Raw genomic sequence first — 288,358 nt, 5'->3', positions numbered from 1 at the left:
GACACCACTCCATTGTCTACTGGCTTCCATAGTTTCTTACAAGAAATACACTCTAATTCTACCTTGTTTCTTGATATGTAAAGGGGTTCTTTTCTGTGGCTGCTCTTTATTACCATTTTTCATCAAGTTAACTATAATGTGCTTTTATGTATTTTTCTTTATGCTTATTCTATTTGAGTTTTGTTGAGATTCTAATATCTATATATTTGCCATTTTTCATAAATTTTGGAAATTTCAACTATTATTTATTTCTTCAAATATTTGTTTTCCTTCTCTCCTCTACTTTTAGAGCTCCATTTACTATATTTTAGACCACCTGATATTTCCCCAAATGTCATGGGGCTGTTTCCTTTCCCTTCCTTCCTTCCTTCCTTCCTTCCTTCCTTCCTTCCTTCCTTCTCTCTCTCTCTCCTTCCTTCCTTCTTTATCTTTTCTTTCTTTCTCATTCTTTTTTCTTTCTTTCTTTCTCTCATTCTCTCTCTCTTTCTCTTTCCCTCCCTCCCTCTTTTCTTTTCTCTTTTTCCTTCCTTCCCTCCTTTCTTCCTTCCTTTCTTCCTTCCTTCCCTCCTTCCTTCCTTCCCTTCTTCCTTTCTTTCTCTCTCCCTTTCTTTCTTTCTGTCTGTCTTTCTTTATGTCTTTCTTTCTTTCTTCTTTCTTTCTTTCTTTATTTCGTTCTTTCTTTCTTTTCTTTCTGTTCCTTCTTTTCTTTCTTTTCTCTTTCTTTCTCTCTCTCTTTTCTTTCTTTCTTTTCTTTCTCTCTCTCTCTTTTTTTCAGGGTCTTTTTTCTCCAAGTCTCATTCTGTTGCCCAGGCACAGGTGTGGTCATAGGTCACCACAGCCTGTAACTTTCAGACTCAAGCAATCCTCCCACCTTAGCCTCACCAGTAGCTGGGATTATAGGTGCATGCCACCATGCCTAGCTAATTTTTTAATTTTTTGTAGAGACAAGGTCTTACTATGTTGCCAGGCTAGTCTCAAACTACTGGCCTGAAGCAATCCTCGTGCCTTGGCCTCCCAAAGCACTGAGATTACAGGCAGGAGCTACGGAGCCCAGCCTATTCATTTTTTAAAAACCCTTTTTTCTCCCTGTGCTTTATTTTGGGTAATTTTTGTTCTTAGGTCTTTATATTCACTATTTTTTTTATTTTGTAGTATTAGTCTGCTGTTACTTCTATTTAGTGTTTTTTTTTTTTTTTTTTTTTTTTTTTTTTTTTTTTTTTTTTTTTTTTTGAGACGGAGTCTCGCTCTGTCGCCCAGACTGTAGTGCAGTGGCCGGATCTCAGCTCACTGCAAGCTCCGCCTCCCGGATTCCCGCCATTCTCCTGCCTCAGCCTCCCGAGCAGCTGGGACTACAGGTGCCCACCACGCCTGGCTAATTTTTTGCATTTTTAGTAGAGACGGGGTTTCACGGTGTTAGCCAGGATGGTCTCGATCTCCTGACCTCGTGATCCGCCCGTCTCGGCCTCCTCCCAAAGTGCTGGGATTACAGGCGTGAGCCACCACGCCCGGCCTAGTGTATTTTTATTTAAAATGTATTTTCATATCCAGATGTTTCACTTGAATCTTTTAAAAAATATCTTCCATTTCTCTTGGCCAGGCACAGTGGCTCACAGCTGTAATTCCAGCACTTTGGGAGGCCAAGGTGGGCGGATCACGAGGTCAGGAGATCAAGACCATCCTGGCTAACACGGTGAAACCCCGTCTCTACTAAAAATACAAAAAATTAGCCGGGTGTGGTGGCGGGTACCTGTAGTCCCAGCTACTCGGGAGGCTGAGGCAGGAGAATGGCATGAGCCCTGGAGGCGGAGGTTGCAGTGAGCCCAGAATGCGCCACTGGACTCCAGCCTGGGTGACAGAGCAAGACTCCATCTCAAAACAAACAAACAAGCAAACAAACAAACAAAAACTTCCATTTCTCTTATTATTATATTCATGTTTTGCTTTACATTTTCGAGCACACGACGCATACCTCTAATAACTGGTTCAGGTCTTTTCTTTCTAATTCCATCATCTCTGTCATCTCTAGTTTTGTTCTTATTGATTGATTATTATCCTGATTATGGGTCATATTTTTCTGTTCTTCATGCCTGGTAATTTTTCATTAGGTGACAGACATTACAGATATACTTTTGTTTGTTTTGTTTGTTTGTTTGTTTATGGGTGCCAGATTTTGTTGAATTCTTTTAGTAATTGTGGACCTTGGTCTGATAGGCAGTTAAGTCACTTGAAAACAGTTAGATTCTTTCAAGTCTTGTTTTTAAGCTTTGTTAGGCTGGGTCTGGGCTTTGTTAGGCTGGGTCTGGGCTTTGTTTTAGGGCTAATTATCTCAATTAGAAAATGCCCTTTGAGAGCTCAGCACAATTCCCTGTGTATTATGAGGTCTCTTTACTCTGACTGATGGAAAAGTGAACATTTCCCAGCCCTGTGTAAACTCCAAGAATTACTGAGCTTACTTCTTTCTGGCTTTTCTTTTTCCAGTGTCACAGTTTTACCCCACACATGCACAGGTCAGCAGCAGCCAAAGATTCGAAGGCGCCCTTCTGCAGAACTCCACAGTGCTCTCTCTGTGTGTCTCCCTCACTTCTGGTCCTTTTCCCTGGCCTCCCTGAAACCTGATCTCCACCTCCTTAGCCAGTGAGACTGCTATACCTGTTTGGGTTTCCTTTTTCCCGCTCTGCAGCCTGGAAACTGTCTCCAGGCAGTAACTGGGGTAATCATAAGGAGGGCTCACATCACATGCTTCCCCTTTCTCAGAGATTACAGTCCTGCTTTGCTTTCTGTCCAAAGACTGCAAACAGTTGTTTCATGTATTTTGTCCATTATTCTAGTGGGACATGTCAAGGAGGTAATCCTGTCACAGTTAACCCTTCATGGGCAGAACAGAAATCTATTTCACATTTTTCAGGCATTTTCTACCACTTGTCTTCTTTTAGTGTCTTCAGCATAACTTTCAAAATAATTATATGAGACATGTGTGTGTATGTGTGTGTATATGTGCATCCGTATATATGGGTATATGTGTAATTATCCTCACTGTCCAAAATCCGTTGGTTCTCTGAGTTCAGATAGGGAGATTCTTGACAAGAGAGTTTGGACAGCAAGGGATGCCTTGTTATCTGAATCAATTTGGTTCTCGACCTTTAGCTAGTGAGTAGCAGACTTGGAAGGGGAAGCAGAGAGGATTCTCAGTCAAGGTCCCAGTCAGAAAGTAATGGTTCATTCAACGGGTTTAATGAAAAAGGGGTAAAAGAGAACGTTAGCTAGAGAGTGGTGGGCAAGATTAAGGGAACCAACAGGAACCCAAATACTAGCACCAGTGGGAAGCAGTTAACATCCCTAGACCTAAAGGGACGAGGAGAAGAAATGTAGTTCCCACGGTCACCCAATAGGATCTGCGGCTGTAGAGGGGCTCAACCCCTGCTGAGGTTGTGGCCAGGCTCTAAGGAAATGGATATGGGAGAGGCCTTTGTTGTGGTTCCCTAGAAGTAGACCCTGAAGCAAGGATTTGTGTGTAAGTGAATGATTGAGGAAGTGCTCTCTGGAGATGCACAGGAGAGAAACAGGGAACCAAGACAGGGAAAGAGGGAAAGCCTTGCAAAATTACAGATTCAAGCAATGTCCCAGCCCCAGCCCAACCCCAGAGGTTGCTCTGGAGTGAAATTATATATCGGAGTCATCACCCTTCAGAGTTTTTCCCACCTCAAGGAAAGGGAGCTGGTTTTCAACCTCTTACCTCAGTGGTTGGCTAATGTCCAGAGGTGACGTCAGCTCCCAGGCATCCCCAGCTGTCTACCTGTACTGGGTGAAGTGGCTCTGTGGCCCAAAGTGGGGTTCTGAGGAAAGCTGCAGGTGTCAGCCAACAGAAACAAAGGACATAGAAACAAGGAAATGGATGCTCAAAAACAGGCATGTGGGTGTGGCACCAGCAGTGTTTACCACAGGGGAGGAGGGAAATAGATACCCCAAACGTGTTCACCATTGATCTCCCATTGGCCACGCCCAACTAGAAGCTGGAGGGCAAGGCAACCCAGGTGATGCTATCCTAGGTACTGGAGAGTGGAAAATGGATCTGGAGAGCAAAGGGAGAATAAATAGGACAGGACAGCATGGATCTAAAATTTTATACATATCCATTTGGTCCTTAAATTAAAAAAGTGATAGTCTGAGATACTTGTATGTGTGTGATGTATTTGGGTTAATTCCTCATTTATAAAATTTCAAACAACAACAACAACAAAATGCATGTCTTCTATCTTCAGCAGGGAAGAGTTGTGAAAAATAACATACCAAGTGGTTGAGATGAAAAGAACTACTTCTGAATCTTGCTTGACGCTTGGAAACATCTCACCATCTTTTGTGTGTTCAAATTCCAGGTACTGACAATATAGAAATAAAAAGGTATCCTGGTAGTGTCTTTAAGGAAATAGGATACTGAAAATAAATTGAACAAAATGCCTTTGACACCTGTGATCGTGAGAAATCCTGAATATAATCACTGTCTTCTGCTTTTTTGAAAATTTCGCATGTATTTAATTTCTGCCCCTCTGATAATTGACATTAGCTCTCTGGAAAAATATCACTGTTGGTAAAAGCCAAGATGTATTGGGAGGAGATGGGCCAGGTATAAAGTTTTGGAAGATATTACCATCCTATCTATGGCACTGCAGCCAAAGGATGTGTTCTGAAAACTCTAGTGGACATCATTTCCAATATTGATATAACTTACACAAGCCTCCTCTTTAGGAAAAAAAAAACACCCTAAAATCTGGATCCTTTATAAATAGATTTCCATTATATATGCTCATATGACTTACTTAGGCTCAAGGCCATGGACTTGTCTGAATCCCCCCTGCCGTACACTCTGTCTCTTTCCCTTTCTTGTTCGTTCTCTCTCTCTCTCTCTCTCTCTCTCTTTCTCTCTCTCTGTGAGTGTGTGTATGCCAGTAACAAAAACTTAAACCAGATTAGTGTGGGCATAAATGGGGATTTATTTGCTCTGTAACTCTACTGGAGAAATGGCAGCAGAGAGAGTAGAATTTGGGGGTAGACCTGGCTCTTTCCTCTGACTATTCCTTCTGCTTTCGTTTTTATGTTGGTTTCATTCTCTCTGACACGCTTTCTCCACTTGCAGGGAAGCATAGTCTGGCTCCCATCTCTTCACTTTACCAGAGGCTTAGGGCTCACTTTTTCTGGTGCCAAGTTCTAAAATCCCAGAGAGGGGCTCAACTGGCCTGGCTTGAGTAAAAAAAAATCTATGGCCACAGCGGTAGACAACTCTGATTGGGGTCTCTAGGTGAGGTGCTCATTCTCTGGCCAATGAATGAGGTCGGGCATGGGAAAGTAAGAAGAAATCAGTTCCCTTTGAACCTTATGGTTAGAGTCAGAGGGAAGAGCAAAAAAGAGGCTGTTGTTCAGGTACACACTTTGCAAAGTGGATGTGACTACCTTTACTTTAAAGATGAGATAACTAAGTCCCAGAGAGGCCAAGGAACTCATTTAAAACTACAGAGGTAATAAGTGGCAAAGCCATGATTGATGAGAAGCGATACATCACAGAGATGAAAGGCTCATATTCTAGAACCAGACACACTTGAACCCAGATCCCAACTCTTGCTATTTATCAGTATAATTTGGGGTAAATTACTTATCTGCCTCTGATTTTTCCCCCTAAATATAGGCACACTGATAGTATCTCTCTCATAAGAGAGTTGTGAGGATTAAATGAGATAATGCACAGGCACAATGTAATTGCTGCTGAAATATTTGCTGTAATTATTGGCTAGGATCTAAACTATTTCAAAGCTGTACCTGTGTGTTTGTGAGTCTCGGGCCCAATAGCTTTGTTCTGTTCTCAGGCCCAATAGCTTTGGAACTTTTACACATGGCCCAAAAGGAAATGAACTGAAGTTATGAATCTAGTCTCCATCATCACTGAACAATGAGGCCACTACCAGTCACTGAAAGGGCTTGAGAAATTGACTGGAAATCCAAACCAAGTCTCAGAAATCAAGGTCTCTAGCCAAGTCTTCTTACCAGAGGGGATTCTGTCCACTTACCTGAAGAGCTAATGTGGCCTCCCACTTTAGAGTGCTTATGTCATCCATGCTTCCAGACTAGTCTCAGGGAACTGTGGCCAGTCACTCACTCAGTCAACATGCTTATTGAGCACTTACTATGTGTAGACCCTGAGCTCTGCAGATGTTTAATATTTATGCATCAAGAGTCTCTCCTAGGTGGAAAATCAGAAGGGCACTGATTTCTTGGATGGAAGACCAGTGGGAGAAGAAACCTCCTAAAAATACATATTATCTGACAAAATTCTCCTTGAAACCAAGGTAGAGGAAATTTGAAAAAAATTTCAAGGCTGGGCGTAGTGGCTCACGCTTGTAATCCCAGCACTTTGGGAGGCCAAGGCGGGTGGATCACGAGGTCAGGAGATGGAGACCATCCTGGATAACACGGTGAAACCCCATCTCTACTAAAAATAAAAAAAAAATACTAGCTGGGCGTGGTGGCAGGTGCCTGTAGTCCCAGCTACTTAGGAGGCTGAGGCAGGAGAATGGCATGAACCCGGGAGGCGGAGCTTGCAGTGAGCTGAGATCGCACCACTGTACTCCAGTCTGGGCGAATGAGTGAGACTCTGTCTCAAAAAAAAAAAAAAAAAAGAATTTCAAAGGTAAGAAATTATGAATGGAAATTAAGTATGTATTATTCATCATTACTAACTCATGGTATATAAAAACATTAATGATATTCTCTTAAAAGCATAAAATGCATTTTATTTTTTTGCTTGGGACAAACTTTTCATGAGCAAATTACAAAGAAAACATTTCTGGCAAAATGGCTGATGTACTTACTCATGAATGATGCCTTAGCCTGATAACCTATGAAGAATGCCTATTATTCCTAATCACTGTTTATTGATAGGTATTCATTTATAATATTTTGTGAATCCATGGATTTCTTTATTTCCAATTATTTTTAAGGTGTTTACAACTAGTAATTAATTCCTCCAACATCTTAGGGGCAAATTTAAGGATAACTGCAGTAAAACTTGTACTGATGTTCAGAATACCTCACATAGATCATGGTTTTGTTGCTTGAAGTCTTGGACTGAGGAACAACTGGTTCCCAAGTTATACCCGGGGGGACCCCATAAAGCAAACCTCTCCATATGCTTTCAAGGAAAGGAATTCCCAGTGTGAGAGAGTAGTAAATGATAGTGGTATTTACAGCTGGCATGACCGGTTAGGTAAACCAGAATCTATGTAGAGTTACTGGGAAAAGTTCGCTGGATTTCGCTAAAACTCCCAACATCAGCTTTCATAATAGGAGGGAGATGCTTTCTCCAGTGACCCAATTTCTACTTAAGGTGCAGGTACAGAGATGGCATGATACGGTGGGGAAAGCCTTGGTGTTAAGTGTACAGGGGCCATTATTGGTTCTGTCACTACTTGGCTGTGTGAACTTCAGTGAGTCACTTTACCTCTCAGAGCCTCTATTTCTTCATTCACAAAACTAATTTGGATTACTTGTGTGTCACAAATGGGCAACCTACATGGAAACACTGGCTAGTAGTTTTGTTTTCATTGGCCCACATGGTGTTTTTAAAAATGCATATTCTTTCTGGTTTGCTATAGCCCCTACTTTTTCTAATTATTGTATATCCAGTCTTCTTCATTTGTTTATGTCAGTTTTCTGGCCCCTGTAAACCTTGAGTTTTGGAATCCCTGGGATGTATAATCTCTGATGTTGCTCCCACCTCTGATACCCAGAGAGTCCAGGTCCTGGGAGGTTACCAAGCCCCAGCAGTCAGGTAGGAGAAAAATTACAACACTGGGAAGTTTTGGAGTTCTTTTGCTGTTGTTTTTAATTTTTTTTTTTTGTAGTTTTTTTTTGGGGGGGCAACATTCTCCCTCTGTTGTCCAGGCTAGAGTATAGTGGTGTGATCTTGGCTTGCTGCAGCCTCCACCTCCTGGGTTCAAGCAATTCTTCTGCCTCAGCCTCCCAAGTAGCTGGGACTACAGGTGACCACCACCACACTCAGCTAATTTTTGTATTTTTAGTAGAGATGGGGCTTGCCATGTTGGCCAGGCTGGTCTTGAACTCCTGACCTCAGGTGATCCACTCACCTCAGCCTTCCAAAGTGCTGGGATTACAGGCATGAGCCACCATGCCCACCCAGAGTTCTTTTTTTAATGCTTTCCAGACTCCCCCATCTGGAAGCTAATGATGTAATCTCCTAGGCCTCTTCCTGTAAATCCCCTAAAGCTAGGGTCTCCATTACAGTCATAGAATGAGTCTTTTCTCTCCCTGGTTCATAGTAAATGATATCACACAGCTTGGGTCCTTGACTTTTTTTCTGTCACCTTGATCTTAAAGGCCAGCTAAGGGCTATCACCTACAGGGCAAAGAAACTCTTATTAAGAGCAAGGCTTGATCAATGATGGGGCAAAGAGAGCTGAAAAAGAAAAGGTAAATGTAGTGAGAGTCCCCCCTCCCACACCAAATTTAAGTTAGAAAGGAGTCTTAAAGGAAGGCTGTTACTTCTAGGATTATCTTCCATAGATTTCCAAACTTCTTGACTCTTTACAGCAGCTCTAGCCTTTCCTAGTTGAGTTGGTTTCGTTTAGCTATCTTGTGGGGCTCCCTTTCTGTAGGGGAATTTGTTCATGTTGACCTAAGGGCACACAGCTGCCGTCAGCCTCTGGGGCACAGGACCTCTGTACAAAGCAACCCTGTATTGTAGGAAGTTCTCCACACATGTCTGCACACAGGAGTTCTGTCATTAACATGGTCCCGGTCACCCGGTGGAATGCACAAAGGGTGGGAAAAATGGCTTCTTTCTCAAAAGCCTTCTTTTTATAAGCCTTGGCTCCCTGACAACTGGAATTTTCTTTTATAGCTGAAAAAACATATTTCCCTTAAACACCACCCAGGCAGTCGTATGTCCTCAAGGTCAAACAGATGACACAAGAATTGAAGGGGATGCAACTACAGATCAATTTGCCTAAATGTAGAGTTTGGCTGCCTGTGAAATGAAAAGGTTGCTTCCATAAGTCACGTAATTATTGTGATTTAGTAATTAACTCTCCTTTCTTAAATAATTTCCTCCCAAAATAAAAATCCATCATACCCACTATAGAAAATAAAGGGAGTAAATAACAATCACCCATATCTTTACCACCCCAAATTTTATTTAAACACAATCCGGAGTCTGGAGACTTTTTTCTAGGCATAAGCATATTTTTAAAAATGTACTTGAGATCATGCTAGTCTCCTCTCTTAAAGTCACACTTTCCTTTTCAGGACATTATGAAATCTCTCTGAGAGAAGTGAAAAGATAAATTTTGTCATTTAATTTATTTGTAATAAAATTTTGAATGATTTAGGAGAGATGGAAACATCTGTCCAGGACTATAGAGTTTTAGCCATTGACGGAAGATAGATATTCCACACTTCCTTTAAGATGCCAGGAGTTGTAGCTTTACTGGGCTTATGTCACACAAGCAAAATCTGAAATTCTTGCCCGTGTACATTTTAGATATGACTTCTAGCCATCTGTTCAGATTCACCATTAATAAAAATATTTAGGAAAATAATTCTATTTCTTATTCCTATTTTATTGTCTCCTAGCAAATCTCTGAGATTTGACTTAGAAACCACTAGTTTTTAAGCAGCCTTGGGAGAAGTCCCCATATACCCAAGGATTTTGCCTTGAGACTAGAAATAAAAGTGATCCTGATGGAGAGTGGGGTACACACAAGGGAATGAAAAACTAATATGTGTTTTTAGTGTTAAAAATAAATGAAAAAGAAGCTCATGTTCAGCCTCAAACTTTAAACAGATTGGCTAGCACCATCTAGAAAATATGAACCTAGCAAGAGAGCTAGAACCGCCTGAACACACTTTCCTTGTTATACTAATCTTCAGGGTGAAGATTAGATTAGCCTGTAAGATTAGATTAGCCTGTAAGATGAACACCCAGTCAAGGAATTCTACAATGATGGAGAAACAGCTATATTAGGAGTACTGATTTTGCTCTGTTCCAGTCAGGCCAATCTTCAGATTTAGGGCATAGAGATCCCTGATCCTGTCACACAAGGCAGTTCTGAAGGTTGCAAATGTGTTCAGGGATCTTTGTCCCCAGTTAGAACATGCATCGGAACCACACAGATGACTGTCCTTCTATGGAGTAGTTACAGAGATGAACGTCATTGACCGTGATTTAGAGCAAACAAGGAGGCAGAGAAAATGAAATGCAAAGCTGCTTTATCAGGAAAGGAGTACTACATGCAGTTATGTGAACTTTCCCAAGCAGCCCAGATAAATGACAGTTTTCAAAATTCTTAGCACCTAATTTACTCAGGCCTTGAAAAACAAGAACTTTGTCTGTAACTGGGCATTTACTAGCTGGACATCATGCCCCAGGGAGCACAAATGTTTAAGAGGTTTGCTGAAATATGGATAACAGTTATTTTGATCAACTGGGTCCAACTGGCATTGAGGTCACAATGTTGTTAACCAGAGTTCAACTATTTATAATTCTCTGTTAGCTTAAACCCTAGTCTCATGCTGATAGACTGAAGGAGTCCTAAGGTGAAGGAGCACATGATTAGAAAATGTAAGCAACTAGAGTACAGAAATTGAGTACTTTCTTTCCTTCTTTCATCTTCTCAGTAAGCAACAATAAACACTTGTTGTTAATTTAAAATGGCAGCTTGGATTAGTCACCTGTTTCGCATTTCGAAAAGGACTGCAGAACCTCTTAACCTACAAGGTGGCCATGAAAATGCAGATCTTGGAGTGTGGGAGTTTAACAAACCTCCAGCCTCAGCTGCTGTGCTCTAAAATGCATCTGTTTATAAGAAGCAGGTGCCCCACAGCCTGCTCCAAACCAACAACTGAGTTAGGCAGAAATACTAAGGTGGACCTGCTTCTGGGAGACTTGAGGACTCCCCACTGGCTTCACTGAAATTTTCTTAGAACCGCAAAGTGGTGTAAGAGTTGTTAATACCCAACTTTCCATCCTTTCCTGTTTCCTCCATAAGGCTCAGATGTATATCTTGGCTTGATGACTTTGTGGCCTCTTCCAACTTCCTTTCTCTTTCCTTCACAGGTGTTTTTCTCAGTAAATCTCTGCATGTCCACCAGTATTAGAAGACTGAATGAATACATCCTATTTGACAGCCATCTAAAGTAGATAAGACAGATCCTCATTGTATGAAGTTGGAAATGAATTTTGAGAGGAAAATCAATTGTCCATATCACAGAGTTTTTCTTTTCAGCTTATCAGCAGGCTTAAGAAGTCACCTTCACACTTAAAAATAATCTATTTGACCCTACAGTCTCAGTCCTTACCTCACTGGACTCTTCACGTGCATCTGGTGGGTTGACCACACACTGCTTTGCCCTTGGCTTCTAGAAACCACTTTGTTGGAAACTCTTTCCTAGTCCAGCCCTTGCATGTTGACATCACCCAGGGGATCAGTGTCTTTTCTTTTTTCCATTCATCTATGTCCATGACTTCAACTGTTGCTTATGTGCTGCCCACCCCCTTATCCACATCTTCTGTTGGGTTGAAGGAATGAATGGTGAAAACAGGACCGAAATCCCAGTTTGGCTAGGAGATCCATCCCCTTTTCATGTGGTCATTTGACTGGTTACAGTGACCCTTATTTTCTGTAAGATGTCCATATAACACAGAAGGAAAAGTTCTGTTCACTGCACTCTACATTATAAGGCAGGAAGAGAGACTGATGTTTAATTAGACTCACCAGATGATGAGATAAACTATTTTCTAGGAAATTGTCAATTAATTCATTCAAAAATATATATTGAAAGCTTACTTTGTACATGCCAGAGACTGTTCTAGGTGCAGAAAATAGTGTAATGGGTAAGACAGGTAAGATCCTGCTCCCATGGAACTTCTACTCCAGTAAGAAAAGCAAACATATGCATAAGATAATTTCAGGAAGTGATAAGTGCTTTGAAAAAAGTAGAAAATAAATATATATAATAGAGAGTGGTGGAAGTTTGGGGATGACTCATTAAATCAGGTGATCATGAAAGGCCTTGCTGAGGAGTGAGATTTGAACTGAGACCTGAATGATGACAAGTTGAGTATGCAAGTAACTGAGGGGACAGCATTCCAGGTAGAGGGGTCAGCAACTGCAAAGGCCCTGAGGTTGAGACAGCTTGACATTTTGGAATAATAGGAAGTGGCCAATATGACTGAAACATAATGGTAGAGAGGGAGAGTAATATAAGATACAATCGGAGAGATAGAAATACCATAGCTCTTATAAGCCTACATAAGAGCTTCAGATCTCATTCTCAGCCATTAGAAGGTTCTAAGCATGGGAGGAATTGGATCTGACTTAGTCTGTTTGTTTATCACCTTGGCTGCTATTTGGAACGTAGAATGAAGAGTTCAAATAGAAGGGTCAGCTAAGAGGCTTTGAGAGGCTGGTAGTGGCTTGGACCAGGTAGGAACTGTGAAGATAGAAAGAAGAGGCTGAATTAGGATTATATGTTGTACTGAGAGTACTTGATAGTTTGTACATGGGGAGTGAGAAAAAGAGAAAAAATATGTCTGACTCTTGCATTTTTGGCTTGAGTAACTGGGTGGATGGTGAAACCATTTCCTGAAATTGGGGAAATGGGGAAGAAGAGTTTTAAGAGTGAACTCAAGAGTTTCATTTTGGACATGCCAAATTTGAGATGTGTTAGATATCCCATGGCAGATACTGCGTATGATTAGATGTCATATATAAGACTGGGGTTTAGGAGAAAGGTCAGTGCTGAAGATACATACCTGTCAATGGTTTCAAAACCGTGAGACTAGATGAGATCACCCTGAGTTAAGAAGGAAACCCATGATTTAGAGATAAAGTACAGAAAAAGGAATCAGAAAGGAGACAGAAGGAGGGGCCACTGAAGTTGGAGAAGTATTTGGAGTGATCACAAAATGCCAAGTGTTCTGGAAGTGTTTCAGAAAGAAAATAATGGATTAATTGTGTCCAGTGTAGCCTGAGAGGTTGAGGTCAGAAAAGGGGCATTGGGTTTTGGCAACGCAGAGGTTGGAGTTTGTGTTAGTCAAGGTTCTTAGTGTAAGTAAGAGTAAATGACTCTAGCTGATTTGGGTAGAAAATAAATTTACTTTAAAAGTCTTGGCTGTTTACAGAATTGTGAGAAGAGCTGTTACACCTGGCTAGCAGGCCACCCAGACAGGAACAACACCCCTAATCTCATGGCATAATGGGTGTGGTGAGGATCCCACTGGTGCCATTCAGTGGAGTATCTGCTATCAATTAAGAGTAGTGGTTCTCAACCTTGGCTGGCCATTGGAGTTAGCAGGATTATAAAAATACTAATGTTCTGTCTCCATCTCTAGAGATTAAACCATCTTTATAATATATCCCCTTTAAGGTTGGTTTAGACCTCCTTAAAAGGGAGTTTGGATTTAGAATGGGTTGACTTGGGTATAAATAAGTAGTATGGCCTGAGATGCCCCAATTCTGAGGAATGCCTTCCACCGTAAAAAGTTGATGTCCGTTCGTGCTGCAGGGACCACGCTGATTCCTCTCATATCTACCTATGCTCCCTAATTCACCCAGCTGCCAGCCTAACTCAGTCATTCAGAGTTTCACCAAACCAGAAGTCTCTTTCCTTAGGGCAGGTGGGGCTGACTTTCCATTGCTCTGATGCTAAAGGAGGTTTGGGGTAATACTCTATCTCCATGACTGGGTTATAGATCTAGAATTGTTCCATGTAAAGAATGAGGCCGGGCGCGGTGGCTCAAGCCTGTAATCCCAGCACTTTGGGAGGCCGAGACGGGCGGATCACGAGGTCAGGAGATCGAGACCATCCTGGCTAACATGGTGAAACCCCGTCTCTACTAAAAAATACAAAAAAAACTAGCCGGGCGACGAGGCGGGCGCCTGTAGTCCCAGCTACTCGGGAGGCTGAGGCAGGAGAATGGCGTGAACCCGGGAGGCGGAGCTTGCAGTGAGCTGAGATCCGGCCACTGCACTCCAGCCTGGGCGACAGAGCGAGACTCCGTCTAAAAAAAAAAAAAAAAAAAAAGAATGAGGATTGGCCGGACGCAGTGGCTCAAGCCTATAATCCCAGCACTTTGGGAGGCCGAGGCAGGCAGATCACTTGAGGTCAGCAGTTCAAGGCCAGCCTGGCCAACATGGTGAAACCCCGTCTCCACTAAAAGTACAAAAATTAGCGAGGCATGGTGGCGCAAGCCTGTAGTCCTAGCTACTCGGGAGGCTGAGGCAGGAGAATCACTTGAACCTGGGAGGTGGAGGTTGCAGTGAGCAGAGATCACACCATTGCACTCTGTGGTCCAGACTGGGCGACAGAGTGAGACTCCATGTAAAAAAAAATAATAATAATGAGGATCTCTGAAAACAGTCCTTTGTCATCTTTTCAGCCCCACTAGAGGAAGGTTTTCAGTGAGTTGGGCCGTGAAGATGGAGCAGAGAGTACTGCACTATCTACCTGACATAACTGGCCTTTCTAGGAGATGTTGGTTGCTCCTATAGAGAAGGGGAATGATCCTTTTCTGCCCACTCCCTGACAAAAAGCATACATAACACAATCCCTATGGGAAGGAAGGGCCAAGGGAAGGCGGGGCACCCTGTCAGCTCCTCAGATGGTCTTCCCATTCCTCAGAGTGAGGGCCACTACTACTCCTACCCCATAGTTTGAGTTGCCAAATTTGACTAAGGCAGAAAGTCCATGTGCCTGACTCCTGAGGATGACCTGCTACCCAACTGGCTCCTTTGGGGTCAACTCTGGCTGAAATGGGATGAAATCTGGGCCTCACCTACCTCAGGGATGGGGCCTGTGCTAAGTCCCAGGAGTCCATGCTCACCTGCCCTGTATTGCTAAGCACAGAGCATCATGCAGTATACCTGAACCCTTAGGTGTACTAATCCATCTTCTTTCTGGATATATGAATCCAAACTTATTTATTGGGATATTGATTTATTTAGAAAATTAAAAACATATTTTGCTCATCTTTTCTTATTACCAAAACAAAACCTGTCCATCGTAGAAAATTTGGAAAATAAAGATACGTACCTAGAAGAAAAAAGAAAAATAAATAAATAAAGAGAACACAAAAAAAACGCACTGACTCACCAGAGATAAGGATTGTTCATACTTCATGTTGGTCTTTTTTGTCCTTTTTTTACAAATATTTATGTGCAAGTATATGCAGTATATTATAATTTCATATTATTTTATAACCTGCATCTTAATACATAGTGATCATCTTTCCATATTATTAAATATTTATTCCTCCCAAACAGCACCTTTTGGCACTGCCAGTTGGCTGCCTCACAGTGACACCAACCTCAACATGAACTGCCCATTTATAACCTAATCTTGAGATGTAGGGAAGATTATGGAACTTTTTGCTAAGGAAGGGTGTCCAGAAACTTCAAGACATTCAGAGAAAAGACTTTCACAATAGACACAATATGAAACATGGACGTAGGAAATCCATGTGTTTTTTATGAGAACCTTCATGCAGCAGGAAAGAAAGCAAGAATGACAGAGGATCACCCAGAGACTTATCACTTAGAGCCAGCACACATCATAGACAAGTCCCAGGGCTGAGGTGACAGCAGAAAGGGCTGCACACTGCCAGGAAATCGTCCTGCTTAGTGAGGCAGAAGTAGATGAAGCCACTTCAGGTCAAGCTGTAGCCAGCACAACTCTGTGGTCAGGGTGCCATTTTCCTATTTCTTCCTCTGCCCAAATGAGGGTCAGGTAGAAAGGGCTGACTGCCCTCTTGAAAAGTGAGTGCTCAGAAAGATTACAAAGTCTTTCATAAGAAGTGACAATTGTGAAGTGAGAGAGAAGATGCAAGGTAAGCCCCACACAGAGCTAGAAGTTCATAGCCTGTGACTGGGGAGATTGTATCTTTAACTTTTGGATTTCTAAGGACATTTAAAACCTGCCAGAATCATGACTCCTCTGGAGGCACTTCTGTGTCTCCATAGCAACAGGCTTCCTGCTGCAAGGTAAACCTGGGATTGCTGCTCTGGTTTCTGTTTGGTGCTGAACACACATGCTTGATAATTGAAGGCCTGAAGAATGCTCCTCTGTCATCCTTTTTAGCCCATATGGAGGAAGATCTTCAATGAATGGGGGTATCAAGATGGAGCAGAAGTATTTCACTACCTATATAGGTGATTTTCTCCGAGCAGACAGTCTCTTTCCCAACTTTGGAATCAAGCCAGGCCAATGACTGTAACTGGGGACTTCCAAAGTTCCAGAAAGCGTTTCCTTGAGAGTTGTTTCTGCCTTATTCTTTGCAAGAGAAACTGCTAGGGTTTGCTATCCATTATGCTGTCCAAGGTGAAGGTTAGCAACAAAATATGTAATTTTATTCTTCTTTTTAGTTGCTGAAGCCACAGATACTGTGGGAGCAACTGTTTGCTTCTACTGACACTTTATCCCTGATAACTGTATTGTAATCTGTGCTTTCTAACTGACCTGGTTTTGAAAGGAGATAAAATGGGCAACACCTTGTTAGAAAAATAACCATAATATCATTAATTTTGATAAGAACTTGTAGAAAAATAAAGGATGGAAAATCAGTTTTTTAACATGAATCCAACATAACTGAGTCCATACTGTGGATTCAGTTTTTTTAGGTTATCCAATTCATTTATTCATTCATTCACAACTAAGAATTAAGCTTTGCCACTGTGCATGATACTGTAGGAGATGCAGAGATGAAAAAAGACACAGCTCTACTCTTTACCACCTAGTAGCAAGGGAGACAAACCAAGTTTACAAGCAAACATATTATATAATTTAACAAGAGCCCTAAGAGAAGTAAAGATAAATTCTACGTGAGTTTAAGAAAGGAGCCAGGCACAGTGGCTCTGGCTGGGTGCAGTGGGTCATGCTTATAATCCCAGCACTTTGGGGGGCCGAGAGGGATGGATCACTTGAGGTCAGGGGTTCGAGCCCAGCCTGCCCAACATGGTGAAACCCTGTCTCTACTAAAGAAATACAAAATTAGCCGGGCATGGTGGCATACATCTGTAATCCCAGCTATTTGGGAGGCTGAGACAGGGGAATCGCTTGAACCCAGGAAGCGGAGGTTGCAGTGGGATGAGATCACACCATTGCACTCCAGCCTGGAAAACAAGAGTGAAACTCTGTAAAAAAAAAAAAAAAAAAAAAAAAAAAGAAGAAGAAGAAGAAGAAGGGGAGGGATTCTGTAGTTTGAAGGTTCAAGGAAGACTCATGAAGGAGTCTTTGAACTGGACCCTAAATGATATGGTGGGATGAGTGACAGGCAATTCCAGGCCCAGAGTGAGAAAGTTCAAATCTGTGGCAAACAGTAAGTAGTTTTGTAGACTTGGGTATAGGGTGCAAACAGGGAAAAGTAAGTACAAAATAAGATTAAAAAGGAAAGTTGAATGTATATTTTGGAGCATCTTGAATATCAAGCTAAGCAGTTGGAATTTTTTTCCAACAGTTGCATGGCAACATCAGAGCACAGAGCTGATGTGGTATCAGAGGGTGACACGGACTGGAGGAAAATGAGGGATGAGAGGTGGTCTGGAGGCTACTGGTGCAGTGCAGGTAGGAGTTAACAGGGCCAGAAGTAGGACAATGACAGCCCAACGAGGAGGCAGAGGCAGAATTCTCAAAGCTTAGCAACAAACTGGATGGAGGGGCATGGAGCCAAGGATTTATGCCAATGACATTCTCTAGGTCAGTGGTTCTCAAGCATTAGCACATCAGAATCACTTGGAGGGCTTGCTAAAATGCAGATTATGGGCTCCACTCTCAGAATCTCTGATTCAGGTCTGGGGTGGAATGAAGAAATCCACTTCCAGCATGTTTCCAGGAGATGACAAGGTTGCCGGTCTGGGGACCACACTTTCTGTACTGCTGCTCCAGGTGCTCTGTGGCTCATTCTCGTGACCGAACAGAAGCAACTGCAAAGGGACAAGGAAGGCAGAAGAGGCAATAACTGGAACCAACACGTGTGGATTGGAGGAGACTTTTCTTGTCCTTTAAACCTATAGCATACACATGTCTGGGGCAAAAGGGCTCAGGTAAAAATGCCTACTGCATGCAAAGACATTTGTATTAACAGATCCGTCACAGCACAGAAGGTCTCTAATTTAGGCTTACCCCCTCCCCTCCCCCCTTTTTTTTGAGATGGAGTCTCACTCTGTTGCCCAAACTGGAGTGCAGTGGCTCAATCTCGGTTTGCTGTAACCTCCATCTCCCAAGTTCAAGCAATTCTGCTTCAGCCTCCCGAGTAGCTGGGACTACAGGCACATGCCACCATGCCCAGCTAATTTTTGTTTTTTTACTAGAGATGGCATTTTACCATATTGGGCAGGCTGGTCTTGAACTCCTGACCTCGTGATCCGCCCGCCTTGGCCTCCCAAAGTGCTGGGATTACAGGCGTGAGCCACTGCGCCTGGCTGCCCTCCCACGTTTTTTTTTCTTAAAAATATATGCGTCCTTTTCTTATGGGAAGGTTATAATGTAATGTTGAAATCAACAGCCCTGGGTTCAAATCCTGCTGTGCCCCTTGGGCCAATGACTTAACTTTTTGAAGTCTCAGTGATTCTATATTAAAACTGAGATAACAATGCCTAGTGAACAGTGTTGTGAGGAATAAATGTGGAAAGCACTTGGGACAATCCTGCCGCATTGTGGGGTTCAGTGGATTCTCTCTACTCCAACCCTTTCAGTGGGAATGAAGAGGATGCATCCCCAGCGGAAAGCTGTGGAAACAGGAGTTGGTCAAACAGCCCCTCAGGGACACCCGAGGCCCCACAGTCACCCTGTCACGTCTTTGGATCAAACATCACCCTTTTCTACCTCTCTTTACAAATGCCATCATGTTGAATCTCCAAAGAACATGGCAAAATTAGTTTGTCCGGTATTTTCTGCCTGCTGGGAAGGGATGGGATAGGGACTCAGAGGGCGGAGGCATGACAACAAAGGAAAGTTTTGACTCCGGTGGAATTTTATTGTGACCACGTGGGCCTGACCAGGGCAGCCATCCTTGCGGGCCTTGAGGCTTTGATCCTGGAGATAAGGGTCTGGTGAACCTCAGAGGATTTTCACAGTAGCTCTTGTGCCCCAGTAAAGGTATTAGCCAGTAGGCATTTTTTCTTTAACCAGATAAATCTGGTATCATAACATCCCCAGACATAAAAGCAGAATGCAGACTTGGCATTGAATCACAGAGGGAGGAACGTCTCAGACTGAGCCTGTGCCATGGGAACCTGATGGCAAACAGGGCCTGGAGCCCCTCCCCCCAACATTCTGGAGAAAGGGTTTGGGAAAAGGACAGCCCCTTCAGTTCAACCAGATGGAGCAAGGAAGTAGGGGGTAGATTGGAGGAGAGTGGGGACACACACAGGTGATTCTCCTGCTCTGGGTTGATCAAACCAAATATACAGGTTATAGGTTAGTGGGAAGGTGAAGAGCCTATTCACCCATTTAATAGGGAGGTGGAGTGGGAGGGAAAGGTCTTTCCTTCCATGGTCCCCACCCAAACTGGCCAATGTATGGTTCTATGATAGGTGCTAAGAAGCCAGCATTACTGAAGTATCTGCTTCATGTAGATTCCATTGATTACTAATGAAGAGAAGCATCAGTAGTTCAGGTCCACCAGGCTGCTGGCTGTTAACCCATATTTTTCATTTTTTAAAAGTTTATTTGCCACCCCAATCTTCCCAAGTTAAATCCAGTACAGATACAAAGGAATACTGTGCAACTAATATAAATGCCGTTGCTGAGGACTATTTAATGACGAGGAAAAAAAAAATGTAGGTTACGAAAGCAGTATAGCCCCATTTTTATTTTAATGAATGAAAAAGTGCAAACATGTCTCAGGGGTCAGCTCTGGTGGTGGAATTACAGATAATTTTATTTTCCTTTTCTTATTTGAGTTTTTGAAATTATTTACAAATAAACATGTATTATCTGTAAGTAAAAAAAGACAAAATTATTTAATTTAAATAAATATGTTCACTATAGCCCATTATACCCTTTTTTACTAAATATGAGTAAGAGTAAATGTGAGTATATACTACATATAATTTTACAATCTGCATGTAAGCATAGTTCATGTTATTAATAACATCATAATTATTATTTTTAATGGCTGCATGGTATTTTATCGTATAAATAGACCACGATTTTTTTTTCTCAATTTCCAATTGTTGGCTATTTATATTGTCTCCAATCATTATTATCATAAATAATGTTGCAATCAGTATTGTTTTAGCTCATTTAATTTTTCCATAGATTTCTCTGAAAATGTTAGCCACCTACTTATTTTACCTTACCTTCAACTGCCTTGGCAGGATTGAATTTCCATGTATTCACACACCTGCATAAACGTCTTTTTCTAACTGTATACCCAATGAACCGTGAGTGAATTTTTTTTAACAGGGTCCCTCTCTCATGCTGATATTCTTTTGTAGGATTGTTAGTCATTCAAATTGCCAAGACAGTTGTCAATCACAGGTTCGGGCTATAGAGGTCATCCAGTGCTATGTCCATTTACAGGGAGAAAGCCAAGGCCTGGAGAGGTGAAGCGACTGGCCCCAGGGGCCACCCCACTACTGAGTGACCAAGCTGGAATGACAATTTGGAGAATATTTTCCAAAGGCTGGGAATTTTGAAGGAGGGTCACTAGATGGGAAACAATGATAGTATTTGGAGGGAACAGTAAACAGTGATAGAGCGGAAGGTAGGGAAAATGAAAAATAACTTACTAGGAAGAAGGGGAAGGAGTAGAAAGATTGATAGGAGAGAGGAGAGTCTGGATAAGGGAGGAGAGGATGAGAACTGAAACTAAGGACAACAATGTAAAGGGAAAAATAAAACGTGATTGAGGAAAATTCACACATTGAGATCCTTCATGGCAGAGTTTCTCAACCGTGGCACTATTGGCATTTTAGGCCAGACAGTTCTTCCTTGTGGGGCTGTTGTGTGCAACACAAAATGTTTACAGCATCCCTACCTTCTACCCACTAAATGCCAGTAGCATCCTCTTCTTCCACACTGCCCGTTGTGATCACCAAAAATGTGTCCAGACTTTGCCAAATGTCCCCTCAGGGGCGAAGTCACTTAAACTGAGAACCACAGCTCTATGATATTGTTCTCCAGTGGTACTACTAGAGAACGATTTCTCCCATTCCTTAATACTGGAATGGAATCTAGACTATCTCCTGAAAGACAAAATCGGAAGCAGAACATTTGAATGCAGTTTATAGCTTGTAGGTCTCAAAACAGTGAGGTTGTGCTGAAAGGCAGGGAGGGAAAATGATTAAATAAAGCCCATTTTTCAGATAAAGAGAATGAGACAGGAAATACACAATTTGCCTCAGGCACTAAGATGAGTCAAAGGGAAACCAGTAAGAGAAACATAAACTTACTATTTGACCTTTAGAAAGAAGAAAAACAATTTTATCACCAACCCCTCCCCAGTTTCAAACCTGGATCTTTGTGAGAACAAGGAAGGGAATTGTTACTCTCCCTAGAAGCTGATGAAACATCAGGAATTGGAAGTAACATTTAGAAATGTTGCTTTTCAGTGAAGGACAAAAGTAAAGGATGGCAGGAGCTAGAGCTGCTGACTTAAGGAAAAAGTAGCCATTGTGGGCCCAACATTGCCACCCCGCCTTAGCTCCTTAAATCCTCCCATCGGCTTTGAGGCAGGCCCTATTATTCTTCTTTTTCTTTCTTTTTTTTTTTTTTTTTGGATGGAGTCTTGCTCTGTTACCAGGCTGGAGTGCAGTGGCTCGATCTTGGCTCACTGCAACCTCCGCCTCCTGGGTTCAAGTGATTCTTGTGCCTCAGCCTTCTGAGTAGCTGGGATTACAGGCACGCACCACTACGCCCAGCTATTTTGTTTTTATTTTTGGTAGAGATGGGGTTTCACCGCGTTGGCCAGGATGGTCTCTATCTCCTGACCTCATGATCTGCCTGCCTCGGCCTCCCAAAGTGCTGGGATTTTTAATTTTACTTTAAGTTCTGTGCAGAATGTGCAGGCTTGTTACATAGGTATACTTGGAGGCAGGCCTTATTATTAACTACATTTGGCAGATGAGTAGCTGAGGGTCACAAGTTGAGTGATTCGCCCAAGCTAAGTGATGAGGCCACAATTTCAAACCAGACCCACTTGATTCTCGAGGCAGGGCATAACCTCTGAGCACCCACATGCTTCTATGACATGGACGGAGCCTGCTTCTGTAAGATTACTGCTCAATCTCATTTTAGGGCACATCCCAAGAAACCCCCTCAGTTCACCTCATCATGGGTACAGGTGAGAGGACTGGTTACTCACTGTGACAGAGTCAGGCAGCCTGGAGGCTCCCCCTGGGCATCTGCCCGGATTCTCACGGTGCAAGAGCACTGACAAGATCCTTCTGTGAGGTTGGTCAAGATCTCCTGGAGTGCTACCAGAGGCCTACTCCAGGCTTGCACACACCCAGTCCCTCCCTCTGGGCCTCTCCTGCAGCATGGAGGCTGTCTCTCCACCCGGCCATCCAGAGCCATAGTGGCCCTGGTAGAGGTGAGCTTCTCCCCACTCAGTCCTCCGGAGCCACACAGCCCTGGTACAGGTGGGCGGCTGTAACCCTGACAGGATGCTGTGGTTTCTTTCCTAAACAAGCACAATTAGGCAAGCCATTGCTGTCAGACTCATTTCATTTTTAAAAAACTTTTTTAGTATAGTATTTGGCATTTTAAAAGATGTTTTTATAGTGTTACACTTTAAAAGCCAATTTGTTTTCACCGCAGGAAGGACCTCAGGAGGCAAGAGCTGTTTTTAAAACTCTTCCCCTTGTACAAAAATATTTTGCGAGTTATTTGGATTTATAGTACAGATAATGCTTGTCTCCCATTGGTCCAGGATAACAAGTAATAACAATAATAATAATAACAAATAGTGTAATCTGCTTAATCTGAACTATGCATTCTTTATTTTATTTTATTTTTTTCTTTTGAAATGGGGTCTGACTCTGTCACTCAGGCTGGAGTCCACTGGTGCGATTTCAGCTCACTGCAACCTCCACCTCTGGGTTCAAGCGATTCTCCTGCCTCAGCCTCCTGAGTAGCTGGGATTACACCCACATGACCACACCTGGCTAATTTTTGTGGTTTTTTTAGTAGAGATGGGGTTTCACCGTGTTGGTCAGGCTGGTCTCAAACTCCTGACCTCATGATCTGCCCACCTTGGCCTCCCAAAGTTTTGGGATTACAGGCGTGAGCCACCGCGCCCGGCCATATGCACTCTTATAGGTACATAAACCATGCACTTTTACACCTTTATACATGAAGAAGTTGAGGCATAGAGAAGTGAAGCAACTAGTCCCAGGTCACACAACTGAGACCTGCAAAACCTTAAAGAAAAAGCGAGTGGAAATCTTTCAATCTGATTGAAAAGTATTGCTGCTTTTTTATTACTTATGCAACATAAGCTGCATATAAGCAATTTCAAGAGTGCAGACTGGCTTCTTCCTACAAGTATGTATCGAAACCCTACTGTGAGCAATTCATGGGAAGATGGTGCCTCAGGTAAGATTAGAATTCCCAGTCTATGATTTCAGCGCTTGATAGAGGCAGGCAGTGTTATAAAAAAAAAAAAGTTTGCAATATAAAAAAGTCTTCTCTCCTATTTATTGTCTCCACATGGCAATGTCCCTCCCATCTCTCTTTACAAGAGAAGGCAACCAGGCCGACACCTCTATCTGTTCGTCCCATCACTCAACCCCCGGCTTCCCCGCTCACTCCACACAACTACGTCCCAAAGTGCTGCCCTCAAGGCTGGGCCTGATGGGCACATGGAGTCATCTCACTCATCTTCCCTGTGGCATTTGACCAACTTCCTATTCCTTGAAATTCCCTTTTATCGAAACTTACCAAGACTTCCTGAGGTCATCTTTTTCTCATGTCCCCTTCCACTCCTGGGATGCTCCTTCTTGTTCTCTTTTATTATAACTACTTTCAAAACTGGGAATTTGAAGTGTACTTTATGAAAATTAACTCACATGGTTGTGATGAACTGAATCAGCATCAAACCCAGGGCGGGGATGGGAAATAGAGAGGAAGACCCACTGCGGGCCTTCTGTTTGCCCACTGATTCAGTGAGAAGCCAGGATGCCAGGTCCAGTGCAGCAATGAGTTTGGTTGTGTCTCCTCCAGACATTCACTGTCAACTCTCAATGCAGAAGCAGCTCATGAACTATATTTAGGAAGGACAGACCCTGATGAGCATGGAAAGACTGTCGGTTTGGGCACAGGGCTGGATTTAAAGGTCTAGACCTGTGGAACACCACCTATTTTGTTGGCTGTTAATTTTAAGTGTATGTTTGTTCTAAAAACAGGACCCCAGCTTCTGTTGGCCCTTAAGGGTTACAAGTTTTTCCTCCTGGTGACAGATTGTTTGGCTACATCCCAGAAGATATAAAACTCCTTCCAGTCATCCCATAATTAGGTCCATAGATTTCCAGTTATAGAAGAGAGCCATTCTGGGTAACACAGCAGATGTAAATTATGTGCCTGAATTGATTTTGCATTAATTTCTCGTAGGCTATTTTCATGCTGCTTAAATACCACTTTTTAAAGCCACTATGGTATTGTATTTTAAAAGCTGATTTGTTTCCACCACAGAAAGGGCTTCAGGAGGCAAGAGCTGTTTTTCAAACCCTTCCCCTTGTGCAAAATTACTTTCGCCAGTGAGGAATTTTCAGTAATGAGCTGTCTGTTTGCACAACTCTTCAATGCCTGTTTGCATGCTGCTTCTGTATGCTTCCTTTTGCAAGATACATCATGAGACACAACCTTCAAATTTCCTACTCCCTTGAAGGACCAGCCCTGCCACTCATTAGCTTAATATGGAAGCTCAGGGGCTCAGATAATAACACTTTATGTTCTTGCTGTACAGCAGGGCCAGTATGCTTTGTGCTGTGGACTCCTGGCTCTCCTACTTGATCCAAATGCTTTTAGAAACCATCAGATAAAGGGCAAAAAGACAGTCTATAAATCTATGGGGTTTTTGGTAGAGGAATAGGGCTAACCTCACATTGAATTCCTGAACGTGATACCAAAGCTCTTATTACAACATTTTATGCATGAACTTTCATATATATAAAACTGCACATCACACTGCAAAGTAATAGCACATCAGCTGTTCCTACCACCAACAGATGGCAGAGGCAGGCAGGGGAACTTCTGCTGAATTTCTTTACTGATGTGGCCATTGCTTGCTATGTTTGGGTGTTTGTTTGTTTTTTGAGACAGAGTCTCACTCTGTCACCCAAGCTGGAGTGCAGTGGCACGATCTCAGCTCACTCCAACCTTCACCTCCCGGATTCAAGAAATTTTTCTACCTTAGCCTCTTGAGTAGCTGGGACTACAGGTGTGTGCCACCACACCTGGCTAATTTTTTGTATTTTTAGTAGAGACAGGGTTTTGCCATGTTGCCCAGGCTGGTCTTGAACTCCTGGCCTCAAGTGACCCACCTGCCTTGGCCTCCCAATATTTGGGTTTCTTTTGATTTTAGAAATGGCTTGACAAATCAACTCCCTCATTCCCACTTAAGTACTAAGAATATTGAAAATGCAATTAAAAAGATGGGTAAATTTTGATGGAAACTACAGTTTTCATAAAAGTGGAAAGAAATGGATGATGAATGGCTCAACAGGACGAAGAGGAAACAATCCAAAATTAAAAATTAAAAAATTATTGGTATAGCTAGAAGACTGGAACTGAAGTTGAATGTCTGTTATCCTGAGGTTAATTCAGGAGAAAGCTCTGGACTAGAAGACAATTGGACTGAAAACTCCCTTTAGGGATGTCACCTATTAAAGAAAAGTAATTTTGTACAAAGCTGCTGCATTACCCTGGGGCTGCTCATTTTTAGATTCTATCACCACCTAGAGGACAGAATGAGATAATTTCCATTCACCACTGAACCTAAGGAATCAATGAACCATTTTTCAGTTTTCAAAACACTTAAATTTTAATATCCGATTTGATATTCAAGTAATTGTCTTTGAGGTAGGAATTTCTATCTTTAGTGTACTGATAAAAAAAGAATCAATTTCTCAGTTGGCTTACTGTCCAAAAAAATTGATCAGTTTTTAATGTGATCAAAAATTGTTATCCATGGATTGTTTTTTAAACAACTTTATTTAGGTACAGTTTATATACTCTAAAATTAACTATTTTAAAATGTACAGTTCAATAAATTTTGGTGAATTTACTGAGTTGTGCAACCATCCCCATAGTCCAGTTTTAGAACATTTTTATCTCCCCCCAACAAGATTCTTTTTTTTTTTTTTTTTTTTTTTTTGAGACAGAGTCTTGTTCTGTCACCCAGGATGGAGTGAAATGGCATGATCTCGGCTCACTGCAACCTCCACCTCCCAAGTTCAAGCAATTCTCCTGCCTCAGCCTCCTGAGTAGCTGGGATTACAGGCACCTGCCAGCACGCCTGGCTAGTTTTTGTATTTGTTAGTAGAGACAGGGTTTTGCCATGTTGGCCAGGCTGGTTTTGTAATGCTGACTTCAGGTGATCTGCCTGTCTTGGCTTTCCAAAGTGCTGGGATTACACTCGCCAGCCACTGCGCCGGCCAAGATTCTGTCTTTTTTACAGTTAATTCCCATTCTCACCCAGTCCCATGAAGTCACCAGACTTTTTTCTGTCTCCATAGATTTGCTTTTTCTTGGAATTTCACATAAATGGAATAATAAAATGTGTGGGTTTTTTTTTTTTTTTTTTTTTTTTTGCATCTGGCTTCTTCACTTAGCATAATATTTTCGAGGTTTATCCGTGTTGTGGCATTTATCGGTATTTCACTCCTTTTGATTGCTGCATAGTGTTCCCTTCTATTGATATACCAATTGTATTTGTCCATTCACTAGTTGATGGACAGTTAGGTTGTTTCCAGTTTTTTGCTATTTTGAAAAATGTTGCTATGAATATTTGCATGGAAGTTGTTTTTCTTTTCTCTCTTTTTTTTTTTTTTCTTCTTTTTTTGAGATGGAGTCTCGCTCTGTCGCTTGGGCTGGAGTGCAGTGGCCACATCTCAGCTCACTTCAAGCTCCGCCTCCCGGTTTACACCATTCTCCTGCCTCAGCCTCCCGAGTAGCTGGGACTACAGGCGCCCGCCACCTCGCCCGGCTAGTTTTTTGTATTTTTTAGTAGAGATGGGGTTTCACAGTGTTAGCCAGGATGGTCTCGGTCTCCTGACCTTGTGATCAGCCCGTCTCGGCCTCCCAAAGTGCTGGGATTACAGGCTTGAGCCACCGTGCCTGGCCGGAAGTTGTTTTTCTAAGCAAGAAACTTTAATTAGTAAACAGGGCAGTGAATAAAACATGTGGAAGAAGAGTGATTATATGAATTATGTGTATTGAGGAGAAGAAAGTAGAATAAACAATCGGGAGATGCCTAAGGGAAAGGCATCTGGGTCCTGGGTCCTGGGCCCTGGATTCAATGTATACCCAGGAATTAAGGAGTTCTTGGAATCATACTCTTACAGAAACACAGAAGAAGCATGGGGAAAATTATTCAGGATTTGCTCTGATGGTTTAGCAGCATTTGATGACAGTTTTTAAGGAGTTTCTTAACGTTGGATCAATACAATATGTAGCCGATGCAGACTTTAATGACCCATCCGAGGTTGGAGATTGGAGTACCATTATGATCTCTCCTTATCATGAAGATAGAGGTGAAGGGCACATTTCAAGTGAAAAATAAACTATGTGCTCAGATGCATTTGAGTCCAAATCCAGGCTCTGTTAATATCTATAAGGACTGTAAGGTCAAATTTCTCATCAGTGTCCCTGGAGGCCATGGTACCTATCTAACAAGGCTGTTGTGAGGATTCGCTAAGATGCCTTATGGAAAGCACTTAGCATCCGGCCTGGCACACAGTGAGTTCTGATGGTATTTCTGTAAGACTGGACTGTGCTTGAGAAGCCCAGAAACAGTGACATTGACTTCTGTTATTCCTGAGAACTTTTTAGATCATTTCATTGGATGTTTCTGGCCTGAGATTCTGGCAAACAAAGGTATAAATTTTCTTTAGAGAGGATAAAAATGTTTGTGTAACTGGAACCTCATTAAAAAATACTGCTTATCACCCAGAATGTTGTAGGCTGGTAGGAAGATTTAGTGCAAATCTCAAGGGAGTGGTTAGGACTTAGGGGGATCCACACTGGACCAATCAGTATGATAGGTTACTAACTCGTTTTGCATATAAATATGTTGTCTAGGACTCTACAAAATTCTCCCTATTAATGGTTGACAGTCAGAGGTCCTTGGGTTTAATCAAATTTTAATACCTTGTGAGAGGAAATATGAAGAATACAACTTACCAGTAATAGACAATATGTCAAATGCAGTAATTGCCAATTTTAAAAAGTCTCCTTGTCAGCTTATCTACCTTGATTTGTAGTTAGGAACACATGGCCAGAGCTGTATTAAGCCTGTGAGAAAACAAAGGAATGAGATACATATTCTGTTACTAGAAAATATATCAGAGATTGAACAAAGCCATAATATCTAAAATAATAAAACAGCATGTTTAAAAATATTTAAATCAGGGAATTTCTCCCCCCCAAAAAATTGAAGGCTCATACTTAATCTGGTGCAGGGCAGATGAATCTTCCATGAACTGCCTTTATATTCACCCAAGCAGTAAACTAAGAAGGCTGAAGTCAGAATGAGTTCCAGAAATCTTTCTGTTGAGGAAAACCAGAATTTGAGGAAGGAGCAGCTATTAGATGTGCTTGTTTGTCACCGGAAGAATACAAACAAAGAAATACAGATGGGTTCAGAGTGCTACAGGTATCTCAGAGCAAACCAGATACTATTGACTTGGTGCTATATACTGTAAGGGAATAGCAAGCATGTTAGACGTTTTGGTATACTGACTTATTGGCTCCAATTTTATAGCCTTGTAGGCACAGCCATTACCATGCAGCTTTGGAATTCCTACACTAGAGGCATTGATGTTGGGTTTGAATATTTTGCTTCCTGTGGCCAATAGGATGTGAGCAGAGTGACCATGTACCAGTTCCAGGCTTAGTCCTTAAGAGGCATTTGTGTTTTCAGTTGCTGTCTTTGTTTCTGCTGTTGTTATGAGAAGAAAATACTCTGGTCAGCCTGATGGTCCGAGGAGGAGGAAGAGAGACGCCACATGAAACAGTTCTGGAATCACATTCAGCCTAGATCAGCTGACCTCTAGCCAACCCACAAATGCACAAGCAAGAATAAGGGATTGCTGTTGAAAGCAGATTTTGAAATTGTCAAGCGGCATTACTCTGACAATAGGCGGCTGACATAGAAGGCTGTTTTATAGGGTTACTTGAAAAAAAGGCTGGGAAAACCTTAGTCTAAGGACTGTTAGATCTTCACGGTCTCATTTGTTCTGAACCATTAATAGAAAGTTAAATTTTCTACAGAAACTGGAGCATCTACTATATCTAAAATTGATAGCTGGATTATTTGGGAGCACTAATACAACAGGTTTTCCACTGATGTATATAGGGTTGGGAAAGAAACGTGCTCAGATTTTTGGTTTAGCTAATTAATTCCACTTCATGCCACCCACTCTGAAAAAGCTCTTCCTCTTTTTACATCCGTCCTCCTCAAATGTCAGAAGACTGGGTGTGAGACTACTTGTCAGGTTTTTGTTTTCTTATTTGAAGTCCTCTCTTTATAAATCTAGCTGGGAATCTCCACACTGTTTTCCACAGTGGTTGTACTAGTTTACATTCCCACCAACAGTGTAAAAGTATTCCCTTTTCACCACATCCATGCCAACATCTATTTTTTTTTTTTAATTTTTTGATTATAGCCATTCTTGCAGGAATAAGGTGGTCTTGCATTGTGGTTTTGATTTGATCTTCCTGATCATTAGTGATTCTGAGCATTTTTTCATGTTTGTTCACTATTTGTATATCTTCTTTGAGAATTGTCTATTCATGTTGTTAGTCCACTTTTTGATAGGATCGTTTGGTTTTTTCTTGCTGATTTGTTGGAGTTCCTTGTAGATTCTGGATATTAGTCCTATGTCAGACGCATAGTCTGTGAAGATTTTCTCCAACTCTATGGGTTGTCTATTTACTCTGATGATTATTTCTTTTGCTGTGCAGAAGCTTTTTAGTTTAATCAAATCCCATCTATTCATCATTGCTTTTGTTGTATTTGCTTTTAGGTTCTTTGTCATGAAGTCTTTGCCTAAGCCAATGTCTAGGAGGGTTTTTCTGATGTTATCTTCTAGAATTTTTATGGTTTCAGGTCTTAGACTTAAGTCTTTGATCCATCTTGAGTTGACTTTTGTATAAGGTGAGAGATGAGGATCCAGTTTCATTCTCCTACATGTGGCTTGCCAATTATCCCAGCACCATTTGTTGTGTGTCCTTTCCCCACTTTATGTCTTTGCTTGCTTTGTCGAATATCAGTTGGCTGTAAGTATTTGGCTTTATTTCTGGGTTCTCTATTCTTTTCCATTGTTCTATATGCCTATTTTTATATCAGTACCATGCTGTTTTGGTGACTGTAGCCTTTTTGTTTTCGTTTTTGTTCTTGAGACTGGGTCTCACTCTGTCACCTAGGATGGAGTGAAATGGTGCAATGTTAGCTCACTACAACCTCCACCGCCCAGGTTCAAGTGATTCTCATGCCTCAGCCACCCGAGTAGCTGGGATTAAAGGCATATGCCACTATGCCTGGCCAATTTTTGTAGTTTTTTAGTAGAGACAGGGTTTCACCATGTTGGCGAGGCTGGTCTTGAACTCCTGGTCTCAAGTGATCCACCCACCTCAGCCTCCCGAAGTGCTGGGATTACAGGCATGTGCCACTGTGCCTGGCTGACTATAGCCTTATAGTATAGCTTGAAGTTGGGTAATGTGATACTTCCAGATTTGTTCTTTTTGTTTAGTCTACCTTTAGCTATGAGGGCTCTTTTTTGGCTCCATATGAATTTTAGGATTCTTTTTTCTAGATCTTTGAAGAATGATGGTGGTATTTTGATGGGAATTGCATTGAATTTGTAAATTGCTTTTGGCAGTATGGTCATTTTCAAAATACTGATTCTACCCAACCATGAGCATGAGATGTATTTCCATTTGTTTGTGTCATCTATGATTTCTTTCAGCAGTGTTTTGTACTTTTCCTTGTAGAGGTCGTTCACCTTCTTGGTAGGTATATTCCTAAGTATTCCTTAAAGAACTAAAAGTAGATTTACCGTCCCATCCAGCAATCTCGCTACTGGGTATCTACCCAGAGGAAAAAAAGTCATTATGTAAAAAAGATACTTGCACATACATGTTTATAGCAGCACAATTCACAATTGCAAAAATATGGACTCAGCCCATGCAAAAATATGGAACCAGCCCAAATGGCCATCAATCAACAAGTGGATAAAGAAAATGTGATATGTGTGTGTGTATGAGTAGTATTCCACACATGGAGTATTTCATTCCTTTTTATGGCCTAGTATTCCACTACTCGGCCATAAAAAGGAATGAAAAAATGGCATCCACAGCAACCTGGATGGAATTGGAGACCGTTATTCTAAGTGAAGTAACTCAGGACTGGAAAACCCAACATCTGGAAGCTAAGCTATGAGGATACAAAGGCATAAGAATGATACAATGTGCTTTGGAGACTGGAAAGGGTTGGGAGGTGAGGTGAAAATACTATACATTGGGTATAGCATACACTGCTCAGATGATGGGTGCACCAAAAATCTCACAAATCACTGGTAAATAACTTATCCATGTAACCAACCACCACTTGTTCACCAAAAACCTATTGAAATGAAAAAAATAAAATATCAACGATTAACTGTTTTTTGTTTTGTTTTGTTTTGTTTTTTGCTGCATTAATTTTCATTTATTAGCCTTGTGGAACAAGTCTAGAGTACCCCCTAAGAATTGGCAAGGCCTTCTGGCTTACAGCAAGAGGAAAGATGGTGTGAGAGGTAAATAGGCAGCCCAACAATCCCTGGTAGAGTTGATTGGACACAGGAATTGGGACAAAGACTAAAGCCAGGTCTGAGTTGGAACTCTGTCATTCCTAGTTGCTTTGTAAGGCCAACACTTCCATTGCTATCTCATATATCTAATTCCATCTTGTAATGTAACCAACAGACCCTATAATTTTGATTCTGAAAGTATTATAAGAACGTTGGAAAGACAGTAAAACATAAAGAAGAAAAATAAAAGCAGAAATAAGACCACCACCTAGAGATAAGCTCTGCTAACATTTTGCTATCTGATGTGGTTTGGCTGTAATATGGTTTGGCTGTGTGTCCCTACCCAAATCTCATGTTGAATTATAATTCCCAATGTTGGGGTAGGGACCTGCTTGGAGGTGATTAGATTATGGCAGCAGATTTCTCCCTTGTTGTTCTCATGCTAGTGAGTGAGTGCTCATGAGATCTGATGGTTTGGAAGTGTGTGGCACTTCCTCCTTCACACTCTGTCTCCTGCTATGCCATGCAAAAAAGGTGCTTGCTTCTCCTTTGCCCTTCCACGATGATTGAAAGTTTCCTGAGGCCTCCCCAACTATGCTTGCTGTACAGCCTATGGAACTGTGAGTTGGTTAAACCCCCTTTCTTCATAAATTACCCAGCCTCAGGTAGTTCTTTATAACAGTATGAGAATGGACTAATATACTATCTATCTTTAATTCTAATTTTTTTTTCTCCTTGGGAAGTATATATTTCTTAAACAAAGTTGATTTTTAAATAAAAGTTATGATTCCCTAAGGTGTATCTTAAAAGATGTTAAAAGCCATTCTGTGACAAAAAGAATTCAGTGGCCCACTAATTTGAAAAACACTGTATTTTATGTCCCCCTTTCATGGATTAACAATCTCATAATTATATTAAGATTCTGGATATATTTACAGCAAAGAAATTTTAAATCCCAAATTTTATTACCTACAAAATACTAATTTTTTTTTTTTTTACAGAAACCTACTAAAATCTTATGGGCCTCCATAGACTACCAACTTGGAAACACTGGTTTAAGATGCTTATCTCTTTTAATTTATTTTGCCTGGTGGTTGGTGAATCCTTTTCATTGATAGACTCAGATCTTTCTTTGGATTGGGAAAGTTTTCTTCTGTTATTTCTTTGGCTGTGGCTTCTGCTCTTTTTTGTAGAATTAATATAATTATATTGGATCTCCTGAAATTTTTGCATATCTCAGCTTCATTTTCATTGTCATCTGTAATTTTTCTCTTTCAAAATTTTCAAGATTATTTTCTACTTGATTAATTTAGTTACCTGCAATCTTTAATATGTGGAAATACAGTTACACATATTTTCAAGAAATGTCTATTTTCAAAAAGGCAGATACAATTTGAGTGGCTTATTTAAGATGCAAATCCATTTTCACTTACTTTCTGTCAGAGTTTTTATTTAGAAATTAAGGTCTAAATGTTGTTTACTTTTTTAATAGTTTAAAACTTGCATTTAAAGTTTGATATTTTCTTTGGAACTCCCCCTCACTGAATTAGAGTAAGAAGTAAAAACCTAGTAGCAGGGAAGGAAATGAACTCTCCTAGACATTGGGGTCTGTGTGAAGATGCCACACCAGAATGGGAAAAAATGTGGCTACAACAGGAGCCTGCAAAATTTCTGGATTCTAATGGAAAAGAAGAAACTGCCTTTGCCTGGAATTTCCTGATGTGGCCCTAAATAGCTATCCCTCTCATGCCCTTAGATATGCCTTTCCATACATGTAAGTTAAATACATGTATAAGAAAATTGGAGTGTCAAGTCGACATAGGCATAATTATGTATAAGCATGTATACAATACACAGAGATCTTATACCACACACAATGTTCCTTCTCTAAAGGTATAGTAAGAATCTTTAGTCAGTGTGACTTACAGAAGCATTCCTGCAGAGGGTTCATTTTATTCCCTGCTAGAGAACATTGCTTCACTCTACTGATTCATTTCTGAGAGTCTTGTGGTGTCCTTGACCCAGGCTGATCTGCCTGGGATGTGGCTTCTTTTTATCAAGGCCTTTATTATTCATAGATTTTATATCCCTGGACACTTCAAGTTTACTTGAAGTGCTGTTTTTAAAATTTGATTTCTAAAGTAGCTTTGTTTTCTCCAATCTACCCTGCAAAAGTTCCTGCTGTTATGCCACTTGTTACTCCAAAAGTGCATTTTCTCTCCTATGAGTGCTCTTTGAATATCTTTTTTCTTTGCCCTATCATGACTCCATTTTATCTGGCTCTGTTGTTTTCCACGGTTGGTCTAATTATCACAAGGCTCCAATCAGGATTTTTACATAAGGGGTTATTTCTTAATATACACTAGGCTGAAAAAAATGATTTCTCAAAAAAGGAACAATCCCGGCCAGAACTCAAGGGCATAACTATGTCATCACTTCATACCAGTGTCACTTAGGCTTCATGGGCATTCAAAGTTTCTGGCCATACGAGAATGAAGGCAATTTTGATGAAAGTAGCAGACATAGCTCAGGGTTTACTACTGTCTTGAACCTCAACACCAAAATATTCTTTTCTGAGAATTTAGATTAATGGCATTTATTTTCAAAATGTTTGCTTTCTTCTTCAAAGAAACACGATATTTCAGAGTAAAGTTTAAAGTGGAACACTTTTTAGGAACAGAATAGCTCACTGGTGCTTAACTGTTATAACCTCCTATAAGCTAAATATTTGCCTTTGTATAGTTCTAATTATCTTTGTTTCTCTTCCAGTCCCTAGTTACCCAGATGCCCTTCATAGCTTTGGGCTCAGGTGCTTCATTCTACTCTTTGAGCAGTTTTAAGATAGGGTTACTAGATAAAATACAGAATGCCCAATTCAATTTGAATTTTACAGAGACAATGAATAATTTTTTTAGTGAAAGTACATCTTACACGTTAGAATAAGCATGCATGAGGAATACTTTTTACTAAAAAAAATCCATTATTAAATTTGGCAAAAGAAGCACAATGAAAACCACACAACATTGCTGAAAGAAACTTAAGATCTAAACAAATAGAAAGGCATCCCTTGTTCATAGATGAGAATATTAAATATTGTTAAGACAGCTATACTCTCCAAACTGATCTATAGATTCAGTGCAATCTATGTTAGAACACCAGATGGTTCTTTGCAGAAATTGACAAGCTGATCCAAAAATTCATGTGGAAACTCAAAGAACTCAGAATAGCCCAAACTTTTTTGTTCTTGGAAAAAAAGAACAAATTGGAGGACTCACTTCCCACTTTCTAAACTTAATACAAAGCAACAGTAATCAAGGCAATGTGGTATTGGCATGAGGATAGACATAGATTAATGGAAAATAATTAAAAGTTCAGAAGTAAACTCATGTATCTATGGCAGTTGATTTCCAACAAGAGTGCAAAAACAATTCAGTGGGAGAAAGTCTAGTATTTTCAACAAATGGTGCGGAGACAATAGGATCGCCATATGCTGAAGAATAAAGTTAGACTCTTAACTCACACGATATATAAAAATTAACTCAAAATGGATCAAAAACTTAAGTGTAGGAGCCAAAATTATAAAACTCTTAGAAAGAATATTGAGAGAAACTTTTGTGACCTTTGATTTGGCAATTGATTCTCAGACATGACACCAAAAGCACAGTGAACAACAACAAAAAGATAAATTGAACTTCATTAAAACTAAGTTTGTCCTACAAAGGACACTATGAAGAAAGTGAAAAGGTAACCCACAGAATAAGGGAAAATATTTGCAAATTATGTGTCTGACAAGGGACATGTACCTAGAATACATAAAGGACTCTTGAAACTCAAAAATAAAAAGACAAACCAATCAAAAAATTACCAAATATCTGAAAAGACATTTCTCCAAAGAAGATAAACAAATGACCGATAAACATATTAAAAGATGCTCAACATCATTAGTCATCAGGAAAATGCAAATGAAAACCCCAATAAACTACTACCTCACACACACTGGAAAGTCTATAATAAAAAAGTCAGATAGTAAATGTGGGTGAGGATAGAGAAGCCTCATACATGCTTATGGGAATGTAGAAAGGTCCTCAAAAAATTAAAGATAGAGTTTACAAGTGATCTAGCAATTCCACATCAGTGTATACCCAAGAGAGATGAAAACATGTCTATGCAAAGACTTGTACAGAAATGATCATAGTGGCATTATTTGTAATAGCTAATGTGTGTAAACAGCTCAAATGTCCATCAACTGATGAATGGGTGAACAACATTTGTATTCCCATGCAATGCAACATTACTCAGCTATAAAATTGAATGAAGTACTGATACATGCCACAACATTGATGAATCTTGAAACATTATGCTAGTCATAAAATATCACATATTATATGATTCCATTTATATGAAATGTCCAGAAAAGACAAATCTATAAACGATAGAAAAAAGATTAGTGGTTGTCTAGGATTGGGTAGGGAGTGGAGATGGATGTTTGGGGGTTGATAGCTAATGAATATGAGTTTTCTGTTTGAGGAGATGAAAGTGTTCTAAAATTTACCATGATGATGGCTGCACATATCTATGAGTATACTAAATATCATTCAATTGTACAGTATAAACAGATATTTTATGGTATGGTATATGAATTATATATAAATAAAGCTGTTACAAAATAATGTACTCATTGTTATTTGAAATTCAAATTTAACTGGGGGTCCTGTATTTTTATGTGTTAAATCTGGCAACTTTATTTTAAGAGAAAAGTGCTGATCACCTTTAGCAAGTGCAATTCCCTGTTTCTCAGTACTGCCACTCTTCTGTCTTCTTTAGCCCAGAGGAACTACTCTGCACCCCTCCAATCATGTTTGTCTTGCTGTCAGAACAACCTGCTCTTCCTATCCTTGGTGGCTACATCAGCCCTGCTGCAGGATGGAAATCTAACTTGTATTCTGCTATTGCGAGAATTAAATTCCCTTTAATGCCCTGACATTTTAAAATTTTCAAAATGAATAGAAAAGGTTTTAAGCAACCCCATATAGTGGTTTCTCCCCAGCTTGAGTAATCTTATTCCTTTAATTGAGGTTAGCTATGAAATTAGAGGCATTTTGAGGATTTTGACTTTTTCCCCTTTTCCTTTTCAGCCCATGGCTCTCAAACATAGTTGCATGTTAACATCACATGAAGAGATTTAAAAAATCCAGATGCCCAAGCCACATCCTAAGCCAATTAACTTATAAGCTCTGAAGGTGGAGCCCTGGTATCAGTAAGTTTTAAAGCTTTCTGTGTGATCTTTATTGTATTTATCCAGATGCAATATTCATACAAGTCACCCAGAAACTTGTAAAACTGCAGATTCTGATTCAGTGAAGCCAAAGACCCTGCATTTCTAGTACGTTGCAAATAGAAAGCAAAGCTGTTGGTCCATATACTATTCTTTGAGTATCAAAGCTTTATAGCATTAGAGAAGGATGAATGAATAGGATTGCAGATATGGCATAAGTTATAGAGGCTCACTCTTAGTAACTTTACTGTACCCACTTGAGACCTGCTGCTTTAAAAGTCTAAGGTTATAAATTTAACAACAGCAACAACCCCATTTTATTGAGTGATTAGTACATGCTTTGTGCTCTACATACATTACTTCATTTAAGGCTCAAAACATCCCTACGGAGTAGTCCTGTTGATGTTCCACCCTGTATTTTCTTGGTCGACTTCTGAGTTCACCTCAGACCACAGTGAATAACTTCCATACAAGTTGCCTACCTTCAGCACCCGAGTCCCTCAGCTCCTTTGCCTGAGGACTTTCTCCAAAGCCACAGGATTGGGCTCAGCCCCGTGCAGGGAAGAATGGAATGCCAAGCACTGGACTGTCATGATTTCTTTCTAATGTACAGTTTGAACGAAAGAATGTTATAGCAGTTTTATCAATAATAGTCCCAAGCTGGAAACAATCCAAATGTCCATCAGCAGGAGAGTGGATAATTCAATTATAGTTTATTCATACCATGAAATCCCACATAGCAATAAAAAAATTAATTACTGCTGCATGCACAACATGGATGATTCTCACAGACATATGTCAAGCAAAAAACGCCAACAATGTATGAAAGTCAAGAGCAGACAAAACTAATCAATGATGATAGAAGTCAGAATAGTAGTTATTTGAGGAGAGCAGCATTAAGGGGAAAAGCGCATCAATTAGGGTAGTGGAAATGTTCCATATCTTGACCTGGTAATGGTTTCGTGGATGTAAATACTCATCAAGCAGCACTTTTTAAAAATTGTGTACTTGATGCACCCTCACTGTATGCTTGTCACTCCTCGTCACAGCTGCTATGGAGGATATGGCATCTTTACTGATCAGTTCAGCACATCCCCTGGCACTTGGTATGCAGCTGTTGATTTAGTGAATACATTCTTTTCAATTCCCAACAGGTAAGAAGATGAAAACTGTTTTTATTTACATAGGAAGAATAGCAGAACACATTTGATTTCTTGTCCCAGGACTAAGTTAACTTTCCTGCCTTCTTTGATAAAACATATTCCAAAGGGATACTAATTCTTTTACATTCACAGAACATTGTTTAGTACTCCATGATACTGATCACATTAAATTAACTAGACTTGGTGAGCAGAAAATGACAAGTTCTCTGGATGCCCTGGTAAGACACACATGTGTCAGAAGGTGTGAGAAAACCCCTTCCAAGATCCAGGGGTTTCCCCCATATGTACAGTTTGTAGGGATCCAATATTCTGGGGCATGACAGAATTGTCTCTAAGAAAATGGACAAAATACTGCACCTACAGAAAGAAAAAAGAGCAGCCTTATCAATCCCCCTCAGAGAACCTGTCACCAGCAGTACCATGCCACCCCTTCAGAGGTCTGGGTCCTAACTTTGTAGGTCCCCTCCTTCAAGCTTCTACATTTTAAAAACCTCATCTTCCCTTTCTTTGTCCAGCCCCAGGGGCAATAGCTGCTTCCTACTTCTTGCAGATATTATCTCTGTTACATCAGTGTTCCCATTCTGCCTTTCCAGTTCTCCAATGACTGTTTAGGCAATGTTCTGTGAAAATAACCAGTATGGTGGTTTCCATCTTTCCTTTCTTCCTGTTAGGATTCAACCAGAGAAATGTAATGAGTAGGAGGATTTATTGCAAGGAATTGGCTTATGTGATTATGGGGCCTGGCAAAGCAAGTCTGAAATGTGCTGGGCAAGCCATCAGAACAACAGGCATTAGGAGCTCTCTGGCATGAGCTGAAGCTTCTGTCTGAAGGCAGAATTTCTATTCTTCAGGGCAGCCTCAGTTCTGCTCTTCAAGTCTTTCAATTGATTCCATTAGGCCCACTCAGAGTATCTAGGATAATTTCCCTTACTGAAAGTCAACTGATTATGAACTTTAATATCTTCTACAAAAGATCTTCACAGTGACACTCAGATGAATGTTTGACTGAATAACTGGAAACAACAGCCTAGCCTTTTACACATAAAGCTGACAAATAGAGTCTACCTCTGAGTTCCCCCAAAGCCGTGGTAGACATTTCCCATACACAGTGAGAGTTTCTCACATCAAGTGTCAAAGCACCTCTGTTGCTTTCCCTGAGGGCTTTCTCAAGCCACAGGAGTATGTGTTTCACATGATACTTCTGAAGTGGGATTGAGCCCTGTTGTGCATGGTGGTAGCCTGCCTTTAATGCACTGATGCACTCTCTATTAGCATTTCTCTTGCCCTTGTCTCAGTTTCCCCACTCCCTGACTTGTGCTTTCTGGGGCCTCTTCCAAATAAATTACCAGCATCCAACTCCATTATTCAACATCTACTTTTGAAAAAACACCAACTATGACAAGTAAGCATCATTATCAACTCCATTCTGTGCCTTCCTTTATTCCATACCAGGCAAATGATCTCTTAATTTCATTATACCAAGTTACTCCCCTACTTAAAATCTTTTTATGATGTCTTAACAATTAGAGTAAACTTCAAACTTTTAACTGAGGCTTAAAATACCTACCTGGCCTGGGCCTCCAATGTCATTTCCCATTATGGTCCCCTCACTCACTTTCAACCACTCTGGCCTTCTGCTTGCTCCCCAGTCCCACAAGGTCATCCTTTGTGGGCTCATGGCCTTTGCACTTGCTGTTCTGTCTTGCACATTCTCACCCACATTTTTACATGGTGGCTCCTTCTCAACAATCAGACCTGTCCGAAATGCCTCTTCCTCAAAGAGACCCTCCTCCATCACCCTGACTGACATAACATCCTGTCTTCCAGGACTTGCAAATCTATTACTCTCCCTACACCAACATTTTTCTTTAAGGACTTTTTACCATCTGAAGTGATCTTTGACTTCAACTTGCTTATTGGCTGTCTCTTTACTCTATGGGTAAAGTTGGTCTCTTTTGACCACTTTATCCTTAGGGGTCAGAATAGTGCCTGGGACGTTGCAGACCCTTGTTAGAGATTTGGTGAATTAATAAATGATTATAAATATGCACGTAGCTTAAAAACTTGAAAGTCTCTTTAGGCAACATCTGTGAGCAGGAATAAGGGATAGCAAAGGTGGAGTAAACATGAGCTTTACAAGCACTGGAGGTAGGGGTCAGGATACGGAGAGGTCAAGGTTGTTCCTACGCCTATATAGATCATGAAATGATCCTAGTTAAGAGTAAGAACAAAACAGATGAAAAATCTTTGTGGTTTAGTTGGGAGTGACTAAAGGATTGGCAGATGACAAGTAGAGAGATGAAATTTAAAATTAGGTCTCTAGATTATTTTTTTTCCAAAAAATCCTCCCCCTGTTCTCCTCACACCAAATATTCATTGTGTTGTTGATGCCAATAGCAATTCAATAATTTTATTGTTAGTTGTAGTTTTCCCTAATCTATTTCAAACATAGAATAGGTCTCACACATAGTATGTGCTCAATAAATATTTGTGTAGTGTGATTGTTAATTTTATGTGTTAACTTGATTGGGTTAAGGGATGCCCAGATAGCTGGTAAAACATTATTTCTGGGTGTGTCTGCAGGGTGCTGGTGGAAGAGACTAGCATTTGAATCAGTGGACTGAGTAAAGAAGACCCACCCTTACCAATGTGGGGGGCAGACATTATCCCATCCATTGAGGATCTGAATAGAACAAAAGGCAAAGGAAGGCCAAATTCTCACTCTCTATCTTTGAGCTGGAACATCCAGCTGCTTCTGCTCTCAGACATCAAAGCTACTGTTTCTCAGGCCTTTGACCACAAGCTGAATTATAACACTGGCTTTTCTGGTTCTTCAGCTTGCAGACAGCAGATAGTAGGACTTCTTGTCCTCCATAAACGTGTGAGCTAATTCTCATAATAAATCTCCTATAAGATTATATATATATGGGCCGGGCGCGGTGGCTCAAGCCTGTAATCCCAGCACTTTGGGAGGCCGAGACGGGCGGATCACGAGGTCAGGAGATCGAGACCATCCTGGCTAACACGGTGAAACCCCGTCTCTACTAAAAAAATACAAAAAACTAGCTGGGCGAGGTGGCAGGCGCCTGTAGCCCCAGCTACTCGGGAGGCTGAGGCAGGAGAATGGCGTGAACCCGGGAGGCAGAGCTTGCAGTGAGCTGAGATCCGGCCACTGCACTCCAGCCTGGGCGACAGAGCGAGACTCCGTCTCAAAAAAAAAATAAAAATAAAAAGATTATATATATATGTATGTGTGTCTGTGTGTGTCACGGTTCTCCAAAGAAGCAGAACTAACATCTTAGAAATAGAATCCATGCACTAGTCAGGGTTCTCCGGAGAAACAGAAGCCTGTGAGAACGGGGTTTAGAGTGATTGTGTAACTTACCCAAAGATACCAAGTAAAATACTGACAGAGCTGAGATTTGACTTCAAGTTCCATTCCCTTAACTGTTAAACAATACTACCTTTGTCTGAAGACTAATTTAGCCAATAGACTTACGTGGAATGTTTTTTTTTTTTTTTTTTCAGAGTTGCATTTGTATATGTATAAAAATTTCTCCGAATACTTTGAAAGTAAGATCTGAAAATTAAACAGATCTTTGGAAATTTTGGAGCTGAGATGGAGAAGGCCAGGAAGCATTTAAACCAGGGCTATGGTTAATGTCATTTGTAGCCTGAGAATATGACTGAGGAAGAGGGAACTTAGAGGCTGCTTTAGCGGGGCTCACTCTCTCAGCCTCATAGGGAGGTTGTAGTGGGGTCTCACTCAGTGAGAGTGAAGTCCCTGGAAGTTCTGTTCCATTCTCTCTACTCATTATTCAGACCTCGGCCATGTCACTTAATCTTTCAATTTGTTGCTCCGTAAAATGTGAAAAAAAAAAATAGCAACTGCTCTGATCTTCCATAAGCAGCTACTCTGAGAGCATACTTGGAACTGCTTGCAGCTCTTTGGAGGAAGGTGAACTATTTACTGGTATTACGTCTGCCTTCCGTAGGCTTCCCTTGACAATATCTATGATGTGTCCCTAGTGTGCCCTGATGAATAAAGATCCTGAAGTGAAAAATGTAAAGCAACACGGTCTGTGGTGAAAACACCCATCACACATCAGCCCGTCCCATCTGAGGTCCAAACTTTCCTGGCCCTGACTCCTTGCTATCAAGTAGAGGAGATATATTTACCAGAGAAAATTCAGGGTATCTGGATCTGGTGTATTCTATCTGCAATTGCCAAGCCCAAGACAAAAACCCTGAAGTAATCTTGAAGCTATTTCTGGCCTTGGGCACAGGCCTTGTATTACATGAGCATTTAAAATTTCAGAGCGCTTTCACTTAAGGACTCCTGTATTCCTTACCACAAGCCCTCACCTCAGTTCTCCCAACAGTAAACCAGAAGCGTAGCCTGTAATGACTGTTCGAGTAATGTCATTTATCTTTCATGTCTCCAAATTTCCACTCCTAACTACAAATCTCTGGAGAGATCAAGCAAGGAAAAAAGAAATCTATCTAGTCTTGATTGAGGTTTACTGGCTTCGGTGTGGCCTGGGAAGTGGATAAATCAGTGGTCCCTTGGCCTGTGTCTCTCTCCCTCAAGTCAAACACAAGTTGGGAAGGATGTACCAAGCTTTCCCATAGGAGGCTGTTAATGGCCTGTCAAGTGCTTTTTTCAGCAGAGCAGTGAGGAACTCTTTGAGGGCCTCAAACACACTGGGAACCCCAAAATAAAAGGAATTAGTAACCAAGATTAAAATTATGTTGCGATGGTTTGCTTCAGTGCTGAGGCTCTCAACTGTGGCAACTCTATAAACTGAGGTGGATTTCTCAGCAAATAATTTATCTCTCTGGCCTACATGATGGGAGAAACACTCAGATTGAGTGATTTTCTTTTCCCCTTGGACTCTCAATGCCCATGCACATTCCTTTGGATGGTAATACTGCATTCATGCTGAAAGACATTTTTGCTTCAACAAATCAAAAATGATAAGGATCAATTTACATTCTTTTTATATTTTCCTAATGAAAAATGAGTATTTGGTTCTCTGTTGTATTGCTAGTATTCATATCCCTTAACCTTTTATTTGATGTGCAAAAATGTGTTGAAAAATCCAAGGGCCACAGACTAGTAGCTACAAAAAGAATATTTTCATTTTTCATGTGATATTATTTCAGAGTTGTTGTAATGACCATTTTCTATTGTAATAAAACATTTTGTTTAAAAACCATCCTTTGTTATAGTTCTATCTGACCTATAAAAGTGTCAAAAGGATGCTTCTCCTTTCTATACTTCTTTTGACTTTTAATAAAAGGCCAACAATCTCACTAATCTACACATGTTATTTGAGAATATATTTCAAAAAATGAAAATACAGTCAACTGAAACAAATCTCACCATGTGCAACAATAGAAAGAAGAGTTTATCCTGGCTAAAGTGTTCAAAAATATCATGGCTTAATAAAAATTCAGATTCTTGAATATGATGGGCTTTTTTCTTCCAGGTGTTGAAAACCTATCATGACTTTCCTTTTTATGAACAACATTTGGCAGCCATTTGACAATTCTTATAATAGAACTCAGTGGGAATATGAAGAAGGCTTTGGAGTTTTTGTAAGCATAGGAAGGTACCTCTCCTGGGAAGTAGCACTATCACACAGCAATCAATTCATGCAAAAAGCAGAGAAACACACACACACACACACACGCACACACACAAATATCTATATGGCAAAATAAGAAATCTGGAAAAAAAAAAAGGAACAACATGTCCAATGTGTGTGGCAGCTAACCTCCAAGATGACTCTAATAATCCCTGCCTCCTGGTGTTCATGTAGCATCCTCTTTTCCCACATTGAGTGGGGCTGACTGGTGTAACAAATAGAGTATCATTGTAATGATAATTTGTGTCTTCCAAAGCTACATTTTAAAAGATCTGTGACTTCTGCTTTGTTATTCCTTGGATCACTCAATCTGAGGGAAGCCATCTGCCCAGCTGTGAGTAGCCCTATGGGATGAAGATTTTCTTGTTTTCTTTTTTTTCTTCAACTTTTAAGTTTCAGGGTATATGTGCAGGATGTGCCGGTTTGTTACATGGGTGAACATGTGCCATGGTGGTTTGTTGTGTGCATCAACCCATCACCTAGGTCATTAGCTATGCTTCTGGATGCCCTCCCTTCCCCCATCCCTCACCCTAGCACCGACAGGCCCCAGTGTGTGTTGTTCCACACAGTGTGTCCATGTGTTCTGGGATGAGGATTTTCATTGCAGCATATTTGTGGTAGTGGGTAGTTGGAGGTAACTCAGATGTCAATTTTTGCAAAAGTGATGGACTAAGTGTAGTGATCACTTAATATTAAATACAATGATTAAACACAAAAGATTAGAACTATGTACATCAATATGGTTGCATCTTAAAAACAGTGCATTGTCAGAAATAGAATGCAACATACGTCATTCATGTAAATAAAAATTCACAAAATGACAATACACATTTTGCAAGGACATACTCACATGAAAAGATATACATAAAATATGTTAAAATGCATGTCTATTGCAGGAAGAAGAAAAATGAATGGTGTATGGAAATAAAATAAATAAATGAATTAAGCAAGAGAGGGGATCTTACTAGGCCTTGAATTGAGGGATGTGATTAACTCAATCCTTTGCACTAGAAGTCCAAAACTAGTTAGAAAAAAAAGTTGGAAAAATACATTTAGACTTTGAAAAAGAGGGCATATGAAAGAGTGGTAGTAAAAGAGAAGAGGAGCATTCAATGACACCACAAACTAATTTCAAAACAAGGTGGTGTCTTTGATACAGATCTGGGTTGCCATTCCTGGAATGAAAAGCATATCAACAGCAGGGTGTGGAGAGGGTGATTCCAACTGCTAATCAAGAACTTCCTGATTTTAGCTTCCACCATGAGTTCCCTGCATCTGTATGTAGAGAACACATTGCAATGTAAAGTTTCGTGTGAATGAGGAAGGGATATGAAAAAGAAGTTTGGAAAATAATGTCTTTATTTTCAAAAGTACCCTTTTTGTGGTTTCTCATACGTCACCAAATGTTTGCTTCCTGAGTTATTGGTACAATTCTAAACCAGCCGTTTTGTCGATTCTGGAAAGGAAATAGTCAAATATCATGGGGAAAACTGTATAATTTTAATTTCCCATAATCTTTCAAATGAGATTGTGACCTGATATTTAGTTCCATTATCACAGCTTTAACTGCATTTTATGTTTTAAAAGATGATGGAGACTTTATAAATACCAAAGAAAAATTCAGAAATCCACTTCTTACTGCATCACTCTAATACAAAAACAGGTTTTATTTCTTTGGTTCTCCCCGAGCTTTATGAATTGGCCTAATGAATCTCAAATATCATAAGCATAGGAAGCCTTGGGGGAAGAGGATTGAGGTGGCAACTTTTCAATTCAATTTTTGCATAACTTGAACAATATACTTAGGATTGTGATAAGCCCAATACAAAAGGTATAAAAAGTTAGAATATTCCTGTCTTGAGGGAAATTACATGCTTTTGGAAAGGATAAGAATTACTACATTGTGAAATTTCCCACCCCTAGCTTTATTGAGGTATAATTGACAAATTAAAAACTATATATATTTAAGGTACAGAATGTGATGATTTGATATGCATGCACATTGTGAAATAATTATCATAAGCCAATAAACACATGCAACACTTCACATAATTATCCTGTTTTTTCCTATGTGGTGAGAACATTTAAGACCCACTTTCTTATTTCAAATTTCAAGTACGCAGTACAGTACTAGCAACTAATAGTCACCATGCTGTGCTGACTGTTGGATCCCAGAACTTGTTCATCTTATAATTGAATTTGTACCCTCTGATCAACATCTCCCTTCTTCCTCCACTGCCCCCACCCCCCAGCCTCTGGCAACCACCATTCTACCTTCTGCTTCTATGAGTTTTACTTTTTTAGATTACACATAAAAGTGAGATCACCCAGTATTTGTCTTGGCTGAGTCTGGTTTATTTCACTTAGCATTATATTTTCCAGGTTCATCCATGTTGTCACAAATGGAAGAATTTCCATCTTTATTATGGCTGAATAATATTCCATTCAACACGTTTTCATTATCCACTCATCTGTTGGTGGACACTTAGATTGATTTCATATCTTGGCTATTATGAATAATGCCGCAATGAACATGAGAGTGCAGATCTCTCTTTCAGATACTGATATCATTTCCTTTGGATATATACCCGGAGTGGGAATGCTGGGTTCTAGTTTTAATTTTTTTAGGAAACTCCAGAATATATATATATATATATATATATATATTTTTTTTTTTTTTTTTTTTGAGACGGAGTCTCGCTCTGTCCCCCAGGCTGGAGTGCAGTGGCCGGATCTCAGCTCACTGCAAGCTCCGCCTCCCGGGTTCACGCCATTCTCCTGTCTCAGCCTCCCGAGTAGCTGGGACTACAGGCGCCCGCCACCTCGCCCGGCTAGTTTTTTGTATTTTTAGTAGAGACGGGGTTTCACCGTGTTAGCCAGGAGGGTCTCGATCTCCTGACCTCGTGATCCGCCCGTCTCGGCCTCCCAAAGTGCTGGGATTACAGGCTTGAGCCACCGCGCCCGGCCCAGAATATTCTCTATAGCGGCTGTACCAACTACTGTGAAAAGTTAAAGGTTTATTCAACCTGGTGTTGTTGCTGTCCAACCACATAGACCCTCAGCCTGTTCTGAGTTTACCTGTGGCCACAGGGGCCAGTTTCCATCAAGTTGACAGCTTTGCCCTGAATGGGTTTCTCTCTGCTTCTTTGCTGGCTCTCTCTGACCCAGCAACTGTGTGCAGGGAAGCTGTAACTGTGTGCAGGGAAGCTCCAGGAGTGTTGGGGATTTACAGCTCCAGGGGTGACCTTCAGTGTCAGTCTCCCCAAGCCTCAGAGCCTTCAGTGGGTAAGGGCCCTGTTGCCGTCAGTGGTAACTTGTTCTTTAATGCACCATTTATTGGCTTTGCCCTTCTCTTGCTTACCCACTCCCGTGCATGTGCTTCCTCAGAACACATCCTAACTAAACTACCTTCATTCAAATCTTTGTCTCAGGGTTTGCTTTAGAGGGGGAACCCAAATAAAACACATCAGGCAGAATACAGTCAAATACCAAGATGTGTAAAACCAAACTTTTCTTCCCCTCCAACTCTGCCACTTCTCAATTCCCTAGTAATGGAACAAGATATAAAGTTAATGCAATCAGCACAGGTTCCCATTTGCTTCACCTCTTGCTGGTTGCCCTTGACCATTTGAGAGGCTGGCTGAGAATGACATTGCCACAGTAGACAGCCCTACTATATGCCTTCTCCTTTTTATTGTCAATTTAAATGTGGCCTTTCTAGCTCAGGCAGTGACACAGTGTAAAGACTTCTATTCTTCCTAGGTCTTGGCAAGTGTGCAGCAATCTGCTATCTTTCTCTTTTTCCATCTACCTCTTTTTCAGATTTATTCATTTTCTCTACCAACTATCTATTATGCATCTGGTCTGTCTGAAGTACATTAGGTTCTGGGGGTGCCCCAATGCCCAAGACAGTCATGGATCATGAGCTCCCATTGCTTAGAGCTCAGGGTACTACTGTAGCAGGCATCATATATGGTGTGGGAATGCCGTGAAAAGGACAGCATGCTGTGGTGGCACCCAGGAGGCCACAGTACTAAGCCAGAGGCAGGGAAGTCAAAGAAGGCTACTTACGAGAAAAAAAATAGGCTTTAAGAAAGTCAGAAGAAAGGGATATACAGGAGCCAAATTAAGTATTGCTCAAAAGAAGAGTGGCAGCTGGAGGTGATTCAGCTGGAGGATTAAGGAAGGGGCAGTCTATAAAGAGCCTTGCAGAACCTTTTTAGGACTTTACTCTCAAACAAAATCTCTCAAAGGAATTTAAGCTGGAAAAGACATGACCAGATTTACATTTAACAAATATCTCTGACTGCAATGAATAAATCTGGGAATGACCAGAATTGACAGACTAGCTAATGCAGATGAGGTGATGGTGACCAAGGTAGAGTAGGAAGTGGCATTGGGAGGAAAAATAACTGAAAGCAATTGCGAAACACTGAGGTAGTGGAATTGATAGACTTGGTGGCTAATGACATGGAGAACGTAAGAGAAAGGGAGGAATCAATAATGATAATTATTTTCCAGTTTGGCAGTTGGTGGCTGGTGGGGCTGTTCCTCAGTATGAGGAGCAACAGAAGGAGCCCTGTGGGAGCACCGACCGGGGACCGGAAGAGAGTATTGATGATGGTTGCCACTTTGGATAGGCTGTGTTGTTGAGTTTGAGGAGCATGTGAAGAAAGCAGATAGAAATATCTAATCTTCAGGTATGTCTGGAGTTTAGGAGAGAGATCTGGGCTAGAGGGAGGTGAGATAAGCATCTTTATGAGGGGTTATTTATGCTACAGGCATTGTTGAAGAACCTTGCTGCAGAACACCTTGGTATGCATGAATCAAACATCCATTGACATGGCAGTTTCGCTTCAAGATGGGTGTCATTCTTATCATGCAACAAGCTGTTTTCCTGCACTTATATATTACTAAAGAGTAGAAAAACAGAGGTGGGTCAGTTTAGGTAGAATGGCTAGAAGCCAGAAGGCAGAAGATCATAGAGCAATTAGAATGTGAAAAAGGATAAACAGAATACCCTGAAGAAGCTTGATTCCATCAATGATCTATTGCTGTGTCACAAACCACACTAAAACTTAGTGGCTAAGATAGTGACAATTTTATTTGTTTCTAATTCTGTGGGTCAGGGTTTTGGGCTGGGTTCAGTTGAGTAGCTCTTCTAGTTTCTTCGGCAGTTTGGTCTGGATGACCTAACATCCAGACCACAGATGTGGTCATGGGTTGTGTGTGCCCTCTCCCTTCAAGATGCCCTTACTTTAAGAGAATAATGAAAGGTAGTTGCAGCAGCTAGCACTGATTTGGTAGAAGGCACCCACTATATGCTGGACACTGTGCTTTTTGCTAGGTCTTCCATGGCCTTATTACCATGCTGCTGAAAACCTCAGAGAGGTTCATCTGCTCAAGGAACTCTCACTGCTGGCAAATGGTAAGGCCAAGCTTTTAGGTGAGCTCAGTAATGTTGAAGCCCATGCTCTTCCCACTACTACTTGCTGGTTAGTTTCACACTTATACGTCATGGGCCTGGGGGTTATATGTAAGGCTGCAGGGGCTTTAAGTGGAGGTGGAAGCCAATCTCAGAGTTCAGAGAGCACTGGAGTATGTTTGACCCCCTGAGCTGCAGACAGCCAGTTATCAAAGTAGTCAATGAACTAAAATGTGAAGTGCCTAGAAGAGGCTGTGACCAACAAAGCCACTACTAATCTTAACTATTATTATTGTTATTGGTACTAGTAATATTGTTGCTTCCTGGTTCATACTCTGGTGTCTTCAGCATTTATCAGTCTTTGCCATTCTCCCTAGCTTGGGAAAATTCCTACACTTCCACCCAATTGCATCTTATTTCATGCATTTTCTTATGTTGAGGATGGAAATAGCTTTGTAGTCTCCATTTGCTAAAGGGAGAGCACCACAAAGGAGGAGAACCTGGTTTGACTTGTTCACTGGTGCGACCCCAGCATCCTGACTGGGCCCTGCTCAATATGTTCTTATCGAATGCCATGTTAGTCTTTTAAAAGAAATTCACCTCATCATGATATCAGCACACTTTAAGGTGAGAGAGGCCTGGGCAGGGGGCAGGGAGCTATGCCTCTGTAATGCACTCTGAATCTATAATGGGCCTTCGGGGGGACCCATGCTTGTGTGCAGAGGAGGTCTCTAGAGGCACACATTGCTGTCTTCATCTGAGACATACAGCATACTGGCTCCAAAAGCCCCACATGCAGAAAGAGGAATCTTATTTTCAAACAGAGGGACATTGCTGATTTCACACTTATAATTGCTCAATTAATTGATATTTAAAGAAAAAGTAGTTAAGGAATATAGAAAGCATTGACTGTGAAGTTACGAAGGGATACATGTATCATTTCCAACACTTCACAGAAGGAAAATTCAGAGAAACCAAGTTTCTTGATTTCACAATTCCAATTATAAATACAAACACCTAGGCCTATCCCTCCTCATCTTCATTACACTTCAGTTACAAGCATGTTCCACCATGCATGTTGATGAGTGCTTGTCTAGGAGATAGCTGCTTTAGCTGACTAATTCTCTTTCCAGAACCAAAAAAACCATGTAATTTTAATTCCTGAAAGGACTTGGCTGTGTTCGTGTAATAAACACATTGTAAATTGTTGGGGTCTGGGATAGGGAGAACTGAAAACTCTGCTAATGGAGGAGATTAAAACTCTTGCAAGTCTGTCTGAATGAGGTACTCTGTCTGGATATCTTCTGCTTTCTGTAGGTAGAATCAGCAAGTTTTGTCTTAATGATAGTAATATTTTAGGATTTATGGATCATACAATCGTGATGGGATATAAGTGAATGGTTGTGGCTGTGTTTCAATAACATTTTATTTACAAAAAGAGGAGGCCCAGACTTAGTTTGCCAAACTTGCCCTAGAGGGAAGGCTATGAGCTCCAGTTCTCTCCAGAATATCTGGATATTCTGAATGGATGTTCATCACCCAATATTTGCTTTTTGTGTCAGAGTGTGTGTGTGCTCCAACTGAAATAATTTGAAATGAATTTTTAAAATGCAGAGCATCAGTGCTGTTGGTCTAGTCCATTTTATGTGAAGAATCCAAGTGGAATATACATTGGGAGAGTATGATGTTGTATTTCTTAGCATTACACAGAGCTAGGATGACATTCACTTAAATGCACTCAACTAGAATAAAGTGAAGAATGATAGTTGCTTGGAAATAGGGAAGACTGATTAAGCCCATGTTTTGATTGGACTACCATTCGATCTAATTCTAAAACTTAAAGGTTTAAAATGATTAGTGTGGCTGGGCGCAGTGGCTCACGCCTGTAATTCCAGCACTTTTGGAGGCCAAGGGGGGGTGGATCACCTGAGGTCAGGAGTTCAAGACCAGCTTGGACAATATTATGAAACCACGTCTCTACTAAAAGTACAAACAACAACAACAAAATCAGCCAGGTGTGGTGGCAGTCACCTGTAATCCCAGCTACTTGGGAGGCTGAGGCAGGAGAATTGCTTGAACTCAGGAAGCGGAGGTGGCAGTGAGCCAAGATTGCACCACTGCACTCCAGCCTGGGCAACAAGAGTGAAACTCTACCTCAAAAATAAAATAAAATAAAATAAAATAAAAAAATTAATATGATAGATTTTCATTTATCCAGTGTTTGATTACTTTTAAGTTAAAAATTATAAAAGGTATAAAGGAAAAATAAAATAACCTATAAAATTAAGCTGGAAATTTTTGATCCTTTAATGAATCCTTCCAATCTCAAGTGAAAACCAGGAACATCTTACATATGAATTAAATTGACAGGTAAGAATCATATTACCTACTTGCCCCTTTTTAAAAAAATGCAAATCTATTGATTCTTCTACTTGCCTCTTATTCATACAGGCAGATGAATTCCTTTTCCAGTGGATTTCTAGATTCAAGAATTTCTCAAGGCTCAGGCCTGGGTAAACTCATTTTAGATCACCAAACTTCAGTATTAGTTGACCTCAACGAATATTCCAAGGAAATACAAATATATACTAAGCACACTTAAAATCCTTTAGCATTTGCTCCTTTCGTATAAGAAATAGTAGAGGAATAAGGAGACATGGCGGGTCCTTGTCACCCCTGCTACAGAGGGTGACAGGTACCAGAAAATGCTCAGGTGCCACATCAGATCAGGGAAGTTAAAAAGAACAATGACCTGTGTGAAAAAATTGTATTTTGCCAGTCACTTTAAAGTATGAGTTAAGTGAATATCTGTTATAGACTGAATGATGTTTATGTCTTCCCTCCCAGCTCATGTGAAGCCCGTATCTCTGATGTGATGGTATTTGGAAATGGGGCCTTTGGGAAGTCGAGTTAGATGATGTCATGAGAGTAGGGTGCTAATGTGGGATTAGTGGCCTTGGAAGCAGAGACACCAGAGAGCTTGCCCTCTGCCTCCTGTGCTCACACAAAGAGAAGGCCATGTGAGCACACAGTGAGAAGGTGGCTGAGAAGCCAGGAAGAGTCCTCACCAGAAACCTACCATACAGGCACCTTGATTTCCAACTTCCTGTCTCTGGAACTGTGAGAAAATAAACTTCTGTTGTGTAAGCCACCCAGTCTAGGGCATCTTGTTTTGGCAGCCTGAGCAGACTAATATAAGGCCTAATTTTTTTTTCCAGGATACTTGTTCTTGTCTTTTGAAATAATTTTTACATAATAAGAAGGTGCTCTGGTAGGAGATAGAGACTGAAGGAATAAGGAATGATGAGGCCAGTGTGGTAGCTCACGCCTCCAATCCCAGCACAGGGGAGGGAGTGCAAGCAATCTGAATGCCTGGCATCGGGAGGCCAAGGCAGGTGGATAGATTGAGCTTAGGAGTTCGAGACCAGCTTAGGCAACATAGAAAAATGCTATCTGTACAAACAATACAAAAATTAGCTGGGTGTGGTGGCATGCACCGATAGTCCCATCTACTCAGGAGGCTGAGGTGGGAGGATTGCTTGAGCCCAGGAGGCAGAGGTTGCAGTGGAGATCACATCACTGCCAGCCTGGGCCACAGAGCAAGACCCAGTCTCAAAAAAAAAAAAAAAAAAAAAAAAAAAAAAAGAGAGAGAGAGAGAGAGGAAGGAAAAGAAACAAAGAAAAAGAAAAAAAAATAAGAAATGAGGAGATGCAGAAAAAGTTCAGGCTCTATATACATATATACATAAAATCTATTTTTCCTAGTCTTATATCTGCAAAATGACTTCTCAGCTTGTTGTTTTCATCTGGAAAAGTATTAATTCATGACATTATAATTTCCTAAGTTCTTACATAAGAAATCAACTGTCCATATTTTGAGAACTTATAGATGAAATTTCCTTTCAAAGGTGCTTTGAAAATAAACATTTTGTTTTCCATTATGCCACACAATTATCTAATGACCAGCTCTACATGCCTCCCTGTGATGCATTACAGGTGAGAATTAAAAACATCCCACTGAAGGGTGAGTCATGAGCTGCACACTAGATTTAGATAAAACGCCTGCACCAGACTTGCTATGCTAAGGCTATCCTCCGATGACTGACTGAACATGGCCAATCTGAACGGCTTTAATAGACCATGGCCACTTTCCATCATTCATTTTTTGTAATACTAGAATCTTTCCCTCTTGAAAACAAAAATTACTACAGAAATTAGCAGGATGTCAGGTATATAGCATTTATAGGCATTTCAAAATAGTCACTTTGAAATGTTGAGCAGATTCATGATAGATTTTCAAGGCTTTGAATTATTCACATTTTAAAAGGTTTATCAGATATTGCAATGTTAAAGATAAATTATTTGAACTTCTAGTAGGTAGTAATGGTGTCAGAGAATGACAGGTAATTAAGTCATACAGTACATCTTGGGTCCACATTTCATGCAATTTTTGCAGAATGCTGTACTATGTAAACTGCTACTGCACAAAAAAAAAAAAAAAAGCAATTATTGCACTGAATTTTCCATAAAATCCCTCCAAGTAAATCTTATCACCTCTTTGCAGATAAGCATCTTGCCTTTGGGAAGATGCAATAGAAAAGAAAATTGCCATAGAAAGCAGTAGTAAGACTTCTTATATGAGGCTAAGATTTTCATTTCATTAGCTCTGTCCTTCACCGTGTTTATTAATTCTACAAGCATTTATTGACATCTTCTATGTGCCAAGCACTGGTCCAGGTTCTGGGTATACACTACGAACAAAATACAGTGAAGTCCCTGCCCCATGGAGCTTACATTCTAGTAGGGGGGACAGACGAACACATAAATACAAAATACCAGAGGGTTCAAAACAGCTTAGAGATATCTTGCCTGAAATCTGTTTACTGCATATCCTCATTCTTGGGCAATGATAAAGTGAAAAGAGAGGCCAACAGTAGGCTGCAGCAATGTTGCTAGTCCCAGCTCTACCATTTACATATTGAGTGGATTTCAGTGAGTCCTCATCTGATCTGAGCCTCAGTTTCCTCATGTATAAAATGGGGAGAAATTGGATTAAATTACTTATAAGGGAAAGGGTCCTTTCAGCCTTCTATTTTTCATGAGAGTAGGGTGCTCAAAATCAAGAGCCAGTTTGTTGTTTCCTCTAAGGTTTAAAAAATATTTAAATATAAAATCTAAGAAATCCTTAGCGATCCTATACACTCAATACTTCAAATGCCAGTCTAAACTTCTTTCATCAATAGCAAATTCTTATTTACAATGACTATAGAATGAAGTCATTTTACCATCTATAGCCATATGAAAAATAAGTTATTTACTTATAAAAACATTCATTTTTATTATTGGTTACAAAATCTCACCTTATTTGTGAAATGTTCCCTAGCCATGAGGTCCTCTCCTTGATGTGACACTATTTCTCTCTTCTGCTAACCCCTATCCCTGACTGTGTGCTCCTGTTTAATTTTTCCAACTGAAGTATTAGCTTCATGAAAACAGGGATCAGCTGCTTGCTTCTTTGAAGAACAACCCAAATGGGAGTCTGTCCAGGTAATCCATAGACACGTATAATCATTACACCTGCACTTTGTTTTACAGGTACAGGCCTTATGAGAACCCACATTAACTCTTTAGACTGTCAGAGTTGTTCTGCTTAGTCAAATTTAGTTTATCAAAGGGTACTCTATCATCCGAAAAGGAAAAACATGTTTCCAGGATAATTCACAGACTAGGGCATTGTAACTTCACTGGAAGCCCTGGTGAGAGGGGTTAATGTATATTTAATAATGCAAGTGAAGTAGCACATATTTTATAATCAATTAATTTTTCTCAAAGAAGATAATGTAGCAGTAGAGCTGAATGTCAAACAAGGTTAGACTCATACTAGCTTGGTAGGAGTTATGATGCCTCTGATTCTCTTGAGAAGACAAATTGTATTCACTGGTTTGATTTTGAAATGTAGAGATCAAATTTCAATCAACCCAGCAGCTAAGGATGACAGGAAATTTTATAGGACTAGAAGGAATCATCTTCTCTTATCTGGATCTGATCCCCCTTGACACCTTGGGGGTTTCTGAAGGCTGTGTGCTCTCAGTTTTATCTGGTTGCTATGTAATCAAATATCCCACGCATGTTTTTACATTTGATCAGATGGGCCTAATCACAAGGACTCATCTTGTCAGTGCCTTTGGGAGCAAAATGAAATAAATCTCTGTCTCAATATTGGAAGTTATTCCTTCCTGTTGCTTCATGGTGTCAAGACATAGTATCAATGTTATCAGAAGTGCCTAACACAGTCTACTGTGTAGGCTAAAGTCTGCCTTGTTCATACAGTGACCGAAAAGGAATAAGGACTATGTCCTCATTTGGGTGAATGTTACTACTTCAGGACCAGATGAGCAGGGGCATCCCAGGTAACCATGAAAAATCTTGAAGCAGCATTACAACTTCTAGTAATAAACAATTTCTCAAACAGCGCCTGTATGAACTGCAAGATGAGGGCAGGTCCAGCTAGACACTGGCTGTATAAATGAAGATCAGAGAAGAATAAGGAGATTCAGACATCTTTTGGCAACCTAGATCACAGTTATAGGTAAATTCTTGTTACAAAGGAAACGAGTTTTGGTGTATGTTATGGAATTTGAATATGTGTTTTACTCAACACATACTCAAATTGAGTATATGTATATACTCAACAGAGTACATGCAACCAACAAGAATGCAGCCCCCTTTTTACAAGGTTAGGCAGAAGGAATTATGAAGCCTTGCTGATGTTCACAGTCCTTACATCAGTATGACTGCAGCCCTCCCCAGTCATTCCAAAAGGTCCTTGGGTTGGATACGAGAATGCATTGGGCCTGGCTTTGGCTATGACATCTCCAGGAAGTCACTGTGTGCAGTGTGGTCTTCAGGGTGGAAGTCCTTGAGCTACCAATGAATATCTCTTAAGTCCAAACCTCCATGGGCACTATGGCCTCTTTGGTTCCAACAGAAGGCAGTAGGCTTTCTTCAGACAAGAAATAAAAGGGGAATTGCACCAAAAATCCACGGATCTTCTTCAGTTCCTCCTCAGCTCGAATGGGATCTTCCTTAGCTAATACGGGCTTGTTTATAAAGTCTCTCAGCTGAATTAAATTGTGTACGTCATCATTGGGAAGGCACCGAAACACCTGATTAGAACATAAATAGAAAAATGAATGCAAAGTTTAAAAGAGAGCACACGCCCTTTATGGGAAATAATTATTCCAACAGAAAAGACCTCTGTTGTATGAAGCATATTATTAGTCTTATGTTACAGCACAGACCTGATTTAAGAGTTGGTTATCTTATATGCTACAAATAAGTAGATTTGCTTCCATTTAAAAAAGTCATGGCTAGTGGCAAGAAATTACACTAATGTTACACCACATTAAAGTTAATTTTTTTTTTTTTTTTTTTTTTTTTTTTTTTTTTTTTGAGACGGAGTCTTGCTCTGTCACCCAAGCTGGAGTGCACTGGCCAGATCTCAGCTCACTGCAAGCTCCGTCTCCCGGGTTCACGCCATTCTCCTGCCTCAGCCTCCCGAGTAGCTGGGACTACAGGCGCCCGCCACCTCGCCCGGCTAGTTTTTTGTATTTTTTAGTAGAGACAGGGTTTCACCGTGTTAGCCAGGATGGTCTCGATCTCCTGACCTTGTGATCCGCCTGCCTCGGCCTCCCAAAGTGCTGGGATTACAGGCTTGAGCCACCGCGCCCGGCCTAAAGTTAATTTTTTTATAATAATCATCCCTGGATTTCACTGGAGATTCTGGTCTAAGAATAATATTGCATGTTATATTTTCCCTAACTTTTCTTGAAAGAGGTTCATATCTGTGCCTTTACATAGCATTATCAATTGTTAATATGTAACACTTACTTTGCCAGTTGAAAATGAGTTTTGGATATCATAACACTTCACCCCTGAATACTTCCGCATGTATTTCTTAAGAATAAGGACATGTGCCTATATAATCACGATACTATTCTCACACCTAAGAAAATTAATTATATAATGTCATTTAAGTTATGCTTCATATTCAAATTTATCCTGTTATCCCCAAAATGTCTTTTATAGATGTTTTCCCCCAAATTCAGGACCCAAATAAGGCTGTGCATTGCATTTGTAAAATTACATTTTAATGACTCTATGCACATGACCTATTTGATCACAGCCTTCAGTCCTCAGGATGAAATAAGGTTATACAGGGGCCAGGAGCATTGGGTCATGCCTGTAATCCCGGCACTTTGAGAGGCTATGGCGGGTGGATCACTTGAGGTCAGGAGTTCAAGACCAGCCTGTATAATATAAAAATTAACCTGGTGTGGTGGTGGGCACCTGTAGTCCCAGCTACTCGGGAGGCTGAGGCAGGAGAATCACTTGAACCCAGGAGGTAGAGACTGCAGTGAGCTGAGATCATGCCACTGCACTCCAGCCTGGGCAACACAGCGAGACTCCATGTCAATTTAAAGAAAAAAAAAAGAAAGAAAGAAAAGAAAAGAAATAAGGTTATACAGATAGTAGACATGTTTCAGTAAGAATAATAAGTCTCTCTGCTGGAAGGAGCTCTAAGACAAAAATTGCGTATTTTCCCTAATTTTTTTTAAAAGAGGTTCACGTCTGTACCTGGAAATCATGAGGAAGAACGCAGACTTATCCAGCTTCTCACAGATGGTCAATTAGTCTTGGCTAGAACACAGCTTGTATATTTTTCCCTGATGGGCAACTAGCTACTTTTTGAAGTAACTTGTTCCACTGTTAAACAACTCTTAACTCTTCTACTTTTTTTTTTTTTTTTTTTTTTTTTTTTTTTTTTTTTTTTTTTTGAGACAGAGTCTCGCTCTGTCGCCCGGGCTGGAGTGCAGTGGCCGGATCTCAGCTCACTGCAAGCTCCGTCCCCCGGGTTTACGCCATTCTCCTGCCTCAGCCTCCGGAGTAGCTGGGACTACAGGCGCCCGCCACCTCCCCCGGCTAGTTTTTTTTTTGTAATTTTTAGTAGAGATGGGGTTTCACCATGTTAGCCAGGATGGTCTCGATCTCCTGACCTCATGATCCACCCGTCTCAGCCTCCCAAAGTGCTGGGATTACAGGCTTGAGCCACCGCGCCCGGCTACATTTTTTATTATAACCAAAGGGTAGACTTCACAGGCGATACATTTGGTATGCATCAAATGGAGCTGGTGTTAAAACACCTTTCTAAAACTAGAGCTGTCCAACAAATGACATGTCTTGTTATTAATATTAACAAGCTTCATCATAAGGATGAATACTGTTTACTATACACTATGTGCTAAAAACATTCACTAGACTATTCTTTGTCCTCATAACTACCCTTGTGAATATTCCTTCCAATTTATAGGAGAGGAAAAAGAGACTCAGAAAGTCAAGTCACTATACACAAGGTTATAATACCAGCAACTTGAGCTAGGCTGGACTCAGCTGTGGCTTATTTTCTGATGCCATCTGCCCCTCTTCTCTTTGTCACCAGACATGTACAAAGGCTAGGTAACCAGGTGCTAAGGATGCTGCCGATGGGATTCCTGCATCACAGGAGAGATTAGAATGCTGCTAAAGCCTTTTCTAAACCAAAATCCATGATGCTTTTTGCTGTTGTTTTTCAGGGTCCACAAAGAGGTATTTTATTACAACCTGGAAATGTATTAGTTTTTTTACATGTATTAAGAATACTCTGTACCAATAATATGCAGAAATAACAATATGCTTTTTGTGATGAGATTCAGTGAAAAGAAAGGGGGGAGGAATATGTGAACTTCACCTTGTCATAAATTGTAGCATTTCGAGCTGCTGTTGAAACCCACACCTCCTTGAAGAATTTGTCACTCACTGGATCCTGAATGTCCTCACTTGGGTCATCAAGATAGCCAAGGACGACCCTGAAATACAAGTGACCTCCACATTGAGTAACTGGGATAAAGCAGTTTGTTGCAGGATATATGTCTATTATACCTATCTCTATATATGCAAATATATATACTTATATGCAAATTATTTGAGAGACTATGACCTGGCTACTCGCATATCCTCAGAGTGCCTGACATAAAAGGAACTATTGTCTGAATTGACCATACATAAACAGGGGACTAGAATAACAAAAACTTCTCAAGCAAATGAGACAAGTTTTAGAAGTGATATTTGAAAATTATAATAACCCTTGTACTTAGAGAAGCCTTTAGGATTAAAAAGCACTTTCACCTTAATCCTGTGTGGTAGACAGGACAGATGATTCTTATTCTGTACATGGGAAACTAACGTCTCGAGGCACACTAGTAATGGAGCTAGAACTCAAACTGAGGGCAAAGTCCTTTTCCCACATACTTGATGGGCTGAAATAATACCAAGAAGACCTGTGCTATCTGGAAAAAGCAATAGGAAAATTGGCCTTGTAAGGGCTTTGGCTTTTATATTAAATGAAATGGAGAGTGTAGACGTTAGTGCAGAGAAGTGACAGAATCTGACTTACATATTAAAATACGGCTGCTGTATTGAGAACACACTCTAGGGTGCAAGGGTTGAAACAGGGAGCCCATTTAGGAGTTACTCCCATAATCCAGGTGAGATACGATGGTGGCTTGGGCCTGGGTGGCAGTGGAGATGAAGATAGACCCAACAGGTTTTACTGACAGAGTGAATGTAGGGTGTGTCAAAAAGTGAGGCGTCAAAGATGACTGCAAGGTTTTTGTCTTGAGCAACTACAATAATGTACAGCTGTAGTCGCCTTTAGCTGAGATAGGAAATTCTGTGGGTAGACCTGGTTTGTGGGAGATCAGGAATTCGATTTTGAGCCTGTTGAGACATCTATTAAAGATGCAAGTGGCAGTGCTGAGTAGGCAGTAGATAAATGGAACTGGGGTTTGGGAGAGAAGGCTTGTTTAGAGATATAAATCTGAGAATGGTCCTCACTCATGTGCTCAAAGGCTGTATTTTTTTTCTGAGTTCACCAAATAAGTGAGTACAGACAGAGAAGAGGACTGGGTGCACATCAACAGTAAGGGAGAGGAGGAGGAACCAGTGAGGCTAGAGAAAAGCCAGAGGATGTGGGATCCTGAAACCGCACAAAGAAGTACGTCAAGGAGAGCTGTCCAATTCAGGTAAGAATTGACCACCGGATTTAACAACTAGACATCATTGTATTGTTACCCTCTTTGTATTTAAATAAATGTAGATTTGCATCATCATTTTAATGGCTGCAGAGTTTCCCATCATGTGAAATTTATTGAACCAATTATTTTATTACTGACTTTTGGGTAATTTCCAATTTCCCATTATTACAAACAGTGTTCCAGTGAACATAGTTGATTCATCGTATGTGATTTTGTACATTTCTGTGATTATTTCATTAGAAGAAATTTTAGAATTAAAATTCTTGGGTCAGAGAATATGCAAATTACTGCAAGAAAGTCTGTACCGAAACATACACTATTAAGCATGCATATGTTCCCAGTGTTCTCCAACATTATCAACTCCTGAAAAAGTACAATTCTGTAGATATTAAAGGACATTCATTTTAGTTTTAGTCTGCACTATTTCCACTATATAAAATTTTTTTTTAATGGATCTGGCACCATAGGCTTTCTAGGATTCTTGACTTTTATAAACTTAAAGTTCTGTTTCCACTTCAAATAATGCCTCCTTCAGACTACGTGAGAATAACTTTTTTAAAAAAAGATTTAAGAGATGTTTGCATATAGACATTGGCTGCTAATTGAGACCCAAAGCAAAATTTTACTGCATCAAATGTGAATGACGGTACAAATGATGACAGTAAGTCAATTATTATAATACCTTTGATTTGGGCCAGATTTAAGAAGATTTAAGAAGCTGAAAATGAGCAGAAAGAGTTTTTCTGTGACTTTGCTTTTAAATTAGAGCAAGAAATAAGCCAATGTGTTCACCAAACTATCAGGTAAGGGCTTGTTTGTAGAAAAAGTATTTAAATAAGTCTAAAATAGGCAATATATTATTTTCCCCGTCAGTATTTTAATTATACGAAATTTATATTAAATGCAGAGTAAAGATAATGTGAAGTACTCTGGGTGTTCTTTTGAGGACTAAAGTTTGAGAGAAAACTAGTTTAATTTTATGTTGATGTATTTAATGAAAATTATTTAATATTTGCTTATTCATCACAAAAAGTGGGACAGTAGGAAAACCACAAACAAATATTTCTGTTCTTTCCATTCCTCATACCTATCACTTTAAATGATTCTGAGCCCCAATTGTGTGGACAATGGTTTCTCTTGAGTGATGGTTATATCTACAAAGTTTGGATAATTTTCTAGGACTTGAACTGTTCAGCTCATAGTTGCGAAATTTAGTACATGTTTGATCCTGTCTCTATTTAGAATTGATTTCACATTGAAATACGTCTCTATTTCTATTTAAAAATAGGCCAGATGGAAAACGGAGTGAAACTGCATTTTTTAAGTGAAAAAAATGGTTGTAGTCAAGGCCACAATATTTATCTTTGGGAATATTTCCTAATAAAAAGATGCTAAAATTGACGGAACGTTTTTGTAGTGCTTTTAAATATATTATCTGCATTGCCGTTGGGGCAAAGTGAAAATAATTGTTTAAGAACTGCCTCTTTAACACAATTTGAAAGATGCAAAGAAAAAGCACCTAGAAACAAAGTTAGCATAAGTATAGGATCAGCATAAAAAAAAATGAATTCTTTACTGTAGAATAATCTTCCTCCCCACCAATAATAAAAATCTAAAGCTTTATTGAAGAACAATAAAATATTCATATAAATTGAAGCCCATTCCTTGTTCTTCAACAAGATGACTCAATATTATAAAGGTGTCAATTATTTTTATTCATCTATAAATCTGCTATAATTCCAATTTTATAAAACTAATAAGAATTTGAGAGAACTTGAGTAAACAATTCTAGGCCAGGCGCGGTGTCTCACTCCTGTAATCCCAGCACTTTGGGAGGCCCAGGAGGGTGGATTCCAAGGTCAGGAGATCAAGACCATCCTGACTAACACAGTGAAACCCCGCCTCTACTAAAAATACAAAAAATTAGCCGGGCATGGTGGCGGGCGCCTGTAGTCCCAGCTACTCGGGAGGCTGAGGCAGGAGAATGCCGTGAACCTGGGAGGCAGAGCTTGCAGTGAACCGAGATCGCACCACTGCACTCCAGCCTGGGCCACAGAGTTAGACTCTGTCTCAAAAAAAAAAAAAATTCTAAAGTCCATGTGGAAGAATCAATGTTTATGAATAACCAAGATTATTTTGAAAAAGAATACTAATTTGAAGAAGCAGTATGGCAAAAAGTAGTATTACAATTCACAGCCACATTAATTACATGGTATTACACTGGCATGCAAGTAAACAGACTTTCTATATGGCATAACAGAGAGATGAGCGAGAAGCCAGAATAGATTGCAATTCAGTGTATCTTAAAGGTAGACTGTGGATAACAGAGGCAAAGAATCCTACTACATATCATAAGGTTCCAGATCAGCTGGTTAGTTGAGAAAAGAAGTCAGGACCCTGACCTCACTTCTTATACTAAAATACACTGCAGATGTTAATTGTAAAAAGTAAAGTCAAACAAGCACCAGGAGAAGATGCAGGTAAATGTTTAATCTTAGGCTGAGGAAGCTATTCTAAGCATACAGGAAAAGGCAGGTAGGAACAAAAAAGAAAAAAACAGATTGATTTGATTAATAAGAATTGAAAAATTTCCCCCAAATTCTCCAAAGATGACTAAAAGGCAACAGGCAAACCAAATTTGCAACACATATGACAAAGGAATAAGCATCCTACACATATTTCAAATACTTATAAATCATTAAAAGGAAGTTAAAAAACAACCCCATTAAAAAGTGGGCAAAAGACAATGAAAAGACATTTTTGAAAAGAAGACATACAAGCGGCCAAGAAACATAAAAAAAAGCTGAACATCATTCATTATCAGCTAAATGAAAATTAAAACCACAACAAGATACCATTTCACACCAATCAGAATGACGATTACTAAAAAGTCAAAAAACAACAGATGTTCGTGAAGATGAGGAGAAAAGGGAACGCATATACACTGTTGGTGGTAATATAAATTAGTATAACCTCTATGGGAGGCAGTATGGAGATTTCTCAGAGTTAAATATAGAACTATCATTCAATACGGCAATCCCACAACTGGGTACCTACCCAAGGTGTCATAAAAATGACACCTGCACTTGTATGTTTATCACAGCACTATTCACAATAGCACAGTGTTGGAATCAACCTAAGTGTCCTTAAGCAGACAATTAGATAAAGAAAACACACACACACACACGTACATACACACACACCATAGAACACTACTCAGCCATAAATAAAAATGAAATCACGTATTTTGAACATAGTGTTGGAAGTTCTGGCTAGGGCAATCAGGCAAGAGAAAGAAATAAAGTGTATTCAGTTAGGAAAAGAAGAAGTCAAATTGTCCCTGTTTGCAGATGACATGATTGTATATTTAGAAAACCCCATCATCTCAGCCCAAAATCTCCTTAAGCTGATAAGCAACTTCAGCAAAGTCTCAGGATACAAAATTAATGTGCAAAAATCACAAGCATTCTTACACACCAGTAACAGACAAACAGAGAGCCAAATCATGAATGAACTCCCATTCACAATAGCTTCAAAGAGAATAAAATACCTAGGAATCCAACTTACAAAGGATGTAAAGGACCTCTTCAAGGAGAACTACAAACCACAGCTCAGGGAAATAGAAGAGGACACAAACAAATGGAAGAACATACCATGCTCATGGATAGGAAGAATTAATATTGTGAAAATGGCCATACTGCCCAAGGTAATTTATAGATTCAATGCCATCCCCATTAAGCTACCAATAACTTTCTTCACAGAATTGGAAAAAACTGCTTTAAAGTTCATATGGAACCAAAAAAGATCCCGCATTGCAAAGACAATCCTAAGCCAAAAGAACAAAGCTGGAGGCATCATGCTACCTGACTTCAAACTATACTACAAGGCTACGGTAACCAGAACAGCATGGTACTGGTACCAAAACAGAGATATAGACCAATGGAACAGAACAGAGCCTTCAGAAATAATACCACACATCTACAGCCATCTGATCTTTGACAAACCTGAGAGAAACAAGAAATGGGGAAAGGATTCCCTATTTAATAAATGGTGCTGGGAAAATTGGCTAGCCATAAGTAGAAAGCTGAAACTGGATCCTTTCCTTACTCCTTACACGAAAATTAATTCAAGATGGATTAGAGACTTAAATGTTAGACCTAAAACCATAAAAACCCTAGAAGAAAACCTAGGGAATACCATTCAGGACATAGGCATGGGCAAGGACTTCATGTCTAAAACACCAAAAGCAATGGCAACAAAAGACAAAATTGACAAATGGGATCTAATTAAACTAAAGAGCTTCTGCACAGCAAAAGAAACTACCATCAGAGTGAACAGGCAACCTACAAAATGGGAGAAAATTTTTGCAATCTACTCATCTGACAAAGGGCTAATATCCAGAACCTACAAGGAACTCAAACAAATTTACAAGAAAAAAACAAACAACTCCATCAAAAAGTGGGCAAAGGATGTGAACAGACATTTCTCAAAAGAAGACATTCATACAGCCAAAAGACACATGAAAAAATGCTCATCATCACTCACCATCAGAGAAATGCAAATCAAAACCACAATGAGATACCATCTCACACCAGTTAGAATGGCAATCATTTGGAGAGGATGTGGAGAAATAGAAACACTTTTACACTGTCGGTGGGACGGTAAGCTAGTTCAACCATTGTGGAAAACAGTGTAGCAATTCCTCAAGGGTCTAGAACTAGAAATACCATTTGACCCAGCCATCCCATTACTAGGTATATAACCAGAGGATTATAAATCATGCTGCTATAAAGACACATGCACACGTATGTTTATTGCGGCACTATTCACAATAGCAAAGACTTGGAATCAACCCAAATGTCCATCAGTGACTGACTGGATTAAGAAAATGTGGCACATATACACCATGGAATACTATGCAGCCATAAAAAAGGATGAGTTTGTGTCCTTTGTAGGGACATGGATGCAGCTGGAAACCATCATTCTCAGCAAACTATCGCAAGAACAGAAAACCAAACACCCCATGTTCTCACTCATAGGTGGGAAATGAACAATGAGATCGCTTGGACACAGGAAGGGGAACATGACACACTGGGGCCTATTGTGGGGAGGGGGAAGGGGGGACAGGGGAGGAATAGCATTAGGAGATATACCTAATGTAAATGACGAGTTAATGAGTGCAGCACACCAACATGGCACACGTATACATATATAACAAACCTGCACGTTGTCACGTTGTGCACATGTACCCTAGAACTTAAAGTATTAAAAACAAAAACAAAAACAAAAACAAAAACAAAACAAAACAAAACTTTATGCAACTGAGTGAAAAAAATAAAAGAAATCATGTATTTTGTAGCAACATGCACGGAGTTGGAAGTCATTATCCTAAATGAAATAACAGAAAGTCAAATACTGCATGTTCTCACTTATAAGTGCGAGCTAAACAGTACATACACGTGGATATTCAGAGTGGTATAACTGACGTTGGAGATTCCAAAAGGTGGGAGGGTAGGAGGTGGAGTGAAGGATGAGAAATTACCTAATGGGTACAATGTACACTATTTCAGTGATAGTTACGCTAAAAGCCCAGACTTCACCCCTACACAATATATCCATGTAACAAAACTGTACCTGTACTCCTTAATTGTATAAAAATAATAAAAAAAAAGAAAGTTAAGCCTTCCAGCATAATGGGCAAAGGACACAAATAAGCTAGGCAATTCATGAAAAAAATTATACATAGCTAATAAACACATTTTTTCTCTAAAAAATGTTAATTAAAATGGTGAAATTCCATGTGAAATCTAACAAATTGGTGAAGATTAAATAAACTCAGTCAAGATAGAAGGAATAAGCCCTCTAAAATATTGTCAGTGATATAACAAGAAGAGATCAAAGAAGACAATTAAGAAGGTGAACAAGAAGGTATCTACAAACATACCCATTTTTTTATATCAGCAAAAATATCTGCCAAACAATGAGGGATTAAAGGAATTATGACATACACATACAATAAAATATAATGTAGCCATTAACATATTATAGAAGAATACTCGATGACATGGAAAATGTGTGAAACATTGCTTAAATAATAAAAAAAGTAAGCTTGCAAAATTCTAATTTTGTTTTAAAAAAGGAATACAGTATATTAATATCTATATAAACAAAAAAGAATGACATAAATCAAATGTTAAAACTGTTAGCACAGGGTAATAGTATTACAGATGAATTTAATTTTCTTACTGGTTTTCTGTATTTGCCAAATTTGTACATAAAAATGTGCTGTAATCCAAAACCTCTACCTACTATAATTATTATATATTTAAAAAGTTATAAAGAAACTCATGACTTTAAAGAGAATTCTTAAGTTCTCACGGAACTGAAAAGATATGACATACATTCCAGCTTACAAAAGGAAGTATTTGTCTTCTACATATGCTGCAGTAGGCAATCAATGGGCTAATTGGCAGGGTACCAATTTTTAAATTCTCCTCTGCTAAACAAAACAAATTAACATTAGAAGCTAATTGAATTATCAATGGTTTGAAAATATTCTTACTGGCAAAACAAGTAGTAACAAAGGCAATAAAGACAGCAGTAAACATTGTTAGAAGGTATTGACAGATTTTGAGGGATGGATTTTTTGAGCTACTTGGACAGAGAGAGCAGAATGAATGTCTCTACAACTGAGGCTTATGTTGGTCTTGGAAGCCAAAGTCTGGACTAGTAGGAATGAGGGAAGTTGCCTCTGCCTTTGCAGGGAGTTATGTGCTCACTGAGCGCCCATCTGCAAGTGAGCCAGTTTCCAAAAGGGAGCATTAATACAAAGAAAACAACAGGCTGCGGTGCAGTGCCCTTCCCAGAAGAGCATAAAGCCCTGACCTTAAGTATATCGGGGCCACCTGCTGCATCCCACTATACAGGCTGCACCAAAACTGCATCATGGAAAATATAGTTCTAGAATCATAAAGCTGTGGACTTCCTGCAAAGGCCTAGAGTTGGGAGAGTAGTTAGGGTGTTCCACGGCCAGTGGGGAAATGAGTGTCTGTAGGGAGCAAGGGAAAGAGTGAAAGGAGATGAGATTATACTACTTGTTCCTTGTGAGATAAGAAGCCATTGGACAATAGTGACCAGAGAAGCAACATGATCTAGAAGGCTCTAGAGGGACCACTCTGTTGAGAATAGACAACAGGCGATGCGGACAGTTACAGCCCAGCCCTAGAAAGTTCTAAATAACACTTTATTGAATGGACTTATTTAGGATCACACAGCCTAAACGAGTCCAGTTTCCTAGCCCAGTATACTCTCTGCTTCACCACAGATTAGTTTAAAATTAGCATCTTCTTGCCAAAGATCAGGGATGTCTGACACCTGGAGTCATTTTAAACCTGAAAACAGAAGTTCCCACATTTAAATTTTACACCAGCAGTCACTGGCATACTCCTTCAATAATTTTTATTATATCCTTGTATTACTGGAATTAATTTGATTTTAAAAACTTAAATGGAAGCTGGAGGGTTTGACCTGGTCTAGTCCTAAATCAGTTAAGGACTAGTATTTAATTGGCTCACGTCTGTAATCCCAGTGCTTTGAGAGGCCAAGGCAAGAGGGTCGCTTAAAGCCAGGAGTTTGAGACCAGCCTGGGCAACATAGTGAGACACGGTATCTACAAAAATTTTAAAAACTTAGCTGGGTGTGGTGACGCATGCCTGTAGTCCCAGCTACTCGGAATGCTGAGGCAGGAGGATTGCTTGAGCCTAGGAATTCAAGGATGCAATGAGCTGCAAGTGCACTACCACTGCAGTTTTTTCTACTGCACGTGACAGTAATAAAAAGCTATTAAAATAAAAACTATTCACGTACCACCTAAAGTCATTTCTCACACTACTGGTGGTACATATCCTATATTCTGGGACACACTGTTTTAGACGAAGAAGAACCTAGGATGACCCGTGTGCTCAGGGCCAGAGTTCAGGGCTGGGTCCACTGCTGCAGTGGAAATGCATCAGAAAGACATACTTTGGCGGACTGACCTAAAGCACTGTAGCCGAAGTCCTTGGGCAAACCGGCCAGCTTGGTACTCTTCTCCATCCATTACTGAAGGAACAGTTTCTGTATCTTGCACAATGACAGCCATTTCACTGTCACGCTTTCCCAGCATACTCCGGTCGTTTATGTTGGCAGAGCCTGTAAGGAGAAACAGCGAAGCTGAACAACCTTCCTGACCTCGCAGACACTGTTGGTTGCCCTCCCCACTCAATTGGTCCTTGCTAACAAAACCGTAATTTTGTCCAGGTTATCAAGGGAAGATGTGTTTTTAGGGAGGTAGGGCCCTCCCTCACCCAGGGGTGAATCTTAATCAGTCTAAGCCAGCCGTGGTAATTTTATTATTTTTATTAGTGACTGGCTTAGAAATGGGCTCTTGACATGGTGCTAGCCAATGTGACACGAAGGAAAGCTTCTGAGAAAGAGTTTCCCCTTTGTATAAACACACAAAAAATGGATTCTGTCTCTTCCATCCTTTGGATATTTTGGCTTGAAGGGTTGGAACAAGACATGATTCCAGGAGCTGCTGCAGTCATTTTACAACCACTAGAGAACAAACAAAAAAGCTTTAAAAAAAATGCTAAGCAGAAAAAAAAGCCAGGCATGGTGGCTCATGTCTGAAATCCCAGCGCTTTGAGAGGCCAAAGAAGGAGGATCACTTAAAGCCAGGAGTTTGAGACCAGCCTGGACAACATAGCGAGACCTGATCCCTACAAAAAATTTCTAAAAATTAGCTGAGTGTGGTCAGTGCCTGAGTGACACGTGTCTGTAGTCCCAGCTTCTCGGAATGCTGAGGCAGGAGGATTGCTTGGGTCTAGGAATTGAAGTCTGCAGTGGGCTATAAATGCACCACTGCACTTCAGCCTGGGCAAAAGAGCAAGACTTCATCTCTAAACAAACATAAAAACAAAAATTAAAAAAGAAGAAAGATTCTGGGTCTTTAAGTCATTCAGTTAGCCAACCTTTGAATATTCTTACCTTCTGTTATGTGAAATAATTTATTTTGTACATTGTTCCTTATTGTTTCACATACTTCTAGTTGAGTTTTTTCTTTTTTTGTTTTTTCTAGTTGAGTTTTCTACCTTGTGGCACAAAAGATTCTAACTGATATAATCATCAAGCACTTGGAAAAAGGCATGCCTACCAGTTCAGTAGGAAAGATGGCTTTGCTTTTGGAGTTAAGAATCAGGCTCTCTGCAGACTTTAACTCATAGTCACATAACTGTGAATGTCAAAACTCAAGAGTACCTTCGTAATCAATAGAGTATAATCTCAAATACAGATTGCCTTTTGTGGCTTTGGGCTATCTGCTTTCTTGCCTCCCTCACTTGTGTAGCATGCCAATAGCTTCTGTATCAGTTTTCCTCCATTCTATTTTTTAAAATTATTAATTCTCTTTATTAGCTCAATACCTTGTTCATTTGAGGAATCCATTTTATTTTTAAATCCAGATGAGCTGAGAACGTTGACTTTCACATGTGAAGGGCAAATATTTTGCTATTAGTTCACCCTGTACTTTCTGCAGTCCTCTGCTGTGTATTCAGGAACCTCATCACATTTTTTTTTTTTTGCATTAATCTCTGCAGATTCACATGTTTGAATCCTTGAGGTGTCCTACAAACTACAGAAAGGGCCTAACTGACTATTCTTGTTCCTCTTGCTCTAGCTGCAACAACTCCACTGCTTCTTCAGACGTGGAGCAGAAGGGTCAGGTTGGACAGGCATCCCGGAGGCCCTCTCACTGGAGCAGCCAGAGCTATAAGGTGACAGCAGCCCTGCCAGAGCTCAAATGGTGAGATGAATGAGACAAGCTGCCCTTTCCTGAAGAGACTTTACTGCCTTTTGCCAGAATATTGTCATGTAGTTAATACATAAAGCTATGATGACTATGGATGTGAGTGGTGCCCCATGGTGCCCTGGGTAACAGAGAAAGGATTGAGCACCCTACAGAAATGTGAGAATGCTACTGGAGTGCTGAAAAGTGGGAACCTTTGAAACACTTTGTTTTGTTAGCAACAAATCATCCTTTATACATATACTTACATCGTGGTTACGCTATAAAATTTGCAGTTATATCTTTGAGCTTGACAGTTGACCCAACATTAATTTGGGCAATTCACTTAATCTTTCTCAGCTTTAACATAATCTTTCATAAATTCAGAGAAAAATATAGACCTTGTAAGGTTGTTGTGGGAATTAAGTAAGACCATGTGAAAGCACTTAATGATTTATAAGCTGCTCTACAAATGTTAATTATTACTGGCATTATCATCAGATCCTTGTTAACTCTGTAATATCTGCACCGGAGAACGCTGCCATAGGAACTGACCATTTGATGGAACGTAGCATTTGTTTAAAGAAGCCTCCTCTCTGGTTTAATCGCCCCATGTGTGAACTGTAGGAACCCATAGTGCTACTTTAGGACTTTCACCGTGCCCCTGGAGCCAGCAGAGGCCGCTGTCAGGCGGGGACTGCTGGACTGAACTGACATCACTGCTTTGTTTAGGGTCAGGAGAACCCGGGATGGGAGCCAGCCTGGAGAGCTCCCTCCACACACACACTCTCCCACCCGCCCCCATTCCTCTCCCACCACGGTGGGCCCCCACACTCCCGCGGGGAGGAACACATTCCCAGCGTTCTGAGCTGGAATTATTAGACAGAGGGTGTGGTTCTTGTATTTTAAGGGCCAAAATGGAGTTACCCAGAGCACTGACTCTTCACCACATTAAATAAGTGTGTTGGCTACTATTTAATAGGCATGTGAAGAAAGAAACGAGAAAATTTTAGATGAATGAATAAATTAGATATAATAAGCTATGATGGATGTAAACGCTTCCTCCATTCGTTCCTGTATTCTGAAAATCAAATTCAGAACAACAGTTGTAGTATTACCCTATTTTTATATAACATATGAGGAAGAAGACAGAACAAGAGATCTAGAAAGATACACACTGAACTGTTAACAATAGCAGGTGCTTTTCAGTGAAGACAGAGAAGAAAATAAGGGGAGTTTTCATCTTTCACTCTATAAACATCCTTGTTTATATGACCTATTCTGAGTCTGCTATTAGAAAACAGTCTAAAAATTGTGAAATACGGCAAAATACAAAAGGCTATATGAAAACATGTGTGTAAAACTTAAGCAATGATAAAATAATCATCACTGAATTTATTACCCAGGCCAAAAACAATATTACCACATCCCAGAAGGCTTTGTGCACCTTCCCATGCATACTCTTCCCTCCCCAAGAGGAAGACTTGATGTTTAATTTTGTATTCATCATGCTCTGAATGTTTTCCTAAACAACAAAAGGAAGAGTTTATTTCTGACTTGTTTTAAATTTATATAAATGGAATCATATAGTAGATAGTCCTTTGAGATTTGCTTCTTCCATTCAGTATTACATCTTTGAGATTTATCTGTACATAATTGTAATGCATTTCTTTTCCTTGAATGAACATACTAGGGATTTCTTTATTTATTCTGCTACTGATGGATGTTTGGGTTGCTTCCAGAGTTTTGCTGTGATGCACAATTCTGCTGTACATAGTTGTGCATTTGTTTCTTGGTACAGACATGTGTGAGTTTCCTAGGCTCTGTATGTAGGCGTGGGTTGCTAAGCTGCAGGGTGTATGACTTTACTAGGTAACGCCAGAATGTTTTCCAACTTATACTCCCAGTAGTCGTGGAGGGGAGTCTGTATTGCTCCACAGCCATGCCAATACTCAAATTGCCCAACTTTTAAATGTTTGCCAGTCTGGTATTTTTAAAAACTCTTATTTGTCTCATGTTAATGAGAAGGAACATTTTTTCGTATGCTTATGAGGCTTGGGTATGTTTTTTTATTGGTGAAGTTCCTATACAATTGCTTTGCCCATTTTTCTTTGGACATTTGTTTTTTCTTATTGATTTATAGGAGTTTTTTATGTGCTCTGTATATTAAATGGGTTGCAAATATCTTATTTCAGTTTGTGGTTTATCTTTTTATTCTCTTTACAGTACTTTTAATGAAGAAATTTCTGAATTTTAATGCAGTTGGATTTATCTTTCCTTTCCTTTGTGGTTTGTACTTGTTTTGTGTGTCTCACTCAGAAATTGTGAATCCTTGTGTGGTATGCAGAATAGCAGCTCTCCAAAATGTCTATGTTCAAATCTCCAAAAAGTGTGAATATACGTTCAACGGCAAAGGGGAACTAAGGCTGCACATGGAATTAAGGTTGCTAATCAGCTAACTTTAAAAATAGGGTGAGTAGCCTGGATTATGCAGGTGGACCCAATACAATCATAAGGTCTGTAAAAGTGAAAGGGAATCAGACTAAGTTATGATTACAGAAGAATGGGTTGAGACTTTTGGGGGTTTTTCAGAGATAGAATGTTGCTGACTTTAAAGGTGGAAGAAGGGGCCATGAGTCAAGGAATGTGGGCAGCCTCTAGATGCAAGGAAATGGACTCTCCCTAACGGCCCCTAAAAGAATGCAACAGCCCTGCTCACACTCTGATTTTAGTCCTATGGGACTCACAAGACTAAACCTACTAAACCTAACCTACTGAAGTGTCAGATAATAAATTTGTATTGTTTTAAGCTACTAAGTTTGTGGTCATTTGTTACAGCAGTAATGGAAAACGAACGCACCAACTCTACCCTGTTTTAGTTTGTTTTAAAGGAAAACTGGTTCTTCTATTGAGCACACTGGGCGATTCTGTCTTCTCTACCTACTTGTATTTCCTTTGCCTCCAGGTCAGAGGTTCTTAGCTCTGACCACACATGAACATTATCTAGGAAGGCTAACAAGGAAACTTTTTAAAAAATACCAATGCCAAAAACCAAACCAAAAAAACCCAGATGCCTGGCCCCAAACCAGACCAACTAGATTATAATTTCTAAAAATAAGAACCAGGCATTGGTATACCACTTCATCCCTGTATCCATCGTCAATTCATATTTTTGTTTTGATCCATTTAAAAGTAAAGCAGACATGAGGGAATATCCTCCTCTTTACTGGGGCAGCCCTTCAATTCCAGACTCTCATCTGCCACAGTGAAGCCTGCCCTTTAAATCCTGAGACTCATGACCTCGACTTGGTTTCTCCTCCTACTCATACTTGTTGATTGCCCCTGAACCTTCTTGTTCCGGTTCGGCCACGTCCATTCTAGTGTTTCTGTTCTCATATGGAAGGAGCAGCTGCCTCTCCTCCAGCCCGTGATCTCTGGGAGGGCAGTGGCGTTGTTTTATTCACGTTTCGCATCTCTCTATTGCGCTCTGCAGCAGGTTAGTGAACATTAAAAACAACCATTTCACTTAGTCATCAGGATAGGCTTAAAACTTACTTGAAGGGTAGCTTGGCTTTGTTTAGGAAACCAAATAAATGTGTGTCTGGTTAAAGGCTAAAATTAAGATGGGTAAGAAAACTGGAGTTGGTCACAGATTTCATGACCAGCAGGGTTACCCAGGGCCACAGGCAATTAAAGCTATGCACAAAAGCGATCTTCAGTGTGTGAAAACAAATATTTCTTCATGAGGAGTAAAATGAAGATAAACGGTCATTTTTCTTATGTCAGCTACTCAATCTTTCTTGCATAAGTTTGCTATGGAAGAAAAATTAATCATACATTACTTAAATCTCCTTTAGATGTTTAAATACTTGCTTAACACCTGTAAAATATTCTCAAACTAACTTCTCAAACTCCTCTCTGAGAATTTTAAATACTGTTTTCTGTGTTAGGAACTTAAATAGGGTGAATGTGTTAGAACAGTAACAATAAACCTGCTTATTCTTGAGTTTCCACCAAGATAAAAAGAACAAAAGAAACTTTGGATTTTTTTCCTTGGGAGAAATCGATTCTCTAAGGCAGTTGGGGAAGGAAAAAAGGAATCCAGCCTCCAAGGACTAGCAAGTAAGACCTCTTTAGACTCCCAGGGCCACGTCCTCAATTTCAAGAGAATGTGTAAGAATTGTGTGCAAAATTGATAAAGTATTGCTAAACAAAATAAGTTGGAGTCTTTGAGGGTTTAGAGACTTTTCCAGAAAATAAGTCAATTAAAAACCTCAACAAATTTATTTAACTGTTAGCTCTGTTACCGAAAACTAATTTGTATTTATACTTCATGTAAAGTAAACGAGGCTGAAAGTCAAAATGACCTTTCAAAAAAATATTTACATCTGTCAGTTTTTACTTCAAGGCTTCTGAAATCTTGGTGAAGAAATATGTGGCTTTGTTTATTTTCATTTTTCCATTTCAGGAAACATCAGTAGTTTTTATTTCTTACTGTCATTGTCAAATTTAATTCAAAAGTATTCTGAGGTTTGCTTTTGAAGAGCAAGTCAGAGGAGCTCAGGAGAAATAAATGAAATCTTGTGTATTAGTGCAAGTGGGGGAAAAAAATAAACTCCTAAAGAGCTTTTATCCCTATAGACCAGGAGATAAAAGAACAATATTTTTTTTTTTTTTTTTTTTGAGACGGAGTCTTGCTCTGCCGCCCGGGCTGGAGTGCAGTGGCCAGATCTCAGCTCACTGCAAGCTCCGCCTCCCGGGTTCACGCCATTCTCCTGTCTCAGCCTCCCGAGTAGCTGGGACTACAGGCGCCCGCCTCGTCGCCCGGCTAGTTTTTTGTATTTTTTAGTAGAGACGGGGTTTCACCGTATTAGCCAGGATGGTCTCGATCTCCTGACCTCGTGATCCGCCCGTCTCGGCCTCCCAAAGTGCTGGGATTACAGGCTTGAGCCACCGCGCCCGGCCCAAGAACAATATTTTTTAATGTGCTATACAAATATGTGTGTGTGTGTGTGTGTATGTGTGTGTGTGTGTGTGGTGTGTGTGTGTGGTGTGTGTGTGTGTATGTGTGTGTGTGTGGTGTGTGTGTGTGTGTGTGGTGTGTGTGTGTATGTGTGTGTGTGTGGTGTGTGTGTGTGTGTGTGTGTGGTGTGTATGTGTGTGTGTGTGTGTGTGGTGTGTGTATGTATCTCACCATACTGTGGTTTACACCATTTCTGGCTTTAGAACTGTTTCTTTTCTCTTCAAATCATGTTCCAGATAAGACAGTCTTACTACTCTCAGATATGAGACATTTTTCCTTTTCTCAGTGGCGAATAGAAAGCACATTTATTGTCCAAAATTTTCAAAATATTCCATGACATTTAGTTTCTTGAATAATAGGAAAGTATCTTATTCAAGCTGATAAACTACATTTTATTTGAAACAGATGAGCAGAATTCCCATTAGTGGGAGACATCATCTCCCTAAATAACATGCCCCTCACTGGTTACCTCATTTATCTCGTTGGTTATTTATACTCTGTCATCCTGGACTTCCAATATGCATTTTATACAATATTAATATTAGAAGTCAAAATAATTCAATGATGGAAGAATGAAGCTTTCTGTGTGTATAAAAGAAGGAAGCTGAACATCTACCTCTCTGATCAAGCTAATCTAATTTAGGTAGAATGTACAAGTTATTTAGGAGAGTAACTCTCCTGAATCTGTCAGTGGGAAGAGACCTTTGGAAAAATCCTTTGTGTATCCTTGACAAGAAAAGACTGCAGACCTTAGTGTAGGGCTACATCCTATCATTAGTACACAATACCCACTTCACCCACGCACATCAACAAAGTTGGACTGCTCTACATCCTAATTAATGACATGCAAAACATACATGTTAGGAAAAATAATGGCATGCATAGAGGCAGCAATACTTTACCATCCTTCTGATTTCAACTTTTGTACAACTTCAGATCTGTGGTAATGGTTAGGTGGATGTGGTGTAAACACATATGAATTACCACAAGGTACTCACTTAAGATACACTTTCCCTCCTCATTTATCCCCCACCAATCCCTGAAATCTGGGCACTTGGACTGGAAATAAAAATAAGGGGATAGCCGGGTGTGGTGGCTCAGGCCGGTAATCCCAGCACACGGGAGGCTGAGGTAGAAGAATCATTTGAGACCAGCCTGGGAAACACAGCGAGACTCCCATCTCAAAAATAGCTTTAAAAATTAAAAAAAATAAGGGGTAATAAAGAATTAGTGAAATCTGGCACATTATTGGACTGCTGGGTTAAACAGCTGCCCCTGGATGCTGCAATTTTCACGAAGTCCCTTTAATTGCTCTGTACCTCTGATTCTTCATAAATAAAAATAGTTCAGTCCACAAAGAGATGATAAATGCTTGAAGTGATGGGTACCGCAATTACCCTGATGTGACTGTTACACATTGTATGACTGTATCAAAACGTCGTATGTACCCCACGAATATATACACCTATTCCGTATCTATAACAATTTCAACAGATGGGTTAGAAAGGACATAAGAGAAAAGGATAGCTTCAGAAATGTTTTAGATATGGTGTTACTGTCTCTTTCAAGTGCAAAGGAAGCTTAGGAGGAACAGCAGCAAACATTTTTGCATGGGGTAAGTCAACTGGCAAGGAATACAATAATAGACCATATACTGTACTTACCAATAATAACAGTGTTATCATCAGCAATTAACAACTTGCTGTGGACATAGATAAGCTCGGTGACTAGGTTTCCTTCCAGCTCTGCATGTGTTCTAAGACCACAGAATGATATGTAATTTATCCACTGATTGCCAACTGCAAATTTAAAAAGAAATTATTAAAATTAATGTGACCAATCTCAATAAATACACATTAAATCTTATTGTTTCTCAAAACATACTACTTAGATTGTTCAGAATAGATTGTATATTATATGTATATTTTTTCTATTTCAGAATTCATCCAGGATTTATTTTTGGTATCTGAATTTCATATTGTCAATCTGAATGGCCATATATATATATATATATATATTTTTTTTTTTTTTTAATTGAAGTGTTTTCTGTCTTCCCTTTGCTAAGGCAATCCAAAAAGCTATTTGAATATGAACATTTTATTTCAATGATTTGATGAGTTAACAACTGAAGAGTAATGGTGAATGCTGAGCCAGAATAGATTAACCAAGACTTCAGTGTGACATTTGCTTCTATCCTGCTTGACATTTGCTGCAGTTTGAATCAGATGCAAGGTGTGTGCCAAACCACCTGATGCTACATCATTTGTAGCACATTCAGCATGAAGCATCAGTTAAATTCTGCAGACTCTGGGTAAATAAAAATATTGGCAATGAAAAACCACTCCTCCCTTTAGATCATTAAAATTAGGAAATAGAAGAATCCTTACTACATTAGACTTAGAATTTTCTTCAGAGCAAGCAGCACCAGGTTTGTACTTTAAACTATTGCCCTCCATCTCATCACGTGGGGGCCATTCACATGATGAGAAGAAATGCATTCCATACTAAGCCAGCTCATAATCATGACCCCTGGTGTGAGTGTTAGTCACAGGATTTTACGGTCTTTCTCCCACACAGCAGTTGTCTTGGATAAGCAAAGTCTGATACCAAGAATAAATGGAGTGGAACCAAACCATCACAAATTCTAATATCAAGAGAGCATACTTTTTTTTGTCTTTAAGAGAATTCGAAGCATACTAATAGAAAGGTGGCAGCTCATCTCCCATTTACTGAAGTTTCCATTTATTACTGATGGGTTTCTATTTTGCTACTGATACTATTCAGTGTTTCTATTAAGTTTGGGTATCTTGGAAAGGAATCCATTCATAGGTTACGTACAGAGATGCCTGCATTTAGAGATAGCTTTCCCCTCATATACATATGAGTGATGTTGTATAGCTGTGTTTGATGAGAGTTGAAATGTTGGTATACTAGTGCATCGTGTGTAAGAGACGCATTTCTAAAAAGTTTCATGTAAATGAGATTTTTGCAATCAATTTATTCCCCTATTTGTTAATGTTATATTGGGAAGATGCTTCATCTGAAGAATCGCCTCCTTTTTAAAGTATTTTCTGATCCATTTTCTTTTTTAAGCCCCTCAGGCCTATAAAATTCCTGGATAACATTTCTAACATAATGCCTAGTATCTTACAAATATTTATGTAATCCTCAATTTATTCTACTGTTATACAGGAACTGGATCTTACACATCTTGGTATTCTCATCCATTCACAGTGCTAAAAAAAAAAAAAAGCTGAATAAATGTGTGAGTGGATAAATGAATATTCAGGTGCCAGCTGAAACTAAAAAATATTTTACCTTTTAATTTCTCTGTATCATCTACTCTCCTACAGCTGGATCATGATCTAGAATTTATAAGTTTAAGATACAAAGCAGCTTTTCAAAGGAATCATGGAGCAAGTCCTTTGCTAAAGTAAGTATTTTTTTTACAGTAATTTCCATTAAAATTCACATTGAACAATGTAGTAGACCAGTGGTTCTCAGAGTGCATGAAGACCACCTCTATGGAACTTGTTAAAAGCAGATTCCTGCGACTATTCCCAGAATTCTGATTCAGCAGAAATCAATTCAGTAAGTTCCCTAGGGGATATTGTTTTTGAATGACACTGCCATAGAGCTTTGATAATTATTTAAGATTAGTATACACTAAGAAAATAATACACCATGACCAAGTGAGATGTATTCCAGGATGCAAGTCTGCTCAATATAAGGAAATCCATTATTAGACATTAAATTGACCAATCTAGGGAGAAAAATAATTATCTTAACAGATGCTGGAAAGCTTTTGACACAATTCAGTATCCACTCCTGATAAAAGCAATGAAGAAAGTAGGAAATGATGAATACTTTCTTAACATGCTGAAAAAATATATAATATATGTATTATACATTTATATGTATATGTGTGTATAATAATTTCAATACTATTTAGCATTGCCTTGGAAGTATCAGCCAATACAGTTGTGTAAGAGAAATCATATAAAAAGTGAAGTCATCCCCACTTGCAGATACTATGAAAACATAACTGAAGAATCAGTAATAAAATTATATCAAATAATAAAAATATTAAATATAATAACAGGATATAAATTAACATATAGAAATCAACAGCCTTTATACACACAAAACAATAACCATTTAGAGAATATAATCACAGACAAAGCCCCATTTAGAATGACAACAAAGAAAATAAAAGAGATAAACTTAATGGTTCGTGTGCAAAAATTTTATAAAGAAAAAGTTAAAACACTATCAAGACACAAGAGTAGACTTGAACAAATGGAAAGATTGCTCTTGTTCTGGGATAGAACAATTCACCATTATAAAGATGTCAACTCTTCCCAGGTTATTTATAACTTTAATGTGATCTCATTACATTACATGAGATCACATTAATGTAATGTAATATAATGTATTGTAATGGAAAAAATATCAACAAGTTTTCATGGAGTTAGATAACCTGTAGTTTGTATGGGAAAAATAAACATGCAAGAATAAATTGAGAAAAACAGAAGAGAAAAGCTATGAGTCATTAGCCCTATCAGATATTAACACATACTATAAAGTCTGTATAATTAAAAGAATGTAGATCTAGCAGATAAATAGACAGATAAACCAGTGAATGGGATAGAAAGTCCAAAAAGAGATGCAAATACATAAGGAAATTTTGTATATGATAAAGGAAACAGCTCAAATGATAAGGACGAGGACTTTCAAATAAAAGGTGCTAGTACAGTTCCATAGCCACCTGAAAAAGATAAAACTCCAAAATTTTTATCAAGAATAAACTCCAAATGGATCAGAGATAAAAATGTAAGCAAATGAAACCAGACAAGTGATAGAAGAAAGCAAGCGTGAATTCTTCTATACCTCAAATGTAGGAAAGACTTTGTATGTATCCAAAGGCAAAAAAAAGAAAAAGAAAAAAGAAAAAACAAAAGAAAAGATTGGTAAATTGGTTACATTAAAAAAATAACAACACAAAACACCACCAGCAAAAAACAAAAGGCAGAAGACAAATTAGGAGAAAGCATTTGCGGTATATGTCACAGATAAAGAGGTGATAATCCTAACATATAAAGAACTACAAATAATTGAAGGGAAAAGAAAATCAAAATCTTAATAGAAAAATGGGCAAAAGACATGAATAGACAATTCACACACACAAAAGGTACATTTGAAAAGATATCCATGTTGACTCATAATGATAGAAATGCAAATAAAAATGACATTGAGAAACCATTTCTTATCTAATAAGACCAGCAAAAAATAAAAGTAGGACAACATATTCTGTTAGTGAAAATGGGTTGAAGCCAGACTCTCTCATATACTGGTGATAAAAATGCAAATTTGTACAAATTTTTTGAAGGGTCATTTAGCAATATCTAACAAAGCTACCTATGTGTTTACCTCCTGACCCAGCAATCCCACTCTAGAAATTTACTCTAAATATATACCTCCAACAAATAAGAGTATATATGTATATATATTAATATATACAGTTACCCATTGTATATAGTTCTATTAGAAGCATATAATTGTTGTTGAAATTAATCTAACTGCTCATTCATAACAAAGTGATTGAATAAACTATGGCAAATCCACATATGGAAGACTATGCAGTGTTAAAAAGAAATGAAGATCTCTGTGAATTAATATGGAGTGATTTCCAGGATATTCTGTTAAATGGAAAAGAAAAGGTGAACAAGAGAATATGCAGTATATTTTTTTGTGAAAGAGATCTGGAGAAATAAGAAAATATACACTTATCTGAGCATTTTTCCAAGAAGAAACACAAGATTAACCTAGAAACTGATGAAACCGGTTACCAATAGGGGATGGGTGAGTACAGGGTGAAAAAGATAAAAGGTTGGGGTAGAAACTGAAAGTATAGAGGAATGGCATTTATCTAAATATACTTTTTGTATAGCTCTGGCTATTGGAAGCATAGCTCATGCATTCAAAAAAAATAAGAGAGATTTAAAAAAAACCCTGAAATGTAATATAAACCAAAGCAAATGAACCAAACCAAATGAAGTTAATAACATAATCCAAGCAAATGAAGTTAACAACATAATCCAACTACTTTTGATCACAGACATTTGAGTGTACACCCTTAGGCTAAAGGCAAAAAACACTGTAAGCAAGTGTTAAACTCTAGTAAGTAGATTCATTTTTCACAGTGGTATGGGCCAGCAATCCCAAAATTATTTTCTGTGTATTGTAAGGTTGAGGAAATACATAAATATGCTGTGGATTAGGGAGCTGTGTTTCTCACTGTGAAAGAAAGGAGGTATAAACATAAAGAGAGGGATGACTAGAAGGAATCCTATGTTGTGGGATTGGAATTGGAGGTATCCATACTACAAGAAAGAGACAGAACAGGTTTGTGTGTGTGTACAGAGGCCCAAAGTAGTGATATTCTAGTAGCAATGATCACATCTAGCACCCAGATTTTGCTTTATAAATACAATTTTTCACTAAAAAAACCTAGGTTCCTTGGAGAAATGGCTGATTGTAGGGCTAGTGTTGGGAATATATGAGTCTGGGACACCTTGTTGTGCCAGTTAAAGAAGACGATTATTGGGGACATGTTCAAAAAACATCAAGCCACCTTTAAAAGGCCCTCATTGGCCAAACCTGGGCAAGCTGAACTCCAAGATCTTAACTCATTGAATAAAAGAAGCTGTAAATTCATACTAATATAAGTACATAAATGGAGAAAAAGGGAAAACTTCCCTTACAGTAAAATTCCAACTAATTAATTTAAAAGAAACTAATAAATATAGAAAAAAATGATGGAATCAGAAAGTCAGCATTTGGTAACTCACGATAATTGGTTCAGAGAATGATTAACGCATGCTAAAACCAGGAGGTCAATGGTTGATAAGAAGCAGGATATTTATATACACCTAAAGTATTTTCCTACAAAATACTATTAATTATGAAGGGGAAAATAGTGGAGAATACTGGCAGACACCACCTTCACTAAGTGATCAAAGTTAATATAACCAGTAAGGTTGTTCCTGCTATGTTACAGTAAGAACACAACCTCACTTCTGTGATACTGCTCCAAAAAAGCGTAACTTAAATCTAATCACGAGAAAACAACAGATGTACCCAAATTGAGGGACAATCTACAGAGCAACTGGCCTGTACTCTTCAAAAACACCAAGATCATGAAAGCTCTACCACCCCCCCCCATCAAAATGATTGAAAGATAATTTCAGATTAAAGAAAAATAAAGACACATGACAACTTAATGTCACAAGTGATTGTGAACTGAATTCTAGCCTAGGAAAAAGCCTTCTTCCCTCTTTTGCTATGAAGAACATTCCTAAGACAACCGGCAACATTTCAATAAGTTCTATAAACTGATAACAGTATTATATCAATGTTCATTTATTTTGATAATTGAACTATACTTGCTTAAGAGAATGTCCTTGTTTTCTCAGAAACACACATACATATTTAGGGGGAAATTGGTATCATGGCTGCAACTTATTCCAAAACGACTCAGAGTAAAAAAAAAAAAAAAATCCCAACATCTATATATCAATGTATCTTTCTGTTAAAAGATAAAGCAAAGAAAGTAAAATGATTACAACATCTGGGAAATTAGGATGAAGGATATATGGCAGTCCTGGAAGTTGTTCTATAAATTTGAAATTATTTCAAAATTAATTTTTTTTTAAGATTAATGATACTGACTAGCTGTCAGCAGCTTGAAGGTTTAGGACATGGCATAGTTGTAATTTTCTAAAGCACATCATGTGCCATGTCAAAGTAGGCCTAGAAAGCATCAGCAAAACATCACTTAGTAAGACAGCCTGTCAGCCCACAGTCCATACCTACTTCCCACTCATCCTTGACTATGCAGTAATTCTTATGAAGTAATTAAATCTTTATTTCTTTGTGAAAAATGGCCTTGGGAAGAGAGCTAACAGTTGGTACCAGTAACATGATCTAAAAGAAAGATAATGGTTCCTAGCCAGAAAGTGGACAAATGCGAGCGTGGCCTGCCAAATGCTATGGAGACATCCATTTATGATGTGAATATATTCACCATGAACTCTATATGGAAAGAAGAAAAAACAAATAGAGAAAATATTTCAGCCAGTACTTTATTCTGTGAAAAAAACTGGCTCAACAGTAATAGGTACAAAGGTTGGTGATGTTAATTTATGTTCTGAGGATATACCAGAGAGACATATGCTTTTTGAAGAAAATATGAGCAAACCAGGAGCATATACAAGCATTAATGTGAAGAAATACATAAACAAGTATAAGAAAGAGTCCCAGATTATATAATGTCATGGAGGTATCTGAGGACCTGGAGATTTATTCAGATCCCAGGACATACCTGTTGTGAACATTGGTGTGTGCATCACACACACCAGGGCCTGTCAGGGGAATGGGAGGCTAGGGGAGGGATAACATTAGGAGAAATACCTAATGTAGGTGATGGGTTGATGGGTGTAGCAAACCACCACGACACGTGTATACCTATGTAACAAAACTGCATGTTCTGCACATGTACCCCAGAACTTAAAGTATAATTAAAAAAAAAAAAAAAAAAGGAAGAGAAATTCAATACAATAGACTCGATATTTATAAGGAAATTTCGTGAAAGGACATCAAGAATTGTTACAGGCTTTTGTTACTTAAAAACTGGTAGCACTTGGTATATGTACATATCTAATCCTGATTGAAAACTTCTGGCCCTTAAATTATACTAAATTGGCTGCTAAAATAGCGAAATTAACAAAAATTATAAAAACGATAAAGAAATGCTTTAAATTAAACATTAAATCTCTGAAGACTGGTGTATCAGATAATTACATACTAATAGCTGCTGGTTTTCTTTTCAGGAATGTTAACATATTCATAGCAGCAGTTTTGTTATTCTAAATAATTAAAACAGTAGAGAACTATATTTCTCTATCCAATTAGAGATTAGCTAGTTCATGTATTTAAAACCCACTACATATGCAAAAACAAAGCCAACAATACAACCTTATACTTTAGAAACAGGCATTATGTAATTAATCTTTTCTCTTTGTCTAGCATATGAACATTTTTCCCACTGAGATGCCTTGTTTTTGACTGTTCCCAAGGTACTTGGAAATCTTTTTACAAACAGGCTTAGCACTGAAATTACTTCTTGTGTTAAAATCCAATTTGTACCCTTGAATAGGCAAAGGCAGGAAAAGGGTCTAGAGCCAAAGGAAATACCTTATAATAAGCCCAGGACATTTTTACTGTTGAAAACATAATAGGCTTGTTTTGATTTTTTGTTTCTTCTCTTATATCCTCACCTGTGCTTTTTTACAAGCCACTGCCAGCGCTGAATGATTTTCCCGATTTTACTTTATCAATATATCTTTTATAAATTTACTCATTCACTATCATCTTCATTTTAGGCCTTTAGAAAACAGAGACAGAGATAATACTCCAGCAAATCTCTGTCCTACATACAATGAGATACAACTTTTGGAAGTATTCGTTATTGGTGATGTACATACCTTTTGTCTAAAGTTGTTTTCAAAAGTTTTGTAGGTTGAGCAGACCATCAGTGAAAAATTGCTGAACACACAACACCAGTATATGTATATATGTATATTTTGAAATTCTATACATGTATTAAAACTTGTCACTATTTTTAATTTGTCAATGTTTTAAATTTGTATTTAAAGTTTCTAAATCATTTAAAAATTCTTACAATTTGTAAATTTTATACTATAAAATTCTCTTCTTTAAAGTGTACAAATCAGTATGTTTTATAAGTAGTACATTCCCAAGGCTGTACAACCATCACCACTACCTAAGTTTAAGACATTTTTATCACCCCCCCCAAAAAACCCTATACTCATTAACAATTACACCCCATTCCACTCTCCCCTACACCCTATTATTCTACTAACTGGCTCTATGGATTTGCCTATTGAAGACATTTATAAAAATGAAACCAGACAATATGTGGCCTTTTTTTTTTAATTTATTTTTTTATTATACTTTAAGTTCTAGGGTACATGTGCATAACGTGCAGGTTTTTTACATATGTATACTTGTGCCATGTTGGTGTGCTGCACCCATCAACTCGTCAGCACCCATCAATTCATCATTTATATCAGGTATAACTCCCAGTGCAATCCCTCCCCCCTCCCCGCTCCCCATGATAGGCCCCGGTGTGTGATGTTCCCCTTCCCGAGTCCAAGTGATGTCATTGTTCAGTTCCCACCTATGAGTGAGAACATGCGGTATTTGGTTTTCTGTTCTTGTGATAGTTTGCTAAGAATGATGCCTGGCTTCTTTCACTTAGCGTAAGGTCTTCAGGGTTCATCTGTGATGCAGCATGTGTCAGTTCAAGCCTTTTTACATCTAAATAATACTGCACTGTATGGATACACCCCATTTTGTTGCTACATTCATCAATTAATGGACATTTGGCTTTCTGAATAATGCTGCTATAAACATTCGTGTACAAATTTTTGTGTGGACATTTGTTTTTAATATCTGAGTAAATGTTAAGGAGTAGAACTGCTGGGTTATAGGGTAATTACATTTAACTGTTGCGGAACTGCCAAACCGGCTTTCCAAAGAAGCAGTACCATTTTTCATTCCCAACAGTAATGTGTTAAGGTTCCACTATTTACACATCCTTGCCAATACTTTATTATTATTATTATTGCCATCCTAGTGAATGTGAAGGTGTGAGGTTGTATTGCGGGTTTGAGTTGAATTTCTAGTGATTAGTGATATTGAGTTTTCTTTCATGTACTTATCAGCCATTTGAATATCTACTTGGAAAAACACCTGTTTAGATCCTTGGCCCATTTTTTATTTTTTGAGTTATTTTTATTTTTATTATTGAATTGTAAGAATTCTTTATACATTCTGTACACTAGTTCCTTATATATATGATTTGCAAACAGTTTTCTCCCATTCTGTGGGGTGTTTTCACTTCACTTCCTTGATAATGTTCATTGGAGCACAAAGGCTTCCGAGCTTTCATGTTTGATGAAATCCAAATTATCTATTTTTATATGTTTGCTTGTGCTTTCGGTGTAAAATCCAAGAAGCCATTGTCACAATGATTTGTGCCTATTATTTTCTTCTGGGAAATGTATAGTTTTCGTTTTTAATTCAGGCCTTTGATCCCTTTTGAGTTAATTTCTGTATATGATATGAGGTAGGGGTTCAACTTGTTTTGTTTTTTTGCACGTGGATATCTAGTTTTTCCAGCACCATTTGTTGAAAAGACTATTCTTTCTCCATTGAATTGTTTTGGCACCATCTTGCTGAAATTTAATTGACCATAATCATAAGAACTATTTTTAGATTCTCAACTCTATTCAGTTGATCTGTAAGTCACACTATTATTGTGGGTTTGCTGCAAGTTTTGAAATCACGTATGTGACACCTCCAATTTGTTCTATTCAAGATAGTTTTGGCAATGCTAAATGCCTTGAAATTTCAAATGAACTTTAGGATTTGTCAATTTTTTGCAAAAAGGTAGTTGGGATTTTGATAGGGATTGTGTTGAATGTATAGAAAAATTTGGAGAGTACTGCCATCTTAACAATGCCAAGTCTTTCAATCCATTAACACAGAGTATCTTCTTATTTATTTAGATCTTCCTTAATCTCTTTCAATATTTTATTATTTTCAGCATATCTTCCACTGCCTTTATTAAATTTATTGCTAAATATTTAATTCTTTTGATACTATTTTAAATCGAATTGTTTTCTTAATTTCATTTTCAGTTTATTAATTGCTAGAGTATAAAAGTGAATTGATTTTTGAATACTCATCTTGTATCTTGAAACATTGCTAGACTAATTTATTATCTGTAATAGTATGTGTCAATTCCTTTGAATTTCCCGCATACAAGATCATGTCCTCTATAAAAAGAGGTAGTTTTATTCTTCCTGTTCCTTTCCCTTTAAAAAATGTATTTGTCTTGCTCAATTGTTGTGACTAAAACCTCCAGTACAGTGTTGACAAGAGTGAACTTTCTCATCTCGTCACTGATCATAGAGGAGAAAACTTTCAGTATTTCACCATTACGTATGATGTCAGCTTATATATGACATCTACAAATACCATTTATATGGCTGAGGAAGTTCCCATGTATTCCTAGTTTGTTGAGGTTTTTTTGTTTTGTTTTAATTATTTTGCCAAATAATTTTTCTGTGTCTAATGAGATGATTATTTGTGGTTTTTGTCCTTTGTTCTATTAACACAGTGCATTACATTGATTGATTTTCAGATGTTAAAACCAACCAGGCATTCCTGGGAAAAATCCCATTTGGTCATGATGTATAATCCTTTTTATACTGCTGGATTCAGTTTAGTAGTATTTCACTGAGGAATTCTGTGTGTACATTCACAAGGAATATTGATCTGATTGATCTGTGGCTTTCTTTTCGAGATGGAGTCTCATTCTGTCGCCAGGCTGGAGTGCAATGGCGCGATCTCGGCTCACTGCAAGCTCTGCCTCCCGGGTTCAAGCGATTCTCGTGCCTCAGCCTCCCGAGTAGCTGGGACTACAGTTGCAGGCCACCACACCCAGCTAATTTTTGTATTTTTAATACAGATGGGGTTTCACCATGTTGGCCAGGGTGGTCTCGACCTCTTGACTTTGTGATCCTCCTGCCTCGGCCTCCCAAAGTGCTGGGATTACAGGTGTTAGCCACCACACCTGGCCCTTTCTTTTATTATAATGACTATGGTTTTGGTATCAGGATAATACTGGACTCATAGAATGTGTTGGGAAGTATAGTAATGCATTGCTTAATGATGGGGATACATTCTGAAAAATGTGTCATTGGGTGATTTTGTCATTGTTTGAACATCATAAAGTTTAATCACACAAACCTACTACACAAATCATATAGTCTACTACATACCCAGGCTATATGGTATAGCTTATTGCTCCTAGGCTACAGACCTGTACTGAATACTGTAGGCAACTGCAACTTAATGACAAGTATTTGTGAATCTAAGCATAGAAAAGGCATGGTAAAATCATGGTATAAGAGACCAAAAATGATACACTTACATAGAGCACTTACCATGAATGAAATTGCTCTGGGTGTGAGTGAGTGGTGAATACATGTGAAGACCTAAATTATTACTGTGCACTACTGTGGACTTATAAATGCTGTACACTTAGGTTACACTAAATTTTTAAATTTATTTAAAAACAAAGGAATTGTACCATGACATGAGTATGACTGTGACATCATTTGGTGACAGGAATTTCTCAGCTCCATTATAATCTTACAGGACCACCATCATGCTGCAATCTGTTGTTGACTGAAATGTCATTATGCAACATGTAACTGTATTCCTTTCTCCTATCTATTTTTGGGGAGAAGTATATGAAGGATTGGTGTTAATTCTATTGCGGATGGTAGAACTAACTAGCAAAGCCACTGGGTCTGGGCTTTTCTTTGTAGGAAGATTATTGATTGCTAAATTAATCTCTTTACTTGTTATTGCTCTATTTAGAATTTCAATTTTTTCTAGAATCAGTTTTGGGAGTTTCTGTCTTTAATACAATACCATTAATGGTACATATCAACACTGGGCCACGAGTTGCCCATTTAATATCGTTTCTGAGTGTATCTGTGAGGGGTTTTCTGGATGAGATTTGTATTTGAATCCGTGGATTCATTAAAGTAGATTACCCTCCCCAATGTTGGTGGGCATCATCTAATCCATTGAGCGCCAGAGGAGATCAAAAGACAGATGGAAGAGGAATTCATGCCTTTTGATTCTTGCTTTTCTGCTTCCGTTGGAATCTTGGTCTGCTCTTACCCTTTTACTGCGATTAACACCATTGGCTCCTCTGATTCTCAGGCCTTCAGACTTGGATGAGAATTACATACCCAGCTTTCCTGGGTGTCCAGCTTGTAGACTGTGGAACTTCTCAGCTTCCGTAATTACTTGAGCCAATTCCTCATAAAAAATCTTTTCATGTATATATGAAAGATAGGTATATAAAAATATATAATATATAAAATTTTATATATTGTTTATATATAGAACATAAAAATATATCTATATATTTATAATATATAATGTATAAATATATATCGTTTATTATATATACATCTTTTCATATAGATAAAAGATATATATCTATATATTATATAGATGGATATATAACTATATAATATATAAATTACTTATTTATATATTGTATAAAATATCTATAATTATATAGATATAACATATTTATATAACATATTTTATTTTTAATAAATATTTTATGTAATATATATTAAATATATATGCATATAATATGTAAATATATAAAATATATATTCATACATGTATCTTTTATATATATGAAAAGATTTATCATGAGGAATTGGCTCAGGTAATTATGGAGGCTGAGAAGTTATATTTATATAATTTCTTAATTGATATATATATCTCCTATTGGTTCTGTTTCTCTAGGGAACCCTGACTAATACAGTGTCTTTAAAAGAATTTATCCATCTATCTGGGCTAATTTGTTGGCATACAACTGTTAATAGTATTCTACACTCCATTTTATTTCTGTAAAGTCAGTAGTAATGTCTCCTCTATTTCTGATTTTGGTACTTTGAGTCTTCTCTATTTGTTACTTGGTCCACCTAAAAGGTTTGTCAATTTTGTTGATCTTTTCAAAAAGCTAACTTTTGGCTTCACTAATTTTTTCTATTTTTTTCTATTATCTCATTTATTTTCCCTCCAATCTGTTATTTCTTTTGGGTTTATTTTTGGGTTTATTTTTCTCTTCTTTTTCTACTTTCCTAAAATGTAAGGTTAGGTTATTGATTTGAGATTTCTTATTTTCTATTAAATAATATAAATGTTTATAGCTATAACTTTCCCTGTAAGCATTGCTATAGCTGCCTTTCATAAGTTTGGATATGTTGTTTTCATTTTCATTCATCTCAAAATATTTTCTACCGTCCTTTGAAGTATCTTCTTTGATTCTTTGTTTATTTAGAAGTATTTTGTATAATTTCCACCTATCTGTGAATTCCCAACATTTCCTTTTGTTATTTATAATTTCATTCCACTGTGGCCAGAGAACATACTTTACACAATTCCTTAAATGCTTGTACCAAATGAGTTTCTTACACTTCACTGAGGAGCTCTGTGTATGTGTGTGAGGGCCACAGGCCTTACACACTCCCCGGCATGCAGTTTATAACTCTGTCTTAGGCTTCACTTTCTGCTTGCACAAAGCCTCAAGGTCAGCTAGAGGTGAGAGCTTAGGGTCGCCTCAATCCTTTCCTGAGCATGCGCATTGCCCTGGGCATGGGCACCGCCCTCCACATACCCATGACCTTTCAGATTCCCAGGGATACGTAGGAGGTTTCTAGTGCCCACTAGGGGATCTCCTCCCTCAGCTTTTCCTCTTAAGATTTTTTAGTCAGCATCAGCTTCTTGCTCACTCAACTGTTACTGCCGCTTCAGTTAGCTGTGATGCTAAATAAATGTTGCTGATTGTTTTTGATAAATACCCAGGTTTTGTTTTGTTTTGTTTTTTTAGATGGAGTCTCGCTTTGTCGCCCAGGCTGGAGTGCAGTGGTGCGATCTCGGCTCACTGCAAGCTCCGCCTCCCGGGTTCACGCCATTCTCCTGCCTCAGCCTCCCGAGTAGCTGGGACTACAGGCGCCCTCCACCACGCCCGGCTAATTTTTTGCATTTTTAGCAGAGACGGGGTTTCACCGTGTTAGCCAGGATGGTCTCGATCTCCTGACCTCGTGATCTGCCCACCTCGGCCTCCCAAAGTGCTGGGATTACAGGCGTGAGCCACCTGGACCGACCGTAAGTACCCAGGTTTTTTAAAAAGGCTACTTGCACTGAGCAAGGTCTGAGTCAGGTGAAATAAATATAAGTACTTAGAATGGGAGTTTAAAGGGAAGTGTCAGACGGGTCAAATAATGACAATACTGTGAGAATTGTTGGGACATGGGAGCCTCAACCCTGATCTGCTCTCTCCAATGGCTGCTAGGCTGCTGGTTTTCACCCTGATTTGAGCAGCTGTTGGCTTTTAGGACTATCTTGGAGCTGAGAAGTGGGAGATGGGTATACGGCAAGTTAAAATGCCACACAGCTTGCTATTCTTACCAAGATTCACCTGTTTTTCTTCATTAAACACTCCTTGGATTGTTACAAGCCTTTAATTTCCCCGTCCAAAGAAGTTGATTATGACAACTTTTGTCAATATTTTGTTGCTTTTATGTAGGACTGTATTTTTGGAGATCCTTCCTCTGCCATTCCTGCTGATGTCCTAATTTCTTCCTTTTAAGCTAAAAATATACAGACTTGGAAAGTCTATTATTTTCTACCCACATTCCAGTACATCATCCAGTGCACCCCATTTGGGAGGCTACTAGTATAAAATAAAATCTTCCTTCAAAAACTCAATTGAGGTTTATATTATATCTGAAGGGCACCACATGATTAGGACGAGTCCTTCTGCCTTTTCCAGACCTCCTGTGGCAGCTCCATTCTCTTGGTCCCTTGGATTGAAACTCAGAATTAGCTGACACTTCCCTTCCTCTCCTGCTCCCACATTCCCTCAAGTCTTCCCTCACAGTCTTATCCACACATGACCCTCCCTTTCCATTACCAATGTACCTTTGTCTCTTGCCTGCCACCATCTCTACCCTGTTTACCAACAGTAAATGAATCTTCATATAAACGTCAGTTTGATGAGTTTGCTCCAGGGGCTCAGAGGTGTCCACCAAACTCTTCTTGCCTTCTGGATAAAACATAGCCTTTCTAGTGTGGCTGTCCAAGTTTTCACAATCTGGACCCAACTTGAACTGGAAGTCATACAACTTGGGTTCTGACTCCAGTTTAGTTTGTTTCGATTGCACAGAGATATAGGGCAATATTGAGTGCCCACTATATGCTGAACCCATAGTTCAGGGAGATATACATAGGTAAACCTCTAGTTACAATATATTGTAGCCAAGAACTAGGTAGAAGAATCAATTAAGAAGACATCTGGCCGGGCGCGGTGGCTCAAGCCTGTAATCCCAGCACTTTGGGAGGCCGAGACGGGCGGATCACTAGGTCAGGAGATCGAGACCATCCTGGCTAACACAGTGAAACCCCGTCTCTACTAAAAAATACAAAAAACGAGCCGGGCGAAGTGGCGGGCGCCTGTAGTCCCAGCTACTCAAGAGGCTGAGGCAGGAGAATGGCGTAAACCCGGGAGGCGGAGCTTGCAGTGAGCTGAGATCCGGCCACTGTACTCCAGCCTGGGCGACAGAGCCAGACTCTGTCTCAGAAAAAAAAAAAAAAAAAAAAAAAAGACATCTGAGGCCGGGCATGGTGACTCACACCTGTAATCCCGGCACTTTGGGAGGCCGAGGCGGGCAGATCACCTGAGGTCAGGAGTTTCAGACAGGCCTGGCCAACATGGTGAAACCTTGTCCCTACTAGAAATACAAAAAAAAAAATTAGTTGGGCGTGGTGGCACATGCCTGTAATCCCAGCTACTTGGGAGGCTGAGGCAAAAGAACTGCTTGAAGCCAGGAGGGAGAGGTTGCAGTGAGTTGGGACCGTGCCATTGCACTCCAGCCTGGGCAACAAGAATGAAGCCCTGTCTCAAAAAAAAAACAAAAACAAAAAGAAGACATCTGTGAAAGCGTCTTTGAAAAGTATAAAAAATTGCATTCAGTAGATAAAGAAGAACAAACAACTATAATGTCTCATAAAGATGATTGTTATTATCAAAATAATTATAAACAAAAATAAATAGAAATTATAAAGATGCTCAGTTTTTATTACCTATTTAGTCTTGGTGTCTTCATTTGAATAATGGTTTGGGCAACTTAATGAGAATAAATGCTTTATTACAGGTGAACATTTTGTGGGGTACCTTTTATAAATAGAGTTCTATAATCACACTGTGAAACATTAATGATTACTGATACCTCGCCTTCATAATAAAAAAACACCATATGAGAAAAAAAGCAGTTACTTACGCTCTGCTTTTAACTGTCCAAGAATGGAATTTTCTCCTCTGCACATGGTTCTGAAAATATGTAAAGGAAAAAAAATAATTACAGAGGTTTCAAAGCAACCAATCCCATGCAATGTCTGTAGGTTTAATCCTAACACAAGTAAAAACAGAACAAGTGCTTCTATGAGAAGATGCTACATATATTTCTAAATGCTAAAAAGTTACATGAATATCACTTTTGTAATGTTACTAATGGGACATGATAGTTGTTTTGAGTTGGGTAAATGGAAAAGTTATAAAATTCATGTCAGATTTTAGAAAGAGAGGCTATTAAAAAACGATGGGTCATGAATGAACTTTCCCTCTTACAAAACTGGGTAACAGCAAAGATAAATTTAGAACGCATCAGTAGATAAGAATACTTACAGAATCACATTGCTCTCAGAGGTGAAAAGGGCAAGCACTTAGCAGAATAATTTACGAATTAAACTATTAGAATGGGCTGTCTCTAAAGTCAGCAAAACCACTTAAAAATGAAAAATATAGTCTCAAATAAAGGTAATGATTTTGTTTCTTAAGACTCTGATGATTGTTCATGAATTATAAAATCTGACAAAACCAAAAATTCTATGCTTCATCCGCTTGTTCTATGAGAGTAATAAAGAGTATACTTATGCCTGAGAAATGCTGATATTATTAAAGATGATGCCAGCAAACAGAGATGTTTTTGCATAGTAAAAGGTTATAGATTTTGTTTCTGAACAAAAGCCAAATGTGTTATTTTGTTCAGCTGGTTCGAAGGCAAGAAAATAGTCATAGAAAACTATTACAATTGACAATATTGCAAAAATAATATTAGAATGGTGAATGAAATTAATAAAATTCAATTAAACATTATGTCAGAGCCTTAAATACTTGAAAAGGTTTTTAAAATCACTTTGTAAATCAGATAATATTAGAAATGTGCAAATCTTCAGTCTAAGTATATAGGCCAAAGCACAGTTAAAGCTCTCTTGTACTGTAACAAGGCAAAGCACCCTGAAGGAAACAAACAAAATACATCCTTGAAAAGCTGGCAGATAAACAGATACAAGTCTGAAACATCAGTGAGAAAAAAGAGCATTAAAAAAAAATTTCCACTACAATGGTGCATTCAAACTGTGCACAGATCCTCCAGCAGGAGCATCTGGGGAGGGGGCCCAAGCAGGAGGGCATCTAAGCCTCCACCCCCGATTTGACCAAAGCCCTGACCCCTAATCTGCTTTACTTACCAAGGGTTCTATGTAAGGTATCATTCGTCCTCTCCCACCTTTCAAAAGGGTTTGATTAGAAAGGTGAGAAACTACAGGTGGTTTACAAAAATAAGAGATTTTGGTTAAGTGACCCTGAAAGAAGGTCAGAGGTGCGTTTCCAGCCCCTTCTATGCAGGCTCTCTAGCCTGTGCTTCCCCCACCCACCAGCTAGCACTTTCTAGCCCTTTTCACAATGCTCCACTGACCATATCTGAAGCCTTCAGAGGAACCCAAGTGTGCCCTTTTAAATAAATATAAAAACTCAGCTTTTAAAAATATCAAGCACAAAACTTTCCCTAAAATTTTAACAAAGATGTGGTAGAGAAAACAAAATTCCAGGAATTTATTTACTAACAGAAGCTATCATTATCAACCTTGTTGAAGGACTTGCTACCTAAAGAATCATAACCAAACACAAGCAAATCATACCATTTCAGGCATTTATTTTTTCTCTATTTACTGCAAAGTACATGTAAATCTCAATAGCTATTTAACCACTTAAAGATAAGTTTTAATCAACATTATACATACACAGAAACAGACAATAACTATACAAGAGGGACTAGTATTTTAGTTCTTTTATGTTTGCCATGTGTCTTAGGCCAATCATTTATCATTGTAGGCTCCATTTGAATGTTATCAACTAGCAAACAGGCCAAGATTTGAAAGTAAGATAAAGTGTTCATTTGTTCCCCATTCCACTGAATGGATGTGGAGAAACACTGTCATTCCCTTCATCAGCTTACATGCATGACCGAAAGCTCAAAACAGACCATTCAGAGTTTTGGCACCTGTAGTTGAAGTGCATGATTGCCTGTAGAGCATTTCCTCCGCCGGTTGAAATGTCTCCTTCGAACCCTGGCAGAAGCGGTATCACGACATATACCCGGTATTTCTGGTTTTCCCTGCAAAGGTCAGATGCAGAGAAATTCACCCAAAAAATAAAAGGTAGTATCAGCTTTAAATGACAGCCAAGCAATTCACATGGTTTTTGAGATGGAGTGAATGGCTTCCTACAACACGTCAACACGTTCTGTCACATTTCAGGACTTGGGAGGGGAGTGCTGTTGGACTGGAGGACAGAATTTGTCATCCACGCTATCGCTTCATAGCCTGAATAACAAGCTGAACTTGGCAGTAAAGTAGAAATTGCACCCATTGTCTCTCTACAGCATAATCGCTTGTAGGACAAAATGCAGTGTAAGAAATCCTTGCTTGGATCCCACAGAACGAGGCAGGGACAGGAGGCTATAACAAAGTTTTGAAAAAAGATGTTATCTTAATAGTTAACACAGTACCTAGCTAGAGTCATGGAAATAGTAGACATTCAGTTAATAATTGTTGAGTAAATCAGTTGAGTAAATAGCCAAGATCTCAGGGGCAAAAAGACACACTGGATCTATCATATTTTCCAAAACAGAAGTCATCATTATCTACTTAGAAACTCTAAGTTTTCAGCTGTAAAATGTTACCCTAGGCCCTTTAAGAAATTTGAGAGGCCGGCCGGGTGCAGTGGCTCATGCCTGTAATCCCAGCACTTTGGGAGGCCGAGGCAGGTGGACCACTAGGTCAGGAGATCAAGACCATCCTGGCTAACATGGTGAAACCCTGTCTCTACTAAATATACAAAAAATTAGCTGGGCGTGGTGGTGGGCGCCTGTAGTCTCAGCTACTCGGGAGGCTGAGGCAGGAGTATGGCGTGAACCCGGGAGGCGGAGCTTGCAGTGAGCAGAGATGGCGCCACTGCACTCCAGCCTGGGCGACAGAGCGAGGCTCCGTTTCAAAAAAAAAAAAAAAAAAAAAAGAATTCTGAGTGGCCAATATGTACATTTAAGTCCCCTGCACATACAACACAATATTTCATGTCCCACTCTCTCAAGTGATTAACGACAACCTTTGAAGGAAAATGAATTCTACTCAATGATGTAACAATAGAAGAAGAAAGTGTAGGTTTCCCTCTTTGACAGGCATTCAGAAAGTCAGAAATTTGAAGTATGCTACAAATAGGTACCATTTATTCAGAATCAAAAGCTATTAACATTCTTGGCTCTATTTATAGGATATACAGGAAGAAGAAAAAGCCTTGAAAGGAATGTGACATACACTGTGATCAATGAGTCTCGCCAGGATATCTGGGAGGACTACAGTCACACAAACGTGTGTTGTTATTGGTTAATTTTCAAGTCTGATCCTACTTAAACTTCTCATTTCTAAAGCGCATTTTCTTCTAACCAACTAAAATTTCCTTTCATGTGAATATTATAGTACTGTTTGGGGGATCAGATTTTATTACTGATGTCTCTGAACTTCGATGTATACATCAGGGCAAGTGGGAAGAGAAGCTCAGGGCAAAAATGACTACCAACAATGGAATTTGGAGGCCTGTGAGTTTGGCTCCCTTGCTAAGAAACAAAGATCTTAAGTAGGTTGTTGTAATGGCGTAGATTAATCACTAGATGGCAAACATAGTTTGAGTTGGACATTAAAAAATGTAAACTGTTCAAGTTTGCTGCTTGATAAGAATAAAAGGCTCACATCCCTAAATGGTGAGCAGGATAGTGAAAAAGAACAGAAACAAACAAACAAACAAACAAACAAAAAACCTAAGCTATTAAGCTATTTCCCCACAGCCAACCTTTAAAAGTCAAAATAAATTAAACTGGACACTTAAAAATGGATATCATTTGGCCTCAACTGCCTTTTCAGAATTCAGGATTATACTGCCTTACAGTATAATCCTCCCATAACCACAGCCCAGTGACAGGAGACTACCACCCTTTGTTCAGAGGTACACCTTCCTACTAATAAAGCTTGGCTTATCAGCCTTCAGGGCCTCCAATGAATCCCACTTCTTCTAGGTCACCTTATCGGCTACTTCCTCTGCCAAGCCATCTTGGCCCTTCCAGTCTGAGTTGGTTTATTCTTGCCTCGGCACTCACAGCACATGGCTAGGATGTCTGTTTAGCACTCTTTCTGCTTCACACGATAGTGATACACACATCTGATCTCTAGGCTATGTGATAAGCTCCTTTGAAACACAGGATGCCTGTCCACATATCTTTCTGGTTTTGATAGTGCTCAATCAAGAACCCTGGCACATGCTATACACTCGGTATTATTTGCTTTAGGAGGATGGGATCAGGTTGGAAAAATGTTTCTGGGGAAGTTTCTGGTAGAGAAGAGGCTAAGCTGAACAGGAATTTTTTTCTTTAAATTATATTTTATTTGCAAAATGTATATAATATATTACATACTTTTTTCTTTAAATAAAATTATATTTTATTTCTTTAAATTAAATTACATTTTATTGTGGTAAAATACATATAATATAAAATTTGCCATTTTACCCTTTTTTTTTTTTTTCTGAGATGGAGTTTTGCTTTTGTTGCCCAGGCTGGAGCACAATGGCATGATCTTGGCTCACCACAACCTCTGCCTCCCGGGTTCAAGCAATTCTCCTGCCTCAGTCTCCTGAGTAGCTGGGATTACAGGCATGTGCCACCATGCCTGGCTAATTTTGTATACTTTTGTATTTTTAGTAGAGACGGTGGTTTCTCCATGTTGGTCAGGCTGGTCTCGAACTCCTGTCCTCAGGTGATTGGTCCGCCTCGGCCTCCCAAAGTGTTGAGATTACAGGTGTGAGCCACCACGCCCAGCCCCCATTTTTAAGTGTATAGTCCAACGGCATCAATTACATACACCATATTGTATAACTATCATGATGATCTATCTCAAACCTTTTCAACATCCCAGACAGAAACTCGGTGACTATCCAGTCATAACTACCCTGTTTTTCCCTGCCTGCATCCCCTGGTAACCTCTAATCTGCTTTGTCTTTATGAATCTGCTGGTTCTGGTTTTGCACATAATTAGAATCATACAATACTTGTCCTTTATGTCTGACTTGTTTCACTTAGCATAACATCTTCAAGGTTCACCCATGTTGTGGCATGTGTCAGAATTCCCTCCTTTTTAAGACTGAATAATATTCCATGGTATGTACATATCACATTCACCTGTTGATGGACACTTGCGTTGCTTCCATCTTTTGGCTATTGTGAATAATACTGCTTTCAGTATTAGCATACAGTATCTGTGAGTCCCTGTTTTCAGTTCTTTGGGGACTATACTCAGGAATGGAACTGCTGGGTCATGTGGTCATTCTATGTTTAGCATTTTGAGGAACCACCAAATAGATTACTTTCAAATGAGTAACATATGCTCATAGTACAAAATGTAAGAGGTAGATGATTACACAGTGAAAAAAAATCTCTCTCACTCCTTCATCCTGAGGGCAACTCCTGTTAACAGTTTCCTCCATGCTCTTTTAGAAATAGTGTATGAATTTATAAGAATAGATGTACTTTTTCCTTCTACACAAATATTAGAATACTATAAACACTTTCAACACTTTTCGGAACATGATTTTTACCATTTAACAGAGTATCTTGGAAATCCTTCCACATCAGAACGTAGTTACTTTTTAAGAACAGGGACCATGTATCTGTACTTTAATATTTAATATTCTACCATGTATCTGTAACTTAATATTTAAACCAGTCCTCTATTGACAGGCATTTAAATTGCTTCTAATTTTGTTTCTATTTCAAAATAAATATTTTGATATTTATGTTGACTAACAAAAGTAATTCTTCACATTTGTTGGAAAAATCTTACAAGTGGCATTGCTGGTCTTTTGACACAAATGTTTGTGATGATGTTTGTAAGAGACAGTTCTATTTTATCCTTTTTTTTAAGCAAAAATGATTTTACAAGGGAGATCTCATATGTAGGATATTGAGAAATGTCCTATAAAAATATTATAAGACATTCTTGCAAATTTTAGTTTGTAGGAATCAGAATATTCACATTTTCTTGTTTTTAGGACTCTCTTAGCTCCATATCAAGCCCTTTGCTATTTTACAATATAGTAGCTCATAAATTTCCTGAATGATGAAAATTTTAAACTGTGTTCAGCAAACTAGTGGAAACTATTTAGATTTCCGCTGCTGTAGAAAAAAGGGCTCTGGAATTTCAAATGCAAAATTGTAGTTGAATGTAAGCCAAAGCACAGAAGATTCCATGGGACACTATATCCAATCTGCCTCCTTGATCCAATCCACAGAGGACAAGAGTTCCAGCTGCTAAGGAATCTAATGCCCTTTGGAAATACTGAATCCTAACAACACGGGGGTTGGGGAAATGATAGCAACCAGCTTAGGGTAAGAATCTGAGTCCCTAGTATATAAAATATTTATGATCTTAAAAGCAAGATAATGGCTGGTGGGCACTAAGCCCCAGATAACTACCCATCATGCCAGCAACCACTTCATCCACATTAGTTCAATTTCTATAAAACAGCATTCTGAGGCTTCTTGTTAAACGTTTTTCTTCAAAATTCACTAACTCTTATGGCAGTGCTATGTATAATAGCTAAAAATTGGAAATAAATGTCCAATAATAAAGTGATGGTTAACTACATTATGTTATAGCCATTCAATGGAATGATCATCTTGCAGCCACTAAAAATGACCACTATGGAGGCTCAGCAGCACAATACTGCTGGTACTGTGTTAAAATGACCCCAATGTAATGTTATAAGACAATAAAAATGTGGCAGGCCAATGCTACAAAACATTAAATCATTTTTCCCTTTAAATGTGTTAACTTCCCCCACTCTGTGACTGGAGAAACGAAGCAGGCATTGCTCCCGGGGTGGCACTCTCACCCCGGAAGAGTGGTGAGAAGCAGGACACAAAAACATCAACTTCTTTTAGATTTGGGGAACTGGAGAGAGATTCCCTAAGCGGAGGCAGGAGTGTAGAGAAGTAAGAGCAAGACTCAGGGCAAGGAATCAGTCCTTTGGCCTCAAGCTGAATTCTGGGGAAAACAGGATAGACCCCACTCTCTTTTCAATGTGAGGATATGAGAGCCAGGAGGATCTGAGCCTTGCTTTCAGGTGAACTCCAGAGCAATGTGAACTCCAGAGCAATGTGGAGCATGTCGTCCAGCAGCTATGCGACGTGGCAGGAGCAGAGAAGTGGTAGAGAGGCTGGCCTGAAGGTGAAGGCTGACATCCCCAAGCTACGTTAAGCAGATGCCAGAATAGGCCCGAGGGAGATCAACACCAGTGCCTGGAAGCCCCTTTCCAAAGATCCAGGGCCCCATAGCATCAAGATCAAGGAAGGGATGTGGAGGGAGAGGAGGCAGGAGTAGAACCCTGATGCTGAATACAGAGGGGAAATAATGAGAAATCACTGAATTCGGCCACGTTTATCAGGAAGTGCCAAAACTAAAACCCCTCCTATTGTGTGGAAATGCACTTGAGCTAGAAATTCAGATGAGCTCTAGGAAAAGAAAATAAATTACAATTCAACAGAAAATAGTAGTGTGTGTATTAGCCAGGCGTAGTGGTGGGCACGTGTAGTTTCAGATACTGGGGAGGCTGAGGCAGAATGGCGTGAACCTGGCAGGCGGAGCTTGCAGTGAGCCGAGATGGCGCCAAGGCACTCCAGCCTGGGTGACAGAGTGAGACGCCGTCTCAAAAAAAAAATTAAAATAAATAAATAAATAAATAAATAAATAAATAATGTTTGTGATTGCTATAAAGCTGCTTGTACCTTTAAAAGCAGAGTACGAATGTACCATGTAGCTGGGTCACAGCAGTGGTGTACCTCTATGTTCATTTTCTTGTTTTTCTCTGCTGCATAAGCCCCTCCTCCTTCTCCCCATGGTCCCTCCTCAGCATGAAGGACAGTTAGGAGAAGCTTGGTCTGCTCACAACTGGGTCTGAGGGTCTGGCAAGAAGGCCCCGAGGAAGCCTGATATGCTTCGCTAGTGACAAGACACTTTACTTTTTGAGAATTTGGGATTTATAGTTTGTATTTCATCACTGTGAACTTCAAGAGCTGCTATAAATTGTCTCGTAGATTTTGCAGCAGTGAATACTGTCAGAAATAAGAATTGTGGTTAGGGCTTTGTGTGTGTGTGTGTGTCTAAAGAGGACTTTATACTATGGTGGTATCAATTATGTTGGAATTGGACCTGTAGCTTCTTGGTCGTTTGGGACATAACCCCTTTTATTTTGTGCTTGGCAAATCCTTTAAAAGGAGAAGATCCTTCTGGGCTTCAGTTTCCTCATCTGCACATGAAAGAACTGGCTAAAATCATGACTAGTCCACTAGCAATGCTGGCCCTATTTAGCACTGACTTTACCTATCCTCTATGTGACTTTATAGATTTTGAACCATTACATATTGTGCACAAACACACATCATTTTTCTCATTGGTTATCTTTTGAAAATGGCAAACTTAAGAATGCTGAGGGATTCGCCTGCATGTTTGACTTAGACTTCACCCTGGGCTTGATCATCTTTTGGCCTGAGTGGCCCCCAGATGAGGTTAGACAGAACCTTATATTAAACTGTTCCCACTATGGCCCAGCCTGTTTTCACTCTCATTTTTCTTTAAGTCTCCTTCTTCCTTCCTCTCTTTTCCAGGGCACATGCTCAGGCTCAAAATGATTGCTGGCCTCTGCCTTGTGCTAATCTTTACATTTCTCTATCTGCTGAGATTACCATTTTATACAATTTTTAGAATTAGAATAAAAGCATTTACATGATCTAAATCAAAAGATCTCCTGCCATGATCTGTTGTCATCTGTGTCCCAAGGTAACCTCTTCTCCAGGAATCGTACAGAGCTTGGGAGTTATCCCACAAGAAAAAATGTGAAACCAGTGATTGGCATACTTAGATAAAATGTGTTTTATTCTTTTTATTATAACTGCAGTTAAATTTTCTTTAAGACAGTGTTCCTGAAACAAGCCCAACATGTCTTTTCAGTTTGGTACAAAATTATAGGATATGGTAATTATGGACATAGATTTTTCTTTAAACCCAAGAACTATCAAGAATCTATCAAGCATACTTTTAAAAATAAAACATTCATCTGATTTTTTTTTTCTTTTGGTGACAGAGTCTTGCTCTGTTACCCAGGCTGGAGTGCAGTGGTGCAATCCATGGCTCACTGCAACCTTGACCTCCCAGGTTAAGAGATCCTCCCACCTCAGTTTCCTGGGTGGCTGGGACCACAGGCATGCATCAGCACACCCAGCTAATTTTTTTAATTTTTTTTGTAGAGACTAGGTCTTACTATGTTGCATAGATTGGTCTTGAACTCCTGAGCTCAAGTGATCTTCCCGCCTCAGCCTCCCAAAGTGCTAGAATCAAAGGCATAAGCCACAGTGCCCAGCTCATTCAATTTTTAAAATTTCAAGACAAAGTATTTTTCATAGATTTCTGGGAGGCTTACCATTCGAAAATTTCCATATCCCTTGAAATGGGGGAAGCTTTGTAGCTTACTAGTAAAAAGCACAAGTTGAGGTCCTACAGACATGGTTTGAGTACTACTCCTATCCAACCACAGCTATATGACTTGGCTAAGTTATCTAAACTCACTAGGCCTCAGCAGCCTCATCTGTAGAATGGGAGTAATTATACAACCAATCCCATAAAGTTGATACAAAGACTGAATGAGGTAACACAGGTATAGCACTGATTATGTGGAAAGACTCAAAAACTATTTGGTAACATTTTTATTCAATTATATCAACTGGTGATTTTAATTAGAAAGCTTGCATATCTTCAAATAACAACAAAGTAAATAGCATCTAAAATTAAAACAATACTAAACTAAACACATATTATGCTTCAGAATACATTTTATTATTTTACTTTATATTTTGGGGGAGGGTGTTATCAGATCAATAACAGGGAAATCAAAAATCGATCCCCAGGAAGAGTGAGCTATAGGTTTCTGGCAGAAAACTTCTAGACAGAAGTGTTGTAATTGTGTGCCTAAACCTGTCACGAGATGAACAAGAGCCAGTGGTGAGAAACCAAAACAAATTTTTCTTATCCAGAAGTAGCCATCCAATAATTTAAAATATGGAACATTTAAACATCTTTTTAATTAAAACATTTCTTTTTCTAGCATAAATACTAATTTTGAAACAGCTGATTTGAATATCATGCTTCTTTATCCTTGCTTGAATTTACAGTGAACAACATATTTCCAGATGATGAATATCATGGAAATGCTGTAATAATTTCTTACTTGAACTGGTGCTTTACAGCTTACAAACTACTTTCACATATATTCATATAAGCTAGGTAGAACAGATATTATTATTCGTGGTTGGTGAAGAAACAGTGTGTCAGAGGGGCAAACTGACGTACTCAGAGGGTCACATACCTGTGGATAACAGAGCTGGAGAGAATCCAGGTCTCCAGACATCTGTTCTCCCAATAATTTCAGATTTCCCAGTGTGGTATTTCCCATACCACCCACTTACAGGCAAGCAGTAGCTCTTCTACAGTTATAAGAAGCATGAGGGGCACTTTGGGAGGCCAAGGTGGGCGGATCACTTGAGGTTAGGAGTTCAAAACCAGCCTGGCCAACACGGTGAAACCCCGTCTCCACCAAAAATACAAAAGAATTAGCTGGGTGTGGTGGCACGTGCCTGTAATCCCAGCTACTCAGGAGGCTGAGGCAGGAGAATTGCTTGAACCTGGGAGGTGGTGGTTGCAGTGAGGGTGACAGAGCAAGGCTCTGTTTAAAAAAAAAAAAAAAAAAAAAAAAAAAAAAAAAAAAAAAGAAGCTATTTTCATTGTATGCATCAACTTTTTGTTGCTAACACTATAAAATGCACTTTCTCACTTCCTGACTTTCTACCAAAGCAGAGAAATTATGCATGTCAAGTTTCCATGTGCAAAGATCTGAGATCCTTCTCAGAAACCATTCATTCATGGCACACAGTGTTTAAAAATGTGTCTACCTGGATCAGTTGGTCCTATCTTTTAGCTTAGTCAAACATGGCATAAAACAGTAAATTTTAGACTGTGGATTATGTTTTTTCTTTTTCTCTCTGATGTCCAATCACATTTGAGTTGTCAAAGAAAGGTTTCAAGTGGGTTGGGCAGCTGGCCTCAACTCTGAGACAGTTTTACTTATTAGAGTGAAGTGTTTTTGTTTTTTGTTTTTTTTTAATTCTGATTCCCCCGGCTGTTGTTAGGTCAGCATGGAATAAACATGAGTCTGAGGCTCTAGGTCATGTCAGAACATGGAGCCTTTGCAAACCTATTTCTATAAAGAATTATGGCTGCTGAGAAGGAACCAGAGGAAGTGAGAGGAACCGAGAAATTGCTTAGGGGAATTGTTGTGAGGCTGGATTCCAGCGCTGGCAGAAAAATAAAGACTTAGCCCAGTTGAGGGAGTTGGCAATTTGAAGACTCAGATTTCTCCAGGGTGGGAGGGACCTGGCAGAGGGCCTGTATCCTTTGGTGAGGCCTGGCTGACTGCGGACTGTCATTTCCCTCCATCTGCTTTGGGCTGTATTCTATTCTTTTTCAAATAGCCAAAATTATACTTGTTGCTAAGAATGTGACTTTGGCAGGGAAGTTCTGAGTCTCAGAAAAGAAAAGAACAGAGAAGTCTATGGAGAGAGAGGGGTAAGCTTGGGATGGCATATCATGGCCCCTAATTAGTGAAAAGGGGGCACCCCATGCCGGCAACCTGCAAAATAAGTTGTTTCTTTTATTTATTTATTTATTTTAGAGACGAGGCCTCATTCTGTCCCCTAAGCTGGAGTATGGTGGTGTGATTACAGTTCGCTGCAGCCTCATACTCTCAGGCTTAAGGAATCCTCCTGCCTCAGCCTCCAAGTAGCTAGAACTATAGGCACACCAACACACCTGGATTTTTTTTATTTTTTGAAAAGACAGGTGGTCTCAAATTTCTAGGCTTTAGCAATCCTCCCGCCTCTGCCTCCCAAAGTGCTGGGATTATAGGTGTGAGCCACCACACTTGCCCAAGATAAGCTTTTTAATTCTGCCTTTACCTTGCTCAGCACAAGCTCACAGAACACAAGCTCACAGATTTGAAATTAAGCAAAAATATGTTTTACAGTTGCAATTAACATGGGGAGATTAACAAGAATGCAAAGATGCAGAGAGGGGGAAAAACCTAAAATATGTTTTGAGGATGTGTGTGTGTATCCACGGAAAGTCTAAATGTGTAACATATGTACCATTTTGAAAATGTGCCTCTCAAAAAAATGAGACTATCAAGAGATCAGAGCTAAATGACACATGGTTTATTTGAAATTTGATGAACGAGTTCCCCATTTTCCACAAAGCAAACTTGAAATTGCCAGAGTCTTCAATGTGCTCCATAAAACTCCAGTGTAAGATACAATCTGCAACAGGTGCTACTTTACCATACTGTTTAAAGTCACAGATCCCTTTTCCTTTCAGGAGCAGCTGATAAGATCACTAGGAAATGTTCCATCAGAAAATATCTTGAAGTTTCTTCTAACCCTAAAAGTTATAATTTTATTTATTTATTTATCTATTATTTATTTTGAGACAGAGTCTTGGTCTGTCACCCAGGCTGGAGTGCAATGGCATGATCTCGGCTCACGGCAATCTCCGCATCCTAGGTTCAAGCTCCTACCACAGGAGCGTGAGTAGCTGGGACTACAGTCATGCACCATCAAGCCAGCTAATTTTTGTATTATTAGTAGAGACAGAGTTTCACCACATTGGTCAGACTGGTCTCAAACTCCTGACCTCAGTTGATCCACCCACCTTGGCCTCCCAAAGTGCTGGGATTACAGGCATGAACCACCATGCCCAGCCTAATTTTATTATTTTAGAAGTCCAGATTTTTAAAGACAAATTACTACAGTAAAGAAAAGTATTCTTTCAGGCTCCCAAACACTTAAAAACACATATTTGGGGCAGTATAAAATACGGGTGCCGGGTCCCACTCCAGGAAATTATGATCCATTAAGCCTAGAGGTGTGTTAAGCTCTCTGTAATCTTGCAAAAGTCAGTGGTAATTTTAATGCGTAGTCACAGGTGAGATCCACTGTACACCCTGCAGGATATGATGGATGCTGTAGTGTGCTGCCTAGATCCTCCCACCATGGGATCAAGACAGCCAGCCATCCCATCAGCTACTGAGCATGTAGGCCACAGAACACTCACAGTGAAGTCCTCCAGGTATGAAAAGTATGGAGTCCTCCATAGGTGAAAGGGACCTGCCTCACTCAAGGTCATCCCCACTCCCTAGGATCAGCCTGCATCCAATGGTCGGTCAATAGGGGAAGGGAACTATAGGCCCAACACATTTGCCTCAGCTTGGGGAAGCCCTGAATGGGTTTTTAATCCTAACCATCAATGCTTTAGAGTCATGTGGTGTGAAGGGAAGCACTGCATTGAAAGTCCAAAGATTTAGGCTCAAAGCTGTTTTTTACCTATTGCTGTTAGTGGCCTAAACAAGTCACATAACCTCTTGAATTTCAGTTTTTAATCCTAAAAATGGGAACAGCAGCAACAGCAATAATAACAATAACAACAACAAATACATGACCTACTCTCAAGAGTAGTTGTGAAGATTCTATGAGATCATGTAGTTATAAACTGTGAATCACATAAAATGCTGATAGTTACTGTTATAATATGTCCTTCAGTATAAAAGTCCCCAAATATTATGTGAAAAAAAGATATCAAAGTACCACATGACACTGGAAGTAAAAAATGTTTTAATTCCCAAATGTATATGCACTTACTCTTCACTGCATGCATTCAATGACTTGAAGTAATGAAATATAATGGTTGTGTTTATGTGTTTATTCTGCTACTTTTACATGGAGCTGAAATCAGCCATGAAAAGAAATTGTACCTGGTGCCAAGACAATTCAATGTGGAAAGAACAGTCTTTTTGACAAATGGTACTAGGACAACTCTATATCCATCTACAAAAGAATAAAAAGTTGGGCCCCTAACTCACCCCATATATAAAAAGAAACAAAATGAGTCAAAGATCTAGATGTAGGAGCTAACACTATAAAATTCTCAGGAGAAAACAGGCATAAATCTTCATGATCCTAGATCAGGCAGTGATTTCTTAGATATCACTATCTATATTCCTTGGATGCCAAAAGAACAAGGGATACAAGGAAAAAAACAGAAGCTGATTAGCTTTTATCAAAATAAAAAATATTTTCTGTTTCAAATGACACCAGCAAGAAAGTAAAAAGACAAGCCATCGAATGGGAGAAACTGGGAATCATGTATCTGATATGAGACTTGTATCTAGAATGTATGAAGAATTCTTACAACTCAACAACAAAAAGTCAAATAACCCAAGGAACAAATGGGCAAGGGATTTGAGTAGACACTTCTCCACAGATAATACACAAATGGCCAATAAGCACACACAAAAATGCTCAGTATCATTAGACATTAGGGAAATTCAAATGAAAACCACAATGAAATACCATTTCTAAAATGGTATTTCACATCTATTAGAATGACTATAATCAAAGAGAGAGATAATAGTAACTATTGGCAAATACAGAGAAGCTAGACCTCTCATACACTGTGGGAATATAAAATGGCAGAGCTGCTTTGGAAGACAGTCTGGCAGTTTCTCAAAATGTTAAACATAGAGTTAGCTATAACCTGGCAATTCTACCCCTAGAGAAATGAAAATATATATCTGCACAAAAACTACTAAAGGATGTTTATAGCAGCATTATTCATAATAGGCAAAAAGTAGAAACAACTCAAATGTCCATCAACTAATGAATGAATAAATACAATGTGGTATATCCACATCATGGAATATTATCTGGCAATAAAAAGAAATGAAATACTCATAAATGCTATAATACTGATGAGCTTCAAAAACATTATGCTAAGACAAAGAAATCAGTCATAAAAGACCACATATTGTGTGACTCCGTTTATATGAAATGCCCAGACTAGGTAAATCTATAGAAAAAGAAAAATCAGTGGTAGCCAGGGGCTAAAAAACAAAGGAATGGGTAATGACTGCTAATGGGGTTTCTTTCTGGGTTGATAAAAATGTTCTAAAATTGATTAGGTGGTGGTTGTGCAACTCTGTGAATATACTAAAAATCACTGAATTCTATAGTTTAAGTGGTTGGATTGTACAGTATGTAAATTCTATCTCAGCAAACCAATTATTGAAGAAATAATCCCAGGAGCTGAATAAATATGACATACGGTAACAAGAATTTAAATATAACCCACAGCAAAATATTATGTCTATTTTGCTTTGTTTTTTAAGTGAACACAGCTCACAGTCTGCTATTAAATAAAACAAATCACAAACCTCATGTATGGGAAACAGACTGGCCAGGAAGAAATTTTTATGCCCTGGAAGAATTCAAATTCCCTAGAAAGGGGACTAAAGAATTTTTAGCAACTGACTCAGACTAAAGGCATCAGTAACCTATGCTGGCTGAACCAAATTTAAGCCCACTAGGAAATGACAGTACTTTAAAAACGGGCCTTGCAAAGTCATTTTAGTAATAAATACAAGAACATCTGTAGCAAGAACTCCCAGCCAAAGGCTGTTACCTGTGAGCTTTCAGGATCCTCTGGGCAATGGCATCGCCTATCTTGTTGAACACAACTTTGTCATCAGCACAGCTTATGAAAAACTGGTTCTATGAGAAATAAACAAGATAATCATGTTAGTCTTTATTTTGTAAGCAGTATACGTAAGGACAATATGGTAAATAAAAAACATACTGATATATATTTTAAAATGTTTCACACAGCAGATGTGTTCTGATCATTGAAATCACATCAAGAAAGTCAATGACACAGAATAAAAGCCGCCTCATCTCACTCTGGGTCTCATTTGATTCCAGGTCATATCACCTGTAACACTTAATCAAGTGGAAAGTTACACTATATTATTCCACCATGAGAATTCCTCATAGGTGATTTTCTAAATTACATTCTCAGAATACTTAGGAACATTGCAAATTCAATCAATAGGGAAATTAGTTTCTTTCAGATTCACACACTGTATAAATTCTTATGATTAAAAATTCTATATTGGCAAACATTCTACCTCACGCTACCCTTTTATAAAAGGGTAGATGGCAAAAGCCTGGTCTAGCTTTCTCCACCCTTTCTCCATTATTTCCCGGTATCTGCTTTCAGCTTGTCTTGTTTGTTTGGGTATCTTATTATCTCTGAACTTCTATTTTAAGTAGCCTCAACTCTCTTTTGTATGTTGCATACATATAAGCCAGTTAATAAAATAAAATAAATGTTTTTTTCCTCTAAGTACTTCTGCTATTTATATATTTACAAAATAGTCTTTAAAACTGTTACTAGAAAACAAGTTACGACATTATCATAACAGTGCAAAAGATTTTGTTGCTGCATAAGGGAATGTTAAAAATTTGGTTCAAATATTATGAATATCATGTGTTCAAATAGAATAGATTGTTACAATGCATCTGTAATTTATAATGACAATTATCACAAAGCAGTATTTGCTAATCATCTCAAGGTAAAGAGATATATATGTAACAACTCGTAATTATCATCCCTTTGCAGCATCATCATGTTTATGACTATATGAGCTTGTATACTTAAGTGGATAAATCTGTAAAACGCCTCCAGAAGACAAACTTACAGGAAGACACGGTGCAGAAAGTCTTTAGAGAATGTGATTCCCCTTAGGGCATCAGACAATCAAAATCTCAGTGGCAACCAAACCATGTTTCTTTTTCTGAATTCATATTATAAAGAAGCTTAGCATTCCTCAGCAGCTGTAAACACAGACTGGCTATGTGTCGTGTCCTTTACTTCTCCTTTTTTGGAAGAGTCGGGTGAATGCTGACTGCTTATCTTGACTAGAGGAGTGTCAACCAGGTCTGTGTCCCAACATGTCTACCTACATGGCATTACTGACATCATTTAATACTATGGTCACATTAAAAAGAAAAACTGATTTTGTATTTTTTTATTTATTTTTATTCATTTATTTTATTGTATTTTATTTTTGAGAGAGTCTCACTTTTGTCACCCAGGCTGGAGTGCAATGGCTCAATCTCAGCTCACTGCAACCTTTGCCTCACAGGTTCAAGTGATTTTCCTGCCTCAGCCTCCCAGGTAGCTGGGATTACAGGTGCCCGTCACCACATCCAGCTATTTTTTTTGTTGTTGTTGTATTTTTAGTAGAGACGGGGTTTCACCATGTTGGCCAGGCTGGTCTCGAGCTGCTGAACTCAGGTGATCTGCCTGCCTCGGCCCCCCAGAGTGCTGGGATTACAGGCGTAAGCCACTGTGCCTGGCCAGAAAAGCTGATGTTAATGCTACTAAAAAGAGATGAAGCAAAAAGATTCTGGGCAATAGATGAGCCAGCCTTCACATCTTTACATCTCTATGGTATAATTGTTGAAATTAATAATACTAATAGCATTACTAAGCTCCAGACTTTATGCAGAGTTTGCTCATTTTCCACTAATGTCCTATATCTATTCCATGATGCCATTCAGGATACCACACTGCATTTAGCCAGCTAATATATGATATTTAACTTAGGTTTCTCTAGCCAGGCTCATGAAACAAATAAAGCTCCAATTCTTCCCTGCTTGTCTCTAATGAATTGTTGCTATGCAGAATGGGAGAGGGCCAGGACCCAAGGGGAAGAAAAACAGGGCTAGAATGGTTTTCGTCATTTAACCCATTCCCCTATCTACCTTTAAAACATTCATTGGGAAAGCAAAGACTTGAATAAAGAAGGAAATTATGCTATGATTTATTTTTTCCATTATTGTGACTTTTTATTTTCTCAGGGTTTTTCAAGTTCTCTGAACTATTTTTATATTCACTTTGAAGAGTAATTTAAGTTCCCAAGCTAAACTCAGTGTCCCCAGATTTTCTCATATACTCTAAAAATTCTGGAATGAAAAAAAGCTTCATAATGAATAGTAGTTCACACAGGATTGAAGAAGGTGGTACCTGCTCTTAATGTTCTCACATCTTCCTTTTCCATGTTCTTTTCCCTGCAGTCTCCCTACTCGGCCATGCCCAAACCAGTAGCATCCAGTGGTCTCTATTTTAGCAACTCACTCCTGTGTGTGCTCTCCTGAAATAGAACCCTCCAACCCAAGCAAAATCTTAAACCCTCCAACCCAAGCGAAATCAAAACTTACATACCCATGTTGGGGTATTTCTGTCTAATACTATTACAGTGAGTTGATGATGCATTTTAATAGCAAAGATTTGAGAGACTCCCAATAGAGTCTTGAGTTAATGACAATGTAGAGCCAATTCCAGGTATGCTTGGGAGGTCAAAATCCAGGTGATATGAATCAGAGCTTCTCCAGCACGTTTCACATCTAAAAATGTACTCATTAATATGACAGGTCCTAAGTTTGGGGACTCTGAAATTTCGGCATGATATTTAAGGGAAGGCAGTTTCTCACATGAATTTACATGAGCAGGACTTACTTCGATATAGATATAGTGCCTGCTGTTCTCTATCACATGGACGTAAGCGGCATGGATGGACTCTTCATGGTACTTTATACCAGCAGACCAATCAGCAGCAGAGCGGAGCAACTATAAGGCAGCAATCAGAAATGAACAAGTATTAGTAATGGAGAGGACATCAGGCATATTAATACAATGAAGTCACTCCTTTTTCTAGACAACTGAATGACTACAGCGGCTTGAGTGTCTTGTGTGAACCAAAGGAGAGTAGGGGGGTAGGGAATGCTGCTAAGGAAGAGGGGAGAAAGGAACTGGTCTTTGGATACAGTCCATAAGGAAGGTTCTCAGCTGGAAATCACATCCTGAATATACCCATTTTCATCCAGGATTATTTTCATTCAAAATTGGAAACCACAAATTGTGGTTTCTATAAAGATTATTTCAGAAGTACCTCTTCTGGTGGCTGTGAGTACGGAACCATTTGTATTCCTTTCCTATGACAGTCCCACAATTACACCAGAATCCCTGTTGTTCTGGTGTATTTATTTAGAGCACATATTTTCACTCTTAAAAGGGTACTGGTTTGGACCATATGATATGGCCATCCTAGCTCTGACTTAACAATGTGATTATTCCTTTTCCCTTAAATAGATATTGTTCAGATTAATACATTCTGAAAGGTAGTTCATTTAGGCATGTGATCTTCATTCTACCTTTAACTGGCTGTCTGTTCCATGGCACGCCACTTTAGTCTAAACTTTCTAATGGCATAATAAAGGAAATTAATCACAGGAAAGTGAACTGGGGCTCAGAGAAGCAAAGAAACTTGCATGGTGTCACAGACGTACTAGCATCAGCCTCACAGCTTGAACTTGCTTTTTGTCATTCCATATCCGATGTTTTTCTACCATGCCACACTGTTTTGCCATTTCATCACATCTGTGTGTCATACCAGTCAATTTGGAGTTGATCCCATCACCTCAGATTAAACAGATCAAAGTGGAGCTCATGACTTTTTTCTCTAAACCATTTCCCATCTCAAATACCCCACTGGCCAGGGGCATACCATCATTCCATTAGTCTTTGGCATGCTCTTTGTCATGGCTCTTCTCCTTAGCGTCTGTATTCAATCTCACATCTACTTCTGTTTATTCTTTGGAGGATTTCTCAGATGTGTCGCTTTCTCATCACTCACACTGCCTTGCTCTATGCAGATACTCACCTGCCCAGGCTGGATTACTCGAGCTTCTTCTTGCTCAGACACTTGAATATAGGTTAAATACGCTGATACAGAGCAGGACCGTCTAGGTTCCAAGCCCGGTTCAACTACTCTACTTACTGGCTGTTGATCATGTTTCTTAACCTCTTTGTGCCTCAGATTTTTGTTCTATAAAATGGAGTTCTACTTTATAGGGTCATAGAGAAGATTAAATGAATTACTGTGAAATGTGTAGTAGGAGACCTGGTACCTATTAAGTGGTTATAAGTGTTATTATTAATGAGCATTAGAGGATGCGTTTGAGCTGTGGCAGGTTGTGTCAGGGATGCTGCAGAGCAGACTGTGGCTGTGCACAGGAGAGAGGACAAGAGAACATGGAAGGAAGGCGCTCTCAACACTCAGCAATCATTGGTCATCATTTTTTTTCAACATTCTAACTAGCATTGCAGTATGATGTTGGCATATAGGAGGTGCTTAAATAATAGCATGACACACAAAAGAATTACTATAAAAATAGACTTGCTATTTCTGGTTTGAAATGAATGTTAAAACTGTCCTTTATAAGGTCAACTGATATTGAAAACAAAAAGAATGGCCCCATACTCATTAGGAATATAAAAAGCGATCCAATATATAACCAATTCTATGTCTCCTGTATATAAAAGGCCTGGTAAAATTCTTATTTAAATCAGTAACTTTAAAATGGAAACTATAAGGCCATTACATCCAAAACTCATACTTACTAAAAATCACTGACTGTGCCGTCCTCAGTAGTGTTATTTATTTGTCCAATATGAGTTATTTATTACAAAATATTGCCAAAGTATTAAAAAATTTATCAGATGAATAGGTGCAACAAAATTTCAAAATTTAATTGTCAACATGAATATATTAAATATCACAGAAGAGAATTCATAAGGAAAATTTAGATAAATATTATCCATACTGGAAAAATATCATGATTTTACATCATCTCCAAGGAGCTGCATTATTACTTATCAGGTAGAAATAACAAAGGTTGAAGAAATAGAAGTTTTAATTCTTAGTCCACTCAAATTAATGTTTAATTTTGTTACTAAGGAACATAGCACCAAAAATACAGTCTACTTTGAGAAGATTCTCATGCTATTGATGTAATTCTATACAACTCTGGAGGCAATGTATACAATTGCAGAGTACCCTGGAAAGAAGGGAACCTCAAGGGTTTTCTTTGGTTTATTTTATTTTATTTTTGAGACAGAGTCTTGCTCTATTGCCCAGGCTGGAGTGCAGTGGTGTGATCTCGGATCACTGAAACCTCCATCTCCCGGGATCAAGTGATTCTCCTGACTCAGCCTCCCAAGTAGCTGGGACTGCAGATGCGTACCACCATGCCCAGCTAAGTTTTGTATTTTTAGTAGAAACAGGGTTTTGCCATGTTGGCCAGGCTGGTCTTGAACTCCTGACCTCAAGTGATCCACCCGCCTCAGCCTCCCAAAGCGCTGGGATTACAGGCGTGAGCCACCATGCCCGACTGGAATCTCCATTATGTTTAAATGCCTTGACCAAGGTGAAAGAGCATTTACATATCATTTAAATATCGTGGAGGTTCAGTTTCCTCCACTGTACAACTGAGACCTCTCCCCATCCCCTAAAGCTGCTGTGAAGAAAAAATGGCATAACAAACACAAAGTGATAATGATGGTATGTGGCACTTAGTACTAGACGTTCCATATATAGTATGTCTACCTCTGTAAAAAGTTATAGACAAAATTTATAACCCACCCTTGCTGGTAACATCTGAGTTTTTCCCTCAAATCCAAAAACCTTATACTTTCTTTCCTTTCTTACTCTCAAAATTTGCCCTGACTCAATAAACTCATTCACATAAGATTCAATAAACTCATTCACATAAGATACACATGAGGAGAATTATGTCGATGTCAGCTTGCATATGAAGTCTAATAGTTTCAGAGTGACTTTCTGGACAGCTGGGTTAAGAGGCAATTCTTGAAAGCAGGTGCACTGGGGAAGAAATCTGAGGTTGATCCTCAATGGCTTTCATGGAAGGGGATGCCTGAAGGTCACATATTTGCCATTTTTTCTGTGAAGGATAATGGTAAATGTTTCTCTATCTGTAGGCGTTTAAGTATTTAAAATATGTAAAGCTTCAAGCCAAAAGAAGACCATTTTATGGCCAGGGGTGGTGGCTCATGCCTGTAATCCCAGCACTTTGGGAGGCCAAGGTGGGCAGATCAACTGAGGTCAGGAGTTCGAGACCAGCCTGGCCAACATGGCGAAATCCCATCTTTACTAAAAATACAAAAATTAGCTGGGCATGATGGTGCGTGCCTGTAATCCCAGCTACTTGGGAGGCTGAGACTGGAGAATTGCTTGAACCCAGGAGGTGGAGATTGCAGTGAGCCAAGATCACACCATTGCACTCCAGCCTGGGTGCCAAGAGTGAAACTGCATCTTAAAAGAAAAAAAAAGACCATTTTACGTATCAGCCCATGGGAGAGCATAAGAAAAAGTGGAGGGGGCTCCCTGATGCCTATAAAACCATTGAGTATGAGGGGTTTCCTACCTCCCGAGGGGCTTCAGCATCATCTATCCCATTGCCTGAGTCCAATCCCATATCCTTCACTCACAATAAAAACTCATTAATAAAAAAAGTCATCATTTGCGGCTAAACTTGAAACATATCTTTCCAGCAACACGGAAGAAAATCACTTGGGATCGTTATTCATTTACTACTATTCTAATTAGTTAAAATCTCCCTATCACCACAAGAAAAATGGGAAATATGAATTTCCTTCTTGCTCTGCCTAGACCATTGAACCGCAGACAGGGAACCCCGAGGTTATATAAAAATCAACTTAACTGCTTTAAATGCTTGATGGCCTAGAAAGTTTTATCAACAGTCAAATAAGTCAAACCTATTGTATTAGTCCGTTTTCATGTGGCTAATAAAGACCTACCAGAGACTGGGTAATTTATAAAGGAAAGAGGTTTAATGGACTCACAGCTCCACATGGCTGGGGAGGCCTCACAATCATGGCAGAAGATGAAGGAAGAGAAAAGGAACATCTTACATGGCAGCAGGTAAGAGGGCATGATCAGGTGAACTCCCTTTTATAAAATCATCAGATCTCATGAGACTTACTCACTATCATGAGAACAGCATGGGAAAGAACTACCCCCATAATTCAATTACCTCCCACTGGTCCCTCCCATGACATGTGGGGATTATTACAATTCAAGGTGAGATTGGGTGGAAACACAGAGCCAAAACATATGACCCATTTTGATTGATTTCCTTTTGTTTTATTTTTTCACCTTTTCCATTGCCACTGAGATTTCCTTTTATTTTAAGTTTAAGATTTACTCTCTTCATTTTCTTCACTGACTTCACTAACTTGTCTTGCATTTCTGTTTTAAACCAATGTAACTGAGTTAACCCTCAAACTGTTCCCTCACATGCAAAAATATAGCTTATCTTTACTGTCCCAAATGTGCTGGGAATCAAATCTAACCCATACTTTTCGACCACAAATGTGAAAACATAATTTTAAAATATATAAAAATGGCATATTTCTGATTTTATGGTTTAGCCTCAAAGCTGTAACTTGGACTAGTCATTTTCCTCTGTGCTATGTCTTATTTTGTAACCTAAAATATAGCCTTCTCTTTAGCCACAATCCCTAATCACCTTCCATCCTACGGGCCCAAGTCAAATGTATGGATTTTTGGATTAAATAACGGAAATTTCTTTCTGAAGGAAAAACCTTTGGATCTTTCTTAGTGTTTGTTCCAAATTCCCTTCCTTTCTCTCACTATAATGCTTTTATTCCCTATAAATTCAGCACATCTATGAATTCCTTTTTATTTCCCTGAGATTCCAAGTCAATCATGGAACAAAGATTGTTTAGGACAAAAGCACTTTTAAATGTTCCACAAGCAGAGGCCAACTGTGTAGAAGCTCACAAGTGGTATGTGTTGGGGAGAGAAAGGAATCCTCTGATTGTTGGGCCTTTTCCTTCCAGTCTGTACTGAGAACAGCAGGCAACGAGCATCACCAAACTGACCTAGTTCAAGAACCTGTCTCATCTTATCAAGCTCTTTCTTTTCATAGCCACTTTTCTAGTTGAGTGTCAGCCACTCATATCACAGTGTGTGGTTATTTACATAAGATGATTCCTTTCCTGAACAAAAGAGAAAAGTTAATCTTGAAGCTGAAGGACAGAAAGAAAAGATAATTATTGAAGAATAGGACTTAAAGTGAAAGAAGTCCTAGGAAACACAGTATTAGTTGGGTGCTGTTGGGAGCCAGAAATAAGCAAAAGGAGAGTTTGGGATGGATTTGGGGCTGTGGCAACAGAAGGTGACACCCAAAGACAAATACGACATGAAGCTTTGCTCTGCTAGAGCCCCAGTGGTTACAACCATCTTTGTCTTACTGGAAACAGTATCCATGGCTAATTAACCTCAGGCACTGAAGCCAAACTGCTTAGAAGCAAGTCATCCCTACCACTTACTGTTTTTTTTTTTTTTTTTGAGATGGAGTCTCTGACTCCCAGGATGGGGTACAATGGTGTGATCTCAGCTCACTGCAACCTCCGCCTCCCAGGTTCAAGCAATTCTCTTGCCTCAGCCTCCTGAATTGTTGGGACTATAGGCCCATGCCACCATGCCCAGCTAATTTTTGTATTTTTAGTGGAGATGGGGTTTCAATATATTGGCCAGGCTGGTTTCGAACTCCTGACGTCAGGTGATCCACCGCCTTGGCCTCCCAAAGTGTTGGGATTACAGGCATGAGCCACTGTACCAGACCCCCACTAGTTACTGTTATTTCAACCTCTCACAGTCTTAGTTTCCTCGTCTGTAGAAACAGGTTGCACAGGAGTTTAGTTTACAGACTGCTGAATGTATTTGAGATAATCCACAAAGGGTTAACACAGTGCCAAGCACATAGCAAATGCTCTGTTCATATCAGCTCTTCCAGCCAAGACCCACAGTAACACTCACAAATGTGTTAGTCCATGAAGGCCTGGCCCATACGTGGAAAACAACTCCCAAGGTAAATAACTTCCATGGAAATGGACAAAGTGGATTCCTTTTACCCCCACCTGCTCACTTTATTCTTCACCTATCTACTTTATTCTCTCACACCATTCTGCAATACAAAACATTTTGCTGTCCTTTCAGATCTAACAGATCCTTTAGAATATCTTTTAGACATTTATTCCAAGTGTGAAAACAATTTTTTTCAGTGGTATAATTCGGATGTTATTTATACTTTCTTGAAAATTTTCATTTTTTTCCTTTCTCTCTCCCTCTCTCCTTTTTCCCTTTCCTCTTTTCTTTCTCATTCTTTCTTCCTTCCCTTCTTTGTTCCTCCCTCCCTTCCTTCTTTCCTTCTTTTCCCTCAAAGAGGACTGAAGACTCGATTCCAGTAGAGTTATTTCCATATAGGCAGGAATTCTTAGCACAATTGTCCAAGGAAAGGTTTCTATTAGGAGCTTTAAAAAGATTCCCATGTGTTGACCCCATGTTGATGCCGACATGGCATTCAGCATTTTCTTTCACCTTAACAGACATGTCAAATATCCTCTGTCTTTATAACGTATCTTAAATGCCATTAAGACCATTCTGAAACCAAGTTTGTTCTAGTTCCTTCACCTTCTCTGTGCAGAAGCAGTTTCAGAACCATCTCTCCCACTTCCTCCTGCTACCCATGACTTTTCCTGCCATTTCTTCTCTGAGTGCTCTTGGCAGGCTTCTGAGAAGGCCCAGCACTGAGGGGTAACACCCAAGATTATTTTAAAAGTACAGTGGAAGCTGCTGAAGTCAGCTATCAGGTCTGGATGACTTTTTCAGAAGCAGCAATTCGTGCTGGTGGGCAGGCATCCACACTGCCTGTCGTAGCTCCCTTCTCCCTGGTTGGCTGTGTCTCCCCTCTGTGGAACTGCCAGTGGTGTGTGACCAATGTTTCTGTATTAAAAAAATTAGCAACTAAGTGCCCTTCTCCAGACGAAAGAATAACTTGAATTTTATCTATTATTTACTTTATTATGTCAAATACTCTTTCTCCCCATTCCAATAGATTTATGGCATAAAAATTTCTATCTAGAACTAGCCTGGTGACCTACCCAGAGAAATGTTAACTTCTTTGTTGCAAACTATTTTTTTTTTGTTTTTTACACGAGTTTTGCTCTGTCATCTAGGCTGGAGTGCAGTGGTGTAATCTCGGCTCACTGCAACCTCCACCTCCTGGGTTCAAGCGATTCTCCTGCCTCAGCCTCTCAAGTAGCTGTGATTACAGGCATGTGCCATAACGCCCAGCTAATTTTTGTATTTTTAGTAGAGATGGGGTTTCGCCATGTTGGCCAGGCTGGTCTCGAACTCCTGACCTCAAGTAATCCACCCACCTCAGCCTCCCAAAGTGCTGGGATTACAGGCCTCAGCCACTGCGCCTGGCCTGTTGCAAACTTTTGAAACACTAGGGAAAGCATGAAGGCTATTTTTGATGGAACTCAAACTGGTATAGTCTTCTAAATGCTTTGCATGTATTAATTTAACCATCACCACAATCCTATGAGACAGATACTGTCATTTATGTTTTTTAAATGAATGGAACATGCTGAAGAGTGAAGTAATTTTCCCAAAGTTACACAGCTCATATGTCACAGAGCTGAGATGTTAACACAGTCTGGCTCTAGAATCTATCCCTTAATTGCTACCTTATATTTTTCTTCACAATTAAATAAGCTTGTGGCTTCTAAGTTACATTATGAACAATCAGCTATGTTAAAATCTTGTTCTCACTCATATGTGGGGGCTTAAAAAGTCAATCTCATGCAAGAAGATAGTAGAATGATAGAAACTAGAGGCTGAGAAGGGTGTGTGTAGGGGGGTACAGGGAATAGGGTGGAGATAAAGAGAGGCTGGTTAATGGGTACAAACATAGTTAGAAGGAATAAGTTCTAGTATTCAATAGCAGAGTAGGTTGACTATAGTTAACAACAGTGTATTGATATTTCAAAAGAGCTGGACGAGAGGACATGAAATGTTCCAAACACATAGAAATAACAAAAGATTTGAGATGATGACACTCCAAATACCCTGACTTGATCATTACACAGTCTGCATGTCACAAAATATCACATGTACCCCACCAACATGTACAATTACCATGTATCAATAACAATTAAAAATAAACAAAAAATCAAAAAACACATTTCCTTCTTAGTATTGCTATAATAACTATGTTAAAAGCTATGCAAACAACAATAATCCTGAGGAAAAATTTTATTACATTTCTCAACTGAGTAACAGTCATTTGGCTACTGTCATGATAGCTGAGATCGAAAGGTTTGAGAATGTGACAACAAACCCTTTAAAAATTAAATAGCCTCCCACACAGCCAGGTCCCTGCCTCCTTGCTCCTTCTGGATTTTTTTGAAAGACTAGAGATTGGACTAGATTACCACTCTTGCCCTCTAAGCACCATACATTCACAGCTTGAAAAACCAGTGTCAGAAAAGATAAATAACGATTCCAGCCAGTAAACAGTGTGAAGAAAGTGAAACAATGTCATGATCACAACTTTACAGAAAAGGAGAAATGTAGGGGGATAATGTTTTGTTCGTTCATCCGTTTGTTTGTTTTCAAGTTTCTGGCCATCTCAGACTTTCCTGTCTTCAAAAAGATATACTTCCTGGCTACCTTCACTATTTTTACCCTACAGTTAGTTCAGCATTTCTGAAAAACATCTACTACAAACCAGGAGGGCTCCAGGTTTTGCTAGGTGTCACACTTTGAAAACTAGGGGAGGCCTCTTTAACAAAATCAATGCAGACTTACAAATATAAAACTGGGAACAGGTCTAGAAAAGGCCTGGGCGGCTGAGGGTCCTAAAGCTAAGCAAGGGCCTGAAGCTGCAAGGAATATGAGTTCCTGAAGTGAGCAATTCATTCCCTACTCACAGCCTTAACTCCAGTCAGTCTGTAGGAGATTTTACTTTAGGCACTGAGATGGCAAAGAGTTAATTATAGATATAGCAGGTTTTCAGGACCAGAGGAGTAAAATAAATTATAATCTTATAATCTTGGAATTTAAGAGTTCATCAGTGATGTCCTATTTTCTTAACTCTTATCCTTCCTTTTAATTTTTGTCCTATTTATCACTGCCATATGATTAAATGTATCTATGATGTTTTAATTTGCTTACATATTTTCCTTTTCTTTCAAAAATCCATAGAAACAAGTTTAAAGATCAAGGTACAAATTCTGAGCAAAGGCTTCTATTTCTATGTAGTGATAAATGTCATTCTACCTACTTTACAAATTAAGAAGTATATCTTGGTGGCCATTTGAGTTTTATTTTGTGAGGGATCATAGCTATAGCAGAAGGATTAAATAGACAGTCATTAACACTTATACTTTGAATGACACCTCATGTATGAAAGACGATGAATGAAAATTTTCCCTTTAAATGTCTGAAGGGACTCAGATCAGATTCATACCAAACATAAGGCTTTCAGATGACAAAACTGGACTCAGGGAGGGGGAATGGCATGCTGAGGCCACATGCTGCTGTACAGTCTTCATATCACACCACCTTGTGTGCTTTTATGATTTGTTAGTGTTAAAATGCATTTTATTATATTTAGCTGGATATTTCCAGCAGCACTGCCTAGCGACACTTTTATATACTCATTTTATACACCCATTATCATGCTGCAAAATTTATAGTACCCAGAACGAGATGTACTACAGGAGCTACCCGAGTCCTTTGGTGATCTCAATTAGTGCCCCGGCCCATCAGTCATGACACAGTTCCTATGGTTCTTTGGAGACTTTGTGACACTAAACTAATTATCTTTAACTTTTTCCTCTGTCCTAAATTTTCAGTTAGTTCCTAGTTGTGATGTCCCTTTGTCTCTTTCCTCAAAAATATCTCCTATTTGTCCCTTCTCTTCATTTCTAGTTTAGAACTTAATTATACGTCAGAATTACCGTAACAGCCTCTTCACTTGTTCCCTTGCTCTCATTCTCTCTCTAGTCTACTAAGTTCTTCACGTGTATAAACTTTTGGTCTCAAGGTATTTGTTTGGAAAGATGGAAACAGATAAGAATGCATAAAACAAGAGATTCTCTGTCAAATAAGCTTGGGAAATGCTCATATCATATTCCCTCTTAGTGGTTTTATAATACACTGTAGCATAACAAAGGTGCTAAGGAGACCTGTTTTAAAAAAGTCTACAAAGCCTTTTCTGTCCATAGAAATCTTTGTGGAATAGTTATCAGCATCTCATAGATAAATTCAGTTTGGAAAACTCTCTCCTTAATCTTCATAGAACATTCATGTATCATGCTTCTTGCCCAATTAAAAAAAAAACCATCCAAAGTTCACTAGCGCTTCCAGTACCAGGTCCAAATTCACTAGGCCAGCACTCCAGGCGCAGCCCCCACCCCGCCCCCACCCCCGCCCCGGCCTTATGCCATCTAACTTCATCAGTGCCTCTCTTAGAGGGAATGGGTTACTGTAGTCAGTCCTCGTGTCTTCTGAGCAAGCAGAATTATTCCTTAGAGTGGACACCCAGTTCTGTCGCTCTGGATTTCCAAACTCATAGCATGCTGGTCCTTACTTTCACACCAACATTTACTCAGAGACCGTATCTTGCACTGTTAACTGAATTGTTCATCTCAGCTATCTCTCCCCAGCTAACTAAGTTTCCAGAGGCAGAGAACTCTTTTGCTGTCTGCCCCCTTGACACCCAAGTGTGCTTTGATGACTTCACCATGCAAACGGACAACACTTAGTAAACATATGTTGGCTGAATAAATGAATGAATGAATGAATGAATAAGCTTTGTTAAATATCCTTGGCTTTGTAGATTTCTGAATCCAGGTCACCTGAACATATGAGGGATTAACATATGAGCTTATCAGATCTAGTCTCATTTCTTTTATTTTTTATTTTTATTTATTTATTTTTTTTTCGAGACAGTCTCGCTCTGTTGCCCAGGCTGGAGTGCATGGGTGCAATCAAGGCTCACTGCAGTCCCCACCTCCTGGGCTCAAGCAATCCTCCCGCTTTAGCCTCCTAGGTAGCTGGGACCACAAGCATGTGCCACCATGCCTGGCTAATTTTTTAAAAACTTTTTGTAGAGATGGGGTCTCACTATGTTGCCCAGGCTGGTCTTGGACTCCTAGGCTCAAGCAATCCTCCTGCCTTGGCCTCCCAAAGTGCTGGGATTCTAAGCGTGATCCACCACACCCAATCTAGTGTCATTTCTCACACAACATCAGTGATGTAGAAAAAGTGAACAAAGAGAAGCATTTTATAGAGTATCTATCGACCTCACCAGACAGCAGGATGAGACTATGTGAGTCAGGACTTCACCAACAGTGAAGTGGAAAATATATGCATATGCAAAACTTTCTTCATTGATTACAAAAATACTTAATTCCCAGCAATCCATTTTCAACAGATACTTATTAACATCAGCTAACTTTGATAAATTGACCATGACGTCAATAATAATGCAAGTTCAAATCTTAAATTCTTATTTTCCTATCAACAAGTTTCTTATTTTATATTCTAGCATGGGTAATTTTTTCTCCTCCACGTAGAATAAAATTAAACAGGTTCATAAAATATTCATCAGCTTACATATAAATCATAGCTATCTATGCCTCTGAGTTTAAATTAGTTTTCTTTTTAGCCTGGGATGACTAGTATTTGCTGCTGATATTTCTCTCAAGCGGTTTCTCTCTTTTTTTTTTTTTGAAACAGTCTTACTCTGTCGCCCAGGCTGGAGTGCAGTGGCGCAGTCTTGGCTCACTGCAGCCTCTGCCTCCTGGGTTCAAGCGATTCTCCTGCCTCAGCCTCCCGAGTAGCTGGGATTACAGGCACATGTCACCACGCCCAGCTAATTTCTTGTTTTTAGTAGAGACAGGGTTGGCCAGGCTGGTTGCGAACTCCTGACCTCAGGTGATCCACCTGCCTCGGCGTTCCAAAGTGCTAGGATTACAGGCGGGAGCCACTGTGCCTGGCTTTTTTAAAAAAAATGTTCTATTATTTGATCTACAGTCTGAAATGTCTGATTTCTTATATACACATACCTCCAATTGCACACGATGCAAAATAACTGATTTAGGCACTTCATTTATACAAGCATGTTCCCTAGGATCCATGTCTGCATTATATAGTCCCTACTGATGATATGTAGCAGTAGCAGGCTGCTGGACTTTACTTAAACAATTCTTCTGATGTCCATAGTGATGACTTCAAACAAAAGGCAACGCCACAGGTGGCCCATCCTACTTCTGTCCCCACATGATCTCAAGATATTTGAGCTGTAGTTGGTAAAGGAAGCAGATTGGGTAACACTGGACTAGACTAGGATTTCAAGGTCCACCTCTGTTGATAACCAGCTGGCCGGCCCTAGATAGGCCTCAGAGCCCCACGAGGTCTGAATTTATTGTAGTTTGAGATGGTTAAACTGGATGTGGTAAACTGTTGTGACTCTATTAAGAAAAATCCTTATTCCATTAAAAGGGCCTCTAGAAGACATTTGGTTAATCAGGAACTAAAATTAGATTGAACTACAACTAGCTTCCTAGCTGCTAAGTTTCAGCCACATTCCTGGTGCTTAGTCAGTATCAGGTCCAGGTTTACTGGGAATCACGTTGCTAGGGTCACTTCAGAAGGAATTACAGGAATAGCCTTTCCTTGGCTGTGGCCTTTTCTAAGGACATGCATTTATTATATTTATAAGAGTTTTAAAAAGAGACTGGACTGAATCCATTTAACACAGGAAATCTAATACTAAGTGTTAAAAGGTCCATTTAGTTTTGCCTTAGAAAAGCAGTCATTGAAAAACCTGAAGCCAATGTAACAGGCCCTTGGTCCAATAACAGTAATTTTACTCGGTAGCATTTTGTCAAAAAGAAAAGCCAGAACTTACCTGTACGTTAGCATGGACAGACCCAGGTACTTGATATCTCAGCTCATGGGCTGTTGTTTGAGACTTTGGAAGCAGAAAAGGATAAGAAAGGGACCGATATTTTGATTTCATAATCTAAAATAAAGAAAAAGGGATAAAAAATATTCAAATGAGAAAAAAGATTCATTCTCTCTACTTTGTGATTATAAAATAAATTTATGGCGGGGCGCAGTGGCTCACACCTGTAATCCCAGCACTTTAGGAGGCCAAGGAGTGGGGATCACCTGAGGTCAGGAGTTCAAGATCAGCCTGGCCAACACGGTGAAACCTCCATCTCTACTAAAAATGCAAAAATTAGCCAGGCATGGTGGCGGACACCTATAATCCCAGCAACTCAGGAGGCTGAGTCAGGAGAATCACTTGAACCTGGGAGGCAGGGGTTGCAACGAGTTGAGATTTCACCATTGCACTCCAGCCTGGGTGACAAGAGTGAAGAGCGAATCTCCATCTCAAAAAAAAAAAAAAAAAAAGAAATTCAGGTTAATTTGAAAAAGGAAAAGAAAGATGTTAATGGACATTTCTAAGTGAAGGGCTACAGATTATTTGTGTTTGTTTTCTATTTCTCATAGTCCTGTTTTTACCTTTTGTAGGGGACATATTGTTTTATATTTATAAAGACAGGTTAAATATAATCTGTAGTTATAGGAGTTTATAATTGCAAAAATGAGACTATTGTTTTATAAACTAATTTTTTACTGATTATGTTCTAGATATCTTGCCACAGCAATATAGTGGGATATCATTATTTTTAATAACTTCATAGTAAAATGGTATAAAAGAATCATTTAACAAATTCCTATTAGTAAGGATTTCTGTTATTTCTAATTTTATTTGAATTATCAGAAGTCATATCAAAATAAATTACCGTATTGGATTATGGCTTTAGTTTGAATACCTGGAAATAGTTTTTCTGGATCAAAGATTGCATACTTTAAAAAAGACTTATTGGTGTTATACCAATTTATCCTCCCTGGGGCAGCGTGTATGAGCACACCACAAAAACCACTCCAAACCTAACTACAGGTATTAGCAGAGATTTTTATCTTTGCCAGTACAGCAGGTTAAAAGTAACACCCCATTTATTAATCCATCTCCCCTAAATTTTTGTTAAAAAATTTCCATTAGAATGTCCACTAAATTTTTATAATCCTCACGTGAATGAAAAACAAAGTGAGAGTCTAAGTGGTTGATAAAACTAAATTCTTTTTCAAAATCACCAAGGGGAATCACGCCTCATTATCACTTCAAGTAAATAAAGTGAAACTTTAATAACACCTGAATATGTACCTTCCTTTTTTTTTTTTTTTTGAGACCAAGTTTCGCTCTGTCGCCCATGCTGGAGAATGGCATTCTCTCGGCTCACTGCAATCTCAGCGTCCTGGGTTCAAGTGATTCTCCTGCCTCAGCCTCCAGAACAGCTGAGATTACAGGCACCCATCACCACGCCCAGCTAATTTTTGTATTTTAGTAGAGACGGGGTTTCACCATGTTGGTCAGGCCAGTCTCGAACTCCTGACTTCAGGTGATCCACCCGCCTAGGCCTCCCAAAGTGCTGGGATTATGGTCGTGAGCCACCGAGCCTGACCTGAATGATATGTACTTAACTTATGAATGTTAGGTTTGAATGTTAGGTCAAGTTCTTACAAATAATGAGGACACAATCTGGAGAAAAGGAAAATGGCCCCACCTTCTTAACATTGCTTGGTTTGCTCAGAACCAGCTCTCAGAATCCTGTACCAATATAAACCCATTGCAATTCCAGGATTGGACGGGACTTTAAAGCTCAAGCCCTCTCATCTAAACAAGGCTCCCATCCTGCTATAACAGCCCTGCAAATGACTACCGAGCCCGGGCTACCAAATGCTTGGTCAACACTGTGTCCAAGGTATTAACAAAATTAAAATCAGGACCCACACAGCAGCACCTATCCCTAGGCACTCTGAATTGTCTATGGTGTGGACATTCAGAAATGTTTCCCTCTTTTCTTGCCCAGATGCCCAGGCACCCTGACATCAATGCAGCCAACAGCAGAGCGGTGACACAGTTGTGGCCACGACAATCTCTTCTTGCCAACAGCCTCCTCTGAACCTCTTCTCTAGTTAGGCCTGCCTCTCTTCATGTGAATAAATCATGATAGCAATATCCAAGTACTTTCGTGAAGTTCCAGCGCTGGATGAAGTGACGTGCCACATCACGAGCCGCCTTCCCGTGGACTGCAGAGGCAATGTCATGCCAGGGCATCCGGGGCATGGAGTACCTGTCAATGAAATCTGCCCAGGTGCACCAGGCAAGGATCAGTCATTAACTTCCGTGCTGGGGCAGAGGCTCTCTGACTCCAACTACCATACTAAAAGGAAACGTGGGTTAGTGCTCACTAGGTACATATTTCTTGGTTTGCACAGAACAACGTTTTTATAATCAAGGGAAACAGATTTCACATGCAGGGACATAGCCTCCCAGACACCTCCCCAAATATGTTTCCATTTCACTTAGGATTAGATAATCACTAGACATGGCAAGATGTGAGTTGGTACAAATTATCTAAAGCTGTGTGTTTGATATTATATTTTTAATTTTTTATCCTGTTGAAACAATGGCAGGCAATGCCATCTCTATCTCCTCTTAAACATATAAACGCAGTGATAATCTGAAAATATGCCAGTCTCATTTTGGAAATGCAGGAAATAAGCAGAATAGAAGATGATCAAAGGGAGCCTCATTTCCTGAAAAATTACTGATTATTACCCCAAAAATGTGCCTATAACAAATCTGGAGGTTTCAGATAGTTCAGCTCTATTTCGTGTTCTTTTCTTAAAAGAAAAGTTTTGCCGGGCGCGGTGGCTCAAGCCTGTAATCCCAGCACTTTGGGAGGCCGAGACGGGCGGATCACGAGGTCAGGAGATCGAGATCATCCTGGCTAACACGGTGAAACCCCGTCTCTACTAAAAATACAAAAAAACTAGCCGGGCGAAGTGGCGGGCGCCTGTAGTCCCAGCTACTCGGGAGGCTGAGGCAGGAGAATGGCGTAAACCCGGGAGGCGGAGCTTGCAGTGAGCTGAGATCCGGCCACTGCACTCCAGCCCCGGCGACAGAGTGAGACTCTGCCTCAAAAAAAAAAAAAAAAAAAAAAAAAAGAAAAGTTTTAAAAATTTTTCAAAAATAAACAGAAGCAAAACAAAAGTCATTTAGATCATGCACGTGTGTACTTGTTGAGATGCTCAAAGGTAAAAGACAAAATATAACCAGCACCCCACCATCATAATACTCACCAGCAAAAGGTTTATCAAGTTGAACCCAGTCTTTGAAGACGAAATTGCAGTAGTCCTTTCCATGCCAGAATCTGGTTTCCCCATGCAACTCTCCCACACCTGTCTGTAAACTGCGGATGGACCCGGTATCTGTGAATGCAGCAGGACCCCCTCAGGGACTGTTGTTCAGGGGGATCCCAGAAAGGGAGGCTCAACTCTCATTTATTAAACACGTAAAAGCTTCTTAATTTCTTAAGATATCACTAGGGTGGCATATGTCCATTGTATTAGAGGCTGTGAGCTAACAAGGTTTTACAGTCCTTACAAGTTTACTTTTAGTGGGCAACTAGGGCTGTAACAAGATTCATCATCAAACAATGAAATTTGACCTCAGGCAGTTGAGTAACTTATTCCCACCACCTACCAGATCACTGGAAGAACTGATCACAGAATTAACTGTGAATAAAGAACTCACAAGGTGGCACTATGAGAGAGCAGTAAAGCTGTTGGGGGGCTTTAGGGGGTAGACGGGGAGGGGCGGGGGGGCAGGTGGAGAAACCTGAGACGCAGAGGCAATAAAGATACCATGCCACTTCTTTTTCCTCAACCAACATGGTGCACACCTGATGCATAATTCTTTTGCATTGAAGCAAGAACTTCAAATTTACAGATAGCCCATGTTCCAGCCCTGGAATTAACTAGCTAAGTGACACTGAGCTTCAACTTTTTAGATCATAAGTCCATTATGCATCAAATGAAGAATTTGGCCTAGATAACAGCTAAAATCTGTTGCGCTTTAACATTTATATACTTCAAATCATAGATGGCATTTCTAAAAAATACGGCAACAACAGATGAAAGCTTATGATATAGGTACAAAAGCAGCAATCTATTGTAGCATTTCACAAAGAACTATGCTGAGACCATTGACTTAAGGCTAAATACGAAGACAATGAAGTAAAAAGATTAGCAGAATTACAAATCACAAATGCAGCGCTTGGCACAAAAGAGGCATTTAACAAATAGACACTGAATGCAAAAATATGTGTTGAATGAATAAATGGTACTGCTTGCAGTAGCCAGTGAGAGGGCTGCACTGGTCCCGCCACCAACACACTGTCCCAGAACTGTCTTTGTAAAATGCACTCTTTGCTTAAAACCCTGGAAGGTTCACATACTGCCTACAGGAAGTTCAAGTCCTAAGGGCTTAGTATGCATAGAAGGCTCTTCCCAAAGTGGTGCCAAACTCTTTCTAGCCCTTGTTTTTCCCCACCCAACCCCAGGCCCCATGTAAAGCACATGTTTCACTGTATTTTAACAGGTGTGGTCTGCCATGTCTCCATGCAGTCGGCACATTATTACTTCTCCCTGAAATGCTCCTTTCTCCCTCTTGGCCTGGTATCCTAATCATCCTTCAAGAGCCACATTAGCTGTCACCTGCTCTAGAGAAACCTCCCAGCTCCCTGTAAGGAAGAGGCAGTCACTAGCACTACTGTCATCCCATTAACAACTGCCCCAACACCTTTAACTCTGTGACGCAATTGTATCAGGTTCCCGCCCTCCATCAATGCCTCACCAGTCTATAAACTCTTTGGGAGTGGGAACCAAATCTCCTCACTGCCAGTACCGCCAAGCATCCAGGCAATCAATAAATATTTGCAGAACAAATGTTTTTATGTAATCACCACACACAATGCTAATATTCTATCTCAAACTGAATCATTAACCTTCCAAAGGCTATTGAAATTTTCTATAGAAGAAAAATGACTTAAAATGCCATAGATTAGCAAAATGAAATCATGTTAAAAATAGACTTCTATTGACTTCTCCCAGTGATTTATTTTCCTGCTTTATAAGACTGAAAGGCCAAAGTGCAGGTAGGCCTGTTTGCTCATCTACAGGCTCTTTGTTGTTAACATGCACTTTGTAAAAAGAAAAACAGAGAGTGAGAAAAGAAACAAAAGGGACCAAAAATGAGATAAATAATATTTCAAATTCCAAATATAAAAAATACATACACAATTTGCTTTCATCAGTTGCAAAACTCTAAGCTAAGGCTTTACATAAACGCACATACACTCATTTAAAAATTAACTTTCATCTAACAACTAGTTATGATAAGGAATATAAAGGAAATTCTTAGTCTCAGGAAATTATCTTGGTACTAATTGAATTCAACCTGCTCATAATTCAAATTTGTTTTTGTTTTTGGCTATGGCCTAAAAACTATTCCACATAAATTAGGGTCCTTCTCAGTACAAATGAACTCTTAAGGCAATAGAGCCAAATATTAGTTCCTGTGAAAACACGGCTCAGAATTGCATGAGCATGGATGAGCAGGTCGAGAGGACTTCTGATGTCAACAATGCTGATCCAAGGGGGTCTCATTAGGTTGCTATCTGGCTCCCAAATGATTTCATAATTGCACCTGCCTTATCTTTTGGCACAGATTTGTCATGCCAATCTTCTGCATCCTCCTCTGTCAGTGGCTCAGATTCTGACTGCTAAAGTTTATGAGAAGGGGGTCTTCTTGCTCCTTGCCTGGTATCCTCTGGTCTTGCCACATCCTCCTCCTTTTCTTCTTTTGTTTTCATCTCTTGCCTTCCAGGTCTCCATTGTTCTACCATTTCTTCAGCCTATGCCTCTTGTTCTTCTTTCCTAGCTCCTCCTCACTAACAAGGTTTCCCCTTTCTCCTGTCTTTCTTTTCTTTCCTTTTTTTCTTTTTTTTTTCTCTCTCTCTCTTTTTTTTTTTTTTTTTTTTGAGACTGGAGTGCAGTGGCATGATCTCTGCTTACTGCAACCTCCGCCTCCCGGGTTCAAGTGTTCAAGCAATTATCCTGCCTCAGCCTCCCGAGTAGCTGGGATTACAGGCACACGCCACCACGCCCAGCTAATTATTGTATTTTTAGTAGAGACAGGGTTTCACATGTTGGCCAGGCTGGTCTCGAACTCCTGACCTTGTGATCCGCCCATCTCAGCCTCCCAAAGTGCTGGGATTACAGGTGTGAGCCACCACGCCTGGCCTCTCCCATCTTTTTCTATACAATTTCTAAATGTGCACCTGCAAGCTTGGCCTCTGTTTTGGACTCCAGATCTAAGGTCACTTCCAGTGCGTCACTTGACATTGTTTACCTAGTTCCCACCAGAACTTTAAAATTATGTCTGACACTAAAATCATTATCATTCCATAAAATCAAGTCTTTCCTTGAGATTTCTGCTGAGTATAGTAACTCAAGCTCAAACCTCTGAATCATCTTTGGTTCCTTTATTCTTCACGGACTTCTCCACCCACCTTCCCATGGCTTCCCAGATCATGATGCCTTTGGAAAAAGGTTCTCCCATTTACTTCATTCTTGAACTCACTGACACAACCTTGTCAGACTCCCTGTGTCTCTATTATAAATGCTATAAAGCCTCACCCTTAATTGCTCCCTGCCCCTAGGGATTTTCCAACATTTAATGGAAGAGGTGCAATGTCTCAGTTTGATTTTCAAAGTCCTCCGTAAACTGGTACAGATATATCCCACCAGCTCAATCTGCACAAATTAGCCCTTAACCACAATTCCAAAACTCCACAAGTTCTAACAATTCAAATGTTTTTTCATAGCTGATTTTCACAGCTCATTTCATAGCTCCCAGGTCAGCAAAACCTGGCCTGAACTGACAAGAGGTTATTTATTATCTTTATTGATCCCACTTGGTGTTGCACAAACATAAATGGTTTTCCTACATTCCAGGTATTTCCTGGATGCTGCTGGGAGGGTAACATAGTAGAGGGTATAGGTATTGTATTACCTTTCTAAAATCCAGAACTTTCTGATTTCTGAAATCTGATTCCAAAGATTTTGTATGAGAGATTATAGACCTATACGTATCTACCATATTCTACACTCAGGTCTGAGATGCTGAAATAAATACTTTTGCATTTCCTATATCTGTGTCTTAAGATGTAGTATCTACCTAAAATGCCTGTTTTTCTACTTTTTTAGTCTCTACCTACTGAATTTCTACATATGTTCAAGGCCAGTTCCAATACAGGCACTCAACAAGTTATATTTTTAAAAATATTTTGGTTTTCAAAATTTTTTGGGATTTAGAATTGTTGTTAAGGGTTTGTAGACCTGTATGTCATCTGTGGATCAATGATGACTCTTGCAGTAGGAGTATCTTCCCTCAATGAATGACTAAAATATTAGGTTTGTAAAATATTTAAAACTCATGCTCACCTATTAGATAATAAGCTATTTAACAGCACAAAATGAATCTTATACATCCTATCCATTGCATTCCTAAGAACAGTTTAGAAACAGCTTAATATTATCCCTTATGACTAGACACTCAAATGTGAAAAGCCTGTCTCAACTAAATTGCAAAAATAATTTTTCCCTCACTTAAACATCAGCACACAGTTGCTGAATAGCATTAGGAGAAACACCTAATGTAGATGACGGGTTGATGGGTGCAGCAAACCACCGTGGCACGTGTATACCTATGTAACGAACCTGCATGTTCTACACGTATCCCAGTACTTAAAGTATAATAAATAAATAAATAAGAGGAATAAAATTCAACACTTTAAAAATAGTATCAAGCAAAATTCTCCCTCTTACAACATAATTCTGAATGAAAAAAAAAAACGTGAAGATGGCTGAGTGATTTTGAAAAACATATATTACAGATATGATTCCTAACCACGTTTTCAGTGCAGTTTTTCTATATAAAAACCCATAGTGATGTTCACTCCACACTGATTTCTGTATGACACCAGGGAGGTTTAATAGGAGCCCAATTCAACATGGTCATGTGCAGTCAAGTGAAATTGATATTGCAGAGAGGCTAACTCTCTTTGCATTCTCAGGACAAGGAAGTCATTAACTTAAGTTCATATTCAGTTCTAAATTTCTAACGAAGAGTCACTCCATGCTTAATTTGTTTTACAAGGCAACCTGAGTTTTTAAGGTTTTACATGATTTAAATCTAGTGCCTTGCTCTTTAAACTTCCTTCATTATTTTTAGTAGAACTTTATTTATTTATTTTTTGAAACAAGTTCAGAAGGACTCCAATATTTAAAACAGATACAAGTGGGATTGTTCCGGTTGAAGAGGTACCAAAAGCAGTGGGAGGGTCCTGGGGCTCACCTACCTCAATGTTCTCCTCAAAGCCTTTTAGGAACTCCAGGATCCAAGGAATCGAGTTTGGAAAGCACTGCTCTAGAAGGACCCCACTATCCTTTGGCTTTTCTTTTGAGGTAAACAAATTGTTCTCATTTTAAAAAATTAAACTTGTATTTAAATTTGATTATAAAAGTAAAATGAAAACAGTACCAACAATGTGGGAAAAAAATAAATCACCTCAAGCTCCATTTTCCTAACAAAGATAGCATCATTGAACGTCCTTTGTCAGCTGCCTTCAGGAACATATCTTGACACAGTGGCAACTGTCCTCAAACTTTCCTTGCTCTTCCCATAACCATCTCAATTCAGTTCACGGAAACTCCATCTTTCCAGTGGGGCCAAAGATTTGGAGTCCTCTCCATCTCTCACATCTCATATCTAGTTCATCGGCAAATGCTGTCAGCTCGACCCTCAAAATATATTCATAACCTGCACAGTCACCATTTGCCACCCTGATCTGCTCTGAAGAATGATCCTTGGAAAATGTAAGTCAGCCCTTGCCTACCCTTTGCTCAAGACCATGCGATGACTTCCTGTCTCACTCAGGGTCAAAATCTTACAGTGGTCTTCAAGACCTCACATAACCCACCCCGGCCTACCTCTCTGATTTTGTTCTTATCATCCTCTCCTAGCCCACTTCACTACAGCCGTATTCCTGGAACACACCTGTCCCCTCTGCCTCATGGCCTTTCCTATTTGCTATTCCTTCTGTCAGAAACACCCTCTCTCAGACAGTTTCTTATCCTCATTCTTCTCCTTTAGATGTCAGTTAAAAACTAACCTCATGAGAGACGTATTCTCCGACCAGCCTTTACAAAATAGTAACTTCTCCTGTGCCCTTCCTCCCTTATCATGCTCAACTATTCTCCATAATTATCACCACCTGATATAATGTGTTTGACCCTCTATTTGTACACACAGTTCTCATCCTTACCACCCAACTACTTAACTGCACTTCATCTGCTTTATTCACTACACCTCTAGAACCCAGAATAGTGATTGGTATATAATAGAAACTCAATAAATACTTATTTAATTAAATAAATAAATCTTCTATGTTTATTTTTGTATCCCCAATTACAGTTTTAATCATTGCCCAGTTCCATCAAAGAGATGAACCATTTGTTACCATTCGTTATGTTCTTCACCATTTCCCTACTCTTTGATGTTTAGGTTGTTCTCTCTCTCTCTATCTCTCTTTGTCTCTCAACAATGCTGCACTAGACATATATTCAGTGTATCAGTGATTGGTTGTAAACAGATGTCAAGGGTACTTTTCATCAGCAACAGAAAACCATACACATGTATGATCAGTGTCTCAGATCACCCCTGTGGATATCACCCCTCTCAACCTGCGGTAGGTGTGAGTTACTTACTGGACTCAGCACTTCACTCACACCTTTTCCACTTGCTCTCAATCCTATTGTCAGCAACACTATCAGTCATAATTCAGATCTATAATCTTCAGGGTTGGCAATCTCATTTCCTCCACTTCATTTTTAACTTCAGTAATAAAGCAGCAAAGTTATACATTGAAATGATAAGGCACTACCTGGAGCTGTTTCCAACCCTTTATCTCTAATATCTGCCACTGCATGCACTCCTGGCTTCCTGGATTTCCCAGAGGCCTCCTACTTCCCAGGACTTTGAAGCGTTGTCAAGCACAGGAATTAATGGGAGTTGTCCCCGAATCCACACACACATCCAGTACTAGCTGTATGCTAAATAAGAATGTCTCCCCATATTTGTTCTCTATTTTTATTTTTTATTTTTATTTTTATTTTTTGAGATGGAGTCTCGCTCTGTCGCCCAGGCTGGAGGGCAGTGGCCGGATCTCAGCTCACTGCAAGCTCCGCCTCTCCGGTTTACGCCATTCTCCTGCCTCAGCCTCCCAAGTAGCTGGGACTACAGGCCCCTGCCACCTCGCCCGGCTAGTTTTTTTGTATTTTTTTAGTAGAGACGGGATTTCACAGTGTTAGCCAGGATGGTCTTGATCTCCTGATCTCGTGATCCACCCGTCTCGGCCTCCCAAAGTGCTGGGATTACAGGCTTGAGCCATTTATTTTTATTTTATTTTTTTATTTTTTTATTTTTTTTTACTATTTTTTTTTATTATACTTTAAGTTCTAGGGTACATGTGCATAACGTGCAGGTTTGTTACATATGTATATTTGTGCCATGTTGGTGTGCTGCACCCATCAACTCGTCAGCACCCATCAATTCATCATTTATATCATGTATAACTCCCCAGTGCAATCCCTCCCCCCTCCCCCCTCCCCATGATAGGCCCCAGTGTGTGATGTTCCCCTTCCCGAGTCCAAGTTTCCTCATTGTTCAGTTCCCACCTATGAGTGAGAACATGAGGTTATTTTTATTTTTTAAAAATTTAAAAATTGTTTTTGTGTGTGTGAGAAAGGGTCTCCCTCTGTCACCCAGGCTGGAGTGCAGTGGCATGATCTCAGCTCACTGCAATCTCTGCCTTGCAGGCTCCAGCAATTCTCCCGCCTCAGCTTCTGGAAAAGCTGGGACGAGAGATGCAGGCCACCACGCTCAGCTAATTTTTTGTAGAGATGGGGTTTCACTACATTGCCCAAGATGGTCTTGAATTCCTGGGCTCAAGCAATCCTCCTGCCTCCGCCTCCCAAAGTGCTGGGATTACAGGTGTGAGTCACCGTCCCTGGCCTCTTCTCCATTTTTAAATGTATATTGATGCTGTTATGATTTATAAAACATAAACTTATTTAACAGTTACATTGAAGTTTTAGTTCATTGTGTGTAGTTGATTACTGCATTTTTTAAAATGCAGGGTATCTGGACCAAACTTGTCCAACCCATAGCCTATGGGCCACATGCAGCCCGGGATGGCTTTGAATGTGGCCCAACACAAATACACAAACTTTCTTAAAACATTATAATTTTTTCGCAACTTTTTTTTAGCTTATCAGCTATCATTAGTGTTGGTATATTTTATGTGTGGCCCAAGACAATTCTTCTTCTTCCAATGTGGCCCAGGGAAGCCAAAAGATTGGACACCCCTGCCCTAGGTGAAAGAATGCTGGGAATCCCTACTCAAAGTCCAGCATAATTTTTCTGGTTCATTAGCACCTGCAAGCCACAGGTGACTCACATTCAGGCATGTGTGCTAGACTGTGACTCTCATCTGCTAAACAGTACATGAGAGCCCTGGCCTTAGGTTCTAGCCAAAAAAGTATAACATAGTGATCTTCATTTCTGCTAGATCACAAGTCTTAATCATGGGCACTGGGAGGATGATAAATTGGAACGCCATTGGGCAGGACATGTATCATCTCTAACCCTGAATGTCTTCATCTGTAAAAAGAAGATGACAATATTACTACTAAGCACTGCAAGTACTCAGGGCAGTGATGGATACAGTCTGCATAAAATAAATGTTAGCCTATGATTTTACTAGCGTCATTTATTATGATTACTTATCTCCATATCTGACCAGTGGCCAAATGCTTCTTTATTCCCACCACAAGTGAAACTTATTAGTCATTCATTAATTCCTCGAGTATCTGGAGTATCTTCTTACCAACGGCTATCAGATTGTGATTTTCTGAAAATTCACATAGCATGACACAACACATCCACCCAAAGGCCTTCAAGATTTTTAACTGACCAGGTGCGGTGGCTCATATCTGTAATCCCAGCACTTTGGGAGGCCGAGGTGGGCGGATTGCTTGAGGTCAGGGGTTCAACACAAGCCTGGCCAACATGGCAAAACCCCATCTCTACTAAAAGTATAAAAATTAGCCAGGCACGGTCATGCCCGCCTGTAATCCCAGTTAGGGATTACTCAGGAGGCTGAGGCAGGAGAATCGCTAAAACCCGGGAGGCGGAGGTTGCAGTGAGCCAAGATGGCCCTACTGCATTGCAGCCTGGGTGACAGGCAAGACTCTATCTCAAAAAAAAAAAAAAATTAACCGAATAAAATTCCAACTCCCAAATGTGAATGTCATATATCTTCCTAGTCTTATATCAAAAACTGCATCTTGGCCAAATAATGCATTTTACACAATCTGAAAACAGTTGCTGCTTTCCCATTCCGGCACCTTTGCTCAACTCACCTCCCTCGCAATGACTTCCCATCACCTACCCCAATTATTTCCAGGTCTAACCCAAATGTCCCCTCCTCAAAAAGTCTTTCTGGACCATCAGAGAGGAATTCCTCCCACCTTCCATAGAACGTCCACAACACTATTGAATTGCATGTGCCATGCATTTTCTCTTATTAGGTCTGTTTTGTCTTGGCTGCTATAAGTTCTTGGGGAGTAGGGATCTTGGATACTACAGGATGCTTTGCATAGAGCAGGCTCTCAATAATATATGTAGCATAAAAACTGCAAACAGAAAGCCAATCTGGAAACACATTCACTATGCCCATGCAGCAGACAGCACAACCAAAGCTCAAGCCTAAGGGAGTTCTGCCACTTCACAAATCACTTACCAGCATTAGGTCTAGTGAGTCCTTGCTCAGACTCACTGGATGGGCGAAAGAGTTTGAAGTGGGGTTTTAAACCATGGATTAAATTGTGATGACTTCTATAGTGATTAAAACAACCTAGAGAAATTGAGAATTTTTTTTTTTATAAAGAAATACAGATATCAAATTTTCTAAACTGGAAAGCAAGGTTGATCATTTTTAAAACCAGACAGGGCTATAACATCAGTTATAAGATTCTGTGCAACAGAAAATTGTAGGGCTTTACAATGGATTTCAAAGGAATAGTAAATTTACAAGATGTAGAAAGTCTGATGCTTGAAGATATAAGCTTGATATATTTCTGGATAGGATAATAAATGTAATTTCTTCTGAGAAAAGTTTATAAAGTACATCTAATACCTTTTTCCTTTATGGCTTGGTGTATTTTAGAGACCCTTTGTCATTCTGCTACCATTAGAAGCAGTAATCGTGGTCGTTATGACTTTTGTGTGGATAAAACAATAAATCTGCTCTAAAATGAGGCAAACAAAGCCACAAAATGGCATGAGGTTGAATAGAATGATATAGCGACCTCTCAACATTGCTCATTCTACTCCATTACAGAAAGACAGATTTTAAAAACAGGTATGTAGTGTCCGGCTATGGAAGAACAGTGGGTAGTTAAGATAAATTCTAGCAAAGGCCATGACTTACTGGAGGTGCTGTCAATGCTGCTGATGCTATCTGCGTTGTGCAGGTGGTGCCTGTGGAGCTGCCTGTAGAGACTAAATTTGGAGAACTTTCTTGGCTTTCCTATTCCTTTCAGTTTTGAATCCACATCATCAACACTATTCCGGATGGGCAGGTTTTGATCAGGCTCATTTTTATCTTTGAGGCTTAAGGATTCCATAGACTCTGTTGCGGCAGGCTGAGAAAATTATTTGTGTAAACAAAGACACTGCATAAGACATGCTGCAATGTGGTTCTTTAATTCAAGTAGAACTGAGTATAAAGTTTACAAATGATGGAGGTTCTGTAATAGACATGCAATAATGTCTGAGGTCAGCCACAGGGTAGTGGTGAATTCTTGTGAACTGTTTAAAAACTACCAAAGGAATAGGAGGAGTTCTGCTCTGGCTCTTCTTTCAGTAGGTCAAATTCTTGAAATTTCACTCCAATTAATCTTTTAATCTCAAATACAATTACATGGGTTACATTCACTGTTGAGCTCCTGAACTTGTTCCTCCGATAAACATTAAGTAAGCAAGGCTTCCTCTGTCAATCATTTTCCCTATTCCCTATGCACTAAATTGCTATTTCTGCATAAACGAGTCACCATTTCCAGCAGTAAATAAGATGAAGCCCATCAAATTTTTTAATAAGTGTATTCATATTCTGGCAGTCATTTAGTTGAAACAGCAAGCAGATTGATATACACTTACAGATATTTTGGCAGCTCTATTTAAAAGGCACTTTGGGAAGTTATTCACTTCTGGCTCAAATTCCCTCTAAATGACCCCAGACTGACCTATCCTGTTTCTGTATATCTTTAAGTAGGAACTTTCCAAAAACTGTGGCAGATACTTAAGGTTTTTTAATACCTAAATCTCAATTGCCACATATTTTTGTTTATGAATCTTATTTCTGAATAAAAAATAAATCTTAATTTAAATGGAAAACAAAGCTGAATATGGGACAGCCAAAATTCCACTGAATCTGTTTTCTTTTCTTACAAGAGAAGAACAGACTCAGCAATGCTAAGTTACAGCTAGCTGGGGGGGAGGCTGGTATTTGAAACCAGGTCTGTCTCATGATTGACTTAATGTTCTTTTCCCCTCCAAGGAGACACCATCTCTTATTCAATGAATCAATCAGTCATGCTATTAATACAAACTTATACAAATTACATTTGTGTTATACATTTCCATAAAGGTGAAATATACTTACTGGGAGGGAACACAGTGATGGTCCTGAAGTGACCCGCTTCACGCTGCCCACGTCTGTGAGTCTGTGCTCATTGTCATCCCACCTTCCATAGGCCAAGTCAATCCCTCCTACAAAGGCCACCGATTGGTCAATGATGACAAGCTTCTCATGGTGAGCCCACAAATAGACGGTGGACGACACATGATCCGGATGTCTCATCACCTTGAGAGGGAAAAATCCCCACTGATAATATGCTTTTAAAATGTCCTTCCTGTCATAATGAAATAGGTCTGCATTCTCCCTGAAAAGCATTTTCTATAATTCAAATACTAAACCGTACAACGTATACACCAAAGAAAATCATTTTATTCTCAGCATTTAGCAAACAAACAAACAAAAAAAAAGGCCCCTATTTCTCCTATTTACTTTTCAAGCTCCCACGTCCATATACTATATTTTGGGGCAGCCGCCACTTAGCTTGAGGTCTGGCAATACATTAGAAAACAGTCAGCTCAATTTGATAGCTGGTCCCCTTCCCCCTGTAAGGATTAAGTTAAATTCAGTACTGAAAAAAAAAAGCTAAAAATATTTAACTACTATTTATCTCTGGAAAAATTTGCAATGCATTATATTGATATTTTGTCAGTTGTTGAATTGAAATACTAAGCATATGAATATAGGCATATAGATATTTTGGCAGCTCTTTATTTAAAAGGTACCTTGAGAAGTTGGTAACCTCTTGCTTTCAAAATTATCCCAGTCTGACTTCTTATTTTCATTTGCCTTAAGGTAAAAAGATTACAAAAGCTTTGGCAACTACTTTCTTCTTTCCTTCCTTCCTTCTCTTTCTTTCTTCTCTCTTTTCTTTCTTTCTTTCCTTCTTTTTCTTTCTTTCTTTTCTTTCTTTTTCTTTCTCTTTCTTTCTTTTCTTTCTTTTTCTTTCTCTCTTCGTTCTCTCTCCTTCCTTCCTTCCTTCCTTCCTTCCTTCCTTCCTTCCTTCCTTCCTTCCTTCCTTCCTTCCTTTCTTCCTCTCTCTCTCTCTCTCTTTCTTCTTTTTCTTTCTTTCACAGACTGTCACTCTCACTGAGGCTGGAGTGTAGATGCGTGATCATAGCTCACTGCAGCCTTGAACTCCTGAGCTCAAATGATCCTTCTGCCTCAGCCTCCTGAGTAGCTGGGACTACAGGCGTGTACCACCACGCCTGGCTAATCTTTTTGTTTTTTGTAGATATGGGTGCCTTGTTATGTTGCCGATGCTGGTTTTGAACTCCTGGCCTCCAGCCACCCTCCCATCTCAGCTTCCCAAAGCGCTAGGACTATACGCATGAGCCACACCTGGCCTTACTGTTTTCTTAATAACACTTTTTTAAAACATTGTAGTAAAATAAACATAACATAAAATTTACCATCTTAACCATTTTTAAGTGTACAATCCAGTGGTATCAGGGTAATAAGTTAGGGAGTCTTCTCTCCTCCTCAATTTTTGAAAAAGCTTGAGAAAGATGGGTGGTAATTCCTCATTAAATGTTTGGTAGAATTCACCAGTGAAGCCATCAGGTCCCTAGCTTTTCATCTGGGGGAGATTTTTAATTACTGATCAATCTCCTTACTAGTTAAAGGTCTATTAAGATTTTCTATTTCTTCATGATTTAGTATTGGTAGGTTTCGTATTTCTAGGAACTTGTGCATCTCCTCTAGGTTATCCAATGTATTGGTATGCAATTGCTTGCAGTAATCCCTTAGAATCATTTTTATTTCTGTAGAATTGGTAGTAATGTCTCTACTTTCATTTCTGATTTTAGTAACTTGAGTCTTTTTTTTTCTTAGCCCATCAAGCGAAAGGTTTGTTGATTTTATCTCTTCAAAAAACCAACTTGGTTTCATTGATTTTCTGTATTATTTTTCTATCCTCTGGTTTTACTTCTCATGCTCCAATCTTTATTTCCTTCCTTCTGGTAGTTTTAGGTTTAGTTTGTTCTTCTTTTTCTAGTTCCTTAAACTGTAAAGTTAGGTTGTTGTTTTGAGATCTTTCTTCTTTTTGCAAGTATAGCTGTAAATTTCCTCCTTTGCACTGCTTTCTCTGTGTCCCGTAATTTTGGTATGTTGTTTCATTTTCATTTGTCTCTAAGTATTTTCTCTTTCTCTTGTGATTTTTTCTTTGATCCACTGCTTGTTTAACAGTGTGTTATTTAATTTCTACAAATTTCTGAATGTTCTAGCTATCCTTCTGTCATTAATTTCTAACATTATCTTGTTGTGGTCAGACAGATGTTTGTATATCTACCTTTTAAAATCTATTAGGACTTACTTTGAGGCCTAACAGATGATCCTGGAAAATGCCCCATGTGCACTTCAGAAGAATGTGTATCCTGCTGTTGTTGGCTAGAATGTTCTATATGTCCACTGGATCCAGTTGGTTTACTGTGTGTTCAAGTCCTCTATTTTCTTACTTATCTTCTGTCTGGTTGCTCTAACCATTACTGAGAGTGAGATGTTGAAGTCTCCAACTATTACCACAGACTGTGTTTTTCTCCCTTCAATTCTGTCCGTTTTTGCTTCATGTATTTTGATGATCTGTTATTAGGTACATAAATGTGTATAATTTTTATATCTTGCTGTATTGAACCTTTTATTAATATATAATGTCCTTCTTCGTCTGTTGCAATCATGTTTTGATTTAAAGCCTATTTTGTCTAATACTAGTTTAGCCACTCCCGCTCTTTTTTGTTTACTATGGGTGTGAAATATCCTTTCCATTCTTTCATTTTCAACCTATTTGTGTCTTTGCATCTAGAGTGAGTCTCTTGTAGATACCATATAGTTGGATCATGTTTTCTTAAAATCCAATCTACCAATCTCTGTTTTTTGATTAGAGGGATCAATCCATTTACATTTAAAGTAATTATTTGTAAGATACTTCTGTAATTTTGCTACTATTTTCTACATGTCTTATAGCTTTTTTGTCTCTCATTTCCTGCAGTACTGTCTTCTGTTTTGTTTGGTTGATTTTTTTGTAGTGACATGTATAAATTCCTTTCTCATTTCTTTTTGTTAAATAGTGATTGATATATTAGATTGCTATTTTCTTTGCAGTTAAATGTATCATCCTAAAGTTGTAACTTTCTAATTTGAATTTATACCAGTTTAACTTCAGTAACATACAAATCTCTGCTCCTTTAACAGCTCTTTCCTCACAGTTGTTGGTGTTGCAAAATTACATCTTTAGTGGGTACTTGATAGAAATTTGGTGAATGAATAAATAAAATATATAAATTATGCAACCTAATAAATCATTCTCTGGGAGAAAACACTTTCATTTTTTCTAACCAAGTGAAACATACAATTGTTACATATTTTAAGCCTGCTGGAGGTTTATTAATTCATTATGTCTTGATGTACCTCAGTGACTGGGTTATATTTATTGATAGGTTTTAGGTATTTGGCAAAATATTAAAGAACTTTTTCAAATTGTTTTTCATGTTTATTTACTTTATTAGTATTTTATACTAGGTGCCATTGATTTTTTTAAGACATTTTAAATCCTAGAGGAGATCTCTTTGCTGCTATCAATGATCAGGGGATGTCACAGGGAGATCACATCTAAGAGGTTCCGGGATAAACTTAATGAGAAGTGTGAGAACTTGATAGAGCTCATGAATATCAAAACAACTGCAGGAAGCATGTTCTTGTCTAAACTCTCACTTTCAATTATCAGAGTCGGAGAAGCAGAAATATGAGGTCTGCTCACCCCCATCAATGTAGGGAAGATAAGAAAGTATAGTATTTTGCTTTATTTCTGAGGACACAATGCTATTTGATGAAATATACATTTGGGAATTCTATAGATTATTACTGCCCAGAACAAAACATATCTGAAAAAATCCTATAGAATAATAAAGAAATATTGGTTATCAAGATGAACCTGAATACCTTTATGTTGGGGTGTAGACGCATCAACGTCCTCTTGGTGTATTCACTATTGATGCCAAGAGCGAGTTCCACCTCTTTGTAGAGCATTATGAAGATCCTCACCCCTTGTTGCTGTCACAAGAGAAAACAGATGGAGGAATGAGTATCTCTGGAGGGAAGTTACAATTCATTTTCTTTTTCCTTTGCACTGTTCTCTCTCTCCTTTCTTTCTGACAGAGTCTCACTCTGTCACCCAGCCTGAAGTACTGGTGCAATCTCGGCTCACTACAACCTCCACCTCCCAGGTTCAAGCAATTCTCATGCCTCAGCCTGCTGAGTAGCTGGGATTACAGGCGTGTGCCACCACACCCAGTTAATTTTTGTATTTTTAGTAGAAGGGATTTCGCCATGTTGGCCAGGCTGTTCTCAAATTCCTGACCTCAAGTGTTCCACCCGCCTCGGCCTCTCAAAGTGCTGGGATTACAGGCATGAGCCACCGCACCCAGCCTGCACTGTACTTTCTAACTTCTTTTATAAACAAATAAGATAAAATTTTAATAAAAAAGGCAATACAAGGAAGTGCCACATAAGTGTGTATATTGAGACACAAATATTAAAAATAAAAATCTATCTCCCTTCCATTCTTACAACTTGTCATATCAAGAAAGAATCAATAATTGATTAAAGATCCAAACCATTGAAAACTTTAGTACAAAATGGACACTCAAATTAAATTGATCCATCCTTCCTTAGACCTTGGATCTAAAAGAAAATAGACAAAGCCACTGTGGCCTATTTAACTGAGTCAAATTAAATCAAAAGTGCCTTGTAGATGCTAACATGTTATACAAATAATACAATTATTTAATAATATTAATCACTAAAAAGACAATGTCCAATTCTTTTGTAGTTCATGAGCGTGATGATTGTGTGTTCACACACAAGTGTGAGATGTGCCACACTGAAATCTTCTTAGGACGTCTGCACATTACCCATCTCATCTCAAAAAAATATTTAAACAAAAACCAAAAGACCAGGTCCGATAGCTAATAAGAAAAGCACTGGTATTTTCCATTCTAGTTCTGGTTGGTGAGAGGCTTTCAGGCCAGGCTAAACTGCCCCTCACTGGAATGCTCCTCTTCTGCTGCTTGCCCACTCATGGATCCCCCTCCAATGTACAGTTCAGAATGTATTACCTCCAGGAAACTGGCTTATTCACCCCCACCTTGTGGATCCCTTTTTTTACTTTTTAGTCTTGAATTCTCCTTATTTTTGTACAGTCTGCACCATTTCAATTTGCACTGTTTGTACCCAGCAGCTCTGAAAGCATTCTGAAACATTTTGCATACATACTGGATTATGTATCTAAATGACACCTGGTATTTAATATCCTAGAGAATTAAGGTAATAATTTTTCCATAATACTTTCTAGAGTATTACAGATGCAGGTGTATCTAATAAACCATAATGAAAAAAAATAATTTTGTTACAGTTTAAAGTAATACTCCATGGTGATTAGTCATTGTTTACAAGGGAAATTTGAATAAAAATCTTTAAGATATCTTACTAGGTTGAATGCACCTACTTTACAAGAACTAAAAACTTTTGCAATGCCATACAATCTGATATAATAGGAGTTAATATTTTTAGGTTCTAGATCACAGGATATAAAACCTTAAGAGCAAACCAAACACATAAACATTTCCATAATATAGTTCTGCCAGTACTAAAAAGCATGTTTTGAACCCTGAATTCCTTATAATAATACATCACTTCAAAATACTAACACTCTGTCTTTCATGGTGTTAGTAATATCTTAACGGTATATGTATTTCTGAGGTGCACACTAGATTTACATTCCGGTGTGCGTGAACAAGATTTGAGTACTAGGAGAAGACTCATTTTTGCTCTAAAAAAAGCAGGATCAAAAAGAATATATATGTCATTCTATTTCTCTGGTTAACAGCTGGCTTTTAGCACTTGCTACTTACATATTATAATTATGCAAGTACTATTACAATCAAGAATATAGATACATATTTCAGCAAAGAGTGAAAGTGTAGCAAAAGGTGAACAGATTAATTTTAATGGTCTGGCCAGAGACTGCTCTGTAATGAACCACTGATGAAGGGCTCTAAAGGAAAATTACAAGATTATTTTATTTTTCTCCTCTCCTGTTCAGGTCTATTTTTGGTATTTGAGTATTTTAGAATTCAGCACTGAATAATGGTTACAAAAAAAAAAGCCTCTCACTAAAAGATATAATACAAAGAGTAAAACCCAAAATTTCAACCTAAATTGTAGAACATTACACCTGACATTTTTCATCATGATCCATTTATTTTAAGCAGATGAAATTCTGTTTCTTAGGCTTAAGACATTATTGCTCATGAAGAATAGTAGTTGCAAATTAGGAACTTGGCCTGAATCCTACAGTTTTCCACTTACCTTCATAACTAATGGACTTTTGAAATAATAGAGATATTAGCACTAATGGATTATATTACTACTCTCCATTTATTAATACCTGACATTTTCTTCTATACTATGTCTTCCCTCATTGAAATAATTCTAAAGGAAATAGGGTAGAGACTTGTCTTTTTAGCTTAAAGACAAATGACTAAAAAGGAAGTAATCAAATATAGAAAGTTCATTTTTATGTGGTTTATAATTATTTACCTACACCTATAGCCACAATAAACATTTAATTAGTGACAAGATCCCTTTGATAATAAAACAATGCATTCTTCTTCTTGTGGTCAAGGTATTGACTGTTATAAACTCTAGCCATAAAGGGCAAAGGAGAATGAATCATTCCTTGGGGATGAAGGCATTTTCCAGGTTGTTATAATGCAGGCTTATACAAAATGTGAGAAATATTTCTGCAAAATGAAAGCCAAAGGAAAGAAAAACCTGATGATGTTAATTCTGCAATTTAAAAATTATACTTTCAAAACATCCCACACTTTAGTGCCTAGTGCCTTTTAATACCCTTGGGGAAATTATTTTTTGCTTAGAGAAAGGGACAGAAATGATTAACAGGAGAAGTAGAAAAACAGATGGCCTGGAGTTGCCTATGCAATGCAGTGTTTCTTATCTCTGGTGAACTCAGCTGACCCAAAGTTTCCAGAGAATAAATTTCAAAAAACATGAATTTTAAAAGGTGAAAGTTCTGTCCTCTTTTCTAATTAGTTTTTTGTCAAGTAGAGCAGACATAACACTATAAACAGTAGAAATTTTTAGGTGCTTTAGATATTCAAAATACATGGGAAGACAATGAAAAGAACATTTTTAGAGTGGAAATCAGTGACTTTGTTTCTTAGCCAACTTTTCCTCCACTTGCTCAAGGTAGCATAGTGAAAATATTTTCTAAATGCAGCCAAGTCTGTCCACTGCCTGAAGACAGTTTAGCCCACCCCACTCCCTAACCCAGGATGCTCACTAATGTTTTTGTCACTTGCCAAGGACTTCCCCAAGGTGTACAATATATTAAGAAAAGGGAAAGTAAACGGTATAAAGAAATCATTTCCTCACCTTTTAAAAGCAGGCAACATTGGGATATAAGAGCACAAAAGCTCATGTGCCTTTTTTCTAACAACAGGGAAGTTACAGCATGTACATATTTAACTCAGAAACTAACTTTAGAACCCAGCCTGGGTTCACGCCATTCTTCTGCCTCAGCCTCTCGAGTAGCTGGGATTACAGGTGCCCGCCACCACACCTGGCTAATTGTTTGTATTTTTAGTAGAGACAGGGTCCGACACATCAATTTTGTTTGAAGCACATTCTTGAAGCTGAAGATACGTTCCCTGCAAGCCACTGTAGCCCACCACTTTGATAAGACTCTGTGTAGAGATGTGATAAGAATCTGTGTAGAGATGTGATTATTCCTGTCATTTCTCAGCCCTGGACAACTTTCCCTTTTATTGATCACTGACTGCAACTCTACATTGTGCCTTGTGATCCAGGACAGAAAGAAATCAACCTGAAGACAAATTCTCCCATTAGTCTAAGTTTCATAGGAAATATCACAAGTTTCTAAGGTTGAGATACACAAAACTGTGTGTGGGGATTTGGTTGCCATAACTGTGATGCAGCTTATCTCACCTCTTAGTATAGCAAGTGCAGAACTGTGGAGAGCCCTGAGATGCTGATTTCTTTGAGTTGTGAACAGTCTGCCTCTCAAGATTGGCTTTTATTTTAAGTGATGGCATTGCAGATCAGAAGGCCAAAAAATAGGAAAAGTTCAACCTGGTTATTAACAAGATAAATAAAATATTGTATTTTTTCTTGAGAAATAGACATTATAAGAGATGTTTGCCAGAGGCTGGCTATGAGGCAGAGACAGTTCTAAATTCCTCTCAGAAAATCTGCACAATCAGATAGAAGAAAATAAGACATTCATTTTAATAAACCTTGTGGACCTCCGGGACCTGTTAATGCAAAAAACAAACATTATGTTTCCACCTCATACTTTGCAAAGCTAGTGTGTGGCTTTCAGAAACTAAATTATTTATGTGAAGTCGTATTTATGTGCATATAAAATGTCAATTTGGAATGATCTGAGTGGTAAAAAATTTAACACTCAGTAAATATGAGTAAAAAGTAATAATATGGTGGAAGGAGATTAAGGAAGAGCAACTCCGCTAAATGTACCACCAAGAAATCAATCTTTAATTGTATTACTATTTTGTTAGGAAGTTTAAAATATCATTACCCACAATTTAAAAATTACAAGCTCCAAGAAGTGGATGAAATGGAAATGAAGCACTGTTATCAGGCAATAACGTTTATTTGGCCATGGTGTTCACAAGGGACCTCACCAGGGTCCATGGGCCATAAAAGTAAAGAGAAGTCACGCTAGAGACAGAAAAGGTAACCAAACAGGTATGCTGAGGGCAATAAACAAGCGCATGCCAGCAAACAAGAGGCGGAAGTCAGGCCTGCAGGATCTTCCTCCAGAGCCCTGCTGAGGCGTTTACTAGCTTTCTCAAGTTAACTTAGATGTCCTGTAGACACTGTACCTTCAAGTGACCTAAACTTTAGCTTTCTGAATCAGAGTTCTTCCCACTTGCTTCCACTATCAGAATCACCTTCCCAACACATCTTATTTGTTTGTTTGTTTATTTATTATTTATTTATTTTTATTTTTGAGATGGAGTCTTGCTCTGTTGCCTAAGCTGGAGTGCAGTGGCGTGATCTCGGCTCACTGCAAGCTCTGCCTCCCAGGTTCACACCATTCTTCTGCCTCAGCCTCCCGAGTAGCTGGGATTACAGGCGCCCGCCACCACACCCAGCTAATTTTTTGTATTTTTAGTAGAGACGGGGTCTGACACATCATTTCGATCAGACCACTCCTGCTTCCCCACACTGCCCTGTCCCGCACAGTACTGCCTCCACTGTCTCCCATAAAGTCAAACCACTAGCTTGGCTCACAAAGCCTCTGCATCCTAGCTGCAATGAGCAGTTCCAGCTTAATCCCCCATCTGGCTATGCTAACACTCAGATGGGATTAACCACCCTGCTGTGCCTGACAAAGTCTTTGGCACTGCTGTTTACATTTACTACACCCAGAAAGTTCTTCTTTCCCTTTTAAAAATGTTTGTCCATCCTAAATGCCCCACATCCTTCATGTTGTGAGGGGCTTCCCAGCTGGACCTTTTCCACTGGGAAAGCCCAGTGCTTTCCCTCTTGCCATAAAATCGAGGCATTTTTTCTGTATGCAACTGACACTTCTGTAGATTTTATAAGCTCCCTCAACTTAAGAACAATAGCTTTTATTTATGTACATCCTCATATGATTAGCCAAATGACCTGCACATAGAAAACATTCAATAAATACATACTGATGGAAACCTAAAACAGTGAAGTGTTGATTACATATTATAAGCAAAAAGCTTACTAGTATTAGTACAGATTGCTAGGCAAGGCTGGAAAAATGTACTAAAATAGAATCTTGAGGGAAAACGGTAAAGATGCCATTTAATTGAGAGAAACATAGAGAAAGTTACTGCCCATTCAATAGGTAGAAAGTAGTCTGGTAAGGCTAGGACTGAGCTCAAGACATGAGTCCCTCAGCAAGTTCTCCACTGTCAAGGCTCAAATCCAATTCATGGTGGCATTCTTACTGATTACCATAGAAGCCGGCTCATAGGAGTCAGTAACTGTATGATGAATTATTTAATAAATATGTGAATAATGTTTTCAGAATCAAAATGTCCAATTATGTAACTGGAATTCTATTGATGAAACAAACTAGACTATCCATCAAAATGATGTTGTTTGGCAGAATGTGTTTCAAATAAATATTATTAATTTCTTTTGCTTTCAATATTAGCAGAGAGGTCTGACTATATTTGTGGATATCCCCAGAAATACTCAAGTAAATGCATGGGGAAAAGATACAGAGAGAAAAGGGGAAAGTGAATGGGGAAAGAAAAAGTGGAATGTAGAGGATAGGAAAGAAGAAATGAGTGAAGGGTATGAGAAACAGAAAAATGCTAACCTCAATTATTTAGGCTCTACATGTTCTGCTAGCATGTTTAATGATAGAATAAAAAAAGGTTGGCCAGGAGCAGTGGCTCACACCTGTAATCCTAGCACTTTGGGAAGCCGAGGTGGGCAGATCACCTGAGATCAGGAGTTCAAGATCAGCCTGGCCAACATGGTGAAACCCCGTCTCCACTAAAAATAATAAAATGCAAAAAAAAAAAAAAAAAAAAAAAAAAAGCCAGGTGTGGTGGCGGGCACTTGTCATCCCAGCTACTTGGGAGGCTGAGGCAGGAGAATTGCTTAAAGCTGGGAGGTAGAGGTTGCAGTGAGCCGAGACCACACCATTTCACTCCAGCCTAGGCAACAAAAACAAAACTCCATCTCAAAAAAAAAAAAAAGGTTAAGACAGTTTCTGATAACAGCAAAAAGTTAGCACTTCCTAATTTGAACACTGCTAAATAATAAATCCAGATCTATTTTTAATTTAAACTGATTTAATTTTGTTGAGGGCCTATTACATTAAAAAATCACTAGAAATACCAATGCAGTCATTAGTGAGCCTAGACTGCTTCAGTTATTTACTTTTTATACTTAAAAAGCACACACTCAATGTTCACCCAGAATGTACAGGGTCAACTCCACAGGAAACAGTTCACGTTATTACCATGAACTTTACCAAAACTAGAGCAAAAACACCACCAACTGTGACTATTCCTCTCCCTTTAATATTATTCTACACCATGTTAGCCCCATCTAGCTGAAACCATTCTTCAGATGAGTTTTTCTTTTGCTTAAATGACAAAATAATGAATACAATTAAATGTTATGCTCCATTTAATCATTTATCATTCAATGATGAAATTTTATTATAACTTTTTTGCCTATAAAATTAACTGCCCATAACTGATTCAAAAATAAAAATTAGAGATGCTAACATAATCCATGCTGTGAATTAGTCTAAAATATTTATGCACTCAAAAGCAATAGGAAAAAAATAGAACCAAATGAACTGAAAAACATTAGTTATCCTACTTTTTGTCAAACTCTAAAGTGAAAAGTTATACATGTGAAAGGCTTTGAAAAGAAAAGCATTTCAGAGACAATAGACAGTTAAAAAATTATATCAGCATTTTCTGGGAAAGTACATACTGCTTTTCGTTTAAGAATGCAGTCCAACCTCCAACGATTTCCCTCAACCACCGGGCGTTTCAGGAAGATTTCTGGACTCAGCCTGAAATAATGAAACCAAGATTTCAAGTAACTAAAACAAAATATAAAGTTCTGATTGTGTCATAGGAAGCAAAGGCAATTTCAGCCCAAATGCCATTATCATCCTCCATTGTGGTAGGTAATCCAAAGCTTTACTATGAGTCTAGGTACAACTTCATATGGGAAAAATAGCCTTTAGCCATACAAAACATCAATCTTAGTTTCTCTCTCTCTCTCTCTTTCTCTGTCTCTCGTACCCACATGCACAGCTATGCACACAGGCAGATACTGTTGGTTGCCCACCCACAAACTCCAACTTCTTCCCTGCTGTCAGAGCCTCTCTCCCACCACAGACTCTGAATATTCTAGATACTTGCTTTCCCAGAATCCTGTGCAGCTAGAGCACAACGTGACACAATCCTGAACAATGAGATATATGAGGAGGTACACAGGGGCTTAATGGAAAAGTTTTTCCTCCCTGAAACACGCACACAAACACACACACACTCTCTCTCTCTCCCTGTCCCTCTCTTTCACTCTCTCTCCCTCTCTCAGAGAAAGCCTGCCCACACTTCCAGCTTTAGGATGGATGTCGTATGGGAGTATGATGCTTACAGAGGTGCAGCAATATTGAAATTCTAAGGGGAAGACCATAACCCCAGAATCACTAGACCACTCTGCCAACCTCAGAATTGCCCAACTTTACACTAACATTAAATGTGAAAAATAAATCCTCAGTGTTTAAGCCCTCTTTAGTTGAACATTATGTTACCCCAAACTAAAAGCATTCTAATGGATACAAAGACACACTGACTTCCTATACACAAAGAAGCAGCCTCTGAGGGAACCTTGGGCTTTCTGGACAGGGGAGAAGGAAGGTCTGCTGATATATGAAATTCTTCCTAGGCTCTTCTTCTGTAAGGCATAAGGCGGCTAAGGTAAGCTAAGCTTCACAAGGCAGCTAAGAGTACAATAGAGTCATTTTTCCACTGGGGCTGGGTTCTAAAGTTAGTTTCTGAGTTAAATATGTACATGCTGTAACTTCCCTGTTGTTAGAAAAAAGAAGCAGCAGAAAATATTCCTTTCTTCACTGAACTGCTAGACCTGAGGAAGCAGGGGTAGACTATGTCAGGGTAAGAGTCTTATGGAATTCTGCACTGGAGTATTGCCCTCCCAAGGAGTCCTCTAAGCATGTGAAATCAACAGTGCATCAAGGAGGTAAAGAGATTAAAAGAGTCCTCTCGGCAAGATGGCCGAATAGGAACAGCTCCAGTCCCCAACTCCCAGCGTGAGCGACACAGAAGACCGGTGATTTCTGCATTTTCAACTGAGGTACTGGGGTCATCTCACTAGGGAGTGCCGGACAATCGGTGCTGGTCAGCTGCTGCAGCCCGACCAGTGAGAGCTGAAGCAGGGCGAGGCATCGCCTCCCCTGGGAAGCGCAAGGGGGAAGGGAATCCCTTTTCCTAGCCAGGGGAACTGAGACACAGAACACCTGGAAAATCGGGTAACTCCCACACCAATACTACACTTTAAGCAAACGGGCACACCAGGAGATTATATCCCACACCTGGCCGGGAAGGTCACACGGCCATGGAGCCTCCCTCATTGCTAGCACAGCAGTCTGCGATCTAAACGCAAGGCAGCAGCGAGGCTGGGGGAGGGGCGCCCGCCATTGCTGAGGCTTAAGTAGGTAAACAAAGCCACTGGGAAGCTCAAACTGGGTGGAGCTCACAGCAGCTCAAGGAAACCTGCCTGTCTCTGTAGACTCCACCTCTGGGGACAGGGCACAGCTAAACAACAACAACAAAAAAGGCAGCAGAAACCTCTGCAGACGCAAACGACTCTGTCTGACAGCTTTGAAGAGAGCAGTGGATCTCCCCACATGGAGGTTGAGATCTCAGAAGAGACAGACTGCCTGCTCAAGTGGGTCCGTGACCCCTGAGTAGCCTAACTGGGAGACATCCCCCACTAGGGGCAGTCTGACACTCCACACCTCACAGGCTGGAGTACACCCCTGAGAGGAAGCTTCCAAAGTAAGAATCAGACAGGTACACTCGCTGTTGAGCAATATTCTATCTTCTGCAACCTCTGCTGCTGATACCCAGGCAAACAGGGTCTGGAGTGGACCTCAAGCAATCTCCAACAGACCTGCAGCTGAGGGTCCTGACTGTTAGAAGGTAAACTATCAAACAGGAAGGACACCTATACCAAAACCCCATCAGTACGTCACCATCATCAAAGACCAGAGGCAGATAAAACCACAAAGATGGGGAAGAAGCAGGGCAGAAAAGCTGGAAATTCAAAAAATAAAAGCGCATCTCCCCCTGCAAAGGAGCGCAGCTCATCGCCAACAATGGATCAAAGCTGGTCAGAGAATGACTTTGACGAGATGAGAGAAGAAGGCTTCAGTCCATCAAACTTCTGAGAGTGAAAGGAGGAATTACATACCCAGTGCAAAGAAACTAAAAATCTTGAAAAAAGAGTGGAAGAATTGACAGCTAGACTAATTAATGCAGAGAAGGTCATAAATGAAATGACAGAGAAGAAAACCATGACACGAGAAATACATGACAAATGCACAAGCTTCAGTAACTGACTCGATCAACTGGAAGGAAGAGTATCAGCGATTGAGGATCAAATGAACAAAACAAAGTGAGAAGAGAAACCAAAAGAAAAAAGAAGAAAAAGAAATGAACAAAGCCTACAAGAAGTATGGGATTATGTAAAAAGACCAAATCTACGTCTGATTGGGGTGCCTGAAAGTGAGGGGGAAAATGGAACCAAGTTGGAAAACACTCTTCAGGATATCATCCAGGAGAACTTCCCCAACCTAGTAGGGCAGGCCAACATTCAAATTCAGGAAATACAGAGAACGCCACACAGATACTCCTCGAGAAGAGCAACTCCAAGACACATAATTGCCAGATTCACCAAAGTTGAAATGAAGGAAAAAATCTTAAGGGCAGCCAGAGAGAAAGGTCGGGTTACCCACAAAGGGAAGCCCATCAGACTAACAGCAGATCTCTCGGCAGAAACTCTACAAGCCAGAAGAGAGTGGGGGCCAATATTCAACGTTCTTAAAGAAAAGAATTTTAAACCCAGAATTTCATATCCAGCCAAACTAAGTTTCATCAGTGAAGGAGAAATAAAATCCTTTACAGATAAGCAAATGCTTAGAGATTTTGTCACCACCAGGCCTGCCTTACAAGAGACCCTGAAGGAAGCACTAAACATGGAAAGGAACAACCGGTACCAGCCATCGCAAAAACATGCCAAAATGTAAAGACCATCGAGGCTAGGAAGAAACTGCATCAACTAACGAGCAAAATAACCAGTTAATATCATAATGGCAGGATCAAGTTCACACATAACAATATTAACCTTAAATGTAAATGGACTAAATGCTCCAATTAAAAGACACAGACTGGCAAACTGGATCAAGAGTCAAGACCCATCAGTTTGCAGCATTCAGGAGACCCACCTCACATGCAGAGACATACATAGGCTCAAAATAAAGGGATGGAGGAAGATCTACCAAGCAAATGGAGAACACAAAAAAGCAGGCATTGCAATCCTAGTCTCTGATAAAACAGACTTTAAACCATCAAAGATCAAAAGAGACAAAGAAGGCCATTACATAATGGTAAAGGGATCAATTCAACAGGAAGAGCTAACTATCCTAAATATATATGCACCCAATATAGGAGCACCCAGATTCATAAAGCAAGTCCTTAGAGACTTACAAAGAGACTTAGACTCCCATACAATAATAGTGGGAGACTTCAACACTCCACTGTCAACATTAGACAGATCAACGAGACAGCAAGTTAACAAGGATATCCAGGAATTGAACTCATCTCTGCACCAAGCAGACCTAATAGACATCTATAGAACTCTCCACCCCAATCAACAGAATATACATTCTTCTCAGCACCACATCGCACTTATTCCAAAATTGACCACATAATTGGAAGTAAAGCACTCCTCAGCAAATGTAAAAGAACAGAAATTATAACAAACTGTCTCTCAGACCACAGTGCAATCAAACTAGAACTCAGGACTAAGAAACTCACTCAAAACCGCTCAACTACATGGAAACTGAACAACCTGCTCCTGAATGACTACTGGGTACATAACGAAATGAAGGCAGAAATAAAGATGTTCTTTGAAACCAATGAGAACAAAGATACAACATATCAGAATCTGTGGGACACATTTAAAGCAGTGTGTAGAGGGAAATTTATAGCACTAAATGCCCACAAGAGAAAGCTGGAAAGATCTAAAATGGACACTCTAACATCACAATTAAAAGAACTAGAGAGGCAAGAGCAAACACATTCAAAAGCTAGCAGAAGGCAAGAAATAACTAAGATCAGAGCAGAACTGAAGGAGATAGAGACACAAAAAACCCTCCAAAAAAATCAATGAATCCAGGAGTTGGTTTTTTGAAAAGATCAAGAAAATTGACAGACCGCTAGCAAGATTAATAAAGAAGAAAAGAGAGAAGAATCAAATAGACACAATAAAAAATGATAAAGGGGATATCACCACTGACCCCACAGAAATACAAACTACCATCAGAGAATACTATAAACACCTCTATGCAAATAAACTAGAAAATCTAGAAGAAATGGATAATTTCCTGGACACTAACACTCTTCCAAGACTAAACCAGGAATAAGTTGAATCCCTAAATAGACCAATAGCAGGCTCTGAAATTGAGGCAATAATTAATAGCCTACCAACCAAAAAAATTCCAGGACCAGATGGATTCACAGCTGAATTCTACCAGAGGTACAAGGAGGAGCTGGTACCATTCCTTCTGAAACTATTCCAATCAATAGAAAAAGAGGGAATCCTCCCTAACTCATTTTATGAGGCCAACATCATCCTGGTACCAAAGCCTGGCAGAGACACAACAAAAAAAGAGAATTTTAGACCAATATCCCTGATGAACATCAATGCAAAAATCCTCAATAAAATACTGGCAAACCGGATTCAGCAGCACATCAAAAAGCTTATCCACCATGATCAAGTGGGCTTCATCCCTGGGATGCAAGGCTGGTTCAACATTCACAAATCAATAAACGTAATCCAGCATATAAACAGAACCAAAGACAAGAACCACATGATTATCTCAATAGATGCAGAAAAGGCTTTTGACAAAATTCAACAGCCCTTCATGCTAAAAACGCTCAATAAATTCAGTATTGATGGAACGTACCCCAAAATAATAAGAGCTATTTATGACAAGCCCACAGCCAATATCATACTGAATGGGCAAAAACTGGAAAAATTCCCTTTGAAAACTGGCACAAGACAGGGATGCCCTCTCTCACCACTCCTATTCAACATAGTGTTGGAAGTTCTGGCTAGGGCAATCAGGCAAGAGAAAGAAATCAAGGGTATCCAGTTAGGAAAAGAAGAAGTCAAATTGTCCCTGTTTGCAGATGACATGATTGTATATTTAGAAAACCCCATCGTCTCAGTCCAAAATCTCCTTAAGCTGATAAGCAACTTCAGCAAAGTCTCAGGATACAAAATTAATGTGCAAAAATCACAAGCATTCTTATACACCAGTAACAGACAAACAGAGAGGCAAATCATGAATGAACTTCCATTCACAATTACTTCAAAGAGAATAAAACACCTAGGAATCCAGCTTACAAGGGTTGTAAAGGACCTCTTCAAGGAGAACTACAAACCACTGCTCAGTGAAATCAAAGAGGACACTAACAAATGAAAGAACATACCATGCTCATGGATAGGAAGAATCAATATCGTGAAAATGGCCATACTGCCCAAGGTTATTTACAGATTCAATGCCATCCCCATCAAGCTACCAATGAGTTTCTTCACAGAATTGGAAAAAACGGCTTTAAAGTTCATATGGAACCAAAAAAGAGCCCACATTGCCAAGACAATCCTAAGTCAAAAGAATCAAAGCTGGAGGCATCACGCTACCTGACTTCAAACTATACTACAAGGCTACAGTAACCAAAACAGCATGGTACTGGTACCGAAACAGAGATATAGACCAATGGAACAGAATAGAGTCCTCAGAGATAAAACCACACATCTACAGCCATCTGATCTTTGACAAACCTGAGAGAAACAAGAAATGGGGAAAGGATTCCCCATTTAATAAATGGTGCTGGGAAAATTGGCTAGCCATAAGTAGAAAGCTGAAACTGGATTCTTTCCTTACTCCTTATATGAAAATTAATTCAAGATGGATTAGAGACTTAAATGTTAAACCTAATACCATAAAAACCCTAGAAGAAAACCTAGGTAGTACCATTCAGGACATAGGCATGGGCAAGGACTTCATGTCTAAAACACCAAAAGCAATGGCAACAAAAGCCAAAATTGACAAATGGGATCTAATTAAACTAAAGAGCTTCTGCACAGCAAAAGAAACTACCATCAGAGTGAACAGGCAACCTACAGAATGGGAGAAATTTTTTGCAATCTACTCATCTGACAAAGGGCTGATATCCAGAACCTACAAAGAACTCAAACAAATTTACAAGAAAAAAACAAACAACCCCATCAAAAAGTGGGCAAAGGATATGAACAGACATTTCTCAAAAGAAGACATTCATACAGCCAACAGACACATGAAAAAATGCTCATCATCACTCGCCATCACAGAAATGCAAATCAAAACCACAATGAGATACAATCTCACACCAGTTAGAATGGCAATCATTAAAAAGTCAGGAAACAACAGGTGCTGGAGAGGAAGTGGAGAAATAGGAACACTTTTACACTGTTGGTGGGATTGTAAACTAGTCCAACCATTATGGAAAAGAATATGGCAATTCCTCAAGGATCTAGAACTAGATCTACCATATGACCCAGCCATCTCACTACTGGGTATATACCCAAGGGATTAGAAATCATGCTGCTATAAAGACACATGCACACGTATATTTATTGCGGCACTATTCACAATAGCAAAGACTTGGAATCAACCCAAATGTCCATCAGTGACAGACTGGATTAAGAAAATGTGGCACATATACACCATGGAATACTATGCAACCATAAAAAAGGATAAGTTTGCATCCTTTGTAGGGACATGGATGCAGCTGGAAACCATCATTTTTAGCAAACTATCACAAGAAGAGAAAACCAAACACCGCATGTTCTCACTCATAGGTGGGAACTGAACAATGAGATCACTTGGACTTGGGAAGGGGAACATCACACACTGGGGCCTATCATGGGGGGGGGGAGGGGGGAGGGATTGCACTGGGAGTTATACCTGATATAAATGACGAATTGATGGGTGCTGTCGAGTTGATGGGTGCAGCACACCAACATGGCACAAGTATACATATGTAACAAACCTGCACGTTATGCACATGTACCCTAGAACTTAAAGTATAATAATAATAATAATAATAAAAAGAGATTAAAAGAAATCAATGTTATGCTCTATTTCATTCAGTTAAAGAAAATAAAAACCCAGAGATAAAGTTTCCAAAGGAAACATTACTGGGTAAAATAAATAAGTAAACAGACAAATGGAGAGTTTGGACAGTGTAAGTAGTTGCATATTTAATTTAGAGTAGAAAACAAACTCAGAAGTAATCTATGTCCAAACAAGCAAACAAACAAAGCACAGAAATTGATCAGAAAAGATCAAAGACGCATTAAAAAGAAATCTGCTTTAAAATAGTAAAATGCATTGCTGTCCACTGCTAATTCACCAAAAATGAGAGATATCCAACAACATATATACAATTGCAATTTTTTGATGTATACATTAAATATGGGCTCAAAGAGCTTCAGTTTGGGGGAGACTTTTAATGTTATACTCTGCAATTAAGTCTTTATCATCATTTATTTCATTTAATCCACAAACATGTATACCCTTGTATGCTGAGCATTCCACTAGATACTTTGAAGAATCTTAACATAGCTCTCACGGAGCCCTCAATTTTGAGGATAACACATAAAAAGAAAAAAAGATTTTGTTATATCATGTTATAAACAAAGTATAAACCATGGCTGCACAGCAAGAAGAAAGCAGCTATAACTTACCAAGCATTATTACGTAAGGGTCTTTACTCACTTGTAAACAAAGTTATTGTTTAATATTACATTTAATTGAATCTAGGACACCAGTGATTGTAGGATGCATCGTTACTGCATGTACCACTAAGAGAGAAAAAATGATGATGACTGTAACTGTAAGAGTGTAAGATGCTTCCTGATTTCAGAGATGTTAAAACATACCTCTAAGTGTACCACTTAGAAGATTTAATTACTTTAAATGCTTACATGAGAAAAACAAAAAATTAAAAATTATTGATCAGACTTTCCATTTATAAAAGACAGAAAAAGAAGATATTAAACCCAAAGCAAGAAGATGAGGGAATAATAAATATAAGAGCAGAACTTGATGAAACATAAAACTGAAAAAACACAGAAAGAATTCAATGAAACTAGATGTTGACTCTTTGAAATATCAATAAAATTTGTGAATTTCTAGCAAGGCTAAAAAACATGACAAAAAATGATTGAAAGGATGGGCTCACATCTATAATCCCAGCACTTTGACAGGCTAAAATGGGAGGATTGCGTAAGCCCAGGAGTTTGAGACCAGCCTGGGAAACATAGTAAGACCCTGTCTCTATGAAAAAATTTTAAAAATTAGCCAGGCATGGTTGTTTATGTCTGTAGTTCCAGCTACTCGGGGGGCTGAGGTAGGAGGATTGCTTGAACCTAGAAGGTTTAAGCTGCAGTGAGCCATCATCACGTCAATGCACTTCAACCTGGGCAACAGAAGAAGACCCTGTCTCAAAGAAAAAAAAAAAAAGAGTGAAAGATAGGGAATCACTATAGGGCCTAGAAGCATTAAATTATATTAAATGAATAATAACTATTAAAAATAACTGTATGCCAATATTTGTGGTAATTTAAATAAACATATTCCTTGAATAAAATATTTTCATAATGAAAATAAAAAGAAATTGATACTGACTTCATAGCTACTGAAAAACTGAATGTGTAATTAAAACTTTCCCAAAGGGAAAACTACAGACTCTACCAACTTTACAGAATTTATTAAATATTTGAATTTTATCAAATATTTAAGAAAGAAATGATGTTAGTACTACCTAAATTCTTCCAATAAACAAAGGAGGGAACACTTACTATCTTATTTAATGAGGTCAGCATTATCCTCATACTAAAACCAAATAAAGACAATGCAAGAAAAGAAAACTAAAGAACATCCTTTATGATCACAGAAGTAAAAATATTTACCAAAAACACAGCAACTTACAAAAATAATGATCAAGTGGGATTATCCTAAGATACAAGGTTGGTTTAAAAGTTGGAAATCAAGCCGGACGTGGTGGCTCACGCCTGTAATCCCAGCACTTTGGGAGGCCGAGGCGGGCGGATCACGAGGTCAGGAGATCGAGACCATCCTGGTTAACACGGTGAAACCCCGTCTCTACTAAAAATACAAAAAATTAGCCGGGTGTAGTGGTGCGTGCCTGTAGTCCCAGCTACTCGGAGGCTGAGGCAGGAGAATGCCGTGAACCCAGGAGGCAGAGCTTGCAGTGAGTCGAGATGGTGCCACTGCACTCCAGCCTGAGTGACAAAGCGAGACTCTGTCTCAAAAAACAAACAAACAAACAAACAAAGAAACAAAAAGTTGGAAATCAATGTAATTCACCACAGTAACAACAAAAAGGAGAAAAATATTATTATTTCAACAAATGCAGAAGAAATGAAGAAATTCAATATCCATTAACAATAAATACTCCCAACAAGTTAGAAATAGAAAAAAACTTCCTCAGTGTAGTAAAAGGTACTTATAAAAAATCTATCTCTAACATCATTCATAATATAACAAAACTGCATGCTTTACTCTGAAGATTAGAAACAGGGCATAGATGTTCATTCTCACCACTTTCATTCAACATTTTACTGGTGATAACTAGCCAATGTAACAAGGCAAGAAAATAAAATACAAAGCATACAGATTAGAAGAGAAGAAGTAAAACTGTCTTTATTCATAGATCACATAATCATTACAGGACAATCCTAAGCAATCTACAAAAAAGCTATTAGCACTAATAAATTAATTTAGCAAGGTCACAAGCTATAAGGTAAATACACAAAAATCAATTGCATTTCTAGCTCTGTATGGAAAATGAATTTTAAAATATCATTTATGATAATATCAAAAAACATAAAATACTCAGTGAAAATTTTAACAAAATATGTATAAGACCTATAGCTAGAAAAATACAAAATATTGCTGAGAAAAATTACATAAGAGCTAAATAAGTGGAAGCCTCAATATAGAAAAAGAAGAACAGAATTTGAAGTACCACCTAGCCAGTGATAAGTTTAACAATTTTTCCCCCTTTGATTCCTTGACTTGGAGGGAAAACTTGGAAACAGGCATCGGCACAGAGATAACTTCAAAAATCCTCTAGTTCAGACTTGGAGAGAATGAAAAGGATCTCTGGTAGTGACAAGGCTGCAGTGGAGAGCCCAAAGTTACTAAAACCTCTCAGGCAGGGGAAATTTCCTCACCAATGGCAATATAAATACGCCTGGCTTGGCTTTGGACATGGGTGCCATCAGAGAAAGCACATGGCAGAGCACAGTAAATAAAAACCCATCTTTCAGGCTAGAAGGCTAAAAAGGGAAGCCATGGGAAACTAAAAACAGGGGAGAAGAGCTCAGAAAAGCAGCTCCATAAAGCTGTTTCTGATTTTCTGGCTCACTCCAAGCTGTCTATGCATGGATTTCATCCTAAACATCACACCAAAGAGGCTGAGAACTGAACTGAGGAACAGACCACCATCCAAGTCTCAGACTGGCCACTAGGTGGCACACATATGGGACAGACCTGAATAGCACCGCAAAGGCATTAACAACAAAACCGACATTAAAACAACACTCATAAAAGGCTGGTTGGAACTTTAAGCCTGAATTGAAATTGGTAAATTGCCCGCTAACACAAAAATACTAACATTCTCCATAGGATTCAAACAAGACTCAGAGTCTTATAACATAATAATAAAATTTTCTAGAATACAGTACAAGTACCCGGCACACAAAGAACTAGAAAAAAAAAAAAAAATCTTAACCTTGTACGGAAAAGGGAATCAGCAGATGTCAATATCAAGACAATGTGGATATTGAAATTACCTACTTAAGGCTATGTCAGATATTATAAAAATGCTCTAAGTAAGGGTGAACACTCCTAAAATGAATGAAAAGACAAAAAAAGTCTTACAGAAAAAGATATAAAGAAGGACCAAATAAAAATTTTCAAAGTGAAAAACACAATTACCAAAAACACTAGAAAAACAAAAGCAAACAATAAATCCCCCAAACCTCACAGGATAGGCTCCATACCAGAATGGAGATCATAGAGCAGCAGTCCTCAACCTTTTTGGCACCAGAAACCAGTTTCATGGAAGACAATTTTTCCATGGGTGGGAATGAGGGGGAAGGATAATTTCTGGATGAAACTGTTGCACCTCAGATAGGCCAGCAGGCACCGTATAGACTCTCATAAGGAACAGGCAGCCTCTATCCCTCACATGCATAGTTCACAATAGGGTTCCTCTTCCTAGGAGAATCTAATGCTGCGGCTGATCTGACAGGAGGCGGAGCTCAGGCAGTAATTCTCATGCTCACTATCTCCCCCTACAACCTCCGGCTCATCTGCGGTGTGGCCTGGTTCCTAACAGTCTGGAGACTGGTTTGGTTTGGAGGTTGGGGACCCTGTCATAGAGGAAGGAGTCAATGAATTTGACAAATAAATAAGACACTATTTGTGTCATTGGAGATTCAGAAAGAGGAGAGAAAGAGGAAAGTTCAGAAAAAATGTGTAAAGAAATAATGGCTAACAATTTCTTAAATTTGGCAAAAGATATAAAACTACAGATTCAGGAAGCTGAGAACCCTAAATAGGATAAACACAAACATCATAACCAAACTCCTGAAAACTAAAGACAGAAGGAAAATATTGAAACCACTCAGAGGAAAAATAACACATTACTTAGAGGGGAACAATCTATTCAAGTGACAGAGAATTTCTCAACAGAAAGAATGGAGGCCAGAGTGAAATGGGACAACCACTTTAACTAGCATGTACAAATACCTCTTACAACTAAATAAGAAGACTGACAACATCTCTCTCTCAAAAAAAGGGAAAAGATTTGAACAGTTAAACAAATGTCCAAATATCACATGAAAATTTGCTCATTGTGAAATGATGTTGCTGATACAAGCTAAAATCATAATAAAACACTATTGTATACCCTTTGAAATAAAGACTGATAACACCAAGGGCTAGCAATTATGTGGAAGAATTGTAACTCTCATACATTGCTGGTGAAAATGTAAAATGGTACAACTTTGGAAAACACTACATTTAGCTCTTAGTATTGATAAAATGTGGTGAATTAAGTCTATTTCCTAAGATAGGTGTCAACAAACTATAGCTCACAAGTCAAATGTTGCCCATAGACTGTTTTAGCATGGCCTGTGAGCTAAGAATGGTTTTTATATTTTTAAAGAGTTGTAAAAAAAATATGCTTCAGAGACCGTACGTGATTTGAAAATCTTAAAAAAATATTTACTCTCTGGCTCTTTAAGGAAAAAGTTTACTAACCATTTTTGAAAGTCAGTGGCTTTCAAACTTTTAAACTTTTGTACCATAAACTGCAGAAAGAAATACATTATACCCCAAACCAACAGCCAGTCGATCAGTCTGTCTGTTTATCTATCTATCTACAACCGAAATAAAAGTTTCCAAAATTAGTGGCTCTTATTACCACTTACATTGTACCCTTCCTTTCTTTTCCCTTCCCTTCCCTATCCTATCCTATGCCATTCTGTTTTTAAAAAAAATACTGGTCACAATCTACTAAATTATTTTAATAAACAATTACTAAAGAGGCTCAACCCATCATTTGAAAAACACTAAGAATATTGAAACTGTCTGGAGGGAGGGAGGGAGGGAGGGAACAAAAGAACAAAGGGACTAAAATGGCGCATTTCCGGGTTCTTCATTGTCAACTTTCCCGTGCCCGGGAAAGACACAGGTCAACTGCGCAGGCGCAGTCTGACCTCTGACAGAGAAAATCGAAACCTACCTAGCCACGCCTACCGCCCCCGCCCCCGACCCGCCTATGTCCCGCCCAGTGCCCTCCCACTCCCAGGCCCAGGACATAAAAGCCGCTGGGGGGGCGGGGGGAACGCGGCACGAACTTCCTCAGCCCCTCCTCCTACGCGGGACCCAGGAACCTCGTCCGACAGCGCCAGAGCGACTTCCTCGGCCTCTGCCGCCAGAGACCGGTGAGCCTCGCTTCCTCTTTCTTTACATTGGCTACCTAATAAAGTTTCCTTTTTTATCTTGCCTACTTGCCTTTTCCTCTGGCGCCGGCTCTAGTGGTCGCATAAAACAAATCAGAAACCAACTTAAAGAAAGTTGCATTTAAAACCAACTTAAATACATTGAAAACATGTATTCTTTTACCTAGAATAGTTTCTGTTTGTGAGCCAGTTAGTAATGCAGTGCTGATTTATTTTCTTTATAACCTTTGTCTCCAGCTCAACCTTTGTCTCTTCTGTTTCTCTACCTTTTACAAAATCCCTCTTTTAAAAATCTCTGTTCATTGATTTTTCCTTTGTATTCTCCTGTTTTCTTAATCCTATTTCTGACACATTTAACATACAGACTCCATACAGAGACTGTGGCAGATAACCCCACTCTCTCAGGTCTACGCATATTAGGGTTTGGTTAAGTTTCTGAATGCTCCTTTTTGCAATATGCTTGTACAACAAGAATTTTCTTTACTTGTTTGAGAGAAGTTACTGTGAAGGTTTTATTTCTAATGATGTGTTGTAATAAAATGGTATCCTAGTGCAGTCATGAAAAAATAAATAACCTCCCAATTCATTCTCTTGCTGAAAGTAGAGAGGAAAACATTCAGGGTTCCATCTCTGTACATGTTTAATTGAATCAACCTAAATGACCATCAATGGTAGACTGGATAAAGAAAATGTGGCACATATACACCACAGAATACAATGCAGCCATGAAAAAGAATGAGATCATGTCCTTTGCAGCAACATGGATGGAGCTGAAGGCCATTATCCTTAGCAAACTAACACAGCAACAGAAAACCAAATACAACATGTTCTCACTTATAAGTGGAAGCTAAATGATGAGAACACATGGACACGTACAAGGGAACAACACACACTAGGGCCTTTCAAGGGTAGAGGGAGAGGATCAGGAAAAGTAACTAGTGGGTACTAGACTTAATACCTGGGTGATAAAATAATCCATACAACAAATTCCCATGCTACAAGTTTACCTATTTAACAAACCTGTAATTGTACCCCTGAATTTAAAAGTTAAAAAAATTTTGGTGTTCAGATACAAAGCACGAAAATCTAGACTCAATGGAAAAATTATTTTTAGTCTCTCTCACATCTTCACGAAACTTTCAGAAATTTTTTTTAAAGAATATAGTACTCACTGGCACAAATTTATTATCACAAGTGTTTATAAAATATTCAACCAAATAAATAGCTCCTAAGTATGAAACATTTTTTCTTCCTGGTAACTGACTGAAAAGAGAAAATTTGGCAAGAATAGAAAGACCAGAATTAAGCTCCTCCACAAGCATGAGCATGCTGGCCACCACATACCCCGTCTATCCCCTCTAGATCAGTGATTCCCAGCTGACAGGGATCTTGCATCCTCTCCCAACCCCAACCAGGGAACATCTAGCAATGAAGATATTTTGGTGGTCACAACTGGGAACTTACTACTGGTAGCTAGTGGATGTCACTAAACATCCTACAATGCATAGGAGAGCCCCCTGAAACAAAGAATTATCTGGCCCCAAATGTCAACAGGGCCAAGGTTAAGAAAGCATGCCTTAGCATTATAGATTTCCAGACAACTGAAGCAAAAGATGTGTTCCCATTCTTGAATTAGATACTGATACTGCCCACAAAACCTAGAATTAGAAGGGAATAAATTATGATATATTAACAGTTCATGTAAGGTACCTTTTGGAAGAAAACTGGATAAGGGGCAATTCAGGCAACTACTAATAAGTTCCCAGAAGGAAAACACATTTTAGACATTTTCATTTCCATCATAGCCAGTGTTAGCATGTGTAATGGGTTTTAGCTTTCCAGGCAGATAAATGATTGGAACTGAAGTCAGACTAGACTGCCTATACCAACTACAGGAGTAAATTTCCCAAGAGCTAAATGAGTTTCAGATATGAGGCTTCTGGTGACTTTAATAAGCATAGCAACTCTTACGGACACTTTTTTAAGGTGGTCACAAAGTTGAAACCAGATGTATCTCTAGAACAGCTGACGAGGCCTAATCATTACAGAGGATATTTTTACAGTAACAGGCAAGTGGAACTATTTCAACATCAAAGCGACAATTTAGAAGAAGTATACTCACTGGCCCTCATGACAGACATACCAAAATTAGAAAAAGACACCCAAAGACACCATTACCTCTGTAGGTGTACTTGCATTACAGCATAATCTTTACTGACATGAATACATGGAAGTCTGCTTCCAAATGCAAATATAAAACCTAATTGTTCAAACTAAGTATTTTATGAATATTGTTGAGGCCAAGGTTTTTGAAAAGGCCTTTCACTGAAGGCTTAGTCAATTGGTTGAGACTGGCCAAACCATCCAGAGATACTGCTAATTTTCATATGTGTAATTCTTGAACAGCACTATACCACTGTACATTTCTAAACATAGAAACTTCCAGAAAAAATTCCCAGGGACAAATACTAACCACCAATCTGTGATAAAAATCTCTTCATTTGCCTCTTCCATTGCATTTGCCACATCTTCAAAATATCCTTTGGCATTAACATACCTGAAAGACAAGTTTATTGTTCCTTTTTGTTATTAAAAAAGAAAAGAAAAGAAACTTATCTTATGGTAAAGCAAAACATGGAAGCCACTGCCTAGAGTCTCCACATAACACATAATCATCATTGACTTTGTGTACCTGCAAAACAAGGATTGAAAATACCAAGTTTTCTCTGCTGCCTAGGAAGGGCAGTAAGTGGTAAGCAGCCTGATTTTTCTCTGCTTAGAGAACAACAAATTTATTGAGCTTCATCATCATAAGGAGCCAGATGAATTCTCCTATCCTGTTGAACTTACATACAGTTTTTCTTCTGAGACTGAAAACAAATTAGCTTCCAATCCACGGGTAGAAAAACATGCTAAGCATGACTTTATTTAAAAGAAATATCTAGCAAGTAAATACTTTTTCCTAAATTAGGGCTAATGACTTAAATAAACCTTCCATTTGCATCATTAAAGAAATGTATGAAGTTAGCTTTAAAATTCAAACTTCAAACTCTAAAGCTAGCTAAGTTCACTGTGAAAAATCTTAAAAGCAACAATTGAAAAACTACTATATAATCAGGTAGTCCCATAATTATCACAAAAAGAGAAGCCTTGTTAAGTATAATGCATAATCTTTCACAGTTTTGAAAATTGATTCCAGGTGAATTTAGGACAGTGTAATACTAGATGCTAGGACTGCCTTGGCAGGCTTAGAGCAGTAATAACTAACTTACCATTTAGCTAAAGCATTCTCTTGGATAGCAGCATATGACCCAAATCGATGATCTTTGAGAAAGTTGGTGCCATGTTTCTGGATGAATTCTTCTATAGCCCCTCCCCACCAACGAGCATGTCTATAGCTGTTGCATTTTAAAATAAGTGTCCTTTAAAGAGAAAGCAGAAAGTTGAAAAGAATGGTCACTCTGTTCTATCTCATGCTCTTTTTTATTTGGTAGTATACCAAACATAAACTGAAAATTTTAGACAAAGAACATGAAGAAAGCAGGCATTTAACATTTTTTAGTAGTATTTCTAGAAATATATTCAATATAACAAAAATAAATGTTCAGGTTACTTATTCATTAACTCATGCAAACATGCATAAATGTACTTACCATAGACCTAGAGCTGCGTGCTAGGCCATGAGGAGGATAAAGAAAGAGGGGTAAGGTGAGGATCTACTTTTAAGTGTTAGTTAGAGAGCTGTTGGCTCCTGTAGAGCAGTGGTCCCCAACTTTTTTTGGCACCGGGGACAGGCTTGTGGAAGGCAATTTTTCCACAGATGATAGGGGGTAGTTTCGAGATGAAACTGTCTCACCTCAGGTCATCACGAGGTGACATGATTCTCATGAGGAGCGCGCAGCCCAGATCCTGCCCATGTGCAATCCACAATAGGGTTCGGGCTCCTGTGAGAATCTGATGCCGTGGCTGATCTGACCGGAGGCCGCAACTCAGGTGGTAATGCTCCCTCGCCCACTGCTCACCTCCTGCTGTGCGGCGCAGTTCTGAATAGGCCATGGACTGCTACCCCGAGGGGGTTGGGGATCTCTGCTCTAGAGGACACTTCCCTTTGTGCCCTCTAGTATCCATTCCCTCAGCTTCTGGAAATATCATCCCAATTGTGCTTCGTGACAGCCATCCCTTCTCTTCAACAAAGCTAAGCAAAATGGCATATTCCATCTTCCTGGTCCCAGAAGGTGGTTCTGGCATGAATATGTTGTGCGTTTTCTGTTTCATTAATCGTGGGAAAACTGTTCTTTTTTGTTTGTTTGTTTTGTTTTTTGAGACGGAGTTTTGCTCTTCTTGCCCAGGCTGGAGTGCAATGGCATGATCTCGGCTCACTGCAACCTCCACCTCCCGGGTTCAAGTGATTCTCCTGTCTCAGCCTCCCAAGTAGCTGGGATTACAGGCATGCACCTCCATGGCCCAGCTAATTTTGTATTTTTAGTAGAGACGGGTTTCTCCATGTTGGTCAGGCTAGTCCTGAACTCCCAAACCTCAGGTGATCTGCCTGCGTCGGCCTCCCAAAGTGCTGGGATTACAGACATGAGCCACCGTGCTGGCTTTTTTTTTTTTTTTTTTTTTTTTTTGAAATGGAGTCTTATTCTGTCACCGGGCTGGAGTGCAGTGGTGTAATCTCGGCTCATTGCAACCTCTGCCTCCTGGGTTCAAGCAGTTCTCCTGCGTCAGCCTCGCAAGTAGCTCGGACTACAGGCAAGCACCACCATGCCTGGCTAATTTTTGTATTTTTAGTAGTGACAGGGTTTCACCATATTGGCCAGGCTGGTCTCAAACTCCTGACCTTGTGATCCGCCCACCTTGGCCTCCCAAAGTGCTGGGATTACAGGCGTGAGCTACCACACCTGGCCAGGAAAACTGTTCTTTTGCAATAATAATCAATTAAATATATTGATATCAGAAAAAAAAGGATACTCATGTACATTTGTTCATCCATTCCTATAATAAATGGACATGAGTATCCTTTCAGCCATTCCTGAGCAAATGTGAGGACTTGCTCAGGAATGCCAGGAGGGACTCTCTTGCTTCCACAGAATTTGGTGTGAGTGTGGGAGGTGGCCATCTTGCTACCACAAGGGAATCAGTCACGCTCAACATGGCTGATAAGTTCTCTTCGGTATAAGCCAGTTTGCTTTAGATTTTTCTGTCACTCATAACTAAACGATCCTAAACTCTTACAGAGTTATAAATGCTAAAAAAAAAAAAAAAAAAAATTCAGAGTGGATTCCAGAGAGTTTTTTCTTAATGCCAAGTGTCAGAATTCTGCCTACTACTAAGAGGGAAAAATAAGTTACCCAAATTTGAAGTTTGAAGGAAAACAGAGTGTTGGAGCCAGCTGTATCCCTGCCATGTAGGCAGAAATCTACCACCATCCCAATGTAAGAAGACTATGGGTGAGGAGGGAGGTTGCTTTTTTGAGGAAATGCAATGATCCTGATGAGAAGCAGGGAAGGGGGCTGTGTTCACAGATTCTAAAAGAATTATTTATAAAGATTAACCATGTCCAAACTGCTTTCTCAATATGTCAGAGGTAGATGCTGGCTTTTGTCTGAAAGTCATGAAGCCAGGGAGAGGCTGCTGCTGCTGAGCTGTGAAGACGGGGGAGGAGAGACATGGTGGAGCTGAGAGGAGTGAAGCATCCCCATCGTGTGTGGTAAAGGAGGCACGGATTTCTAGGGATGGAGACAAGAGGGCACAGGAGGTGCCTGGGCTTGACCCATCCTGCAAGCACTACTCCAATTGAGCTAAAAAGCCTCTGAAAAACAGTTACGAGAAGACTTTACAGAAGAGACGAGTAACAAGATAAGACATTATTACAGGATGTGAGTCAGAATCAAGGGGGGGGAAAGAACTATTCCAATCATGGACATAAGAAAAGCAAAGAGAAAGAGGCAAGAAAAAAATGCTGCCTCCATAGAACCTGCAAGGCATATTAGGGAGGAATTTCAAATAAACACAGGAAAATAAATGCCCTTCAAAAATAAGTGGGAAAATTTGGCCTTATTTGATAAAATCATGGGGGGATCTTACACCAGGAAGGAAGGTAATGAAACCTGGATGTGAATGGCCTCATCTGGCATTGACATACGAGTAAGCGAGGGTGGGAAATGCAGATGAAGTGGCCGATAAAGTAAGGGACCAGTGAGAACTGTGGCCAGACTTCTGTGGCTCACTGTGAAACAGGAATGCAGGAGGAAGGTGTAATGGCAGCACCATTATATTTCCAGTCACAATCTTAAAAGTCCCATTCTCATAGAATATCATCAGGAAGTTCAGCATCTTTATATACACATATACATACACACACACACAAACATAAATTAGTAAGGGAATATGAAGCTATGTTGTGTATGTGTACAGGGAGAAATGCATATATATTCATATACATGATGGTGAATGAACTATGTAGAGACAAATGGATATATATGTATAAAGACACACATACATGATATAACTACAATCTTCCAGAAAGATCACATACACATGTACTAATAAAATCTATAATAAATAAATGTACATGAGTGTCCTTTCAAGATATCTTTCTTGGCCAGGTGGGATGGCTCAGGCCTGTTATCCCAGCACTTTGGAAGGCCGAGGTGGGCAGATCACTTGGGGTCAGGAGTTCGAGACCAGCCTGGCAAACATGGTGAAACTCCATCTCTACCAAAAAATACAAAATTTAGTCGAGTGTGGCAGCGGGTGCCTGTAGTCCCAGCTACTCGGTAGGCTGAAGTAGGAGAATTGCTTGAACCTGAAAGATGGAGGTTGCAGTGAGTGAAGGTTGCAGTGAGCAGAGATTGAGCCACTGCACTTCAGCCTGGGTGACAGAGTGAGACCCTGTCTCAGAGAAAAAGAAGGTGTCTTTCTTAAAATATGTGTGTAACAATTTTTATAAATCAAATCACTCTTTTGGTGTTTTGTTAATTAAAGAATATTGATTTACAAAGTAAAGGTTTCATTTATTTTAAAAATGCTCTAATCTATCTGTTTAGTAAACTGGCAAATTAAGTAGTAATTTCTGTTAACATAGGCAAACACCTACATATGAGATTGTTTGTTCTGACTCTTGCACACAGGATACTCTTTAAAATATATACAAGGAAAAAAGCGGTTTCATTACTATTGATTGAGGATGAGCTCTAAATTACAATTTTCTAACCCTTTTTAAACTCCTTTTTTACTTAAGGTTAAGGAAAATTTTGTTTTTAAGATATTTTTGTAGAAATCTTTTTTAAATATTTGAAACTTGTACCTTGAAAGATTATCAATTCGGAGTCCATATTTCGTTTCTGTCTCCTTCTTCCCCACCTTAATTTTGAATTCTTTGTCTACCAGCAGGACGAAGGCAATGGCACCGCTGTCTGGTTTCATATACAGTAAAAAGGAATCTTTCACTATTAACCATCTGTAAGAAGGTAGTAAGTATTTTAAAAGTTGTATTGAGTAAATAAAATGAGAAGAACTAATTATTATGACAAGTCTTAAGTAATCACTCTGGCAGACTGTAGACATAATTACATTTTCTACATAGGAGATTTATTTATTTTTAATCGCTATGAAACAAAAAACAACAACAAAACCTTTCTATTATGTTTTTCTAAGAAACAGCGTAACAAGTAATTCACAGTAATTCATTAGCTCTTTAAACACTAATGGCAAAACTGAAGGAATGTCCCTAATATTGGCAGGTAGCACTCACAGGATGTATGATAGGAAGGGTGTTGCGGGAAGTCAGGAACCTCGAATGGAGGGACCGGCTGAAGCCATGACAGAGGAACACAAATTGTGAAGATTTCATGGACATTTATTAGTTCCCCAAATTAATACTTTTATAATTTCTTACACCTGTCTTTTCTGCAATCTCTGAACATAAATTGTGAAAATTTCATGGACATTTATCACTTCCCCAGTCAATACTCTTGTGATTTCCTATGCCTGTCTTTACTTTAAATCTTAATCCTGTCATCTTTGTAAGCTGAGGATGTATGTTGCCTCAGGATCCTGTGATGATTGCGTTAACTGCACAAATTGTTTAAACAATATAAAATCTGGGCACCTTGATAAAAGAACAGGATAACAGCGATGTTCAGGGAACAAGGGAGATAACCATTAGGTCTGGCTGCCTGAGAGCTGGGCAAAACAGAGCCATATTTCTCTTCTTTCAAAAGCAAATAGGAGAAATATCGCTGAATTCTTTTTCTCAGCAAGGAACAGCCCTGAGAAAGAGAATGCATTGCCAGGGGTAGGTCTCTAAAATGGCTGCTCTGGGAATGTCTGTCTTTTATGGTTGCAGATAAGGGATGAAATAATCCCCCGTCTCCTGTAGCGCTCCCAGGCCTATTAGGATGAGGAAATTCCCACCTAAGTAAATTTTAGTCAGACTCATCTGCTCTCAAACCCTGTCTCTTGATATGATGTTATCAATGACAATGTGTGCCTGAAACTTCATTAGCAATTTTAATTTTGCCCCGGTCCTGTGATCTTGCCCTGCCTCCATTTGTCTTGTAATATTTTATTACCTTGTGAAGCATGTGGTCTCTGTGACCCACACCCTATTCGTACACTCCCTCCCCTTTGAAAATCACTAATAAAAACTTGCTGGTTTTGCGGCTTAGGGGGCATCACAGAACCTGCTGACATATGATGTCTCCCCCAGATACCCAGCTTTAAAATTTCTCTCTTTTGTACTCTTTCCCTTTATTTCTCAGACTGGCCAACACTTAGGGAAATAGAAAAGAACCTATGTGAAATAACGTTGAATTATCGGGGGTGGGTTCCCTCAATAGAAGGGCAAGACCAAGGAAATGGAATCCATTTACAGTGAATGCAAATGGTAACTTCATAAGGCTGCATGTAACAACATGTATTTCTATTTGCCTGCAATTGTAGAGTGATCGACTGAATTATTTGAAAACTGAAGTAACAAAATGGGCATAATAGTGCATATGAAAGTAAAGCACTCTAGGCACTTCCACATTATGGAATAGTAAGGTTGGAACATCTGAATATAAATTAAGTAATACTGTAAATATAGCATGGGAACTCAGTATTTAAAATATATCTATAATCTCTACTGAAATTGGGAATTGCATTATGTTTTAATGGCTTTGTAACTTGGAATTTAATGTAGACAAACTTACATTGACTTCCACATAGTTTCATTTCATTAATTTGTTTTTTAATACATAAGCTATTTCCTTTCTAATAAAAGGGCATAGAGTGGATTTAGGATAACTTACAGCAAAGAACATATGTGGTATGGTTCAAAAAAGGAAAAATGTCAAGGTCACAGAAAGTAAATACCTAAAATACCTAACCACAAAGGTAAATATAATTACAGAGATGACACACTCATGTAGGTATAAGCTTCCTGGTTTTTCTTGTTAAATGAATAAATTAAAGAAATAAGTGGATTTCCTCTAAAACTGAATTCCAAACAAAGTTTCTCATTTGGGACCTAATATAAGACAACTGAACAACATAATGAATAATATTCCCAATAACAATTTTCAAAGCAAATACAGAAATTATACATTTTATAAGAGTTCTTATAACGCTCCTCAAGACAAATACCAAGGCTATGATATCAAAGGGTAACCCAGTTTTCCCAGCACTGTTTACTGAAGAGTGTGTACTTTTTTTTGTAGATACATGGATTAATTTCTGAGTTCTCTATTCTGTTCTACTGGTCGTGTGTCTGTTTTATACCAGTATCATACTGTTTTGGTTACTATAGCTTTGTAATATATTTTGAAGCCAGGTAGTGTGATGCCTCTAGCTTTGGTTTGTTTTTTATTGTTTTTTTGCTCAGGATTGCTTTGACTGCTCAGGGTCTTTTGTGGTTTTATATGAGTTTTAGGATTGTTTTTTCTATTTCTGTGAAAATGTCATTAGTATTTTGATAGGGTTGCACTTAATCTGTAGATTGCTTTGGATGGTATGGTCATTTTAACAGTATTAATTCTTCTGATCCTCTTCAATTTTTTTTCATTGGTGTCTTGTAGTTGTTCTTTTTACCAGTCATTAGATATTAGGGTAATTTGATGCTTGGCTTTTATTGAAAGCTCTTCTTAATTATGCCATTCATAAAAACTCCTCTGATTTCTTCCCTTTTTCTTTTTTGTCAGTAGATATATTTTTTTTCTTTTAACTTTTACTTTAGACTCAGAGGTACACTTACAGGTTTGTTAAATAGGTAAACTTGTGTCACAGGAGTTTAGTGTACAGATTGCTTCATCACCCAGGTACTAAGCATAGTATTTGACAGGCATTTTTTTTCTGATTCTTTCCCTCCTCCCACCCGCCACCCTCAAGTAGGCCCTAGTATCTGTTGTTGCCCTCTTTGTGTCCATGAGTTCTTGTTATTTAGCTCCCAGTTATAAGTGAGAACATATGGTATTGGGTTTCCTGTTCCTGTGTTAGTTTGCTAAGGACAATGGCCTCCAGCTCCATCCACATTGCTGCAAAGTACCTGATTTCATATGCTGTGGTGTAGATGTACTACATTTTCTTTATCCAGTCTACCATGGATGGGCATTTAGGTTGATTCCATGTATTTGCTATTGTAAATTGTGCTGCAGTGAAAATACACGTGCATGTGTCTTTATGGTAGAATGATTTATAGTCCTCTGGGTATATACCCAATAATGGAATTGCTGGGTCAAATGGTAATACTGTTTTTAGTTCTTTGGGGAATCATCACACTGTTTTCCACAATGGCTGAACTAATTTATGCTCCAACCAGCAGCATATAAGCATTTCCTTTTTTCTGCAACCTGTTTTTTTGTTTGTTTGTTTGTTTTTTGATAGCCATTCTGACTGGTGTGAGATGATATCTCACAGTGGTTTTGATTTGCATTTCTCTAATGATCAGTGATGTTAAGTATTTTTTCAAATGTTTCTTGGCCACATGTATGTCTTCTTTTGAAAAGTGTTTGTTCATGTCCATTGCCTACTTTTTAATGGAATTGTTTGGTTTTGCTTGTAAATTTGTTTAAATTCCTTATAGATACTGGCTATTAGATCTTTGTCAGAAGCACAGTTTGCAAATATTTTCTCGCATTCTGTAGGTTGTCTGTCTACTCTGTTGATAATTTCTTTTGCTGTGCAGAAGCTCTTTAGTTTAATTAGATCCCATTTGTCAATTTTTGATTTTGTTGCAATTACTTTTGGTGTCTTCATCATGAAATCTTTGCCAGTTCCTATGTCCAGAATGGTTTTTCCTAGGTTGTCTTCCAGGGTTTTTACAGTTTTAGGTTTTACGTTTAAGTTTCTAGTCTAACTTGCATTGCATTTTGTATATGGCCTAAGAAAGGGGTCCAGTTTCAATCTTCTGCATATGGCTAGCCAGTTACCCCAGCATCATTTATTAAGGACGAAGTCCTTTTCCCATTGCTTGTTTTTGTCAGCTTTGTTGAAGATCAGATGGTTGTAGGTGTGCAGTATTATTTCTGGGCTCTCTAATTCTGTTCCATTGGTCTATATGTCTGTTTTCGTACCAGTACTGTACTGTATTGGTTACTGTTGCCCTGTAGTGTAGTTTGGAGTCACATAACATCATGTCTCCAGCTTTGTTCTTTTTGCTCAGCATTGCCTTGGCTATTCAGGCTCTTTGTTGGTTCCATTTGAATTTTAAAATAGTTTTTTCTAGTTTTGTGAAGAATGTTATAGGTAGTTTGATAGGAATAGCATTGAATCTGTATGTAGATTGCTTTGGGCAGTATGGCCATTTTAATGATATTGTTTCTTCCTATCCATAAACATGGAATATTTTTCCATTTGTTTGTGTTACCTCTGATTTATTTGAGCAGTATTTTGTAATTCTCATTGTAGAGATCTTCCACCTCCCTAGTTAGCTGTATTCCTAGGTATTTTATTCTTTTTGTGGCAATTGTGAATGGGATTGCCTCCCTGATTTGATTGGAAAGCAATCCCATTCACAATTGGCTTGATTGTTGTTGGTGTATAGGAATGCTAGTGATTTTTCTACATTGATTTTGTATCCTGAAACATTGCTGAAGATGTTTATCAGCTCACGGAGCTTTTGGGAAAAGACTATGGAGTTTTCTAGATACAGAATCATGTCATCTACAAACGAGAATAGTTTGACTTCCTCTTTTCCTATTTGGATGCCTTTTATTTCTTTCTCTTGCCTCATTGCTCTGGCCAGGACTTCCAATACTATGTTGAATAGAAATGGTGACAGAGGGCATCCTTGTCTTGGGCCAATGTTCAAGAGGAATGCTTTCAGCTCATCCAGTCAGTATGATGCTGACAGTGGGTTTGTCATATATGGCTCTTATTATTTTTGAAGTATGTTCCTTCAATGCATAGTTTATTAAGGGTTGTTAAAATGAAGGGATGTTGAATTTCATCAAAAGCCTTTCCTGCATCTATTGAGATAATCATGTAGCTTTTACCTTTTGTTCAGTTTATGTGATGAATCAAATTTATCAGTTTGCATATGTTGAACCAACTTTGTAACCCGAGGATAAAGTCTACTTGATCATGGTAGATTGGCTTTTTGATATGCTGTTGGATTGTGGTTTGAAGGAGACTGAGATATAAAAAACCATATAAAAGATGAACAAATCTAGGAGTTGGTTCTTTCAAAAAATTAGTAAGATAAATCAAAACCAGACTAATAAAGAAGAAAAGAGAGAAGATCCAAATAAACACTATTAGAAATGACAAAGAGGACATTGCCATTGATCCCACAGAAATACAAATAACTGTCAGATACTACTATGAACAACTCTATGCACAAAAACTAGAAAACCTACAAGAAACAGATAAATTCCTGCACACATACATCTCCCCCAAGACTGAACCAGGAAGAAACTGAATCCTTGAGTGGACCAATAATCAGCTCTGAATTAGAATCAGTAACAAATAGGCTACCAACCAAAATACAAAAACAAAAAGCCCAGGATCAGGCGATTCACAGCCAAATTCTATAAGGTGTACAAAGAAGAGCTAGTACCATTCCTACTGAAACTATTCCAAACAATTGAGGAGGAAGAACTCCTACCCAACTCATTCTATGAGGCCAGCAGCATCCTAACACCAAAACCTGGCAGAGACACAACACAAAAGAGAAGACTTCAGGCCAATATCTTTTATGAACATAGATGCAAAACACCTCAACAAGATTTTTTTTTCTTTCTCAGGAATATATACATCAAGAAATACATCTATCAACCAGCCTTCTAGGAGTCAGCATCATCTGCACAGGGATGAAGTGCTTGCCCTGAAGTCAGCCTCCCTAGGCTCCGATTCTATCTGCCACTCACTGCTTGTGCGAACTTCAGTGATTGAGCATGATGTCGAAATCTATAACATGAGGACAACATAAGACCTATAACATGAGGACCTAACAGTAACATCAAGTTCATAAGTATTCATGAAGGATTAACTGAGATAACTTACGTATTTATGAAGGATTAACTGAGATAACTCATGCACATACTTAGCACAGTGCCTGGCCCCAATACATGCGAACTATTATAACTAACCTTGTTCTAAACCATGTGAGATTATGGTCTGTTTTAAAAAGATACTTTCTGCCTGTGTTACTACTTGTCAATGCATTAAAATGCAGATAAGCCCACTTGAGCCAGCCCTCCCCTTCTCAGCCTCATCTCCTACTGTTGTCTCCCACAAAGTTGGTCAATGTTGGGTCTTCTTTAGACTTGCCAGGTTTCTTCTTTGGGCTCTGTTGTTGCTGTTCCTCTGTCTGAAGACTTTCTTATAGACAATTCCATGGACAGTCTCTTCTTGTCAATCAAACTTCTCCTTAAAAATCCTTCTACAGGCAGTCTACCAGATCCAAAAAAAGCTATTCTCCACCATCCCTGCCTCATCACCCCAACTCTACTCCATCATGTCCTGCTTTAGCTTCTTTGTTGCACATCTGGAAGTGTTTGTCTTCTTGTTTATTGTCTGTCTTCTACAGTACAGCGTAAGAACCCTGGGAACAGGGAATGTGCCTATCACATCTGCTACTCTCTGTCCAATGGCTAGCATTATCTTCTAGCAGCCCAGAGCAAGCTTTCAGGCAAGGTCACCAACTCGCCTAAATAATGGCTGGATGAATGGATTCCAGAGAGTATATAAAACCATTTAGACACTATCACTGTCTAAAAATTTTAATTATTGGTACAGCTCAGAGTTCACTAAACACTAAGTAAGAAAGTGCTAAGAAATTAAAAATAATGGCAAAAACCACAATTACTTTTGTACCACCATAATAAATGCTAAATTTATTTCTTAACATCTATATATCTCTTTTTCTTAAGACATTATTTGAGATAAGAAAGTTAACTTCCTAGCAGGTGCAGAGAAGTTGCTCAATAAATGTGCTGTTTAAGCAGATGTTCTATATTGTAGGAAGAAATGTTTTCTCTGTTTGTCTTTTTTTAAACTTACCTCTCAGATAAGGTCATTATGAGACCTGATTGAAAGTTCAATTTCCTTGTTTGCCTTACTACAATTTGTCATAGAATACATTAAAAAGTGATCAGAATGTATTTTTATGGGTACAAGTGAAAAAAAGTTATGAAGGAGTATCACCTTTAAAAGTAAGTCTCATTTAGACATTAATAAAATAGTTGTCTTGGCCAGGTGTTGTGACTCCCACCAGTAATCCCAGCACTTTGGAAGGCCAAGGCGGGCAGACCACTTGAGCTCAGAAGTTCAAGACCAGCCTGGGCAAGATGGCAAAACCCCATCTTTACAAAAAAATACAAAAATTAGCCAGGTGTGGTGGTACGCACCTGTATCCCTGCTACCTGGGGGGCTGAGGTGGGAGGATTGCTTGAGCTCAGGAGGTCGAGGCTGCAGTGAGCCGAGATCGTACCACTGCACTCCAGCCTTAGTGACAAGGTGAGACCCTGTCTCCAAAAAAAAAAAAAAGCCTGTGACTGTGAGAAACTTTCTAAACTAATTTTGTCAACTATACGTTATCATCTATATATGCTTTCTGGTATTTTAAATCCAAAAAATGTGACTCAGAGAATACTTATTATTAATATGAAAGAAAGATGTACACAATTTACAGTGATGGTACATTTCATTCCAGGGAGGATCGTATCTTTTCAGATTGTCCTGGTTGACTTATTATGCAAACTAGTTCAACCATTGTGGAAAACAGTGTGGCGATTCCTCAAGGATCTAGAACTAGAAATACCATTTGACCCAGCCATCCCATTACTAGGGATATACCCAAAGGATTATAAATCATGCTGCTGTAAAGACACATGCACACGTATGTTTATTGTGGCACTATTCACAATAGCAAAGACTTGGAATCAACCCAAATGTCCATCAGTGACAGACTGGATTAAGAAAATGTGGCACATATACACCATGGAACACTATGCAGCCATAAAAAAGGATGAGTTTGCGTCCTTTGTAGGGACATGGATGCAGCTGAAAACCATCATTCTCAGCAAACTATCGCAAGAACAGAAAACCAAACACCACATGTTCTCACTCATAGGTGGGAAGTGAACAATGAGATCACTTGGACACAGGAAGGGGATCATCACACACCGGGTCCTATTGTGGGGAGGGGGTAAGGAGGAGGGATAGTATTAGGAGATATACCTAATGTAAATGACGAGTTAATGTTTGCAGCACACCAACATGGCACATGTATACATATGTAACAAACCTGCACGTTGTGCACATGCACCCTAGAACTTAAAGTATAATAATAATAATAATAATAATAATAACAATAATAAATTTAATTCAAAGTTTAAAAAGAGGGGGCATATTTCTTCATGTAACAAAGTATTTCCCTCACCTTTCCTAGCTGTTGCTTCTCATAAGGGTTAAATCCAAATGTCAGTTTTTCAGGGAGCCTTTCCTTGACTCCCAGAGCTAAAGTCACCCTCTCTAATCCCCACATCCCTCACAAAACATTTTTCCCCTTTAAAGCTCTCATCGCTACCTGAATTTATACAATTTACATTAATTGTCGGCTTAGTGCCTGCATTTCCCCTCTAATAGAACTCCATGAGGGCAGAGACTTCATCTTGTTCACTACTTTTTCACAAGAGTATGTCACAATCTGGCATACATTAGGCACTCGATAAATGACTGAATAAACCAGACCATGGCTTCCATTCCTTGAGCTGATGCCTTTGCTTGGTTGAGTTGTCCCAGAAGTAAACTCTGAGATACGGATGTATAAAAAGGAGTTTAATAAGGGGGCACCAAGAAGCACCATTAGGGAAGGATAGAAAGAAAGAGCAAGGAAGGAAGCCACAGAGAGTGGATTTTCGTGCGTTTTATTGTGAGCAACTGTGCTGTAACCCAGCTGAGGAGTTCTGGGACACAGTGTAGAGAATGCTGCAGAATCACCCCAACTGAGGAGGAGGGGGCTGGACTCTGATCAGTTCTTGGCTGATGGCTGCTCCGGGGAGCTGTTGACACTTCCCAGACTGCTGTGCACACAGACAGGTGGGTTCTGACAGCCTACAGAATCTTTGGTCAAAGAATCACAAACGCTTAAGGTTACAGTCTGAAAACTGTGGTTGGCATGTAGCAGCTGATTTGGTCAGTTAATTACTAGGGAGGAATGGTCAGAAGGAATCCCCAAGTTTCTAGAAGTTAGAGAAGTGTATTTGAAAGCAAATACATTTTTTAGTACATTATTTCCCTTTTTATTTTAGTAAAACTGTTTTCCTTTACAAAAATTTTCAATTTTCCTTCATCTTCTGATCTTTTCCTTGTAATTTCTTCTGTCCTTTCAAAGTCCACAAAGTAAAGGCCCAACTTAATGGTATTTTTTGTTGGTAGCATATCTTAAATTGATATGTGTAAAGGTAGATGCCAGTATTAATTTTATATATTTGGAATATACACATAGCTCAATGCCACATTTATCATTTTCAATTTTGGGGGAAATAACATATACACAGATAAAATATTTATAACTGATTTCTTCAGTGTTTTAATAGTTTTTCAAAACCCCAGTACATTGTTATTGCAACAGTTTTTGTCTATTATGTGCCAAACTTGGGGGATACAGGTAAGAATCAGATGAAAATATTGTTCCTCAAGGAGTTTTTAATTGGTAAGACGTAAGACATAAAATAAAGTTTTCTGTCTATATTACACTTACCATGATAAACATTTTTTCACAAATGTAAGTCTAAAATTACCATCCCTGAAGTCTGCACAATTTTACTTAAGTTTTTTTAAAGTGTACAGTTTAGTTTGATGTTCAGCATATTCACAAAGTTGTATAACCATCACCACTATCTAGTTCCAAAATATTTTCATTGGCCCAAAAATAAACTGCATACCAGTATCAAATTAATAGAAAGCAACCTCCTCCCCATTCCCTGGAAACAAACCCTTTATCTACTTCTGTCTCTACAGATTTGTCTATTCTGAATATTTCATATAAATAAGAATCATATAATATGTGCCTTTCTGTATCTGGATTTTTTCATTTACCATGTTTTCAAAGTTCATCCACATTATAGTATGTATCAGAACTTCATATGCTTTTTCATTTAATTTAAAATTTTTATTCGGATGAATTCACATATCATAAAACTTACCTTTTAAAAGTTTACAATGCAAAGGTTTTTAGCATATTCACAAAGTTGTGCAACTGTTACTACCATCTTACGTCAGAATATTTTCATCACCCCACAAAGAAACTCCATGACCATCAGTGGTCTTCATTTCTTTTTTTAAAATTTATTTTTCATTTCTGTGGGTACCTAGTAGGTTTATATATTTATGGGGTGTATGACATACTTTGATATAAGCATACAATGTGTAATAATCACATCAGGATAAATGGGGTATCCATCACCTCAAGCATTATCCTTTATGTTACAAACAATTCAGTTATACTTTTAGTTATTTTAAAACATACAATTAAACTAGTATTGACTATAGTCACCTGTTGTGCTATCAAATACTAGATCTTAATTATCCCATTTGTTTGTATCCCTTAACCATCCCCACTACCCACCTCCACGCTGCCTTTCCCAGCCTCTGATAAAATCTCCATGAGTTCAATTGTTTTAATTTTTAGCTCCCACTAGTAACTGAGAACATGCAAAGATTGTCTTTCTGTGTCTGGCTTATTTAACTTAACATAATGACCTTTAGATCCATCCATGTTGTTGCAAATGACAGGATCTCATTCTTTTCTATGGCTAGATAGTACTCCATCATGTATATGTACCACATTTTCTTTATCCATTCATCTGTTGATGAACACTTGAGTTGCTTCCAAATCTTGGCTATTGTGAATAGTGCTGCAACAAAGATGGAAGTGCAGATATATCTTTGATATACTGATTTCCTTCTTTTGGGTATATACCTAGAAGTGGAATTGCTAGATCATATGGTAGCTGTATTTTGAGTTTTTTGAGGAACCTCAAAATGTTCTTCATAGTGGTTGTACTAATTTACATGCCCAACAACAGTGTATGAGGGTTCCCCTTTCTCCATATCTTCACCAGCATCTGTTACTGCCTGTCTTTTGGATAAAAGCCATTTTAACTGGAGTGAGATGATATTTCATTGTGGTTTTCATTTGCATTTCTCTGATGATCAATTATATTGAGCACCTTTTCATACACCAGTTTGCCATTTGTATGTCTTCTTTCAAGAAATGTATATTCAGATCTTTTGCCTATTTTTAAATCAGATTATTAGATTTTTTTTTCCTATAGAGTTCTTTCTGGTTCTTAATCCCTTATCACACAGGTAGTTTGTAGGTATTTTCTCCCATGTTGTGGTTTATCTCTTCACTTTGTTGATTGCTTCCTTTGCTGTGCAGAAGGTTTTTAACTTGATGTGATTTATTCCTTTTATGGCTGGATAATATTCCACTGTATGGGAATACCACATTTTTGTTTATTCATTCATCAATTGATGAACATTTGAATTGTTTCCACTTGTAAGGCTATTACCCATAATACTGCTATTATAATACTGCTATGGAAAAGTTTTAGTGTAGACATATTTTTTTCAGTTCTCCTAGGTGAATCCCTGGAATTGCTGGGACATGTGGTAACTATGTTTAACAGTTTAAAGAACTGCCAGACTGTTTTCCAAAGTGGCTGCATCATTTTACATTTCCATTAGCAATATCTGAGGTTTCTCTACAGAAAATATTCCAGTTTCTCTACACCCTCACCACCATTTGTTATTGTCCATCTCTTTGATTATAGCCATCCTAACGGTGTGAAATTGTATCTCACTGTGGATTTGATTTACATTTCCATAATGACTAGTAATGTTGAGCATCTTTTGTATACTTACTGGCCATTTGTACATCTTTGGCTGGCCAATTTGTGCCTTCTGTGTCCTTGGGTTTTCATGAATATAATTTGTACACTTAGCCCACAAGTTCAGCTTTGGGTAGAATATTTAAATGAATGCTGGAACTTGGATTTTAAAATATAACTAAAAATTTCTTCTGTCATGGCTTTTAAAGGATTTATAATTTAAAACTGGTATGTAAAACTAACCCAAATACCCAGTGTATTAAAACAAACAAACACACAAAACTTACTAATTCCTACCTTTTTGACCATCTGTAGCAGGCTCTTCCCTGACCACAGCAATTCAAGCCTGGTATTCTGTGTCCTCCAGATCTTTTCATTATCATACCTTCTCTGAAAGAGACATAAAATTAACCCATCACCTTCAAATTTCCTGCTCCCACTTAGCTTATATAGCCTCCCAACATGGGACTAAATAAACCATCTCATTCTCACATGACTTTCCTCCCTACTCTCTCTTCCTCGCTCTCAACTAGCTCAGTACCCTAATTGTTAGGTTGGGTACTCTAGAGATGAACCCTAAAACATACTGGTGAGATATAGCCCCTTCAACATTCGGGGCGGTGTGATTCTGTTGTGCACTACACGGGACCTTAAGCATTCTGTCTCCTGGCTCTAAATGTTGAGTGTTCCCTCCTCAACACTGTGACACTGTGACAAACTAAAAAAAGACCCCATGCATTTCCACATGCCTGCACAGGGATGCTTCACCTGCTGTTGAGACCATGGTGCATCTCACACACAGATTCCAGGACATCCCTGTGTCTCTTCACACACAGTTCTAGCAAACTAGTAAACTAGTTGAGCTAGTTGAGCCATGCCAAAGGAAGCAGAGCACAGCTACTAGTTTTGAAAACAATATCTTAATTCTGAAAAATGTGACAAGAAAAAGCAATAACAAAGGCTAAACTTAAAAAAAAAAAAGTTTTTGAAACAACTATCAACAATGCTCTTAACTAGAACTTGAAAGTTAAGCTCTTTATGTTTTCAAGCTCTAATATTGTGAAGGAAAATCATAAACTTCCATCTGGTTATACAACATATATTTTACATAGTATTATTTTAAAGTGATCATCAAAATGAGTGTAAACATTTAACTTTATAAGGGATTATAAAAGGAGATCTTATATATTTGATTTTTAATGTATTCTCCTACACATCATACTTGCTATAGGTATTGGACACTTCCACTGTTGGGTTAGAAAGAATCTGTGCTATAAGCACATGACAAAGACAGTGGAGCAGTTGCTACCATTGTTTATCACGGAAGATGCTCTGATTTGTATGAGTAATTCCATCAGTTGCTTTAACTCTACTGGGGAGAAGAGAAGCTAGCAGTAAAGCCAGGAGGACTCCATCACCATGGCATGCTGCTATATTAAGTGTTAATGCATATCAACTTTTCATACTTCTCTTTTAAGGTTTATTGCAACTTACATGCCCTTTGGTCCCAAATCATGGATGAAAGATAGCTGGCTTATATCAAGAAACTCTGTCTGAAAAGAGGCAAAAAAAATCCATCTTTAGCAAGCAAAACAATTCAAATTTATGCATTAAAAAACATGTATTAGGTATAGCTGTGTGTAAATACTGTTTGGTGTGTTCCACAGACTACAGGGATCAATAATAATGGTATTGCCCTAAAAGAGTGTAGATTAGAAGTATATAAATAATGAAGACACACCCTACTAGATCTTCTAAATCTCAAGAGAGTGATGTGTGCCCTAAGATATAGAGAAAAAATGCTCAAGAAGCTTGGAGAGAGAGAGAGTCCATTCCCAATATTCTTTCATGTTTGTTTTTGTTGCGCAGGGTGGATATTGTGTGGCACAGTGTACACTCAAACAATAAAAGAATGTGAGAAGCGAGTGATACTGGTGCAGGACCTGGAAGATGGACTGGATTTGGGCACACAGAAATGGGAGATGAATGGTGGGCTAGAACAGAAGGTCCAAAAAGGTTATAGGATGTACAGTTGGGTTACAGTGAATAAGATGAAGGAAAAAATGAAAAATTAAACAGGCTGAAAAGAGAGTGGGGAGGGCTTTGAACATCAGGCATAACAAAAAGAATTATTTTTAATCAGTTGAAGAGGAAGAGAATTTTAGGCCCACCTTCACTGTATTAGAAGGTTAAAAACTGTAAATATTATAACAACAACTGTGGCTGTGCTTACTGAGTGCTATGGGTTGGTGTTATGCTAACCATTTTTCATGCATTATCTCAAACCCCTTTGAAGCAGGTGCTGTATTTCCCATTGTACAGAAGAGGAAACTGAGGTTTAGAGTAGGCATAAGCAAATATTTTCTGCAAAGAGCCAGACAGTAAATATTTTGGGCTTTATGGGCATACATTTCATTTTGCAGCTACTCTGCTGTTGTAGCACGGAAATAGCCATAGACACATACATAAATGAATAACTGTGGTTGTGTTCCAATACAACCTATTTATGGATATAAAACATGAAGACAATCTAATTTTTATGTGTCACAAAATATTATTATTCATTTGATTTTTTCAACCACTTAAAAATATAAAAACTATTCTTAGTTCACAGAACATACAAAAACAGGCAATGGGCAATGGGCAGGATTTGGTCCACGGGCCCTAGTTTGCAGGCCTCTGTTTTAGAGAAGTCAAGTAAGTTGTCCAAGATCACACAGTTAAGAAGGGATTAACTCAGTATGATTAACTCATTATGAAGTCAGACCAAAGTCCGCGCCCTCAAAACTAAGCTGCAAAAGCCAAAAGTCATTCAACATTTATCTAACTCAAACTGCATTCCTTGCATATTCTAGGTAGGTGAGAGCCAGATGTAAATGTGGAGGCATAGAGGGGAAAACAAAACAACATTATGTAATGGTTAGCATATGCAGATTTGCAGATTTTTTTAAAAAGTGACCAAGAATAAGTTCAGTTCCTTAGACTATGTCAGTAACAGCCTTGATAGACAACAGAGACTAAAAGGATACTCTCCCAGCATTAGGAAGCAGATGGGAGACCAAATATGGAAAACATCAGTGAAGTTCTGTGGGATGAACCACCCTAGATGCATGTGAAAGTAGTTACAGAGTTATAGAGTAGTGGAGGGCAACCACCTCCTCGCTGACATGACATCATCACAGAGGCAGGGGCATTTGATCTAGGTTTGTAAATGGAATTAACAAAACAAAAGTTTTCCATGACAGTTTTATATGTGATTGGACATATCTAACACTATTCTTGTAAAAAAAAAAAAATTACAAATATCTCAAGGCTGTCTATCCTTGTAAGGTTCTTTTTTTTTTTTTTTTTTTTGAGACGGAGTCTCGCTCTGTCGCCCAGGCTGGAGTGCAGTGGCCAGATCTCAGCTCACTGCAAGCTCTGCCTCCCGGGTTCACGCCATTCTCCTGCCTCAGCCTCCCGAGTAGCTGGGACTACAGGCGCCCGCCACCTCGCCCGGCTAGTTTTTTGTATTTTTTAGTAGAGACGGGGTTTCACCATGTTAGCCAGGATGGTCTTGATCTCCTGACCTTGTGATCCGCCCGTCTCGGCCTCCCAAAGTGCTGAGATTACAGGCTTGAGCCACTGCGCCCGGCCATAAGGTTCATTTAAATGCTTGCATTTTTCTCTCTTCTGGGGTTATTTGCAGAAAATAGTCTTTAAAATTCAAAAGGACTTATCTTTTTAAAATCCTAAGTCAAAGGTGTCTTCATACAGCATTTTTTAAATTGAGAATTTCAAAAGTCAAGGTCTCACCCAGGCATACTGGCTCACGCCTGTAATCCTGGCATTTTGGAAGGCCAAGGTGGGTGGATCACTTGAGGTCAAGAGTTCAAGACCAGCCTGGCCAACATGGCAAAACCCCATCTCTACTAAAAGTACAAAAATTAGCCGGGTGTGGTGGTGCATGCCTGTAATTCCAGCTACTCAGGAGGCAGAGGCTGACGCAGGAGAATCACTTGAACCCGGGAGGTGAGTTTGCAGTGAGCGGAAATCATGCTCCTGCACTCCAGCCTGGGTGACACAGCAGGACTGTCTCAAAAAACAAAAAACAAAAAACAAAAAACAAAAAAAACACCTCAAGGTCTTTACATTTCATTTCTTATATAAAACAGTGATTCACTCAGTATCATGCATTTTTATCTGATTTGTGAAAACGCTTCTTAATTGGAAAATGTGGTAACCTATGGGTTATTGGAAACGACTCACAGATTGCCAGCCATAAAATCCAAAATATTTTAAAATCCTAAGTCATAACTTTTATCTCTAGCGAGCAGACAAATAATGTCAGTCCTACTTTACATTTGAAGACTATACTCTACTACAGAGGCATAACTAACTTCTGCAAAGTCCCTTCAGTCCCAACCGAAGGGAAGAACAGGAAATGAAAACAAAAATCAAGGAAGCCACTAATCTAAATAAGAAAAAAATTTTCTTATTTACATAGCTGTTATCATCAAATAGTTGACAACAGAAATATTCTCCGAAATCATTCAGAAATCGTAACTTTTGGAGTATCATAACAAAACTGCTAAGTGTAAAGAGTCTCAGACAAGTAGATTAAGCACACATTAATAATGTAGAAAATTGAAAGTTACACATTAATATGAAATTTAATTTATCCTAATGGCTTAGTAAAGTTTGACTGGAGAGAGATTTTAAGAAGGAACCAGGCCTATTATATAGAAAAGAACATATCCAGCAATAAAAGATTTTCTAATAGAGTTATCAAATTGAAAGTAAGTGTGTCAGGGTCAACTGAGAGGCAAACCTAACTAATAAAAATTAAAATTTAACAAAGATGATGTTGTCCAGACTTCTTAGTACGTCTTCAGTGATAAGAATTCTATTCTCCATTTGGGCAAGTGATTCTCAGGAATAAGAATTTAAAGATCAATTTAGCCTAACAGTATTTCACGGGGCTTATTCTGTTGATCTTTTGAGTAATGTATAATCAATACCTTTTTGTCTTTGTTTTTTGGCAAAGGAATTTGTAAAATATGAATACAACTGAAATAATGTTGCAATGCAATAATGTTCTTGGCACTAGGTGGAAAGTGGTCTCAAGTAAAAAATTCCAACGTGATCTACCAATTGGATACTAAAAACATTAGAGAAACAGAGAAGCCAAAATATTTCTTTTTTTTTTTTTTTTTTTTTTTTTTGAGACGGAGTCTTGCTCTGCCGCCCAGGCTGGAGTGCAGTGGCCGGCTCTCAGCTCACTGCAAGCTCCGCCTCCCGGGTTCACGCCATTCTCCTGTCTCAGCCTCCCGAGTAGCTGGGACTACAGGCGCCCGCCTCGTCGCCCGGCTAGTTTTTTGTATTTTTTAGTAGAGACGGGGTTTCACCGCATTAGCCAGGATGGTCTCGATCTCCTGACCTCATGATCCGCCCGTCTCGGCCTCCCAAAGTGCTGGGATTACAGGCTTGAGCCACCGCGCCCGGCCGAGAAGCCAAAATATTTCTATGTCAAGAGACAAACAACAAACCCGAGGGGTAACAAAAAAATCCTGAAAATCACTTGGCAATCACGTACACACTGCCCCTTCCACCCATCCTTGTATTGTAAGAGAAGGGTGACTTTCAGAGGCTCCTTTTATTTCCCAGGTAGCAAAAACTCAAGTAAATGGCCAGGTGGGAAATTTATCAGATATAAGGAAGGTAAGAGCATCGAGCGGGGCAATGTCCTTGTAGACTCAGGTACTCCAGGAAAAGCAGGGAACAAAGAGGACATCTAATCTATGAAGGAAACTGGGAGGCTGGACAAAAGCCTAAAGTCCTTCTAAACGCTAAGACTCAATCATCAGAAAGAAAACATTTCCCTTCATTTGAAGATGCAGCTGTTCAAATTAGTACAGCTTTTCCCTGTTGGAATGAAAACACTGCGTGCATGTTTATTCTTTACCTACTCTTCCCCTCAAGTTAAAGTTCATTCTACAAAACAAGGGAGAGATGAACACAGTATTACTGATCTGTGGGATGTTTTATCCAAGATTTCAAGCTAATCATCTTCTTGGGGATAAGGAATCTGAGTCACATGAGTTAAATGATTCACTTCAAGGTAGAGATATGATCCTATCAGCTTAGGGCCCTTCTCTTAGAAATTGTACAATTTGTTCCATTTCTAGATTTTAATCTTATTTTAATCTTATTCCTCTTATTTTAATTCCCTGGAAAATAAACATTTTCCAGTTACTAATTAAAATGCCTAGCTAGTGAGTTCTCTACTACAGCCAGCACTAATACAATTTCAGAATACAAAAGGAATTCCTGTTTGAGATTTTTTTGTATGTTATTACACAACTCAGATATTGCTATTTTTTACATACTTATGCTTAGAGTAAAGGGGAAATACATTTGTCCTCATTTTACAAATGAGCAAAGAAAACTGAACAAATCACCCATAGTCTCTGAGGGGACTATCTGATGATGACTACACTAAAACACTAGGATGCTCTGTTTTGCAGAAGCATAAGAAGGAAAAAAAAGAATTAAAATCAGAGCAAGTCTTCATAATCATGGGAGAAAAGTCTGAGCACAAACCCAACCAATGACTATAAAGTAAGAGGAAAGAACTGTCCATGTCTAATTTCAGAGGCCATTTAAGAAAAATAATGTCAGTGCTTAGAACCCTAAACCAAATTCCTTTGGCAAAAATCCTATTATACAAACACCTTTATAATAAATTTATCTCCACTTTTTTTTTTTTTTTTTTTAAAGGCAGAGTCTTGCCCTGTAGCCCAGGCTGGACTGCAGTGGCACAATCGTGGCTCACTACAACCTCTGCCTCCCAGGTTCAAGCGATTCTTCTGTCTCAGTCTCCCAAGTAGCTGGGATTACAGGCACCCACCACCACGCCTGGCTAATTTTTGTATTTTTAGTAGAGACGAGGTTTCACCATGTTGTCCAGTGTGGTCTCGAACTCCTGACCTCAGGTGATCTACATGCCTCAGCCTCCCAAAATGCTGGAATTGTAGGCATGAGCCACCATGCCCAGCCCTATCTCCACTTTTTAAAGTGGTCTAACTTTACCAAGACATTTCTAAGCTGACCATAGCATTTTAGTTTAGTTCTCAAACTCTTGATGATAAGAATCAGTTGAGCTATTTGTTAAACACACTTGTTCCAAATACAGATCTGGATAGCCCTATAGAGATTAAGAACATATCCTGTTCAGTCCCTTGACCTATGATCCATGATTCTATCTGCTTAAGGACCTGAATTAACTTAAAATAGGTTTGTTTTATACTTATAAAAGTGTAAATTTATTATATACATGTTAAAATAACTTTTAATATGCTTTTTACAGACAGTAAAGCATTTTTAACAAATACTTTTTTAATAGTTCTCACAATTATTGAAGAAAACACATAGATTCCAATCTCATTTCACAAATATGAGGCAGAGGCCTACAGATCTAGTCTTTAGGCCAGACTACATTTAAAGAAAAAGAATGTTAGAGAATTAATGTATATCAAATTGTATCCTGTGCTTGAATCATATTGAACAATTCAGCTGTTGGAGAGAATAATCTCAGTAACCATCAAAAATGAGAGGGAGCCTGGGTGCGGTGGCTACGCCTGTAATCCCAGCACTTTGGGAGACCGAGGTGGGCGGATCACAAGGTCAAGGGATCGAGACCATCCTGGCCAACACGGTGAAACCTTGTCTCTACTAAAAATACAAAAATTAGCTGGGCGTGGTGGCGGGCGCCTGTAGTCCCAGCTACTTGGGAGGTTGAGGAAGGGGAATTGCTTGAACCTGGGAGGCGGAGGTTGCAGTGAGCCGAGGTCATGCCACTACACTCCAGCCTGGGCAACAGAGTGAGACTCCATCTCAAAAAAAATAAAAAAGAAAAAGAAAAAGAAAATAAGAGGGAGAATCTCCTCAGCCAGTTGCTAATGAGGCTTTCCCTTCCAAAGGAAATGTTTATAGGTCACTCTGGAATTTCTAAATACAACATGGCTTAACTTTGAAAATATTTTTATGACCGGAAAAGTAATTAAAATGAACATTTTTTAAACGTAAACATTCTTTAGTCAATAGTAGAATCCCAAATGTAGAAAAGTACATAAAAAGAGAAGAATGAACTCACCAAGAACTGTTAAAGCCAAAAGAAATAGTAAAAGTAAAGTCACAGGCAGGCAGAAAAGTAAAAGAAATGGAAAATTATTGCGTATAGGTACTAATACACATTTAAATAATTGTCTGTTTGATTTCAGATAACACAACAGGAGGTATCATTTTTATTAACAATAGTAGTAGTATCCTTATTCATTATGTTATTTCAACAATACAAGTTACTGAGTCCCAGAAGAAAAGAAACCCCTGCCTCCCATCATCTTTCTCTTGAGATTCTCTGGTGCAATCTGAATTCCTGTTTTCCTCAGAAAACCCTTCTCCAGGTTTACCAAGACACAGAAGCTCCGTCAAGTCCATTGAATGCCCCAGTGCAAGCTGCTGCAGGAGGCAGGTAGTGACCTAGACTCAGGTCAGCTGTGTGCAATGGGGACCAGCTGGATGTATATTTGGACCAGACTCCAAACTGTGTGTTGCAAGGCAGCAGGAAGGCAGCTCCTGTTATGAGAAACTCACAGAGCCAATTGCTCTTGCATCCTCTCCAAAATACACTAAGGTCTTTCCTCTTTCTGTTTATGTGTTTATGTGATGCCATTCTCTAAACTAGTGGCCAAATCACAATTGCACCAACTCTTGAGTTCTGCACACATATAATATAGATGCACACAGCCCCATAACAATACAATTCGTACAAATGCATCCATACATCCAATAAACCAGTGCATTCTCAGTTATCCAGACCTCTGGATAATTGAAGGCTAAACCTTTAAAAACACCCCACCTTTAACAGCTCAGAGCTAATTGTTTGTTGACACTAGAAAACCTACTCCCTCCCTGCTTGCCAGCTGCGTAACCCAAGCTTAATTTCTGTGGCTGCATCTAAGCCCCATCACCTCTTCTCTCTTTACTTGGATTCCTCAAGGGTTTTTTCTTTCCTAGCTTTTCCCATGCTTCTCACTTTCAAATGAAAAGACAGGCCTTTAACAGGCATGACAAGCCAATCAGATGGCAACTGCCCTACCCACCACAAAATCTTTAGGCATTCAACTCCCCTCAACTGTTTTCATCACTTACTACTCAACAGTTACTCTTTGTAGCTAAAAATGTTTTTTGGCATTTTCCTGGAAACCTGAGAAGAGAAGAAGGCTGACTTCTAGATAATCTAGCCTATAGCAGCATTTCAAGTTCATTTAAATCTATTTTTATAGACATTCAACTTTTTTAAACAGCATCACACCATTGTAAACTGGATCCCTGCTGTCAAATCAACTTTGTATTCACTTAATTTAATTCAAGGACGAACGTAGATGTGGATACAATCACTTGTGTTAATAAAATGATCCAAAATTTAGCTGACAATTTACTATAGTGAAAATTACTCCAAACTCAAATCACTGACTAGTACTTACTGTGGCATGATAGTTTCTATACATGGGCATTTTTAGTATCTTTGTCAAGTAATCTTCCAGTTGTTTCTGTAATGCAAATAACTTAGGTAAGTGTTAACATGGTCATATTTATTTTTAAAAATTAAACAGTAGTGACAATGATGAGATCATCATTTTCATCTTAACTTGTATAAGTTATTCAATTATTTATTAATATAATCATGGAGCAAGGAATCCTGAATAGCATTAGTCTGTCATTTCCATAATTCTCCTGAACTGTTATTTAAATATCTTCTTACTTTTTAACTTTCCATATGCTTAGGTCTTCTATAAACTGCTGACAAGCCCTGAGCTACATATTCTTTTAACCCTCCATAGCTATTATAGCAGGACTTGTTGTAAGTTGTTTTAAAGAATTTGTTGATATTACCAATAACTTTCATTTTTTTTTCAATTCTAACGCTGAACTTACTGAAAGATACACTACAATTTTTAAACAGCTTTCCAGGAAAAAAAAGTGGAGAGAGGTTAAAAGACTTTCTAGTAGAATGTACTGATTTTAAATATGCTAAACTGTGTGTGGAGGCAGATGGGGAGTAGAGGGATACAGGCTTGGGGCACTGGAGCAACAGATGTCAATCATATTGACCATGATATAAAATTCAGCATGGTTTTGCTTAATCACGAAGTTTCATTTTCAGTTGAATTCATACATGTGCACACAGTAAACCAAAACTATATAATTTTATATGTCTAGGTATCTTGGAAAATATTTGGTCCAGATACCTACAGAGATTTTAAACAAGATGACAACTACAAAGGAGAAATCAAACATTCCCTCTGGAACATAAATGTTTCAGATTACCAAACAGAACTGATAGAAATTAACAAACACTTGTTCACTTTCTAGTAAAAAAAAATTAATTGTCCACACTCTGCAGCACCCATCTTGGAAGCAGGCAGAAGTGCCCCTCCCCTGGAGTTTTCTGTCCCCGTGCTGTGCCTGTCTGTACTCCGTCATACTCTTCTCAGGCCCTAACTGCTCCATCTATAGTTTAGGAATGAGATTTTACATATATTTACGATGGGCTATTACAAACACAGAAGCTTATGTATGGAAATATATTATTTTAAAAGAGTAGATCTCAAAATCCACAACAATAAGTTCAATCTTTGACTCACAATAAGCTCAAAAAGGTTCTAGTCGGGAGAACAGCTTCTTCATAATCTTAAGTCCTAACCAAGAACGATCTTCCCCTTCTGAGAAAATGCATGGTATGGCTTGGGGAAAGAAGGGACTGACTAACTAGTTCCAGAAAAGCTAAACCAGCCTGGGGGATCGATGAGTGGATGAGAGGAGTTGTAGCCAGGCCTACTTCACCCCTCAGTAGATGCTGTGTTTCTACAGCACTGCAAAATTAGGTTCAAAACAACAGAATAGCGAAGCAACTTACTCTTCTACCAAGGAATTGTTCTTCTCTTATCATGTTTTCAGATGAACGGGGCAAACTGGGCATCTCTCGAGGCTCCTCTCTGACGTTTTGCCTCCTAAATGTGTGTCTAAAACACAAACACACAGAATGCAAACACTAGATTACTTCTGTGACTATGACTTTAGTGTATCTTTCATGAGACGGCATATTTTAAAAAGACTATTTAATTGAAAATATCTACCAACGATAGACTAGTTAGCCAATACTGTGAATTAAATACACTTTTTATTTATTTATTTTAGAGACTGGGTGTGCTCTGTTGCCCAGGATGGAGTGCAGTGGTACAATCATGCTCACTGCAGTTTTAAACTCTTGGGCTCAAGCAATCCCCCTGTTGCAGCTGAGTAGGTAGAACTACTAGCTACCACCACCTGCCCACATCCAGCCACATTTAAAATTTTTTTTGTAGAGAGGAGGTCTTGCTACGTTACCCAGGCTAGTCTCAAACTCATGGCCTCAAGTGATCCTCCTGCCTCAGCCTCCTAAGTGGTGAGATTACGGTGTGAGCCACCACACCCAGCCAAAATACACTTTCCATTCAACTTGTATACTGGCATAATTAATTCCAAAATGGTTACCTTCTGGTGGGAATGGGGATTCGGATAAAGGCTTTGTACTTGAGCAGCTCTCTGTGAAATTCTTGAAAGTGCTTGAATTTCCTCTTAACTTGCCATTTAAATTCCCCATGTGTTAATTCAATAGTATAAAGATTAATACTTGGTACCTACAGTGATACATAAAAATGTTTGATATTTTAGATAACAACAAAAATTCCAAAAGCTTTCAGTGAACAATATTTAACTAGTAACAGGGAAGTATACTTAAGTCCAGCCTACTTATTTTGTGTAAGTACTTAAGTAAATTTTTTTCAAAAGCAGCCAGTTACAGAAATAATATTCTCTAAATGTTCACTTGATGAATTACATGAGACAAACTTTCAATCACACATGAGACGATTCCTACAAATGCTATTCCTCCAACATATGTGTGTGTGTGTGCATCCACACACACACACACCTGAAACAAGGAACTGGGTGGAGGAGACAATGAGAGAAGGCCCTAATTAGTCTTCAGGGGTCCAGTCCACAAACATAAGCAGTGAACCAGGCAATTGGCAGGGGTGAGAGGTATTGTATACTAAGAGCACCATCTTGGCTGTTTTTGTTCTTCAGAAATGGCATGACATGCCTTCTCTCCTTCTCCTATGAAACACATTCCAAGGTCCAGCCTTGTCTATACCACCCACCCACCCTGAGGAGCCACCAGTGTTAAGGAGGCATGGGTGGAGAAAGTGAATGCGGTAATGAGTGTACAGTGTACACTTGTATAATATTATACATATGTATTATCATTACTAAATCTTCATAACAAGCCTATAAGGTAAGCACTGTTATATCCCTTATTCAGAAGAGGAAACAGAAACAGAGATGTTAAGTCACTCGTTCAAGATCACAAGGCAAAGATGAATTAAATCATGCAGTTTGGCTCTAGAGTCTGTCATTTACCCCCACATGTTAACTATCTTTCAATCTAAATGCTGGCAGGTGAAAAAAGAAAACAAAGCTCATCTTAGAGACATTTCTGAGTGAGTTCTGCTCAGTGGTGTATCAGGGAGACATGGACCCGAGTTACAGGGAAAGCCTAAAGCAGAGGCTGACACCCAAGCGAGTGCAGGCTGGGAGTCAGTACATGTGCAGGTAGGCTGGGACAGCACGAGGCAAAACCACCCAGAAAGCGATGCAGCGCATGCCACCTCCAAAAGACAAGGAGGAAGGGAAGGCGAAGCTGTGCCCTGACAGCTGGTTATTAATCTGTGCTTCCCCTGAGGCAGGAGGCAATGGTGGCCTTACTCTGCCATGGCTAGAGCTTAGCTTGAAGGGACAAAAGTCACCACCCTGCAGCCATTTTCTTCCCCTGGAGACTTAACAACTGCAAAATCCAGGCAGGAACAGAGAAAAGGAGCTACCCTAACAGTTTCTTCTAGTCCAATCCATTTCAAAGGGCCTACCTTTGATTGCTGAAGACATTTTACTCCAAAGCCTTTTCAGTGTTCAATGAAAAAGCACGTGAATGAGGACTAAAGGATGGTTTTCTAGGAACCAATCAGAGGCAGAGTATGCCTGCAGAATTCTCCCAACAGTATTTTGGGGTAATGGCACTGGCCAATCCAGTATCCTGGCTTTTTTTCTTAAGAGCCAGGGAGCACCAACATTTTCATTCTAAATAAACATTAGGAAAGCTAAAATTCTTGTTGACTTATACTTGCCATGCAAGGTGGAATAAATATGCATCAAGAGTCCAAATGAAACAGAAAACTGGCGAGAGAGGAAGAGTAAGAGAGGCACTTTGCAATTTATTACATTGTTAATTTGCCTTACATGCCTTTTTAAAAGAAAGAGCTTTGGCTCGAATGAAGAAAGAGGAATATAAGAATGAAGATTAAGTGGGAAGGAGGCAAAACCTTGACAGGTGACAATGACTTGGAAATAACAGATAAAGAAAAACAAACAAACAAACACCCACAAACATGGTCATAGCTAGGAGAGAGGAAAATGAAAGGCTATGTACTAATTCACATATATTGACAAAAGAAAAAATGGTGAGTCCATAAACGCTCTGACCCTTGTAGATGTGAAGCGTTCCACTTCCAAAACTTGTGCTTTTATTGGACAGCCAGAGAGATACGTCTGTATATTAGGCTCCTTAAATCCTTGAGTGTTATAAACAGCAGAGAAAGGGATATACACTAAAAAATAAGTAAATAAAGTTAATGCAATATATGATTAGCATAACTTGTCTTTTACAGGCATTCTTTTAAGAATCATTTGTTAAAACAAGAAAGCCTCAATGATCTGAGGCCAGTGTTAACATCTGCAAGGAAAAATCAATCATTTGCTGGTTACTTCAAATTTGTGCTCTTGCAGGCAACCCTGACAAACTCTTTTCTTCCCCGCTCAGATCATCCGTCTTTACCTTCCTGTATCTTGGGATCGCTGGGAGACACGTCGTATTCTACCTCCTCTCCCTCAAAGTGGAGTTCCCGCGTGTCCAGATTTTCTATGATATTACTCATGTCAGCAGCAATTTTCTGCAGTGCAGAGGTATTTACCCGTGACTCGGTTTTCAGTGACATGTTAACTTAGGATAGAGTAAAAGCAAAGGGGCTAGGAAAGAAGAAAAGGGTTACAAAGACTTAGCATTTTGATAACATAAAATGCTATTCCACAATTTGAATCCAGACTTAGATACAGCATATGGAAACAATTCAGCCTGCTCTGTGTGAGACTCAGTTATCCAAAACAACCTTTTAGTTGTTGTTCCTGGTTAACATTTAAAGGATTCTTAACTTGTAAATTAAAACGGAGTACTCAATTGTAAAAAAGAAAAAAAAAACCACATTGAATGCCAACATTTCTCTCATCCGACTTTATTAATTTGGATAAGTAATTCAAGGGAGATTGGTTTGGGAAAGCTTATACAGAGAAAGAAATAGATTATTTGCTGTGATAAATACAGCTGAAGAAAGAATATAATGTAAAATAAGCAACTCTAAATATCTCCTAAAGAAAATTTAGAGTATTTCACATATTGCAATATACAGATTTAGAAATATTTTTATGATAGCATAATCTTTCTACATTTTCTCTGTAGGTGATATCACAAGCAAAGTGTATATTACCTTTCGAGATACGAGAATTTGGCCACGACTTTACATGAGGTATAATGACGTATGTGTCTTGAAAGGAAATTGATTAACGTACCTATTCCGAAAGACATCTGAGGTGCTAGAATTATACTTCCCTCCTTTTTTTATTTCTTTAAAGAAAACTAGTTCTATTTCATTCTGATATTTAATAACACAAGTCGTTGCACATCAGTACCCAGGGCAGAAGAGTTCACATGGATATTATTTTTCATGTAAAATATCGAGATTCAAGCTTTGCACACTGTCATCAGAGTTGGATGAAATGTCTGTTTTGCCTGATATAGAAATAATCTCTCTGTTAAAACCAGGCCCTAAAACGGAAGGACGCTCATACCAGTAACTCTTCAGCACATGTTCATTTATAACTGCAAATCACAATGGGCATCCACCACATGTGAGATGAGATGAATGAAAATGTGAAGGTGAGTAAGGCAGGCCCCTGTGATTAAGGAACACCTGATATGGGTGAGGGAAATGAGGCATATAACCCAAAGTTCACCCCTGGCCTCCTCCAAGGTCTTGGGCTTCTTGAGAATGAAATTTGCCCAGGGAAGACACTTATCTGGGTCTCTCCTGCAAGTGCTACCAAAAAGCTAAGTGGCTATATGGGAATGCTAAGAAAGTCTCAGGAAAACTTATACAGCCCTTATTATAACTCAATGAGTCTCTAAAACCTATACTGTTGTGTCTGGGAGAAAAAGACTGTATTTGGAAATTCAAAAATGGGAGTGAAGGAGGGAGGTTCTGGTTTGGCCAGATATATAAAATTAATATATCTAAGTTCCTTGGAACTATGTAATCAATCATGTTTCTTTCTGTATGTTGGCTGTAAGAAAGCTTGGAGCCAAATTTGTGGCCTACTATAGCAAAGTATAGGACTATCTCTTCCCTTCAATGTTCCCTCCCACTTCCAATTTATATTATAATAGTTAATAGTTACTAATTGTTTAGAATGCACCTCGCTGGTTATAATTGTTTACATACATTGTCTCATTTGTCATTAATAATAAATCTATGAGGGTTTGTTATTTCTATTTTGAGCATGACAGGAGTTTGTCATCCCCTCTTTATAGATAAGGAAACTGAGGCAAAGAAAGACTAAGTAACTTGACCAATATTTTAAACAATCTGTCCAAGGTCACACAGCTGGTAAGTGATGAAGAAGGGACTGGAATTCGGGTTTCTCTAACCCAAAAGCCAATATTCTCAATCACAATCTTTACCTTGCTATCTATTCTTTGTAGATATATAAGCCCTTGGAATAGATGGAACAGTTAATATAAATAAGTACCCTGGGGCAAGTCCATTTAAGAGCAAACCCTAATAGGAAGAATTGGAAATAAATTCCTGCAACTCGGTTACCACAAGATGAAGCCATTTACATTCCTAGGGTCTTTGTTTTCTCTCTGTAAATTGAAGAGGTTGAGCCATTTCATCTCTAGAGTTCTTTTAACACGAAAACCCTAACTGTAGATAAAAGATGCCATAAAAGTGTTCAGCCTCCCTTATAATTTAATTACTTTAACCCTTTCCCTATCCCAAGAAATTAATCAGAGTAGTTTTGCATTTGAATAAGAGAAGCAGGTAGCAGAATGTTTTCTAACCTAGATAATTTAATTAAGATCTATTCAGCCTCCATTGAGGAGTGTTGCCTTTGGTCAAAATCAAAATATGTATGTCCTTTCCTCTTCATTCAACAAACACTTAGCAATGTGTCAGATTTTATTCTATTCAAAATACAAGGTAATGAAAAATTTAGAGGAAAAGAGACAAGGAAAAACAGATAAGAAATTACACCATATCATTGTGGCTTGTTAATTTTTAAAGACTTCAGATATTTTTTATTGATTAAACAGACTTATTAACTTTGTCAACTTTCTTAACATAGTGAAGACAAAGGTTACTCCAAATAACCTTCCTTTTGAACTACGTGCTGATCCTAAAAATACCTGTGAATTTTAAGAAATACAAAGACTACAGTAATCTATACAGTGTTACAGAGCCAACGCATCAAGCTAAAATAAATATCCAACTTCAGATAGAGAAAAAAGAAGCATATTCACTTATGAAAAACTTGAAGAGTGAGACATGAAACAAAGAAAACATCTTATCATTTATCAAGTGTTTATTACATGCTAAGCACAATTGTAGTACAGTTATGTTATTTAATACTCACAATGAACCCACATGGTAGATATGATTATTCTGAGAGATTTAGTTAAGCAATCATCCAAGGTCACTCAACTTGTGTCAGTGTTGAGTTTATAAAGCAGATTTTGTCTGGCTCTAAAATCTTATGGAGTTGGTTACAGAGGCCCATAATTATTACTTTTATTTTATGGGCTTGAATGTCTATAAATTTAAATTAATCTTTTATATGAAGTTTAAGTCCTGTGACAAGAGATGTCCTCTACTTTAGTCACCATACCTTGGAAGGGATCATACTAATCCCACAGTCACTTCAATTATGAAAACAACATGTCTCAACAGCTTCCCAAGTTCCTTCTTAGCCTTTTACTTTAATGGTTTATAATATTTTTTAAGACCATGTGGAAATGGACCCAAAGCATTTGCAGATTTGTTCATGCTTTTGTCAAGACTTTACTATTTAATAATAGACAATGAATCATTTGTCCATCTTTACCTTTACTTGTGCCCATGGGCATTGTGTGCTGACTTTTCATCCAACCATTGTATTGCTGGTTTCATTCTTGAATATCAAGCTGTAAAACCATCTATGCTCCTATGTTGTCAAATCTTCATTTATCAGTCAATGTTTTCTTTCATCTAAAATAATCTATAATAGGGGGTGAGCAGCTGCCACAGGCACAGCCTATATTAGTCAGCAATGGGATAAGGGCTTCAGTGTTTACACATGAGATAATGTAATTGATTTTGTTACCTCCTTATAAAATTATACTGCAAGATCATTATCTCTTTCAGTACCAAGAAGAGATGGTGCCCATGGAGAGATAAGAGCAGCTGTGTTTTATTTTTGTTTGCATTTGTATCTGGAAAGTAAATAAGGGTTTTTTTTTTTTTTTCTCATTTTGAATTATAGAACGGAAAATCTTTGCAGGGAAGATTTAATGACCTCCAGTCATTCAGTGATGAAATCAGAGAATTTTCTATTCTCAACTTTCAACAAGATTGGGAAGTAGAACATCAAAGAGAAGCAGACACTTTCCATTTCAGATAACAAATCGATAAACACTGCCTCAGCCAAAATACAATAATAGCAACTGTAATTATTGATATTAACATAAATATGAACATTAGCCAATATTTGCTAAATTTGTACTACATGCCAGGTACTGTACAAAGAGATTAATATCATGATCTCATTTAATCTTCACAATAACTTTAGGAGCTGGGTCCCATTGTTACCAGCATTTTTAATGAGTAGCTTAGAGAAGGTAGGAAACTTGGCAGGGACACATGGCTGGGAAGTGATGAAGCTGGTGATCAACTTTGATTGATCTGACTTCAAAGCCCAGCTACTTACCAATCCAGAGGTGGGACTCTGGGTGGAAGGAAACATGAGCACTGGGAGGCTTTTACATTTTGCTTCATAGAACTCTTAAAACAAAACTGTTTTTTTTTTTTTTTTTTTTTTTTTTGAGATGGAGTCTTGCTCTGTCGCCCAGGCTGGAGTGCAGTGGCCGAATCTCAGCTCACTGCAAGCTCCGCCTCCCGGGTTCACGCTATTCTCCTGCCTCAGCCTCCGGTGTAGCTGGGACTACAGGCGCCCGCCACCTCGCCCAGCTAGTTTTCTTGTATTTTTTAGTAGAGACAGGGTTTCACGGTGTTAGCCAGGATGGTCTCGATCTCCTGACCTCGTGATCCACCCGTCTCGGCCTCCCAAAGTGCTGGGATTACAGGCTTGAGCCACCGCGCCCGGCCCCTGTTTTTTTTTAAGTCAAGCTCTTGCTCTCTTGCACAGGCTGGAGTACAGTGGTGTGATCATAGCTCAATCCAGCCTTGAATTCCTGAGCTCAAGTGATCCTCCTGCCTCAGCCTCCAGAATAACTAGGACTACAGGCATGTGCCACGATGCATTGATAAAAAGTAAAACCATTTTTTTTTATTATTATTATACTTTAAGTTCTAGGGTACATGTGCATAACGTGCAGGTTTGTTACATATGTATACTTGTGCCATGTTGGTGTGCTGCACCCATCAACTCGTCAGCACCCATCAATTCGTCATTTATATCAGGTATAACTCCCAATACAATCCCTCCCCCCTTCCCCCTCCCCATGATAGGCCCCGATGTGTGATGTTCCCCTTCCCGAGTCCAAGTGATGTCATTGTTCAGTTCCCACCTATGAGTGAGAACATGCGGTGTTTGGTTTTCTGTTCTTGTGATAGTTTGCTAAGAGTGATGGTTTCCAGCTGCATCCATGTCCCTACAAAGGACGCAAACTCATCCTTTTTTATGGCTGCATAATATTCCATGGTGTATATGTGCCACATTTGCTTAATCCAGTCTGTCACAGATGGACATTTGGGTTGATTCCAAGTCTTTGCTATTGTGAATAGTGCCGCAATAAACATGCGTGTGCATGTGTCTTTATAGCAGCATGATTTATAATCCTTTGGGTATATACCCAGTAGTGCGATGGCTGGGTCATATGGTACATCTAGTTCTAGATCCTTGAGGAATCGCCAAACTGTTTTCCATAATGGGTGAACTAGTTTACAATCCCACCAACAGTGTAAAAGTGTTCCTATTTCTCCACATCCTCTCCAGCACCTGTTGTTGCCTGACTTTTTAATGATTGCCATTCTAACTGGTGTGAGATGGTATCTCATTGTGGTTTTGATTTGCATCTCTCTGATGGCCAGTGATGATGAGCATTTTTTCATGTGTCTGTTGGCTGTATGAACGTCTTCTTTTGAGAAATGTCTGTTCATATCCTTTGCCCACTTTTTGACTGGGGTTGTTTGTTTTTTTCTTGTAAATTTGTTTGAGTTCTTTGTAGATCCTGGATATTAGCCCTTTGTCAGATGAGTAGATTGCAAAAATTTTCTCCCATTCTGTAGGTTGCCTGTTCACTCTGATGGTAGTTTCTTTTGCTGTGCAGAAGCTCTTTAGTTTAATTAGATCCCATTTGTAAATTTTGGCTTTTGCTGCCATGGCTTTTGGTGTTTTAGACATGAACTCCTTGCCCATGCCTATGTCCTGAATGGTACTACCTAGATTTTCTTCTAGGGTTTTTATGGTATTAGGTCTAACATTTAAGTCTCTAATCCACCTTGAATTAATCTTCGTATAAGGAGTAAGGAAAGGATCCAGTTTCAGCTTTCTACTTACGGCTAGCCAATTTTCCCAGCACCATTTATTAAATAGGGAATCCTTTCCCCATTTCTTGTTTCTCTCAGGTTTGTCAAAGATCAGATGGCTGTAGATGTGTGGTATTATTTCTGAGGACTCTGTTCTGTTCCATTGGTCTATATCTCTGTTTTGGTACCAGTACCATGCTGTTTTGGTTACTGTAGCCTTGTAGTATAGTTTGAAGTCAGGTAGCGTGACGCCTCCAGCTTTGTCCTTTTGACTTAGGATTGTCTTGGCAATGTGGGCTCTTTTTTGGTTCCATATGAACTTTAAAGCCGTTTTTTTCAATTCTGTGAAGAAACTCATTGGTAGCTTGATGGGGATGGCATTGAATCTATAAATAACCTTGGGCAGTATGGCCATTTTCACGATATTGATTCTTCCTATCCAAGAGCATGGTATGTTCTTCCATTTGTTTGTGTCCTCTTTGATTTCACTGAACAGTGGTTTGTAGTTCTCCTTGAAGAGGTCCTTTACATCCCTTGTAAGTTGGATTCCTAGGCATTTTATTCTCTTTGAAGCAATTGTGAATGGAAGTTCATTCCTGATTTGGCTCTCTGTTTGTCTGTTACTGGTGTATAAGAATGCTTGTGATTTTTGCACATTAATTTTGTATCCTGAGACTTTGCTGAAGTTGCTTATCAGCTTAAGGAGATTTTGGGCTGAGACGATGGGGTTTTCTAAATATGCAATCATGTCATCTGCAAACAGGGACAATTTGACTTCTTCTTTTCCTAACTGAATACCCTTGATTTCTTTCTCTTGCCTGATTGCCCTAGCCAGAACTTCCAACACTATGTTGAATAGGAGTGGTGAGAGAGGGCATCCCTGTCTTGTGCCAGTTTTCAAAGGGAATTTGTCCAGTTTTTGCCCATTCAGTATGATATTAGCTGTGGGTTTGTCATAAATAGCTCTTATTATTTTGAGATACGTTCCATCAATACCGAATTTATTGAGCGTTTTTAGCATGAAGGGCTGTTGAATTTTGTCAAAAGCCTTTTCTGCATCTATTGAGATAATCATGTGGTTCTTGTCTTTGGTTCTGTTTATATGCTGGATTACGTTTATTGATTTGCGAATGTTGAACCAGCCTTGCATCCCAGGGATGAAGCCCACTTGATCATGGTGGATAAGCTTTTTGATGTGCTGCTGAATCCGGTTTGCCAGTATTTTATTGAGGATTTTTGCATCGATGTTCATCAGGGATATTGGTCTAAAATTCTCTTTTTTTGTTGTGTCTCTGCCAGGCTTTGGTATCAGGATGATGTTGGCCTCATAAAATGAGTTAGGGAGGATTCCCTCTTTTTCTATTGATTGGAATAGTTTCAGAAGGAATGGTACCAGCTCCTCCTTGTAACTCTGGTAGAATTCAGCTGTGAATCCATCTGGTCCTGGACTTTTTTTGGTGGGTAGGCTATTAATTATTGCCTCAATTTCAGAGCCTGCTATTGGTCTATTCAGGGATTCAACTTCTTCCTGGTTTAGTCTTGGGAGAGTGTAAGTGTCCAGGAAATTATCCATTTCTTCTAGATTTTCTAGTTGCTTTGCGTAGAGGTGTTTATAGTATTCTCTGATGGTAGTTTGTATTTCTGTGGGGACCGTGGTGATATCCCCTTTATCATTTTTTATTGTGTCTATTTGATTCTTCTCTCTTTTCTTCTTTATTAGTCTTGCTAGCGGTCTGTCAATTTTCTTGATCTTTTCAAAAAACCAACTCCTGGATTCATTGATTTTTTGGAGAGTTTTTTATGTCTCTATCTCCTTCAGTTCTGCTCTGATCTTAGTTATTTCTTGCCTTCTGCTAGCTTTTGAATGTGTTTGCTCTTGCTTCTCCAGTTCTTTTAATTGTGATGTTAGAGTGTCCATTTTAGATCTTTCCAGCTTTCTCTTGTGGGCATTTAGTGCTATAAATTTCCCTCTAGACACTGCTTTAAATGTGTCCCACAGATTCTGATATGTTGTATCTTTGTTCTCATTGGTTTCAAAGAACATCTTTATTTCTGCCTTCATTTCGTTATGTACCCAGTAGTCATTCAGGAGCAGGTTGTTCAGTTTCCATGTAGTTGAGCGGTTTTGAGTGAGTTTCTTAGTCCTGAGTTCTAGTTTGATTGCACTGTGGTCTGAGAGACAGTGTGTTATAATTTCTGTTCTTTTACATTTGCTAAGGAGTGCTTTACTTCCAATTATGTGGTCAATTTTGGAATAAGTGCGATGTGGTGCTGAGAAGAATGTATATTCTGTTGATTGGGGTGGAGAGTTCTGTAGATGTCTATTAGGTCCACTTGGTGCAGAGATGAGTTCAATTCCTGGATATCCTTGTTAACTTGCTGTCTCGTTGATCTGTCTAATGTTGACAGTGGAGTGTTGAAGTCTCCCATTATTATTGTATGGGAGTCTAAGTCTCTTTGTAAGTCTCTAAGGACTTGCTTTATGAATTTGGGTGCTCCTGTATTGGGTGCATATATATTTAGGATAGTTAGCTCTTCCTGTTGAATTGATCCCTTTACCATTATGTAATGGCCTTCTTTGTCTTTTTTGATCTTTGATGGTTTAAAGTCTATTTTATCAGAGACTAGGATTGCAACCCCTGCTTTTTTGTGTTCTCCATTTGCTTGGTAGATCTTCCTCCATCCCTTTATTTCGAGCCTATGTATGTCTCTGCATGTGAGGTGGGTCTCCTGAATACAGCAGACTGATGGGTCTTGACTCTTGATCCAATTTGCCAGTCTGTGTCTTTTAATTGGAGCATTTAGTCCATTAACATTTAAGGTTAATATTGTTATGTGTGAACTTGATCCTGCCATTATGATATTAACTGGTTATTTTGCTCATTAGTTGATGCAGTTTCTTCCTAGCCTCGATGGTCTTTACATTTTGGCATGTTTTTGCAATGGCTGGTACCGGTTGTTCCTTTCCATGTTTAGTGCTTCCTTCAGGGTCTCTTGTAAGGCAGGCCTGGTGGTGACAAAATCTCTAAGCATTTGCTTATCTGTAAAGGATTTTATTTCTCCTTCACTGATGAAACTTAGTTTGGCTGGATATGAAATTCTGGGTTTAAAATTCTTTTCTTTAAGAATGTTGAATATTGGCCCCCACTCTCTTCTGGCTTGTAGAGTTTCTGCCGAGAGATCTGCTGTTAGTCTGATGGGCTTCCCTTTGTGGGTAACCCGACCTTTCTCTCTGGCTGCCCTTAAGATTTTTTCCTTCATTTCAACTTTGGTGAATCTGGCAATTATGTGTCTTGGAGTTGCTCTTCTCGAGGAGTATCTTTGTGGTGTTCTCTGTATTTCCTGAATTTGAATGTTGGCCTGCCCTACTAGGTTGGGGAGGTTCTCCTGGATGACATCCTGAAGAGTGTTTTCCAACTTGGTTCCATTTTCCCCCTCACTTTCAGGCACCCCAATCAGACGTAGATTTGGTCTTTTTACATAATCCCATACTTCTTGCAGGCTTTGTTCATTTCTTTTTCTTCTTTTTTCTTTTGGTTTCTCTTCTTGCTTCATTTCATTCATTTGATCCTCAATCGCTGATACTCTTTCTTCCAGTTGATCGAGTCGGTTACTGAAGCTTGTGGATTTGTCATGTATTTCTCGTGTCATGGTTTTCATCTCTGTCATTTCATTTATGACCTTCTCTGCATTAATTATTCTAGCTATCAATTCTTCCACTCTTTTTTCAAGATTTTTAGTTTCTTTGCACTGGGTACGTAATTCCTCCTTTAGCTCTGAGAAGTTTGATGGACTAAAGCCTTCTTCTCTCATTTCGTCAAAGTCATTCTCTGACCAGGTTTGATCCGTTGCTGGCGATGAGCTGCGCTTCTTTGCAGGGGAAGATGTGCTCTTATTTCTTGAATTTCCAGCTTTTCTGCCCTGCTTCTTCCCCATCTTCGTGGTTTTATCTGCCTCTGGTCTTTGATGATGGTGACGTACTGATGGGGTTTTGGTATAGGTGTCCTTCCTGTTTGATAGTTTTCCTTCTAATAGTCAGGACCCTCAGCTGCAGGTCTGTTGGAGATTGCTTGAGGTCCACTCCAGACCCTGTTTGCCTGGGTATCAGCAGCAGAGGTTGCAGAAGATAGAATATTGCTGAACAGCAAGTGTACCTGTCTGATTCTTACTTTGGAAGCTTCCTCTCAGGGGTGTACTCCAGCCTGTGAGGTGTGGGGTGTCAGACTGCCCCTAGTGGGGGATGTCTCCCAGTTAGGCTACTCAGGGGTCAGGGACCCACTTGAGCAGCCAGTCTGTCCGTTCTCAGATCTCAGCCTCCGTGTTGGGAGATCCACTGCTCTCTTCAAAGCTGTCAGACAGAGTCGTTGGAGTCTGCACAGGCCTCTGCTGCTTCCCCTTTTGTTGTTTAGCTGTGCCCTGTCCCCAGAGGTGGAGTCTACAGAGACAGGCAGGTTTCCTTGAGCTGCTGTGAGCTCCACCCAGTTGGAGCTTCCCAGTGGCTTTGTTTACCTACTTAAGCCTCAGCAATGGCGGGCGCCCCTCCCCCAGCCTCGCTGCTGCTGTTTTGGTTAGATCGCAGACTGCTGTGCTAGCAATGAGGGAGGCTCCGTGGCCGTGGGACCCTCCCGGCCAGGTGTGGGTATAATCTCCTGGTGTGCCCGTTTGCTTAAAGCGCAGTATTGGGGTAGGAATTACCCGATTTTCCAGGTGTTGTGTGTCTCAATTCCCCTGGCTAGGAAAAGGGATTCCCTTCCCCCTTGCGCTTCCCAGGTGAGGCAATGCCTCGCCCTGCTTCAGCTCTTGCTGGTTGGGCTGCAGCAGCTGACCAGCACCAATTGTCCGGCACTCCCCAGTGAGATGACCCCAGTACCTCAATTGAAAATGCAGAAATCACTGGTCTTCTGTGTCGTTCGCACTGGGAGTTGGAGACTGGAGCTGTTCCTATTCGGCCATCAGTAAAACCATTTTTAAAAGAACAACAACCCCCATTCACTTCGTGAACATAGTTACAATTTACTTATTGCTTCCTTTCTAACACAATATGCAAAAATTCCTCATTGTTTTCTAGATGCTATTGTACTTACTGAGAGAAATAAATGCAATGGATTCTTAAGCCAAAAATCATATCATAATGTATGAATGTAAAAAAAAAATTGTGATTAGATAGTTTAAACCCAAACTGAGTTGTGGGGATATCTTGTTTTCCCATTTTTTCACGATGATGAAAATTAAAGGATCCATAATATATAACCTTTGAAAACACATCATACAGCAACTGTATATATGCAACTGACTTGATGCTGTCTGAGATATAAAAATTATAAATGTGGATTCAAGTACTAAACTCAATCTCTAGTAATATAATATGACTTGGATAAATATCTTTTGAGTTTAGCTGACTTTCAATAAAGTAAATGATATTAACATATTTTACACTCCAGACTACATGTTTTGAGAAAATACATTTTAAATATCCTCTGATGTTTAATTGGATCTTTGACTTTTTATAAAAAGAAGCACGACTTCCACAAATATTAATGGAAGGTGATTATGTACCTTGGACAGAAAATGAAATGTCAATGGTATAAGGGAAAGATCAAATGACCTAGGATTGTTCTACCCTTACTATGAGTGTAACCTGGGTAACTACCAGTCCCAGGGTTGCAGTGTCCCTCTATGAAATGTTCCACTTATGCTTCCTCCCTTGAGAAGCTGTGAGGAGTAAATGTGGTCATGGATACTCATCCACAGGCAAAAATCATCTTGGTTGCTAGTGTCATCTTTAATTCTATTAAAAGGGGACCCCTGAAAAAATAATCTTAACAGAGTTTATCCTGCTTTTCATCTCTTGTTTAGCTGCCAAAACTAATGTACCATCTTGCAACTGTCTTTCTGGCTGGGCTACTCTAAGAATGGGTCTCTCCCATTCAACCAGTCCTGAAATTTCTGGACTATACTACCCTAAGTATAAGAGAAACCGGTAAGCCTTCCTCTGCAAAAACAATCATGGAAGGCATTAGCCAGTCAGACCCAGCTAATGCCCTTCCTTTTCCTTGCATGTCTTCCTGGCCTCATCCAGCCTGCTGTCCCTGGCTGGTTATGCAGTCCTTCCTTGGCATCCCCATAGTGCTCGCCACTTTTCTCACGATTGTGGCTCCTGCTCCCTTTGAGGTCCAGCACCCTTCACAACTTTGATGAAATTTATGAACCCACAACCCCAGAAATATATGAGCATGGGCTCACATGCAGCATTTTGCATATATTTTCATAGGTTCATGGTTGTACCCTCAAGACCTTTAGGTGAAGAAGCATGTCCACTGAGCTGCAATCATGTGCTGATGCACTGACACACCTGTCTTCCCACTAGACAGGGACACTCCTGGGGGAAGAGGGTTAGAGTCATGGGCATTCACCACAGACACCCAGCCAAGCACCTGCTCAACACGTTTGTTGATTAAGTGACATAATCAGTGAGCTGTCCATAGAGAAAGCTGTCAGCTCCAGGTTATTCAGTGAATGACACAAAGAGATATTATTTCCCTTACATATCGCAGACACACTCAGATGTAGAAGCCTTCTGGTTGAAAAGCCCCTGAGAGGCGTATAACATGTAAGAAACAGATTGGCTGCCAAAGCAATCACAGCTAACACAGCAAACTGCTAGTGAAGCTTCCTGTGTGCCAGGCTTTTGCTGAGGGCTTTTCATGCATCATGTCAAATGATCCTCACAGCAACTTCATGAGGAGTACTGTCATCATTCCCACTTTGCAGACAGTGAGATAGTGTGACAGAGGTGAGGAGTCAGAAAGTCAGTAAGTCACATCTCAGCCTGGCTCTGGCTGACCCAAAAGCCATGCGCCTGCTCCTCTTCTGCCTTCCACCTGCGCCTGTGCCAAGAAAAGGAAATGCCAAGATGCGGAATCACCCAGCCACCTCTCCTGCCCATAACCTGTGAGTCCAGTTTGCTATTACGTCTGTGGTTCTAAGAGTCAGAAGTTTGATTCCCAAACACAGCCCTTCCACTGAGCTCCACATCCAGTCTGATCTCAGGGACCCCAGAGCCCAGCAATCTTCCACTTACTTATCCTTCTCTCCTGGCTTTATATCAAACCCTCCACTTGGCCTAACACTGATGCCGCTTTTATCCTTGAGATGTCCAGACTGGTGCTAAATACTTTGGACTCACTGTGCTCACAGAATAAGAGTTGAATTCATGTTCTCTTTTTTCCCCTAGCTAAAAACAAACAAACAAACAAACAAACAAACAAAAACACATCTATAATGACATAAAGCAAAATGGTTACATAGCTCTTACAATTTCCATAATTTCTGCCATTAGCTGATCTCAACTAGTAAGTATGTTATTAGGATACTTCTAATAATGATCTCTCCCAGCCATTTTTAATAATAACCCAAGAAAACCAAGGCAGCTTTATGCCATGGAGGCACAAAGAAATCCCATAAGACATCATGGTTTCCAGAAGGGACAAACTTCCAGACAGCTGTTTCACTATCCAATAGTGAATTAGGATATAAGTCACATGTTTTGGGGCATGAAAATCATTTCTTGATTCTCATGACTTTTCGTAAGTCCTTTGACCTCTTTGGATGACCTTTTAAAAACATCCATGGCATTTGTTCTCTGGCATGAGCTTTCTGAGTAATTTCCTTTAATATGTCCTAGAGTTAAATATTTTCCTTTTTGCAGTGGTATCAGCTTCTAGTTCATCTCAGTCATATCTTTGAATTCAAACTTTGCTTCCAGAGTCAAATACAGATGTTAAAGGAAATTGACATCTATTCAAATGCTGAAGGAAATTGACATCTATTTCAAATGTTGATGGTTAAGAAAATATGATGTGGGCCGGGCGCGGTGGCTCAAGCCTGTAATCCCAGCACTTTGGGAGGCCGAGACGGGCAGATCACGAGGTCAGGAGATCGAGACCATCCTAGCTAACACGGTGAAACCCCGTCTCTACTAAAAAATACAAAAATCTAGCTGGGCGAGGTGGCAGGCGCCTGTAGTCCCAGCTACTCCGGAGGCTGAGGCAGGAGAATGGCATAAACCCGGGAGGCGGAGCTTGCAGTGAGCTGAGATCCGGCCACTGCACTCCAGCCTGGGTGACAGAGCAAGACTCCGTCTCAAAAAAAAAAAAAAAAAAAAAAAAAAGAAAAGAAAATATGATGTGTCATTTCTTGAGTGCCTGCACTGAAAGGCATGTTACGTGTATTACTTCCGGTCCTCACAACAATCTCACTGGGGTCATGGGAGCTTACTGAGGCTGCACAGTTGTGAGTGGTGGGACTGGTTCTGGTATGTAGGCCACTAGATGGGATGGGTCCCAGCTGCCTTCCTGGCCTCTGCTCAGTAAAGATCTCCAGTCATGACTGCTCTCACTTCTTCTCCTAATGCCACCAACCATCTCAACCTCCTTCTGGGCGAGGGCAGGGCTTTGGCACAGCCTCCATGGCATGCAGTACAGCACGCGGCTCCACTGACCTCCGACCAGACCCTCAGAGGCACTGGCTCATCCAGATGCTTTTGGATTCAGTTAAAGTGCTGCACCGGGGACATGTTCTCTTGCTTCCTCAGGAGTTGTGTGTCAAGGGCGTAAGAGGTACAGGAAACCAAGTCTCACAGCCTGTGATACTAGGGCAGGTTAAGTTGCTGGCAAATGCATGCCTCTCCCCTCTCCTGGCCTTGGCTGTGCTGAGCACACTGATACAAAACAGTCAATCTGGAAGATGTTCTATGTGATGGAGTGACTGGCTGCTTTTCCTGGGAAGCTATGGCCAGCCAGGAAATGACTGCTTTGCCTTCTTCCCTGCCTCTCTTCTCTTCCCCCCTTTTTTTTTCTCCTCTAGAGTTATAACCACTCCCATTCAACCCTACTATGCAACCTCAGAGGCTCTATACAGGAAACTTGAGCTAGGATAGTGTTAGAAACAGGATTCCAAAGCCCATGTTTTGTTTGTTTGTTCATTTTTTTTTTTTTTCTGAACCATCCTGGCTGCTGTAGAAATTCGTTTGTGCTGAATTTAACAGTAATTTTTAAAAAGCAAACTTGCATAATGTTTACTATGTGCCAGGCAGTGATCCAGGTGGTTTGCATGCATTAACTCAATCTGTCCTTACAATAGACCTATGAAGTAGCTGCTATTCTTAGCCCCTTTTCATAGGCAAGGAAACTGAAGGCACAGAGAGAGAAGTGACTTGCTCAAGGCCACACAACTATCTGATCTACTTTGCTATTATTTCTGCCTTGATTAACTTGGGCAAAGTCACTTTAGTTGGTGCTCAGTTTCCTCACCTAAAAACTGAAAATTAAAATATCTGTTTTACATGAATATGAAGTCGACTGTGTTTAGGACTTTGCAATAGATACATTATAATTTTAAAAAATCCTCTCTCAACATTACTAAATGTCAGAAAAACAACATATTCTAAGTGACATCACCCAGAAGATAAAAACCTAGCCCAAATGCCAAGGACATTTAGATGAGGATACTGAGCCAACATCTAAGAAGATTTATTCCTGCCCCTGTAAGTGACAAGGCACATTATAAAGATTTGTATTTGAAGAGAAAATAGGGGAGGATCACTCCTAACTTCAAAGCCTGTTAATATGTTTATTACGTGTAAGTCAGAGACTTTGTACAATCACTCGATTGACTTAAGTCAAATGGAAAATTCTTTATAAAAGAAAGGTAGTTAATATTGCTAAAAACTGTGGTCAGATTTCTAAAATTAACATCCTTGGATGTTAAATGAATACTCAGTTTCTTTATGGCCAAGAATAGAATATTCATGCTTTCCTTTCTTTCACTTCTCTTCAAAGCAACAGGCAAACAACCTCTGTTAGTGTGAGTTTTGGCAGTACAGAGAGTGTTTTCAATGATATCCCATGAATTTCACCTATGAGAAGAATGGATCTGGCAAACACACATCGTAATCTCCTCCAAAAATTCTCCAATGCTGATTAGCTTTTGAATTCTGTCACAACTGCTAGTTGACATAGCACAATTTCAATTTTTTGGCCATCTTATAATTACTAAAAATGTTCGTTGAGGCAGTACTGTACCATGGTACATTTGTGATTTTGAGTGAAGTAACTTGAAATATGACTCTCCTTATGGTGAAACAAGTTATTTATGTCTTTCTGTGCCTCAGCTTCCTAATGTGTAAAATGGAAGTAATATTGCGTGATTTAGAGCTTGGACTATACTAGATGCTAAAATAAAGTTAGTTGTTCTTATGTCCCTAGTTATTCTAAGAGCTATCAGTAAGACTCCTGCCCAAAGTCCATATACTCCCACCTGAATCATGCCCCTCCTAAGCACAGGAACTAGCAGCAAGAGCTGGATCTGGGAACGGTCTGATGTCCGTTATAGAAAACACTGCTACAAACTTCTGGAAACAAAATGAATCAAGCTGATACATACGCTCCATTTCTACTGAAAACACAGAATTGCTAGGTAAATTGTGATGGTTTTAAGAAAAGATTTATTCAAGGTTAACAGCAGTGGCAGCAGCAACAAAAACAATAATGAAGAAAAAACCTACAATGTCTAAGAATGGAGAAACTGAAGTCTGATGGGCACACTGGAACTGAAGCTGTAGGGTCCAAAGGGTTCTGGATCTCAGATAAGCATCTGAGATTACAGTTCTGTTCCCTCACATAAATTTTAGGAGATAAGATCCCAGAACCATGGGAGGCAGTGGCCTGGAAGTGACACTCTTACAAAAAAAAACCCAGAGCTTCAAAGAGCTACACTGCCTATATAAAAGGGACTAAATAACCACACCCAGCATCCCTGGGAAGAAACTACATGGAACGGTGATAACTACAAAATGAAAAACTGTGTATAAAAATTATCCAAGATCACAATGTCTAGCTTTCAGTAATAGAGGTATTACTTTTATTAGATTTACCATCCCACAGATAACAACTACACATTCTGTAATATATATAAAACTACTATATATACTATATATATATAGTGTGTATGTGTGTGTGTGTATATATATATATAACTTGCTTGAAAAACAACCAAAATCAAGCAGAAACTGGAAGGAAACCTATATTTGGAAGAAAGAAACAGCATTGTTTTTGTCTAAGGGCTGGTCCCAGACCATGTCAACTTGAGTGACTAAAGCTCAGATAGAAAGTCCATAGATTTCTGGCTTGAAGAACCAAAGAACAAACTTCACAGCTATCACAGCAGCTGAAAAGTGAGGCCAGAAATCCTAGAAAGGAGAGAGCCACAGAGGGGGAGACAACCCCAAATTTTGCATAGGCTGACGCTTGAACTATGTAGGCATGGGATACATTCCAAAGCTACGCAGCTAGTACTAAAATGAATTTAACAGATATTTCTGCTGCTGCCCACCACAGGACAGATGGGGTCTGGAGTCTGAGTCCAGGCAAGTTAAATGACTGTAAAACAAAACTAAACTCAACAAAAAATCCAAACTCTGGAAAGAGGTATAAAGGAATCCAGAGTCTCTACAACATGCCAGTCACAATGTCACCTAAAACTATTACACATAGAAGAAACAGAAAGATGTGATCTATTGTGAAGAGTAGAGACCAAGCCTGACATGTTGAAATTAGCTGAGAAGGATTATTTAAAACAACTATTATAATAATGCTCAAAGATGTAAAGGAAAATATGGTTTTAGTGAACGAATAAGTAGAAAATCTCACCAGAGAAAAGAAAAAATTTGCAGGATGGGCTTAACAGCAGAATAGCAATGACAGAAGAAAGGGTCAGTGAACCTGAAGACAGAACAATAGAAATTATCCAATTTGAAGGACAGACAGAGGGGAAAAAATTTTTTTTTAAAAATGAACAAAGCCTCAGTATTTTATGTGATAATATTTTTAAAATCTAACAAGCATATAATTTGAATCCCAGAAAGATAGGGTAAGAGAGAAAGTGAGGCAGAAAAAAAATGTTTAAAGAAATAATGATTAAAAAATTCATTAAATTTGGTGAAAGAAATAAATTTACAGGTTGACGAATCCCAAACAGGAATAAATACAAAGAAAATTACACCTAGGTACATTAAAGTCAAGCTGCTTTCATGTAAAGAAAAAACTAAATTTTAAAAGCAGCCATAGAAAAATAACTTGTGTTCAGGAGAACCATACTAATGATGATGAACTTCTCATTAGAAATAAATGGAGGCCATAAGATTGTAACAACATCCTAAAGCTCATTAAATGTGGTATTAAATTAGTAAATAAAGGTTGCTTTTCCTCAAAGGAAATCTACTGATTCAAATTCCTAAGAATTTCTCACAGAACCTGACAATATGATCCTAGAATCTGTAACAGAAAAACTATAATAAGTAGATAAGACTTGCCCTATCAGATAGATCAATAATTATTATAAACCTGAAAAAAATAAAACTGTACATTATTGGCACAGAAATAGATGAACTATACCAAATAGGGATCCCCCAAACAAACCTATTCAAATATGAGTTCTTGTCATATGACAAAAGTGGAATGAAAAAAATAATGGAGAAAAATGAACTGTTTAATACGTGATGCTGAAACTATTGGCAATTCAGAGAAATATAAAATAAAATTAGTTCTCTACTTCAAAGCTACAATAAGAATAGTTTCCATATTATAGTCCCAAATGTGAACAACAAATGTTTTTAGGATTAAAGACCTAAATATGAACTACAAACATGTAAACATTTGAAATAAAATATAGAAGAATGGGCCGGGCGCGGTGGCTCACGCCTGTAATCCCAGCACTTTGGGAAGCCCAGGCGGACGGATCACGAGATCAGGAGATCGCCAATATCTTGGCTAACACGGTGAAACTCCGTCTCTACTAAAAATACAAAAAAATTAGCCGGGCGCGGTGGCGGGCGCCTGTAGTCCCAGCTACTCCTCGGGAGGCTGAGGCAGGAGAATGGCGTGAACCTGGGAGGCGGAGCTTGCAGTGAGCAGAGATCGCGCCACTGCACTCCAGCCTGGCGACAGAGCGAGACTCTGCCTCAAAAAAAAAAAAAAAAAAAAAAAAAAAAAAGGTAATTTCATATCTATATCACGATATCTAGTAAACTTGAAGATGATGGAACCTAATGCCCAGCAATGCTTCCCATAAGTATGTTCACAAAAATACTCCCCCATGGTATAAGAAGACATATATTCAAATGGGCACTACAGCACTATTCACAATAAAGAAAATTAGACAACTGAAAATATCCATCTACTACAGAATAGGCAAATGAATGTTTTAAATGGAATGATATACAGCAGAGAAAATAAGTGCATTAGAACTACATGTATCAGCATGAATAAATGTCAATACAAAGTTTGATGGGAAAAATCCGGCTTACAGTTTTTGTTTAGGATTTAAAAACATAGAACAATCCTGTATGTTGTCTATGGATAAATATATACAGAAGTATGACATAAAAACTAATTGAGGAAATGATACACAATAACTTTAGAAGAATGGTAACATTTAGCAAGAGAGGAGGGAGGAGAACGCCGTTAGCAAGGAGTCCAAAAGGGACTCAGTGCATTTTTATTTCTGTGGTCTCTGTCATACAAATCTGACATTTTTTCTGGCTAAACCAAAGTTATCTATTTGCAGCTCTTTCCCTCCTGCTGAGCTGTAAGCTCCTTGAGAACTCAGAATAACAATAAATGAAACTTGTGGCCAGCCTTCCCAGTTGCATCTCCATGGCAAACATTAATCTGTGATCACAGCCTACTTTCTCTGAGCCTGCATACACCTCCGAGTTCTTCTCACCCCACACTTCAGAGGCTTTAACATCTTGCCATCTCTGAAAGAAATCAAATCTGATCTCTCTCATATCTTTAGTATTTGTTGAGAAGAAATGAATTAAATGAGGGAAGTGAATTATATAACCGGTGGGCAGTATTTTACTATGTGTGTGTATGTGTCTTAGAAAGAACAGAAATTAATGCAATTCAATTCAATTCAAAACCTGTATGGTGCACATATTTGGTGGCAGACACTGAGTAAGAACTAAGCATACAATTTTTAGACTGAAGAAACCAATGAATAAAAATCCTGATCTGTAATGCCTGGCACACATGATGATCTAGGCATTCATTTGGTCCAACTTCTTCAATGCACTGAGAAGACAAAGACTCAGAATCATACAGATAAAGGATTGATGAGACTAGAACTCACACCTCTGTTGCACCCTGCTTGCCCATACAAGTCTGTTTCAGGGATGGATTCTTCCTTTATAATGCAGCTTTGAACCACGTCTGAAATGTGTAAGAAAGACAACCAGATGGGCAGGATAAACTGCTTTTGTCTGAGCTGCAACCAGACTCTGCTCAATAGGTGTGGACAGGTTGCCAGCCTCACTGGGAAAGAACCAGTTTGGTCTTTGTTTAACCACTGCTCCTATGCATAGTACTAAGGAACAGAGATATTCTCGGGACACCTGTCTCCTGCGACATTCCCAAGGGTGAGAAGCAAATGGGCTGCATCAATACTAACAAGAAATGGCAAGTTAAAAAGCAGGCTGCCAAATTTTGATGAACTGGAAAGAGAGTCAGTGTGCACCAGCCAGATTGATAAGCTACCTTGCTTTCCAGTGCAGCTGTTTTGCAGAGCTTCTTAAGCAGCTTCTCAGGATGACAATAGTTCACTCAATGGATATTTATTGAACACCTACTAGGTGCTGAGCACCATGCTAGGCACTGGGAATATAAAATAACCTCATGCATTTCACTTTACCATGACAGAGGAGGCTTTAAGGGCAGAATCTCTCAATATCCCTCACTTTATTTGTGATTTTGACTCCTTCCCAGCCCACCAAAACATTGGAAGAAGGCCCCTCCTCTGCCTGTCCTGTCTCCCACCTTTGCTTGTTTCCAACCCTCCTCTCATTATTTCATCAGTCAACTCCCTCATCAACTTCTCCTGATCCTGTGGCTTTCCCCTATTACCACTTAAAACATTCTCAAGTATCTCAATTACACATATGTTCCCTTCTACCGCTTCTCTCTTGCTGTGACTCATAGTCAAGGTTTTTGTGTTAGGTTTCCCTGCTCAGCTGGACTGAACAAAACATGCTCCATGCTCTCCAACCTCAGCCTTCCAATAGGTTGCTCCGTCTGCAGCTTTGCCTTCCTCCAACCCCATCTTTGCCTGATTGATTCCTATCATCCATTGGGACTCATATCAGGTGTCACCTCTTCCAGAAAGCTTCCCCTGACAGCCCAGGCTGGTTTAGGTGCCTTTTTTCTCAGTGCTTCTATAGCATCCAAGTGAGTCCATTGAGTACATTCCTTTCCACTTGGTCTCTGACTCCTCTGGAAGACTGAGTTTTCTGAAGGGAGAGGCTGTCTCTAAATCCTGAGTCACTGGTGTCTATTGGGTTCCCAGTCACTGTTTCTGAATGAATCAAATGAGAATGAATGAATATGAATAAGACTCAGAACTGCTCACAGTTTGGGCAGCACAAAGAACATGTGCATAATGCTTTCTGGATTACAAAGCATTCTGTACACATACATCTTCATTTTCCTGATAATCCTACAGGGGAAACTATTATTTTTAACCTTCTTTTCATTGAAGAAGCAATAACTCAAAGTGATTAAGGTCATACTGTGAAACTGTTGGTCTGAGACTCAGTCCTGAACTCTCAACTTCATGTTCCCTGCTTTTTCCATTTCCTGTAAATTACTGCCTTCATATTCAGACGTATATAATTCTCCACAAACTCTCCTCATCAAAATCTCGTATCTCGAAACCAGTCTTCTCACCTTGTGTCTAACCAAACTACACATTAGAATTGAAGATAAGTCAATTCTGGCTAATTTTAACAAAAGAAGTAGAGCTAGAAAAGGAAATAATACAACCAGAACAATAGAGATAACACTTCCATTTTCCTCCAGTGTGATGGATGAACATAAATACTAGTGATATTACATCTTTCTTCCAAGCAGCAAAACATCTCAAATGTAGGGTTTATGACAAAATGACCAGAGATTTGCCTTGTGACTCACTCCTTATTAAAACCAGGAAATCTCCATCCTATCTGGTGAGACAGCTGTGCAGGCAACTTTTATCCAAGGTCACCCTTGAGACTCAGCTACTACTCTATCTCCGACAAGGTGTTAACTCGCCACCAGCTCCTTCTAGACCTCACACCCCTGTTCATCCAGCTGAGAGCATGCAATCCATCTCTGACTATTTGCTTGCCCAAAAATCTCTGCTCGTATGTCCTTCTTTTGCAGTCATCTGGAAAAAATTCAATCCTGGGCCACACCAACTATCTGCCTTCTTGGCACTTACCCCAAGGCTTCTAAACACAGCTGGATAAAAAGCACTCAACTACGCAGACTGGCATTTATGGGGCTTTCCAGCTATGTCTCTCACCCCCTTTTCAAAGTCAACTTCCTAAGAAAGTTGTCTACTTGCTCCTTCTAGTTTATCACTCCTCCTTCTTTAACTTGCTGTCACTGGCCTCCATTTGTACACTCCACCAAACAGCTGTCTCCAAAGTTCATAACCACCTGCATACTCCAGAATCTGAAGGACACTTCCCCATTCTTATCTCACTTAATCTTTCTGTTGTACAACCCTTGACTGCATCCTTCCTGAGGGTCTCTTTCCTCGGCTTCCATGTTCTCACACTCCTCCAGTTTTCCTCCTCCCTCTCTGCCAACTGAGATGGAGTCTTCTTTGATGCTGTTCTTCTTGTGCTCAAAATTTACATGCTAATATTCTTCAGGGTCCTGGTATTATTCTTTCTTACTCTATACATTTCCCAGGGTGATCTCATCCACTCTAATGGATGGTTAAAATACATGCTGATGTTTCCTTTACTCAGGGATACCACTGTTGAGTACATTCCTTTCCTCTTGGCTTCTGTCTCCCCTAAAAAACTGGGAGCTCCCTGAAGAGAGAGGACAACTCTGTATTGCCCATCACTAGCGTCTACTGGGCTCTCAGTAACTGTTTCCAGCTGCAATCCTTGTCCTGATCTTCAGACCTGTCTATGTAACTGCCTAGGAACTTCCCCACTGGGTGATTTCATAGAGCATCTCAATATGCTCGAAACAGAATTCACCATCTTCTAACCACAAAACACTCCCTCTTTCTATGTTTTCTTCCTGAAAAAAATTGGAAACATCATCTACCCAACTGCATAAACCAGAATTCTGGAACTCATCCTTAGCAATTCTCTTTCCTAACTCTCTATATCCAATCAATTAATAAATCCAGCCAAATTCTAAATATCTCTCCCATCTGACCATATTTTAACTCCATAACCATGACATGTTTGAAGAAGTGAAAAAGGTGCAGTGCACCTGGACATACAGTACAAGGTAAGTGATGTTAAGGCATTTACACTTTATCTCTTTACACTCCCTTCCCCCAGAGTGGTCTTGATGCTGTTGTCCTAGAGCTTAAAAGTCTTCAATAAAAATAAGTTTGGGCTGCCCCAAATATGATTTCGTAGGATAAGTAACTCACTTTTACTTGGTTATTTTAAATTACCCAGCTAAACTATGGTATTTTATCACAAATTTATATTCTGCTAAACAGAAAACCAGCTCTCTTTATAAAGTTGCTACAGGGAACAATGATTTCCAGGTGAGTTTCAGCTATAAAGTAATGCCTTAATGGGACCACCAGAATTCTGTCTGTCACATTTAAGAAACAATGCAATATTTAAGGTAAACAAGCTAAACTGGATGGGTGTCGACAGTGAGGTTTAGGCAGAAGAAAGGATGGAAGGGGTAATGAAGAACATGCCAGGCTTAAGAATGCGTAGGCATAGTTGACAGATTATTGATTCACCATTAAAATGGCATTTATATAAAGTGAATAAAAACATACGATGCAATCAGGATGTGTCTTAAGTTAGTAGATGTTAAAAAGTCATTGTTACGATACTTACATCTGCCCAAAACTATAAATAGTGGCAAAATTCATTAAAGAAATGTGAATACAGAGGAGTTTAAGCATATACAGTAGAAAGAGAAGGGAATAACGTGCTAGCAAAAATCTGCAAAGACAACTCCGTCAATATACTAAAAACCTTGAATTGTTCACTTTCAGTGGGTGAATTTCATGGTTTATAAATTATATCCCAATAAAGATTTTTTTAAAATCCACAATGGCATAGGAATAATAATAACCAGAGTTGTAAAAATCAATCAATGTTCAAAGAAAGGGCAGGGAATTTTCCTTGATCCCACCACAGAAAAACCAGAGGCAAAAATCATTTTTACATTTCTTATAATGAAAATAGACAAATTGCTTATACCTAAAAAGAAAAGGGGAAAAGACATTGTCAAAACACTTAAAGAAAGCAATCTAACAACGTCTATATTGAATATTACTTTAATTCCACTGTTCCTTTCTGAAGACTCCCCTCAGTGAGATAATTATGTTTTCACAAACACAGAAATCATACTGGGATCTACTATCGTATTTAAAAAACTACCAAATTATGTGTCACAAAGAAAACTATTGTAAGTTCAGAAAAAGTATGAAAGACTCAATAACTAGAAAAAACAATTCGATAAAGAAAAGAGAAATTCTGGGTCAGTGATCATTTCTTTTTTAAGGCAGGGTTCCAAAAAAATGTACAAAAGTCGGACACAAAGCAGGAATACCCAACTCCTCAAAGGCACACACACATACTCGTGCTGGGCAATTGTTGGAAAAGACACAGGGTGCAAATTTTTTAGTCTCTATTAGAAAAAGAAGTTAGCTCAAGTAAAAACAGAGTCCTTTTGAAATCACTTTCAGGATTTCACTTTCAGAAGATAGATGCCAAAAGTGGAAGGCAAGTATATGCTCAGAATTTGATTCACCAGAATAAACATTGATTATACCTGCCTTTGATATCATTCAGTTCTAGTTGCCCAAGAAAAAGTTTCAGCTGATAAAGAAACGAAACAAAACAAACCAAAACGAAAACCTGCCCTTTAATTTCTCTCCTCAGAGATACCTCGATCAAACACAGGAACTAAATGAAATCACTTGGTCTTAAAAGTCAGAACATGTTCAATTCACTATGATTCAGCACATGGATTTTACTTAATTAAAGCTGGTCTGAAACCACCTTTGTTTCTGTATAGCTACTCAATGTCAGAAATAGGCAGTGAGCATGTGGACTGAAAGGGCACTGGCCCTGGAGTCAAAAGTTTTAGATCTTACCTCAACTCCGGGGACTCTCAAATAAACCAATTAAATCTCCTCTGAAATTAAAGCGCTGACTTTTAATCTTTCCATCCCTACCTTAACATGCCAGGCATGTGGTAGGTGTTCAATAAATGCTTCCTGGATTCTTACTACTAATAGTTAACAGTTAGCAAGCACTTATTCAGTATGAACATTATATTACTTAATCATCACAGTAACTCTAAAATGTACATTTTCATATTATTTGCGTGTCTTAACTTCAGAAACTGAGGTTTAGAGAGATTGGTCATGTGCTCACGTGACTCAGCTGGTGGGTGGCAGAAAGATGACTGCAGGGCCCAAGTTCTTAATCAATGTGCACTGCTGCCTATCTGAACTTAACTGGACACTGGCCAAAGTAATCATAGTGATCAACGAACAAATGTTGCTCCTCCATTTAATCTCTGTTTTATTGCTCACCTTTCCCCTACCATCTGTCTCTCTGGGATTGTTGACAATTAAAACCTAGAGATCCTTGCTACTGAGAGTGTGGTCCATAGACTAGCCTCCTAGGCATCACCCAGGAGCTTGTTGGAAATGCAGAACCTTGGCCACACTCCGGACACAGAATCTGCATTTTAACAAGACATCCAAGTGAGCCATATGCATATCAGCTTCCGAGACACTGGTTTAGAGTAGCTCCAAAGTAAAACACTTCCTTCATGATAGGAGGAAAGAATATCCAAGAAGGAAAACATGACAGAAGCGTTGTGCCTAGAGAGAACAAAACCAGCTGGCTATAGCTGTCTGAGGATCTTCCTTCTCCTGGATAGTGGCATATGGATATTTATAAAGGAACTATGAAGATCCCCAGAGAACTGATGACAGAAGCAATAACTGAGACTATGTGGAGGGTATTTATCATTCTACTCCTCTCTGAAATTTCCAAACCTGTCTTTAGAAGCATGTATCATGTAGCAAATAAAAATACATTAAGTCTTTGGCAAATATTGAATCATCAGGCAGAGTAGAGCTGCCCTGTGGACTGATAAAACTCAACATGTGTATGATATTACCCCCTTCCTTCACAATCCAGCAGTTCCTTCCTGTCGAGGTCACTTTTTCCTTTTAAATATTAATACAATTTTTTTAAGCACATATACAACACTAAAGCCAACAAACAAGCTTAAACTGGATTTAAATGAGTTTTTTTCAGTAAGGTTTATGGTTTTCTTTTTAAGTGGCCTGACTTATTCAGGCAGAAGGTGGCCTGCATTTTTGGTTGAGAGGTGCAGGACAGTAGCTGTCCTCTCACAAGAGAGTTCATTTTGCTGAACAACTTCACCTATAAAAGTCATGCAAATAATGAAAGGAAGATATTTTTGATGATGTCCAGATACTGAAGACACTAATTTTTAGTATTAATTACTGAATTGATTTTTTTCTTTCATTCAAGAAAGATAATTTTACACTTATTCTTTGAAAGAGAAATTCCATAGAATTTTCTTCTTCTAATTTAATTCCAGAATACATTCTCTCGACCCTATGCCCTCATACTAGTAACTTGATGGTTAGCGGGTAAGTAGGTAGCAGTAGAAGAACAGAAAGGGAAATTTGGGGAGCAGAAAAGGGAGAAAAAGAAGAAAAGGGAACCTTCTAGTTTCCTGATAATAGAAAAGCTAGAGAATTCCATTCCTGAAATTAAAGATATTTTACATGTTTGTGTATGTACGTGGCTTTGTGTTTATACACATGCCATTTCGTTTCATGTAGCATAATCAAATCTTTGCTAATTGTTTAGTTAATATTTACTTATTCAAAGATGTTTTTTAAATCTTGCCCAGTATTCAATCTACATTTTGCTTAGCAATTAGCTTGTCTGGCAACTTGCTGTTTTACTTCTTTTCTTAACAAAAACCCAATACTGATGTTCTAACAGAACAGTCTTACGGTCCCCTTTGGTTATTGTCATTTCTCTTGTTTCCCCAAAGGCAAAAGCTCTGCTATTTTGCTTGCAAACGCAAGACTGGTATTTCATTGTTGTTACAAAAGGGTCAAGATAGAGTTATTGAACCCTAATAACTCCACTTATAAAAGTCATGCAAATAATGAAAGGAGGTTTCAGTAGAAGCCAAGATGTGTATTTGACTTTTTTCTTTATTCCCATTTTAAAAATAAATTACATTTATTTTTTTAAATTACATTATTTACAAATCTATACTTCCTAGAACTAAAAGAATGACACAGTATACAGGTAGAAATTCTTTCTTTTATTAAGTTTTTTCCTTTTTGTGATTTAAAATCTAGTAGGTGGGTTCTTTTCCTTAATGCCTTCAATTATACATTCTTCACACTTTCTGCTGTCACTTTCCCTGCCTTCATCTAGTGATAACTAGAATAATTAGACTGGATTTCTTGCTAATTAATCATCTAGGTATTATCTTCTAGAAAGTTTGCAAGACATCCCTCCTTCAACCACTGTGGTTCTATAAAAAGAATTGCTTTTAATGCTCAACGTTCTTATTCTGTTACTGTCATGAGACATCCTCCAGTTTCAGAGAATTTCTATAAACTGCCTGAAATAACCCAGGATTTTATAATGACAGAAGAGGAAGGAAGTGAGCATGCTCAAAGTCAGAGGATGAGAGGGAAGCAGAGCAAAGTCTGGGGCAGTGCAGCCCAAGGTGTCTGGCTCAAGGTGGAGTCCAGAGGCCACTACGACCTGGAGACACATGTTAATTACCAAGGGAGCACCTGGCAGGGTAACTCACCAGCCTGAGTCAGCCTAGGATGGGGGTTTAAGGGGAAGCTGAGGAACTCCAGGAGAGAATCACATGCATGAGTTTTCCACAAGAGACCCAAGTTCCCAGCCCAAATGAGACCAGTAATGGAGTGTATTAAAAGCTAGTAACAATTGTGCTGAAGCACTCACTTGCTGGTGGCATTGTTAATGGAGACACCATTCTCAGGAAAATGTAGTAGGATATTTGAAGAGCAAGAAAAGCATTTATACTTTTTGATCTGGTAATCACACTGTAAAAAAATGGAGAAAGGGACATACACAAAGTTGTTCCTTGCTAAACAAAAGAGACAAAATTTAATAAGATAAATGTATACATCCTCATTGAAGTTTAAACACACACATACACGTAGAGGCTGGCAGTTGCCTGGACTAGCAGCTATTCTTGTGAGAAAGCCCTGGGAATTTTGGATCAGCCAACTTCACGGCAGGGCTACTTGGGAGGGAGCAGAGCAAGTGGTAGGAACACACTCTATAGTCAGGCAAAGCAGGGTCTGGATCCTTCCTTCTACAGACCATGGCAAGTTACTAACTTTCTAATACATCAAGCCATCCAACAGTTAAAAGGCCTTTGAAAATGCAGAGCTTCCTAAAAAAGGAGATGCTCCATCAGTCCCTGAGTTCCCCGGAGCCAGCACTCCCCCAGAAGAGCCTCCTTCTTGGTCTCAGAAAACGCACCCTGGCATCTACCTCAACTTCAGAATACCACACCTGACTCTTCCTCCTTCAGACCTAGGCCAGACCTTCACCAGAGCAAAATCAGTAAAAAGCAAGGGGAAGAAGATGGTTTTACTGGGGTGTCTGGTGCTGTTACTATGCACAAGGGTGGCAGACTCAAGTTGGATGGAGAAACCTGGCAAATTCAAACTCAGGCATCAAGAAGCAGTGTTTCCTAGGATTTACAGAGTGAGAAAGTATTAAGTCTGGTGCTCAGAGCAGGCACGTGGTAAGTCCTGAGACTCCCAGATAAAATGACCAGCACCTGGGCTCATTCTGTGTAGAATGTTCCAGTTGGGCCCATAATTAATCCGTTTAAGATGTGGATCAGTTTTTATGAATCACAGCAAACCCTTGCTGAGACCCACTTTCTTTCCTTTAGATGCAGGCCAGCCTCTTTGTTTCCCCAGTTAACACACTTTTTCTTAAATTAACTCTCTATCCACACATTCAGAAAAAATCTCTATATATACTCCATGAAAACTGCAAAGGTCTCAGATTAATACAGAAACATAACTTTGGACTGTATCTTCTTATCAGCATTCATTTGAACACTGGTATTAAGTTTCCTGTGAACTTTGTCATTCAACCATATATAAAATGTTACAATCATTTTATTTACATTTCTCTGAGCAAAGGTGGTGGGTATCAACCTTGTCCAACAGACAAGCACCTTACTCACATCAGGATATTAGTGGACATTTTTACCAAGTGAAATTGAACGGTGCAGTAACCAAGTGAAAGGGCTTCACAGTCTTTTTCCCCAGATGGTGCTACTTTTGGTCTAGGAGAAGCCATAGGCTTTTTGGTTATCTTCTTCTAAGTTAACAAAGGTATGTCTACACATTTTATATCCAAAAACATTTCTTATAGTGCAACCTCTCTAAAACCAGATATAGTTAGGTATCCACATGAAGTAAGATGAAGTTCCCTCTTCCACTGTATTGAGAAGCTACAAAGTGTCAGGGGCTGGGATGGAGTTTAGGAACACAAAGATAAACAGAGCTCTCCCTCAGGGGCTCACAGGCCGGGGGAGGACACAGGAAATTCTCTAGAGTGGGAACAGAAGTGTAGCGGGGACCCAGAGGAGGAGCTGCTCAACATCTGGGCGTTGGGGAAGGTTGCCACTGGTAAAGCACCCTGGACAGGAACCTTGAAGACCACTTATGAGCTCATGTGAGTGGAAAGCCCATTCCAGGAAAGAGGAAGGGGTATGGTGCGTTGGACTGTGTAATCTAAGGAACAATATATGTATCTCTGGATGTCTGAGCAAGAAAGTGAGGTAAGTGAGGGTCATGACCATTATTTTCAGATATCTGAAGAACTAGCTGATTAGGCATTTGATTCTCCAAGATATTACAAAACTTGGGAGGGTGAGGGGGCAGCTACAAGAGTGTAAGTTTCAGTTAAACATGTGTGAGAACATTCTGTAAAACAGAACTATTAACAAGAAAACTGGTTGCCTTAAGTAAGCAATTTTACAACCTGATAACATAGTTTTGGAGTCATTTTGGATTCTAACTTAGCTCATAGTAAGTGCTTATGATATGTATAAATAGTAGCTATTCATATTGTGAGATGGTGAACTCATTCTCACACTCTGAGTTCCAGCACCATACCACACCAAATTGCCATCTATGGTAAAGTCTCACACACCAGTGTGAGTGTGATGCCTTCACACTCCTAATTGTGTTAGTACTCCTGGGCTCAAGTGATCCTCTTGCCTAGGCTCTCAAAGTGCTGAGATCATAGGCATGAGCCACTGCGCCCGGTCTACAGTTTATTTTCAATGACACATAATAATCACTAATATTCATTTAATACTTATAATGTATCAGGCATTATGATAAGCTTTTTATATGCACTATTTCATTTAATTCTTACAGGAACCCTCTAAGGTAAGTACAATTATTATCCCCATTTTATAGGTAAGGAAGTTGAGTCTTAGAGAACTCAAGTAATTTGCACAAGGTCACAACTAATAAGCAATGGTCTAACCCAGTAATTTTGCAACATGGCCTACAACAGACTTACACTAATGAGTATGTACTTTTCTTTTCTTTTTTTTATTAAGACTGAGTCTCGCTCTGTCGCCCAGGCTGGAGTGCAGTGGCGCGATCTCGGCTCACTGCAAGCTCCACCTCCCAGGTTCACGCCATTCTCCTGCCTTAGCCTCCCCAGTAGCTGGGACTACAGGTGCCTGCCACCATGCCCGGATAATTTTTTGTATTTTTAGTAGAGACGGGGTTTCACTGTGTTAGCCAGGATGGTCTCGATCTCCTGACCTCATGATCTGCCCACCTTGGCCTCCCAAAGTGCTGGGATTACAGGTGTGAGCCACCACACCCGGTCACTTTTCTTTAACTTTGAAAAGTTAAAGAGTTAGACACTCCAGAGGCCAAACACAAGTCATTTAATCTAATAAAATAGTTGACAGCACTGACAGAGTTCATTTGGTCTTACTCTCACACTCAGGACACTGTTAGGAAGATGGGGCCGGCAGAGTAACCAGGTCATGTTTGTCTACATCGTCTTTGAAAATCAAATCAAAATTTTAAGGATTCTCGAATATTGTACGATTCCATTCATAATGAGATGTTCAAAATGGGCAAATCAAGAAAGAAAGAAAGAGAGAGAGAGAGAAAGAGAGAGAGAGAGAGAGAAAGAAAGAAAGAAAGAAAGAAAGAAAGAAAGAAAGAAAGAAAGAAAGAAAGAAAGAAAGAAAGAAAGAAAGAAAGAAAGAAAGAAAGAAAGAAAGAAAGAAAGAAAGAAAAACTGCCTAGAGCTAGGGGAGGAAAAGAGGGAGGTAGAGAGGATGGATACAAAGTTTCCTTTTGGAGTGATGAAAATGTTCAAAAAATGAACTATAGTTATGGTCACATAACTCTGTAGATATTAGAAAAACCAATGAATTGTATACTTTAAAGGGCTTAACTTTATGATCTGTAAATTATACAATATCAATAAAGCTGTTAAAAAACGATTTCCAGAGCTCAGTATCAAGTGTTCTCTAGTCACTCCATGTGGCTGCTGTCTTCCAGAACAAACATAGAAACCAGATGTGTGTAAAGTAAGCTTGTACCCAAGAACAAAATGTTCCAACACCAATGATGAGAGTAATGAGCATGCTAGTGAAGTTGGTAGGTCTTCCTAGGAAGCAGTTACCAGCCTACCGCCTCTTTTTCAAACATCATTAGGTAAGTTCTGAATGGTGTTAGTTTTCAGTTTTTACCAACCTAGGAGAAATGGAAATAAAATTTCATTCATCACTACTAAAGTGTGTGAAAACGAGCAGAATATTATAAAGAGCAGCAGAGGGGGAATCAAAGGACCCCAAAAGCCTCCATTCGAGTCTATTACAACCTTGTAGGCTTGAGGACTCAATAATTTTGGGTTTCAGTGACTTGATCTGTAAAATGAGGAAGGGGAAGAATGAAGTCAGCTACTCTAAGGTTTTCTTCTGTCTTCAGCATTCCAGTCAAATCATGCCTTCTAAGGATTGTCTTGGTATGCTGACTTGCCTCTTTCATCACATCATCAACTGCATTTAGACCAAAGAAGTGTTATTCAGACATCTGGATATATTGAAAATCCCTCAAAGAATCTTTCCTGAACTGATGTTTCAAGTATTTATGTGAACTTCCTCCATATCCTTTATTAAATAAAGTATCTACTTCATAATTTAATTAGCTATATAAACCTAATTAAAATTTTAAGCCTGACACAGAAAAGTCAAAAAGGTATGTTTCCTAACATGATGTATAAGGGCAGCAATATAATTGGTCTCCAAAGTAAAATGATCCTGTCCTTTACAAAAATTCATTTCACCTCAACTCTAACCTGTCACTTCTAATCTATTTTAATTTTTATTATAAAAGTAATAAATTATTATTTAAGAAAACCTTAAATATATAAAACTTTGAGGAAATTAAAATCAATCTTAGAGCCATTACCTTAAATAGATTAAGAGTGATGCTAGTCTACTATTTCTATTATTAAATGTTGGTATAGTCTCATTTTTTTCTCCATGAATAGTTTTTCCCTTTTTTAAATGAATATAAAGTAATCATGTTTAAAAATACCAATACATGGAAAAGTATAAGAAGAAAATATAAATCATCAGAAATCCCAACTTCAAAATAACCCCTAAATCTCTATCAACTTAAGGTGATCGTCCTTTCTATTGTCTCTGGAAGCATAACACACACATAGAGAGGTATATTTTAAACACATTCAGATGTGTGATGGAGAGATAGTTTAATATCCATTATTTTAACTTAAAGATCTATCATCACCATTTCCTCCTATTACAATTTTCCATAACTAAAATTGTGGTGGTCCATCATGCAATTTTCTTCTGCTACTCTATGTTTTTATTATTTGCAACTTTTCATGGTAATAAATAAAGCTTCGATTAACATTTTTATACTTAAAGCTTCTATACTCCTACCTAGAAAATTTAAATCTATGGACTTTTTCCTGTTGTGATTTCCTCTATTGATTTTGGGAAGAGAAAGTGCTTACCCATTCAAAGATCAGAATTCTTATTGTTTGGTTTCTTTTCTTTCTTTTAAGTTAGCTCCTTAATCTGTGTGGGCTATCTTGTTCTATGCTGTTAAAGGTTCCAAACTTATTTGTCACATGTTTAAATTTTAGTCAAATTGTGTAGAAGTTATTTGCCCAATATTTTTCTTTCTTTTTTTTTTTTGAGACGGAGTCTAGCTCTGTCGCCCAGGCTGGAGTGCAGTGGCCGGATCTCAGCTCACTGCAAGCTCCGTCTCCCGGGTTTACGCCATTCTCCTGCCTCAGCCTCCCGAGTAGCTGGGACTACAGGCGCCCGCCACCTTGCCCGGCTAGTTTTTTGTATTTTTTTTTAGTAGAGACGGGGTTTCACCGTGTTAGCCAGGATGGTCTCGATCTCCTGACCTCGTGATCCGCCCGTCTCGGCCTCCCAAAGTGCTGAGATTACAGGCTTGAGCCACCGCGCCCGGCCTTGCCCAATATTTTTCAAATGCACATTTATGTCTCTTAAAAAAAAATACATATCTCATAATCTTGGTTATCCACTAAGCTTAAGAAAACCTTCAAGACTGACAAAATAACCAGAGCTTTGATTACTAGCAGGAAGTCATACTGGGCAGAAATAAAGAGGACACTCATACAGGCCAAATTAAAGCTAAACAATCAGAAAATCCAAGTTCCTAGCTTTAGTGGTTTTATTATTTTAGCCTTAAAAAGTCTCTAAAATCCCAAGAGTAGCTTAAGTAGTTAAAAGACAGTATTCAATGCAGTGGGCTATTCTCCATGTGGCCTGGCCTTATTTACAGGCCATGGGCAACCTCTATATCCTGCCATTGGTCACCAGGTTCTTGCCACTGGTCATGAGCAGAGTAGGTGAGAAAGCAGAACACAAGCTTACCAACCCAAGTGGAGAAAGGATACAAATGGCTTGCCTTGCTGGTTGACGGTAGGTCAACGGAGCATCTTCAGAATGAAGAGCAGCACAGATGTCAGTATCTACATGGTTGCTTCTCAATAACAAATATTGGATTATATCAGATATAATACAATCCAAAATGTATTTACATTGCATTTTTTTCTTATATTTTTCTAATATTGGATTATATTTTCAGTTTTTCCCCCTCCACAGCACCTTCTGATGCACAACACTGTCACTGCTGCTTACTAGTTGCTCTGACTTGGGTCAATTCTAACTTTCTTGGATAGTTTCCTCAACTGTAAAATGGAGATAATAAAGAAAATCAACCACTTAAAGTTGTTGTGAGCATTAAGGAAAAGGCTTAGAACAGGCCGGGCATGTTAACATGGCTCATGCCTATAATCCCAGCATTTTGTTTCCATGGCTCATGCCTGTAATCCCAGCGTTTTGTTTACATGGCTCATGCCTGTAATCCCAGCATTTTGTTTACATGGCTCATGCCTGTAATCCCAGCATTTTGGGAAGCCAAGGTGGGAGGCTGATTTAAGACCAAGAGTTTGAGGTTGCAGTGAGCAGTGATCGTGCCAATGCCCTCCAGCCTGGGTAACAGAGTGAGACTCTGCCAAAAAAAAAAAAAAAAGGAGGTGGGGCAGGGCTTAGAATAGTGACTGCACTTAGGAAATGTCTTTTGTGTTCATTATTATTATTATTACCACTATTCTACCACTTCTGCTATGACTATTACTACTACTAGGGTAGTACGACGACCCCGGAAATCCCAGGTCAAACTTAAATTGGGTTCTTTGGAATGAAACAGGCAACTGGGGACCTCCGTGGTCAGATCAGCTCCAGAAGTATACTCTGTCCTCAGCTTTTGCAATTCCTCTGGGAAGTTCAATATTTACTGACATTACTAAAGCAGTGAATTTCTAGGGTGGGTGGTATCATAATCTTCCACATTTCCTGATACACAACCATAAGACCTATGTGCACACAAGCACCTGGTTCTTGAGGGGGGCAAGAACCAGGAGGATGGTTCTTGGAAAAGGCAGAGGTGGCACAGTTCATTTTACTCCTTACTTAAAGCTGACAAGGCTATAAACTGCACATCAAAAGCCTGCACCTCCCAAAGCATATGCTGCAAAGATCAAGACTATGTGTGATCACGCAAGAACAAGGAGTGATCTGGGCTGTGAACTGGAACTGGTCCATCTGGTGAAAATCTATCAAGGTTCAACAGTCAGAAAATTCATCTCTAATACCACTGCTACTCCTAGTTCCTCAGTTATTTCCTCAGAGTCCTGATCTCCTACTGCCATGCAACTTGCTCAACATTTGGGGCATAGCCAATTCAAGTTAAAAAAGTTTGCCTAAGAATTTATCTCCAGCTTTGAAACTCAGATTCATTTTATAAGAGAATTGGCATCACATCCTTCTGGGTCATAGCTAGGTTCATAAACCATCTGAGATGTGTGAGACATCTAAATCACTTTGAATATCAACAAGAAAGCATGTTGGATAACAATTAGTTAGCACAAAACTCAGCTTAAAATTAGATGGTATGTTATGAGGCAAATACCCATTAGCCAAAATATAACAAATATATAACAAAATTAAGCCAGTGCAGCAGAATGAGAATGCGAATGTAATGTGTGTTCCAAACCTAGAATCAGGAATAATGTAAGGTTTGCTTAGATACTTTATCCCAGATTTACAGATTTTGAACTCTCTACTGTAGTCCTTTGTTTTTTTTTTTTTTTCTCCCACATTTGGAGGAAACATTTTAATGTGTATATTCTCTGGGAAAACCCTAAAATCTGGTTTTTAGGGAGTTTCCCTCTTATCTAATCCTTTGCCACATTATTTTTGTTTCTAATCAGTGGTCTTTGCTTTGTTGCCATCTGTAGATGAAAAGCTGTGAAGCACTTGGGAACACAGAAACTGAGATCTACGAGTTACAAATGAGTTTCATGTAAGTTTGAAAGACCTTTATCTGTACCCGTCAAGCACAAACAAGTAAGCAATGAGTAATATGTCTTAATATTTCTCTCTAAAATCATCAGGCAGCTACAATCAGGTAGACAAGTCGTTCCTTAAAATTTAATATCATTTAATAATTAATAATTGCACAACAGCACATATGTGTAGTCATAGCATATATATGGCATATATATAAAACTTAGCAAAGTCATAGCAATCTTTGCACTTTGGGGAAGCTAAAATGATGTAATAAACTTACTGTTAAAGAAAATATCTACAGAGGCAGGGACAATAACACAGCTGTACAATTGTGTCTTAGGGGGTATAAAATACAGTCAATTTTATAATCCCGAAATGGCATGCAGCCATAACATTATAACTTCAACTTAGCACTGATGGGAAAGGGATCCTTAAAGTTTGGCATATCACCTCAAAGATCTTTTTTAAGTACCTATTTCTGTCTGCTTTCCCCTCAATTTTTTTTAAGCAGAGAAGAACATGAAAGAACAGACCCTTTCTAATACACTGTATTTCCCAGTGGGGAAAAAAGGAGAATAAAATGGCAATAACAGAAGCATATTAGCATATTTTAAAACACTAGTACATTACCCTGAACTAAAGCATCCTTAAAATAACATGGAAGCAAGAGAAACTACATTTCATAAAGTGTTGCAAACTTTAAAACACCAAATTGAAATACTCCTATAGAACAATTTCATGCCAGATTGCTTTGGTGGCAAATTAACAAAGGCAGAATTGCTCTTTAGATCTTTAAATTAATGAGATTAAGGAAGACAGTGTCTTCCTCTGTGCTTAATTATATTGACTTAATTTCTTAATTACTGTTAACTATACTTTTATGTTTTACAAGTCACACTCCATTTTTACAGCTGTTCTTTAATCCTAGGGTAATCTAGTATTCTGAAGAATCACTTGAGAATAAAAACAGCAAAACTGAAGACAAAATTCAGTGGGGCTTAATCCACCTGGACATTTTGCCTGAATCAAATCTTATGCCAGTATTTTATGAGGCATTCCAGAAAAGTGCCAGAGTTTTCAAAGAGAACAATTAAAATGATATTCTGGTTCACTGTAACTCCAAGGAGTAGGGCCGAGGAAAAACCATGCATCAGACAAGCATGCACCAGTGTGGTGAGGGAGGACAACCCCAACTGGGGCACAACACCCCACTACTTAACGTTTCAAAAAATAAAATCAACTGCATATAAAATCATATTTATACCTAGAAGGTCTAGTGCGAGGACACAAAGTAATGATAAGAAAGGAACTGGGCTGGGCAAGGTGGCTTATGCCTGTAATCCCAGCACTTTGGGAGGACAAGGCAGGCGAATCGCTTGAGCCCTGGAGTTGGAGACCAGCCTGGGCAACATGGCAAAACCTGGTCTCTATAAAAAGTACAAAAAAAAAAATTAGCTGGGTGTGGTGGCATGCACCTGTAATCCCAGCTATTCAGGAGGTTGAGGTGGGAGGATCGCTTGAGCCCAAGACGTTGAGACTACAGTGAGCCATGATCATTCAACTGTACTCCAGCCTTGGTGACAGAGCAACGTCCTGTCTCAAAAAAAAAAAAAAAAAAGTGGCGGGGGCTGATATTTACTAACAAGACTTCTGGATTGCAAATCCAACACAGACATGAATATGTCATTTCCTCTTGGCTTCCAATTGTATTTAATATGGGTCAAACAATGCATATATTATAAGGAGAAACATAACCCCCTAAACCTCTGCAGGATAAACGAACTCACATTATTTTCTAAAAGAACGCAGCAACCCAGTTTGTCCTATCATCACACCATTAGCTCAGAAAGAAAATCTGACACATGCAGCAGAAAGTGCAAAACGTTATTTACTAACCTGGTGCCCCTGTGAAAATAGTTGCTCCATATCACTTTAAGGAAAGAATCCTTGCTATGAAACCAATCTCCAAAGCAGCTGAAAGCCAAAAGGTGGCAAAACTGACTGCCCTGAGAATCCAAATAAACAGGGAAAGCCTTCCTGTTCCCAAGCCCAGTTTTGGCTGACTCCCTCAAGGCGACTTCAGTCATAGCCAAGCCCACAAAGCACTTTAGCCTATAAGCTTTAGTAATGAACTTGAAACCACTCCCCGTATGTTAAATAGACACTGGACTGCTGTGAGAAATAAAACCCACATACAGAATGAGCTACAGCTTCAGGCTGCACTTTTGTACTTGCTGCCCAAGAAAACCACAACACAAACTTAAACAAAGGGAACTCTCACTCCCTTCTCTCCCCTCAGACACTGCATTAAAGTGACTGATTTACTTTAAACAAGGGAATACAGTCTGTCCTCCATTAGGGCCATGAAATGACTTTTATATTGTACAAGTTGGGTGGCAGTTACGGAACAGATAGCACTGTAATTTCACATTGCATAAGAGGGACATATGAAGTTATCATTTCTGAGAATCAAATGTAGATACTAATACTATTTTCAGATATCATTGAATAAGCTTAAAAACTTAATCCAATGATTAACATAAGTTCAACAGGAAAATTTATCAAAGAACCTTCTAACTTCTGATTCTGACTTAGTGTCTATAAATCTTAAAAACATTCTTATAATTCAGTTTCACCACTTACATTTAGAATAGATGTATAAGCTAAGACATGTCTTTTAACATGGATCTTTAAGCTGCCTTTTAAAATGGAACTTAATACCACTCACTAAGATTTCAAAGTAAGAAATTTATGTTTCATTCTAGAAAAATGTAGTCAATCAATTCCTTAAAGCAGTTAGATCTTAAAACAGAGTCAGTAATGTTCTAGCATATTGCTTAAGAAAGAAGAAGAATCTGTGCTCAGCTTTTTACACAATGTGCTCACAGTATACATATTTCCCCTAGAACTCAACTCCAAGAACAGTTTTAATTCTAATGGCTTGTGGCCATGATTTGTATTTTGTTTAAATAAGACTTATTTTAACATAATGATCAAAGTTTTTGAGTTTTATTGTTTCTCCTAAACCATAAGATTGGACCACATATGCCAAGCAAAATGTGATTCACCTGTTGCCAAACTGATTTACATGAATTACTGGTAAAATTCAAGTGACTCAAAACCTGTGAAATATAAGCCATTAGCTCAAAAAATGCAGGCATGAAAATCCTGGAGACTGTTTTAGATCTAACACACACCTTTCCCACCTCCTCTACCCACTCCCAGGTCACGGCTCAACAGGATCTCATGGGGTCACTTCAGAGTGAGGCAGCATGACAATCCCCTCCACCTCTGGAGGAAAAGAAAAGGAGCCTCAAGACATGTGGCTGATGACTTTAAAAGGAGCTAGTGCCCCACCTGCTGGCAAAACCAAGAGAAGGCTGGGCGAGCTGAACAAACCTCAGGGGAAATGTTACTACTTTGATTTTGGAAGAAAAACAGGGAAGGATCAGCTATGCGAGCACATTAATGTCACATACAATATGTTATTAAATATTAAATTTTTCCACACAATTGTGATATATTTCTAGAGGATATAAAAATGCTCATGCAAAAAATGCAATTAGATTCAAAACCATCTCTTTTACATGGATCTGGTTTGCAAACATATATGATAATTTGCATGCCCAAAGAAATCCTCTGATAAATAATATTGATCTCTCCTCTGCACAAAGAGCTTCAAAAAATACTCCTGGGAGACCAACACAAGCTTTGAAATGGAAGAAATATGAATAAATCCCCAACTCAGCTAGATAAACTACTGGTGGGGCTGTGTCTCCATCAGTCTATATGACTGTATTGCCAGAATTTCTCTTATCTTTCAGTAAAAATTTATTTCCTTTTGCCACATATAAATTCATTCATCTAAAATGAATGTCTAATATTAACATTAATGAAGACGAAGAAAAGTTAAGTCATGGGCACCAAATTACACTACATTCTTTAATAAAACCCCAGCAATAATAAGACTATAGCAGGATATGACTTTTAAATGAGCCCAAGCTGCATTACTAAAACTAAAATGAGGCCAGGTGCAGGGGCTCATGCCTGTAAGCCCAGCACTTTGGGAGGCCGAGGCGGGTCGATCATGAGTCAGGAGCTCCAGACCAGCCTGACGAACATGGTGAAACCCTGTCTAAACCCCGTCTCTACTAAAAATACACAAATTAGCCGGGCATAGTGGCGCACACCTATAATCCCAGCTACTCAGGAGGCTAAGGCAGGAGAATCGCTTGAACCCGGGAGGCCAAGGTTGCAGTGAGCCAAGATCGTGCCATTGCACTCCAGCCTGGGCAACAGAGTGAGACTCCGTCTCAAAAAAAAACAAAACAAAACAAACGAACAAAAAACTAAAATGAATAAGGATAGCTATTATTTAAGCTCTTACGATGAGCCAAGCTTGGTTCTAAAGTGCTTTATAAGTACCAACTCATTTAAACCTTACCACTCTATTATTATACCAGTTTTACAGATGAGAAAACTGAGGCGTCCAAAGGCTAGTAAGTACACTGCCAAGATCACACGGTTAGAGACAGAGCTGGGATTAGAACCCAGGTTGGTGCTCCTAACCATGTACTTTAATAACTCTTTCTTCCTGAGTGTGTACCATTTAAACCCTGCCAAGGCCCTGGTCAAATGCAAGGGCGGGGGAGACAGTGGATAAGAACGGCACTGTGAACGGTCCTCAAAAAGTCTTTTCAGAGAAGTGGCCACAGAACTGAGACCTGGAGGCAACATGGAAGGGAAAGGGTTCCCAGGGAGAGGGCACTCACTCAGTCCGCCAAAGCAAAGGGGTAAATGCCGTGGGGGATATTGGAGGGACTGCCTGCAGGGGCCTTAGTAAGGCTGAGGGACCAGCAGAAGAAAACGCTATGAGGAAGGCAAAGTCCTCTCATGAGGCATCAAGGAGCAGAGGCTTCACCAAGGGATGCTAAACCAGAAAGTGTCCAGATATGCATGTTGAAAAGGAGGAATGAGGCCTTGTTCAGTGAGTAGAAATTTAGACATTCCAGGTAAAGGCAAGCACAGTCCAGTGCTGTAAAACATACAAGTTTGTACTTTCATAAACTGTATCAAGGAGTCTTGTACAGTAACCCCTGCAGCAGCATGCTCACTGGCTCCCTTGTCAAGCCAGCTCGGGGCTGGAGCCACGTGGTGGTTGCTAATGCCACTCACAGAGCTAGGGACAAGGAGGAAGGGCAGGCTGGTGGGAGCAGGGTGGGGAGATGTTCAAGCCAAGGAGTTTGCTGAAGGAGGCTGGGTTTGAGGTCCTCTGAGCCATTCAGGGAGGATATTCAGCAAGTCCCAGGAGATGCAGGCCAGGCACTCCAGTTCTCTGCCTAGACAGCAGAGGTGCACATTTAGGAGTCACTGACACCGAAGGAGCAGCTGCAGCTGGGGGACAGTGGGACACAGAGTTCATCCCTGGAAAATGCACAGCATAACAAGAAAGGGTGTAATTTAAGGCAAGGCTAAGGGTGTCAGACAGAATTCAGGCTGTTGATAAAAATATTTATTTTTGTTTTTACTAACTTCTAACTAAAATTATCATTTCCTTCTGTAACTTGTCATCAAAGGACATCAAAGATATTTTCTTAGACAGCAAAGATATTTTCATATCACATTAGTTATTACAATATCTCAAATTATCATTTCCACTCATCACTGTTTCAAAATTACAGTAGTTATTAGACCTGTCACTAAACACTGGTGAGTAATGCATTTTAATAAAGGACAGGTATTACAATATGACATATTTACTTCTTTGCATATTGATAATTTTATGTCAGTATAATTGGTTTCCTTTGTAATCCTATGCATTTTAATTTTATATGTTTAATTTTACAGAATAAACATTCTGTAGAGTGATTCATTAGCTTAATTAGAATATCAAAGAGGTCCCATGGCACAAGTAAAAGTAAAGAACATCTGATTTAAAAAGGGAAAGAGGCCGGGCGCGGTGGCTCAAGCCTGTAATCCCAGCACTTTGGGAGGCCGAGATGGGCGGATCACAAGGTCAGGAGATCGAGACCATCCTGGCTAACACGGTGAAACCCCGTCTCTACTAAAAAATATAAAAAACTAGCTGGGCGAGGTGGCGGGCGCTTGTCGTCCCAGCTACTCGGGAGGCTGAGGCAGGAGAATGGCGTAAACCCGGGAGGTGGAGCTTGCAGTGAGCTGAGATCCCGCCACTGCACTCCAGCCTGGGCGACAGAGCAAGACTCTGTCTCAAAAATAAATAAATAAATAAATAAAAAATAAAAAGGGAAAGAGCCCAGCACAGTGGCTCACGTCTGTAATCCCAACACTTTGGGAGGCCAAGAGGGGCAGATCACCTGAGGTCAGGGCTTCAAGACCAGCCTGGACAACATGGTGAAACCCTATCTCTACTAAAAATACAAAAATTAGCCGGGCGTGGTGGCGCACGCCTATAATTCCAGCTACTCAGGAGGCTGAGGCGGGACAATTGCTTGAACCCAGCAGGCAGAGGTTGCAGTGAGCAGAGATTGTGCCACTGCACTCTAGCCTGGACGAGAGAGACACTGTCTCAAAATAAGTAAATAAATAAATAAATTAATTAATTAAAATAAAAGGGGAAAGAAGCCACAGGAAAACACTTAAAAGTAGCACTGGGAAAAGGGGGACCCTGGTATGAGATGGAGCCAGCTTGCAAAGCTAGGACGCAAACCCAGGACTTCTGACTTTGTGTTCTTTCCACCGCCACCTGACTCCACATCCTAAAATAATCAAAACAGCAACCCCTTCATTTGTGTAAACAAAGTTCTTTCACATGTATCAGCTTGTTCGTTCATCACATTGATTCAGAGTAGGAAAAGGCAGGAACGCATACCTGCCTTGAACCTCAGCAGAAGCTGCCATCTAAGAGGACACTCCTTCCTGGGCCTCAGCACTGCGCCAGTGCTGCAGCGGACGGTGGTACCTGTCACCCCACTCTATGGAGCTGTAGTCATGGACACAGAAGAGTAAGATGAAAAGCCCTCCCTCATACCACACTAGCTAGAACCTGATCGCAAGAGAAGGGCACAGTGGGTGCCCACCCAATGATGAGTTGCACTTCTCTCCAGGCTTCTATTTGCAGGTGAGGCTGAGAATTGAATTTGTTTCCTTGCTCAAAGCTCTTTTATTTAGTTCTGATTGATGATCCAGAGTGAATTACAAGATTTGCAATATTTCAGCTCTTTAATTTGCCATTGGCTGTAACCAAGACAGAAGACTTTACTGAAGCAATTGGTTTGAAATTAGATGGATGAGCTGAAACAATGGGCTCTCTGTTCTTTCCTCTCTGTGCCCACCAACTGGCATTCATTATCGAATCTGTGACGCGTGTTGCCAGGGCTGCGGTAATGACAACAGCGCCCATTGTCTTCACATCCTTTCTCTATTCTGTAACAGTCTGTCATGACTCCTGTCTATATTTCATTTTATTTTGCTTCTTTTACTTTTACAGCGTTACTCTTAATTACTACAAATTGCTCTGAAATCTATTCTAACCCTGCAACGTGTAACATCATTTTGTAACTTGGTAATAACAAAAAACTGAAGGCGCGTGTGATGGCACCCTTTTAAATTACTGTAATTTTACATAAAACTGTATAATTGCAAACAAATTTTATCTCAAGGTTAACTAGATAACCTCTCTTTTTAAATAACCTGATCAGTTCACAGATGACTTTGGCCCCTTCTCATATAATACATGACTTTCTTTTACACAGTAACGAGAATGTAGGTTTATATGACTAATCTGACACAATACAGTAACTTCTGCTTAAAAAAAAAAAGCTGAACAAAGCTGAACATTTCTTAATATGCAGTTAAAATATAAATTACTATGTTCATTGATGGATCTTTAATTTCCAAGTTTCCCTATTATTTTCTTTCTTTTTAAAATAAGGAGCCATAGTGAAAATTGTCACTTGCCTTCTAATCAGTCACCTAAAAACTAGAGTGAAAATTTTTGTGTGTAAAAAAAGAGTTCAAAATTGGATTCTACATCCCAGGAACAGAAGAACTGGCCTTCCTGCTGCTGCCTGTCTCTGAACACGGCACACCCATCCGCTGTAGAAAGGCAGAGGTTTCACTTAGAGCTGCCTGCAGTGTAAGAGAGGAGGAGACTAAACCTGGCAGGAACAAGCCCTTGGTAATTTACCTTCTTTCCTAATTGCCCAGAGGCATTTCCTTCCTTGCTTACCCAATCTAAGGAAGGGTTTCCTGTTGCCCTAGCAGTTCCTTTAACCTGAAGCCACTTGCTCTAGTTCCTACCCTGTTTTTTGTGTTGCTCTTAATCTGCTTTCTCGCAAGACCTCACTTTCCAGCCAAACTGGTTTATTCCATTTTTCAAATTACCTAGTTCTTCCTTCTTTTAGAGTTTGTGCCACTGTCGCAACTGCGGCAATGCCCTTCCCCCTCCTGGACAGTAAAGGAGTCAGATCCTCCCCAGAATTTCAAGGGGCAGCCCAAACCCATGTCCCCTACAAAGCATTTTCAGGTCACCTTGCTTTAAAAAAAAATTGCTCAACAACTCCAGCAATCATCATCAGCAGCAGCAAATCCATTAGGCAACAAATTATGCCTTGCGACTTTCTATTTTATCTGGATGGGTTATTTAAATAGCGATGGCATTTAACTTTTCATGTACTTATAACTACTTCCTCCAACTTAGTAATCAGTAACTACATATTACAAGTTATACCTCTGAAACCGGCCATTGTAAAAAGCATATAGTAAAAATTCTACCTTGCATTGCATTCATATATGTATTTGTTGCTTATAAGATATTTAAATTATTTATGTTACTTAATGGTAATTACAAAACAACGGCCAACACTATTGCCATAATATCTTACTAGACTCAATATCTTATTTGACATTGACATCTGCCGTATGAGTTGATACAATTATTTTCCCCATTTTTCAGGTGATGAAAATGGGGCCAGAAAGCTTAAATTTCCCAAGGTCAGGCATTCAATGGGTACTTAGTGAGCACCTACTATGCGACAGGCATTGTTATCAGCATTGGTGATGAAAGCAGAAAACTTCTATCTTCAGGGAGTTTATATTCTATTAGGGAAGACAGACTATCAAAAATTAAAACAAACATATATAAAGCCAGATAATACTAAGTATTGTTAAGAAAACCAAAGCAGAGTAAGGGACTGGGGACAGATGGGGTAAGTGGTGAGGTGGCACACTCCTTAGATAAGGTGGTCAGAAGAGGCCTCTCTGGGGAGATGACACTTGAGCAGAGACCTGAACGAAGTGAGGTGACATCTGGGCAAAGGTTCTAGGCAGAAGAAACGGAAACTGCAAAGGCCCAGAGGCCAATACAAACTTGGTGTGTTCAAGAACAACAAAAAGACCAGTGTAGTCAGTGCTGTGAAAGAAAGGGCAACAGTAGAGGATGTAGTGAGAGAAGAAACTGGGGAGTCTGGTTATGTACGGCTTTGTAAACCATTGCATAGTTTCATTTGTGTTTTTCCTTAAATATAATGAAAAGGCCCTGAAAGGTTTAATCAAGAAAGTGAAACACTGTGCCATTTGAAAAGATTATGCAAGTTGGGTAGGTAAAGAAAAGACTAAGAGGGGCTGGGCACGGTGGCTCATGCCTGTAATCCCAGCACTTTGGGAGCCTGAGGTGGGTGGATCACTTGAGGTCAGGAGTTCAAGACCAGCCTGGCCAACATGGTGAAACCCCTCTCTCTACTTAAAATACAAAATTTAGCTGGGCGTGGTGGCAAGCACCTGTAATTCCAGCTACTCAGGAGGCTGAGGCACGAGAATCACTTGAACCCAGGAGGTGGAATTTGCAGTGAACCAAGATCGTGCCACTGTACTCCAGCCTGGGGGACAGAGCAAGACTCTGTCTCAATGAAAAAAAAAAATTAAAAAAGAATAGACTGAGAGAAAGCAGACTACTTAGGAGAATACTGCAGTAGCCCAGGTGGGAGATGAAGAGAAGGAGTCAGATCTAGGATCGACTGTGAAGATAGGGCCAAGAAGATTTTCTAATGTGGGTTGTGACGCAGAGTGTTCAAGAAAGAAAGAGAGGTGCCAAGGAAGACTCTAAGACTCATAGGAGTAACAGGGAGGAAAGTCTAATTATTCAGCTGGGGAACAGTGTGGCTGATGGGGTCTGGGGAGAAGCAGTAAGGTTTTAGGGGCAAATCAAGAGTGCCATTTTGGGTAAGTTAAGTTTGAGAGACCTTATAGATACCCAAATGAAGAGAAGTAGGAAGTTGGATACCTAAGTTTGAGGCTTGGATACGTAAGTCAGAGATTCAAGACTGGGGTTTGGAGACATAAGTCTGAGATTCAGAACTGGGGTTTGGAGACCTAAGTCTGAGATTCAGAACTGGGGTTTGGAGACCTAAGTCTGAGATTCAGAACTGGGGTTTGGAGACATAAATCTGAGATTCAGGACTGGGGTTTGGATACGTAAGTCTGAGATTCAGGCCTGGGGTTACGATATGTAAGTCTGAGATTCCAGACTGGGATTTGTATACATAAGTCTGAGATTCAGGACTGGGGTTTGGATACATAAGTCTGAGATTCAGGACTGGGTTTGGATACACAAGTCTGATATTCAGGACTGGGATTTGGAGACATAAGTCTGAGATTCAGGACTGGGGTTTGGAGACATAAGTCTGAGATTCAGGACTGGGTTTGGATACACAAGTCTGAGATTCAGGACTGGGGTTTGGAGACATAAGTCTGAGATTCAGGACTGGGGTTTGGAGACATAAGTCTGAGATTCAGGACTGGGGTTTGGATAGATAAGTCTGAGATTCAGGACTGGGGTTTGGATACATAAGTCTGAGATTCAGGACTGGGGTTTGGATACATAAGTCTGAGATTCAGGACTGGGTTTGGATACACAAGTCTGATATTCAGGACTGGGGTTTGGAGACATAAGTCTGAGATTCAGGACTGGGGTTTGGAGACATAAGTCTGAGATTCAGGACTGGGTTTGGATACACAAGTCTGATATTCAGGACTGGGGTTTGGAGACATAAGTCTGAGATTCAGGACTGGGGTTTGGATAGATAAGTCTGAGATTCAGGACTGGGGTTTGGATAGATAAGTCTGAGATTCAGGACTGGGGTTTGGATACATAAGTCTGAGATTCAGGACTGGGGTTTGGATACATAAGTCTGAGATTCAGGACTGGGGTTTGGATACATAAGTCAGATTCAGGACTGGGATTTGGATATGTAAGTCTGAGATTCAGAAATGGGGTTTGGATACATAAGTCTGAGATTCAGGACTGGAGTCTGGAGACATAAGTCTGAGATTCAGAACTGGGATTTGTATTCATAAGACTGAGATTCAGGACTGGGGTTTGTATTCATAAGTCTGAGATTCAGGACTGGGGTTTGGATACATAAGTCTGAGATTCAGGACTGGGGTTTGTATTCATAAGTCTGAGATTCAGGACTGGGATTTGTATATATAAGTCTGAGATTCAGGACTGGGGTTTGGATATGTAAGTATGAGGACTGGGGTTTGGAGATGTAAGTCTGAGATCAGGACTGGGATTGGGATACATAAGTCTGAGATTCAGGACTGGGGTTTGGATACACAAGTCTGAGATTCAAGGCTTGGACATCAGGTGGCTTTAAACGTGGTAGTTAGCATTAAGTAACATATTTTCACCATAGACTGACTGAGGGTGAATAAAGGAGGGATTTCTGAAGACTGACACTCAGGACTCTACAACATTTAAATACCAGGAAGAAGAGATGGGTCCAGTAAAGGGGGTCAAAAAAAAAGAAAAAGAAAAACTGCCAGTGGAGTAGTAGGAAACCCAGGAGAGTGTGGTGAGAAAGACAGAAGCCAGGTGAAAAGAGTGTGTCAATGATAGAGAGATCAATTATGTCAAAGGAGCTGAGAGACAGAGAAAGAGGAAGATTGAGAACTAACCACTGGATACAGAAACATGGAGGTCACTGATGTCCCCAAGATGGGCTCAGGAGAAATTTATGCAAAAGCCTAAAACATCAGCTCAAATGAGAATGTGACTACAAGACATTGCTGAGGGAAATTAAAGACCTAAATAAGTGGATACACCGTGTTCACGGATTAAAAGATCAAAAATTGTTAAATTTTCTGTTATCCACAAACTGATCTATAGATCCAACACAATAGCAATTATAATCTCATCAAGCTTTTTTGTACAAATTGATAAACTCATTCTAAAATGTGTATAGAAATTCAAAGGATGTAGAATATCCAGAACAATCATAAAAAAATAAAACCAAAGTTGGAGGACTTAACACTACATGATTTCAAGACATCGTAGTAAGTCTATAGCAACCAGGACAGTGTGGTACTAGTACAGGATCAACAAATAGATCAATGAGACAGAATAGAGAGCTTAGAAATAGACTCACACTTACATGGTCATTCGATTTTCATGAAGGTGAGAGAAAAATCCAACAGAGAAAAAAATGACTTATTAACAAATAATGCTAAAATAACTAAATATCTATACAGCAAAAATAAATAAATCTCAACCCCGACCTCACACCACACGCAAACATTGAGATGGATCATAGACATAAAAGTAAAAACTAAAATTATAAAGCTTTTAGATATGGCTCAGAAAGCAATCAACACAAAAAGAAAAAAAAAACAGACTTAGCCAAAGTTTAAAATTTCTGTTCATCTAAAGGTGTCATTTAAAAAATAAATAGGAAAGACACAGCCTGGGGAAATGATGTGCAAATCATATATCTGACAAAGAACTAATATTTTTAAATACCTCATGAATGCCTACAATTCGATGAAAGTGAGCAAAAGATTTGACTGGACATCCACAAAGGAAGACAGACTTGTGATCAATAAGCATATGAAAAAGTGCTCAGCCGGGCGCGGTGGCTCAAGCCTGTAATCCCAGCACTTTGGGAGGCCGAGACGGGCGGATCACGAGGTCAGGAGATCGAGACCATCCTGGCTAACACTTTGAAACCCCGTCTCTACTAAAAAATACAAAAAACTAGCCGGGCGAGGTGGCGGGCGCCTGTAGTCCCAGCTACTCGGGAGGCTGAGGCAGGAGAATGGCGTAAACCCGGGAGGCAGAGTTTGCAGTGAGCTGAGATCCGGCCACTGCACTCCAGCCCGGGCGACAGAGCGAGACTCCGTCTCAAAAAAAAAAAAAAAAAGAAAAGAAAAGAAAAGAAAAAGTGCTCAATGTTAATATTCACCAGGGAAATTTAAGAAAAACGCAATGAGGTACTGCTACATCCCCACCAGAACAAGTAAACATTAAAAAGACCGTCAAACCCAAATGCTGGCAAGGATGCAGAGAGAGCACAACTCTCATTCGCCATGCGTAAGAGTGTAAAACTACAACCAGCTTAGAAAAAAGTCCAGCCATTGTTTATAAAACTAAATATACACCTATCCTATGACCCAGTCATTTCATTCTGAAGTATTTATCCAAAAGAAAAGAAAACACAGCCACAAAAAAAAAAAAAAAAACCGCATTCACGATAGTCAAAATCTGGAAGCAACTCAGGCATCCACCTATAGAAAAATGAATAAACAACCTGTTGTATCATCAAACAATGGAATGATACTCAGTAGCTCAGAAAGGAATGGATTCACTCTAAAAGGAACGAATTACTGATACACATGATATGAATACATCTCAGAAACATTACGCTGAGTGAAAGAAGCCTTACATAAAAGAGTACATATGCCGTATGATTCAAGTTTGATAATCTTCTAGAAAGGCAAAAATAACGTATGGTGGGAAAAAATCAAAACAGTGGTTGCCTCTGGCAGAGCATAAGGGGGTGGTCTGGGGACTAACTGGGAAGGAACATGAGGGAACTTTCTGTGGTGATGGTCGTGTTATTTACCTTGAAAAGGGCTTGGATTGCAGAGGTGGTACATGCATTTTTCAGAACTCTGAATGGTACACTAAAGATCTGAGCATTTCAGTGTATGTAAATTTTACTTCAAAAGAGAACTATAAACAAATAGGGAAGCAAATTAATCATATGTACACTGAAATGTTTAGGAGTGAGTGTACTGATGCCTGCAATTTACTTTAAAATGTATCCAAAACATAAATTGAATTGATGAAAGGATAAAGGGATAGATGGGTGACAAGACGTATATTCAAGCAATAAAGCAAACTGTTGATTGTGGAATCTAGGTGGTGGCTTATGGGTGTTCACCTTAACATTCCTTCAACTTTCCTGCATGTTTGAAATGTTTATAAGATGTTATTAGAAGAGAGTGTGGGGTAAGGAATTGGAGACAGTGAGAACAGACAACTTACCAGAGTTTTGCTTTAAAGAGGAACAAAGATATGAGGCAAATCTGGAGGGAGATAAAGAATCAAAAGGAGGTATTTGTAAAGAAGGAAGACATTATGGAATGTTTCAATAGGAATGATCCTGTAAAAAGAGGAACTTTAATGAAGCTAGTGGGCAGATTCTATGGCAGCAGAGTTCTGAACAGGCAAGAGCAACAGATTGGGTACACTGGGGTGCAATGGATGTCAACCAGAAGGATGCACGTTTGTCCGTGGTAAAGAGCAGGGGATGGGGGACAGATGATGGATGGATGCAAGAGGATATGGGAGCTGGGAAACTGCTTCTAGTTTCCCAGTGATATAAGCAGCAAGATCCATGGCTGAGAGAGAGAGTCTGGGAAGGGATGTTAGGGGTTTGAGGAAAGAAACAAAGGTGTGAAATAGTCACCCAGGAGAGTGAGTTTACTAGGGAATATAGTAGGGTTGCCAGAGAGGGCTGAGTATCAGTGGAGGCAGGGGTGGAAGGTAAGATGATTAATTTAATGTCATCAGAGTGTTGTGTGTGTGTTTTCCAGGAATGCTCTGTTGTTTGGAAGAAAGTGTAGAGTTATGCCTGAATAACCCTGATTTTAACCAGGGTTGTGTTTTGCAGGACAGCAGGATAGAAAGACGAAAGAGGCAAGTAGAGTAACCACAACAGTGGACCACGCAGATAAGGTGAGTAAAGTGGAAAGTTAGACTACACAGGGCATTGATGGAAAGTAAAAAGGTGGCAAAGTCAAAGGAGTGGACGTAAAATTGTTGATCTGAGGATATTAGAAGACAGCATAAAAGTTGGCAGATGGTAGAGCTAGGATTTAAATATAAATGTTTGACTCCTGGGTTTTTTAAATTATTATTTTATTGATTGATTGAGAGGGTTTGTTTGTTTGCTTGTTTATTTGTTTATTGAGAAAGGGTCTTGCTCTGTCACTGAGGCTGGAGTGCAGTGGTGCAATCATGGTTCATTACAACCTCTGCATCTCGGGCTCTAGCGATTCTCCTACCTCATCCTCCCGAGTAGCTGGGACTACAAGCATGCACCATCACACTCGGCTAATTTTTGTATTAATGTTTTTGTAGAGATAGAGTCTCCCTGTGTTGCCCAGGCTGGTTTCAAATTCCTGGCTCAAGCAATCTGCCTGCCTCAGGCTACCAAAGTGCTGGGATTACAGGTATAAATCACTGCACCCAGCCCACCCTCTTAACTGTAACACTCTCCAGCATTTTTAGGACTCTTGTCCTATACTCTCTGTGTTTGGATAATATGTGTACCCATTTGGTCTTTTCAAGACCCAGGAGTATTATTTGACTTCATATTCTTAAAAATAATTTCTATGGAAGTGGTTTTCTTTCATAGAATGGGAAATATAAGACACATAAAGAGCTGGTGTAATTTTTGAAACACTTCAACAAATTGGCTATCAGAGAAAAATGTATCCTCCTATCATAGTTCTCACTTCTAAAAAGCACACTGTTGCTACTTGGAACAAAACAAATACCACATTTGGAGGTTCTGAAGAAACTAGTCTCAAAGTAATTATTTCAACAGAATTTATTTTAAAAACATGTAAGAACTAAGTCACCTCACTCTCAGAAGGAAAAAAAAAAAAAAAAGACAGTAGCACGCATTGAGGCATTCAGAATTTTAGAGGGACCACTAATTGTGTATTTAAAAAACCATTTGAATAACATTTAAGTACTCAGGAAAAAAAGTCCAGATTCCCTAGCGTGGCCTTCCACTATTAAAGTCCAGTCTCTTATCATTCCCCTGCACACATGCCATGCCCCAGGCAAATGAATTAGCCCCATTCTTCCCAAAGAATGTCTCATCTCTGAGCTTTTCCTCTTGCTGTTCCCTCCCCTGGATCGCCGCTACCGCAACCTGCCCAATCCTTCCATAGACATCCTATTTTTCTTCAAGCTCTAGCTCAAACACAGGCTGCAAGCCAGACAGTGACCACTCTCCTCTAGAACCACCAAAGCTTTTTACCTGCTACACATAAGGCATCTGTCACTTTGTGTCTGGTATCATAGCTACCCATAGATAGCAAATATCTATAGAAACTCCTCCCTTAGAGAGAATAATCTAATATTTGAATCTGGATCTCCGTATTTACCATTGTAGTGGATACCTCACAGAGTGCCCAGCATATTATAGCCAATTAACAGCTAATAACATACAAACACATGTTTTAGAGGGAATCATAAGGAAAAGTTAAATACAATGTTAGGTGAATTTATATTAAGCTCAGCATTCTGTCTCTGAAGTACAGACACAGTACTATAGGAATACTACAGTAACTCCTGTAAAGATCCAGATTTTATTGTTGTGGGATACTGCCAAAGTATCCCTCGACATGTTTACTCCAATTTAAATGCTTGTCATGAGGTTGGAAGAGAGCCTAGATCTCAGCAATTTATGTTTATATCTTACCTCTATTCTGTTCTCTATTCCAACAGAATACGGTATGAGTTACAAATGTGAGCCACATATATAATTTTCAATTTTCTAGTAGCCATATAAAAAGTGCAATAAAATGGATGAAAATAATTTAATTACAGTTTTTTATTTAACCTAATTTATCCAAAATACTGTGTAATGTTAAAATGTGATCCACACAAAAAGTATTGAGATATTTTACATTTCTTGTTTGCTAGGAAATCCAGTGTCTATTTTTTTGTTGTTTTTGTTTGTTTGTTTTTGAGACAGAGTCTCGCTCTGACGCCCGGGCTAGAGTGTACTGGTGCGATCTCAGCTCACTGCAACCTCCGACTCCCTGGTTCAACTGATTCTCCTGCCTCAGCCTCTCGAGTAGCTGGGATTACAGGCACATGCCATAATGCCAAGCTAATTTTTGTATTTTTAGTAGAGATGGGGTTTCGCCATGTTGTTCAGGATGGTCTTGAACTCCTGACTTTGTGACCTGCCCGCCTTGGCCTCCCAAAGTGCTGGGATTACAGGCGTGAGCCACTGCACCCAGCCTCCAGTGTCTATTTTATACTTAGAGCACATTTCAACTTGCACTGGCCACATTTCAATTCTCAATTAACCACATGTGGCTAGGGGACAACATACTGGACAGTACAGGTCTGGAACATCCCTATGGGCAGAGGCTGCTTCTTTCAGTCCTGTACTCTCTACAGTGATTTGCCCATTCAATGAGATTAAATGCAACAAGCATGTGAAAACCAAAGTGTTAAAACAGTGCTTACCACACAGAAGGGTTCAATAACGGCCAACTTCCTTTCCTTCACATGCAGTAGGCCCTCAATAAATGTTTCTTGGGTTGACTTTCCAAACTGGAAACAGTACTATGGAATTAAGGCCATCAGGCTCCCTTTATCCTGCTCAGTACCCTCCAAGCAATCTTGTCATCTTAATGTAGGTTCGTGGCAGATTTTCCTGGCAGAAGAATAATTACCCACCAATAAACTTTTCCAACTATTTGGAAATAGCAATTTGTCAGAATAAATAAACTATTATCCTGCTCTTCATCAATCCCCAGTGAATTTGATTTTAAGCAAATCTGTAGGATTCATTTATCCCTGGCTGAACTAATAAAAGTGAATTTCTGAATCCAGGAAGATAAAGAAAAGATCCAGTAAGATTGTCTTTCTAAACCAAGGAGCAGCCACCCCCAAGTCCATCTGGAAATGGCTGGTAAGACTGATTCTGCATTATAGAATCCTGTCAGCCCAGAGCCAGGGAGAAATGCAGCAACCGAGCTAAGCGGATACTTGAATATCCAAAGTATTAGAATTATTCTAATCTCAAAGAATTAGACAGAATAAAGAATTAGGAATGCTGAAATATTTTTATCATAATTGAATACTGTTTGAGTCCTCAAACAGTGTTTCAGAATTTCTTTTGCTCAAAGCAACATTATTGTTCAGGATGGTACCATAAAATTTGTAATTTAAGCTTCCATGTCAGTTGAGTTTCTGTGTTGTTTAATTACTTACTCAAAATACAAACAAGTCTTTAAATTTTTTTATATGTAATAAATATAACAAAATATCTCATCTGACAAAACTGCAACTAGAATAGGTAACATGGGAATTTTCTTATGAATTCTTATCTCTTATGCAAACATTCTAGCCAATCAAATAGATTTTTCAATACATGTAGTGCCTCCGTAGTGATGCCTCATGCTAACTAACTCCCTTCATAGATAAGTTATCACTGCTTTAAACCTTCAGTCTCTGTCCATCCATTTCCTGTTAGATTCCTTCTAGATTCACTCAATTCATCCAGCCAGCCAGCCATTCATTAAACAAATATTACTGAGTTCATGTCTACAGCAGAGTGCTAGGCACCCAGCACACAACAGAGAGTCAACCAAACATGTTCCCTGCCCTGGAAAGCTTACAGTTGAATTCTCTTGCCAATCACTGCCCACTCTGCTTGTCCGCCTCTGGGCCCCTGTGTCTCTCAGGCTACGTGCCTGTGTCGAAGTACCAACTAACAGGTACCTGACCAGGATTTTACTGAGTCTGTATGGTACATGAGGTGTCTGTAGGGCATGGTCATCTCTGTTCAACACAGGCCACTTCCTGGATTTGTTATGTTAGAATAGATTATCTACCCTGAGTATTTTCCCTTATTTTTGTGATCAAATTATCGTCCCTTGGCAATGCCCTCTTTTTTTTTAATTAAGTAACTACCTGGGTGCCCCCAAGTGGATGATGGTTCTCTCACATTGCAAGAACTGGTTGTACAAAATGCAGCACCCAAGAACTTCATGACCATGTTATCAACCTAGGCGAAAATGTTACGGATTTGTGCACCAGGAAAGGAATCTAAAATATATTTGCATATTTTATAACTCATTTGAATGTCATCATTCCCAGAAAATAAAATTCAGGCCACTTTTCCCTTGTTAATGTTCATGGTATGGTGTGGTGTGTGTGTGTGTGTGTTGGGGCATGGTACAAACGAGGAAGGTTGATACAAGTTAAAGAACAGCCACCTTTTATGGAGCAGCAAGCATATTATCCCTGAATTCTCATTTAGGAAAAGAAAATATTTTTCCCTGATAATTTAACGAAATTTAGATATTACTGGAACCAACTTGGTTTTTTTAAAAAAAGGAAGAAAAATATTTTGTAAAAAAAAATTGTATGATTGTCAGCCTCAAGAAAAAAATTCAGCCGGGTGCAGCAGTGGCTCATGCTTATAATCCCAGCACTTTGGGAGGCCGAGGCTGGTGGATCACCTGAGGTCAGGAGTTTGAGACCAGCCTGGTCAACATGGTGAAGCCCCATCTCTACTAAAAATACAAAAATTAACTGGGCATGGTGGTGGGCACCTGTAATCCCAGCTACTCCAGAGAATCACTTGAGCCCAGGAGGTGGAGGTTGCCATGAGCTGAGATCGTGCCATTGCACTCCAGCCTTGTGACAAGAGCAAAAATCCGTCTCAAAAAAAAAAAAAATAATAATAACAATAACTTTTGTGTTTGTGAGTGCATCTGCATTTTTTTTGTAAAGACTGAAAGGAGGATTTCTGGGTTGGTAAACTGAGGAGATGAATGACAGAGTGAGAAACAGGTTTATCAGTTTACCAACTGCTGAAAAAACCAAGCCAGGTTCACAAAGTAACAACAATACAGAGGTGATAGAAATACATTTTTTCCTTAATGCATAGAATTCCTGGATTACTTGTATACCTGCATTCATTCGGTTAGTGCTTCAATAAACCAAGCAGTTTGCCTCTGGTTTTCTAATATCCCGTCTCTCTGTTAGCTTCCCAAATAAAAACCCAGCCAAGAGACAATATAACAACAAATAAAACAAAATAACAAACTTTTATTACACATTTGTTGAATTGTTCTAAAAACTTTTCATGTTTCCTGGACACTCATCCAGGAAAGTACTATCAAGATGATGACGAAACTCAGTTTATTCCTGGACAAAAGAGCTTTGACACATCTGCTTGTGGTTATCTACGTTTATAAAAACACATCACTGTCATCAATGGCTTAAGACAAAGAAAGGCATTTATTAAGTTCTGTCTATATATAGTACTTCTTCTGCCAACTCTGGTAATTTGTTTGAGCTTAGATTCTCTGCTGTCATAAGAGGAGTTGGTTTGCATCTGTTAATGAGACTGTTTATTTGAATTGTATTCCTTTACTCCAATATGTATTCTCTAACTACCCTGTGCTGTGCACTCTGCTAGGCACTGAGAATTCAAGGATGAATAAAACAGACATTGTCCTCAAAAAGCTGGCAAACTCATCGAGGAGGCAGTCTACATGGCCCAGCCAAAAGTCTACTGTGCACAAATAAAGCTGTGCAAACACAGAAGGGAACAGAAGTAATTCAGCATGCTGAGAAAATGGTGGTCAGGGCAGACTCCACCAATGCACAGGATGTTTCTATTTACAGGTAGACAAGGGAGGAAGGGCATCCTATTCAAAGAGCCCCAAAGGAGAAAAGCATATGGCATGTTCTGGCACCGAAAAGCCCCTGCAGAGGGCGTGAGAGGGCGATGGATGTATGTATTTGGAAGGCTGGAAATAAAGTTGAAAAATGCATGGCAGCCACATAGAGAACGGTCTTCAATGACACACTAAGAAGTTTCAGATCCACTCTTGGGTGATGGGAAGAGCATGGAAGGACTTAAGCTGTAGAATAATGTAATCTAATTTGTGCTTCAGAAAGATGGCTCTGTAAAACTGGGGACATGAAGTCAACAGTAGTCCTCAGATAAAAGCCCCTTTGGGCAGTGGCCACAGTGGGAATATCTGTATACAGAAGACAAAAAAAAAAGGTACAAATGAGAAAAAAATTATTTGTGCTATTAAAAACTTGGACATCTTTCCATTCATTTTAAAAGCAAATTTTAAGTGTTACTAACTTTGATGAGTTTGCAATGGCTGATGACCCTCAAATTCTTCCCTTACTCTTCACTATCTATGACAGAGGAGAACAAAGCAAAAAACAAAACAAAACAAAACGCATTAATACCAGTTCCTGATGTTAGCCAATAATGATAGCATCGCTCACTTGCTGCCAGATATCAGAATGAAGAAACACTAACTGTTGTTTTTACCTATGTCTCTCTCTTCATGACTACTATATAATAGCATGTGATATGGCTGGGCTGAACCACATTGCCCAGAATTCCACTTCTTGTAGGCTTCCACTTAGGGTCAAAGGATATTCTCTCCTAAGAGGTGGAGAAAAGAAAGGAGGCAGCAACCATTTTGTAGCATGTGTGTACTCACGTGCCTTTATCTAGTTATTCAATCAAATACTAATCTGCTGCTGTGAAGGGATTTTGCAGATGTAAGGTATCTAATCAGTTGATTTTAGTTAGTCGAAAGGGAGATTATCCTGAGTAGGACTGATGTAATCAGCTGAAAGTCCTTTAAAAGAGGGCTTAGGCACTCCCTGGATTCAGAGACTCCAAGCTTCAGCTCCACTCACAGGGCTCCAGCCTGCTCATGGTCTACCTGCCTGACTGCTTGCCCTGTGGATTTCAAGCTTGTTTAGCCAGTCCCACAACTGAGTAAGCCAATTGCTTATAATAAATCCCTTAATACATGTAACCTACTAAGTCTGCAACTCTGGTAAACCCTGACTGATTCATGATGTTGCAGTTATTACTGTTAAGAGGACACAGAGGAAGACCTCTTGGCATGGAATCATCCAGGAAGACACTAAAGAATCTCACTCTTGTACTAGCTGTCTCCCAATCTCTTGCAATAATGGCCAGGAGAAGAGAAGATTGTGAGTTAATTTTTCAAAAAATGAGATTTATGATAACTTAGAGACGCACAGCGAGGTGTGGCTATGTTACTAAGCTCTGGCCAATGAGATGTAATTGGGAGTACTGGAATTATGAGAGGGAGTCGATGCAAAGGGAGTTAGCATGCCCCTCTTCCTCCATTCTCTGTCTATAATGTAAATATGATATTGAGAGCCCCAGCAGCCATCTCAGACAAGGGCCACATCCTGGAAGTGGCAGATTGGAGAGCTCTAGAGACTGATGACTTCTAGAGCCATCATGCCAGCTCTCAACGGACTTCTTCTGGACTGTTTATACATGAGAAATAAAGCCACTACCTGGGGGCTCTGATACTTGTAGTGAAACACAATTCCTAACTCATATAAGAGTTGTTTTCTTTAGTCTTCCTATTCCCTTAGCAGTAGACTTCTACATCTAAGTTGCTACATTATCAGGAATAGCTGTATTTAATTTCACTGCTATGTACATGGGACACAGTAAGTGTTTAAGAGAATTAGAGGAGACAGCCACAGTAAAAGCTTTTTTGTATTTCTCCATGTTTTTATGTTTTGGCAAAAGAATACGAGAACTTTTCATAGTCTGCAACAAATGACTTCACAAAGCCACAAACTTTAATTCCCATGGAACAGGATTTCATATGGCAAGCCTGTGGTTACACCCAAATCCACTTATTCAACAGATTTGTGCTGTAAAAAAAACTCACATTAGCCTATCTCTTTAGATAGGCTCTGTCTTTTCGTGTTGGAGCCATCTAATTTTCCCCAAACCAACAACACTTGCACATGTCTGGGGTATAGTTTTTTCTGAATACAAACCACATGGTCATTTCAAAGCCTGCAATTCAGTTCAGGAGCACTGGGCTTTCTGGATGCTCATGAACATAACCATCAAGAGTGACACACATTTCTGGCAGTCACCTTGCCAGCTCCAGCTCTACTGTGTCTCTGTATCACAGTGAAAAACTGCGTGACACACTAGGCAGCTGACATGTGTAGGGGAAAAAAATATCAGGCCCGTGACCAAGGGGAAAATGAAGTGATTAATATGGAAAACACAACAAGAAACATCAAACAGGAAAAAGCTGACACTTTCCATGCCTTTAGCTTCAAGTAAATTTGTTTTCTCCTCACACTGACTATAAAAGGCTACATCGAAGTATTGACATGATATAAAAGTGTCAGATGTCTTCCTCACCTGGGGCCATTCATGATACTGAAGAGTCTTTCACTCCATTTTTTTTTTTTTTTTTTTTTAAGAGGGAGGAAGGGAAGTGAGGTTAACATAATCATAACCCTCAAAAGATAAACTCGGGAAACTATACGCATAAACACAATGGGCTGAAGTGTTCCCACTGTTGAGTCACCACTGTTGTGCCCTAGCTCCTTTGTTCATGCCATTTCCTTCCTTTCAGAGTTCCCAAACATTCCACTCTGGCTGGCCTGGCTCCCTTTCCCAACACCATCCCTTAAACACTCGTGTTCTCTGGGCTTCTGAACCCAACCTAGTCTACCTGTAAACTGTGTCTTCTCATTCTGTGTCCTCATGGGGAGGCGAGTCTCATAGACATTCATTCATACCCACAGCTTTACTACTCCCAATGCCACCGTTCCTTTCTTCTCTTTCTCCTGAAGGCCCAGTGCCCTCTGAACTGTCCTACCAGTATCTATTTCTTCAATTCCCAAACTGAACATAGTCATGCTTTTCTACCTTGCATCTCAATTCCATCCTCTTTCCCTGTCTAACAGCCCAGCCACCTTTGCACCCTGTACCTCCGTTATTAGCCCCATCATGCACCCAGGGGCCAGTTCCATCCTCTTATCTGTTCCACCTTATTTCATCTACTAAGAGTAGTGGGGGCTGGGTGGCCCCCAAATGAGATTCATACGTTCTGGGAATGCAGATGGATCAGGGGCCCCTGGCCATCAATAAGGCATTCAGTACTGCACCAGCTGATCTGCAAGGCGAGAAGGGGCCCTCAGACACAAAGGTCTCTCTGAGCAAACCAGGGGATAAACCAAGAGAAGGAAGAGGGTTTGTTTCCCTGCCCAGCCCCAGACTGGCTGAGGCTGATGCAGCAAGCAGCTGCAGGAAGAAGTGGAGAGGAATGTCTTTGCCCCCTGCCTCTATGAGTCACAGAAAAACACAGTAAAATTAGGCTCCTGGTGACAAAGGGAGTCAAGGATGTTTCTGCAGGGCACATACCAGGTTCCAGCATTTTTCTAGAGCCCCCCTCTCCCCTAGATCTGCAAACTTGAAAAAACAAGGCCTGGCATGTGACTCTTTTTGGCATAAATCCTCTTCAGGAGGACACCAGCTATGGCTGAAGTAGAGCCTCACCCACAGAGCCCTTTGGCCCATGGTCATCAACAAGGAAGCAAAAGCGGAAGACCCCCCAAGGGAGTGGGGCTCTCAAAACACATGTGAAACAATGCCAAGATACCTCCAGGAATACCTGGAGGAGACTTTCACTGAAGGTCCTACAGATCCATGTGGGAACACAAACCAGTGAAATCTGCATGATCTCCACCGACCAGACATCATTTGAACCCTCACGCTGGCAGAGTCTGAAGACATTTCATAATCTGTCTCCTACTTCTGACCCCTACTGTAGTTCCCCTACAAAACATTTCTACAGATAGCTACCAAGGTAATCTTCTAAAATTATAACTCCAGTGGTGTTCTGGGCTGGCTCATATAGGTTTCTGAGAGCAGACTGGGAAATTTTCATCAAGACTGGGAAATATTCAGCAATTTTGTGAGTCAGTTGTTAAACACAGCAATTATTAAAAATTAAATTATATAAACTTACAATAAAATAAATTATATTAAAGCAAAAGTTCTCAGTTTATCACTTCTTTATTATTTTTCTTCATTTTAATAATATCTATTGTCTTGAGGATACTTATGCCTATTTTATCTGTAGTGCAGTCCCCGCTTATCTGTAGTTTCATGTAACTAAAATTTCAGTTACCTGCAGTCAACCATGGTTCGAAAATATTATATCACTACTTTTGGACTTTGTAGCCATTATTAAGTAAAATACAGTTACTTGAACATAAGCACTGTGATACTGATAAAACCACAGTTAATCTGGTAACAGAGATGGCTACCGAGTGACTGGCAATCCTGGCAGGATGGAATGGGGGAGTGCAAGATTTCATCACATTACTCAGAATGGTGCACAATTTATAACATGAATTGTTTATTTCTGGCATTTTCCATTTATGTCACAATGCCTAGGTCATTCGCCTCATTTCGTCTTCACACAGGCATTTTATCATCTCACATCATCACAAGAAGGGGCTGGGCCCGGTGACTCACACCTACAATCGCAGCATTTTGGGCGGCTGAGGCGGGTGGATGACCTGAGATCACGAATTTGAGACCAGCCTGGCCAACATGGCAAAACCCCGTCCCTATTAAAAAATATAAAAATTAGCCAGGCGTGATGGCGCACGCCTATAATCCCAGCTACTCAGGAGGCTGAGGAAGGAGAATCGCTTGAACCTGGGAGGTGAAGGCTGTGGTGAGCCGAGATCATGCCACTGCACTCCAGCCTACATGATGGGAGCAAGAATCCATCTCAAAAAAAAAAAAAGAAGAAGAGTACAGTACAAGGTATTTTGAGAGACTAGAAAAAAAGAGAGCTCACATTCATGTAAATTTTATTATAGTATATCATTATGACTGTTCTATTTTGTTATTAGTTATTGTTAATCTCTTCCTGTACCTAATTTATACATTACATTTTATCATATGTATGTATGTATAGGAAAAAAAATCATAGTGTGTATAGGGTTCAGTACTATTTGAGGTGTCAGGCGTCCATTGGGAGTCTTGGAGCATATCTGCCTTAGATGAGGAGAGACTACTGGATGTGAAAAGACTATACAATGTTGTGTTGTGCTGCTACTGTGCATCTTTTCTCAATTCCCTGTAACTTGATACTGGCCATGATGAGGGTAGTTTCATACTGAAATTGATGAACACTATAATCACATCGTTTCTGTTTTGCTAATTGTCTAGGCCTAAGGAGGTGATAGAGAAAATATTAATAAAATGCCTGGTGCTTGTAGTAGTTACATTGTGAATAAACAAAAAATTGAGGAAATATTCTTCTAATATTAAGAAAAAGTACTGGCCAATTCATAAGGAAGACGTTTCCTGAACAAGTAAAGTTTTGGGATACACCTCTGCTGCTTCACTTTCAAATTACACAATAATGTAAAAAGAAAAAATCAATATACTCTTTCATCAACTGTAACCATGACTAGGCTATGGATACAAGAGTTCAACAAAAACCAACAGAAATCTGTCTAAATCAATTAGCTATATAGATTTAATGATAAAGAGCATTTTATTACTACTTGTAAATTGTGTGCTACACATCTTTTTATCAGAACAATTTATAATAGACATATGTGCACGCACATTTTCTGGAGAGCTGGTTGTTAAACACTTACAAGCACACCATTATATCATTCTGATTAGGTGTTCCTTTGTTTAAAATCTCTCAATAGCTCCCTGTATTGGCCTCCTTTTATGGACTACTTCAAATCCTCTCAAACTTGCTTCTTATTCCAGCATCGCCATTGCAGCCAGTTCCATGAAGAATTTAACCAGCTTCACACAAGTGCAAACTGACAAGCCCACTCACCCATAGACTCCTCTGTTGCTGCTTCATGTGTCGCCCATGGGAACCTGGCAGTCATACATGTGCAATCCAGAAGTGGGGCTGCTTTTATTCAATGGGAAACAAGAAATATAGATAAAAGCCTCTCTCTTTTTTCTCTACATAAACTGTGCTGAGTGCATTTCATAAAACTTCTCAGATGATCTCTTGGAATAAAGCAATCAGCTGCCTATAGCAATGGCACTCCAATAATGCCTCCTTGTATTACTATTGCCTCCTTCCCTAGATGACTGTCTCTGGTCCTTCACCCGTGCTCCCTGGATGCCATCCCCAATTAAACCACCTGGCACAAATCTCTGCATAAGACACCACCTATCATCATAGGATGGGTCCAGACTCCTTATCTTGGCTCTCTGAAACAAGGCCTCCACCTGCTCTTCCTGCTTAATTTCCTAGCATGTCACAACCAGTCACAAAGAACACACATACTCTTACCTATCTCTTGTGTTTTACTCATGCTGTTCCCTCTGCTTAGAATTCTTCCCAAAAGGGTGTTTAGAGAGTTCTAAAACTTTGTAATTTAGTATAACCTCAATATTACAAAGGAGAAAATTGAGGCCCAGCATGGAAAGGTCTGGCCCAAGGTTTTCAATGGCTAACTTAGGATAGAGCTAACCACTGTGCTACTTTTTATAGGCTTCTGCTTCTAGTCCCTAAAGTGTCCATGAATATGTCTATCCCAGTTCTAAGAGTCTACTGAATGAAATGTGTTTCCTCTTTCTACCTCCTAGGATATGTGGACTTCCATTTCCCTTTAAACTCTTACTCTTTATTGTCTGAGACATTTGTCTCTCTCAAAAGAACAGACAGTAATTTACTCTTACTCAATGATTCAATCCAGTTCCTCAAACATTTGCTGGCCACTTTTTATAAGTATTGACCATGAGTGCAGTGAGGAAGACAAAAATGAGTAAGATATGTCCCTTACCCAAAAGGATTTTATGATCCAGTGGGAAAGACAGAGTTGTGTATAAATATCTCCATATATGGTGTGATTATTATGATGTAAGAAACAGCCAAAGAGATGTTTAAATTATCTGCTGTACTTGTTAAAATATATACATAGAGCACATATCAAAAAAGGTTGATATATAATTTATAAAATGGGAGGAAGAGTAAGTCAACATACTAAGAAAACCATAGCACAATGAAGAGCTAAGGAAGAAAACTATTTGCAGATGTAACTATTTCAGAGCTAATGATTGTCATGGATCAACTAATCAACAAACATACGAGTGCCTGTTATACATAAGCCCATTAACTTTTTGTGTAACTATGTTCTATCATATTTCAGACAACAAAAACTCTCAAACCCTTAATTACAATTACAAAGAAACCTTTAAGAGTATCTAGTCCACTCCTCTCCTGAAGAAACCAAGGCCCAGGAGGTTCTTTTTCTTAACCAATTATTTGTTCTGAGAGATCCAGCCACCACCAACACTCATCATCAACAATTCAGACTTTGAATCCTCACTCTCACCTTGACTCTTCCCTCTCTCATTTTCAGGAACCAATCAACTACCAAATGTGTGGCTTCTGCTACAGATGCATCCCATGACTGTATCCCTCCCACCTTCGTGCTCTTCTCCAGCCTATCCTTGCTTCTGGGCGGGGCTGCCTCAATAATTCCTAACTGATTCTCCCAAAATCACTCTTTCTCTTCCTGCACCATCTGTTGCAATGCCAGAGCTGCCCTTCTTAAGCATAGCTCTGATCATGCTTTTCCTTTGCTGCCAAACTCCAAAAACCAAGAACGTGTTAGTTTAACTTTCCAGCCCTCTCATTCTTAATTCTACCTGTTCATGGTTGTTCCTCCCTTCACACCACCCCTACTCTCCTCCTGTGCTAGGCTACACTCCCACTCCCATATACATTCTGCACTCTCCCTCCCAACAGGAGAGTGTCATCACCAAAAGGCCCTACCTGCCAAGGCTTCACGATCCTGCTTAATCTTTCTGCTTCCATATGGTTTCTCTGATGTTTAGTTGATCATTCATCGTTTACCCCACTTCTCCACACCCTGTTTCCCATTGCATGTTACTTGTACTTATTTCACAGCATTTAATCTTTGAATTATGTTTACTGATGTGTCAGCTAAACCATTAGATCAGTGATTCTCAAATCGCAGTCCCCAAACCAGCAGCATCAGCATTATCTGGGAGCTTGTTAGAAACGCAAATTCTCTGCCCAGCCCAGACCTACTGAATCAGAAACTCTAGGGTGAGGCCCAGCGTTCTGTACTCTCCTGAGCCCTCCAGGGATTCTGGTGCACAGTGGAGTGTGAGAACCACAGCACTAGACCATAAATCCCCAGAGGGTAGTTGCTCTCAGGATAGTTTCAGAGGCAAACTTAGAAGGTTGTCTTTAAAAAAAAAAAAAAAAAAAAAAAAACTACAGCATATTATGGACATTTTTCTTCTGAATACATATTTTCCAGTAAGCAGCTTTTGACCAAAATATATGCAAATATCCTAATAATATGAAAAAAGCTGGCATGTATTGATATGAATGAAGTTTTCAAATTTCTCACTTATTTATTTTGGGCCTCTTATTTAAAACTGACTGAAGTCAGCTAAATTCTTTGACGGTTTTTCTCCCCCTCAATCTTTAGAAATTTTTAGAGGCTTATTACTCCCTAAGTGCCATTTTTCCTTATAAGTTTCATGAGGGCTGTCATGTGAGGATAATTTTCAAACTCATTTTCCATTTTCCATGACTCATCTGTGAAACAATGGATAACAGCTAAGTGTCACTGACCCTTAAAATGTGAAACCTAAAGAAACATTAAAGGGAAGGAAAAAATCCAGGTAACACTCACCCCTACTTAAGTAAGATTGTCCTATTATGTAATCAGCAATGGCAGGAAAGTGGGTCGGACAGGATCAAAGTAAACTGATTAAGATGCTGTGGGATACAGAACTAAATGATACGGTAGTGTGCTCAATGAATGACAGTCACTTACACATTCTCTACTAAAGGAATCCTAAACCATTTTTGCGGCACAGAGCAAAGGGTCTAGGCTGGGGCTGTGATACCTCCCTTGCTTCACATCAACTCTTCTACTCATTGAACATATGGCCAATTTTAAATGATGGTCAAATTTTACAGACTCCTTAAGTCCTTGGCCCTAGGAAATCAGGCATAAGGAAGCTTTTGCTATATAGAAGTCATATTAAGTGCTATGGCTCAGAGAATATCGAGTAAATTCAGAAATAAATTCTAGGTGAAATCAGGAGACAGTGTCAATAACGGTCACTGGCATGAGAAAGAGAGAGAGAAAGATTGAGAATTGAATTTTTGCTTTGGAATTTTTGAATTTTGCTTTGGTTGTGTTAAAATAATTCTAATCAATTATGTAAAGTGCTTATTATGTATGCTTAACTTGTGCTTAATTACAACAATGACTTCTCAACATGTTCCAAATTAATATTATTGTCCTTTATTTGATTGCAACAGAAAACTCTTCAGGTCTGTCTAGCCAGATCCCAAGGTCCAGCTCTGGGCATATTACCTGACTGTCCTAAGAGCTAAGCCACACACAGGCCCAAGAGAACTTGGCCATTAGAGAGTCAGCCATGCTGCGATGGGCCTCACACTCTTTTTTAGGAGGACTGTGTCCTCAGTCAGGCATCAGAGCACAAAGGCTTCATGGGAAGCCCACCGCACACTAAGCCACTAACCAACACCTGATTCAGGGGTATCATTCTGGTCCCTTTGACCAGATTTATCTGGTCTCTGAGCATAATTGTCTGCCCACAACTTTCATTAAAAAAGAGGGACTCAGGCTGGGCATGGTGGTTCACGCCTGTAATCCCAGCACTTTGGGAGGCCGAGGCAGGTGGATCACGAGGTCAGGAGTTCAAGACCAGCCTGACCAACATGGTGAAACCCTGTCTCTACTAAAAATACAAAAATTAGCCAGGCATGGTGACGTGCGCCTGTAATTGCAGCTACTCAGGAGGCTAAGGCACGAGAATTGCTTGAACCTGGGAGGCGGAGGTTGCAGTGAGCCCTGGGCAACAGAGTGAGACTCCATCTAAAAAAAAAAAAAGAGGGACTTGTCTGCAACTAAAAAGTCTTCCTAAAGTGTTTCTGTGTTTGTGAACTAGCACAGAAACGAAACAAGGCCACCTAAGTGTACTACTTTTCTATTTTAAACCAAAATTAATGACATACAACAGAAAATCTATAACATTAAAGGAAGTAAAGGGTATGAAATCTTTTTAGGACATTTTCCCCTCTCTAGGAGGTAGAACATAACTCCCAAAAATATGGGTTGTGCACAGTGACTTCTTTCCAAAGAGTACAGTGTGTAGAGGGAGGAAAAAAGTAACCTTACAATGGAAAACCTTACACACACAACCTCAGTTAGGTGATCAAAGTGGACATCACCAGTGATGAATCATGCTGATAGTATGTGCCCTTGATAAGATGTGATAAGTATGGTATTTTACCTCTGTCCTGTCCCTCCCCAAACCCATAATCCCAATCTAATCTTGAGAAAAACATCATAAAAATCCCAACTGAGGGACATTCTACAGAATACCTAACCAGTACCCCTCAAAACTATCAGGGTCATCAAAAACAAGGAAAGTCTGAGCAACCATGATAACCAAGGGAGCCCAAGGAGACACAACTATGAAATGTAGCATGGTATCCTGGGCAAGATACTGGAATAGAAAAAGGACATGGGAGAACATCTAAATAAAGTATGGGTTTTACTTAATAATGCGTCTATATTGGTTCATTAATTATAACAAATGTATCACATACCAATGTGAGATGTTAATAATAGAGGAAACTGTGTACTCCTTTGAAACTTGCTGTATTGGGTTGATTCCAAGTCTTTGCTATTGTGAATAGTGCCGCAATAAACATACGTGTGCATGTGTCTTTGTAGTAGAATAATTTATAATCCTTTGGGTATATACCCAGTAGTGGGATGGCTGGGTCATATGGTACATTTAGTTCTAGATCCTTGAGGAATTGCCATACTGTTTTCCATAATGGTTGAACTAGTTTACAAATCCCACCAACAGTGTAAAAGTGTTCCTATTTCTCCACATCCTCTCCAACACCTGTTGTTTCCTGACTTCTTAATGATTGTCATTCTAACTGGTGTGACAGACTGGATTAAGAAAATGTGGCACATATACACCATGGAATACTATGCAGCCATAAAAAAGGATGAGTTTGCGTCCTTTGTAGGGACATGGATGCAGCTGGAAACCATCATTCTTAGCAAACTATCACAAGAACAGAAAACCAAACACCACATGTTCTCACTCATAGGTGGGAACTGAACAATGAGATCACTTGGACTCGGGAAGGGGAACATCACACACTGGGGCCTATCATGGGGAGGGGGGAGGAGGGAGGGATTGCATTGGGGAGTTATACATGATATAAATGATGAATTGATGGGTGCTGACGAGTTGATGGGTACAGCACACCAACATGGCATAAGTATACATATGTAACAAACCTGCACGTTATGCACATGTACCCTAGAACTTAAAGTATAATAAAAAAATCAAAAAAAAAAAAAAAAAGAAACTTGCTGTAATAGCGTCACAACTTTTCTGCAAATCTGAAACAAACATAATTTTTACTTTTTTATTTTTTATTTTTAATTTTTAGATGGAGTCTCACTTTGTTGCCCAGGCCAGAGCGTAGTGACGCGATCTCAGCTGACTGCAACCTCCGTCTCCCTGGTTCAAGCAATTGTCCTAACTCAGCCTCCCAAGTAGCTGCGAATAAAGGTGTGCACCACCACACCTGGCTAATTTTTGTATTTTTAGTAGAGATGGGGTTTCACCATGTTGGCCAGGCTGGTCTCAAACTCCTGACCTCAAGTGATCCACCCACCTTGGCCTTCCAAAGTGCTGAGATTACAGTCATGAGTGAACGTGCCCAGCCCAAACATAATTTTTAAAAGGCAAATATACAATAGTACATTTTCTAAATAAGATGCTCTGATTGAATGTGGTGTTTAGAGATGCTCCAGAATTCTGCTGTCTACATCCCTGGACCCAATCTCTACTCCAATGCCAGCCCACCTGTCTTAGTCCATTCAGGCTGTTATAACAAAATACCACAGACTAGGTGGCTTATAAACAACAGAAACTTACTTCTCACAGTTCTGGGGGCTGGGAAGTCCAAGATCCAGGTGCTTGCAGATTTGGTGTCTGGTGAAAGCCTGCTTCCCCAGTGGCTGCCTTTTCACTAACCCCTCACTTAGTGAAGAGAGTCAGAGGTCCCTCTCTGGCCTCTTTTATAAAGGCACTAATCTCATTGATGAGGGCAGAGCCACTGTGGCCTAATCACCTCCCAAAGGCCTCACTTCCTAATACCATCACCCCTTGGGGTGAGGATTTCAACAAATGAATTTGAAGAAGACAAACATTCACAACACTGCACTGCCCTGAAACAAAGCAGTTTGAAAATCACTATCAAGGAAAATTGGAACATAGAATCATTATAAAAGGCAGCCCATTTCAGGTGGCCTGGCAGGATTCTGCTGCACAATTCAGTCCTGCCTTTGGGTGACTGCATTAGACTATAAACTGTGGGGCTGGAACCACATTTTAGACTCAGTAGCCTAGGCCTAGTACTGTGTTAGCACCAAAAAGACTCTGTGCTTGATAAATTCTTCAACACCATCCTGAAAAGGGGCTATTGCAAATACAGGATGAAAGCTTTCACTGCCAACCTTATTGGCCTTCCAGGCAATGGATCTGCAAAAATTACTTCACCGTTAGTCAAACCTACCCCATGTATCTGGTGAGATCAGATAGGATGAACATACCCAACATGCGTTTCTGGCATGCCTTTCTTTTTGTTACTTCTTTGTTTTTGTTTTGAGACAGAGTCTTGCTCTGTCACCCAGGCTGGAGTGCTATGGCACGATCTCAGCTCACTGTAACCTCCGCCTCCTAAGTTCAAGCAATTCTCCTGCCTCAGCCTCCCAAGTAGCTAGGATTACAGGCACTCACCACCACACGCGGCTAATTTTTGTATTTTTAGCAGAGATGAGGTTTCACCGTGTTGGTCAGGCTGGCCTTGAACTCCTGACCTCAAGTGATCCACCTGCCTCAGCCTTCCAAAATGTTGGGATGACAGGCGTGAGCCACCGTGCCCAGCCTATGGACTGCCCTTCTTACAAAGTGATACACATTTCCCTAGTCCCCATGACGCTACCAAAAACCACCCCTGGTAGAACTCAAAAAAGGCAGGAAACAGGAGTTTCCCCAAATCAGTCTCATTTATGTTATGTTTAATTGATCCATTCTATCGCAGATTATACACCCACATGACAAATAGATGCAACTGAAACAAGTTTTTGCAAGCTCTCTGAAAATGAAAGGAGGCATTCACATAGAAAGCTACAGATTTTATTTCTCATCAGTTGAGAGCAGCATTTTGCTCCAAATTGCAGTAATATCCAGCAATGAATCATTGTCATAAAAACAGCAACATCTGTGAGGTCAGAAAAGAACAATTAGGAAAACAAATGAATCGCTTGGGAACCAAGGTTCACACTAACATCATATATTTATATAATAACTTGGAAAGGCAGTCATTCAACAAGTAGTTAGTGAGCACCTACTATGTGTCAGGCAAGTCCCTACTCTCGTAAAGCTTAAGTTCTTGCGTAGAAAACCCAGTAAGCAAGAAAACGAGAAAAGAAAAAGAATTTCAGATGGTGGTAAATGCCAGCATGAAAATAACCCTAGGTAAAAGGCTGGAACAGGATCAGGTAGCAAGCAATGCAATGTGGACTGTGAGGTGAGGCAGCTTTCAATGGTCAGGGAAAACCTTTCCAAGGAGATAACATTTGACCATTTTGTCATTGATCCAAATGACAAAAAAGAAGCAAGCCATGCAAAGACTTAGGAGAAGTGTGCTCCAGGCAGAGGGAATAGCATGATTCAAAGGCCCTAAGATGGAACAAAGCCTGATGTGTTCTAGAAACAACCTTCCTAACAAACTCTGGAGATAGGCAACTGTAGTTCAGAAAGGTGAAAAACAAGTTTATCGAGGTTACGCAGATGCTAAAGTGGAAATGAAACTTAGCACACCTGACTCCTCTGATAGTCTCCCTGCAACACACTAGCTGCCTCCCTAGTTAGAAACCCAGGCTCCAAAGAACTGAGCACGAAAAATCAGGCTCTGGTATGAATGACAGGCCAATGGGGCAAAGAGTGGCCCCTGATTACCAAGTTTCACAGGATCAGAATTTGAGTACAAACATAAAAATCAAGGCTACCATACAATGTGGCCGGGGTCCAGCAGCCCAAATGACCTGATTCTAAGCAAGGTACACAGGTGCCAGGGCTGGAGAACAAGAGCCCACAAGAGAGGCCCAGAAGGCACATGGGGTGATCATCAAACTCCCAAGAGAACTTACAAAATACTACTTTGAGTCCCATTCCTCAAGAATCTAAATTTATTACATATGTGATAGAACTTGGAAGTTTGTATTTTAAGAAGTTCCCAGGTGATTTTGTTTAGCCAGACCTTGGAACTACTGTGATGGAGAAGGAGGGAAGGCCAGCTCTTCAGGAGGTTGCAGGGAGAATTCTATCTCTACAAAAGGATAGAATCAAGGGTTAAATTGAATGCAATTGAGACCTGTACCAGACCAGATAAAAGGCACAAAGAGATAAGAACATAGCGTAACTATGTGTATTCCTTTCCCCTCAACCACATCCCCAAATTCAGAATCACTGTGACAGTTGAAAGAAAACTGCACGACAAATCTCTTTGGTCATAATGAGAAAGAAAGAGGGGGGTGGAGAAGCTTGGATATCCCCCTTGGGCAAAGCCAGTGGTGTGCTGACAAATGCTTAGCAACCAGGTTGAGGTGGAGGAGAAACCCTAACTGTAGTGTGTGCCAATTTCCACAGTGTAAATATTCCTGGAAGGCCAAGGATCACAAGGTCAGGAGTTCGAGACCAGCCTGGCCAACATGGTGAAACCCTGTCTCTACTAGAAATACAAAATAAGCCAGGCGTGGTGGTATGCACCTGTAATCCCAGTTACTTGGGAGGCTGAGGCAGGAGAATCGCTTGAACCTGGGAGGTGGAAGTTGCAGTGAGCCGAGATTGCACCATTGCACTCCTGCCTGGGCAACAAGAGTGAAACCCTGTCTCAAAAAAAGAAATTCCTACCATGGCCACTTCTAAGTTACCAACATGATATCACTAGAACATGCAGTTTGGGGAAGATGTGCAGTAGGTACAGTATTTTCACCATATAGAAATAATAGACATAAATAACTTAGCATAGAGAGCAATACATTTAGTAAAATAATTAGTAAGTCAGAGGTGTGGGTATTTATTATCTTTTAAAAATAGTTTTAACATCACAGGGATGTTAGTGCCAAAAATATACTTCACCCCCAAATTCTGTACTCCTACCTTACTTCTTACTCCAAAGCAGGAATAATGGTGACACTTAAAAAACAGTATCTAAAACTTCATCTTCATTTTTTTCCCTATTCTTAGCTCCTTTGGTTAAATTTCTCACTTTTGGGTCTGCATCTTCAGAGAACCACTGCCCTACACATCTGGAAATGTTTTTCTGCTCCAAGTCATGAATCTCCAATCCCAACCCATGGCTACCTACTCAAACTCTTTATTTCAAAGGACTCGTTCATCAGAACTTGGGCAGAAAAAGATCAATGAAGTGAGTACAGCTGTTTACCCAAAATGCCACAGACCGTCCATTCCACATCTACACATTTTATTTTTAAGAATAGTTAAATGGCACCACGGAGCAAATAAATAAGTAAAACATTAATTATAAAGACTTATTTTCTGGAAATACCTATGTATTTTTAATAAAATGGATTACACCTTCTCCCTTCATCCATGTACCCTGTCATTCAGCTCACATCTATTGTACACTACAATGGACACTGGAGACACAAAAATGACAAAAACACAGTCTGTGACCTCAAGAACCTTGTCCTCTCACAGGGAAGACAGTCAATAGAAAAAATAACGGTAAATCCAGTGATTCTAATATCACACTACATATAAAATCCACCCATGGAAAGCGGCATAAACCAAACTAGACTAGACTGTTATGAAGATCCCAATCAGGGGCCAAGAGTTCCCTTGTATCTTATTGTCCACATGCTTTGTTGATTAGCAACCGTTTAAACATTAAGATCCCATCAAGATAAACCAAAGGAAAGATCATTTGCAACTGCTTATGATATTTTGAAGGCATCGTCCAGTGGTAACACACTGAGATGCAGGCTTTTTGTAAAGAACTGACAAAGGTGTTAGCTCCATGCTTCCTATCTATGGCCCTCTGCCAATGCCTCGTCTCTGCACTTGCTTCTCCCCTCCCTTTCTATGGCTTTCCTTTTTCCCGTGTTTATTCCTATTCGCCTTCATCTAAATGTGTCATCTGTAAAAGCCTACTTTGAAAAAGATCATTGTTAAATTCTCAACTCTTATTCTCCTGTTCTTAATATAAAGTTCATAAGTTTACGGCCTTAGAAGTGTCTCTCTCTTTCTTAACAAAAGAACTGACTAAACCAAGTTATTTTTATTTCCATGTTGATTTTGGCTGATTTTCTTTTGTGCGTCAGAGGCTTCCAAAAGGTTCCCAACTCTAGATCCAAAAAGTTCAAAAAATGATTGAGTACAGAATAAAATCTTGCCCTCATCCAGAGGGGAGCTGAGGGTCATGGGCATTAGCAGCAACGGGGGAAGCAATCCAGGATTCTGGAGCCCTAGGAAGCAAGACCTCCCATGACCCAGTCGGCCATAACGTGGGCCCTTATTTAGCAGATTAGCTCTAGTATGGTCATAACAATCATTAAAATATTGAAATGCTTCCCTCTGGATTGGCAAATAACACCCAACTCCTCCCAAACACAGCCCTGGCCTCCCAGACTCTCCCAGGATCCCTGGCCCAATCTCCTCACAACCAGGGAGTTAAGGCCTGGCCCAGCAGAGGATCTCCAGGACCCTGCCCCAGTGCTTCTACCCTTGGACATACTCATGTTCCACCTTAACTTCTTCTTCCGAAAAATAAAGGACTTGAACAGATTGTCTGAGTTGCACTATAATTGCGATTACGTCAAAGAACACAGACAAAATGGGAATCAAAAAACCTTAAAAAGAAAGTTTGTTAGGAGGATGGAATCACAGGTTATGTTTTTTTCTAAACAGACAGCAATGTCAAAACTGTGGGTGCAAGCTGCCGGAGATGGATCCCCAGCTCTGCCATGTGCTAGTTGTGGGATCTCACTATGACTCAAACTGCCTCATCTATAAAATGGGCATAGGCCAGGCACAGTGGCTCATACCTGTGAATCCCAGCACTTTTCGAGGCCAAGATAGGAGGACTATTTGAACCCAGAAGTTTGAAACTAGCCTGGGCAACATAGCAAGACCCCATCTCTACAAAATAAAATACAGTAAAACAAACATAAATAAATAAATAAAATGGCCATAATAAGATTACCTACTTTACAGGGTTGTTTTGAGGGTTAAATGTATTCATGTTTGTAAAATGCTTAGACAAATGCAAGGCACAAAGTAAACACCATGTAAGTGTTTATTAAATAAATAATTGATTTTATTCTGTCACTGTAATGTTTGCTTAATAAATTTAAAAATTAAGAAAGTTTTGCAATAGAAAAAAACCTGTGACACTATGAAACACTTATATAACATACACTTTTGCTTAATAACCCAGCACTAAAACAGCTGGGGTCCAGATTTTACACTGCAGTGTGAATTTAGGGAAACTAACACACTGGAATGTGTTCCCACTGAAGCATAAGATGTGATTTGTATGATTCTCTTTGTAACCAGAAATGTCACAGGCTTATGGGAAAGTTAGGTTTACATGTTTCTCATTTTAACCCTGCGACAACTTTTAACCGCACCCCCCCAGCAAATACATTTTATTTTGTGGTGCTCAGACTTAAAGGATCATAAACATAAAACCAAACCTTGCAGAGTTACAGCTTTTCTTGTGAACACAATGACTCAACCTAACTACAAGTTTAAAGAGACATATCTTATGTGTTGGGTCCCGTAGTATCAATCTTTAGTAAATACCTGGGATGGACAGGAAATTGCTACATGTAGTTTCAAGTTTAATCAACACTGCCTTTAGTTACTAAGAAGGCAACATTACCCAAGTTCAAGCATAATTTAGATAGGTACTATTGCACTGCTAAAGACAACAACACGACAATTGCCATTTTTCTGATAGATACTCAGGAGAGGAAATGATCAACAACAATAACTGCCTCACATGTTCCTTCCTCTTGATAGCTAAACCTCACAATACCCTTAGACAAAAGTTTAAATACATCACAAGTTTATTCTCAAACAGTAACGTATTAGGCCTTTCCTGCTGTAGATAAGATTTGTTAAACAGTCTGGCTATGGCTTTTTACCTTTTCTCTTTTAAAAGTGCATTTCTTGGCTGGGTATGGTAGCTCATGCCTGTAATCCAACACTTGGGGAAGCCGAAATGAGAGGATTGCTGGAGCCCAGTTATTCAAGACCAGCCCTACCAACACAGTGAGACCTCATCTCTACAAAACAAACAAACAAACAAAACTGGCCAAGGGTGGTGATGCACACCTATAGTTCCAGCTACTCAGAAACTGAGATGGGAGTATCACTTGAGCCTGGGAGGTCAAGACTGTTGTGCCACTACACTCCAACCTGGGCAACAGAGTGAGACCCTGCCTCAAAAAAAAAAAAAGTTTAAAAGGTACATTTCTCTAAAGCTATGAGAAGGAACTCAAACCTTGCTTAGTGATAAAACTAAAGCCTGCAACACAACCATTATCATTAAAATGTTATTAAAACCCTGTAAGAAAGATGAAGAGTCTTGTGGATGGATGGTGATGACAGTAGCACAACAATGTGAATGTATTTAATGCCACTACATGTACACTTAAAAATGGCTAAAATGGTAAATTTTATGTTGTGAATATTTTACCACAACAAAAGTGAAATTAAAAGAAAAACAAATTTTTTTTTAATCCTGTAAGAGAACATTTATATACTGTTGGTTGGAACGTAAATTATTTCAGCCACTGTGGAAAGCAGTTGCGGATTTCTCAAAGAACTCAAAACAGAACTACCGTTCAACCCCACAGCCCCATTACTGCGTATATATCCAAAAGAAAATAAGTTGTTCTACCAAAAACACACACACATTCATATGTTCACCACAGCACTATTCACAATAGCAAATGGAGTCAACCTCGATGCCCATCAACTGCGGACCGGATAAGAGAAAATGTGGTCCATATGCATCATAGAATACCATGCAGCAATAAAAAATAACACAATCATGTCCTTTGTAGCAACATGGATGCGGATGGAGGGCATTATCCTAAGCAAATTAAGGCAGGAACAGAAAATCAAACATCACATGTTTTCACTAATAAGTGGAAGGTACTACAGCTGCTGGGGAGGCTGAGGCAGAAGAATGGTGTGAACCCGGGAGGCGGAGCTTGAAGTGAGCCGAGATGGTGCCACTGCACTCCAGCCTGGGAGACAGAGTGAGACTCTGTCTCAAAAAAAAAAAAAAAAAAGTATAAGGTAAACATTGGGCACTTATGGATATAGAGATGGCAACAATAGACACTGGGAACTACTAGAGGTGGGAGGGAGGAAGAACAGCAAAAGTTAAAAAATTATCAGGTACTATGCTCACTACCTGGGTGATGGGATCAGTTGTACCCCCAACCTCAGCTTCATGCTACATGTCCGTGTAACAAACCTGCACATGTACCCCCGTATCTAAAATAAAATTTGAATTTTTTTTTTTTAAATGACAGTCCTACTTTTCCTTCGGAACAAAAATAAATTTAAAACCCTGTAAGAGTTAAAGGTAAATAAAATTTGTAACTATGTTTTTAATTAAGAAACACTAAGTAATCATACAACTTTCAAGAAGCAGGGTTCCCCACCACCTAGTTATAAGTAAGTCTACAAACCTAAATGAGCATTGTACAGCACTTACTATAGTTCATAATTATTCTGTCATCAGGGACAAACATTGTAAAGACACTTTTTCCTCAAAGCCTTAGCATTCGTTTTTGTTTTGTTTTGTTTTGTTTTGAGACAGATTCTCGCCCTTTCAGCCAGGCTGGGGTGCAATGGCACGATCTTGGCTCACTGCAACCTCCGCCTCCCGGGTTCAAGCGATTCTCCTGCCTCAGCCTCCCGAGTAGCTGGGATTACAGGTGTGTACCACCACGCTCGGCTAATTTTTGTATTTTTAGTAGAGGCGGGGTTTCACCATGTTGGCCACGCTGGTCTCGAACTCCTAACCTCAGGTGATCCGCCCGCCTCAGCCTCCCAAAGTGCTGGGATTACAGGAGTAAGTCACCGCGCCCAGGCAGCATTCCAACTTTTTATATGGATCAACTGTACTGCTTCTTGAGAAGCCAGACTGGGCGCTTATACAATTAGTCCAAAGATCCCCAAACAACATTTAAAGGCTGTCTACAAATTCAAGCTAAAAGACTGTGTACAAATTCACTTGTGTGTCACAAAACATTTAATATCGAAAGAGATTCTTATTCAAATAGGCAGTGTACAAATGTGGTGTCTGTTAACAGTTCAAATGGCAAATTCCTTTCCTTCTTTAAGTTTTAATTGCAACACCACGAATTAAACCATTCAACATACCTCAGAGGTCTCTGGGTACCTAGTCTCTCAGAGGTCTTTGGAGGCCCACAAAGGCTTATCTTAACTAAAATTGGCAGGGCTGGCTGATAAAGTTAACGGAGCTTCCCATTCTGGAGACAGACTTAGTGATAGTCAAACGAAGAAACTGTTGTGGTCTGTTCTTAAAAAGCTACTCGTATTTAGTGCTTCACAGAGGAAGTAAAGAAGGCAATAATCCCAGATGAGGAGGAGCAAATACAGGCGTGGCGGTAGTTCAAGACTGAGTCTACAAGGGCGGTTCTCAAGGGCGTCACAAAATCCTATGGAAGGCTTGGAGGACCGCGCTCCTGGATCTGAGCCCTAGGTCCCAAACACCTTGAATCGTACTGTGACGAACAACACCCTTTACACACGCCCTGCTGCTCGCCCCCCGCCCCCTCGCCCCGCCTCCGAGTGGTCACATCACATGGCGGGAGCCGTGGACACCCGCGGCTGTGACCACACCCCCGGGACAGTGCTCTGAGGGCTGGGCTCGAAGCCCTGGGACGCGGCACTTCCTGGTTGGTACGGGATGCTGGTCCCATCGCCCCTACCAGCCCAGTCATGCCACCGCGCACCCGAACCAAGGGCGCCCGGATGACCTGGGGACACCACACACACTGCACCCGAAGCCCCGCGCCGGCTGGGCGGTGCATCCTGCAGAGGACGCCCGGGCTTCAGCCTGGAGCCTGCGCGGCTCTGCGCTCCAGGCAGCCGTCCGCGCGGCAAAAGTGCGTGCCAGAGTTGTCAGCTTTCACCCTGCAGGAATTCCACCCGAAGCCGTGCAAGGGAGGCCCTTGGGGATCGCTGGGGAGTCCGCTGCCGACTCACTCACTTAAGTCCCATCCAAGTTGGGCGGGGAGTGGCCAGTTGAACGGGTTGGGAGGCAGGAGGGACTGAGGGCGAAGGCAGTGGAAACCCGGCTCCCACAGGCGCCGGGTGATCCGGGTCTCGGCGCGGCTCCTACCTGCAGGGCGAAGGGGCCGCTAGCACCTGCGCGTTGGCGGCGGACTCTCCGGGCTCGCGTGCCACTGGCACAGCTGGAGCTCAATGGGAGGGAGGCGGGCGGGAGGGTGCTCTGCGCTGCGCGGCCGCCAGGAACTCTCCGCCCGGATTCGCCCCGGATTCGCAGGGGTGGAGCGAGGCGGTGCCGGGTCCCGGGGCGTCGCGGTGCAGGCTGGCGGCCCCAGCGGGGCAGGTCTCGCGGCTGGGCCTCTGATCGTCCGCTTTCCTTGTTCTCTCTTTTCCCAAAGTTTCATAACTCGACCGCATTACACTAGGGCATGCTCGCTAGCAGGACCATTATCAGGTCCTCTTGAGCCGCCAAGGGCCAGCCACTGTTGCCGGAGCTTTGCCTATCTTATCTATTCCTCGACTACTGCGGATAGTAGCCACAACTGGTCCAACTTGTAAGTAAGGAATCCGCAAATCAAACGGCTAAATAACTTGCCTGAGGCGACATAATTAAGAGACTGGAGCTTTGTTGGCGTCTTTATAAGACTTACACCTCCTTAGGGAAGTGTTATCGCCAACTTACAGGTAAGGAAATGAAGGCTCAGAATCATGAAGTAACCAGCCTGACGTCACACAGCTTAGATGGAGGGGGACAGGAATTTGTGTCCCGATGTCTCTAAAACTGGGTGTAATTCAGAAATCTTAGTATAAAATAATAAATTGGGAGCAAAACAAGGAAAAGACCCAGTCCACCTATGGAACTGTTCAAACATGGCAATTTTGCTGTTTTTAGTCCACTTAGAATGAAGTCTTAAGAAAAAGAGAACCAGTTGTCATGTGGCTTGAATAAGCTGCCCTTTGGGAATGTAATTTTGAATATAGGCCAGTTCCAACCTCATTACACAATATTGCATCCCGCCAAAGCCAAGGGAAGCAATGGCCTCCCCATGCACCAAACTGCTAATAACGTCAGCCACTTTAAAGCATTTAGTAGATATTACACAATTGAGACTGGCCAAGTTACATAATGTCTTACTGCACACATGGTATTACATGAAATGAAAAATATAATATACCAGTCCAAATTAGGGGAGGGGGGCCAAACTATAGTCTGGAACTCAGTTTTCCTGTGACCTACGGTTGCTCAGCTCTCCTTAGACCACGTTTTTGTCTCTTGAGCACATCTTTTCCTAATGATAGAAGAGTCACACAGCCCTCACTCTTTCCTTGTTGACATAAATGATTGATGTCTTTTGAATCCTATGATACTGACAGATTTTTACAATTAAACACATGGCTCTCTGAGCAGAGTGTTGCCTAAGAGGAGTTTAGCAAGTTTCAGACAAGCATGTTACTGGAAGGCAGAATACCCTCTCTCCTCCCCTCTTTCTCAAGCTTTATTAGTCGCAGATGGTCTGATAAGTCTTATGTACACACGTAACCGCATTCTTACAAGCTTGTCTTTAGAAATTATAATGCTTTTGGTTGAGAAGCAGCAGTCTATAAAATTGCATCCCAAATTCTTAAGTGTCACTATGAAAACATTTGGCACCTGCCTCCAACAATAGGTCTTTCTACTAAATCTAATTAGAAATAAAATTATCTAGGCCAAGCGCGGTGGCTCACGCCTGTAATCCCAGCACTTTGAGAGGCCGAGGCGGGTTGATTACCTGAGGTCAGGAACTCAAGAACAATCTGGGCAACATGGCCAAACCCCGGCTCTACTAAAAATACAAAAATTAACCGGAGGTGGAGGCGGGTGCCTGTAATCGAAGCTACCAGGGAGGCTGAGGCAGGAGGATCACTTGAACCTGGGAGGAGGAGGTTGCTGTGAGCTGAGATCGTGCCTCTGCATTCCAGCCTGGGTGACACAGCAAGACTCTGTCTCAAAAAAAAAAGAAAGAAAATTATCTAAGTGTCCTTACAGTAACTGAATTTCTGCCTCCCTGGGATAGAGGAATAAAATAGGAAATGCCATATGTTGTTTAGAGAGGAACTTAAGCTTATGGACTCCCAAACATAAGTTTTAGAAGTAGTATAATTATGTATGTAATTATTTTTATTTTACTGAGAGATTTTGTGATTTTTCTTCCAAATTTTTCATATCTTCAAATATGTCAAGAACGATGACTAAGTAATCATGCTATACATTTATCTCAATATGCATTTGACATTTTTGTCAAAGTGGTATTTGAAATCCCGTTGTTATATTTTCTTCTGAGAATAAAAACAATATATGTTCATTTTTATAATTTTGACATCTATATTTTAGAAAAAAAGTACATCTATGTTTTAGAGACCACAGAAAAACATTTTTAATTAAAATCACCTATAACTCCCACACACACTCTCTATTAGCATTTAGTGTATTTCCTTATGTTTTCTATGCCTAAAGGTTTGTTATAAAATTAAAACCATGCTGTACGGAATTTAGAATCTTCCTTATCTCATTAAGTATTTATAAATGGAGTATTATTTACTGTTACTAAATTTTCTCTAAGATATCATTTCTATGGTTGAAGACTATTACAATCACTTATCAAATGTTTTAGGATATTTTCAGACTTTATTGCAGTTTACAGATGATGCTGGAATGAACACTACGTTGCATCATCTTTGTCAAGATCTCTACATTCTTAGGATAGATTCCTAAAAGTAGAAATACTGGGTCAGCATTTCTTTAAGGTGCTGTGTGACGCTGCAAAATTACCTTCCAGTATTAAATATTGCCTTGCTTGTAACCTGAAAATGTCATGAATCAAAATCATATCTTGTTTTAATCAACTTGTTTATAATCAGTAATGCTAAACACTATTTTTTCATGTTATTATTTGTACCATTTACTGAAAATGATCTCTTCATGTCCATTGTCCATTCTTTTTCTATGGCAAATTAGTTTCTTGTTAATTTGTAATCATGCTTTCAACAGAAACAGAACTATTTTATAATAGTTACATACTAACGGTGCTCCCCCAGATTTTCCCTTGTGGTACATTTTATACAAACACTGCTATCCAGATCATCTGGGTCATTTTGGGATACCAACATCGATCATCTTTTCTGACAGTTCCATTTTCTTGTAGAAAATTACCTCTCCCCAAATAGGCATAGTCCTGGCAAGCGAGCAATTTCAAGCAGTAACCTCAAAAGTGAAGGTCAGATCCTTCTTCCACATTCCCACCACCATTCCATTTACCCTATAGGCCTGGTGGACTGAATCTCAAGGGATGAGGGAGCCAGTGATCTTTGGGGTTGAGCTTATTGAACAGAGACAGAAGCAGTCCCAGCAGCAGCTTTACCCTGACCAGTAAAACCTAGGAAACTTACTTCCCAGGTTTTGTGGGTCTTTTTTTTTTTCTTCTTCTTCTTTTAATCTTTTTGTTGTTGCCTTCGCTCCTGCTGTTCTTTCACTTTGTCTTGATTTTGTAAGGCCCTGGTGCCCTTTTCTTCCAGATAGCAAGTCTGCATTCATTATTTGTCCCCAGTAATCCTCACTGACATAATCTGTATGACTTCTGTGCCCTTCAGTCCACCTGACAGTCTGTGGATTAGCAACCATTCATTTCATTCATTCATTCACAAGCATCTAATTGGTAATGTTAATTAACCAATGCACATGTTTCTCTGGAGATACAGAGTATAGAGCAAGATGTTGTATCCCCAGTCACCTGATGACATAAATCACTTCAACCACCATAACAGTGACTCACTGAAAGATCAGAACAGTGTCGTTAGTGGGGCTCAATTTTTTGTGAAAAAAAAATGACAGTGGCTAAGACCAAAAGTCTCAAGAGAGAATGAGGAACATAGCAGCACAGCAGATATTGCCAAGATGTGCAGAGTATTGTGTTTCTGTATCCTCATTTCAGCTTCTTGTGGCCCATTTGTATGTTTCATCATTTTTTCCAGCAACGGTAACTTGTGAGCTGTCTACCATGTGACTATAAAGGCCCCACACTGACGCCTACAGCTCCCCCTGCAATACCAGAGATGAGTCTTCTCATTACCCATAGCCAGTCCCTGTAAAGCTTTTTCATATCCAACAAGCCCAAAAGGATCCAACTCCCTCTATCTAATGACTTATTTGAAATATTTCTGTATTTTCAATGTTTCCATAACTTTTTTCTTTTTTTTTATTATTATACTTTAAGTTCTAGGGTACGTGTGCACAACGTGCAGATTTGTTACATATGTATACCTGTGCCGTGTTGGTTTGCTGCACCCATTAACTCGTCATTTACATTAGGTATTTCTCCTAATGCTATCCCTCCCCCAGCCCCCCACCCACCCAAAGGTCCCAGTGTGTGATCTTCCCTGCCCTGTGTCCAAGTGTTCTCATCGTTCAATTCCCACCTATGAGTGAGAACATGCGGTGTTTGGTTTTCTGTCCTTGTGATAGTTTGCTCAGAATGACGGTTTCCAGCTTCATCTATGTCACTACAAAGGAAATGAACTCATCCTTTGTTATGGCTGCATAGTATTCCATGGTGTATATGTGCCACGTTTTCTTAATCCAGTCTATCATTAGTGGACATTTGGGTTGGTTCCAAGTCTTTGCTATTGTGAATAGTGCCGCAATAAACATATGTGTGCATGTGTCTTCATAGTAGCATGATTTATAATCCTTTGGGTATATACCCAGAAATGGGATAATGTTTACATAACTTTTATAATTTTGTTTTCATGGATTTGCACATTTATACAAACTAGCATGATTAGTAAATAAGAAAACTTGCAAAAAGCCATTTAAAAATGAATATTTGGAATAATACAATTATATGCCAACTGATTGCTGCAATTGTATTAAAGAACTATAAGCGCAACTGAATTCAGTTTCCCAAAAAAGACAAAGAAAAACAATCCATAAACTCCACAAGAAATCTTTGCTCACTCCAATGTCCTGGAGACTTTCCTCAATGTTTTCTTTTAGTGGTTTTATAATTTGAAATCTTAGATTTAAGTCTTTAATCAAATTTGTAAATAAAATAAAGGATAATAGTAACTTACAGGTTAAGTCCATAGGGCTACTGTGTTTAAAAGGATTACGAAGGGAGCCACATATATGAATAGCTTTTAATGGAAAACTAATTGTAAATGGTATATAAGAAAAACTATCCTTGGATCAAAAACAAAGCCTTTAACCTATTTTGAGTTGCTTTTTGTGTATGATGAGAGATAGACAGGGATTTGGTTCCGTTCTTCTGCATATGGATATCCAATTTTTCCAGCATCACTTATTAAAGAGACTGTCTTTTCTTCAGTCGATATTCTTGGCACCTTCGTAAATCACGAATTCGCTGTAGATGTGTGAATTTGTTTCTGGGTTCTCTATTCAGTTCCATTAGTCTGTGTGTCTGCTTTTATGCCACTACCATGCTGTTTTGGTTACTATGGCTCACAGTATAATTTGAAGTAAGGTAATGTAATTCCTCCAGTTTTGTTCCTTGTGCTTAGGATACCTTTAGCTATTCTGGGTCTTTTGTAGTTCCATATAAATTTTAGTATTGTTTTTTTCTAAGCAAATGTTTTCTTTAAAATAAAAGAATAGAAAAAGAAAGACTTGTTATAAATGTTGTTTAATGGTTGTAAGAATGGTAAAACCTCCCAGGGTGAGAGTCGATTGGATCCCTGCCTGTGTGCTTTCTAATCACTTAGAACCTCCGGAGAATTATGGAAATGTTTTCTTGGCAAACATTTGCTGATAGCCAAGGAGTTTGGAAAACATTTTCATCTTCCTGCATCATTCTTCATTTTCCAGTAGAAAAGTCATCCTGTGGACAGTCACACTAAACCATTGCTGGTATCGTTTTTCACATTGTACAATCTGTTGCCTTAAAGGTGCACTTTTAAACTCATGCCTTAGGCTAGTTTGCAAGGCCAGTGAAGACACCCTTACCCCACACCCCACATAAAGCAAAAGAATTTCTCAGAAACGTCTCAGCTTCAGTTGCGCTCAGGGCATTCCTGGGAATTAGAACTCCTCTGTAGGAAAAAATATGTATATGTGGAACAATCTGTTAATTGACTTGCTGACCCTGAATTACAGAACCTCTGCCCAAAAATGTGATTCTTCTATCCTTATAACAACAAAAAATCAGGGAACAAATTTCAGAATTATAGACCCTTAACATTAAAATACACTGGAAAAGACCCTTGGATGTCAGGAACACTGCAATTTTTTACTCATCTCCTATTCAGTGCTGGTACTTGCATAACTCTGTGAGCTCCAAAACTCCTAGGATCAGATGAATTTATCATATTCAGAATTCTATGGATTTCAGAAATTATATACAATTCGTATAGCATATATTATGTAATACCTCTGATGAGGTCTGGGGCTGCACCCCATAGTTAAACACCCTTATATATCTACAGCAAAAGATGTGAATAGGCATATTGCATGGAAAAATAGACTGTAAATAGCTTCAAATCAATTCAGATCAGGTTTTGCTGCCAAGTGAGTCACATATAAAACTTTCGGTTTTCAGAAATTTTGGATTTTAGAATTATGAATTAGTGATCATTGACCTGAATTAAAACAGAATTGAGGAAACTCTGTAGACAAGCAAGAACTCTTTAAGAAGACTTTTCTACCACAACCAATTCATCCAGTGTCTTAGAGATCAATATTTTTTGTCAACTAATCAGAGGCGTTGCATTTTTCTCTTTTTAACAATTGCATGTAACAAGTAGATTCAAAACCCACTTGAGAGTCATTGTTGGGAAGATTTTTAAACTGAATTAGAAATATCTATTTCCAAGCTTTTTAAAGTGAGCAGATATGAGGAGTTTTGTAGATGACACGTGTTTTCAGAAGTCAATCGGTTAAGAAGGAAGCACTGCAAAAGGCCTGCTTTCAGAATGCTGTCACCATAGCCTAAGTTGCCTTCAAAAGTGGAAACTCTCTAATTTGTTATTAAAGTGACACTTTTATTTTGAAGGGACAATGTTAATTTCTTTTAAAAATTCTGCTTTACTACCATAGAATTGACAGATACTTGTTATCATAGAAAAGACAGAAGGTAAAGCACTAGTGTTTTTAGAAAATAAGAATAAGAAAATAAATTTGACAACTGTGAAACATACTCTGCCATGATATAATCAGTGTTCTTATCCGTGATACAGAATGTTTTCATAATCACTCATCATCTCTGCAGAGAACAGTGAACAGTTTACTACAAATGCCTGTCTTTGATAATATTATCAATATGTGTTAGTCAGGGTTCTCCAGATAAACAGAACCAATAGGATATACAGAGAGATAATATAAAATAGGAATTTACATTAGGAATTGGTTTGCACAATTATGGAGACTAAGAAGTCCCACAGTCCCCAATCTGTAAGCTGGAGGCCCAAGAAAACTGGTGATACCATTCCAGTCCAAGCTTGAAGACTGAAGAACCAGGTGGAGCTAATGGGGTATGTCGCAGTCCAAGTTCCAAGGCCTGAGAACAAAGAGTGCAGATGTCCTAAGGCAGGATATGAATGTCCCAGCTCAAAGAGAGTCAATTTATGCTTCCTCTGCCTTTTTGTTCTTTTGGGGAGCTCAATGGATTGTATGATGCTCAACCAAATCGGCAAGGGTGGTCTTCTTTACTCAATCTATGGATTCAAATGCTAATCTCTCCCAGAAACACCCTCACAAACATATCCAAAAATAGTGTTTTATCAGCTATCTGGGCATCCCCTAGCCCAGTCAAGTTGACATAAAATTAACCATCAAATATATCAACAAAATCTTATAGCAAATTTTTGCCCTTCTAGCTTCAACTTCTTTGCTACAAGAACATTTTGCGTTTTTATTAAAAGCAGTGAATACATTTATTTTTGGAGCTATCTCTGTATCCTTATCCTAGAATTTAAGTTTTATTCCAGTCAAAGCAACTGTTCCATCGGTACACTGAGACAGTTTTTTTCCATAAAACATTGTTTTTATAGTGGAAATCATATGCATTGGAAATGTATTTTTCTTCTTCAATACATAATTCTTTTTTGCTCAGTTGCTCTCAGCCTTATAGGAACAACGCATCTTTTTATTTTTGCATTGTCCTCTTTGTCATCTTGAAATTAAATTAATTCCTAATTTCAAAAATACATAAAATACACTGACAATAAATAAAAGATAAATAAGAGAAAGTAAATTGTAATAAAATAGAATGTCTCCTAATACGTACAATTCTTGAAGAGAATTAATAAAGGGGTCAGATATTTGTGCTATCTATGATGAATATATTTTATTTAAGAAGTAAAACAGGGTCCAGGCATGGTGGCTCATGCCTGTAATCCCAGAACTTTGGGAGGCCAAGACAGGTGGATCACTTGAGGCCAAGAGTTTGAGACCAGGCTGGCCAACATGGTGAAACCCCATCTTTACTAAAAACATAAAAATCAGCCGGGTTTGGTGATGCCCACCTGTAATCCCAGCTACTTGGGAGGCTGAGGTGGGAGAATCGCTTGAACAAAGGAGGCGGAGGCTGCAGTGAGCCTAGATCACACCACTGCACTCCAGAATGGGTGGCAGATCCAGATCGTCTCAAAAAATAAGGAAGTATAAGAATTTTCATCTAATTATTGTCTACATTATTGCTTCTCAAATGTTTATGTACATAAAAGTCACCTGTGGATCTTGCAGAAATATGGATTCTGATTCACCGGTCTAGGGTGGGACATTTCTAGCAAGTTCAGAGTAATTCCAATGCTCTGGTCCAAGGTCCACATTTTGAATAGAGTGAGTCAACATCATTTCTTTATATGGATATTTGAATGTGATAGTTACAACTGTGGCCTGATAAAATTATTACTGTCAGTGATATAACTTTCCAAATAGCCTCAAATCGATTCAGATCTAGTTTTGCTGCCAAGCGAGTTATGATCAATCAGTTCATGATTATTAAATAAGCAAGACTTGGTGGTGAGCGACTATCAGCAAAGTTCCAAACAAAGTACATTTTCTCCTCCATTTTACACTAGTTACATTCCCCCAAAATGTAGTGTATATGAAAAGAGTGCAAACAATATATTGAATGTTTATATATAAAACAGAGTGAGATATGGGCTCAGAGAATTAGCAGGCTTTTCGGTTACTTGAATGTCCAGTAAGACCATTGGAAGTTTTGCAGGACAAGGGACAGTCCCTCAATGTATAATACTATCCCATGCCTACAAGGACTTCTAGCATCCTTGGCCTCTACCCACTAAATGCCAGTAAGTGCCTCCCAGTCACTGTGTTGATCAAAGATGTGTCCCTATTTCCAAAATGTCCCAAGGATGCAGTATGCCTTCTGCTGATCACCACTGCTTAAATAAAACATAGAAATTACTTCTAATATATAATTAAAGCAAAATCTAGCATAAGCCAAGACATTATAGAAACATCCATTTTTTCCTCCAGTGCTATATAGCAAGCATCCCACGTTGTGTAGTTTGTCCTAACACTTGTTCCTTAAATTCTTCCACAATATTTTTTATGCATCTTTTGAAGTTATTTCCTGATATTTGGTTACCATATTGTTTTTCTTACGTTATTTTAATTATTTTTACTTCAGCAAGAAAAACTTAAGGGAGGGTGTCTGTGTTCATCCAAATATTTTATTAACCTAATTTCTTATTTTTAAAACAAAAATAAGTAAAAATTTAATGCTTTCTACTCTGCAGGGAATTGTGAGACTAGTTTTTTGTTGTTGTTGTTTAGTTGTACAGTTTAATATTTGCTCCTAGAAATTCTGATTTTACACATCACAAACAGAAATAAATTCTAATCAGAGAGTATCTTCCATAAATTCTATTCTCTTGTCTGTAATGGAATAATTCCTATAGACTTGAAACCTGTGAAAATAGATTGATTTGATATTAATGTATAATATGTACAGATGAAGAATTTTTTCTCATAAATTTGTTAACAAATCTAGAACTTAAAAAAATCTGTTAAGCTAACACTTAAGTGAGATGGACTGTCATAATGAATGTTGAAATGTAATTCGGTTCAACAGATGCAAGTGAGGAATATACTCATTTATTTTCTTTCATTTTTGTCCTTGGAGTTTTTCTCCATATGATTCAACTGTTCACCAATTAGAGCAGATAGATAATAAGCAATGATCATTTGTAGTCTTACGCAAATTACGTATGTATCACCAAAATTTTGTATATAAATATTGAAGACAACAGTGAATGAGTTAAATCTGCTGAACGAAAGATAGAGAACAATAAGGCTCAATTTTCAACTCTCTAATTAAGAAACATGAACCAAAGGGAGTGGAGGAGGGTAAAAGGAGAGAAAGATAAAGGAGAAGTAATTGTCTTAGGAATAAGTTATAAATTAAGCTGGCTTGCTGGAGACTCTGGATAATGTCTGAACTGTGGCCCACCAGGAAGACAGAGTGACAACATTCTCCACAAGTCTCACTCTGGTAAAAGGGATGTGTCTAACGAATTCTTGATTTGCATTGTTCGTAACTTGCAATGAAGAGATCTGCTACTGAGGATTTAATTCGGACCCGCGAGGAAGAACTGGTTGGTGAGATAGCAATAAGGAGAATCTTGGCAGAAAGTGTGTATTTTTATCTTAACATTTACAACAGCCTCAAATGGGAACCCTGAGGCTACTCACATGCAAACTCTAAACATTAGAAAAGCAGATTTCACAAAAACATTCAAAGAAATTTTGACATGATTGTGTAGTGAGAGACTCTTTAAGGGACGTTTTTAGAGTTTCCTGTCCCTCTGAAGCACAAAGAGACCAAGTGGAAAGGGGGATCCAAAAGCAATGACATATTCAAAGAGTAAGAATTGTTTTAAGGCCGGGCGCGGTGGCTCAAGCCTGTAATCCCAGCACTTTGGGAGGCCGAGGCGGGCGGATCACAAGGTCAGGAGATCGAGACCCTCCTGGCTAACACGGTGAAACCCCGTCTCTACTAAAAATACAAAAAACTAGCCGGGCGTGGTGGCGGCGCCTGTAGTCCCAGCTACTCGGAGGCTGAGGCGGGAGAATGGCGTGAACCCGGGAGGCGGAGCTTGCAGTGAGCTGAGATCCGGCCACTGCACTCCAGCCTGGGCGACACAGCGAGACTCCGTCTCAAAAAAAAAAAAAAAAAAAAAAAAAAAAAAAAAAAAAAAAAATTGTTTTAGGAAGATGGAAGCCTGGAATAACAAAAGACTCATGACAAATACTAAGTTCACATTTTAAAACTATTTCATAAAGCTATAGTTGGAGCAAGAAAGAGGAAGAAGAGATGGAATAATTGCTGGGTCAGACCAGGAAAAGAGAATGCAGAAATTACTTAACTGTTACTTTAGCATTGTCCCTATCAAAGGGAATAATTTTTATGCTGAACAATTGAGAACAGCCACAAGGGTTAAGTCTAAGATAAGTGAAGAATCAGATAGGAAGAGAACTCTTAGCTTCTTTAAATTCCCTT

General features: G+C 39.3%; 1 protein-coding gene and 1 non-coding gene across 5 annotated transcripts; one reads left to right on the top strand and one right to left on the bottom strand.

The window, feature by feature from the left end:
- Positions 1-53,841: 53,841 nt before the first annotated feature.
- On the bottom strand, positions 53,842-277,206 carry PLD1 (phospholipase D1). 4 transcript variants are annotated; one of them, XM_030929427.1, is made up of 27 exons: positions 275,970-276,273; positions 198,418-198,608; positions 198,066-198,190; positions 196,023-196,168; positions 195,406-195,511; positions 193,973-194,038; positions 185,940-185,998; positions 184,743-184,835; positions 172,433-172,585; positions 168,396-168,545; positions 167,597-167,680; positions 151,696-151,777; positions 144,076-144,186; positions 140,167-140,367; positions 138,934-139,147; positions 138,244-138,357; positions 128,618-128,746; positions 127,500-127,618; positions 125,310-125,423; positions 112,153-112,263; positions 109,255-109,343; positions 95,595-95,708; positions 93,534-93,583; positions 77,169-77,303; positions 68,695-68,848; positions 59,314-59,431; positions 53,842-56,692 (listed from the first exon to the last, which is right to left on the bottom strand). In XM_030929427.1, the coding sequence occupies exons 2-27, from the start codon at positions 198,575-198,577 to the stop codon at positions 56,468-56,470; spliced, it is 3,222 nt and encodes a 1,073-aa protein (XP_030785287.1). In that variant the 5' UTR covers positions 198,578-198,608; positions 275,970-276,273; the 3' UTR covers positions 53,842-56,467. The 4 variants fall into 4 exon arrangements, with proteins under 4 accessions (XP_030785287.1, XP_030785283.1, XP_030785278.1 ...); XM_030929423.1 differs by lacking the exon at positions 275,970-276,273 and adding an exon at positions 236,404-236,586; XM_030929418.1 differs by lacking the exon at positions 275,970-276,273 and adding an exon at positions 276,955-277,201 and having other exon boundaries at positions 54,160-56,692.
- Positions 144,953-145,056, top strand: LOC115892243. Its single transcript, XR_004052134.1, has one exon. It is a non-coding gene; the product is annotated as a small nucleolar RNA U13 (small nucleolar RNA).
- Positions 277,207-288,358: the final 11,152 nt, after the last annotated feature.

Source organism: Rhinopithecus roxellana, chromosome 1 (genome assembly GCF_007565055.1).
Source record: "Rhinopithecus roxellana isolate Shanxi Qingling chromosome 1, ASM756505v1, whole genome shotgun sequence".
Lineage (NCBI taxonomy): Eukaryota > Metazoa > Chordata > Mammalia > Primates > Cercopithecidae > Rhinopithecus > Rhinopithecus roxellana.
Note: the sequence above shows the minus strand (reverse complement) of the source record. Positions and strands in the feature narration are given on the sequence as shown.

Excerpts from the sequence above, each read along its gene's own strand:
- PLD1 (XM_030929418.1), bottom strand. The coding sequence starts at position 198,577 with ATGTCACTGAAAACCGAGTCACGGGTAAATACCTCTGCACTGCAGAAA. Across the intron at positions 198,191-198,417 it reads CGATCCCAAGATACAGGAAG|TGTATATCCCTTTCTCTGCT; the intron begins GTAAAGACGGAT and ends CTTATTTTTTAG. Across the intron at positions 172,586-184,742 it reads TGCTACAGATGGTCAAAAAG|ATGGTTAATAGTGAAAGATT; the intron begins GTAGGAATTAGT and ends ACCTTCTTACAG.